This window comes from Callithrix jacchus, chromosome 12, assembly GCF_049354715.1.
Source record: "Callithrix jacchus isolate 240 chromosome 12, calJac240_pri, whole genome shotgun sequence".
NCBI classification, from domain to species: domain Eukaryota; kingdom Metazoa; phylum Chordata; class Mammalia; order Primates; family Cebidae; genus Callithrix; species Callithrix jacchus.
The window spans coordinates 36,453,030-36,741,387 of record NC_133513.1 but is presented as its reverse complement, the minus strand read 5'-3'; the positions used below and the strand labels follow the sequence as shown (position 1 = coordinate 36,741,387).

General features: G+C 43.9%; 2 protein-coding genes, 3 long non-coding RNA genes and 2 pseudogenes across 6 annotated transcripts; 3 read left to right on the top strand and 4 right to left on the bottom strand.

The window, feature by feature from the left end:
• Positions 1-15,534: 15,534 nt before the first annotated feature.
• LOC144578817 (uncharacterized) lies at positions 15,535-29,467 on the top strand. Its single transcript, XR_013525251.1, has 3 exons — positions 15,535-15,609; positions 26,624-27,413; positions 28,999-29,467. It is a non-coding gene; the product is annotated as an uncharacterized LOC144578817 (long non-coding RNA).
• A 21,028-nt stretch (positions 29,468-50,495) lies between these two features.
• Positions 50,496-165,108, bottom strand: LOC108594082 (uncharacterized). Its single transcript, XR_013524361.1, has 10 exons — positions 164,920-165,108; positions 164,395-164,610; positions 146,977-148,098; positions 146,360-146,492; positions 103,399-103,521; positions 71,107-71,923; positions 63,614-69,047; positions 56,880-63,210; positions 54,355-54,573; positions 50,496-52,906 (listed from the first exon to the last, which is right to left on the bottom strand). It is a non-coding gene; the product is annotated as an uncharacterized LOC108594082 (long non-coding RNA).
• On the top strand, positions 115,150-116,439 carry LOC118142829 (uncharacterized protein encoded by LINC02881). The gene is given in 5 exon segments (XM_078344111.1): positions 115,150-115,180; positions 115,405-115,651; positions 115,972-115,998; positions 116,000-116,106; positions 116,109-116,439. Coding segments are annotated over 5 exon segments (453 nt in total). The 3' UTR covers positions 116,150-116,439.
• A 122-nt stretch (positions 165,109-165,230) lies between the features above and the next one.
• LOC128929259 (uncharacterized) lies at positions 165,231-200,607 on the top strand. 2 transcript variants are annotated; one of them, XR_008475424.2, is made up of 3 exons: positions 165,231-165,357; positions 170,229-170,304; positions 172,438-172,802. XR_008475424.2 is itself a non-coding variant. In XM_078343952.1 (3 exons), the coding sequence occupies exons 1-3, from the start codon at positions 165,328-165,330 to the stop codon at positions 192,403-192,405; spliced, it is 549 nt and encodes a 182-aa protein (XP_078200078.1). In that variant the 5' UTR covers positions 165,231-165,327; the 3' UTR covers positions 192,406-200,607. The 2 variants fall into 2 exon arrangements, 1 of the variants encoding a protein (XP_078200078.1); XM_078343952.1 differs by lacking the exon at positions 172,438-172,802 and adding an exon at positions 191,963-200,607.
• A 25,235-nt stretch (positions 200,608-225,842) lies between these two features.
• On the bottom strand, positions 225,843-228,354 carry LOC100407597 (cytochrome b-c1 complex subunit 6, mitochondrial pseudogene; annotated as a pseudogene).
• Positions 228,355-229,873: 1,519 nt separating this feature from the next.
• On the bottom strand, positions 229,874-230,490 carry LOC100407236 (SREBP regulating gene protein pseudogene; annotated as a pseudogene).
• Positions 230,491-261,587: 31,097 nt separating this feature from the next.
• Positions 261,588-263,834, bottom strand: LOC118146246 (uncharacterized). Its single transcript, XR_004731850.3, has 2 exons — positions 263,585-263,834; positions 261,588-263,111 (listed from the first exon to the last, which is right to left on the bottom strand). It is a non-coding gene; the product is annotated as an uncharacterized LOC118146246 (long non-coding RNA).
• Positions 263,835-288,358: the final 24,524 nt, after the last annotated feature.

The following is a 288,358-nucleotide window of genomic DNA, read 5'->3' as shown; positions in this document are numbered from 1 at the left end:
ATTTCAAGCTGGTTGACAGTGCTGTTCAAACCTTCTATATTATTGATTTTCTGTTACATAGCATATCAGTTATTGAGAAAGGGCTAGTGAAATTTCTGATTATACCTATAGATTTGTCTATTTCTCCTTCAAGTTCTCCCAGGTTTTGCTTAATTTATTTTAAGGGTTCTCTTATTACATGCACAAAAATTCAGAATTGTGTGTCATATTGATAAATTCATGCCTTTGTTATTTTGAAATGACCTTCTTCATTTCTGGTAGCATTTGTGGCTCTGAAATCTACTTTGCCTTGTATTTAAAATAGCCACTCCAGGTTTCTTTTGATCAGAGTTAGAATAGTTTTTTTTTAATTCTTATACCTTTATTTAGGCAGCATATACTCAGTCTTACCTTTTTTTTGAGACAGGGTCTCACTCTGTTGCCCTGGCTGGTGTGCAGTGGCACAAGCAATTCTCATGCCTCAGCCACCCAAGTAGCTGGGATTCCAGGTTTCAGCCACTGCACCTGGCTTTACTTCTTTTAAATTTACATTATGAATTTGGCACATCTGATAATATCTTCTTTTAAATTGAGGTGCGTAACCCATTTACATTTAATGTAGTTACTGATTTGAATAGGAACAGGCAACAAAAGGAAAAAATGGACAAATTGAACTTCATGAACATTTAAAATTTTGTGCATCAGAAGACACTATTGGCAGAGTGAAAACAAGTCACAGAATGGGAGAATATATTTGCAAGTCATTTATTTCATAAGAGATTAATACCTAGAATGTATATAGAAATCCTAAAACTCAAAAACAAAAACTAATAACTCAATTCAAAAATGGGCAAAGGACTTGAGAAAATATTTTTCCAAAGAAAATACACACATTGCTAATAAGCACATGAAAAGATACTCAGCATTACTAATTATCAGGGAAACTCAAATCAAAACAGGATACCACCTCACACCATTAGGGCTACTATTTCACATACATTTTTTAGTGAAAAGTAACAAATGTTAGCAAGGGTGTGGAGAAATTGGAAGCCTTGTGCACTGTTGATGGGAATGTAAAATGATGCAGCTACTGTGAAAAATGACATGTCAGTTTCTAAAAAAAATTAACAATAGAATGATTTTATGCTCTAGCAATTTCACTTCTGAGTATATATCCAAAAGAATTGAAAGCAAGGTATCCAAGAGATATTTGCACACCATGTTCATAGAAGCATTATTCACAATAGCTAAAATGAGGAAGCCACCCAGGTGGCCATCAGTGGATGAATGGATAAGGAAATTGCTGTCTATACATGCAATGGAGTATTACTCAGCCTTAAAAAGGAAGGAAATTCTGACAGGTGATGCAACACAAAAGAACCTTAAGGATTTTATGCTCAGCAAAACAAGCTCATGGCCACAGAGAGATAAACAGTGTGTGATTCCTCTTACATGAGGTACCTATAGTAGTCAAGATCAGAGCGACATAAAGTAGGACGGTGGGTGCCAGGAGCTCGGGGCAGCGGGGAGGGAGAAATGGAGAGCTGTTTGAGGTGTACAGCTTCATTTTTGCCGGTGAAAAGAGTTCTGGGGATTGATGGTGGTGATAGCTACAGAAAAATGCAAACATATTTTGTGCCACTGAACTACAAATTTTGTGTGTATTTTACCATAATAAAAAGGATTGGAAAAGAATTTTAAAGCCCTTGCTTCAGATACATTTGTCTGGATCAGGTTGGTGCCCTGGGCTTCACTTTCTGTACTGGAGCTGGAGTGCATTCCAGGCACCCTGCTGGCCACACAGGAGAGTGAGTGTTGCTTCTTGTGCTGCCATTCAAGGCAGCCATGTCTGTCCCTAGGGCCCTATTGATCCCCCAGGAGGAAACAGCAACCAAACTGAGCCCCTCTGAGAAACATACACCTGAGACAGGAAACTGATGACTGGGGCCGCATCAGCTATTCCCAGCGCCTGAGGAAGGAACTGATTGCCCAGATCGTATTCAAGGATGAGTCAGTTTTGCGGAGGAATGTCTAAAATTGCCAGTCATATATTCATTCACTCAACAAATATTTATTGGGTGACCACTCTGTGTGAGGGATGGTTCTAACCATAAGTGTAACAATGCTTATTACTTGTCTGCTCGTATTACTTCACATTTGGGAAAATTCATGTGCTAAAGGGACTGTGTCCGGAACCATTGAGTCCAGTGTCCCCTTTTTCAGAAGTCACTGGGATCAGTTTAGACATTTGAGACAGGAGGCCCAGGCAAAAGGAGACAAGAGCACAAAAGGACATCCACAGACATTCCTAAAAAGAGGGAACTAGAAGCTTTTGTGGAAGATTAGGCTGTGCCGGGAAATTCCCGGACTCTCCTTCATGGCCCATCTGCAGAGTGGCGCTCCTTTGGGAGCTGACCTGGCCTCCCTCTCTCACTCCCTTGCTCTCGCCAGCAGCCCAGGTGCAATGCACACTTGGGGGGGGCTGACTGCTTCCACAACGCCGACCCTGTCTGAGCTACCACACTACTTATGGGACGCTCAGGGGTGTCTCACAGGGACCACAGACTCTGCCTCTTTAACATGGGACTTGTGCCTTTTCCCTTACCTGCAAGCCTGCTCTCCTGGAGGGATGCTGACCTCAGATGGCCAGGCCCTCCACACAACCCCAAGCAGGGAGCTGACCACCTCTCCTTCTCCTCTGCTCTCTCACCCTTCCCTAACCTCAGCCACCAAAGCCTGGTTCCAAACATGTGGAACTCCCTGTCAGCTGTCACTCTCCTGCCACTGCCCAGGACCAAACCACCTTAGAGATAAATTGCAAACACCGAACTTCTGAAACGCAGGTGTCCACTTCCCTTACCCTCCCCACATCCCCCCACTCCCTCCCAACATGAAGTCCACTCTCCACTCCACAGCCACGGCGTGGATCCAATCGGGCCACTTCTCTGCCTTTCAGTAGCTTTTCCTCAGACTACATCTTAGTCTAGAGCCAGCTCCTCCCCAGGATGCAGTCTCTGCACCTCTCTCAGCCTCCTACCCCCAAGTTTCCCAGCAAAGCCTATGCATAGGACTTGATCAGAAGCACATCTTCCAGGCCTCCGTGAATCCCTCTTTCTCAGCCATGGCCCGTGCTCCTGCGTCTAAATCCTACCCACCTCTGATACTCACTTTAACCCTCCCCTGCCAAGCACCCAGCCAGCTGAGGCACCACCCATCTCCCCCTAGGTAACTCTGTGCTTACCCCTCCCAGGTGCACACTTGCCTTGACCTTATCGGATGCACAGTCATGTCGGAGAACGTGAGGATGCTGGACTCTGAATCGCAGCTGTGCCGATGACTCCTCAGCCCCTCCCTTCCTCTGAGCTTCATTCAGAGGGTGCACTGATAATGCCGGACTATGAGACTGGAGGAACAAGGCCTTGCATTTCTTCTGCATCTTCCCTCAGAGGCTAGAGGACGGTGGACACTCACCATCCTCTCACGGCTCCACACTCTCCACAGCGGGCTCCACACTCTTCACGGGAAGAGAGCAGGGGCTCCTCTGATGTCCAGACACCTCTATCAAAGGCACCATGCTTTACACATTGTCAGAATCACTAGAGGATTGCATTTTTCAAAATCATCAGGAAATTATAAAGAGCTGCAGAATGTTTGGAAACTAAGGCCAACCAAGTCACACGGTGACCCGCCGACTCAAGGCTAAAACGTGGACTCTCAGAAGAGATGGGGTGTCTTAGCAGCTGCTTTCTAAGTCAGTGGGAAATGTCATTCAGAGGAGTGCTGGTCTTGCTCATCCTGAGTTCCCACAGAGGAGCAAGTACCTGCAGGAACGTCTCCACGGGTGGGGATCCCTCGGGAAGACTCAGCAGCTAAAAGGAGTCTCCACCCTGAGTTTGTGCCAGGGGTTCCTTACCAAGACTGGCCAGCAGCTGCGTCATCTGTCGGCTCCTTTCCGTGGACACCCACCAGGGGCCTCCTCTGGAGACGCTGATAGGCCTGGGCTGAGAATGAGCAGGACTGGCTACACACTGCGCAGAGCCCAGTACACAATTAAAACGTGGGGCCTGTTGTTCAAAACTTTTAAGAATTTCAACACTGTGACACCAGAATGTTAAGCCAAGCCAAGGGTTGTTCTGAGCACAGACCCATGAAGCCAGCAGTGTGAAACAGAGAGAAGCCAGCAGTGTGAAACAGAGAGGAGCACTGAGAGTGTGGAAACAAACTCAGTCTGATCCCTTTGCTGGGCATGGCTTGCCCTTTGGCAACTCCATCCTTTTCCTTCTGTCTTCCTTTGTCTCCTGCCAAGCCAGTGTGGAGCCTCACGATGCCATAGACCCTGATTTCCAGGACATGGCCGCTCTGGAAAATCATTTCACCTTTCCCACTTAACATGCTCAATCCTCAGTTTCCCACGGACCCAGACTCTTGGGTCCGTGATGTGCACTCTGGATTGTGGCTCCAGTGACACTGATGCCACCTTTATGCCTCGGAACCTCAGCTGGATGCCAAGACACATCCCCCTGGGGCATGACCAAGGAGCATGGAGCCCAGAGCCCCTGGGACACTGCAGAACAATTCTGGAGGGTCTGTCCGCCCCAGCTTTCCACTACACAGGCAGTAGTCTCATTTTACTCCTCATGCCTTTTAAACTATATGTTTAAGGGGATCTAGAGCCATCTGACATGGTTTTCTTTTAGAATCATTTTTCTCTTTGCTGTCCCACTAACAGTTTCCAAATCACCTGCTGGCAATGGGGCTGGAAGTCAGGAAAGAGTAAGCCCCTTCACCCGATCTCTGGGGCTCACAATGGAGCCATGACTGGGACGGTGAGTGTCCACAGTGCTCTAGCCTCTGATGAAAGATGCCAAAGAAATGCAAGACCTCATTCCTCTATTCTCATAGTCTTGTGAGTCCAGTGTTATCAGCGCACAAAGACCTCTGAAGGAAATGGACCGTAACTCTACCAAGGAGCTCAGAGGAGGGCAGGGGCCCAGGAGCTATGGGCACAGCTTCACTTCAGAGTCTGGAGTCCTCATGTTCAAGGAAAGTGTGGCCAACGTGATGACAAGCCATATCCAAAAATAGCATATGAGGATCTATCTGGAGCATGTTCCAGCAAACGCTGGTTAAAGATGCCATTCATTCTGCTTCAGGTCCAAGCGCCTCCGGGACAAGTCTGTGGGGAGCGTAGGCATCACACATTCCGCCCCGGCGTATCTGTGGACCTGTCATCCGGAGCAGACACTGTTGAAGCCATTGCAATAACCTTGTGAAGTGCGTAATGTTATTATTACCACTCTACAGGCAAGAATGTGGAGATTTAGCGAGGCCATGTGACTTTTTGTGGATGATTAGCCATGAGCAGAGCTGAGATAAAAGCACGTGAAGGAGTTCAGGATGTGGCATCCCAAAATATGCCACTTTGATATACTGATTATTTTGAGTTAAAGGCACTTGAAAAACAGCAAATATGAGAAGCTCTCTCCAAACTTCTTATCTGCCTAAAGAGAGATCTTCCAAAAGCAGCTCCCATCACGAGTCCCCTCCGTAGGAGTTTTATCAGCTGGGAAGACTGATTCCCAACACAAGAGTATAGACCGGAAGCTAGTGCCACACCCAGACAGGCTTCATCTCACTTCGCCCATCTGCTCTTCTAAGCACCCCTCATCCTTCCTAAAAATCATTATCTCCCCTGAGCGACCTGCAGCTCCTCTCCCGTTTCCCCTGTGAGATGGCATGTAAGCTCCCAATCTCACCACTCTTTCGGGTCCCCGTGTTTTCCCCGTGATATCTCTGTGCACACCGTAAGTGCTACCGTCTCTTCTGTTAATCTCCATGCTGTCCATTTATTTCATAGACCCAGTTACCAAAACTCAGAGGGTAGACGGGAAGTCTTACCTTCTCCCAAAATTGACGCTGGATATGGATGCCTTCAGCTACAGAAAGAGGAGAGCTTTCTAAGGGGAGTTCATGCATCTGTGAGGAGAGAGAAGTTACCGCAGGACACATGGCACGGTGCACGTGCTCCCTTGAGCTGGCTCGGAGCAGACCCATTACTGCTGCAACCTCACTTAATGCTCACAAGAACTCTGTTAGATAAGTACCATTGTCATGACTTTACGGATGGGGAAACTGAGGGTTGGGCATGTTAAGTAGGAAAGGTGAAGTGATTTTCCAGAGCGGCCATGTCCTGGAAACCAGGATCCGTGGCATCGTGAGGCTCCACACTGGCTTGGCAGGAGACACAGGAAGACAGAAGGAAAAGGATGGAGTTGCCAAAGGGCAAGGCGTGCCCAGCAAAGGGATCAGACTGAATTTGTCTCCACACTTGCAGTGCTCCTATTTCACCCACTGCAGTAGCTCCCCTGGCAACCACACTTGAGTTGGAGAAGGAAATAAGGATCATGTTAAAAAGAAGCTTAAAAAAACAGTCCCGTTTTTGCCTCAACTCCTCACCGGATAGTCCCTACATCTAGGAATGGGGACTGTCTGGCTCTGCTGTTGGGGAGACAGGCTGGGAGGACACAGCCTCACCTGAGCTGCTCCCAGCCCAGTGGGAGAGAAACCCAGCTCAAGAGGAGGGTTGTCTGATGGAGGGGTGACGTGGATCCAAGAGAAGACTAAGGGGCAGGGGCAGAGCAAGTGAAAGACCCAGGAGATGGCCCTGGAGTAAGTCCTGTGGGCTGAGACATGGGGAGTGTCCTGCAAACAGAGCAGCATCCGTCTGACAGGGATGCAGATGCTCCCTGGTGATGGAGTGCTGGGTGGACATTCAGGAGCTTGCAGGGGGCCAAAAAGTGGATGAGAAACATGGAGCAAGAGGTCTGGCCCCCTCTTTAGTGCAGGAGAGCTGTTCCTCTGGGGAGCACCACAGCACACCTCCACAGGGCAGGGACAAGGAGGGTGTCCTAAGGGTCCGCACCTCCTACCTGCCTTCTTCAGTCCTGGCCACGGTCCACTCCAACCTCCTATTTCAGTGACTTATGAGTGACTTCCCCACAGGGTGTCCACAACAGGCTTTTTTAATCTTCCTCCATTTTAGGGCTTTAGGAATTGCATTGTAACACTGCAGACAAGCAGAAAATAATGGATACCTCATCTATCAAAAAATTGGATTATTTTCAGGATTCATCTGGTCCAAAATACCCCTGAGGTCTCTGTGCCCCAGTGGAGGGAAGAGTTCATGCCTCCTAGCAGGTCCTGTGCCCTCTTTGCAGCAGCTGACTCTACCCGCTTCCCAACCCCCTCCACACTCTGGTGGGGGTAAGAAGAGCAGGGAGTGCCGGGCCACCCATGCTGTCTGTTCTCGGCATCAGAGGTCAAGTGCATGCCTTTTATTTTTTGGTTGCCTTTGACTACTCTAAGAGTGGCACAAACAGCAGATATATATAGACACGTTTTTCAAGTACTCAGCACTGAAATTTCTGATGGTCAGGTCCACCAATATCTATTTGAAAAGGTTGGATTTCTGATCCCCTCAGAAAGGCAGCAAAAGAGACAGCGGCAGGAGTTTGATTTGGAATGTGAAGTACTCCCACGTGCTCTGGCCTAAGCCAGGACAGCATTTCCATGAGAGCGTCATTCTGGTCATTGACATGTGGCCCACTGACTACTGAAGTTGGTTCGGTTTGGCCAGAACCCAATACCATTATACAAATTACAAAGAAAACATTTGGAACAACTGCAGTCAATATCCAGTACCCAAGCCCCCTCCAAATTTCTGGTTTAGGTGAAAGAATAGTTTCTCAGGGTATTGGTATGATCAGAAGCCCTCCCTGAGGCAAAAGGCCATCTAGGATGAGGAAGAAGATAAAGAGGGAAACCAGCAAGTGCACGATGTGCCCCAGCTGCAGGGGTGCAAAGCATAGATCTATATCCCATTTTGCATCTGTGAAAACTGTGCTTCCTGGTGCTGAGTCCTCGGAGCAGCAGGAGGACCCACTGTATCAGTGCAAGGCCAGCTTCAGTAATAAAAGCCTCATTATGCACTGAACACTTGTGCCCCCCCAAGCACACCAAAGTCTCGTGTTAAAATCCTAACCCCCAGTGTGATGGTGCTGGGCAGTAGGGCCTTTGGGAGGTGAAGAAATCATGAGAGTGGATCCCTCTCTCTTTCCACCATGTGAGGTCACTGCTAGAAGACAGCCATCTGTCTGTGGTCATTGGTTAACAGCAGCCCGAGCTGGCTGAGACTACCTTTGTCAAAGCTCATCTTCCCTGACAGCCTGCCTTAGTGTGCAGAGACCACCATCTCAGGGACCAAAGATGTGCATTCCCTAAAGCTGCCCATCAGCAAATCCAGCCTGAGGGACAGTTGCCAAAAGAGCTAAAGTGTGATGTCACCAAATCCTGTTATGAATCTACATGCCTCTGCCTGCCAGGGCTCAGACCCCATTCTCTGTGCTAAAGTGTGATGTCACCAAATCCTGTTATGAATCTACATGCCTCTGCCTGCCAGGGCTCAGACCCCATTCTCTGTGCTAAAGTGTGATGTCACCAAATCCTGTTATGAATCTACATGCCTCTGCCTGCCAGGGCTCAGACCCCATTCTCTGTGCTGGGCCTCTCTGATTCCAATTCTTCTCCCTAAGAAAACATTTTATTCAAGTATTCCCTGAGCACCTAACGGAGAGAAAGCCCAATGGGAGAGAGGCGGGACAGACTGACATTTGGAAATGAAGAATCTGACATGGACCAGCCTCAGGTCACTTGCAATTTAATTCTTAAGGCGAGCACACCTGAAAAGCAAACCCCAAGTGCCAAGGACCAGGAAAGCAGCACAGCTTTCCTGGAGGCTGGAGGAGCTTCAGCAGGAGCAGCAGGAGGGACTCGGGGCAGCTGCAGTATTTCTCCCTGAGGACGAAACCAATAGCCTGCACACAAAAATCCCCCCCTGGGTGGAAAAAGGCTTCTGCATTTATTTGGACCAGTGACAATGGCCGTCAGCTGTGTTTCACCTGCTCTGCTCTCTGAGAGCAGAAGAATGTCTCACCACAGGCTGTGAAACCCAGGCCCTGGTCAAGAATCACTTTGCAAGGTCTGTAAGAAGTCTTTGTACTTGCTGTTGATAATCCGTCTTTTCTGGAGAGCTGCAGTGTACCCTCCCTGATCTGACACAGACAGATCATATTCCATTTCACACTTGGGAAGACAGAGCCCAACATGAACGTCGCATTGCGAACTCACAGTGTCCTCAAACTAAAACAAAAGTCATCTGGACACAGTCCCAAAGTTTCCCGAGTCAAGGGTCCGTTTAAAGACCCACGGTCAATGCACTTTCTCAATGCCTGCGTGAGAACAGAGCAGCCAACGGCCAGGATCCTTGCTCATCCCCAGGCTTCCAGGCCCCCAGGAAGCCGTGCCCACCCCTTCTTTCATTCATTAGTCAGCACCATTTATTGAACTTCTACTGAAGACAAGGAGACAAAAGACCCAATCTCTGCCCTCAGTGTCTACTGGGGACAGGAGACAAGTAAAAAGACTAAAGACTATGCAATTTCAATTATGCAAGTTCAAAAGTGCACAAGCCAGATGGATGGCATCAGCAGTCAGTGGATCCCCATGGGGGATTAATGCCTGGGAGGGGAAGGTAGGGGACTTCTTGGGAGCTGGAAATGTTGTGCTGTATCCACATTGAACCTCCTTTAGGTTCAGTCTGGATGAGGCCTCTTCTCCTTACTCACATAGCACTTGGACCTGACTTATCTTCATGATCACAGTCCTCACTCCCCTAACTGTCCTCTGCTGTTTGCTGGCACCAGAAAATAACCTTCTGGCTGATAATCTTTCACACATACTCCCCAGTGAATCTTGAGCATAAGGTGGCAGGTAAGGAATGAGACAGTGTCCTAAGCAAACAGCATCGATGTTCAGAGAAACAAGAGGCAGCCCTGAAACATGGAGCCATGAAGCTTAGTCCCTTAGGATGGGTCGGAAGAGACAGGCCGGGGAGGAACTGGGTGCATTGGTAAAGGACTTGGCTCTCCTCGCGCTGAAAGGCAATAGAGAAACTCTGACATTAAGTTTGTGTGTGTCTTCCACTTCTTGATTTTGTGGTGGTGGTTATTGCATTGGCTAAGCAGTAACGTGATTGGATTTGCATTTTAGCAAGTATCCACTGAAAGATGTTACTGAATGCAAAGGCAGCGAGAGAAGTGAAAGGCTTGTCAGTCATTCAGGGGGTGAAAGAAGAGGACCTGAAATAAGCTATGGGGGTAAGAAAGAAGAGAGGGGGTGTTCTTCAGGACCATCTTTGCCACGCCATTGCCAGGGCCGGTCTGCTGTATGCTTGTGGTCCTACATAATTCGCAATTACTTTCACTTCTAAAGTGTCCCTATTTGATAGTAAATTATGGGGTCATTCTATTCCCAGTGATATTTAAGATCCAGGATTGGCAGGAATGCATAGCAGTTGGTGAAATGAGATGGGGAAGGAGGGTTCAACAAAGAGGGGCAGGAACTGGCAACTGAGTCTCCATCCTGGAAGTCAGGGAGACAGGGGAGAAGGAAGCAGCAGTTTGGTGGGGCTAGGAAAGGCTGGGAGGGAAGTGGTTTTCCAGCCCTCCTGAATTCATGCGCTCAGGCTGCCATGAGGAGTGTTGCAGACTGGGCGGCTTGAACAGCAGAAACGGTTTCCTCACAGTCTGGAGGCCGGAAGTCTGAGGTGGAGGTGTGGCCAGGCTGGTTTCTCTGCAGCCTCTCTCCCGGGCTTACGGATGCCTGTGTTCCCCTGCGTCTTCACGTGGCCTCACCCCAGTGTGCATTCATGTCTTCATCTCCTCTTCTTATGTGGACAATGTAGATTGGATCAGGGCCAACCCTAATAGCTTCATTTTAGCTTAATTATCTAATCTAAGGCCCTGTCTCCAAATACAGCCAAATTCTGAGATGCTGGGGGCTAGGGCTTCAACGTAGGAATTGTGGGGAGCAGGGGACCCAGTTCAGCCCTTAGCCCCCTCCCATGCCATCATAGCCCCTACCGTGCCCAGCCTCCATCTGCACCCTGAGCCCCCGCCTCGAGTCTTTGCAGCCCCTGCCTCCTCACCACAACCAGCTGGATGGGGAGGGTCCACTCACATCAGTGCCCTCACAAAGGGCTGGGGTCACCTCCCAGACAGTCTCCCCGCCTGCCACTTCCTGGCGGCCCCTGGAGGAAGTCTCAGTGCCTGTCAGGCCCTCTCAGGTCATGAGGAAGTTCTCTGATCCCTTCTCCTACTAACACAGCCCCCTTCTGGGCGTGAAGCGCCCATCACCTCCCACAGCCACCACTGAGAACGTCCCTGGCTGAGGCCTGTCCTGAGAGTGCCTCACGGGTTCTTCTGCTCCCTCCCCTCCTCTGCTTGCTAGGTCTTCACTCCTCTGTGTTTGGGGAGGAAGGGAGGAAGAGTGAGGGCCACTGAGGTCTCCCTTGTTGGGTCCTGCTCTCTACAATGCTTCTGTCCGTGGGATCCTGACTACGGGGACCCTCTCTCTTGCCCTGGACCACCTCAGGCTTTGGCAGCCACCGACATAGACACCCTCTGCTGGGGTACCCCTGCTCTTGCCCTTTGCCTCCTGGACAAAGTCCCTTGAAGCCTGGTGTCTCCAGGCTAGGCTCCTGTGGCACACTCATGCCCTTTATCCTGACAACATCTAGAACTCCAGGCCATTGCTGAGGCAGCCAGGTGCAGACCTGCCTTCAGAACCATAGACCACAGAAGACTCAGAGTCAGGACTGCTGATTAATCTACTAGAAGGTCCATCCCTGGCTTGAGGAAGACACGGACATGATGAGGGAGGGGAGATGCAACCCCTTGCCAGTGTTTTCTGAATCTTCGTAATCTCTGTTCGCCTTTTTAACTCACTGCTTCTGTGAGGGGAGTCTGGCATCTCTCTGGGATATGAGAGGGTAATATCCTGTTCCACATTCCAGGCCCTTCCCTGGTGCACACACCTGTGGGACTCAGGCTCAGATCCCTACCTCTCTCTGCAGACCAGCCCCAGCTGCAGAAATGACTACAGTTTGAATGTGTCTGCTTCAGAATGCAGGTGCTGCCAATGTGCTAGTATTAGGAAGTGAGCTCCTTCTGAGGTGATTAGGGGGCTGTAATGCCCATTTTACAGATGCAGAAACCGGGGCTCACATTGGCGCCCACCCACAAAACTGGTTAGTGATAGAGGCAGGGCTTGAACTGAGATATTTGACTCTGTGGAACAGGGGTTGGCAAACTCTGGCCTGAGGTCCCATGTGTTTACTGCTTGATGTGTAAATTAAGTTTTGCTGGGACATGCTTACTCCTTTGTACGTTGCCTGTACCAGCAGCATTGAGTAGTTGCATGCCTGCCGCCTTAGCAAATGTATCTATAGGCTATGTGTCCCCTAAAGGCAGGTGGGATGGATAAAAAGCTTTGTATAAAAATTGAAAGAATAGCATCTGAAGTGGGAGCTCTAAGTGCAAAATTTTTTTGTTACCAAAACATCAAAAAAATGTTTTGTAAATAGATGAAATTTTAATTTTTTTTCAGTTCTGGTTCATAGAACTTAACAAAATGACATACACAAAAAGGATATTAAGAAATACATTCAGTAAGACCATGGCATTTAGTAGATGCAGCAAATACACAGGCAGTTCTGTTGAACTCTGTGGCTTCAGAGCAAGCAGAAATCAATGAACCAATTGATATTAATGAGGAAAACAGAAACGTACAATGTGTAACTTAAAATAATTCTGTATTTAATCATTCAAGTTAACACAACCATACAAACTGGTATTTAAGAAATCTTCCCAATTAGCCTATTTTTCATTTTTCCATGTATTTCCAGGAGAGATCACCACAAATAAGTTAGAGTGCATACATTTAAGTCAAAATGATTGGTTCCTTCAAGAGTAAGACCCCTGAATCATGCAAGGAGCTTCACTCAGAGAGAAGACCTTCATCTCTACCTTCAGAATGTTCTTCACTGCACTGGAACGAGGATGGTGATGATGACGACTGTCAAGGCTCAAGCTCAGACCCTTCCCTACCGGGTGCCATAAATCAGTGCCCAAAGGGACAGAAAGCAGAGGAGCCCATGAGGGTGGCCGTCTCCAGAACAGATGCTCCCCATTCAGCCACACTTCGCCTGGATGTGCATACCAGATGTGAGGCTATTGATACAAATCTGGGTTAAGGAACCCTGCTTCTCCAGGGCTCCCACATGAGGACTAGCAGGGTGCTACCTTCAGATTAGGAAGTGGCTTGGAATGGGGGCTGTTCCCACCAACACATCTGTCACTGTGGATCTGCCCCAATGCCCAGGAAGCTGGGGAGAAGAGGACAGGCTTTGGTGGGTCAAGACTTGATCTGAGGGTCAAGACCAGGACATAGGCTTTGAGGCAAGTTAGTTTAGCTCTGAGCCTCAGTGTTTCTCTCTGAAAGTGGAGTTAGCAGTGTCTTCATCTAAGACTTCCTGTGAGAATTCAGGAAGCTACATAAAAAGTGGCTCAAAGGATATAATTAATTATTGCTCATTATTTTTATTACCTCTAAGCTACTTCATTACATTGATGGTCTTTCTGTAATGAACAGCATTTTATATTAAAATATAAGCTTAGGATGGGCACAGTGGCTCACGCCTGTAATCCCAGCACTTTGGGAGGCAGAGGTGGGCGGATCACGAGGTCAAGAAATTGAGACCATCCTGGCCAACATGGTGAAACCCTGTCTCTACTAAAATATACAAAAATCAGCTGAGCATGGTGACACGCACCTGTAGTCCCAGCTACTCCAGAAGCTGAGGCAGGAAAATTGCTTGAACCCGGGAGGCGAGGGTTGCAGTGAGCCAAGATCATGCCACTGCACTCCAGCCTGGCACCTGGTGACAAAGCGAGACTCTGTCTCAAAAAAAAAAAAAAAATATATATATATATATATATATATAAAAGCTTATTTATTCATGTAGCAGATACTCACTAGGCAACTATTATGGATCAAACTCTAGACTAGTTCTGGGTTATAGAAAAGTGGGTAAGACTAGGTCCTATCTTCAAAGAGCTAGCAAGACAGGAGAGAGATAGATGCATGCAATTGCCTGAAATGACCATCAGAACAACAACAGTAATAACTTGAGACCCCCAGTATGTGCCAGTTCCATTGGTGTGTGGACTGCGGATTGCCAGGTTGTCCCACAGAATACAGCTTAGGGAATCATATTCATTTACTTTTTTTTTTTTTGACGGAGTCTCGCTCTGTTGCCAGGCTGGAGTGCAGTGGTACAATCCTGGCTCAGTGCAACCTCCACCTCCCAGGTTTAAGCAATTCTCATGCCTCAGCTTCCCAAGTAGCTGGGACAGATCCCCACACCCTCTGCCCAAACCAACCCCAGCTGCAAAAATGACTACAGTTTGAATGTGTCTGCTTCAGAATGCAGGTGCTGCCACCACACCTGGCTAATTTTTGTATTTTTAGTAGAAATGGGGTTTCACCATGTTGGCCAGGATGCTCTTGATCTCTTGACCTCATGATCCACCCACCTCAGCCTCCCAAAGTGCTGGGATTACAGGCTGGAGCCACCACGCCCGGCCTATGGAATCATATTTAAACCTCATGATGATTGTCAGGTGTCTTAGCAGCTCAGGCTGCCTTAACAAAATACCACAGACTGGGTGGCCTCAACAAGGGTGATTTGTTTTCTCATGATTCTGGAGGCTGAAAGTCTAAAATCAAGGTTACAGCAGGGTTGGCTCCTGGTGAGACCCCTCTCCTCGGCTTGTAGACAGCTGTCTATGTGCTATGTATTCACATGCCAGAGAGAGCGAGCAAGCTCTCTGGTGTCTCTTCATATAAGGAAACTAACCCATCATGAGGACCCACCCTCAAGTCTTCACCTAAACTTAATCACTCCCCCACAGGCCCCATCTCCAAATACTTTCACACTGGGGTAAGAACTTCACATAGAAATTGGGGGAACACAATTCCATCCACAGAACAGAGGAAACCATTACCATTCTGACTTTCTGCATGAAGACACCGAGATTATGACAGGCCAAATTGCCCAGGGCCTGTCATGACTTGCCCAGAGTCACCAGCAGATATGGGACAGAATTGGAACTCAAATCCAGGATTTGTTTCTATAGAGAAATGGCCAAGAAACCCTTAGAATCCCAAGACAAAGGAATTATTTTAAAGGAGGCAGAAGCACTGTGGCCTTTTGAGGCTGAGCCTCTGATCCTGACCTTGAAAGATGCGAGAGGTTTTCCAGGCCAAGAGGAAGGAGAAGGAAGAACTGGAGCATCAAGTAAGCAGCTTGAAGGAACCATCACTGGGGAAGCAATGAGGGGTGGGAGGGTGAGCACAGACAGAGAGATGAGGTCAAGGCAGGAAAGGCGGGCAAAGGCCAGGGTCAGAACCTGGGCTGCAACCTTGGGCAGCTGGGAGTCAGCCAAGTATGCTAAGTGGGGCTGGGGTGATTAAATTCACACCCAGTAAAGTTATTGTTCCAGCAGAGGGAGAAGCAGGTGGAGGTGGGAGAGAGGAGAGGCCAGCCAGGAAGATGTAACAATAGCCCCATGGTAATAATGCACCTCTGAGTTCTGGAACAGCCAAAAGAGGAGAATGACAGGTAGGGTCAGTGACAACCCAAGGAGGTAGCAGATCCTCAGGAAACACAGGGCAGGCTCATGGTGGTAAAGTGTGCCAGGTGATGTGGACCTTAGGGGAGAAACGCCCAGAGCAGAGAGTGCTGACTCAGGGGCTAGAGGACAGTGCCATGGACTGTTTGCCCCCCCACCAAGCATCTATATGTTGATGGATTTTTGCAGATGGGATTTGCATGTGATGCAAACACCCATGTGATGGTATTTGCAGATGGGATCTATGGGAAGTAATCAGGTTTAGATGAGATCTTGACAGTGGCACCCCATGATGAGATTAGTGCCCTGAGAGATCCCAGAGAGCTCTCATGCTTTTCCTCCCATGTGAGGCCACAGGAGATGCTGCTGTCTATGAACCTAGAAGCAGGCTCTTAGCAGACACAAAACTGCTGGTGCATTGATCTGAGACTTCCCAGCCCCCAGAACTGTGAGAAATACATCCTGTTGTTTATAAGCCACCCAGGCTATGATATTCTTTTATAGTAGCCTGAACGGACTGAGACACCAGGAGAGCACAGAGTTCACAAAGGGCCTGCTATGGTGTGAATGTTTGTATTGCTCCAGAATTCATCTTTGAAACTTAATTCCCAGTGCAGTAGCATTAAGAGATGTGGCCTTTGGGAGGTAATTAAGTCATGAGGGCTCTACCCTCATTAATGAGATTAGCACTATTAAATAAAATTTGTAGGAGGCCATTGCTTTGAACTAAGCTTCTGTACTGGGCCCAACAGACCAAGTCAATATGAAATCATTCATGCTAAATGAAACTAATTAATTTAGAAATATACTCTTGTGAATGGCTGAGCTTCATCAGTTTCGGGCAGCTGAGCTTCAGTTAATCACAGAAGGCTGGCTGATTCAAATGATGTAAACTGTTGGGCCATAATTAATTAACCAATTAAGCTGCAACCAATTAAGTTGTCTCTGTACCTCACTCACTTCCGTATTCCATCTAGGAATGTTGTCTGATCGTGTTGCTGCCTGGAGTCTTCTGAGCCTGTTTCACTTTTGGGGGCTGCCTAATTTGTGAATCTTTCTTGTTTCATTTTGCTTTGTTTTGTTTTTCATTGCTCAAATAAACTCTGTTAAATTTAATTAGTCTGAGTTTTTTTCTTTTAACACCACTTACCCTAACCAAAGGGCTTGAGATTGAAGAGTGCCTTGCCTTTCCGCCTTCCTCCACATGAAGATGCAGCAACAGGGCACCATTTTGGAAGTAGAGAGTAGCCCTAGGCAGACACCAATGCCAGCAACTTTCTCTTGGACTTCCCAGTCTCCAGAACTATAAAAAATAAATTTTTGTTCTTTATAAATTACCCGAAGACATTTTATTATAGCAGTACAACAAAAGACAAGGTCACACCTCCCAAAAATAAAAAGGGCAATTCTTTGATCGCTTGAATCACATAGCTGTGCTCTAGGCCTGCCCCTGATGGGTCTCCCAAGTCCAAGACCCTTGGTTGGCTGACCTGGCTACGCAGGTTCTTCAAACTACTTCTCTTCAACAGATCACCTGGAGCTCAGAGATAAGGGAGGCACAGAAAGTGCAGCTTCCCAGTGTGAAAGGAGGCTAAGGAGGGAGCCAACTCCTCATCCAGTTGTCAGAGACACCGTTGAGTGTTTGGGGCTGGCTTGTTTTAGGGAGGAGACCAGTAGACAGGTGGTATTTGGATTAAAGGGGCAGGATTAGAGAAGATACTGCAATATCACAGTCTGAGATCAAGCCAGCCAAAACCACAGCATCTCAGTGTGTGGCTGCCACGAACATAAAGCTCCCGGTTCCCAGATGGACAACAGGTGAAACCAGTCTACTCTCTTAAGTAGGCTCAATTCATGTCTGTATAGCACTGTTTTCAAACTTTTTTATTATTAATGTAAAGTGTCTTTATGTAGAAAACTGGAAAATACACAAAGCATGAAGAAATTTCACCAAAAGAGATGTGAGTAATCCTGCCACATAGAGGATGGTATCCAAACATGATGGACTGGACCTCAGAACCTGGGTTTGATGTCCAGCCCCACATTGCCCAGGCATGTGGCCGTTCTGAGTTCTCCTGTGTCCAGGCCCCTCTCTGCAGAGTGGGAAAGTGGTGGGGCCCCAACTCTCAGCCACAGAGTGAGAGGACTCACAGAGATGAAACAGCACACCTTTAAAAACCCTACACTGAGGGGCAGAAATGGAACCCAGGTAGAGGTTTGTCACAAAGCCCTGCACAGAGCAGAGGACATCTGGAAAATCTTCTGCTACCAGTTTAAGGAAGACAATAGAGACTGGGGGCTCTGTGACTGTTTCTGTGAACTATGCAGCTTTACCAAAGCCTCCTCCATCTGTGGCCCCCCAGAGAGGTAGACACCAATCCCCTAGAGTTCCCACAGAATGGGGAAGGGAACAGCGCTGATGCAGCCCCCTCAGTCCAGTGATGTGAGCACTGGATGAGAGTGGTCCTCCAGGGCACGAACCTTCACCTCTGCACATCTGCTCAGATGGAAGCTTCCCAGGGAGCCCAGTGTAGGCCTGGAGGACCCCAGAAAGTCAGGTAGGGCCCAGAACACCTCTTCATCTCAGCCACGCCCCTCAGCCTTGGGAGTTTCTAGGCTGGAGGACTGAAACTTTTGTCCACCTGAGTGAGATGCCGCTCAGCTTCCCTCAGGTCATTTTGAGGAGTCTCATTCATTAAAGATGCTTCATGTCATCATTTAGGGGAAAGAATCAATCTTGTTTCTTAAAGAAGACTCAACAGTGTTCACCTGGTACTTCAGAAAGCCATGGTGCTAGCAGTGCTGTAGCAATGGCCTGGGGCGTCTCTGCTCCAAGGTAATCCAGATCCACTGGAGCTTTTTAAGAAAGCAAGTTCTGGCTCTTTGTGGCTCACAGGGCTTAGTTCCTTAAATTTAAAATTACAGAGTCACCACTGAGTCAGATTAGAATGGAGCCCACGCCATGTAGTGAAGGAAACATTTTCATGCTTTTTCTCCATTATCTACTTATTAAAAACGATCTACTAACCTTGCCGGTGACTTTGTCTTAAAGCACGCCACTCCTGTCAAGGAGAGACATGTGTTCTCCTCATTTTATCCCCTGTTGGCAGCCCTGGTAAGAGAGTCACTGATTATTCCTCACTTAGCCAGGGCCACAGAGGGTTTTCTGAAGTGTCCCATCTGCCTAGCTGGGGTTCTCCTACACTGTGCTTATGAAATGAATTTCTAGAATCTAATTTTAGAATCTTCCATTTACTCCTGCAAGCTTCACCTTGTTGATCTCAGCTCAAATTTACCATTTTTTCACATTTATTTCCACTCATGATTTTGTTTTCTATTTCACATGCGCTTTCATATTAGTTACTGGAGTGTTAGGTAAATATGTCTCGCATGTCATTCAACCCATTGATTAAAATGTTGAAGAAGATAGTTCAATGACAGAGTTCTGTGGCCATCCACTAGAGACCACCCCAGTTTGACAAACAGCCAAGCTTTAACTTTCTTAGATATAACTGTGCTCTAATCAGATAGAGCTAAACTAAAAATCTAGTAGGCCAGGAATAATTTGAAAAAGCCTCAGAAGGCTGGGCCTGCAAGCTCCCACCTCCATCCCAGTGTTTCCATTCCCAGCACTGGAGGCCCTGGGTTCCCATCCCCAGCACTGGAGGCCCTGGGTTCCCATCCTTAAATGTCAGACCCACCATTCTAGGCCAGCCCTCATCCTGCTGATCCAGAGCCAGCTCAGAATCAGCCCAGCCCATGGGCTCAGAGCGCCGGAGCCTTGACCAGTCCCCATCAGACACAGCTCTCTAAAGCAGGCATTTTTGTTGCTTTTAATCTTGTTGCTTTTACCTTCCTATAAAGAGGCACATAATGTCTTGCCAGTTACCCCTGGCCGTCTCTTGGGAAAATCATTTTGTGGCGGGGCGGGGTGGGGGGGGTGGGGGGGGTGGGGGGTGGGGGGTGGGGGGTAGGGGGGGTATGAAGTGTGTGAAGACAGAAGTCCTGAATTCCCCTACTAACCAGGGCTCCTCCCATCCTTCTTTTCATAGCTAATTTCGCTAAGTGTTTAAACAATGTAAATCTGGCAGCCCTCCTTCATTAAAGTTGTGAGATTGAGGGCAGCTGCCTCTGAGCTACCGGCCCCCCAGGCCGGCCTCGGAGCCGAAGCGCCATCAGCTTTCCTGAAATAGCAGGGCTCTGCTTCCTTCCCTGCCTCCCCTGGAATAACCCCAGGGGGAAGGATACTCCATTTCCTACGCCCAGATCGCTTTATTTATGACCATCCAGTGAGTCCATATTTGGAGAAAAAAATATTACCACCATGTGGAATGAAATCATGCAGCTGTAAATAACTGATGTCAGTGTTGAAATTAAAAGGAGCTCAAGATAAGATTGTGTATGTATGGAACAAGGTATAAGCTTCTCAGGCGGGGAGTATGTGAACAGGACTTCATCTCTGACAGGCAGGGTGACCTAGGACAGGACAAGCGGGGCTCCGACAACTTCAGGGACCTTATGGCCGAGGAGCTTTTCAACATCATTCCTGGTCAGATTCTGGCGAAACTGGATGAAAATGGACGAGGAGTTCAGCTCCTTAAAAATACAAAGTCACCGCCAAGTCAGATTAGAATGAAGCCATGTCACATATTGAAGGAAACATTTTCATGCTTTTTCTCCATTATCTACTTATTAAAAACAATCTGGTAACCTTGCAGGTGGCTTTGTCTTTAAGCACGCCACTTCTGCTGGGGAGAGACTAGTGGTCTCATTTTATACCCTGCTGACACCCCGAGTAAGAAAGCCAATGATTTTTCCTCAGAGGTACACATAAATACATTCTAGAGAGGTCATGGAAAAACCTAATTTGCACACAGCAGCATGTTCAGTATTTAATATCCCTTGAGTTAGTCTGTACAGTGAAGAACCACCTTATAAACAGTTAATTACCCTGTGGGCCTGAAATGTTCTTAAAATGAAAACTACCTACCTTGGTTTCAAAGCTTATTATTTCCAGAACAGTTCAGACTTCACAATGAAGATGACTCCTTCTAAAACACGACCCTTCCAGGGCAAGTCATTCTCATTCCGCCATGAAGCACGCATGCCTCAAATTCAAATGGAGAGAGTCAGTGAAACTCACTCACTTTCCGGTGGAAATGGAAATTAATCCAGAGACACTAGAGTTTGGTTCCACCATTGGCTGAGGCTCAACAATTGCCAGCTGGATGATGAACCAATGGTTGGGAGCCAGGAGATGGTGTATTAACGACTGACCAAAGCCTGGCTTCTTTTCTTTTCTCTTGAATGCGTGGCAATGGCCTCCCCTGGGCTGCCTGTCTGTGGCACGGTGCAGGAGCACATGTGCATCGCCGGCTCTTCGCCAATATTTTATGATAACAATAGCCATCATTGTGCAAATTCCCCAACAGCACTGGGTGTTTTACAACACAACCAAAAACTGGGCACTAGTGCAAATTTTAATTGCTGGTTGGAAAATGTGTTGATTTTTATAATCAATTTGTAATCAATATTCTAAGTATATTTGGAAAAGTAGATTCTCCATTTGTACAATACAAATATGTGACATGGTTTGAATCCTCTACTCACTTATTGGCTGTTGTCCAGGTGATTTGTCACAACATAAATTTTGGTGCTTTCATCATTTTCTTTCTTATTGCCAGAACTTTTGCTAATCACATTTGATGCTTTTTTATCACCATAGAAGTGTGCAAAATTGTCATACTTTCATGTGCATTTTTTCTTTTAAAATACTGTTTTAGCCTTGAGTTCCACCTTGTCTCCTGTTCATATTCACACTGCTGTCTCTTTTTGTTTGGATTCATCCACCCTAAATTTAAATCGACTAAATCCCCCAATCAAAAGATACAGCCAAAACCTAACGATATGCTACATCCAGACCCATTTCACAGCCAAAGATACACAAAGACTCAAAACAAAGGGATGGAGAAAGATTTACCAACAAAATGGAGAGCAAAAATAAATAAATAAATAAAAAGCAGGAGTAGCAATTCTCACATCTGATAAAATAGATTTCAAAGCAACAATGATATAGTGGTAAAAGGATCAATACAACAATAAGAGCTAACGATCCTAACACTCAGATACATAAGACCCATAAAGAGATTTTGACTCAACGAGACAGAAAATTAATAAGGACATCCAGGACTTGAACTCAGATCTGGAACAAGTAAACTTAATAAATATTTACAGAGCTCTCCACTTTAAATACACAAAATATACATTCTCCACTTTAAATACACAAAATATTGATCGGCCACTATTAATACCCATTTTTAGAATAAAGCAATATTCCCATTCTCTCTCCCTCTTTTTCTTCCTCTTTCTTCCTCTTCTTCACTCCTTTTTTCTTTCTTTAAAAAAAAAAAACTATTATCCCTGAACAACAGAAAAAAATTATGCTGATATAGTAAATTCTTGTACCTGCACAATCAGCTGGTGGCATAATTAGTCTCATCAAAAAAAAAAGGATTCATCCACTATATCATTGCCCATTGCTTTATTTTTAATGTTTTTGGATTAACTGGGCACACACTAACATAGTATTTAAATTTTACTCTTAACCAAATGTGATTCTGTGATTCAAAATAAGAGTTCATGCTGATTATTTTATTAATATGATTTATATGCTAAGTTTTATTTCTGCTATTTTGTTTTATGGTTCTCTTAATGGGCCTTTTGTATTGAGGTTACTTTTTTAACCTGACTTTTCCCTTGTGATTTAGAAATTATATCTACTATTTTCATTCTATTAGTAACGGCATTTAATAAGTATACATTGGAATCTATTTTCTCTAATCTTCATTATCAAAATAGGCCCAGCAGAGTGGCTCACACCTGCAATCCCAGCACTTTAGGAGGCTGAGGCAGGAGGATCACTTGAGTCCAGGAGTTCAAGGCTACAATAAGCTGTGGTTGCACCACTGCTCTTTAGCTTGGGCAACAGAGCAAGACCCTGCTTCTGAAAAAAAAAAAAAGGCAATATAGCTGTATCTATCTTTGTGTTATATGAGTAACATACTTCACTTTTACTTCTTTCTTCTGACCATTCAATTCCCAATTTTTGTGATATAGTAGGTAATTTGGACTAGATCACTATTACTTAATTAACATTTTTAACCATGTGTCCTCTTTTGGAAGTTGTTTCTGGCATTCTCATTGTGTTCTAATGTCATATTGACAATTACATTAATTTTGTTCTATAGTTTATGTTTGTTTTGGGGAAAGACGTTATTTTTTATTAGTATTTTATATCATGAATTCTCCATTTTTGAATTTGATATTTTGATTCCTTACTCAATTGGCTTAAAAAATGACTCATTAAGATGTTTCTTCTTTGCATTTTTTTGTGGGTGTTGTCTGTCCAGACTGTCAGGTGGGGTCTGAACTTCTGAGCTCATGTACACAAGAGAACACAGCTCTTCTGTGCTGGGATCTCAATGTCCACATGGCAGCTACAGGAGCCAAAATGGGAGAATGCAGCTACAGAAGCCAAAATGGGACAATTTAATTTAAATTTCAGATGAACATGAAATAACTCTTCTGGTATAAGAATGCCCCCAAGATTGCCTGAGCATCATGCATTTTATCTGGAAACCTCGTGTGGGTCAGCATCCTTTTCCTGGTCACAGTTCCACAACTGTTGATCACTGTCTTCATGTTACAAAGAAGCAGGAACCAAGTTTTATTGCCTGAACCTCACTGAATTTGTTTTTTATTCTTAAAATTGAAATACATTATCAGGGTAAGTCTAGGCAATAAAAACCCCTCATTAATTTTGTCTACATTTTCTAAAACAAGTCTGTGTTTAGCTCCGGAAAATTTCCACCAAATAGTTATTTAATGAGAGCTCCACTTCCGATGGTTCTTTTTCTGAAATGCCTAATATTTATAAATTAAATCATCTCAGTCCATGACTTTCCCATATTTTCTCTCATAATCTCTTATCCTCTTTCTCTGACTTCTGTGATGTCAAATTTGACTTCTCTCTTATAAAATCTTTTTACTGAAAGGGCCATTTTGCTCTCCCCTTCCCATTTCCATTTCTGAAATGAACGCTTTTTAAATCTCCTCACAGCCTTCTCGACCCTGTTTGTTTTTTCTTTATGGTTCTCTACTCAAATTTCATAGAAGAAATGTTCATTTGAAGTTTATTGGAAACACAAATCAGAAGTGTTCTCAAAATGTTCCCATCTCTTGCAGAAACTATATTTTATAGGAAAATATTTTCCCTGATTCCTCAGAGTGCTTCCTCCTTTTGAACTGTGTTATCTCCTCATTCTTCCGGTGCTTTTCTTCTCTGTGCTCGTCATTAGAGAGGGAGTGCAATGTTTGTCCAGAATCAGTAGTTGAGATCCCGGTCTGAGTTATTCCGACCCAAGGGAAGGGGCAGGGAAGAAGAGATGGGGCTAGACTTACAGAATTCTCTGTGCTGATTCAGCAGGCCGGGGAGCCGGGGAGCCGGGGAGCCAGCCATTCTGAGAAGGCCTGCATGGAGCATCTCTGCCCTGGGTTCTTTGTCAGTTTGGAAGACATCAGGAGTTTCCCAGAAGTGCCCTTGTTCTCTGCTGGGTACCAGCGACGGTCACTCAGGTTCTTGGCCTGTTCATGGTTCACAGCCCATGACAAGTGGCAGATGGGGTTAGTGCCTCCCTGGCTTTGTGAAAGGCAGAATTTCTACCTACAAATCCTACAGCCTCCCTCTTCCCCTCCCGGCCTATTTCCCCGCCGTCGTGCATGCCAAGAAAAGCTGCGCGCATTGGAGAGAGTCGTCTAGACCTTCCTGTGTCCTTCCCAACTACAGCTTTCCTCCTTTACGTGTAAGGAACTAAGCTAAGGGAACTCTGACATTTCTATCATGCAGCTGTCACCCTGCCCTTCCCTCAGCCGATTCACATTTCCCGGGTCATAGAGTAACAGAACATGTCAGCGTGGAGATTTGCTTATGATAATTTCTCAGATTTCACAGTATGAATATTTTGCTAAATTTTCTCATTTGAAAAGAGTCCCTTTCTCCTTTTTCTGGAAGAAATGATATGCAAAAAGCTGTGTAAGCCCCATTTTCATTTGGAAGCTATTCCAAGGAATATATTGTCCATTTAACAATGGGTCCCATTGTCAAATTTATTCTCAATACCAAGGCCAGCCATAGATTATAAAAACTTGCAGGCTGGTCAGCGTTCTGTGGGCTTCTGGTGAGATGTTTTCATGATAACATTTTGTGTAGGAAGCAATCGTGGCTTCTTTCTATGATAGGCAAGGTGCCAGGAAATGCTAGATCAAGTGGCAATCGAGTCCCTAAAGAAAGTCGTTTCTGATTTATGCTGATAGTTCCAACAATTCTGCCGAACTTTTTACACATTGAAATGACTACTGTGTTATGTTTTCCATTAGTGCAGAGAACAGCTGGCCTGCCAGAGACCCAGCGTGGCAGCTGGAATGCAGAAATCCTCATACCGTTAACCCCAAAGCCTGAGAAAAAGATTTCTTATTCCCAAAATGTAAGTGCTTGTTTTCCCCCAGCACGTCTAACACCTTGAGTCTGTGGTGGCGTTTAGAAAGTGGAAGCAGCCTGAACTGGGCTGGAGGCAGGGGCAGGAACAGAGGAGCCAAATTCCCTGGTGCAGTGGAAACCGAGCACTTGCAGGAACTCCCCAAGGGCTGGGGTGGTCTGCATTGCTTTTTAATTCATGGTTTCAAGAGATTTCTCTAGAGCAGTCTTAGCTTCCTGCTGCTAGAGCTGCCCGAAACTCTACTGTGTGTGTGTGTGTGTGTGTGTGTGTGTGTGTGCACGCGCGCGCACATGTATGTTTTCTTCTGTGTTCATATATTTTGCTCCTGGAGCTTTAAGAAGAGCCTAGATTAGTATTGTCCAATAGAGTGTGATGCAATGCACAAGTGTAGTTTCAAATGTTCTAGGAGCTGCACTAAAAAAAAAGAGCAAAAAAAAAAACAGTAAAATCATTTAATATAATTTATTTAACCTAATACATCCAAAATATTATCAGTTCAACATGTAACCTACACACAACTTATTCATGGGATCGGTTGTTTTCTTCTCCTCAGGCCAGGCCGTTGAGCTCGTGTGTGTCTGCCATGCGTTTCACACTCACAGCCCACCTCCTGTGGATTGGACACACGCCTGAGTCTCAGTAGCTCATGTGCTAGCAGCTGGGACCTGGCAGGCTGGGCAGGAAGAAGAACAACCTCCCCCTTTCTAACTCACTCAGTTCTGCTCTGGTGTATTTCCCTCATCCTGAAGCTCACCCTCTCGAAGGCACCCCTCTACTAGCTCCTTGAATGGTGTGTGAACCATCACTCTTAGGCCTGTGCTACCAACCCACCTCACTCTTGGTTCGGCAGAAATTTGTGATTAAAATCTCAGGACCTGGAAAATACATGTGTGGGAGCTCCCAGACATATGAGAATCACATTGGACTCCCAGGAGAAGGCCCTATCTTTTCCTTGGTCTTCCCTGACCCTTCCAGTCTTTGTCTCACCACTGTTTCTCCACACACTCTCCTGTTTTCCTCTCTGCTCTGCCTTTCCAGATTGAACAGGATGGTGGTGTGGATACTGGTGGCATTTCCCGGTCCTCTCCTGGGGAAACAGTTTGCAGAGGGGAGTCAGGGAAGGGGAAGGGGAAGGGCCACACTCACTGCACTGTGGGTCCTGAGGCTGAGTCTGAAGCTGGACCACCGCCTCTGCATGGAACAACTAAACCAGGCTGGGGGTGCTCCCATAACAGTTCCCAGATGCCCACGGCCCAGGCAGGCAGCACACCTGAGTAGAGCTGTCTAGGTATCAGATGGGACTGGTGGGCCTGGAAAACACAGGCCCCACCCAGGACATTTAAATTCACCTTTTAATCCAGTGCAAGCCATGCAAAATGGGTCAGAGCCCAAGAGTCATCAGCTTGTGGTTCCCAAGAGAGGGACATGTCCTGGGGACTCTGGTCACAGCTGGTAGGTATCTGAGGGACAGCGGCCTCACCTCCCGCCCCACCCATTTAGGCATCTGCTGTCTATAAACTGCTGGATGTCAGGAACGTGGTTCATCATCTTCACCTTCATTCACATCAACAACCACATCGCTGACCTTGCAACCAACCTCCCAGCCTTAGCGACCCTTGGTCCTTGCCTCTGATGGCCGTAAATTCCATCCAGAATCAGACCCCCAAGTGGAGTGAAATCCAGCATGTAACTTGGAGAGTGGCAGGTTGTCTTCTCTGAACCAGTGTCAGGTGCTGCTTTCTCCACAGCACTAGGCTGTAGGCATTCGGCAGCCCCAGAATCTGCAGGCTTAGCCCTGCCATCTGGCGAGCAGTCCCTGCTGCTGCTCGTGGGGATCCTGCAGTCCAAGGCGAGCCTGATGCCCTCACAGTCTCTGCACTGTCAGAGTCCGCTGAGCTTGGCCAGGTGTCCCTAGTCAGAATGTAACATGTCCATCTCTGTGTTTTGATTTGCATCCAGCCCACACTCAGGGCCTGGACCCCTACCTGGAGGTCCAGGTGGAAGGACTGATGTCTTGCGCAGTCCTGCCCAGATCCCTTCTGAGGAGGTGAGACTGACCTACATATCAGCAAAGTGCTAAACAGATCAGGTGGAACAAGAATGACATTGCCTCCTAGTCCACCTGCACATACTGGAAACTGCTACCATTGCCCAGATGACCGGAATAGATTTCCCCTTGGAAAGTGACCCTGGCCTGGATCCTGCTGCTTCTGCCACACCTTTTTCCGGCTTCCTCTTCCTCCTGGCCTGCTCCAGAAGTCCCAACGCCATGTCCTGCCAAGTCACACAAGTAATGGCCATGCCAGCTTCTTAAGCCACCCATTTTGTTTCACATCTTTTCCTTCTTGGGAGGCTAAAGTGAAAAGTGTAAGTGCCTTCGAGTCTGAGGAATTCCATCTTGAATTTTGGCTCCAAGATTTAATAACTCTGTAATTCTTGGGCAAATTGCTTACCATCTTTGAACCTCAGTGTTTTTTCATCATTAACATGTAATCAGTCCTACTCGGTAAGGTTATCGAGATGATCAAAACAGATCAGAAAGGAAGAAACTTAGCACATAGCAGACATGGCTACCTGCTGGCTACTGTTCTGAGTGGACCTGCACTTGGCCCACGTTGTAACCACCAGCCTCTTGGCTTTTCCTTGTTCTCAATCGCCATTAGGAGCCTTTGACCCCCTTTGATCTGGTTCACAGCCTAAATCCTACGAGTTGCTATTTTCCAATGGGCTTGTGTAGACAATCCGGCAACAGTCCTGCCCATCCCCTGCTGCCTTGTCACAGCCTCTGCCTGTGGCTGGGACTTATCTGAATCTTTTGCACATCCCTCACTACCTCCTGCCAAGAAGCCACATTCAATGTTCTGGACATCTGGATTGCGGGGGCATGAGGATCAATCATCAGGAGGGCCAGATGGCGATGAGGGAAAAATCCAGTTTCTGAGGGTCTCCAACATGACATAAGCCACTGTAGGAAGCAAAAGATGGTTTCTCCAAACACAAGCTGCAGTAAGAGCTCACTGTAAGGGCAGATGCAGTAAGAGCTCACTGTCAGGATGGTCTTTCCAGCAGCGGTGCATCTTAATGGGCCCATCGTTTATTGAAACCCTATCTGAGCTGTCTGCTCTGGCAGCTTTTGGATATTGTTTCCTTATTCAAGAGCTGAGACCTTTTAGGTAATAGATGAACATCTCAAAATAACTGACACTCAACTAGCTCTTACAACCAACCCCTGTATGACAGTTGCGATGCACAAAAGTTTATTTCTCACACAATATTTGATTTGGGCCAGGCAGCTTCCTTCACCTTGCTCTATGTGACCAAGGTCCATGACCTCCCAGGTCCAAGCAGTAGAGACAAAGGAAACTCACCGGCTCCCACCTGCTCAGTGTGGGGGTTACCCTTCTCACAGACACCCACAGGCCACTGGATGGAACATCTGACCTGACTGCAAGGGAGGTTGGGAGATGCGGGGGCACAGGGAATGTGGATGAGCTGAGAGCTCTGCTCTGGTGTTCACGTGTGAGAGGGTGTGGGTGTTTACAGGCTGCGGGTGCATGTGTTGTGTGTGCTGCGCTTTTCACACTCCTAAAGTGTCGTGGCTGCTCCTCTACCATTTCTCTGTTCCTTTGAAGTCCTTGTGATGGTCCAACCCCCCCACGTCTTGCACAAAGCAGGTGCTCTATAATGTGGTTTGAGTCAACTCACTCAGCCTCCAATGAAAGTTTCTCATAAGAAGAAAAATAGAAATACGTGTCATTTATCAACTCTCCTCAGTTTTAGGCTCAATGCAAATAAGCACATTGTGTGTATTAGTTCATTTCTTTCTTACAGGTGCTCTTTGAAATAGGTACTAATTTTTTATTCTCATTTCACAGGTGAAGATATAGGTTTAGAAAGGGGTTATAACTTTCCATGGTCAAAGGCAAATAAACAGGGCCTTGGGCATCTCAGCCAGCCCATCTGCTCAGAGCCCTCTGCCTTAAAGCCACATCACTCTCTGAGATGAAACACCAGCCAGACAGGATGAAGACAGGCGCAAGCTCCAGGTTTACAAGTGACAGGGTTCCTGTGGATTTCTAGTTCAGTTGAAAACCCATGAAATTTAGAAGAATATGGGGATAGTTTACAGACATGTGAAATTCTGCTTTTATTGTGTACGTTTTACTTACAACGCAATACACAATGTTTCCATTGAGACATCGGCAAACATCCTTAGCCCTGTTTGCCATTGTACCACGGAGCTTTTTCATGCAAATTAACATTGCAGTAAGATACAGAGAAAACTGTTTCTTCTTAAGATATTACAATGTGATTAGGTTTATTTAAATAAACTCCATTTTATACCAGCTTTAGAAATGTCAGTAATTTTAAAAGGCAGTAATAGGCCATCAGATTTGCTCCTTGTATTTCTCCTTGTTATTTTCATTTTATCATTATTCTCTCCAAAAGTCTGCACATTAATTTTGGGGAAAATACGTAGATATACCACACTAGAGTTGCAGACACATAAATACCCATGAGGACTTACCTGTTTTATTCAGGCCAGGCCTAATGTTAGCTGCACAAAACCAGAGGCTCAGCCCTGGAAAGAAGAATGTTTCCACTCTTGCTCCCAGTCCTCCCTCACTCTTCGGGTTCTGGAATGTCCCTGTGTGCTTTCCTAATCTCACATCATCCTAGTATTGTGCTTCGACATTTTTTTCTAATTTCTAAGTTTTCTTTTTAATAAATAACTCTTGTCCTGGGACTGCTGAATTTTTATCCAGGACCGAGAAAAAATAAAAATCCACACACTGACAATAAAAATAGCTTTGAGATTGCATCCCATAAGTCACGCTTGTTCGGTGTTCAGGGATACTGCTGTATTTCTCGTGATTTCCTTCAATCACCCCCAAGAGAAAGGCTTGGATTTCCAGCATACTTTTGCTCCAGAAAGCCAGGCGCACAGGCAAGCAGCTTGGCCCCCTGACTGCCCTCAACTCTGGTGCAGCCCTGCAACACAGCAGGGGAGGCCAGACAGAACTCACTCCTGAAGCCAAACCCCCCAAAGTTTGCTCCTGGTGCCTCTTCCTGTCATTGTCATTAACATATTGTGATGCTCCAGTTATCTTCCCCAGAAATCCATGCACTTGGTCATCTGCGTCCAAGTCAAATTGCTTGTCTGGGGCACACCTTCTACTCAAGGGAAAATGAAACCTCAGGAAAATCTGATCCATCCCAGACCACGCTCCCAGCCCAAAATAGTGTGCTGCTGCTGAGAGGGTCTGGACGACACCTTGCCTCTTCCCCAGAGGTCTGCTCCAAGGGCCTGGACCTGGCTGCCTGCTTCGTGGAGTGAGCAGGTCACTCATGCAGCATGTGGAGCTCAGGAAGTGCTTGGCAATCTTTCCATTCAAGGTGAGTTTGGTTACAGCTTGGGGATGTGTAGTTCCACCTAAGAGAACTACCAATCAAATAATTAGGGCTTGGAAATCCTCCATATCACCCTTCAATTGTGCATCCCAGGTCACTAGCCGAAATGTAGAGGAAGGTTGAGGACAGGCTCACCTGGATGGAAGCATGCTCCTGTTTACCCTGTTCACTTCATTTTCAGGAATGTTCTGGCTCTGAGCTCTGTGGCAACTATAACTTATGCCTTCCTCCTTTTTCAAGCCTCCAACAGCGCCAAAAAAAGAAGCAATGAGGCATCTAGAACAGGATAATAATATCAATCATTTGATATGTGCGTAATGCTTTACAGTTGACAAAGTGCTTCCTGTGTATTTCCTCTTTTGACCCACGTAATAACACTGGGAGGATTATAGGGCGGATATTAGTAGCCCCATTCTTCGGATGGAAATAAATGGATTGGCCCTTGAGAACCCTAATGCTGGAAATCACAATTTGATTGACCTTTCAGAGGCACCCAGTGCAAGGTCCTCTGACTTGGAAGCGTGATGTACTCTTCCAGCACATGTAGCCCAGAAGGTGGAGGTGGATCCCAAAGCTGTTTTGCCCACTGCAAAGTTCATAGGTCTGGTGGTCTGGGTGATGCTGGGATGTCTCCTCTGGGGTGAAAGACACATTGTTGCATCTTGTACCTTCTACCACTAAGAGGGCATCTGACTTTTACCAGACCTCGTGGATTTCCAATGCCACATAAACCACACCTGGAAGTACTGATCTGATCTATTTATCACATGACCTAATCAGCTGCCAGCTCTGAGTGAGGCCCAGAGCCAGAAAAGGCTCACTGCAGGCTCCACTCTGTGCAGTTTGCCCCTAGGCCACACGGCATCCTCGGGAGCACAACTCTGCTCCAGTCTCCGGCAAGCCCAAGTAGCAGAGCTGCCGCATGGGCCTCTAGGGATCTGGGCAGGGCTGCCCTTTTGTGGCAGGGAACTACTCACATTTGAAGAGCAGCTCCAGGCACAACACTGGGCCCTGGTCCGCAGGAGCTCCCGGGCAGGGGCTGCATAAAGTCGGATGCCCCCTCTCCCCATGCCATAAGTTTAGGTGGTTATGGCAGCAATCCTTTGCACACAGGAACTGGGACACTCAAGATCCAGCCCATGCAGACCCAGGGGAAGAGAAAATGACGTGCACAGATGGCGCAGGCTCCTGCACCCCCGCCTGCCGCACTGATACGTCGCCCTCAGGTCACATCGGCAGACTCCAGGGCTTCTCTCCCACCAGCTGCCAGGGGGACAGAACTGTGCCTGGGCCACATAGGGCAGCCCTGTGCATCTGCACCAACCAGCAAAGGTAGACTGCCCAGGCCTGCCACTCAGGGGTCCCTGGAGGACAAAAGTGAAGGAAATTCCTCCCCATGGGCAGAGCTACGACTGCCCTGAAGGTTGACCAATCTCTATGGAGAAGCCATCTGAGATGTGCCCCTGCAGAGACTACTGGAGGAGCCAAGGGGCTGGGCGGGCTGGGCAGGAGCCTGGGAGGAGCCGACTGGAAGACTGCAGGAGGTTAAGTAAGGTGGAAGTAAGCCCAGCCGTCGGCCACTCCCATGACCCCCGGGGAATGTGTGCTTCCTGCTGTAGCAACCTTAGGCTTGGGCTGATCAAAGGTCCTGGGTCAGAGGTGGCAGAGTGGGTGGAGGTGATGGTCACGAGAGAAGTTTCCACTAAGTGAGCACAACAGGGGTCTACTCAGCTTGAAGTCATGATTCTCACCCGGTCACTTTTGGGCAAAACATGCCACTGAATCCGCAGGCAAGAGGGAACTGGTGCAGAGCCTGGATCCCGATGGCTCTGAGGAGCTAGAGTTTCCACTTACTAATGGACTCAAGGAGGAGTCTTATATGGAGTGCAGTGATTTCCTGGGGTACTCCTTGTGGCCTCCACATCCAGTGAGGATGGTGGACAGGCAACTGCAGCCCCTGACAAGGGCAAGACAACCAAGGTGTTGGATATTCTGCTTAAGAAGGTCAGAGGTCCCAAACCCAACCTAGTGCTGGAGAAGTCCGTGACACAGATTATTGCCACACAGCCTGCTGCACTAGTGGAGACAGGAGCTTGTTTCACTGATACTTTTAAGTTAAATGTTTGCAGAGGTTATAGCCAGCCACTGCCTTGAGACTGATGCTCTGGCAGACTGGACTCAACAGATGGCGTGAGTAGGTATGACTGTCCCTGGGTGGACTGAGCAGAGTGTCTCTGGGGCACCCCATCAAATGCCCTCAGCTGCACCTCCCGCTCATTCCAGCCATCCTCTGTGGGAACTGGCAATCCACACAGGTACGACCTGGAGACAGCTACCTTCACCTCCATGCCGTGTGCCTCTGGTCTTCTACCCCAGAACTTCCCTGTGAACCTGCTTAGTGCCCATAGATGCACAACCCAGAGTTTATGGGGATTATACCCTATGCCGGGCTCTTTGACCAATAAGGGATGGGAGCTGGTGGGTAAACAATTTTCTCTTTCTCTTCCATAGAGAAGTCCCTGAGACCCCTGTCACATGGCTCCTTTGCTGTCCCTGGGATCAAACACACAGTTGCCCACAGCAGTGACTGACACAATGACAGACTTTGCACAGCTCTTCTTCTTTCCCTGCTTCACTCCCCCGCCTTGCTCCTGCGCCCTGGACACCATGCTCCAGAACAGCGCTTTCACCCCTGCCTCTGTTTCCAGGCATGCTTTCTGGGGAAACCAGGTGTAGTCATTTAATTTTAGATGTCAACTTGACTGAACTAAGGGATGTCCAGGTAGCTGGTAACATGTTATTTCTGGGGGTGTCTGTGAGGCTGTGTTTGGAGGAGATTAGTATTTGAACTGGTGGGCTGAGTAAGCAGAGCCGCTTCACCAGCATGGGCAGGCACCAGCCAGCCTCTCTGTTGAGGGCCCAAATGGGACAGAAATGAGGAGGAAGGGCATTTGCTTACTGTTTAAGCTGGGACTCCCACCGTCTCCCACCCCCAGACATCAGTGCTCCCATCTCCTGGCCCTCTGGGCTCAGACTGAATTGCACCATCGACTTTTCTGGTTCTTCAGCATGCAGACAACAGATCAAGGGAATTCTCAGCCTCCACAGTCATGTGAGCCAGTTCCCATAATAACTCTTCCTATGTGTGTACATATATCTGCTAGTTTGCTTGTGTTTCTCTGGAGAACCCGACTAGTAGACCAGGCTAAGTCATGTTACCCATTCCTAATTACCAGCAAATGTGACGTTCAAGTCCTACACCTTGAGTTCTCCGTCCCTTGATCAGCTCATTTCCAGTCCCTTCACCTCCATTCCACTTTATCAGCTTGCTTCCAGTGCCTCCCAGAGCACTGTCATCGCCAGTGACTGCCGTATTCATGAGTCCAAATGTCAACATCCCTCTCTTCCTCAACCTTCCCTCAGTCCCTTCCAGTCAGTCACTCCCTCTGCACCAAAAGTTTAGCATCATCGACATTTTCTGGCTTGGGAACCATCTCCTTTCTCGTTATCTAGCAGCCTCCTCTTGTCTTTTGTTTGTTGGGTTTTTTAAGTTTTTTAAGTTAAGATTCCAGAGAACAATATATCTATCATGCTTCCCAATTTCCACAATCCTCTTACTCTCCTATCTCATTTCTTGACAAAATCTCCTCAGAATTAATACAACCGCTGTATTAGTCCATTTTCATGCTGCTGATGAAGACATACTGGAGAACGAGATGAAAAAGAGGTTTAGTTGGACCTACAGTTCCACCCGGTCAGGGAGGCCTCAGAATCATGGCAGGAGGCAAAAGGCACTTCTTCTACAATAGCGGCAAGAGAAAATGAGGAAGAAGCAAAAGCAGAAACCCCTGGCACACCCTTCAGATCTCCTGAGACTTATTCACTATCACAGGAATAGCAGGGGAAAGACCAGCCCCCACAATTCAATTACTTCCCCCTGGGTCCCTCTGACAACATGTGGGAATTCTGGGAGATGTAATTCAAGTTGAGATTTGGGTGGGGACACAGCCAAACCATACTATCTGCCAACTGTTTTGTGCTTACATCCCAGGTGTTAATCACTGTTAGAGAAAAACCACAAAGCTGAACAATTTGGAGCCATTATAATAGCTCACCTCGCTGCAACTATTGAAAGCGTAATCCCCACCAGACATTATTCAAAGTTCATTACATAGATTATCTCATCCTGTGCCCTGCGTCCTGCTGGAAAGCTGCCCAGAAACCCTGCCCTCCAGTCTCTGAAATGCATTCTCAGAAAGCTTTCTCTCCTGCAGCTCAGAGAAAATAGAATTCATTAATTGAGAACTTGGCAGATACCTTCCTTCACATTTCACTATCATTCAATGATGATTCTTTGCTTTAAATCCAAAGACTCTCTTTGGCTCCCTTAACCCCATCCTCCATTAATTTTTCTTCTGCCCCTTTGACACCCTTTCAGTTATCTCCCTTATCCTTCTGCTCATGCTTTCTTCTATTTTTTGAATGTAATAATACTGAGGGGAAAAAACTTAGCTTCTCCTCTACTTTCACAATGCAGAGTGCTTGTGACACCAGGTTGTGTAGGGGATTTTTCCCACATACCAGGCAAGTAACCAGTCCTGCAGCAGTCGACACCAGCTGTGTGTCCTCCAATTCGATTCTAACACCCTCTTCCTAAAGGTAGCATCAGACCCCACAGGGTGAGGGCTCAGTCCCACAAGATAGCTCCTGACTTCTGATGCTGATTACAAGCTCCAGGTTATTTCACCTGTGCTTCTGACAGATTCGCTATAAATTGGAGTTCCCATGATCCCTTTCTCAGTTTAATTTGCTAGGATGGCTAACAGAAATCAGGGACACACTTATGCTCAGCAGTTTATTACAAAAGATATTTTAAAGGATACAGATGAAAAGATGCATAGAACAAGGCATGTGGGAAGGGATGAGATGCTTCCATGCCATCCCCAGGCACGACCCTCCAGGAACCTCCATGTGCTCAGATATCCAGAAGTTCTCCAGACCCAGTCCTTTGGGATTTTTATGGAAGCTTCATTACATAGGCATCACTGGGCCATTGGTGATGGACTTAACTTCAGCCCTTCTCTCCTCCCCAAAGGTCATGTGGGTTGTGGCTGAAAGTCCCAACACTCTAACTATGCTTTGATTTTCTGGTGATTGGCTCCATCCTGAAGACATCAGTCAATCATTTGCACAGGAAAAATATGCCTTTAGACATTCCAAGGGTTTTAGGAGTTGCATGACAGGAGACAGGATGAAGACCCATATATATCTCATAATATCACAGTGGTTCTCAGGATAGTCGCCTCTCTTCTGGATCATTTTTTTTTTCTGTTGATTTATTTCATTGCATGGATTCCATTACCATCTCTTAAGAAAATTATTCTCTGTTAAGTCAATAAAGCTGGAGAACAAAAAAAAAAAGGAAGAAAATGATTCTCCAGTTAGATGTTCAACCTATATGTCTCTCCAAAACTCAGACTTACTCAACATTTTCATTCACATCTAAAAAAACCCATATCATAAAACAGAATGATCTTCCCACAAAAACTACTTCTCTATCTCTATCCGCATCTAACAAGCCCTACAAGTCAGCAACATGACCTCAGCTTTGACTCTCCCTCACCTCCCCCTCTATCTCCATACCTTTCAATCACCTACTTCTTAAATATCCTTGAAAACAAATCGTCTGTTCATGCTCACTACCATTTCTATAGTCTAGATCATTGTCATCTCCCTGCCTGACGACAAGAAGCTTCTAGTTAGTCTCTTTCCTTCATACATGGCTTGTGATGGTTAATATTGGATGTCAACCTGATTGGATTAAAGGATGCAAAATATTGTTCCCTGTGGCAGCAGCGGGGTGGGGTATCCATGAGGGTGTTGCCAAAGGAGATTAACATTAGTAGACTGGGAGAGGCAGACCCACCCTAAATCTGGTTGGGCACAATCTAATAGGCTACCGGTGTGGCTAGAATAAAGCAGGCAGAAGAAGGTAGAAGAAACTGACTTGCTGAGTCTTTCGGCCTCCAACTTTCTCCTGTGACGGATGCTTTCTGCTCTTGAACATCAGACTCCGAGTTCCTCCGCCTTTAGATTCTTGCACTTATATCGGTGATTTGCAAGGAGCTTCTTGGGAACTTCGGCCACAGACTGAAGACTGCACTGTCAGCTTCCCAACTTTTGCGGACTGGCTTCCTTGCTCCTCAGCTTGCAGATGGTCGTTGTGGGACTTCACCTTCTGATCCTGTGAATCAGTTCTAACAAACTCCCCCTCACATATACATCTATCCTATTAGTTCTGTCCCTGTAGAGAACCCTGACTAATGCAATGCCTATATTAAATTTAAGTACTTTTTCTGGCTCATGCCAAGCCTTTTCTCATGTTTATCAGCATATTTAGACATGAGTCATTAGGATTGACTGCTCATTCCTGAACTCACCCAAAACATGCTCTGCCATGAGCCTATTTTCAATAAACGTTTGTTGAATGAATACATGACCATTAAATAAAGAATTACTCCATCAATGAATAAGTCAATCATTTTTGTTTACTTTAAAGTCCTTGAGACTGACTCAATTTCCACATTTTGTTTAGTTCCCATCATAACACCAAGGATTAACTTGAAATGATAATCATTATTGAATTGATCAACTGAGTGCATGCATCTTGGGTCTAGATAATAATCCTAAAGTCTTTAGACGTATTTTTGAGCCCACCAGACCAGAGATTTCTAAGCTCAAATTTTTTGGACTTCAAAAATGCAGACACCCCATATATCTTCATCTTTATTTTATTTCATAACTTGAGTTTTGTGGCCTACAAAAAGGGTGAAAGTAGGCCCTGAGTATCCTGAGACAATGACTTTAGAAGCCTGAATTCTGAGCATGTTGGCTGAGCTGTATCACAGGCAAGATGTGAGGACATGTCCAACAAGCAGCAAGGGCATGGCCACAACAGTCTTGAGGCTCTTGAATCTAGAGGCCTAGATGTTAAGGAGCAAGAATGAAGGGCCATAGCAGAAATGAGGCGACCTCAGAGGAGAGGCTGAGAACATCAAGTGTAGAGGCTAGGGGGCCTTAGGTCTGGGTTTCCTCCATAGGATGACTGTGCTTCAATCTCCACTCAGGTTTTCATACTCCTGAGAGTGAGAATGTGATTGGCTGAGCTTGGCTCAGGCTCCTCTCCCTAGAATCAATCAGCCATGGCCTGGAGTGGAGTGGGTGAGCACCACTCACACCCTGCAGAAGTTGTGAGCTGGACAACACACCACATTCTGTATTCTGCATATCCCAGAAGTCTTAAGTTTTAACTGAAGCTGGCTTAGTCAATTCAAGCGTAATTTCAATGATGCAAATCTCACATCTATTATATGCAAATAATGTATGGGTCTCTTTTCTGTTGATGTATTTAGTCCTCAGTGTTTCTGGGACAGGATCGTGGGCCAGATCAAGTAGTAGCAAATGAGTATTAACACTAGAGGTTCAACCAAGCTCTGAGAACAGTTACGAGAAAACAGGATAAAGGCGAACACTTTGCTCCAAAAGAAGCTGATGAAGGAAGGGGTTGCTGTCTGCTGTCCAGCACGGAAAAGGGCCAAGCTGGGAGCCTGGGAGTCTGACCTGTCTCTCACATGTGCAAGTCTGCAGCAGTAAAGAATCCAGAACATTCACAGTGACACCAGATCAGCCTGTCGCCATTTAGCTCTGACATGTCTGAGTGTGAATTCTCCGTAAAATGTCACAGTGCAGAGGGAACAAGAGTAATAGCGAACCTGATGACCTCCCCAAATCACACACTGCCCATCTCTGGAAGCTGCTGGGAGACATGGGCCTCTCAGTGGAACACAATTTAATGCACCTTAAATTTAATGCTGTGGGATCTACTCCCACACAGCAGCGGAGGAAATGTTTGGGAAAGGACATCTTGGTAGTGAGTGTCCAGCACAGATGTGTTACATCAGTGGCAGCACTGCCAGGGGACTTCCCTCCCAGTCTGCACTCTCAAAGGCAGACATTGTCTGTCTGGGCCCTGGAGTCACCCATCCCAGGAATTCGGTCACAACCACAGACTTCTAATTTGTAATAACTGTCACTGTTTTGTAGCCATGCAACAGGACCCAAGTGCACACAGAACAATTTCTTTTGGATAAAAAGTTGCGGTGTCAGTTGTTTTACCAAAAAGCAATGCTCTGCAGCTACCACCTTTGCTAACCCTGAGAACCTCAGCCCAGGCTCTGTGAGTGGTTGGTAATGCTCCAAGTGCCTTTTTTACTGTTGTTAAATTTGTATTTTTAATTTTATTTGACATTAGATTGGGAAATACCTGTGCACTTTTGTTACATGGGTATATTGCATGATGTTGATTTGGGCTTCTAATGAACCAGCTGCCCAAGTAGTGAGCATAATACCTGATAGGTAGTTTTTCAACCCTTCCCGCTTTGGGAGTTCCCAGTGTTTATTGTTCCCATCTCTGTGTCTATGTGTAGCCAGTGTTTAGCTCCCACTTATAAGTGAGAAATGCATTTGGTTTTGGTTGCCATTTGATTTCCTGCTTCTTCATTGATTCACTTAGGACAACAGTTTCTGGCTGCATCCAGGTTGCTGCAGAAAATGTGATCTCCTTCTATTTTATGGCTATGGTATTCCATGGTGCATGCGCACCACATTTTCTTCAGCCAATCCACCCTTGATGGGCACCATGATTGATTCCATGTCTCAAAGTGGCTTTAATCATCTCACCTAATCTTGCACTTCTCTGTGAGACAGTCAGGTAGGCATTCACTGGTTCGCCCACTCAGTCAGCAAACATTTAGCTCACATCCTTGTGTTGCCTCCCTGGTTCTCACCTGAAGTAGAATCAAGGCTCTTGGTTCCCTCCCTTGCTCAGCATGCTCTATGCCCAAACATGAGGTCTAAAACATTCATTTAACTTATGTCCTAAGGAGACGCTCAGAATGACGGTTAGGCAAACAGAACTGACCCTATTCAAAAACAAATACAGACGTTCTTCAATATACACCGTGGGGGACAACTGGTTCCAGGACCCGCCATGTATACAAAAATCAGCACATACTCAGGTCTCCACTAACAGCCCTGCAGAACCTCCTTCTAGGAAAAGTCAGCCCTCCATATACTTGAGTTTCCTATTCTGTAAATACTGTATTTTAAGGTCTGTCTTTTGTTAAAAAAAAAAAATCCACATATAAGTGGACCCCTATAGTTCAAACCTATTTGTTCACGGGTCAAAAATATATTTAAAATCATGTCATTCAATATTAAGTGAAAGTTGAACTAAAGAAGGAAGAAGAATAGAGAGAAGAAGAGAAGGAAATACAGGATGATTAGGGGAGAAGAAGGAGAAATAGAAGGGAGGGCAAGAGAAAGAAAAGCACCCCAGGTCCCAGAAGATAGTTGAAGCAAACACTGTAGGAGATTGACTCCAGGAAAACAGAGAAGAAAAGGAAATTAATGGCAAGAAAGACAAAGGAATACAAATAAAGGAATAAAAATGACAAGGGTGAAAATAAAAGAGACAAACAGAAAAGAAAATCGGAAATTTAACATAAAAATAATTATATACCTAAAGAAGAGACTAGAAAACATTGTAAGACATAAAATTCAAATAGGATCTTTTCTACAATGAGAAAAATACAATTCAAAGGCTCACTGTATCCTGATAAAAAGAATATAGGATTAAATATACCAAGATTTGTCCAACAAAGAACCACAGATGGTTTGAAAAGGTAAAAGCCAGTATGCTAAAAGGAAGATTATTAGCTGACTATCATACATTCCTCAGCATTTTCTTCTTACTAAAATGCAATGAAACAATCGAGATTTGAGGAAAGTCGGACTAAGAGCTCTGTTACTCCTCAGTTATGTGTCTATGGCAATAGAAATATTCTAAGATAGGTAAGTCGTCCAAATGTGGATGAACCACATCACTTCCTGATAATTATTCTTGAAAACATAATCCAGCTAAAGCATATTGGTCAAAATTCAGTCTTAATTAATTGGGAACATAAGGGTAAAATGGCTGACAGAGATCATTTAATCTATTTAAAAGGTCTTTCAGGAGGCTGAGGCAGGAGAATTGCCTGAACCCAGGAGGCGGAGGTTGCAATGAGCCGAGATCGCGCCATTGCACTCCAGCCTGGGTAACAAGAGTGAAACTCCGCCTCAAAAAAAAGAAAAGGTCTTTCTCTGCCACCCACGCTGGAGTGCAGTGGCTAAATCACACTTCACTGCAGTCTCAACTGCCCCAGCTCAAGTGATCCTCTCATCTCAGCCACCTGGGACCACAGGTGGGTACCACTATGCCCAACTAATTTTTTTGGTAGAGCTATGTTGCCCAGGCTGGTCTCAAATAGCAAGATGATAGTTTTAAACCTATCATATCAATAATCACACTTAAGGCAAGAGATCTAAATCCTCAATTAAAAGGCAAATGATATATTAATAAAATAAGACAAAAAAACAGGCCTAAGTATATGCTGCCTATAAGAAAACACTTTAAATAAAATGATACAAAGAGCTGAACAACTAAAGACTGGAGAAAGATATGTAATCCTAACATCAAAAGAAACTAAGAATAGCTATGTAAATAAATATCAGACAAAGTAGATTTTGAGCGAAGAACAGCAGTGACAGAGAGCGTCATTTTACAATGTCAAAGAGGTCAAACAACCAAGAGATTCTCTGTAACTAACAACACAGCTTCAAGATACATGAAGCAAAAGCTGCTAATAGAACTGAAGATTTGCATATTCCTATCTCAATAACTAGTAGAACAAGTAGAAAATCAGTGAGGATATGGATTTGAACAAAACTGTGAAACAGCTTTAACCTAGTTGGCACTGACAGAACACTACCTGACAAGCACGCACATCCTTTTCAGCTGCACCCGGAACATTTGCCAAGGCGTACTCTTAGCCATAAAGTCTCAGTGGTAAAAGTCCTTGTAAGTGCAAGGACATACAAAGCATGTTCTCTGACCACACGAAACTACTTTAGAAATCAGTAAAAGAAAGGTATCTTTAAAATCCCCAATCATGTAGAAAAATAAGCAACACACTTTTAAATAACTCAGGGATCAAAGAGGAATTAAAACAGAAATTAGAAAGTATTTTGAAGTAATTATAAATGAAAATGCAACATGTTGAAATTCGTGATATGTAGCTAACGTAGAATTTTATAGCACTAAATGCTTGTATTAGAAAAGAAAGGTCTCAAATCAATAATCTCAGCTTCCACTTTAAGAGGCTGGTAAAAATATTTCAAAATACATGTTGTATACAAATATATACAATTTTTGTCAACTTTTTAAAAATATATTTAGAAAAATATTAAATTAGAAAAAATATTAAAGACAATATTTTTAGTGTTGCTACTTTTAAAAGAAACTCCAAATAAGCAGAAGATAAGGAATAATAATAAAGATCAGGGTGAATTTCAATAAAACAGAAAAAAGAAAACAATATAGGAAATTAATAAAGTCCAAAGTGGAATCTTTCAGAAGTCCAGTTAAATTCTACTGATCCATTTCCATTCAGACTGATCAGGAAAAAACACAGAAGACACAAGTTAGTAATATCTGGACTCAGAGTAGTCACCTCACAACATATTACAAGAATCCAAGAAAGTGAAAATGGACCTAACACGTAAACCCCCAAAAGTGAGGCTAGGTAAAGATGTATGTACACCCAGAAGGTGGGAGTGGAAAATAATGCATGTTCCCAGAAAATGATGGCACACGTCTCCATTTATTGGCCCTCAAAGGGGCTCCCAATAGCGTTAAGTTTAAAGAGTAGGTCAAAGAACAGCTGTTTTAGTGAGATGCCAATCAGGAAAAGTATTGGCATGTATTTCAACAGGCATAAAGAAATACCTGCACAAACACTAATCTGAGAGTTAACAATGGCCATCTTAGGCTATTAGGACTCTGGGGATTTTGGCCAATGAGCTTATTTCGTTATACAATAAACAATAAAGCTATTTTTGAAAGTTTTTATCTTCAGATAGAAATTCACGTTATTACGGGTGTGGGAAGTGTATTGCATACACTGTAGTATTACAACTTTTTTGGAATGTAATTTGACAGAACCTACTAAAAGTTAAAGTATGTATCTGCATTGACTAAGAATCTGGTCTTATGTAAATAATGGTCTTAGTATGTGAGGACTGCTGCATAAAGTTTTGCAACTGTGAACTCTAAGGTGTATCATTTTCCGGTTAGTTATCATGGATTTGTATACATTTTATAACAGTTTCTGGCGGTAAAATGTCTTGGGGGGGATGCCTTTTTCTAACTGTCACCATTTGGACTAGCACTGGTGTTCAAATGATGCAGGGATTTTATTACACTGTTATTTGTATAGACCAGAAGAATGAGGAGAAGAAGAGAAAAGAAGGAAAATGATAGAAAAGGGAAGAAAAAGAGGTAGAGGAAGAAGAAGAAGAGAAAGAGGAAGGAAAGAGGCTCAGGAAGACTAAGTTATGAAATACTCATATCATGGAATCTTATGAAATAATTTTAAAAGAATATACTAGATCTTTTTAAACTGCCCTACAGAGATGCCCAGGATATATCTGGGGGGACAGAGGCAAACTGCAAAGCAAATGAAATAATAAGTCCTTACTTTGGCTTTGGTGGGTTTTTTTTTTTAAGGAAAGAAAACATCCTTTACATTTGCTCATATAAGTTTTATGACCACCAAAAAAAAATGTGGAGGGATGCATACCAACAGTTAGCTCTGCTGTGTGAGTATGGCGAGGTGGGCATTGTGTTTTTTCCTTATTTTATAAATGGTATGTATTTAAGGAATACAACATGATGCTTTGATATTACATATTCATAGTGAACTTGTTACTACAATCAAATATCCACCAATCATCTCACATAGTTACATTTCCTTTTGTGTGTATGTATGTGATGAGAGCACCTAAAATCTACTCCAGCAAATTTTCAATATGCATTACACCAGAATTAACTCTAGTCCGCTTGCTGTACATTAGGTCTCTAACCTTATCATTCCACATAACCACAAGTCTGTGCCCTTTGACCTATATCTCCCCACCTCCCCGACCCCTGCGTCTACCTCTGGTAACCACCTTTCTACTCTGTTTCTATGCATTCATGGTTTTCTTTTTTGGACTCCACATCTAAGTGAGATCACGCCATATTTTTCTTTCTCTGTCTGGCTTATTTCATTTAGCATAATATCCTCTAGTTTCATCTATGTTACCATAAATGGCAGGATTTTCTTCTTTGTTAAGGCTGAATATTATTCCACTGTGTATATGTACCACATTTTCTTTAACCAGTTATCTGTTGATAGCCATGGCTTGTTTTCATATCTTGACTATTGTGAGTAATGGTGCAGTGAACGTGGTAATACAGATAAATACAGATATCTTTACAAGGTGGAGATTTTATTTGAGTATACCCAAAAGAGGGATTGCTGGGTCGTATGGAATTTCTGTGTGTGTGTGTGTGTGTGTGTGTGTGTGTGTGTGTGTGTATCTCCATACTGTTTTCCATAATGGTTGCACAAATCTACATTCCAACCAACGGAGTACAAGGATTCCCTTTTCTCTACACCTTTTTCAACATTGGTTATCTCTTGTCATTTTTACAATAGCCATCCTAACAGGTGTAGAATGATATCTCATCTGATTTTGATTTGCACTTTTCCAATGATTGGTGATGTTAAATACCTTTTCATGTACCTGCTGGCCATGTTTATGTCTTCTTTGGAGTAACATCTTTTCAGGCCATTTGCCCTTTTTTAAATTAGTTAATTTGTTTTTTATGCTATTGAGTTGTTTGAGCTCCATGGCGATTTTAACCCTTATCTGATTTGTGGTTCACGAATATTTTCTCCCACTCCGTTGGTTGCCTTTTCAGTTTGTTGATTGGTTCCTTTGCTGTGCAGAAGACCTTTAGTTTGATGTAGCCTTTACCTGTTTGTTTTTGCTTTTGTTGCCTGTGCTTTTTGGAGTCATGTCTAAAAAAAAAAAAAAAAAATCATTGTCAAATGATTTTCTCCTGTGTTTTCTTCTAGGAATTTTATGGTTTCATGCCTTACATTTAGGTCTTTAATCAATTTTGAGTTGATTTTTGTAAATCATGTAAGATAAAGATCCAGTTTCCTTCTTTGGCATGTGAACATCCAGTCTTTCCAACACCATTTATTGAAGAGATAATCTTTCCCCATCATGTCAAAAATTAGTTGACCATGTATGCTTAGGCTTTTTTCTGGACGCTTTGTTCTGTTCCACTGGTATATACAGTATGAATACTTTTATGCCAATACCATACCATGTGAATATTATTGCTTTGTAATATAATTTGCAATCCAGAAGTGTAATGCCTCCAACTTTGTTTTTCTTTCTCAAGATAGTTTTGGTTATTCAAGGTCTTTTGTCATTGCATAAAAATTTAAGTTTTTTTATTTCTATGAAAAATGTTATTAAAATTTGTATAGGATTGCATTGAATCTGTATATTGCTTTGAGTCATATGGACAGGTGGACATGATTTTTTATGTATATTTATTGCATAAAATTGATGCTTTGAATATGTATCACTCTCTGTCATCTAAAAAAAAATTAAAATTTGAAAGCAAGTCACAACCACCTAGGCCAACGATCTTTAAAGTTTTCCTCAGAACACTTTAGAACTCTATTGTCCTTTTGTTTTTCCAATATTTGGTTAAATTTACAGTTATTCCTTTATCCATTCATCCACCTGCCCTCAGCGCACAATCCCACCATCAAGCAAGCATTTAGTGCCTCTGTCCATCCTCTCTACAAGGAGCTGGAGAATCAGAGCCTCCCGAGGAACTGCTGGTGATACCACCACAGGCAGCAAGATAGACTGCAGCAAACAGGCACGCCACCGCCCCATGACAGCCTCGGGTATTGGAGCTGATTAGTGCACAGCAAGGCCCTGCTTTCCCTTGTCTGGTAACTAATATACCATTGGAAAAGTGAGTGTGGATTTCAGGTGACACGGTAAATCTCAGGTGGACTTGTCTTTTTGGAAGGATTATTTCTCAATGACAGCTCAAGGGACCAGCTATGTTGGAATCCACTATGGGTCCACTCAGTTACTCTCAGGCAGCTAACTGTCTCAATCTCTCAGACTGTGTTTTTGAAGGAACCCATAAAGGATCTTGTAACACAGTGTTTCAGAATCACTTTTCTGTAGACTGCGAACCTCAGGTGGAACGATATATTACAAAGCACTGAATGAAAGCTTCCAAAGTGTCCTCCTGCATCCACGTTCTCTGGGGCATACGCAACAAGTCCAGTTAAGGGGAGCCACTGCCCCATGGGTGAGGCATCAAAGCTGCTGTTTGCAGGCTAGCCTGCAAGCGCGGAAGCTTAGGAACCATAGTCACCACGAGGCTCAGGGTGGCTGAGCTTAGAGAACCAGCAGAGGGAGATGAATGCAGGCTAGAGACTGCCCATTTTTCCCTTTCCTGGTGAGAGCTGGAGAACAGAACTGCAGCCGCTATGTTTGTGTTTAGAGAGATGAGTGTACGAAGGCGGTTCAGCGGGGGACACAACATGGGCATTTATGCAGTCGGTACTGCTACCCTCAGCTCACCAGGGAAAGCTTCAACGTGCCACTTAGAGAAGCAGGCACTGTTTTCTTGAGACCCTGAGCACCAGTTCCCAAATTCCAGGAAGTGGATCACAGCCCTGAAGACTCAAGATTTTGCTCTGGAAAGCTAAACCATCCAGAGAAGTCTCTGTGTTTGTGTACAAGCAGAAGAGGGAGAATGGTGTTTTCAAGACTGGGAAGATGCCCCAGGTGTGTGGGCATGAGCTCTGGGAACCTGTTCCTATTGAAACCAAGGTCTGGGGGCAGCTAGGGCTTTGGAGAGTGTGGAGTCAGTCCTTCACAGCTGCATGGAAACTTGAAACTACCCTCTGTTGCTTCTGAGCCAAGCAGCAAACCCTCCTTCTGGCCAAGAACAACGTGGTCTGAGTGGCATTTCTGTGACCCTTGAGCTGCAGAGCCCTAAAGATGGTGGAATCATGAAGCCAAGAGGACATGCAGTAGCTGCGATGCCGATCGCAGGCTGAGGAGCAGCTCCTGCCCATTTCCAGGGCTCTTGGGCCCCGGGATCTGTGCATGATCTAATTGAAGAGGAAGGAACCCTGAGAACAGCGAGCATTGTGTTTCCCCTTAACCCTAGGGAGCAGATGCTCGGAGCCAGGTGTAATTTGATTTGGAAAAATAAAGAAATGTGATGCTTCTTGCACCTGAGTGTGGAGGAGCGACTCATAATTTACACCCTCCACTTATTAATTCATCCATCCGTGTGTGAGCGATTTTAGATCACTTCACTCAGCTGCTGAAAGCTGCACCCTCCTTATCGTTTGACACCCAGCATACTCAAGGCACCTCTTGCAAGAGCTAAAGTTTATATAAATATTACGTCTTACATTCTCATCAAAAATCAGTTTTTCAGTAATAATGTTTTCGATTTCTTGCCGTCCTTTACAGGTGGGGCCAGGAGGGGTGGGGTGAATTCCTAGCCAGAAAATTTTTTAAGTGGCTCTCAAGAGAGTGAGGAGCTGAAAAATAACGAAAGCAAACCTTGAATATGTTTGCAGCAGCCTGAAGCGATTTTATAAAGTAGGGTGAGAGGGCTTGCCAAAGATACAGACATGGAAATTATTTCCCTTTCTAATGGAGAGAGACGAAAATGAGAAAACTGTAATCCTAAGAGGTAATTCACCCAAATGGAAAGGTCTCTTAGCATGCCCACTAGTTATAGGTTTCCATTTCTTTCCTAGTAAATAAAAATACACACACACACACATATATATATATACCTATATACATTAATACAAAATTCAAAGAAACCAAAGAAATACAAAATAAAATAAAATAGTTGGTCTTCCCTCCTCTGCCTTTCAGCACCTCTCTTTGTCTTCCTCAGAGGAGAATGTTACTGTTTCCTTCTCTATCTTTGCAGAAATATTCTATGCAATCTAGTTGCATACATATATAAGTACATTTTAATACAAATGAGACCTCACTGAACACACTGCCCTGGGCCTTGTTAGATGGACCATACTTTATTAAGCCAGATCCCACTTAATGGACATCAGAACATGTTCAATAGTCCAATATTAACAAGTGATGCTGAAATAAATATCGGTGATGTATTTCCAAGTCTCTTTAGAATACTGAATATAGGGTTTACCTAAGACATAGGAAATGTTTCTAAGGGCAGTTTTCTGGGTTGAGTTGGCTCATGGAAGAAAATATGAGAGCCTTGTTCAGGATTCCCTCGGGAGCAGAATGCTGGCCTCGCCGCAGCTCAGACCCACGCCCAGCACTGCCGAGGGCTATTCGTTTCTCCAGGACTGGCCTGGGACGGATGGTACTGGGGATGCTTTCATTAGTTAGGGTGGAAAGATGTTTCATTCATAAGAGGAATCACTTTCCTCTTCGCAAGTGGTCTAGAAAAAACAAAGTAAAATTGAAGAAGTGAAACACATGCATCGAGATGAGGCAAAATCCAGAATTGCTTCAGACCTGAGCAGGGAATCACAGTTCAACACGCAGAGAAAGCCGGGACCACCAAGGCGGCTAGAAACCTGAGCGAGTGTCAGAGACATAGAGTGAACTTTTTAACAGGCTCAGCTATAGAAAATTCTTGGGACACTTCCTTTCCCAATAAAACTTCACATAACAAAGCTGTTTTTGACAGGGTTGAAGTTTTTGTGGAAGGGATACGGAGGCCTTCAGTTTGCAGGTGCAAGAGATCCCCAAGATAAGTCCACTGGGGTTGTCAAGGGTATTTCATTTGTGGCCCAAGTTTGACACAGTTCAAGGACAAGGGTGAAAACTAGAGAAAGCCTTGCCCTGGGAACAAGAGAATCCAACCAAACCCCATTCTCCCTCTTTTTCAGGACAAGGTTATCAAGACACAATGAGGTTATGGAGAGAGGAGAAACAAAGGAAAAGGTACTTTATAATCATTACCTCATTTAATTCCTGCAGAAGGGGAGGGAGAGAGCATTGTTTCCATTATATGAACCACATTCCAGAAAAATTGGAGAACAGTAAGAGAGAAAAAATCAGCCCTAATCCCATAATTGAAACAAAGTTATTGTTACACACTGGCAAGTGTTTTCACCCCCACATCTTAATGTACTTGTTATTATTTTTATATAATTATAGTCAAAGTGTTACCACTGTATCACTCCTTCCTAATTTTTCCTTAACCATTACAGGATATGCAATTTCCATGTTGCTAAATTCTCCAAAATCATCACCTTCCTAAACATGTACCAATCATCAACACATGTCAGTTTTACTTGGATAGTTCCTTATTGTTGAATATTTGCATTGCTCTTGGGGCTTTATTTCTGCATTATTTTAAATAATAGTACAATTTCAGATTGTTTTGTTAAGATAAATTTCCCCAACTGGGTAGGAGAGTAAGGGGCAAGGGAGAGGAAGTGAGTGGACAAGCATCCTAAGATGCCCTCAGGAACTTGGAAATAAGATTTCCTTTGAGAGTTCTGCTGTAACAGCCGACCCATAATCAGTGAGTACAGCAATTTGAGAAGTTACCCTGAAGGGGTAGAGGCGGCCAAAAATGAAATAGTGTTGAAGGCACCAAAGTAGCTGAGGAATGTGACCATCAGAAGAGGGTGGGCTGGCACAAGGAATCCAGAAAAAGTGGCCGTACCAGTTAGAGTGTTTGGGGGATGCTGGGTAGCACTGGTCTGCTACTATTTTCCCAACATCATCAGTAACAACTCCCCCCACCCCCCATCTCACTCTCAAACTGTCTTATTTCAGAAAGCAAATTGCACAGTCCACTCCTCTGGATGGCTTGGCAACGGGCAGGCCTTTCTCTTTCAGAGGGACCAGATAGATGCACCCTATTGCACTAAAGAGTTGGAAAAGGACAAGTTGTGTCTGAGAGAGGGGTGAGGGTGACTGGCCCCAGGAGGCTGGGTACCAAGCCCACCTGGACACACGTTCTCCAGTGGGACAAGGCCTTCAGAGTTATGGCTGGGAAGGGAGCTACAGAGAAAAGCATGACACTGCACCACAGGAGCTGGTGGGGGGCACTCTTGACCATGGTGTCAGAAGAGGGGAGTGCCCCAAAGCCTCCCTTTGCCTGCTGGGGCCCAGTGCTGGCCTGCAGCCATAACACCAGTGAACTGAAGGACCAGAGCCCTCCTCCTGGAGAGAGGGAGGCTCACCAGACACTTCCTGGACTTCACACATGATTCTAAGGGTGAGCTGACCTTGCAGTGTGGATATTTGCCTGTCCACCAACACTGGGGCAGTGTTGTGACCTCGGGGAAAAGAAAGGAATGCAATGCCATCGGCTGGATCTGAGTGTGTGCAGCAATTCAGGCTTGACAGATGGGTGCAGCAGCTTGCAGATCTCTCCCCACTCTGATGCCACACTCACCATAGCGCCCTGTGTGTGTGGGAAGAGGACCCCCAGGCAGATCCTTGATTTGCTGTCAGTTAATTAGTCATTATATTTTAGACGTTGGTTTTATGAATTTGGACAGCTCAAATCAGTGTACAGGGGTTCACTCAACCCTGGGATGGTTAAGAAAATTGAGTTTATGAGCCACAGAATGGAGGACAGACCCATACTCCAAGCACTTGATGACTTTTTTTTCTTTCATCTGCCTGTGGTTGCCCTGTATTTTAACTTTTAAGTTAATCTGAAATTTGCTTTTCATTTAGAACCAAATCACTCTTTGTCCCCAACTGCAAGCAGGTTATTACCATGTGATTTGTGGATAATACTTTAAATTATGAGTTTTTGTGTTGCCTTATGAGCCATACAGCTCATTTGTTCATGAGCCAAAGTCTTTGGATTATTTATTCTGTTTCATTGATTTGTCTATTCTCGAACAATGACCAAATTTATTTTGAGCACTGTATCCCGATAACATTGTTTAACAATGATAAAACCCAATCTTTTTATTCAAAGATCTATGTTAAACACTCACATAATTATTTTCACAGTAACTTCAGAATTGGTTGTTTCTAAAATAGCCACAAGGATATTGAAATGACCTACACTAAATTTGTGCATTAATCTGGGAGCAACTGATATTTCCACAACAGTCATTTTCTTATTCAGGAACATGATATTGTTCAAATGTGTATGTGATTTTTTTGTGTGCATTTTATATGCCAGTAAAGTTTTGGAATTTTCTTGATTGCAATCACACTGATTTTCCTTAAAAATACTCCAAGGTGTTTTATGATATTTGTTGTTATTCTTTATATGTTTTTTCTCATTAAATCTGCTTATTGCTGGAGAGGTATGTAATTTAACAGCCATCTTACGGATGACAAAACTGGGGCTCAGGGAGGTTCATAAATTGTTCAAGATTTATGAAGCAATTAAGGTGGGAAGCAGCAGCATGAAGCAAGTGAGGACAAACCCCAATGCCCACACGAGCGTTTCCTTATTCTGCCCTGTGTCCGGCCTCTTGGCAGCCTGTGGTGTCGGGAGCGGGCCTGATCCCTTCTCTCCTCCATGCTGACATCCCTCCCGCGTCTCTGTGGAGACTGGCTTTCCATCCCACTTAGCAGTTTCATCTCCAGCCCTTTCCAAAGTGCCCTCCTTTTCTGAGAATGCCTGCAACTCCGTCTCCCACAGGAAATGTTCACCTAGCCTTTCATGATTTCCATGCCACCACTAGGGAAGCGGCATCAGCAAGCGGGATGCATGGGCCGTGGGGCGAGGTCTTCGCAGCCATGTGGGGATCAGCTCAGAAAGTGAGAGCAGATCACAGACACCCGAGTCACCTGGCTGCGGCCTGCACAGCTGGACACTCATCTGCTAGGGGCGCCTGGGGCAATGCAGTTGTCCAGCACCAGGAAGTGGAGGCGCCTGGGACTGAGATTGGATCCTCTGCTTCAGGTGACCCATCCAAGTCACACTTGATTTCTACCCACCGGGCCACGGGCTTTTCCTAAAGGAAAGCTGGGAGTGTGTAGAGCCAGGTGTGACCTGCCTCCTGGGCCAGCCACCCTCCCCTGGCTGTGGTCAGTGTTCTGAAGCCAGTACCAATGATGGGCCAATCCCACTCAGCCGTGGCTTTTCACTCTGTCGCTCCATGAGGAAGATGGGCACAGCATGGTTATTCCAGGTCCATGGAACTTCCAGTTTTGGGAGACAACTTCTCTGGGTCTCTTTGTAACCACTCACAATTCTCTGTGCAATATCTTACCACAATTCAGATGAATGAACTGAAACATAGCAAAATGACAAGACTGGCCAGAGCCCACAGGAAAGCCGGCAAGGAGAAAGCTGGCCTCGAAAGCCACAGCTTGCAGTCTGCGAGGGCTGTGGGTCAGCTGCCCTTGGCGGCTGTCTCCTTTGGGATTTAGGTCTGAATTGCCGTTTAGTGCTGGGGACTAGGCGCCCCCTCCACTCAAGCTTGCAGACTGTGTCAACCAGGGGCTGTGGGCATCTGGAACAGAGCAGAGGCTCGGCCCCTGCCCTCCCGAGACGTGCCAGAGATAGGCACCTGTGAGTGTGACTTGAAGGAGGAGCAAGAGGCACCATGGACCTGGCTCAGCTTCCCAGAAGGCCTCCTAGGAAAGGTGTGATTCAGAGAAGCCTGGGGGGGCTTTGGGTAGAGAAGGGCAAGGAGGGCACTGTTCTTTCTTAGGAAGAGTCAGAGAGCCACTGAGCCCACACGGGCTCCAACCCCAGATGCCTGGTGCTCTCACCTCACTCTTCCACCACCTCCCTCCAAAACCCAGTGGAAGCCACGTTCCCCTCACCACCAAAGTCCTGCCACTGACTTCCCAGAAATGAGAATAGGCACGTTCACAACTTCAGAAAAAAAGAACTCTATAAATACAAATGATGGAAGACTCTCAGTCCCGATAAATATGTTTTTCAAAAGACCAAAGAGGGTAAGTAACAAAAGCACTGATGGTGTGAGGTCCAGGCACTATTTTTAGGCTGTCCTTCGTGGCTCAGGACAGACGGAAGATGGAAGAGGTGATGCTGGCCGCCGGTCCTGCTCTGCTTTGGTCCTCACCCCCGGAAAGCACTGAATCCTCGATTGTTTGGTTAAAAACATCCCAGAGTGGATTTTGTTGTTAGCTGCTCTTGATCTTTTAAAATTTCCTGCATGTGCTATTGACTGCAGTCCCGGCCTTGATAGAAGTCCAGACAAAATTGTCAGCCTGTGAGCTGTGGCTTTGTCATCAGCAGGCTCAGCCGTTCTGGCGGCAGGGGCAGGAGGCTGTAGGGCAGGAAGTCGGGCTGCGAGCCAAGCCTGAAGTGACTGGAGAACAGCCTCAGACCCACCCTGGCCTCTCATCTCTCCGTTTCTGCTCCTGCATGGGGCGATGGATGACATTCTTATGTAAGAAACCAGGGGAGAAATCCTGCCGCAAGCCCAAAACAGCCTTACACAGTGAGTTATCAGAAATGCCACTAAATGCTGCAGGTGTGCAGATGCAACTTGAAGGAGGAACTTGTGGCCCTGGGCTTCACTGGGCCCTTCGCCACCCAGCCCTATACCGAAGAGGGGGACCTACCGAAACACTGACGGGTGGACCCACTGCAGCCAGATTTCCCCATGTGTCCTAATTTCCGCATAGCCCAAATTGAATCAGCCTCACTCTTTAAGGGTGCAAGGTTCTCCTGGAAGGAGGGGGTCATCTCAAGACCCTCAGGATCTAAGTGGGTCCTAGCACATGGCTGGCACTCACTGACTGGTGAAGGAGAAAGAAATGGTAAAGGAGAAGGAGGGAATGGAGGAAGAGGAGAAAGGGGGAGGCAGGAAGGGGAAACCCGGAATCAGGCAGAAACAAAGACCTCAGCTTCACCCACCCTACTGCAAATCTCCGAGCCAGGGTGCTCCAGTAGCCCACAGGGCTGGAGCCAAAGGGGCGACAGCAGGAGGTGGCCTGAAGCAAAGGAGTCGAGAAGAGAGGATGGCAGAGTCACCCAGGATGTCCCACACTCCCTCCATCAAGGCCTTAGGTACAGAGGCCTTCTTGCTGCTGAGTCCCTAAAACGGAAGAACCACGGCATGGACAAAGACTTGGAAATTGTTCGCTCACAGCATTTAGCAACCGGAAGCGGGGCCAGGCTCAGTGGCTCACGCCTGTAATCCCAGCACTTTGGGAGACCAAGACGGGTGGATCATGAGGTCAGGAGATTGAGACCATCCTGACCAACATGGTGAAATCCCATCTGCACTAAAAATATATAAATTAGCTAGATATGGGGGCATATGCCTGTAATCTCATCTACTCAGGAGACTGAGGCAGGAGAATTGCTTGAACCCAGGAGGTAGAGATTGTAGTGAGCTGAGATCGCACCACTGCACTCCAGCCTGGTGACAGAACAAGACTCCATCTGAAAAAAAAAAAGGAAGTGTTTGTGACATTCATTTTTTTTTTTTAGCATGTGGACTTCATCAAAAGGAGGGTTTAACTTTTTCTCTTCCTCTTTAGCTCCCCATGACTAAGGTTGAGGGGTACCTTGTGACATAAGGCTCTACCCTTAGTTCTGAAGGGAGTCAGGTAAACTCTAGAGTGGGAAGACTTGTGTTTCTGTCTCCTCAGCTACGTAAACGCGCCTTCAACTGTTACATGCTGTGAGTATAACACACAGTTTTATAACAGCCCATTTCTTGTTTCACAGCCCGGCTTTCATCTCTGTGGGAGGATTGCTGAGGGAGGTGGGCCAGGGACTGGGGAGAATATACACGCATAGTTTGTCAAGGTGTAGTTTAACTGTAACTGCTGAAATAAAAGATGAGAGGAATACCAACTTCTGTGAAAGGCAGACGTAAGCACAGCCCTATCCAAGCTCCAGATGCGTGTCAGCCTTAAATATGTGTGACGTCGGCTCCTGTGACAGGCCACACCGTAGCATTTCTCATGACCAGTCGTGCGATTATCCACAAGACCAGCCGGTGTGAGATGCCTCCTCTGAGCAGGACACGACCGAAGTTGCCTAGTCTTGTAGGAACCAGAGTCTGAAACTTACCCTAGAGTTAGAAGAGAAGCAATCAAAACAGAACACCCATGAACAGCACTATTTTAAAAAAAACTCTTATTTTAGTGGAATCTCCCTGTGGCCATTACAACTAAGGAAAACAAAACAAAACAAAAAAAATGAAGGGACTAATCTTCATTCCCATGGGCAGAAATACAGTCTGAGAGCACATTTTACCTAAGGGTATTCAATGATTTGGCTACTCTAAAAACCTTTCCCAAACCTTAATGATTTTAAAAGGAGAGAGTGCCATTGCCTGTGCTTCACAGAGGGAGAACCCGAATGAGAGGAACAAGAGTTCAGACAATTCACGCGCCATCCATTTGAAAAAGGCAAGTTGAAACTTCAGCATTCCTCAGAACCCAAATTTGACAGTACTGGAACCTCAGGAATTCTGATTTCTAAAGATCTATTTTATTAAAAGGTAAAAAATATAAAGAAAAATGCCCCAATATAGAGAATTGGGATCCCGCTAGTTAAATGCATTCTCTGCATGTATACAAGTCAGCTTAGAAAAAAGGCAAGTCAGAAACTGCGACCTCCCTTGCCAGTGTAGCTCCCATGAGTAGCCTAAATAAAGTGCCTGATAATCCATTTCAAAGAATTATTTAATCTCTTGTAAATCTGGAGGTAAGTATTCTGAAATTCAGTGCAAACTCATCTACATTCTTGTCAAGAACGCGTTTGTCTGCACTGATATCAAATTTCTAAGCCCCCAGCATCTGCATGGTTTTGGAAAATTCTTTCATGCCAGAACCAGAGAAGTCTCAGGCTTCATTTACATCCACGATTCCTGGTCACCCCGACAGAACTTTCAGGTATTGAGTGTGAACGGGGCTGGTCATTTTATCAGTATTTCAGGACTCAGCTATTTCTGATCATAAATCCAAAATATGAAAATTCTCGTGTCAAAGAACTGGATTTGTTTGTGTTGATGCCAGCAATTTTCTAAGCTGAAGGTACCTCCTTGCTGTGCATTGAAATGACACGTAGGTCAGCTTGACTGTTTTAATCACCTACAGGCTCAGCTAATTTTCTGTATGTCACAACAGCTTTCAAACGATATCATAAATTTTGACTAAACTTAATACTCTTATCTCTGAAAACACTATTTTAAAAACAAAACAAAAACTGGGCATTGATTTTTAAAACACCAAGAAACTCTCCTGTTAGGTATTTTTGTAATTTAGTAAGAGCTCCCTGCCACACACATGGCTCTGGTGAGGGCTGCATTCACAGTCTGGGCTGTCAGCTCTGATCTCACAGTGCCCACAGCACTCGGCCAGGAGCGTTTAACTCTTTCTCTTCCTCCTGATTGCATCCGTGGCTAACAGGGAGTGCACTCTGGGGCCCTCCATGGAGACTCTGCGGGGAAATCTGACTCTTCACATGGCAGAGGGGCTTGTGTAGGTCCAGGATGTGGTGAGCTGCCCTATATAACACGGCTTGCAAGTGGAATCCTGTCTGAGAGACACCAAATCCCATACTCTTTCCACTGTATTGCTTTTCTATGGAATGTGAGAAATTGAGATATGCCTTCCATCAAGTATCCACCATTGGCTCCAGTTGGATTTCTGAGTCTAATTTACATTACAAATAAACCCATCTACTTAATCCATATTGTATGTAGAAATAAATCCTTCAGACGTCTCCTTCATCCCCAGTGCCTCCCAGGTCAAAACACAATGAGCCTGGCTGTGCAATTGGCTCTTAGCTGTGGCCTTCATAATTCCAACCTTGCCCTCTACCCCTATAAGCATTCACCACCCAGCACTCAGCATGATTTCATAAGCACGTACATAAATCCACCACTCCCTGCTCAGTGCTATACCTGTGGCTTCCCAGGCCCTCAGAAGAAACCCCAGATTTCTTAGTGTGCCCGTGGTACCCACTACTGAAACACACACATGACTCCAGCCACTCGTGCATGCATCTGATACAAAGGGCCACCTCACTCACCACATTCCGCATTCTTTGCAGTCCCAAATGCTCCAACCTTGTTCGTACCTGGGGACCAGTCTGTCCCTGCCTGGTGTCTCCTGGCTTACTTTCATGTCATCCGGTTCTCACCTGAAATGCTCCCATGGAAACAGGATGGTCTGGAACCTGTGATTCTGCATCACATCCTCTTGCCTTCTCTTCTTCACCACACTGTGCCTCTCTAACATTGACACAATTTCCCTCACTTCCCTGTTTCCCACCATGCATTGTCAATTAGAATATCAGCTCCCTGTGCAAACAGGACTGAATCTGCTCCAGACCTGAACTGTGGTTGGGAAAAACAGATATAAAACTCACCTGCTGATATTCCTAATGCTCCATAGGACTGTCCTCCCAGCACTGGACTAGCCTCCTCCCCTCTGGGTCTCTTCTCAAGGTCAAATGCACCTCATGCGTGAGCTGTCCCTTATGCCACATCTAGACTCTACCCCATGTGAAGGCGTCTTGAACTCTGCAGACTCCAGACCTGAGCTCAGCCCCACAAGTGCCACATAATTGGATGGCATGACTCCAAGGAGAGCCTTGAACACGTGGAAAGGAGCCCAAGCTTAGCAAGAGGAGCCCAGTTCTGCAGGAAGCCTCGGTGCAGTTCAGCTAAGATGGCTGGGGTCCTCTCACTGCCCCTCACCCTTCACTCTACTATTGCTGGAGCCAGGGCTCCTGGATGGTGGGGGTTTTCTCTACACCAGCTGCTCCAGCCAGATCCACACAACTTCCAAGCCTCCATAAGTGGCCTTATTGGCAAAGACAAGACTCCAGGCTCAGAGGAAAGCGCCTACTCTTGAGAGCTGAGAACTAAAAGCAAGGGCTCCTCTCCAGCAATGTGTTCTTCAGAGGGAAGGCCCCAGGGATGCAAGGAGCGCCAAGCTCACCCTTAGCAGAGCAGCTCCTCAGAAGGTTTCTATAAACCTCTGGCAGGCCTCCACCCACCTCTCAGGAGGTGAGCTCATTTCTTGGCTGAGTCAATGCAGTAGAAAGTCAAGATGGTTTGGTATCCATCTGACTAGGAATCGATGTAATTTGTTAATCCAGAAAACTCAGTCTATCACAGGATTCATGACCTGGTAAATTTGCCATGTGTGGCAAATGCCCCTTGCTCTCAGTTTCAGAATTCCACTATCTAGGAATTGGAGAGGTCCTTCGGTCTCAGAATCTACCTTATACAGTAGAACCCATAGGCGAGTCTTCCTGGAAAAGGCAGGATGGCACTGGGAGCCCAGACTCCTGGGTCCTGAGGTGGCTCTGCCTCTCCCACAGGAGGTTCTGTTCTGGTCCTGCACCTCCCTGCATCTGTGACCAGTGTAGTTACACCCTATGACTCCTGAGGTTACTTTCAGCTCTGGGATTTCACACTCAGTTATGACTGGTTCCAGGCCCACCTCCTTAACAAGGTCTTTTTGACAGCCCTGTCTAAACAAGTCCTTGTCTGCTCCTCTGTGGCTGCACCACTTGACTCTCCTGCCCCACCGTGACTCACCCGCTCTGCGTTTGCTCTCTCCACCTCCTGCATGGTTCTGCAGGTACTGAGATGCCAGGAACCCAGCATTCTCATTCAGGGCTGCAGCCCCAGGACTCAGCATGGTGAGCCTGGCACCAAGGAGGTGCTGGACATTTACTGAGTGACCTGATTATAACCTCCACCTCTGAGGATGCGTTCGTGGCAAAGAGAAGTTCACCTCTCACCAGGCTGGGGATGCCGTGCGTGAGCCTAAAACATCCAGATTGAGCTCAAATAAGCCTCACTGCCATTTGGTCTCAGGTCTAACCATTGACTAATCTAATCTTATTAGCAATTACTCAAATAGAAAAAAAGAAGCATAGAATTTCTTTGGAATCCTGTTTTAAAATCCTTCCTTTTTAATTTGGAATACAGCAGCTCAGGAGAGCTGGATGTCAAGAAATGTTGACTTCTCTGGCCAAGAAATGTTCAGAACCAACAATGGTCATGTTTGTTTATACTAAAATGGTAAAAAGAGAATGCTTAAATTAAACCGTTATTAATTTAAACTCATTAAATAAGATAATTGACATGGAATACTGAAAGTAAAGACTTTGTAGTTGTGCTCTTCTTAGCCTACCTGGTGGAGAACATTAATATTTGAGTAATATTTGTCTTTAAAGAGTAGGTGGGTGGTGAACCCTGAAAATAGTCCCCCTTCTATATCAAATAGGACTTTAACAAAACAAGTTGGACTGTGTTAGAATATGTTTACATAAATGGAGTTTGTAATTTTTTCTTAATGATTTGAGATTCTGCAGTAATAACATGGACACATGTGGATTTGAAGAGATACATACTTTATAAAAATCTAACATAAATTAAACTTCATTCTATATTTATTCAACACATATTCTTGTTTCAGGAGAAAATATTCACTGGCTGATACCTTTGTGAGAAACATTTTCAGTAGCAGATTGTTATAATGACATGGTCTTGCTTTATATGAAAGCATGAAAAAGAAATGGTATCTAAAAATAATTGTTAATCCAGAAAACATTCTCAGAAAACATTCTCAGCCCATTGGTGGCCTGAGAAGGGGGTGCTTGGTGAGGCTCAGCAGCTGTCTCAGCCGCAGCTCTCCAGGCAGGGCAGAGTGGAAGGCAGGCAGTTCTCTGCTCTGAGGCTGCAAATGTGGAGGCAGCAGAGCCCAGGGAAGTCAGGTGCCCTTGCCACTGCCCCTGTATTCCAGCCACTGTCCCCGGGTGGTGAACACTGAAACAGCATCCGGGTGGAAGCTGGTATGGCTTGGATTTCTCCAGAGCATCCCTTGTCACCATGTCACATTCTGCCAGGCAGCCTGTACCATCCAAGAACATCTCAGGAATGGGGACTATTTGGAGCAAGTGCACGTTTTTTGTGTGCATTTGGTGTGTTTGGTTTAATTATTTTAAGCTAAGTTAAAGCTGGACTCTACTCTCCCATCCTCCTGAGCTGTCATTTATGGAAATTGCCATGTACCCACAGGACCTTTGTGTGAAAAGATAAGGCCATATGAGCAGAACTTCACCCGTGGGCACCCCGCTGCGGGCTCGGCCAATGTAGGCTCTGTGCCCACCATGCCTGGTGGCACAGCCCTCCCTGTCACTAGGTGACGTTGGGATGTTGTCTTCCTGCTCCCTGTTTAGACTTGCACCTCTCCTCTCAATTCTGAGGCCAGTAAAGGAAGGGAGTCCACTTGAGTGGAAATGCTGAGGGCGTGGCCCCAGGGGCAGGTCAGGGCAGGCCAGTTGCGTGTGCAGAGCTCCGAGTCTCCAGTGGGGCCAGGCAGTTGGCAGCTCCAGGTGGTCCCCGCGGAGATCCCCATCCTCTGTGGTCTTGAAGCACGTTTGCCTCGCATGGCAAGCACTGCTGCCTTTGTTCTCCTACGACTCCTGGGGGGCTGAGCCCTTGGGAATGAACATGCACAATAGCAGGTTGCAAAGGCCTGAGATTGTTTCTGACAACAGCAGCTCTCTGTGTGACCGTGGCTCCCAAATGCATCTTCCCCAGGTCCTTTAGGCACAGACCTGGGGAAGAAGTCACCCCCAAGTCAGAGGGCGACAAAAATAAAATGAGTCAAGCCACCCCACGCACCACCCTCTCCCTAAGGAAGGTGAATGCTCTCAGCCCTTTGACAAGGCTCTGCAGAAGTTAGTCCCTTTACGCAAATCAGCCTCCCACTCTGCTGTGTGTGTGTGTGTTTGTGTGTCTCTGTGTGTGTATAATGGCATTGACCTGAAAGCAAAATCCAATGGGTAAGAAACATCCTATTCCAACCATGACAGACCCTTTTTCCAATACACGTGGATGGAACATGGTCACCATTCTTAAGATTTCTGGTTCTCAATCTAAAAATGTGGGCTTAGCAATCCTGAGTAGTCTTTGCAAGCATCCCCTGTGAGCAAAGACAGAGTCTAAAACCAATATAAAAACAAGTGTCCATGTGGGTTGAGAGTTCTCATTAGCCAGGACAGCACATTCAACAGACTCAGAGAGCTTCAGCAGGACCCAGGCCTGGCCCCCCACTGCACACCAATGAAAGCAGACTATCTGGGGAGAGGTCAGGCATCTTCTTTAAACTCCTCAGCTGATTTTAACAGGCAACCAGGGTGGAAAACTCTGGGTCAGGCCTTACAGAGACATTGTGACTGGGGTCCATGGCTCCTCCCGCTGGCCTATTAACAATTCTGTCCACACAGGGAACCATCCTGTCCTGACACACTCCATGTCGTCCAGCCAGTGGTTCTCAGACTTTGATGTGTGTCCAAGTCACCTGGGAGGATCATAAGGAGCACCAAGCCCCAGGGTCCTCAGAGTGGATGGGACTCCAGGGATTTCTCAGCGCTGCCAGGTGAGTCTGACGCCCATCCGAGTGTGACCACCAAGAGCCTTGTCCTTACAGGGAGTAGAAGGTGGCTGAGCAAATACCACTGCCCCTGTACACATCAGCAATTGATGGAAGTGCTCCTTGCCTGTGTCACATTAATACCAGCCAGGAGCCGGCTGAGCCTCCTGCAGAGGTGAGGCAAAGTCAGCCCCCCACTCCTTCACCTCCTCCTCCTACACACACCAGAGATCCATTCTGGAGCCATGTCTGTGCCAAACCCAGTGTCCTCAGCCACTGCAGGCTGGGGTGGGCTTCTGCGCTCTCCACCTCTCATCCCAGGAGTGCTGTCATGGGCTCTGCCTGACTCAGGGTGAGGTCTGTGCCCTGTGCTTTGACACGCTGGGTCTCCAGACACTCTATCCATGAAACAAACAAAATAGGGTGAATCTGTGTCCTCAAATGGGAAGGCCCCAACACATACTGTTTCCTGACCCCTCAAATTGGTGCTCCCCACCAGGACCACCACCCAGGATCTATGGTCCGTGAGAAGAGGCTCACTATGGGGCCTCCTCCCAGGAGACCAAGCTTCTGTCCACAGCTTGCCCAGGGCTCTGAGCTGGGTAACATCCAAGGAGAGGTGCTAGAATGCCTGGTCAGGGACCGGAGTCTCTGCCTGGCCTACCTAAGGGCACCCTCAGCTGCAGGTCCACTGACGGAATGAACACAAAAGGGAGGGGATGCCACTGAGCGTCCACCCCCACAACCTGTTTTAACGAACAGGCTCAGTTCTTTCATTAGAGCAGTAAGTCATAGAAGTGAAGATTAGGATAATAAAAGCTTCCCCAGTTAAGTCTTTTACCTCACTTCTTTTGTCTCTACTCTCTTTACTCATGTAAACTTTGTGTTGGATGGTCCTCTCATGGGAGGTCAAAGGGAAATTACCCAGTAATGGTGTTTATTCTGGGCCCTGGAACCAAGACCTTTCATCATTCATAAAACCACTATTTTAACCATGTTAATTATCCACAAGCATATTGACTTAGAACCTCTGTTATTAAATCTATGCTGAATAAATGTGAGGAGGAACAGAGAGTCATGGTCAGTTAGCTGCAATCACCCTGTGAGAGCAGCTGATGACCTCCCTAGCCTACTTGAATTCCCTGTACTCTGGTGTGTGAGAGTATATTTCATTCATTTGTCGCTGTGTCAGGATCTGCAGGACAGACCTCCACAGGTGATGATCAGCATCTCAGCTGGTGACCCCAACGTGATACACATCACCAGGAAAGATTATGGGGGACTCGATTAAGAGAAAAGCAGAATCCAGGGATGGGGAAGGTCAGACAGCCAAGGCCAGAGCACAGGTCCTGAGACTCAGGCAGACTCTCTGGGGAGAGGCCTTGAAATCTGCATTTTTATCTCTTCCAGGTGAGTCTTATGCCCAATAAGATTCATAAACATTGTTCTGCATGCTATGTTTTGGGGATGTGAGCTCCATTTCCCAAAGCCCTGGCTTTAGCTTGTTTCTTATTTCCAACTCTATCCTTGTGGGTGCTTCCCCATCACCTGCCTGCTAAACAGTCCTAAATGCATCTAGAGAGGTCCTGAGGTCCAAGCTGGCAGGAAGCACAGGAGAGGTGGGAGGGCTGTGAGTGGGACACAGATCCTAAAGCCACCAATCTCTCGGCATGACTTCCTGCAGTTCTGAAATCCCCCAGCTTTTAGGTCATCCCTTGAAATGCGAGCAGGTCATACAGAACCTTGGGCCCTGTGAAATCTTCCTCCTTAGAAGTAGACTCTTAATTTATAGAGTTGAGAGTCCACCTGAGAGGAAAGGAACTGGATTTATTGCTGGCAAAATATGAAGGATGTAATATGATCGCTCTTCAATTCTCCTTATATATTTTCACAGGCCAGGCAGTAATTGCCTCCAGAGGCGAGGCCCTAATGGGTTAGGGGAGGAATCCTGCCTGCCAGCTAGGAGGTGGGGCTCTGGGGCCAGGTACAGCTGCAGTCAGGATGCAGGACAGATCAGACTCACAGAAAGAAGTCGTGATGGGGTCCACCAGGCTCAGGGCCTGCCAAAAAAGAAGCCACAGAAACAGAGGGAAGGTGGCAAACAGGGCAGAAGAGAGCCAGTAACTCGCTCATTACAAAGACAGGAACCCTACTCTGTTCCCAAAGATCTGAAATCTCTCCAGAGGCTAGCGGTGTCCATGCAAGGCTTCCTCCGGGTGAATCAGGCACAATGAGGTCCCAGGATGAGTCACTCTTGCTCCAGCCTGGCGTCTTCCCTTCAGGGCCTTTCTGCAGACAGAAAACTGTAGCCAAATTAGGATACTCTAGGGATCTGAAGGCACCAAGACCTGCTGGCCTGCGACCAGGAGCGTCCAGATTTTCCACCTGATTTGGGGCGATCCTTAAGTCATCTGACTCTCATTTCCCTCATGGTGAAGGGTGTTTATCAAAGCCCAGTGACTTGTGCTAAAGACCACCAAACTGTGTCTGTGTGATGTCAAACCATGCTGGAAGAAGGGACATTTATTCCCCCAACTAGTGGTTCAGGAGAAGGAGGTGCGACCCCCCACAGCACTTGGAAAACTGTCATCCACCAAATAATCACACAAGCCATGCAAATGAACACTGTGGGAGGTGCCTCAAAGGAGAGAACACACACATTCCCTGCTCCTGGGACCTCCAGCAAAGCTTCTGTGAGGAGCTCACCTTTGAACTAAGGTCTGGAGGACAAGTACATGCCAACAGACCAAAGAGGCAGTGGATGGTCCTGGGGGCAAACAGAGCAACATGCAGACACCTAGAAGAGGGGCTCATGGTGAGATCAGCCTCATGAGAGGTTGTGGCCGGAATTGGGAGGGCTGTGGGCCGGGTAAGGATATAGTCTTTGTTCTGAAAAAAAAAAAGAAAGCATGTAAAGAAGAATGTAGAGCCATTGAAGGATTTAGGCAGGACAGCGGCACAATGAAGCTTTAAAAAAGGCCACACTGGCCAGATGCAGTTCAGAGAGATGCTTGCAAGTAACAGGACCAGCGCCGAGAGGCCTCCTGGCCATTTCCACCATGCAGGAGAGGGCTGCTGCGGCTCCGACTGAGACACTGGCTGTGGATAAAGACAGATGTGTCTGAAATCACTGATAGGCAGAATCAGAGGAGACAGACTGCATCTGGAGTAGATGAGGGTTTGTTGTCTCCACAGTGATACCCTAACAGGAGGAGCATGAGAGCAAGATGTGACTTAGACCTCCAGATTCAGGTTCCATTTTTATTACGGCAAGACCCAGGTGCCATCTACATGGGAGCTTCAGGAAGACAGTTGGCTGTGTGTTTCTGGAGCTGAGAACAAAGCTCTAGAAAGATATTTCAATGTCTGTGTCAGCTTCACACAGGTGCTCACAAATCCAAAGTCCTAAATGAGGCAGCCAGAGGGAGCTCCACGTAAGAAAGAGCAACAGCCAGGGCCTGAGTCACGATTGCCCTCCATGGACAATGAGCCTCATAGCTGTGTCCAGTGCGGGGAGAACCAGGAGAGAGAATGTGGCCTGGAGGCCAAGAGGGTGTGTCAGGAGGAGGGAACAGTGAGCAATGGCAAACGCTGTTGAGACGCTGGAGAAGAGAGACAATGAGAGAATTCCAAGGGCTGTACCGAGAGATCATCCCAAAAAGGCTGGAAAGTCAGTAGGCGACAGAGTGCAGGGACTTTGGGTTACATGTGAAAACAATCAGGGTGAGTTAGGAGATGTTAACGCTTTTGAATATGTGAGAGGTAGGATTGGAGCTGTGTTGGGGACCATCATGGTGGCTTGAAAGGAGAAAAACAAAGCTAGGAATTCCATTCTCCCCATGATGCTACCATCTTGTAAGAAATAAGGCAGTGCAGGACAAGGCTGAAGAAGCCCAGGAATGGATGGGAATGATCAAACCGCAGCCACTGAGCTCGCGGGAATTGAATTAATGACTCCACAGATAGGGAAACAAGAACGGCTTGACTTACAGATTGAATAGACCACTACAGGGTGAAGGCACAGACAACTAAGAGACTGGCAGGAAGGAGAGGCAGGTTCCATGTCCCCATCGGAGCTGGATGGCCAGGGATTCTGTGCTGAGGCTGTTGACAGGGGCAGATGCTCCAGGTCCCAGTAGAATGTCACAATGTGGAGATGCTCACCAGCCACTGTAACCTGCAGATCTATGCTCAGGACACAGGGCGAGGGAGTGTGGGGTGAGCAGGGACTACAGAGTCCACTCAGGGGACACATGCAGAATTCACAGAGGGGCTGTGAAGGACACATGTGGGGAAATGTGCAGAAAGCACACTGAGCCCAGGAGAGAATGGTGGGCAGCAGGAATGACCAGGAGAGACGGAGACAAGAGTGGATGAGCAGAAGGGCAGAGAGACTGCTCCCACCCACCATGGGGTCGGGAGGAGACACAGGGCAAGACTCCTATGGATTTGGAGGGCACAGTTTCCACTCTAGTCTAAGAGTATGAGCCAGATGGACAGGGCTTTAGAGAGAGGAGGAGGGCAGAGGGAAGCAGCACCACACCATCTGAGGATAGAGAGAGGGCCAGGAGCACAAACAGCCCCAGGACTCAGCCCAGGCCCACCAGAGGAATTCTGCAGTTGTCTGTTTTGTGTGTGTGAATGCGTGTGTGTGTGTTTTCCAAGCTTTATTGAAGTATAACTGACAAAGAAAAGTTGAGTATTTAAGGTGTACAAGATGATGTTTTGATATACACATGCATTGTAAGATTATCAGGATCAAGCTAATCACCATATCCATCACCACATTTTTATAAGAATACTTGAAATCTACACTATTAGCAAATTTCAAATACATAATGCAGTAGTATTAACAATAGTCATCATGCCATGCATTAGGTCTTCATAATTTAATAACTAAAAGTTTCCTATCATGTTTTTCAATAAGGAAGATGGGTATAGAGAAGTCAAAATGGCCAATGAACATGGAAAAAAAGAACAAGATTAATGGCAGCAATTACCCAACATGCTAATTAAGACACTAAAACATTGTCCACCTGTCAAAGTAGCAAATGCAACCAGTTTCTGCAGACACATCATTTGGGTTAAAGACAGGACTGCTCATCACAGGATGGCATTGTTCCCTGGCTCTGTCACTACTGCTGTGGTGGCTCTCCCAGCCCCTGCAGTGGGCATGCCGGACGCGACCCCCGCCTCCTCGCTTCCCTGTCGTATGGATTGCTTCCTCTAGAGCTGCAGCTGCACTTGAGCCGGAGTCAGACACCGAGACCTCCGAGCCTCAAAGATGTTGCAGGGTCCCCGGGGCTGCAGGAAGCTGCCTCAGGACCTGCTTTCTGTGCAGGCGGGAGGGCAAGCTCAATGTCCACTCCATGATGTCTTAGAGATTGCTTCTAATGTCACAAGCGGGAAATAGGCCAAAAGAGCATGGTAACTCAGCATGGGTCAAGGGACCTGGCCACTCACACACAGCTGGCAGGTGACAGAGGCAGGATTTCATCCAGGCTGCCAAAACTCAAATACAGATCCTGACTGCAGCACCTCTGCTTCTCCAAGTCCTCCCTGCCTGAAGGCCAGGTGCCCTCCCACCCAAGGTAGGCAGTGGTGGGAGGAAGTCAACAGCAAAACCAGGTGAGGGCCCCACATGAGCACCAGGCCCCCAGCACAGCTGCAGCACAGCCTTGCCCATGTGAGCCCATCAGACATCAACCCAAACCATGCGTTATCTTGTGCACAGAAAGCCCCTGGGCAAGGGCGCACCAGGGCACCTGGTCACAGAATAGGGTGGACAGACGAGGGCACAGTGGCCCTGCTGGGGAGAGTAGGGGGCTGAAGAGCATGCTGGGGCCAAGGTTGCTACCAGCCAGCCTGGGCCAGGGAAACTATTCAACTTTTTTTTTTTTTTCAGCAAAAACAATGACAATTTTCTGTTCATTGTCATTTCCTAAGAACACTTACGGGACAAAGTCTGGGCTGAAGTAAACAGCCTGGGAGCCAAAGTCCTCTGGCTCCAGTGAACACATTAGGCATGATTCATCTAGTGAACATTCTCTTTCTAAAGAGGGAAGGCCAGGTTAAACAAGGGTTTGCACAAAGCTGTCTTCCTGTGGCAAACAAAAGCCTGGGCTGGGCCAGCCATCAGTGCAGGCTCGGGAGAGCTCCCTAAGTCCACGTGTGGCTCCCACGCAACCCTCCCAGATGGGGCTTGGGGGAGATCTGATGATGATGGTGATGATGATGACGACATGGTGTTCTTCCAGAAGTGCCTAAAATGTGCCAGGAGCGTCTTCCCTGGGAAGCAATATTGTCCTGGCAAAGCAATGGGATCAGGAAACCTTTTAGTCTACACCAGGGTAAGGAGGAGAAAGCACCTTTAGGAATGAATGAAGCACCGTGAGCCCCAGAGAGAGCCAACATGCAAGTCATGGCCTGAAGACAACCCTGGAGGGAATGGGGCTCAAGACCACTGAGAGGACACAGAGAGGAGGCAGCAGAGGGACGGGCAGCACCATGATCCAGGCGTCCAGGAGAGCAATGCCAAGTGGCAATGGTCATCTTGTGCTCGGTAGTTACACTAAGGCCCAGATCAGTGCCGAGCAGGTGGTCTACTGAGCAGGTGGGATCTGAAGAAGACATTTCCTGCCTGATCTTGTCAGCCAGGCTCACATCTCGGACCAACTTCCATCCTACCTTAGACTGCAATCCATATCCTTCTCAGGAAACAAGAAACCTCTTAGTGTGCACAAAGCTTTCTTTGCCATTTTTGCATCACCCGTGTCTTGCTCTATGATCTGGGGATTATGTCCATTGTTGGTTACACTGCCACCCCTCAGTTGGAATATGCATCAGCTCCTGATCTCCCCACAGGCACCTCAGCAGTGCCTGGCACACAGCAGGTGTCCATAGTACTTGTCAAACGAAGAAGTGAATGAACAGCAGGAGAGAGTCACCCGGCTGGCTTGGACCTGGACTGGCCCAGCTGGTGGTCTATACCGTGATTTGCTGGATAATCCATGCAGCTTTTCTGCATAGACGAAGATGCAGGCCCTCTGTCCAGACACGGTGCTCCCTCCATCATTGATGGGAACCAGATGGAGTCTTGCCTGTAACATGACTGAGCACCGATTTCAGTAAAGTAAATGAATTACCAAAATGTAGTCATTATCGTCTGTCTTCATCTTAGTGACATACTTGGCAGGCTGCTATAAACCAGGACTTGAAGAGTGAATGTGAATTTACAGACCTCTCAACTCGGCCCACAGGACCCAAATCTGGCAGAATTATCATCTCTATTCAGCTATTACAACTGAATGATGAGTGCTCCTACCCTCAGATTTACCTTTAATATGTGGTAACCAAACTATAGGCCTTCTGATAATTCATCCTAGGACATCAGATTTGGAAAGACCTTTAAGGTCATCTAAACAAATTCCATCTGCTTGAAACCAATGCCACTAAACTACAGCTACCACTCTTCTGCACCTGGGCCAAAGCCCAGCTCACAGAACTCAACCCACTCAAACAGTAGTCCCACTCAAAAGTGGAGTATCCACTCCTAAAGCTGAGTCAGGCCTGAAAGGTCTGAGGGCTTGAGCGACCTAGCTGTGGCAATGACAAGTGACTTTCAGAACTGTTACTCAAACAGAAGCTGTCTGACTCCAACCCAGCACTCCCAACCATCATGCTCACCACCAATTTCTGAATTCTGGAGGAAATTGCCAATAGAAATGTAGACGATTAGTAACTCCGAGGTCCATGACACCTAACTCATCAATCTTAACAGCATTAAAAGCAGGAAGTCTAGGTATCGTTTCTTCCTGATGTGATGAAGGTGCAACAGGAAATGCACAGCATTCATATGAAGTGATTTTGCCAAAAAAAAAAAATACCTGAGTTTAATCAATCCTTGGAGGATATAACCACCTGCAGGAAGCATGGAAGATAAATCTTTGACAAGAGGGCATTTGGCTACATCCAGAACATAATCCACTCTACAGAAAAATGACCCGTGACCAAGTTTTTCAACAAGTAAATGCATTCTATAAAGAGAGGAAGAGGTATTACAGATTAAAAGAGACCTAAGAGACACGTCACCCAACCACAGTGTGTGGACCTTGTCTGCATCCCGAATCCAGCAAAGCACCTGCAAAAGAACAACGATTTTGATCTTTAGCTGAGATCATTTATTATGACTGCAGTATACTATTCCATTCTGTATCTTTTTCCATTTTATTTTTATAGATTTAGGGGTTACAAGTGCAGTTTTGTTACATGGATAGATTTCATAGTGGTGAGGTCTGGGCTTTTGGTGTAATCATCACCTGATTAGTAGACATTGTCCCATTAGGTAATTTCTCATCCCCCCTTGCACTCCCACCCACCCTCCCACTTTCTGAGTCTCCAGTGTCTGTTATTACACATTCTACGTCCATGTGGACACATTATTTAGCTTCCACTTATAAATTAGAACACACAGTATTTGACTTCCTGTTTCTGGGTTGTTTCACTTGAGATAATGGCCTCCAGTTCTGTACATGTTACTGCAAAAGATATGATTTCATTCTTTTTTATGGCTAAGTAGTATTCCAGGGAGTGTGTGTGTGTGTACATATATGTGTGTGTGTGCCTATATATATATACATGCACCATATTACATACATATGCACACATACCATATTTTATGTTGTAAAATATGCACATATTTTATGGTATGTGTGTGTGTGTATATATATATATATATATATATATATACCAATACCAATATGATACATACACACACACACACACACACACACACACACACACATATATATATATATATACACACCATATTTTCTTTAATCATCTGTTGGTGAACAAGAATAAAACTGGGCCCATATCTGTCACCATATACAAAAATCAACTTAAAAATGGATTAAAAATTTAAAAGTAGGCACAGAAACTATAAAAATTCTAAAAGAAAACCAAGGAAAAACTACTCTGGACATTTGTTTGGGCAAAGAAGTTATGACTTAGGACTTAAAAGCAAATGCAACAAAAATAAACAAATGGGATTTTATTAAACTAAAAAGCTTCTGCACAGTCAAAGATACAGGCAACAAGGTGAACAAACAGCCTAAAGATCGGGAGAAAACATTGGCAAAGTCTGCATTCATAAAAGAACGATTTGGATGTGAATTTTTATGTGAATACTTACTAAAGTATGAGTGATTATTGTATTTGATGCGAAAAAAATATAATGGTTATGTTTTTCAAGAATCATTTTCTGCGAAAGATATATACTGAAGTATTCATGAACAAAATATGATATCTAGAATTTGCTTTAAAATACTCCAGGAAGAAAAAACAGAGTAAACAGGTAGATGAAATAAGAATAGCTAAGTGCTGATCATTATTAAAAATAGGAAATGAATAAGTGAGGTTTCATTATATGATTTGTTCTACATATGCTTAATATTTTCCATAACAAAGTTAAATTTAAAAAGAAGTGATGACGCCTAGGAACAGAATCTTAAACCCCAAAGCAACATTGTACTTTATATGGAAATGGTCACACTGTCCCTTTGAAAAGCTTTCTCGTTGCAGGAACTAAAGTTACCAGTTTAGAGGGACTGAAGGGTCTTCAACACAGTGAGAGATTCCCCAGGAATATACCTCAGAAACCAAAAGTACAATGGCTAAGAGATAAAACCACGGAAAATTTAAGAAAAGATGTATGTTGTAAGATAGTAGTGAAATATTTAAATACACATAATGAACTGGGAAAATATAAAGTACCTGTCAAAAAATCTTAACATTATCATTACATTTAAAATCTCATAAATCTCTAAGAAAAAATAGACTATTGCTTCCAAAAGGGCAATAGATATGAGCAGAAGGTTTGTGGGAGGGGAAAGAAAAGGTGTAAAGATAGTGAATATGTATTAGGGAAAAAACAAGAGAACAGGTTCACTTGTAATAAAGTCAGCACATATTTAGAAAGCACATCAAGATGTACACATTATTGACAAGATGAGTGCACTGAAGAACATCACATAGTCTCCCCACGGCGGACAGTTCAGGGAAACCGTTCTTCTGCCACACTGCTGGTTCACACTCTCTATTTATATCTAGCAAAGAGCTCATTAAGGCTCTTTGTTCCAGCAGTTCTTCTTGCAGCTATTTATTCACAAGAAGTAAAAATAAGCAAAGGTTAGTCTTACCTACAACAGAAAGTACAAGGAGTTTCCTCTGGCGCTATGTGAAAATTCATGCACGATTCAAGATGATGAGCCCTTGCCTTGGAGTCAGAGGCTTGAATCCTGGTGCCGGCCTACGTTCAGGACTTGCTTTCTTCTTATCCTGTGGGCTAAAAGTTTGCACTTAAATCTACAGCTGCTGGAAAACTGCAATAGATCTAGAAGATAAAGTGTTTATTTTTGCTTATATATAAGTCACCCACTAAAAACCTGCTTATTCGTTGGTACCATTTTGTGCATAAGACTAAAACAATAAAAATAACGATTTTCTTCAGTCTTGAGTCTTGAATCTCAGAATCTTCCTCTGTATGGTGAACACACTGGGATAGTTCTAGGAAACACATTCATTGGCCAATACTCTTTGAGTTCTAGTCCGAAATTAGAAGCATATCCTTGTATGATCCAAGACATAGAGATAAAGCCAGGCTCCCTAAGATGTAGTCTTGGAATTTTCCAGAGATTAATTTTTCTCAAGCCTTAGATTGCTACAGGATTGACATCATGGGTTAGCCAGCTGAGAACCCATGGACTTGGGGTGAAACTGCCTACAGCTTGCTTCCATTTGCATTTCCCTGAGGTGAGCAAGTCTGTACCAGAAGGAGTTGCCCAAGTCTCCATTCTAGAGAAACCGGGCTGTTTTGAGTGCAGTTACGCAGGAGGAAAAGCAGCTCCATGCTTCCATGGAAACCCAGCCTGAAGATCTCAAGATCCTGGTCCCTGGAGAAGTAGATCCATGGCACTGGACCCCACACTGTGCAGCCCATCTAAAGGTCAATGGCACCTGTGTGAGAGATATTAAGGAGGAGAGATGATATACAAAATCAGTGCATCTATGAGCTAACTCCAGTGGTGAATTTAAGGAAAAGCTTTGGTGTTATCCAGATTAAAATTGAAGTAGAATGCTGCAGCGTTTCCAGAAATATGAGGCACTGGTTGGTCCCCAGCACAGGAAATACTGATGTTGACTTTCAAGATGGAAACAATGACTTCTGCCCACTCTCCACCCTCCTTTCTTACACTTAGAAATCTGGCCTTAAAATGAAAGGCAAACCAAAGAAGAAATGGTAGGTGACAATCAGAGAAAAGAGCACGTCAACAAAATCCCAGCTCCAAGTTCTGAGCCCTGGTACTCAGAATACATATGCAGTTTGATGCAGAGAGAGGTATTAGGATCTAGGAACACATTAGAGAATATTTGAGTAAAGGAAGCACTGGACCAGGAGAGCCAGGCTGCCCTTGGCATCACTGCGGAAGGAGAATCTTGATTACATTTGCTTACTAGGATTACCCTCCTGCAGGTTAATCAGTACCTAATAGGATGCTGAAGGGTTTTTTTAAACGTTCAATTCAGAGGCCCATTTAAAAAAATATATGCTCATTGTTGGTTAAGGCACACAGCTGATTTTGTTAATATATTTGAGGATCTGTGTCTAAAGAGCTCAAAGTTAGCATTAAACTCATAACTACTAAATTAACAGGCACATATATAACATAAACTTTCTCAAATACAGGGCAGTGTCATGTTTAAAACCCTACTTGTTCACTGAACACTATTTTGTGCAAAAATATCTAAGAAAACAGCTGTCAATTAATATTTGAATAAGATACAGTCAACCTATGCCAATTAATGGAGCAATATTGGAACCTATGTCCCAAAACTAACTTGAAGATCATTCTACAAAAGATTCTGGCAGAAAAAAAGAAGAATATATATATGTATATGTATATGTATATGTATATGTATATGTATATGTATATGTATATGTATATGTATATATACACGTATATATATACATACACACACATGCACACACACACACAGATCTTTTCAGGAAACTTCTCAGAAATGTGGTCTTCATCATATGAATGCAGTGTTTGTTTGTGTGCTGCCTGATTTGACTCCCAACTTTCTGCCATTGCACTGGTGTTCTGGGGGTTTTGTTCTCATACTACATAAAAGCTTTTAATTGTTCAATGTGTGCAAAGTAAAATGCAAACAGTACAACTCAATTATTTTCCTTCAAACTGATGGCCATGTTTCTCAGTTTCCATCAGTTGTTTTAACAAAAACTTTTCTATCAAAATCATCTGCAAAGAATTGAAATTACCCTTTCAACATTTGTTTTCCAAAATCCCTGCTCTGTTTTCTCCTTGAAATACAAAATTACTAATATACCATAATGCAAATATAAATGCCTTTCTCCAGAAAGCTCTAGTGGCCAAGTAGAAATGTTTCCCTTCAGATGGAGGAAATGGCATTTTATGATTAAATCAGTTCGAGCAACACAGCTCTGCGTGTTTTATATTGCAGAGCTATGATTTTCTAGCAGATGGCTTCGACATTTTTATACTGAGGCAAGTTTTAGTTTTCCAACCTCAGTTAAAATCTTTAAAATGTTTGCTTTGGAAGGAATTACTGCACAATGGGAAAAGAACCATATGCAATACCTTATCATTTAGGAAAAATATTCCATTTTGAAACTGGATTTCATTACGGCCTTTCTGTGTAAGCTGCAGGTTCGGCTGCTCCACAGTGTTAGAGCCATGCGAGGGTCTGCTTTTCGTTACGCTCCCCGCACAGCCCGGCCCTCTGAACCCCCGCGCCTGCATCTGTGCACATGCATGCTGTGATTCATTACAATAACAGGAATTTGCTGCTGTTATGATTGAGATAAATCAGCTTTGCGGTCTGGGCAGCCATTCTGATAACCATGGCTCCACCTCAAATTTGCTGCCTGGTCTTAAGTCATCTGCAATACAGTCTGGTCGACGAAGCAAACACACAGATACCATATTTTCTTAGGAATTAAAATAAAATACTGTGGGCCAGGAATTTAACTAATACCTTTCCCTCCATTAACTAATTTAATCCTCACAACAGCCTTAGGAGTTAAGTCCTTCTCTTATCTGCCCTGGATATAAGAAGGGATTATATTATTGCTTGCCCGCAGTACCCAGTTGGTGTGCAGCTCAGCTTGATCCCTGGGTCCTGGCTCTGAACAGCTGTTATGACACTCTGTCACCTCATCATCTTGGTTCCAGGGTGAGGACTGGAGTCCCCCACTGTTCATTTCTGTAGTGGGTCCTGCAGGAAGAACCAGACTTGGTCATCCACACTCTCCCCAACCCCAATCACCTGTCTGTACCTTGGGCTGGGTCCATCACTGGCCATGGCATAAACTGGTCTCTTGGCAAAGCTGAGGGGAGGTCAGCCAACCTGGAGTTTTCTCCCTGTCTCTTCCCACTAGCAATGGTAACTGTGACTTTTTTTTCTTTTTTTTTTTGAGACAGGGTCTCGCTTTGCCACCCGGGCTAGAGTGCAGTGGCATGATCACAGCTCACTGCAGCCTCCACCTCCTGAGCTCAAACAATCCTCCTGACTCAGCCTCCTGAGTAGCTGGGACTACAGGAGCATGCCACCACACCAGGTATGGGGTCTCACTGTGTTGCCCAGGCTGCTCTCAAACTCCTAGACTCCAACAATCCTCCCACCTCAATTTCCCAAATGTTGGGATTACAAGCATGAGCCACCATACCTGGCCTCTTCTATCTAGTTTTATATTTGCTTCCACAACAGAGAATTTTAATACTTTCCTTTCTGTAGTACATACTAAGAAACTATTTACTGTTTATCTAAAATTCAAATTTAACTAGGCATCTTGTGTTTTATTTGCTCACTCTGGCCACCCTAACTAGGTGGTCACCAATGCAGAATGCACTGAACTCCTTAAGGTCACAAAGGTGGAGGGCCTGGACCCTGCTGCTCCCCACTTCTCCTAGTGCCCCTTTCCTGGTGTCCCACGTGGAGTCCACCCATCACTCCTGCTCACCTGACCACAGACTGTGCCATCCATTTGCCACCAGCCGGTCTCACCCTGCTGCATGAGCCCTTCCCTGCCCACCCCGTCTTGCACACCCTATATATTCATTTATTTCATATTTATGTATTCCATCCACCCAATTAGACAGCAGGGACCTGGATTGCCTGGGGCACTGGGGCAGCCCCCTCTAGCACTTGGTCAGCTTCCTATCAGCAACTGTGCATGAATGAATCCTCCAGGAAGCCTGAGTATTCCTCGATACACTAGCAAGGCTTCTGACACATGGTGCCTAATGAGGGATGTGCCAGTGGTCTTACCAGCCGTCCTTCAGGTGTGAAGCTCCTCAGCCATGCCAAGGACTCCTGGGACAACACACTGACACTGCACATCACTCTCCCTCCCAGCTCAAGGGCCAATTGGCAGCTTCTCTGTCACTTACCACAGTTGTCTTGCAGTTCCTTGCATGTCTGTGTTATCTCCCTGGCCAGACTGAGTTTACACAGAGCAGATGCCACTTCCTGGTGCCCCTCGCCTTGTGGGCTGAGCATCCCAGAAGCACTGACTCCATGGTTTGGATTGCATTGTACACGTGTTCAAGCATTCACATGCCCCTCGGAGCTCTGCCCAGGCCAGGCTGGCCATCGTCGGGTCATGGCAGATGGAGCCTAACAGACACTGCACAGACACAGTGTAGACGTGGCAGTCAGGATGGAGCACTCATCCTGTGGGGCTTGATGCCATAAGCCAGCTGGGAGGGCAAGAAGCAGGAGCTTAGCTGGTGTTGCCACCAAGGTGAGGCGCGTTTTCACTGATGAAGCCCAGAGTTTGACAACAGGACAGAAGAGTAATCAGAGAAGGGTAATGTCGTTCTTGTGTTTCCCAGGCCTCTCAAAACCATCTGAAGAGGATACTTTTTGTCAGGTGCTCTACTAGTCACTAAAACACTAACCTTGGGGGGCTTGTGGTTTTCTCCCACTCTCCTCTCAGCTATCACTGTCTGGAGGATGAGGATACTATGTCCTTTGTCACCTTGGCTGCCTGGTGCCTAATAAAGAGTTGGCCTTGGTAAGAGTCATTGTTCTGGCTCCATGTTCCTCTAAGAGAATGGACTAGAACAAAAGGGATAGACTTGGAAAAGGAATTGGTCAAAATCACATAAGCAAGAACCTGTCAGCAGGCTAAATTCTCCAGCAGTGGAATGGGCCTCCCTTTGGGAGGATGTATTTCCTTTTTCTGAATGTGGCCAAGCATGGGTTGGGCCACCTCCCAACAAGAACCCTGTGGAGGAGACTCGGGCATGTCCATCATGCCTCTCAGGCCTCTCATGACACAGGAGGCTCTGTGTTCCCTTGGTGGTGATGCTGCTGTTTCAACAGTCTTTTCAGGAACTGTGTATTAGCATTCTCCAGAGAAACAGAATAATAAGATAGAGAGAAAGAGAGAGACATCTCTGTTTTGATACAGATAAAAGAGACTGATTGTGGGAATTGGCTCAAGGAATTGTGGAGGCTGACAGGTCCCACAGTCTGCCATCAGCACCCTAGAGCCCAAGAAAGCCAGTGGTGGATTCAGCCCAAACCTGAAGGCCTGAGAATCAAGAAACCCAACAGTATAGGTTCAAATCTGAGTCCTCAGGCCTGAAAACCAGGAGTGCTGGTGTCTGCAGGCAGGAGAAGAGCGGGGAGAGAGAGAGAGAGAGAGAGAGAGAGAGAGAGAGAGAGAGAGAGAGAGAGAGAGAGAGAGAGAGAGGATTTTCCCTTCTTCTACCTTTCGGTTCTATTTGGACCCTCAGCAGATTGGATGGTGTCCAGTCACACTGGTGATGGCGGACCTTCTTACTCAGTCCATTGATTCAAACCCGCATCTCTTCCAGAAACACCCTCACAGGCACACCCAGAAATAATGTCTGACCAGCTATCTGCATCCTTTATCTAGTCAAGTCGACACATAAAAGCAACTCTCACAGTAAGGATAAGGAGATACTAGGTGGTTCCCATAATGTTTATTAATTACTTAGCAAAACAGTCAGGAGTACGGATCCTTGGTCTTTCTGGATGATCAAAATCTTTATTCACTGATACTGTACCTAGTAAGAAAACATTATCCAATAATCTGTCCCCTCCGCTGGCTCAACTTCTCACCCTGCTCTGCCCTCCGCCTGCATCTGTTATCTCTGCAGAGGGACTCCATTCCCTCACAACCCATATCCATGCAATATAAAAACCCACAGGAGTGGGAGAAGGGGACAGAATGTGATCCTCCTTCTCCCTCGAGGCGACAGAGGCTCGTCACATGCCCATCTGTGGTCACATTCCATTCTGGTGACATGTTTTAAAGGACATGTTCTTTTAGGCACAATAAAATTGAATCTCATCTCCACATGTGGAGCTAAGTAGGAAAATTACCTTAATTAAATGCAGCAGAATTCAAATTTATTGCTCACCACGTGGAGTGCTCTTAGTCTCTGAGGACTGAACCTGATATTCCAGAAAAGCCATTTTCCACTGGCTGCATGCACTTGTCCACCTATGGCCTTCAGATGCACAGACTCGAGAAAAGAAATGCGTTCCATAATTTTCAAAGTGGTAAAGAGATTTACAGTTTAATAAAAACCATAAGGCCAGTGCAACTAGTTGCAAAGTGAACGCAGAGTCAAATCACTGTTTAGCCCACATGTCCTAAGCAAGTGTGTTGACTGTTTGGCCTCCTCCCTGACCTCCCTGGAATCAGAGGGTCTTCTTTGTTCTAAATAAGTTAACTCACGCTTTAGTATCCTGTGGGTTGTTTTCAGTTCCAGGTAGTAAAAACTATTGAGTGTGGGAAAGAGATTAGAGAAATAAAGTAATAGATCAACAGTATGTAAACCTGAAACCCTGAGAAGTAGATTGTCTTCCCTAACAAATAGGTCTAAGATGGAAAAGAGAAAACACGTGGAGAGCCTGAAACAGAGTGAATGGCCCAATTGTACAACAAGCCATTCAGAAGGGCAGGCAGCAAGCTTCCCCATCTAGCAGGCATTGTGTGGGGCCAGAATTCCCTCTGAGTCAGTTATTTTAAATAGTGCTAATAAAATGCTGGCAGTCTCATGGACAGAAAATAGAATGATTGCTCTTTGTAGATAAAGAAGTACTTCAAGGATGCCGTCAACCCTTACTGGACTTGCCTTGACCATGGTTTTTCCTTGGCTTGCTTTCTTTGTTTTAACCTGAGCAAACTTATCAGCTCCCATCATCACCATAACCACTTCTTATGCAAAGAGCCAACTGTTGGCTTCTCTTCAAGGGTCCAGAGCCACATTTCCAGTGCTCAACTGGGTGCCCCCACTTGTCTACTGGACATCTCAAATGGGGCTCTCATAGGCACCTCAAATTCCACATGCTCCCAACTCAACTCAGTTTCTTCTCCCCTAAGCAAGCCCCTCCTCCTCTCTTCCCTGTATCTATCAACTCCATCCACAACCCCAGACAGACAACTCAGCCAGAGGCTGTCATGCTGGGCTCTGCATGACCACAACTCCATGGCTGTTGATGCACCCACTCTGTCAGCACTGACCACTGCCCAGCAGCCTCCCTGAGTTGTGGCTGTCCCCACATGCAGTGCAAGAGGGCCAGAGCCCCTGACCCCAGCTTCTCCTCTTTCCCAGTGTGCATCCCCATGTGCACAGGCAAGCTCCTCTTGCAGGGTCCCTGACTGGACTCATGCAGGCTGGAGCCACTCGGGCCCCACAGTTCTCTCCCAGCCTGAGTCCAGCTCCAGGGAAGACCTCCAGGCAGTTTAGCACTCATGCTCAGACCCCTGGCAACTCACTGATCCCTGCTGTCATCCACTTGTTGGGGTGGTGCCCACCTTGCCACCACTGTCCTGCCCAGAGACACATTCCCTATTTGTCTCCAGTAGCCTGTGTCTATTCTCCACACTTGACCCTTGAACAGCACAGGTTTGAATGCATGGGTCCACTTATACTCAGATTTTCCAACCAAACTCAGATGGAAAACACAATATTCCCAGCAAGCGAAGGCTGCTTGTGCAGAGACTCACCTTTCCTTACACACTGATTCTGCAGGGCTGACAGTGGGGCTTGAGCATGGAGTTTGATATACTCGAGAGTCCTGGAACCAATCCCCACCCACACCAATGGAGAACTGTATGAAGAGGAGACTTATTTAAGGATGTGGCTAACGAGGTTGTGGAGACTGAGAAGTCCCTCAATCTGTCATCTGTAAGCTGGGGAGCAGGGAAGCCAGTGGTAACATGAGGCATGAGGCCTGAGTCCTGAGGCCTGAGAAGGAGGGAAGGCAGTAGCTGATGGCCTAAATCCCTGTTTGGGTAGGGAAGCCTGAGAATCAGGAGCACCAATGTTTAAGGGCAGGAGAGGATGGATGTCTCTGCTCAAGCAGGAGAGGATGGATTCACTCTTCCTCCACCTTTTCATTCTATTCAGGCCCTCAATGGATTAGACAATGCCTTCCCACACTGCTGAGGATGGGTCTTCTTACTCAGTTCACAGTTCAAATGCCAGCCTCTTCCAAACATACCTACACAGACACACCAAATGTAACACACCACTAGTCATCGGGGCATCCCTAGCCACATCACACTGACACATAAAATTAACCATCTTAATACCTAATTGTATGGAGTGTATAATTGTGTAGATAAATATGGATCATGTAAGCACTAACAAAAAGAAGACAGAAGCAGTATTTCTAATGTAGAACTCAAGATGACACATTAAACGAGAAAAGAACATGCCACATTAATAAAAGGCATGGTCTCTTTGCCTGGAAGCCTGTCCCAGCTTTTCCCGGGGCTGACCACCTGTCCTCTGGACTCGACTTCATGTGCCCTTCCCAGGGCAACCTTCCTGACCATCCCAAAAAAAGTCCATCCCCTCCATACCTTGAAAAGGCTGTTCATTTGTTTCCTTCCTAGCACCAACCAGAATTCTTTTAAACCAATATTTAGTTATCTGCTTGGTTATTGTTTGTTTTGTAGCTGTAATGTATGAATCATGAAGCGCAGGAGGCCTCTGGATTTTTTATTTGCCATTATATTTCTGATGCTTAGCACAGTGCCCACAACATCAAAAGCGTTTAATAAGTATTCCTAAAATGAACACTACTGCATAACATCACAAATCTAGGCACCCAAAGGTTCCAGGAATACCTCAATAAAATATATTTTAAATGCAGAAAAATTACATGAATAGGTACCAGTCCGTGGTCTGTTAGGAACCCGGCCACACAGAGGAGGTGAGTGGCAGGTGAGTGAGTGAAGCTTCATTTGTGTTTATAGCCACTCCTCCTGGCTCACATTACCACCTGACCTCCACTCCCTGTCAGATCAGTGGTGGCATTAGAGTCTCCTGGGAGCTCAAACCCTATTGTGATCTGTGCATGCGAGGAATCTATAATAGGTTGCACACTCCTTATGAGAATTTAATCCCTCCTGGTCTGTCGCTGTCTCCCATCACCCCCAGACAGGACCACGGAGTTATAGGAAAACAGGCTCAGAGCTCCCACTGATTTTACATTATGGTGAGTTTTATCATTACTTCATTATATTACAGTGTAATAATAATAGAAATAGAGTGCACAATAAATGTAATGCACTTGAATCATCCGAAACCATCCCCTACCACCATCCATGGAAACCATCCCCTACCACCATCCATGGAAACCATCCCCTACCACCATCCATGGAAACCATCCCCTACCACCATCCATGGAAACCATCCCCTACCACCATCCATGGAAACCATCCCCTACCACCATCCATGGAAACCATCCCCTACCACCATCCATGGAAACCATCCCCTACCATCAACCATGGAAACCATCCCCTACCACCATCCGTGGAAACCATCCCATACCATCAACCATGGAAACCATCCCCTACCATCATCCGTGGAAACCATCCCCTACCATCAACCATGGAAACCATCCCCTACCACCATCCATGGAAACCATCCCCTATCACCAACCATGGAAACCATCCCCTACCACCAACCATGGAAACCATCCCCTACCACCAACCATGGAAACCATCCCCTACCACCAACCATGAAAAAACTGTCTTCCACCAAACCAGTTTCTGCTGCCAAAAAAGGTTGGGGACCACTGGATTTCATTCAAAAAATATTTCCTTAATTCCAATATGAGTCAGGTCTTGTTAGGTAGTTGTGGCTGAGCTGAGGATAAAATGGACAAGTCTGCCTCAACAAACCTGCATCGAGATGACGCCAGGACTCTGCTAATTCGAATACATTGACTGAATATGATATATAAACATATGCACATGGCAGTGTGTGTGTATATATTACTATATTCCAACAGATAATATAGATTCCATTACACATCTTTGGAACACTGTCAGAAATGTATCATGTTTGGGGCTGAAAAGATATTTATGCTTTTTCTATAATTAAAATCCTTCATACTATTTTCTCTAACCACAATATAATAAAACCAACTTTAATAACAAAAGAAGAGCCAACAACTCTAAACACTTTGACACTCAAATAAATCTGGGCCTACACATGGAAAACAAAATTGAAATTGAATTACAATTAGTATGTCCCCTACAGAAACCTGTGGAGTTTGCTCAATGTAAGACATAGAGGAAAACTTAGAGAATTAACTGATTTTTTTAGAAGTCAAAATAATGAAATAAATGAATTAAGCACTTGACACAAGGATATAGCGAAATAATAATAAGATTTAATCCAAAATAGATAGAAAAAATATACAAACTCAAACATTAAAGAAATAAAGGGGGAAATCACAGTGGAGAAGTAAAAATAAACAGTTGGTTATTTTTAAAATAAAAATAAAACAGACAAACCTCTTTAAGTCAGGCCAAGAAAAAAAGAAGAAAATCAAACACAAATAGCATTAGCAATAAGAAAGGGTATATAACCACAGACATAGTGGAGACTAAATAATTATGAGAGAACCACCCTCAACTCTGCACAATAAATGTGATCACATAAATGAACTGGGCAACTTTTTAAGAAAGCCTAAGGTGGCAGAGGAGAGCAAAGGGCAGAAGAGCCCGGGGATTCTCGTGCAGAATCAGGAAGGGAAAGGAGAAACAGGAAATTCAGACTCCGTGCATTTGAGATCAAGAAAGACGAAAAGCCAGTCTGTAGCAAGCACTTTGGAGAGTGAATCTGTGCAGAGAGTCACGCGGGGTGTCAAGAAGTGCACAGAAAATCCAAAGAAGGCTGAGGACATTGTGTGCATCAAGAAAATAAGAACCAGAAGTCACCAGGACAGTGAAGATATTTAACACAAAAGTGTAACTGGGAAAAATATAATAAAGTTAGTTTTGTGATAAGTTCTAAAAAAAAAAAAAAAAAGCCAGCAAAAACCAAATTAAGTCAAAATGAGAGAACTGAATAGACCAGAGGACCTCCATGGGCTCAGATATGCAGGTGGCACCACGAGGTCCCCTAAGCCCAGTTTCTGGACATGCCCTGGGGCTTCTGTTCCTGTGGTCTCTGGCCATCATGTCCAGTCCTCTAATGATGCCTCTAAAGACAGGTTCTGTGTCCCTGCTTCTGGCGAAAGCCCGGCTGGTGCATCTGGTTCTCGGGGTCTGGGTCCCATGCCTTCAGTGGGGACTGGGCTCTGCCAAATGAAGGTGGGAAAGGCTCTGCCTAAACACAGAATGGAGTTCACAGACTCATCACCCAAAAAAAGAAACACATGACCACCACATGAACTTATTGGAAAGTACAGTGGATTTGAATTCACATTTCAGCAACTTCATCTTGTGCCCAGCAAGCTGTAACATAGAGACATCTACCCACTCAGGTTCAGCACCATGGAGGAGCTACTTCAAATTCTAAATCTCACCCCTATTACAGGCAACACTTTTTTACTGAGTGCCAAATGTGAGGAAGGTGTCATATCAATGGTTTATTTACACACATCCACCTAGATGCCTCCTAGGTGGACTTCAAAGTCAGCAAACCAGGAAAGTGGCTGCTGATCACTGACCCTCTATTTAGGATAATAAGAGCACGCATTTTGCATAGATAATAAGGTTTAAATGGGGCTGGGAGAAGAACATGATTAGGATAACTAAACATTAGTCATCTTTATTAGTATCCTCCTCTGCCTCCAACCTGAGCCTCCCATCACCCCTCCCTCATTATAAACTCACTCGAACCACATGCAGCTTTTATCCCTGAGGACCCGCTCCCCCCCCCATATCACCCAGTAAGGGCAAGCCCTGGACCCTCTGCACACCCAGCACTGCCTCAGGCCTCCCTGACCTCTCACAGCACAGCCCTGCTCCCTGAGCACAGAGCTCCAGCCACACTGCCCTCTTTTGGTCCTTGGACACCCCAAACCCGTTGCATTTTCCTGGACCCATTGCCCCACTGCCCCAGGAACCTTTGCATTTTCCTGGAAGTTTCTGCTTCAGATATTTACCCGGCTGGATCCTGTTCCTCCCACAAGTGTGGTTTTATCTCTCCTGTCCTCTGAGAAAACTTCTCCAATCACCCTAACTGGAATGCAGCTCCTCTTCCACCCCACCCTTTACTGCCCCTCCTCATCTTATTTTCTTCATATCACTACCTGCAATGGATCTATCTCTCTCCTGATTAGAATGTTAGCTCAGTAATCTAAGATCTTAGCCCCAGGACCTCAATAAATAAATAAAAAATTAAGGCATGGATGGATGGGTGGATAGATGAACAGGTGGATAGATGAATGGGTGGGTGGGTCGATGGATGGATGGATGGATGGATGGATGGATGGATGGATGGATGGATGGATTCATGAACTAACAGCCATTTCTGTTTTAAAACTTAAAATCTGAATGACTGCCTCTCCAATGTCTGTGTCCTAAAAAAACATGAGTGCTGAAAGATAAGAGAAGGTGTCCTACTGATTCCTGTGTACCTAGTGCCTAAGAGCATGCCACTCAGCTTTCTGTTGACTTAAGTTGATTTATTCTATGTTGCACTGAACTCTTACTGCAAAGATTCTCAAATTTACCCATTCAGTACAGCCTCTGCTTTTCTATTCCCTCCACTCTCCTTGTAGCAAATTAAAGATGGCCTCCTTAGTCATATCTCCCATTGAGAAGTGGGCTCTGATTTCCTTCCCCTTCAGTCTGCGCTGGTCTCGGGGATTTGTGTGGCCAATAGAATGTGGTGGAAGGGAACTACTGGACTTCTGAGGCCAGGTCATAAGGAGCCTTGCAGCTTCTGCATGGGTCTCTTGGCAATCTCATTGTTGGAATCCAGTTACCATAGTTTGAGGCACCCATGCCACATGAAGAGTCCATGTCTAAGTCTATGCCTGAGTTCCAGCTTCAACCTGCAGCCAGGCCAGCTGAGCCTTCAGATGAATACAGCCCCAGCCAACATATGATGGTAACCACCCAGCCAACACAGAACAATGAGAGATAATCGATTGTTATTAAACCACTAAGTTTCTGCATAGTTTTCTAATCAGCAATAACTGAAGGAATGCTCTCTAATCAATACCAAAATAAAGACATGATGAAAAATAGGCCAGTATACACTAAGTGTTTTAGTCTTAACTCTGCTATCAGCTAGTTGTTGGGGCTCAAGAAACTAATTAACCTCACTAGGTCTTTTGGGAGATAATATTTTAATTTAAAAGATGAGACCAGTCATATGTAACCCTAGGTCTTTCATAATGTGTATGCATTTTTATAATTTGTTTTTATAAAACTCTGTGGTATAACTAAATAAAGTAAAAAACATACATAATCATCTAATTCAAATTTAATTCAGATGATCTTGCAGTATGAGTAAGGAAGTAAAAAATATGTGCTACCAACATCACAATTTTGCCTTGGGTTGGTCCCGTTCAAGAGACAAAGAAAAGAGTGGGACACCAGAGTACAGATCTGGAGGTCATCTTCAAGGGTGAAGACTCCAGTCTGCTGTAGAGACACAGTCAAGGAACTGAGTTGCCAGTAATTAAAATGTGCCTATTAGAAATAGGACGGTGACCCAGGGTCAATGACAGGAAGGGTTTGGGGATTGCATTGTTTTGCTTTGTTTTGTTTTTCTTCTGAGTTTAAATGAAGGGTTTGATGATGTTGGCAAGTTGCTTGCTACACAAGGAGAGGGTTGGAACTCAGGGTTTCCAGCTCTGATATCATCATTCCAGGATTTTGAGCTCTTCCCTGTTTCTAAAGCAGAAATCTGATCACGTGGCTCCCCTGCTGAAAAATATATCATGCTTCTATTGTCTGCAGCAAAAGGAACAATTCAAATTGCTCCATCTGGCCCCGCCTACTTCCTCACCACCACCCACCCAGCCTCCACGTCCCCGGCCCCTCGACACACCAAACACCAGTCCCTACAAGGGTGCCTCGTCCTCCCTCATGATGCTCAGCTCCCAAATGGAGAACCACATAAAGTGGTTCTGTCTAACCCCTGGCCCACTTCCTGTTGAACTTCCCTGACTGCAGCTACGTCAACTTTGGATTTTGGGAATGATTTGAGAGCAGCTTGCTTTAAAAGCACTCTACTTCGGGCTGGCAGCTGGACTTTGCGCTCACCATTTGCCATGCAGGTGAGCCTTCAACTTAGCTGGTTTTGGTGTGCCTGCCTCGGACTTGAGGATGCCCCACCCCTCTGCTGACAATCAGAAACTCTTCACTGCCTGACAGCTGCTTCCCAGCGTGCCCTGCTGTCAGGAGAATGGCGGCTGGCAGGCATCTCTTCAGGATGCCCTTCCAGCTGCCCGAGGGCCCCACTCCTCCTCTGCCCTTAGCATCAGAGACACGTCCACTCCCTCCCAAGCCTCTGCAAATGCTCCCTGCTCTAGGAATGAGTTGGAGCACACAGCACTTAACACAAAGGCCAGCCTTCCACAACGAGTAGCTGTTTTTAACATCATTTCCTCATCCACTTTTACAATTACATGAATAATTCTTAAATAAGTAATATATACACATGACACAAAATCAAAGGCACAAGAGGTCAAATCGAAGGTCAAGAGGCACATCACTCAGTTTCTGACTGCACATCTATTTTATCTGGCATGTTAGCATGTGGCATGCATAGCACTCATTCCTGGGGTTTTAAAAAATACTCAAAGAAATTTTATTTTCTCTTTAATTTGCCCAATATATTCAGCACGTCTTTCTTGGCATTGCAAATCATTTGGCATTGCAAATATTCCCAATGTGGACAGTCCCAGTACTAAGTATTATGGGAGCATATCATGTTTTTCTTAACATCAAAAATATTCTGATTTTTAAATGTCAAAACAACACAAATGTAAGGTTTATAAGGAAAGGCCCAGTCCTATCTTTAGCACCAGGTTGCCCAACTACCCAAGACCAGCTATGGGGAGGCAAACAAAGTTTTTTTTAATATTTTGCTATTACTAAACTAAGCTAGCTACCTGTAGTTTTCCATCTCCTCCTTTTGCGACTGCAATGTCAAAATGCCCACTTCTGTTCTGGGAAGTAAGATAATGCAGTTCTGACTTTCTGCATGAGTCTCCTCTGCTTGACTGCAGGCATCTTAACCTCAGGCAACATTAAGGCATCAATAGATGTCTCCTGGACTATGTTGACAGAGCCATTCCCCCACAGGACTTAATCATCAAGGAGACGGATCAACCTGCACATGCCTGTGGAACTCTGGAGAGCCCAGCTTCCCAATCCATCATACCTACGTCTCTTCTTCCCATTTCCAGAGCAGCAACTAAGGCTCCTATCGGCCTCTCACCTGCTTCAGACACACCCCCTGCCCTCACATGTGGGGCAGCTTTCCCAGGCTCTGGGACCACTGCCAATCTGGACAGGAAGTGCCTGGAGGAGAGGCCCAGGGGTTGGAATGCTTTGGCCAGGCTAGCTCCGTGCTTTTCTGCTAGGACTGGGATGATTCCTTCTGACTCATGGAATCTGGCCTCTCTAGCAGCAGAGCCTCCCTTAGGCTTGCCCCACCCCCTCATGATTCTCTGGATTTCTCACATCACACCTGCCTCTGACCACAGGCCACTTAATGACCTCAAGGACTAAATAACCACCATGCCAACTACCACGTGACCTGCATGCCTCTCCCCTGGTTATGATTTAGGTTTTACACCATAGTCCTTTTAGTTATTTTGTTTCTTCACCTGTTTCTTGTCCCTATCACCAAAATAATAATAATAGCTAACAGTTAAGATGAGGGAAACTGAGTCAGGCAAGGTGTAAGTGGCCTGCCCCAGGTCACAGGCCAGGAGGCAGAGCCCCAGCTCCAGGGCCCAAGTGCTGAATTCTGCATAGTCAGAAGCTGCCACACACACCGGCAGGTGGGGAGGGGATGGCCAACCTGGCTTTAGAAGAGAAGGTACAATTTAGAGTCCTATTGGATGGCAGCTGGGAGCACACAGACCCTGCCCAAATCATGGCCACCGTCCCGTGAGGCTGCTCCAAGAGAGGAACACACCCAGAGGACAGGTCAGATGGGGAGAGTAACAGTACTTCAGATGGGGAAAGTAACAGTACTTCAGATGAGAAAAGTAACAGTACTTCAGGTGATGGGGAAAGCAACAGTACTTCAGATGATGGGGAGAGTAACAGTACTTCAGATGATGGGGAAGGTAACAGTACATCAGGGCAGCTGCACTTTTTGTTATCCATCCCCTGTGCAGGACCTGCATTGGTACTGGGTACGAAGGTCCAACCCCAGCTCCAAGGGGCCTCACCAGCTTGGCCCCATCTCTCCCTCTCACCCACCCTCACCGAGCCCCAGGAATGCCAGACTCCAGCCATACAGAGCAGAGGAAGTGACCAGGTGAGACACTTCACAAAAACGCTGCCCACTTGCCCTGAGCACAGACTAGCTCCTCCTCCTCCAGAAGCACTAGGAGGGTATCTGTTACACAAGCGGTTTCTGTGCAGGTGGAAACTGGGCTGAACATGGGCAAAAGCTTATTTCCACATGAGTTTCTTTGGAATAATCTCTTATAAAGGGAAGTGGATGCCTTAAAAGACATCAGATGTCACCTTACCTACAAAACAATGCTTTATCTTGAATACCCACTGAGGATGCGCTACTTTGCAAAGCAATGTACCCATGTTATGTCAGTTCTAATAACCACGTCTTCCTTCTATTAATGCATGTCAGCCTCCATTTGGACAAGATATGGTACATCTTTTCCACATCATGCAGCCAGACATTCTTTTACAGTCCTGGACTGTGATCCAACACAGTCCCCATTTCTGTCAATTTTTTTATCACCCACATTAAGGCCAGGGGCCAACAACTGTCTCCTAAAACACCTCTGGAAAATTTCCCTTCCACTTGACATAAATCCGTGGATAAGTTCACTTGCCCAAATGCACACAAACCTTTCTTCTAGCTTATCATTCAACCTGAGGCAATTAGTGTTGAATGGGTTCTAGATACTGGTTATCACGAAGGTGAATGGAACAGGTAACTGACGCAGTGAACAGAAGCAGGAAGGGTCCCTGCTGACATCTTGAAATGCTAACATTCAAAAAGAATACAACTCTCCCAGACTAGTATTCTCATCGAATAAACTGATTCATTTAAAATAACCCTGTCTTAGGGTCTCATGGAACCCACAAAAGAAACTGGTGATTACAGCTTTATTTTGTTGTGGCTTACAAACTATCATTTCTTAAAAAAAAAAAAATCCATTCTAAAATATTTCCTGAGATGATTGTCATTGATTTGTTGTTTAAAGACACCATATTATTAAGTGTAGTTGTGTTTTATCATGGTTGTTTTTGATTTGGGTTGGGATTGATCTACCCATCTCATTTATATTAACACACTTTCTTCAAACCTCAGGGGTCAATTCTCCAGTGGAAATGAAAAAGGCTGTGCCCTGAAGGTTAGGAAATGTTTCTTATCAAAATAAATGTTGAATTTCAAGAGCCAAGGCAAAGGCAAGGGGATGTGTGCTGGGGGAGGGAGGTAAGGTGGGAAGAGGTTTATAGACAAAAGAAACAACAAATGCAAAGGGCCCACGGATGAAGAGATTGTGTCAAAATGCAAGATCAAGGCTCCCAAATGCAAGAGTCCTTTTGGCAAATTTTTAGGACAAATAAAAGAGAAAAGTTGTTAGACATTAGACCAACATAAAAAAATTCACCATGGACAATTAATTAGAAAACATAATTTAAGAAAGAGTATTGCATTTACTATAGCAAGAGTCTATACATGTGGTGAAAAATCCTATGGAAGCAGCACAAATCATTATGGAATTTTTTTTTTTTTACTTTTTTGAAAGACATATAAGAGTTCAGGAGTTCGAGACCAGCCTGGCCAACATAGCAAAACCCCATCTCTACTAAAAGTACCAAATTAGCCAAGCATGGTGGTGTGCACCTGTAATCCCATCTACTTGGGAGGCTGAGGCAGAAGAATTGCTTGAACCCAGGAAGCAGAGGTTGCAGTAAGCCAAGATTGTGCCATTGCACTCCGGCCTGGGTGACAGAGCAAGACTCTATCTCAAAAAATAATAATAGTAATACATAATCCCTAGGATGCCATGAAAATTAAATGAGGTAGTTTTGTACATCAGTTAGAAAAGTTTCTGAGTCTAGTACATGGAAATGTTTGTTAAATAAAAAAATGAAAGTCAAATGTTAAAGAAAAAATGGAATACTTCTGGGAGAAAATGTGTACAGGTACCTTTAAGACATCAGGGAAGGTGAAAAATTTTTAAACTAGATGTAAAAATCATGAACATAATAAAAAAGATGAATAAATTTGACTATGTTAAAGTTTACAAAGCTCTACATCTAAGGATACCATAACTGCCCTTTGAGTTTATAATCAACCCAAACACCAAGAGAAAATATTTGTAATGAATATAACAGAAAATAGGCAGAGGATATAAAGAGCTGCTACAAATTTTAAAAAATCATTTCAGTTGAAAATGTGAACAAAGAATACGTAAAAGCAGTTCAAAGAGAGAAAACCCAAAGGTCAATAAACATATGAACTGGATTCAGTCCCACAGACAACCAGGGAAATACATGCACATCCGTTAGTCCAGCAGTGCTTGGAGAGAACAGCGAGAATTGCAATGCTAATATACCACCAGTGGAATTATAATTTAGATAACTATTTTGGGGAGATAGGATTCAAGATAGCGCAGTAAGAACAACCCAGGATTGCAGCTCTCAGTGAACGCGCAGAGGGTGAGTCAAAGCCACATTTCCAGACGGATCTTTGTTGCCCACAGAACGGGGAAATTCCCAGGTGTAGGAGAGACACGGGATGCCAGCACAGCTGTTTTGGCTGGTGCAGCCGCTTCAGCCCGCGCCGCAGCACAGCAGCACTCCACAACACGCCACACAAAACGCACTGGTCCGGGTGCCCTGTTAAACCAGCAATCTGAGACTTGGGAGGGCAGATTAGCATATGCATCTGATTAAACGGGACTTGGACAGTGAGCCAGACAAGGAGATTCCTGGGAAGCAGCGTTTGAGCCAGCGCAGTGGGTCACTGCATGGGAAATCACACAGATCCCGGTGCCCTAACAGCAGGCCACTGAAATAGCTGGGAGAGAGTCAACCATTCAACTTTAAAAAAAAAAAAAAGGCGCTCTGAAGCAGGGAACCAGGGGAGCAGGCTCAGTGGGTTTCACCCCTACAGGGACAAACAAAACGGCGATTCGAAACGCTCCAGGTGGAGAGTTTCACTGCAGGCACAGCTGAACCCAGAACGGTGCAGCTAAGTGGGGGAGGGGTGTCCGCCATAACCAAGGCAATTCCCCCGTACTGAGGTACACTCCCATTGCTGACACAGCCTGCCATTGCCGAGGCAACCCGCCATAACAGAGAGACTCCGCCACAGGGTGGATCCTGTGGCAGCAGGGCGGAGACCGCGGCAGCAGGGCAGAGCCCACAGAAACACGGCAGACCCACACAAGCAGGGTGGAGCCTCGGCAGGCAAATAGTGACTAGACTGCCTCCTAGCTGGGCAGCTCAGTGCAACAGAGACTCATAAAGAAAGCCCTAAACCCCCGAGACAGAGCATCGGAGGAAAAAAAAGGGGTTTTATGAGTTCTGCTGCAGCAGACTTAAACACAGCAGCCTAACAGCCCTGAATGAACAACGGAGTTCACAGCTCAGCACTTGAGCTCCTATAAAGTATAGACTGTCGCCTCAAGCAGCTCCCTGACCCCTGTATATCCAAAAAGTCATCACAAAAAGGACTGATCAGACTGACATTTGGCGGGCATCATTCTGGGACAAAGATAGCAGAAGAAGAAACTGGTAGCATCCCTCACTGTTCCGCAGCTGCTACAGGTGTACCACAGACAAGCAGGGCCTGGAGTGGACCTCAGCAGTCGTGCAGCAGAGGGGCTAGACTGGTAGAAGGAAAACCAAGTAACAGAAATACTTCATCATCAACAATCTGGGCATCCACTCAGAGGCCCAACTGAAAAGTCAGCCACTACTCAGACGACAGGTGGATAAATCCACAAAGAAGGGAAGAAACCAGCACAAAAACAAGGAAAACACCCAAAACCAGAACACCTCACCACCTACAAAGGACCAAAACTCCTCACCAGCAAGGGAACAAAGCTGGACAGAGAATGACTGTGACAAAATAATGGAATTAGACTTCAGAAGGTGGGTAATGAGAAACTTCCGTGAGCTAAAAGAACATGTTTTAAATCAATGCAAAGAAACTAAGAACCTTGAGAAAAGATTTCAAAAAAGATTCGAGGAAATGATAACAAGAATGGATAACTTAGAGAGAAATATGAATGAATTAAAGGAGCTGAAAAACACAACACAAGAACTTCGAGAAGCATGCACAAGTTTCAACAGCCGAATTGACCAAGCAGAAGAAAGAATATCAGAAGTCGAAGACCAACTCAATGAAATAAAATGAGAAACCAAGATTAGAGGAAAAAACTCAAAAAGGAATGAACAAAGTCTCCAAGAAATGTGGGACTATGTGAAGAGACCTAACCTACATTTGATATGTACCTGAATGTGACGAAGACAATAAATCCAAGCTGGAAAATACTCTTCAGGATATTATCCAGGAAAATTTCCCCAACCTAGCAAGGCAGGCCAGCACTCAAATCCAGGAAATACAGAGAACACCTCAAAGATATTCCGCAAGAAGAGCAACCCCAAGGCACATAATCGTCAGATTCACCAGGGTTGAAATGAAGGAGAAAATACTAAGGACAGCCAGAGGGAAAGGTCGGGTCACCCACAAAGGGAAGCCCATCAGACTCACAGCAGATCTCTTGGCAGAAACTCTACAAGCCAGAAGAGAGTGGGGGCCAATATTCAACATCCTTAAAGAAAAGAACTTTCAACACAGAATTTCATATCCAGCCAAACAGAGCTTCATAGGTGAAGGAAAAATAAAATCCTTTGCAAACAAACAAGTACTCAGAAATTTTGCAACCACCAGGCCTGCTTTACAAGAGCTCCTGAAAGAGGCATAGAAAGGAACAACCAGTACCAGCCATTCCAAAAACACACTAAATGCTAAAGAGCATCAACAAAATGAAGAATCTACACCAACTAACGGGCAAAACAGCCAGCTAGCATCAAAATGGCAGTATCAAATTCACACATAACAATATTAACGCTAAATATAAATGGACTAAATCCACCAATCAAAAGACACAGACTGGCAAATCGGATAAAAAAACAAAATCCATCAGTGTGCTATATCCAGGAAACCCATCTCACATGCAAGAATACACAAAGGCTTAAAATAAAGTGATGGAGGAAGATTTACCAAGCAAATGGAGAGCAAAAAACAGCAGGAGTTGCAATTCTCATCTCTGATAAAATAGACTTTAAAGCAACAAAGATCAAAAGAGACAAAGAAGGCCATTACATAATGGTAAAAGGATTGATACAACAAGAAGAGCTAACGATCCTAAATATATATGGACCCAATACAGGAGCACCCAGATACATAAGGCAAGTTCTTAATGACTTATAAAGAGACTTAGACTCCCACACAATAATAGTGGGAGACTTTAACACTCCACTGCCAATATTAGACAGATCAACCAGACAGAAAATTAACAAGGATATCCAGGGCTTGAACTCAGACCTGGAACAAGCAAACCTGATAGACATTTGCAGAACTCTACACCCCAAATCCACAGAATATACATTCTTCTCAGCACCACATCACACCTACTCTAAAATTGACCACATAATTGGAAGTAAAGCACTCCTCAGCAAATGCAAAACAACTGGAATCATAACAAACAGTCTCTCAGACCATAGTGCAATCAAGTTAGAACTCCGAACTCAGAAACTAACTCAGAACCGTACAGCTTCATGGAAACTGAACAACTGGCTCTTGAATGTTGACTGGGTAAACAATGAAATGAAGGCAGAAATAAAGAAGTTCTTCAAAACCAACGAGAACGAAGACACAACATGCCAGAATCTCTGGGACACATTTAAAGCAGTCTCTAAAGGAAAACATATACCAATAAGTGCCCATATGAGAAGAGTGGAGTGATCCAAAATTGACACCCTATCGTCAAAATTGAAAGAGCTAGAGGAGCGAGATCAAAAAAACTCAAAACCTAGCAGAAGACAAGAAATAACTAAGATCAGAGCTGAACTGAAAGATATAGAGACATGAAAAACCCTTCAAAAAATCAATAAATCCAAGGGCTGGTGTTTTGAAAAGATCAACAAAATAGACACACCGCTAGCCAGATTGATAAAAAAGAAAAGAGAGAACAACCAAATAGATGCAATAAAAAATGATAAAGGGGAAATCACCACAGATTCCACATAAATTCAAACCATCATCAGAGAATATTACAAACAACTCTATGCACATAAACTAGTAAACCTGGAAGAAATGGATAAATTCCTGGACACCTGTGTCCTCCCAAGCCTAAACCAGGAGAAAGCTGAAACTATAAATAGACCAATAACAAGGTCTGAAGTCGAGGCAGCAATTAAGAGCCTACCACACAAAAAAAAGCCCAGGTCCAGATGGATTCACAGCCGAATTCTACCAGACACACAAAGAGGAACTGTTACCATTCCTTCTGAAACTATTCCAAAGAATCCAAAAAGAGGGGATCCTTACCAAATCATTTTATGAGACCAACATCATCCTTTTACCAAACCCAGCACAGACCCAACAAGAAAAGAAAACTTCAGGCCAATATCCATGATGAACATAGATGCAAAAATCTTCAATAAAATACTGGCAAGCCGATTGCAACAGCAAATCAAAAAACTTATTCATCATGATCAAGTAGAATTCATCCCAGGGATGCAAGGCTGGTTCAACATACGCAAGTCTATAAACGTAATTCACCACATAAACAGAACCAAAAACAAAAACCACATGATTATCTCAATTGACGCAGAGAAGGCATTTGACAAAATTCAACAGCCCTTTATGCTAAAAACCCTCAATAACTCGGTATTGATGGAACATATCTCAAAGTAATAAAAGCTATTTACAACAAACCAACAGCCAATATCATACTGAATGGGCAAAAACTGGAAGCATTCCCTTTGAAATCCGGCACTAGACATGGATGCCCTCTCTCACCACTTCTATTCAATATAGTACTGGAAGTTCTAGCCAGAGCAATCAGGCAAGAAAAGAAATAAGGGTATTCAAATAGGAAAGGTGGAAGCCAAATTGTGTCTATTTGCAGACGACATGACAGTATACCTAGAAGACCCCATCGCCTCAGCCAAAAACTCCTGAAATTGATAAGCAACTTCAGCAAAGTCTCAGGATATAAAATCAATGTGCAAAAATCACAAGCATTCCTATACACCAATAACAGACTTAAAGAAAGCCAAATCAAGAACGAACTGCCATTCATAATTGCTACAAAGAGAATAAAATACCTAGGAATACAACTCACAAGGAACGTAAGGGACCTCTTCAAGGAAAACTACAAACCACTGCTCAATGAAATAAGAAAGGACACAAACAGATGGAGAAATATTCCATGTTCATGGTTAGGAAGAATTAATATCGTGAAAATGGCCATACTGCCCAAAGTAATTTACAGAATCAACGCTATCCCCATCAAGCTACCATTGACTTTCTTCACAGAACTGGAATAAACCACCATAAACTTCATATGGAACCAAAAGAGAGCGCATATAGCCAAGTCAATTCTAAGCAAAAAGAACACAGCGGGGGCATCACACTACCAGATTTCAAACTACACTACAAGGCTACAGTAATCAAAACAGCATGGTACTGGTACCAAAACAGAGATATAGACCAATGAAACAGAACAGAGGCATCAGAGGCAACACAACATATCTACAACCATACAATCTTTGATAAACCTGACAAAAACAAGCAATGGGGAAAGGATTCCCTGTTTAACAAATGGTGTTGGGAAAACTGGCGAGCCATGTGCAGAAAGCAGAAACTGGACCCCTTCCTGACACCTTACACTAAAATTAACTCCAGATGGATTAAAGACTTAAACATAAGACCTGGCACCATAAAAACCCTAGAAGAAAATCTAGGCAAAACCATTCAGGACCTAGGAGTAGGCAAGGACTTCATGGCCAAAACACCAAAAGCATTGGCAACAAAAGCCAAAATAGACAAATGGGACCTAATCAAACTTCACAGCTTCTGCACGGCAAAAGAAACAGTCACTAGAGTGAATTGGCAACCAACAGAATGGGAAAAAATCTTTGCAGTTTACCCATCTCACAAAGGGCTGATATCCAGAATTTACAAAGAACTCAAACAGATTTACAGAAAAAAAACAAACAAGCCCATTCAAAAATGGGCAAAGGATATGAACAGACACTTTACAAAAGAAGACATACATGAGGCAAACAAACATATGAAAAAATGCTCAGCATCACTGGTCATTAGAGAGATGCAAATCAAAACCACATTGAGATACCATCTCACACCAATTAGAATGGTGATCATAAAACATCTGGAGACAACAGATGCTGGAGAGGATGTGGAGAAATAGGAACACTTTTACACTGTTGGTGGGAGTGTAAATTAGTTCAACCATTGTGGAAGACAGTGTGGCGATTCCTCAAGGCCTTAGAAATAGAAATTCCATTTGACCCAGCAATCCCATTACTGGATATATATCCAAAGGACTATAAATCGTTCTACTATAAGGATACATGCACACGAATGTTCATTGCAGCACTGTTTACAATAGCAAAGACCTGGAACCAACCGAAATGCCTATCGATGATAGACTGGACTGGGAAAATGTGGCACATATACACCATGGAATATTATGCAGCAATCAAAAATGATGAGTTCTTGTCATTTGTAGGGACATGGATGAATCTGGAGAGCATAATTCTCAGCAAACTGACACAAGAACAGAAAATGAAATACCTCATATTCTCACTCATAGGCAGGTGATGAAAATGAGAACACATGGACACAGGGAAGGGAGTACTAAATGCTGGGGTCTATTGGGGGGAATAGGGGAGGGACAGCGGGGTGGGGGAGCTGGGGAGGGATAGCCTGGGAAGAAATGCCAAATGTGGGTGAAGGGGAGGAAGACAGCAAAACATACTGCCATGTGTGTACCTATGCAACTGTCTTGCATGTTCTGCACATGTACCTCAAAACCTAAAATGCAATAAAAAAGGAAAAAAAAGATAACTATTTTAGAAAGAAATATAACATTATCCAGAAATTTAACACTTAGCCTACAGTAGGATCCATCTTAATAATCCCCTACCCATCATAAATAAGCAGCTTCTTCCACAGGCTTCCCATTTCTCCGTAAATAGTAATTTCACTTTTCTAATTGCTTGGATCAAAAATCTTGGAGCCCTTCTTAATGGCTGTTTCTCTCATACCACATCTGCTTCCTCTGAAAGCCTATTGCCTTTTCATCAAAATGTATCCAGAGACGTGCTGCATCTCGCCACCTCCACCAGTGTCCTCTACATCAGGCCCCGTCATCTCTCCTGGACCATCATAAGAGTCTCTTACTGTCTGTTATCATCCACACTTGCCATTTTTTGTGTATTTTCAGCATATCTGTTTGAGAGGACCTATTAAACTTATGTCAGAAAGTGTTGCTCCTTGACCCAAAACCCTTCCACGGCTCCCCATTTTACTTGGAACAAAATCCAAGGATGTTAAATGGCCCCAGGATCCCACGTGATCTGCTCCCATGTGCTCTCTTCCCTCATCTCTTACCACCCCCTTCTCCTTGTGCTCCGGCTCTTGGGCCTCTACACTGGTCTTTGGATTGGGAGATGCTTCTATCTCCAACCCTGCACACTTACAGGTTCCTAAGGCTGGAATGTTTTTCCCCAGAAAATCCACAACCCCTTGACTCTTATGCAAGTGGCACCTTCTCAATGAGACTGTCTTTCCTAGACCACCTCTTCTAACTTCTAACTTCCACCACTACCACCACTACCTGCTTCACTGCAAATACATACACTAGCATAATCCTGGTGTTGTGGGTTTGGGTTTGGGTTTGTTGTGTTGGTTGGTTGGGGTTTTTTTGTTTGTTTTTTCCCATGCCTTTCAAATGTAAGCCTTGGGAGGAAGGAGTTCTTGTCCCTTCTGTTCACTGTGACATTCTTCCTAACAGCGCTCACTGCATAGAAGGCTCTCAATAAATAGTACTCAGATAAATAAATGGCTGCATAAATTGTCAAGCTACAATCTTCCGGGAACTGTACTAAGGGCTGGAAAACAGAAGTGGGTGGAAAAGGAAAAGAGGCCTCACCCTCAAGGAACTAACAGTCTTCTGGAGAAAAAAATATTGAGCTAATATGTATAGATGTGGATATATAATTTAAAAGTAAGGATATTAGGAAGGAAAATTCTGTTGTTCCACCCCACAGGGCAAGGTTGTTAGTTTTTGTTTTGCTTTGTTTTGGTCATGCCGTATTAACTGTGAAAGTGTATCCTCCACCTCCACCTCCTGAGAATCCATCACTTCTTGGTATTCTCAATTGCTCCACTATAATTATCATGCAGATTTTGAGAAGTCAGAAATTCCTGTTTCTAGCCTTTGTTCTGATGTGGAGCAGGATCTCCCTGAGTTGTTTCATTAGAGACTACAAGCCTGCAGACCCAGGGCCCCCTCCTCCTGTGGACGCCCTTCAGCCTCACAGACTGGCAGCACTTAAGAACCCACGAGAATGCCATCATCTACCCGCCTGGTGCAGCAGCCTCTGTGAGAAGTGGGCCCCATGGCTTCTTCCTTTCATGGAATTTTTCCGTGAGTTTTTTGTGACTAAAAATGGATTTCAGAAGCCCACCTCGCAAAGATGAGATGCAGATGGCTTTTGAACACAGAGCCCCAAGTCACCAGCTTTTCATCATTATTGTAAGCCCAACCCTAAATCAACATTCAGTTGCTTTTAAGAAGCAGGTGAAAGATCTTGAGGAAAAAAGCTATGGAACACTTGACGATTCCACTGGATGAAGAGAATTATCTTTACTAAACCCAGATCTAAAAAGCAGGGCTCACTCAGGAGGAATTCCACCCACAGGCCAGCACATTCACTCTGGAGTGGTGCGCCCTGAGCTGCTCGTATGGAACTGACCGGTTCTGTCTTTCCAGCTCTTTCTTTGGCAGGCATGGATCTGTTTTCCACTGTCTTCGCCACATGTTCTTTCCTTGGTTTATGTTGCAATTGTTGACTTGCAGAGCATCAAAAAGAAACAAAGCAAACCTCCAAGAACAGCAGAATTTGGTCAGAGCCAAAAGCAACTCAGAATTTGAACTGAACTTACTCAAAGCAGGGCAAGAAGACAGAGGCTTATGAAAATACCTCTTGTTTGATCCAAAGACTGAAGCCAAAGCATCTGTGTCCAGAAGCTCTTTTTTGTGGATGAGCCTCCGATCTCGACTTATAAAAAGCCAGCTGGACAAGGGGAGGCTGGAAGCTGCATCTCCAAGAGCTGAAGCCACAAACCCATCCCGCTTTGGCACTGGAGTCTCCAGCCCCATGGAGCTTGGAGAGTTCTAACAAATTCCACACCCATGGCAGTGGATCTATCCCCACGTTTAGGGTGATGTGCATTCCAGGCACACTGTGTCCATTAACTTAGTGATACATTCTATTATTCTACTGATTGCATCAGTCCTTGTCTCAATTACCCAAAGATGCCGTGACTGTAGGACTCCAGATTTACATTATAGAGACTTCCCCCACCGCAGTCCTGGCCCCCAGCGCCCAGCCTGAGACATGCATGACTTGCGCCACAGAAGCCTTCTGTGTGCCTGGCCCCCACATCTTCCAGGAGTAGCTCCTGTCCTGACTTCTAACAGCACAGATCAATCCAGGAGAGACAGTTGAGAGGACAATCACCTTGTTATTACACATGTAGTCAGTAAGTGAATATGTTGTCCATCCTATCCCCCATGTTTCATTCATTTCTCCACTTAGAGGCAATGGAGCTAAGAGACACAAGTCCCATTGCCAGGGTTTGATTCTAGCCCGGCCATTTCTTATCCCCATGAGGCTTTTGTTTCCTCATCTTTAAAATGAGGGCAAAAACATCAGATTACCCCGAGGAGTAAGTAACATAATGTGTGGGACATATTGCATGAATGGCTCCCCCAGCCCATAGGAAGCAGCCTCAGTCCCTTCCCCTTCCTCCTTCCTTCTTTCCTCCATTCATTCCTGCTGCTCTTCCTTTTTTTCTTTCACTCATTCATTCTTTCTGTTCATCTTCATCAGCAGTGTCTCCTGGAAGCAATTCTGGCCTTGGCAGCAGCTGGCACAGTCACTCTCCAGGAGTACAGGCTCTGGTGGTTCTGAGACTCTCGCCCTCCCTGTTTCTCACACCACATGCAGGGAACCAATCATGGGGCAGCCCCAGAACTCGGTGGAGCAGGCATGGTGGTGGCAAGGTCTTCGGTTCCCACCTGCCTTGTCCTGATCCTTCCCATGAGGTCACCCTGGCTCCAGACTCCTCCCTCTCAATGACCCCCGTGCCTCCTTCCAGAGCAAATGGCACCACCAGCCCCCATGTTCCATGGCATTTCCTCCCCCAGCCTGGCTTTCAATCTGTTCCATGATCCTTTCATGTTACTTACTTTTGGATTTCTAAAACATATCCCTTCTCCTTCGCCATTTCCACACCCTTCATTCATTCCAACATTTTTCCTCTTGAATTACAGTGGTCCCCTCATCACAGATGCTGTGTCCAATCTGGGTTCTCATAAGTGCATTTCCCAGGTCAGATCCAGCCCATCCTACTCCTCCAGCCCCACTGCCCATCCCTTGACCCCCCAAGAAGCCCCCAGCGCACCATCTCCCTCCTGCCTGGCGCCTCAGCTCACACCTCACCAGAGATGATCCACCCTCTTCACCTCCCACTATGGCCCAGATCATGGCCCCCCAGACTCCAAACCCTTATTTAGCCCCAAGTCCTCTTGCCACTGCCAGTGTGCTTGGCAATGGGGGCACAGTCACATGAAGTCTGTGCTCCTGGGAATATCCTGATTTGCACTGAAGAGAGCAGTGACAAGGCAGTGCCTGTTTCCCAGGATCCTCCCTGTCTGAGCCACACATGCTGAGCTGTTACAGTCTCACGTTAGGCAGGGTGGGGGCATGCTGGGGTCACAGAAAAGCACATGGAATGGTCCTCACCACCTGGAGTCCATGGTCTGGCATTGTGAGCGCACCAGCAGGGGTGGTACAAAAGTTTCCAGGTGGCACCCACGGGTATTGCTGTCTCCTTAGTCCAAAGCATCCCTCATCAGGGGGGCTCAGCCACAGCAGCCTCCATTAAGAGATTCTCAAGCTCTGGGTACTTCAGTGGGGGATCACAAAGAAACACCTTCACCCCTGTGCCGCTCAATTGGGCTGGGGCTGGATGGGCTGGGAGCTCACTGCTGGACACTCAAGTGGTCTGTTCCCAGGCATGAGGTCACTGCCTGACCTGTTACAGGTCATTGAGCAGCTCGTTGTCCACTTCTCTGACCAGCCTGTGAAGTGCACAGCTTCCAGAAAGTGTGCTCTGAGCAGGAGACTCTGCAGCCCCTCCCTCACACACCAGAGCCCCCAGAAGGGATTTCATGATTGTCCTAATGTTGCCCCATATAGAACTAAAAAGAAAATGTGTGGCTGGATGCTATGATTCATGCCTGTAATTCCCAGCACTTTGGGAGGCTGAGGCAGGTAGATCACTGGAGGTCAGGAGTTCAAGACCAGCCTGGCCAATGTGGTGAAACCTTGTCTCTACTAAAAATACAAAAATTAGCCAGGCATGGAGGCACACTCCCATAATCCCAGCTACTCGGGAGGCTGAGGCAAGAGAATCACTTGAGTCTGGGAGGCAGGTGGCAGTGAGCTGAGATTGTGCCCCTGCACTCCAGCCTGGGCAACAGAGCAAGACTCTGACTCAAAAGAGAGAGAATGAGAGAGAGAGAGAGAGAGACTGTGTGCCTTCCATATTACTAGGACAAAAAAAAAGCAAAGAAACTATAGACCATTTAGCAAAACGTAAAAAATACAAATACCCACTGGAAGAAATATAAAATGGAGCATAAGAGGATGAAAGTAAGAGCAAGTACATTTGCCATAACAATATATGCAAATAAGACAAATGCAACTGGGGTAAAAATTACTATGTGCTACATAAATGAGGTCTTCCCAGCAAAGTAGTCAGGAAGGTGAACAGAGAGGGACAGTGCCGAGACCCACGTGGACAGAATGGGAAGAAAGCGGGGGCTTCCATGACAATGTCACAAAGCTCATTGTCATAATCCCCTATGTGCCAAATTATACACCATTAAATATTAAGCAGAAATTGCTAAATGGAAGAGGATGCCCCCTTATAGATGTCCTCATCATTATCAAAAATATCTCTTGTCTTGTTCAGGTTTTGTTAGTAATACTTATAAGTACATGAAATTATAACATTTATGTTTACCTGGTTCTGTGATTTGAATCTTCATCCTCTCCAAAATTCATGTCGAAGTTTAACTGCCATTATAACAGTTTTAAGAGGTAAGAGTTTTAAGAGGTGATTAGGCCATAAGGGCTCTGGCTTAATGAATGAATTAATGCTGTCATCATGGGAGTGGGTGTGTTAGAAAGGGATGTGTTTCAAAGAAGGAAACTACAGGCACTGGGATCTGTCTGAGGGTGGAGAGTTGGAGGAGGGAGAGGAGCAGAAAAGATAACTGTTGAGTACTGGGCTTAATACCAGGGTGATGTAATAATCTGTACAACATTAAGAGATTCTCGTGCTCTGGGTGCTTCAGGGGAGGATCAGAGAGAAATACCTTCAGCCCTGAGCAGCTCAATCAGGGTGGGACTGGATGGGCTGGACACTCAAGTGGGGTGTTCCCAGGCTCAGGGTCACTGTCTGACCTGTCGGCAGCCCTGTTACGGGTCATTGAGCAGCTCGTATTCCACCTCTCTGACCGGCCTGTGAAGTGCACAGCCTCCAGAAAGTATGCTCTGAGCAGGAACCACTGCAGACCCCCAACTCACACACCGGAGCCCCCAGAAGGGATTTCATGATTGTCCTAATGTTGCCCCACATAGAACTAAAAAGAGACTGTGACGCGAGTATACCTATATAACAAACCATCACGTTTCCCTAAACCTAAAATAAAAAAGGAAGTGGTGTGTTTTCCCTCTCTTCTCTCTCTTTCTCTCTGCCTCTCTCTAACTCTCCTGCCGTCTCCCTTCTGCCATGGGATAATACAGCAAGAAGGCTGGCCCTTGAAAGAGGCTGGCACCTTAATATTGGACTTCTCAGCCTCCATAACTGTGAGCCTGTGAATTTCTGTTCATTATAAATCACCCAGTCTCAAGTATTTTGTTATAGTAGCACAAATGGACTTAGACAGAAGATTGTTAACAAGAAGTGGCAATTGTGCCGTAACAAACACCTGACAACACAGAGACAGCTTTGAAACTGGGAAATGGGTAGAGGCTGAAAGAGTTTGGAGAAGCTGACTGGAAACAGCCTGCATTGCCATGAAAGGAGCATTAAGAGCAATTCTGGTGAGGTGTCAGAGGAAGAAAGGGACTGTAGAGAAAGTCTGAATCTTCCTAGAGGGTACTGAGTGGTTGTTGATCAGAATTTTGGCAGAAATAAGGACAGTCAAGGCAATTCTGATAAGGTCTCAAGTTGAAATGAGAGAATAGGTACAAGACACTTGAGTAAAGGCCACTTTGTTAAAGTGGCAAAGACCTTGGCTGAATTGTGTACATCCCAAGTGCTTTGTGAAAGGCAGAATATAAGAAGAATGAACTAGAATATCTGGTAAAATAAATATCTAAGCGGCAAAGTATTCAGGCTGCTGTGTGGCTTTTCATAACTGCGTATACTAAATTTTGAGAAGACAGAAATTATTTAAACACAAAATTGTATAATGGAAAGGAAAACACAGCTTAGGGCTCTGAAGGACTCTCAGCCTGGCCGTGTGATCGAGGATGAAAGCGCACTTTCAGGAGGAAACCAATGGTACAGCCAACTCACCTTTTGATAAGGAGGTTCGTGTGGATAGAAGGAAGCCAGAGGCTGTTGTCAGCGACCCCCAAGGCACTTCAGAGATTATTGGTGACACTCTTCCCATCACAGGTTCAGACTGCCAGGTCCTTCCTGGAGGAAGGACATATGTCAAAAGACAGGCTTACAACACCCTCCAGACTTTGGGGCGCACTGCCCAGGGCTGCCTCAAGTCTCTGCTTCCCACTTCCAGTGCTCCTTAGCTGTCCCAGCTGTGGCTCAAACAGACCAGGTACGGCTTGGCCCACTGCAGAAGGTTACATGCCATAAACCCTAGGAGCATCCATGTGGTGCTGATTCTGCAGATGCACAGGATGCAAGAGCTGTGAGGGCATGGGTGCCTCCAAGCAGATTTCAAAGGATGTCACAGGCAGAGACTTACCACAGGAATGATGTCATTGCCGAGAGCCCCCACATGGGCAATGCCTAGGAGAACTGTGGGAACAGGGCTGCTGCAGAGTCCCCACTCGGCCTAATGGAGCTATGGGGGCAAGACCTCCTCCAAGACCCCAGAACTGTAGCGCCACCAGCATGCAACACCAGCCTAGGTGATCTGCAGGTACAAGACTCCAACCCAACAGAGCTGCTTTTGTGGTTGAGTCCTGTAAAGCCATAGGGCTAAAGCTCCCCAAGGCCTTGTGTGCCCAACCACCACCACAATGTGTTCCAAAAAATGGCATATGAAGTCAAAGGTTATTCTGAAGTCTTAGATTTACTATTGTTCACTCCACCGGGTTTTGAACTTCTTTGAGATCAATTACCCCTTTCTTCTTTCCTATTTCTCCCTTTTGGAATTGGAATGTCTATCCTACACCTTCCTGTTCCACCATTGTATTTTGGAAGCACGTAACTCATTTCATTTCATAGGCTCACCGATGGAGAGGAATTTGCCTCAGGATGAATCATGCCTTTTGAGTCTTGCTCATAGCTAGTTTTTATGACACTCTGGACTTTGAACTCTTGAGTTGATACAGGAATGAGCTAAGACTTTGGGGGCTACTGAGGTACAATGAATGTCTTTTGTATATGAGAACAACATAAATTTTTTGGAGACAAGGATCAGAATTCTATGGTTTGAATATCTGTCCCCTCCAAAACTCATGATGAAATTTTAATTGCCATGGTATTAAGATGTTGAACTTCTATGAGGTGATTAGGTCACGAGGGTTCTGCCTTCATGAACAGATTAATGCCCTTATTTACAGGAGTGAATTCCTTATAAAGAGTGAGTTTGTCCCCTTTCTCTCTCTTTTTGCTATTCACTTTCCACCATGGGGTGACACATTGGCCCTCAACAGATGCCAAAGCCTTGGTATTGGACTTAACCTCCAGAACTATGAGCCAATATATTTATGTTCATTATAAATTCCTCAGTCTCAGGTATTCTGTCACAGAAATGTAAAGGGCACTAAGGCACTTGGTCATTGTCTATCTCTCCCCAACTAGACAATGAACCCCACACAATTCCGGAGACCTACAGTAATGACTATATCTTAAGCATTCAATACTTATTTATTGAATGAGTCCATGAGTAAATAACAAAATTAGAAATCAGAAAGGAAAATTTATTCCAAGCACAAAGGAAACTAAAGGAATTGTAAGGGAATATTATGTTCAGCCATCTGATAATAAGAAAACTCAAATAAAATCAAAATTTTTTCCTGGGAAAAGATAAATTAGCAGTACTAACTGAAATATAGGTTTAAAAAAGTATTCATGTTTGGCTGGCCATAGAAAAATAGATCCATCTGTGTGTATGTGTGTGTGTATACATATATACATATATATGGCCAGCCAAACATACATATATAATTGCATATTTTATATTATTAATTAGAAAAATATGATTACAGAGTTAACAGCAAGCAATTCTATAGGGCTTATACTTGAGACAAATTACTTGAGACAAATAAGGTAATTTCATCTTCAGCTTTAGCAAGCTATGCCATATTTTTTTCCAAATGATTATATTATCCCCCAGCAGAGATGTGGGGGATAATGTAATTCTAAAATATACCTAAAGCTGAAGATGAGAATTTCTATTGTGCTACATCCTTACCAACAGCTGATATGTTTATACTTTCCATTTTTGCCAAGTTGAAGAATTTTGAATGTTATATCATTGTGGTTTTAATTTGCATTTTTCTGATACCTAACAAGGTTGAGCATTTTCCATACGTTCAATGACTTTTGATATTTCTTTGAAATAATATAGCTTCAATTTTTCTATTAGAATATTTGTATTCTTGGTTTTTAGGTTTACTTACATGTCCTAAATACTAATCTTTGCTGGTTATATCTGTTGGAAATGTCTTTTCCCTATTGTGGCTTGTCTATTCACTTCCTGCATGATTTTTGATGAACATAAGGTCTTAATTTTAATGTGCCTGAATTTATTAATCTTTCTATTTCTGTAATGTACTTTTTGGGTCTTATTTAAGAAATATATCCCCACCCTGGAAATCATAAAGTCATTCTCTTAAACATGTTCTTCTTAAATTTTTAAATCTTGCTTTTCACATTAATGTCCTTAATCTACTTAAAGTTGTTTTGTGTGTAGTATAATTTGTGAATCCAGTCTCATTAACCAATGTCGAATGGATGATCATTCATTACATATTGTGTTTCCATCTATAAAATAGTCTGTTTTTGTTTCCCTTTTTTTATATAATTGGTGCACTGTTTCTATCTCTCTACCAATACTACATTGTCTTAATTATCAAAGATTCATTAAAAATCTTAATTTCTTAGAAGTCAAGCACCCCCACCTAGCACTATCTCTTGAAGAAAATCATGGCTATTTTTGTTCCTTTCCTCATAATGTAAATGTTACTACTAGCTCATCAATTTCCATGAGAAATTAAGTTAGGAGTTTGATTCAAATGTCAAATCTGTGGATTAATGTGTAGTGGATTAATATCTGTATAAATATTAAGCATCCTTGTCCATGAAAATGGTATATCACTCCATTTATTTAGATTTTCTTTTCCAGTACAATTTTATAATTTTCTTTATAAAGTTATTATGCAATTTATTGTAAAATTTATTTCTATGTAACTTTCTTCACTTGTTTTACAAAAACGTATGTACCAATTACTATGAGCTAGGTACTTCTCTAAGCATTTTGTATACACTAACTTTTCTCACAAATATTAGGTAGGTATAGATATTGTCCTATTGTCCCCTTTTCAGATGAAGACACTGAAGCAAAGAAAGGAGAAATAATTTGACTAATGTCACATAAATAGAATGAGAGGGACTTTGAACCTGAATTCATGTCATTAACCACTATACATTCATTTCAACTTAATTTCACAAAGGAGAAACAAAATCCTTTATGGATGATCAAATGCTGAGGGATTTTGTTATCACCAGGCCTGTCCTGCAAGAGCTCCTGAAGGAAGCTCTAAATCGAGAAAAGAAAAACTCATACCAGCCACTGCAAAATCACATCAAAATACAAAGATCAATGACACTATGAAGAAACTGCATCAACTACTTTGCAAAATAACCAGTAGCATCATGATGACAGGATCAAACTCACACCTAACAACATTAACCTTAAATGTAAATGGGCAAATGCCCCAATTAAAAGACACAGATGGGCAAATTGGATAAAGATTCAAGACCCATCAGTGTGCTGTATTCAGGAGACCCAACTCACATGCAAAGACACACATAGGCTCAAAATAAAAGGATAAAGAAATATTTACCAAGCAAATGGAAAGAAAAAAAAAAGCAGGGCTTGCCATCCCACTGTCTGACAAAACAGACAATAAACCAACAAAGATCAAAAAAGACAAAGAAGGGCATTATATAATGGTAAAGGAATCAATGCAACAAGAAGAGCCAACTATCCTAAATATATATGTACCCAATACAGGAGCACCCAGATTCATAAAACAAGATCTCAGAAACATATAAAGAGCAGACTCCCACACAATAATGGTGGAGACTTTAACATCCCACTGTCAATATTAGATCAACAAGACAGAAAATTAACAAGGATATTCAGGATCTGAACTCAGCTCTGGATCAAGTGGACCTAATAGACATCTACAGAATTCTCCACCTCAAATCAATAGAATATACATTCTTCTCAGTGCTACATGGCACTTATTCTACAATTGGCAATGTAATTGGAAGTAAAACACTCCTCAGCAAATGCAAAAGAACAGAAATCATAACAGTCTCTCAGACCACAGTGCAATCAAATTAGAACTCAGGATTAAGAAACATACTCAAAACTGCACAACTACATGGAAACTAAACAACCTGCTCCTGAATGACTACTGGATAAATAATGAAATGAAGGCAGAAATAAAGATGTTCTTCAAAACCAATGAGAACAAAGACACAATGTACCAGAATCTCTGGGACACATTTAAAGCAGTGTGTAGAGGGAAATTTATAGCACTAAATGCCCATCAGAGAACTGGGGAAAGATATAAAATCAACACCCTAATGTCACCATTAAAAGAACTAAAGGAGCAAGATCAAACAAATTCAAAAGCTCGCAGAAGGCAAAAAATAACTAACATCGAAGCAGAACTGAAGGAGACACACACAAAAAAAAAACCTTCAAAAAAATCAATAAATTCAGGAGCTGGTTTTCCGAAAAGATCAACAAAATAGATAGACTGCTAGCCAGACTAATAAAAAAGAAAAGAGAGAAGATTCAAATAGATGCAATAAAAAATGATAAAGAGGATATCACTACTGATCCCACAGAAATACAAACTACCATCAGAGATTACTACCTCTATGCAAATAAACCAGTAAATCTAGAAGAAATTGATAAATTTCTGGACACTTACACCCTCCCAAGACTAAACCAGGAAGATAAATTCCTGAATTCAACCAATAACAAGGTCTGAAGTTGAGGCAGCAATTAATGGCCTACAAACCAGACAAAGTCCAGGACCAGATGGGTTCACAGCCAAATTCTACCAAAGGTACAAAGAGGAGCTGGTACCATTCCTTCTGAAACTATTCCAAACAATACAAAAAGAGGGAATCCTCCCTAACTCATTTTATGAGGCCAACATCATCCTGAAACCAAAACCTGGCAGAGACGCAACTAAAAAAGAATACTTCAGGTCAATATGCATGATGAACATCGATGCAAAAATCTTCAATAAAATACTGGAAAAACAAATCCAACAGCACATCAAAGCCTTATCCATCACAATCATGTCAGCTTCATCCCAGGGATGCAAGGCTGATTCAACATCCACAAATCTATAAATGTAATCCATCACATAAATAGAACCAAAGACAAAAACCATATGATTATCTCAATAGATGCAGAGAAGGCCTTCGACAAAATTCAACAGCTCTTTATGCTAAAAACTCTAAATAAACTAGGTATCAATGGATCATATCTCAAAATAAAAAGAGCTATTTATGACAAACCCACAGCCAATATCATACTAAATGGGCAAAAGCTGGAAGCATTCCATTTGAAAACTGGCACAAGACAAGGATGCCTCTCTCACCACTCCTATTCAACGTATTATTGGAAGTTCTGGCTAGCACCATCAGGCAAGAGAAAGAAATAAAGGGTATTTGAATAGGAAGAGAGAATGTAAAATTGTCCGTGTTTGTAGATGGCATGGTTGTATATTTAGAAAACCCCATCATCTCAGCCCCAAATCTCCTTAAGCTGATAAGCAACTTCAGCAAACTCTCAGGATACAAAAGTCAATGTGCAAAAATTACAAGCATTCCTATACACCAATAATAGACAAACAGAGAGCCAAATCATGAGGGAACTCCCATTCCCAATTGCTACAAAGAGAATAAAATACCTAGGAATACAGCTAACAAATGATGTAAAGGACCTCTTCAAGGAGAACTACAAACCAGTGCTCAACGAAATAAGAGAGGACACAAACAGATGGAGAACCATTCCATGATCATGGTTAGGAAGAATCAATATTGTGAAAATGGCCATACTGCCCAAAGTAATTTATAGATTCAATGCTATCCCCATCAAACTACTGAGGACTTTCTTCACATAATTGGAAAAAAAAAAAAACCTTAAACTTCATATAGAACCAAAAAAAAAGCTCACATAGCCAAGACAATCCTAAGTGAAAAAAACAAAGCTGGAGGCATCATGCTACCTGACTTCAAACTATATTACAAGGCTACTGTAATCAAAACAGCATGGTACTGGTACCAAGACAGAGATATAGACCAATGGAACAGAGGAGAGGCCTCAGAAAGAAGGCCACACACAACTACAACCATCTGATCTTTGACAAACTTGACAAAAACAAGCAATGCAGAAAAGATTCCCTATTTAATAAATGGTGTTGGGAAAACTGAATAGCCATGTGCAGAAAGTTGAAACTGGATTCCTCCCTTACACCTTATACAAAAATTAATTCTAGATGGATTCAAGATTTAAACATGAGGCCTAACACAATAAAAACTCTAGAATAAAACCTGGCAATATCATTCAGGACATAGGCATGGGCAAGGACTTCATGACTAAAACACCAAAAGCAATGGCAGCAAAAGCCAAAATAGACATATGAAATCTAATTAAACTTAAGAGCTTCTGCACAGCAAAATAAACTATCAATAGAATGAACTGGCCACCAACAGAATGGGAAAAAATTTTTGCACTTTACCCATCAGACAAAGGGCTAATACCCAGAATCTACAGAGAACTTAAACAAATTTACAATTTAAAAAAAAAACAACCCCATCAAAAAGTGGGCAAAGGATATGAAGACACTTCTCAAAAAAAGACATGTATGCAGCCAACAAACATATGAAAAAAAGTTCATCATCACTGGTCATTAGAGAAATGCAAATCAAAACCACATTAAGATACCACCTCATGCCAGTTAGAATGGTGATCACTAAAAAATCAGGAGACAACAGATGCTGGAGAAATAAGAATGCTTTTACACTATTGGTGGGAGTATAAATTAATTCAACCATCGTGGAAGACACCGTGGCAATTCATCAAGGATCTAGAAATACCATTTGACCAGCAATCCCATTACTGGGTATATACCCAAAGGATTATAAATCATTCTATTATAAAGACATATGCACACATATGTTCATTGTGGCACTGTTCACAGTGGCAAAGACTTGGAACCAACCCAAATGCCCATTAATGATAGACTGGACAAAGAAAATGTGGCACATATACACCATGGAATACTATGCAGCCATAAAAAGATGAGTCCATGTCATTTGCAGAGACACGGATGAAACTGGAAACCAGAATTCTCAGCAAACTGACACAAGAACAGAAAACCAAACGCTGCATGTTCTCACTCATAAGTGAGGGTTGAACAATGAGAACACATGGATGCAGGGAGGGGAAATTCACACACCGGGGCCTGGGGGTTGGGGAGCTAAGAGGAGGAATAGCAGGGGGTGGGGGGATCGGGGAGAGATAGCATTAGGAGAAACACCTAATGTAGATGACAGGGCTATGGATGCGGCAAACCACCACCATGGCACGTATATACCTATGTAACAAACCTGCACGATCTGCACATGTACCCGAGAACTTAAAGTATAATAAATAAATTTTCTAAAAAATTAGTAATAATAATTTATAATGCTATTTTCATGTATAAAAAGATGAATCACTTTTGTATATGAATATTATATCCAGCATGTTTGCTATAGCTTATTAATTTAATGATTTCATTGAACATTTTGTGGCATTTAGCATATAGACAATGATATACCTATGAATAATTATATTCCTAATTATTTCACTTTAATCTTATTCCTCCTTTTTATTTTTTTAATTGACAAAATTGTATATTTATTTAAGGTGTAAAACCCATGATGTTTTAATAAATGTATGTATTATGATATGACTAAATCAAGCTAATTAATCTCACATCTTTTTTGATGGCGAGGAAATTTGAAATCGACTCTCTAAGCAATTTTCAAGCATATAATACATTGTTGTTTGCTATAATCACCATGTTGCACAATAGAATTCTCACTTATTCCTCCTGTCTAATTGAAATTCTACATTCCTTAACCAACATCTTCCCTGTTTCCCACTCTCCAGCCCCTGGTAACCACCATTCGGCTCTCTGCTTCTGTGAGTTCAACTCTTAGATTCCACATGTAAGTGAGACCTTGTAATATTTGTCTTTCTATGCCTGGTTTATTTCACCTAGTATAATGTTATCCAATTTTAGCCTTGCTGCAAATAATAGGATTTCTATCTTTTTTAAGGTTGAATATTCTGCTGTGCATATATATCACATTTTTTATTCATGTATTTGTTGATGGACATTTAAGCTATTTCCACATCTTAGCTATGGATAATAATGCTGCAGTGAACATGGGAGTTCAGATCCCTCTTCAACATATGTATTTCATTTCCTTTGGATATATATCCAGAAGTATAATGGCTCGACCATATGGTAGTTCTGTTTTTAACATTTTGAGGAACCTCCATACTGCTTTCCAAAATGACTGTATTAATTTATATTCCCACCAACAGTTTACAAGGGTTTTCTCCACACATCCTCAACAACACTTTTTATCTCATATTTTTTATAAACCATCCAAGCAGACGTGAGGTAAATATCTCACCCTGGCTTTAACTTGCATTCCCTGATGATCAATGATACTGAGCATTTTTTTTTAGTAGACCCATTGGCCATTTGTATGCTATCTTTTCAGAAATGTCTTTTCAGGTCCTTCACTCAATTTTTTTTAATTAGATCACTTGTTTTCTTGCTATTGAATTCTTTCAGTTCCTTTTATATTTTTATATTAACTCCTTATCAGATGTATGGTTCACAGATATTTTCTCCCATTCTGCAGGTCGTTTCCTTACTCTGTTGATTTTGCCTCTGCTGTGCAGAAGCTTTTTAGCTTGATAATCCCAATTGTTTATTTTTGCTTTTGTTGCCTGTGTTTTGGGGGCCATATCAAAAAGCAATGGGAACAAAATGCCAAAGGCAAGAAGCTTTTCCCATTTCCTGTAGATTTCAGAGTGGGATTGTCCAGTATGCTAGCCACTAACTATTCAAATTTGTGACCATTTGAAGTTAAACAGAAGTGTTACTCTTTCAAGTCTCACATTTAGGATTTTTATCCATTTTGAGTTGATTTTGTTATATGAATTGGTTTTCCAGTCTTACTGAGAAACTCTCAAAGATTTTATGTAAGATTAGAATTTTCAACTCTGAGTATTCAAACTGGCATATAAAACTGAGCCTGGTGATTTTCTTAAGGACAGTTTTTTTAAGCTAAGGATTCATGTTTTTCATAAACATAGGATGATTCAGGCTTACTATTTCTTCTTGAATCAGTTTTGGCAATTTATATTTCTACTTCAGAAAGAAAAGATTCCAGATTGATTGTCATGAAGTTGTTCAATATATTCTGTTTTATTATCTTTCAAATCTCAATTCTATTTGTGATTGTACCCTCTTTCACTTTTGGCATTGGTTTGATTGGTTTGTTATGCTGTCTCTCAGTTTTATTGAACTTTTTGAATGTAAGGATTGGTTGTTTTTTTCCCTTTATCCCCTCCTTCCACTCAAAACCAAAAACCAAGATAGGCAAGTGTCTTTCCCAACTCTGTTACTCAAGAATCATGGTCAGTCAACTTTTTCTATAGAGGGCCAGACAGTACATTTTTTTTGTCTCTGTGGTCCATATGGCTGCAACTATTCAACTCTGCCCTTGTTTACAAAAGCAACTACAGATAATATGATAAGGAAAGGCATGGCTGTGTTTCCGTGGAACTCTACAAAATTGGGCTGCATTTGGCTTACGGGCTATAGTTTGCACATCCCAGCTCTAGATTTCAGAGCCTATAAAAAGCCCAGTTCCAGATCCCTCCCTCAAGAGAAGATATTAACTGCCTGTCCTCCACCCTATTCCCAGGACAAAAACTTAATGACACTTGATTATCTTTCCAGTTTCACTTACTGTTTCCAGCTTTGAACCTCTTCATCACTTCCAGACTTTTGGGACATTCTTTATTTTCACATATGATTAGCCACACATTTTTGAAGATTTATTTTAAATATTCTATCCAGCACTGTTAGATGTTCTGCACTGGTTTGGTTTTTCTGGCTATCTAGTCAGTCATATTGCCAAAAATGGAAATACACTGGATTTTGCCATAGTGCACCTTTTTCTCTTCCTTCCTTCTTTTCCTTCTTTGTTTCTTCCTCTTCTTCCTCCTTCTTTATTTCTGCCTTTCCTAAAAAGTATTGGGTGAGGTAGAAGTCTGACTGTTGTGACTAAATGGGAAGCTTCCGTCATCAGGGAAACACTAGGAATAATATCACAGCAGGCATCTGATGACGATTCTGACCTGACTAACAATTCAACACCTCACTTCGAACACATTCTTGAACCACAGTTCCTGATTTGCATTGAAAATTGAATCATAAATGATTATTTCTAGCAAGTCTATTTCTGAGAGTCGGTCCCTGGATGAATTAATTGGTCCCTTCCAGGGAAGCACTGGTTGAACAGGGTTTAACGGAGGACAATGTGAAACAACGTTTTCTATTACCCAGAGAGTGAATACTTATGACTGTGGGAGGAATAACAGAAAAAGCAAATGGTAGCAATGCTGGGGAAAAAAATAGCACCTTTTCCCAGTGGGACTAAGGCTGGGATATTGCTGAGCCTGCAGTATCTGGACAAGCAGCAAGAGCTGGGAGGAGACAGTGGAGCAGTGGAAGATCCGAAGCTAAGAGACCCAAGGTGGGCTGGCAAGCGATCTCACAGCTGGGAAAGTCTTGCAGGCCCCAGACAAGGAGACCCTACTTTCCTTCTCTATTTGATTTGGAAACTTTTGTGAAGGGTGATAGCTGTTTGAAGAGATGGGAGAAACCAACCCTTTAATTAAATTCTAGAGGTTTAAGGTTTATTATGGTTTGTGTTGATAAAAACTCTTTATAACTTATACCTAGAGTACTCAAACTCAGAGAGACAGAAAGTAGAATGGTGGTTACTAAGGGCTGGGGACAGGAATCAGTGTTTAATGGGGAGTCAGTGTTTAATGGGGAGTCAGTGTTTAATGAGGACAGAGTTTCTGTCTGAGATGATGAAAAAGTTCTGGAGATAGGTGCTGGTGAGGTTGTACAATAATGTGAAAGTACAAACTTTACATTATATACCTCTTACCACAATAAAAAAAAATCTTTTAAAATATGAACAAAAAACTCTTTATAATCTCTTTCAAGTGAGGAATTACCAAGTGCTCAACAGGATGCTTAGAATGGGAGACAGGTGTGAGGGGTAATGCCAGACACACGACCAGCTTTGTGCACTTAGATTGCTGTTATTTAATTGAGTGTCTACTTTCTCTGCCAGCTCCTGGACTAAGCAGTTTACATGTACTCTTTCTAATCCCAAGAAAGAGAAAGAAAGAAAAACAGGAGCCTGCAAGGCTAGAGGTGCATCATGTTTGCCAGGCATGTCCAGATTTTTACTTAAATTGGAACTGGCACAAAAGCATAAAATCTGGCAAAAGAAGACTAAGCAGATGCATGTGAAATGACCACAGTCAAACAGCCTCTACTGGCATGGCTGTGGGACATTGTTGGCACTTGTCAATCGTAGGGACTGGCCAGGAGACTGCGGGCTGCTGCACTGTCCTAAGGCCAGTCAGGACAAGGCCAGTCCCCAGTTTGTTTCACTGTGAGGTGGCTGCGCTGTCAGAGCCCAGACGCGGTCACCAGACTCCCAGACATGGATTCAGCTCCACATCGTGTCACCCTGGGTAAAGGATGTACCTCTCTGCGTGCCTGGGTTTGTCACCTGGCAGCATGGATGCTCAAGAACTGACCCTTCAGGACTGCAGCAAATGAACAGAAGCTGGGGGAGCACAAGGGCTGGTGCTGTGCGGAGCTCTGGTGCAGAAGGCGCTCACCAGGGATGCTTAGAGCCGGGGTCTGTGGGCCGCGGGCTGGGGCTGGGTCACAGGCGCTGGGTGGAGAGAGTGAGAAGACACAGTGAGGATGTCCTCCTTAGATGCTCTCCAAAGGCCTTCCTCCCCTTGGTTGGGACGATCCCCTAGAAAGGCAGTCCCGAGACCTCTCCAGGACTCAGCCTCAGGCAACTGGGAGGAGCGCGAGCCCAGGAGGTCTCTGGAGGGACTCGGGGTTGGGGGTACTAGGGGGACCTCGGGAGGGCTACGAGTGGGGATGGGAGGTACGGAGGCGGGGAGGGGGCCTCGGGAGGGCCGCAGGTGGTGAGGAGAAGATGGGAAAAGGGAGAAGTGGGGAGGAGGCCTCGGGAAGGCCGCAGGTGGGAGGGGGAAGAAGGGGGGAGGGGGCCTCGGGTGGGCCGCAGGTGGGAACGGGGGAGAAGGTGGGAAGGGGGAGAAGGGGGTGGGGGCCTCGGGAGAGACTGGAGCCCGCTGAAGGCAGGCGCTGCGCTGAGGCGATGACCCAGGCCCGGGGCGCGTCTCCCGGGGCTCCTTTCTAGGCCCTCGGAAGCTCGGTGTTGGTTCCTTTGTACCCACATCACACTTAACTGTATTTCTTCTTCTCTTCTTTCCTCCTCCCGCAGCTCTAAGCGTCCTACAGCTTGCATGGGAGGCAACAGGGACCTCCTTTTGCACTGTCTGCGGGGACCCCAGTTCCAGCCCCGAGGGGACCAGGGGACGCTGCGCTGTGGGGAAAGCCCGGGTGACAGGAGAAGGCGGGCTCCTGGAGGACGTGCTGGGATGCGCTGCAGTGGCTGCTGAGAAAGGTGCCGAGGACGCAGCCCGCCCCTTCCCCAGAGCTGCGAGGGAGCCCCGCGGGGAGGACGGACAGGGTCTGGAGGGAGGAACAGGGGAGCCTGGGTCTCAGGGCTGTGGGAAGAAGAGACCTCAGGGTGGTGAACGCCCCCAGCCTGCCCTCCCTGCTCACTGCGGAGTCGCGCACCCACCCTGCTCCGGGCCTCCCCTCAGCCCTGGGCCTCCAGGCAGTTTCCTTTCTGTCCAGTAGATTCTGTGCAACTTCATTTATTCAGAATCTGGATCAACAAATCAACACTCAGGGAGGAAAGGGGTGTTTGGAGGGTTGGGCGGGTAGAGAGGTGTCCAAGCAAGCTCCCACCTGAGGGCCCCCTGAAAGGGGGGTTTCCAGCTCGGCCACACCTTCCTTTTTTTTTCTTTTTTCTTTTTTCTTTTTTTGAGAAATATAAACAAAGAACTTGAACTGTTTTGAAATAACTATTGGTAGCTGGACTGTGTTCTCTTGACCACAGCATTGCTCTGGGACTGAACCGCGTGGGTCTCTGCTCTTCCTAAGTGTTACATAAGAATAGCGAACCCATGAGGTCAGCTTCTAAACCAGTGTCTTCCCATAACCTCCTGGACCACGTCCCAAGCAAGGCCGAGACGAGTTCAAGGTCCCACTCTCCCGGGACACACCTCACTGTCTAGTTGGCAGGAGGTGATGAATGTCGCCCAGTAATTGAGGGTTGTCCGTGCTTGTGTAGAAAAGCCAAGCACAGGTCCATATTCTAGAGGACTGCTTGTGGCAGGCAGGCCATCAGAGGCAAACCGAAACACAAGAACAGAAAATGAAATAAGCACATGTTCTCACTCATAGGCGGGTGATGAACAGTGAGAACACATGGACACAGGGAGGGGAGCACTACACACTGGGGTCTGTTGGGGGAAATAGGGGCGGGACAGCGGGTGGGGGGAGAGCTGGGGAGGGATAGCATGGGGAGAAATGCCAGATGTGGGTGAAGGGGAGGAAGACAGCAAATCACACTGCCATGTGTGTACCTATGCAACTATCTTGCATGTCCTGCACATGTACCCCAAAACTTAAAATGCAATAAAAAGGGGAAAAAAAATAAAAGAAAAGGAGTGCTTCAAAGCCAATGGAGCAGAACAGACTGGTGAAAAATAGATTAACAATAGCGTTTGGAGCAAAGCTTAAGCATAGTGCTTGCCTGAGAGGACTTGCTGCCCTTTAAAATTGCCAGTGGGACCAGGTATCAAGGCTCACACCTGTAATTTTAGCACGTTGAGAGGTTGGAGTGGGCAGATCACTTGAGTCCAGGAGTTCTAGACCAGCCTGGGCAACATGGCAAAACTCTGTCACTTCTAAAAATACAATGATGAGCCAGGCATGGTGGTGCTTACTTATAAGCCCAGCTACTTGGAAGCTGAGGCATGAAAATTGCTAGAACTTGGGAGGCAGAGGTTGCAGTGAGCCGAGATCATGCCACAGCACTCCAGTCTGGATGACAGAGTAGGACTCACAAAAATAAAATAAAATAAATAAAATTGCCAGTTAGTGGGACTGTAGACAAGGCAAAGATGTTCCATCTTGGTTCCACAGTTCCCACCAAAAGTAAGGCAATTACGAAAATCCACTTTTGCATACCTAGGGGCAATTGCCCAGATATTCGGAATCATATATCTGGTTAATTTGAGTTTTTGCATAGAAAGCAGGTATACATAGCCAAATTTGATTAGGAAGTACACTTTAAATCTCACATTAACCTTAACTCTTTCATAGTCTGAAGAGACCTTATTCACAGTGATATGAGGACCAGACATTTTAAATAAAATCATGGGAATAATGTTCTTTGTTTAAGTCACAATTGCACTAAGCCAGCAGTCCCCAACCTTTTTGGCACGGAAGACATGGAAGACAATTTTTCCATGGGCAAGGAATATAGATCAGGATAAAACAGTTCCACCTCAGATCATCAAGCATTAGTTAGATTCTCATAAGGAACATGCAACCTAGATTCCTCAAATGTGCAGTTCACAGTTGGGTTCGTGCTCCTATGAGAATCTAATGCCACTACTGATTGACAGGAAGCGGAGCTCAGGTGGCAATGCTCGCTCGCCTGACACTCACCTCGTGCTGTGCATCCCAGTTCCTAACAGGCTGCAGAGCAGTAGGGTTGCAGACCCCTCCTCTAAGTAGTACAAAATTGCTTACCAAATACAGCAAAATATGCCAGTCATTCTCACTGTGTGCTATAACTTCCTTATCATAAAAGATAGAGTTAGTAAACAAAATTATAAAAAGAATATGTAATATAATGTAAAATATCCAAATAATCATGGCTCTTTCCTTATGACTTTCTAAAATGTAATATTTTTCTTGGGAAACATCACAACTTGTAAGTGTGGCAAAAACTCACTAGAAACAGCATTCTGAGTGCTCAGGTGAGAGCATTGTTAAAACCCCCTGAGAGGGTACATTTAATATTCTGCAGTAAGGCCTCTCTACTCCCATCATTTCCCCTACACAGCACTATGAGGTCATGTCAGCATAGTCAGAAGGAAACAAAACTATTAAAAATATCCTCCAAAACTGAAAAGATGCCAACAAATCACACAAGGACTTAATAACCACAGTATTTACAACGGAAAATAATGCTTCTGCCAGAAACTCTGTTTTTACTAGCCAGGGTTTTCTCGTGTTTAATTTTATATACAAGCTCTTTGCCTGGATTTATGATTAAATTATTTTCTTTTTAACTCCCCTTTGTTACCTTGCTTTTATCAATACTGATGATTTGAATTCTACAGCAATGCAAACAAAAGTAAAAACCAACTTCTTTACACAGTGCTGGTTAGGCCCAGCTCTAATCACTGAACCAACTGTAAGAGACAGATACTATTGTGCTGCTCTGTATCCACAAAAGAGCTGAAGCACACAGAGGCAGAGTAACTGCCAGAGGTCTCACAGTTGCTAAGTGGCAGAGCTGGGAGTTGAACTCTGGGAAGGCTGACTCCAGAGCCTATGTTTCTACCACTTTTCTAAGCTGTCCTATTATAGCATTTCTAGATCTCTCAGAACAGCAACCCAGTGATGTTAGCCCAAACTCATCAATTTTGCAAGTTACAGGATCTGTCTGCTCCTTAAACAATCCTTTCTCAAGCACAGATTGGATTCATATCACATCTGTACAAAAGACATAGGGACAGATGGGGAAAAAAACTGTGCCTACTCCTGAAAAATTCAGAGTCTCTGAGTAAGATGAAGTCATAGAGGTTTCATTTGTCCTTTGACAAGATGAGGGGCTGAGCTCAGTTCCTAATAGGCCATGGACCAGTATCAGCCCAAACTGCCACATCTGCTCAGCACATCCTCCTCCTCCTCCCAAGTCATTCACTCGGGAGTGAGGGGGAGTTGGCTCTGCTCCCCCCAGCTCTTTCCTGCCCTTGGGTCCTGCCCTGGACCACCTTCCCACTCATCATGTTCTCTACAGGTCTCCTCTCTTCAATGCAGCCATTACTCCCTGTTCCTCTTTCACTCACAAGAGAAAATTCAGCCTCCTTAGGCCAGCACTGAAGGCCCCAACTTAGCTGCTGCAACCTGGAGTCACTTCCTGCCACTCTCTGGGACACTGTGGTCCCAACATAGGAGTACTCCCTGGCTCCTCCACCTTTGCTGGGGCCATTGTCTCTTCTCATCTTTCGTGGCCTTCTGCCATGCCCTCCATGAAGCCTCCCCAACTCCAACCCTTATAGTGAGAGGTAAAATATCCCTCCTCTCTGTGCTCCTGGACCTCTGAACCTGCCTCTATTAGAGCATTTGACAGAAATTTTAACAGGCTTCTAGAGCACAAGGGATCCTCTCTTCCTTGTGAGGTTAAGTCGCCACATTTTCCAACCTGTGGGATCTATCACGGAGTGCCAGGAACCTGAAGGTCAGTATACCTGCATCCCTCCTGAAACAGAACGTTCTGCAGCCTCCCTGCCCTGCAGGCTAAACCTGGGGTGACTGCAGAGACAAGTTAGAGCCCCACTCTGCTGCCCCGGCCGGCCCTCAGCATCAGCTGCCATCTCTCTCCAGAAAGGCCACTGCAACCCTCTCTGCACCCCCTCTGTGTCTGCGCATGTCTGTGAAGGTCAGTGCAAAGCAAAGGGCAGTAAAATGAGGCACAAATTCACAATAAAATATATACAACTCAGTGAGCAGTATTACACTGAGGCTCTGCACAAAGCCCCAAGGCAGCAGGAAAGAGATCTGAACTTCCCCCACCACACCTCGGCATTTTAGAGAAAATTTCATGCCACTGGTGCCCTCCAACTGAAGGATGAGGTCAAGATGGGACCTGCTAATCCCCAGACTGCCCGCCAGACCTGTGTAGCTGGCATGCCCCACAGGATCCGTACACACTCAATCCATGCAGAGAACTCAAGGAACAGCAAGACGCAGGCCCAGTGGGGTGGAGTCCTGGGAAACCTGTGACAACTGCAACACAGAACTGCAGGATTCACTCGTTCCTTCAACAAACACCACTAAACAGGTGCTGCACACTGGCTGAAGTCTCCGTTAAGGCTAGGATGATGAGCAGACCACTCCCCTGCCCAGGGACAGATGAACGGATGGCCATGGTTCAGGTGCATGACCACTCGGCCCAGCATCGGCGGCTGGAGGAGTGCGGACTGGTGTGGGCTGTGCGTGGACAGAGAGGTTTCCCCAGGGAAATGACTTCTGTGGAGGGAGAGGACAGGGGTCAGGGCGAACATTAGAAATGGCTTCAGCACCAAGGATAAACAAGACCTGGAGGGGAGCTTCCACCCCAGGGCTGGCAGGGAGCCCCGGAGGAATTCCTGGCTGGAGTGATGTGATCACGCATGTGTGTCACTTTTCTTCCCCCCACCCCCTGCTGGAGTCAAAGACCATGGAAACTAGTCAGAATTCTCAAAAATCTAGCAGTTGGCAGTTTGGATTGGGGCAGGGGTACGGGATGGAGGTGGAGATAAGAGCTTTGGAAGAGGTATTAGCAGATTTAGGAGAGGGAGGCTGAGTGGGGCTCCAGGAGACTCTGATTATTCACATACCTCACTGAGCCTTCACCACAGTTTCTCTGACATTTCCTTGACATATTCATCAGCTAGTAATGCAAGCTTCAGGGAGGGCTTAGAGACAAAAAACTATCCAGGCATCTGCACGCATTAAAGTATTATTTTCTTAAATTCATATCTACATGATAAGTTGGCTGCAAGCAGAATTTGTGTATTTTAAAGCCCAGTGCATGCTCTCTGGCAGACAGGAGGCTAAAATTAGCTTGAAGTATTTGTGGGCATTTTTCTCCCAAATTTTAATTAGAAATTAAGTTTAGATTAAGTTATAATTTTTGTTTAATTAATCACTAATTGATTTTTTTTTTGGCCAGCATACTGCTCTACCAATTTTCTAATTAAAATTTTAGTGCCACAGTACTTATAGGATTTTTTAATGCTTTTTATCCATGATTTATTGTGTTTTTCCAAAGATAAGGTTTTTTTCCCTCTGAAATTTTCTTTTCTGATCTTATCAGTGAACTGTCCCCTAGTTATCAGGTTAATTCCTAATTTCCATTAAGCCCCAGAAGTTCTTTCCGGGACACATGCTGTATTTTCTTTTTCTCTTTATTCGTCTTTGATTGATCATGGCTGTCGGCTAGCTTGTCTTGTGTCAATTTACATGGCACTAAGCCCTGGCCATCGATCCTTCTTTTTGTAAAGCCTCATCAAGAAGCTCATTCTGAAGCATCTTCTAGAGTCTGGGAGGAATTTCTCTCATCGTTTTAGGAAGCCTGAGAACATTAAAGGGTCCACTAATCCCTTAGTTATGGAATGTCATCACATTCAATGGAAAAACACACAGGGCTGCTTCTGGAAGCTCTGGATCAGCTGCAGAGCCCCTTCGCCCACCTCGCAGACACACCAGCACCAGAAACCAGCTCCAGAGGAAGCACTCAGAGGCCCACCATTCACAGAGAAGGCCAGACGTTATGTTTTAAAGGAAAGAACACTCACTTCCAGAAAGCTAAAACCTAAGATGTGTGATAATGGAGTCATTAATCTACTCTTTGGTGACCACTCCGACTCACTTTCCCCAGCTGTAAATCATAAACCCTCCGAAATTGTCCATGCATTTGCCAGGAGCCTTTTGCAAAGGTTTTAGCACAGCCTCCTCCACCCCGCACCTGACGCCGACAGCGGGTGCTGTCCCCCACTGCCCGCTCAGTGCTTCCAGCTCTGCCCCTCCAGGTACTGAAAATCACTATGGTAAGGTGGCCAGGTCCAGAGAGAGGTGGCCAAGAAGTTCTGGGCTCACCTTGGCCCCAGCTTGTCCACGGCCGCTCACTACAACCCCCCCGCCCGGCCCCAGGCAGTCCTATCCAGGGTGCAGGGGTGGCCTGAGCACCAGGAGGGCTGGGCTTCAACCCTCTCAGCCTAACTTTCCTAACTTTCAGTATCTTGCTGTGTTGCCCAGGCTGGCCTCGAACTCCTGGGCTCAAACGATCCTCCTGCCTCAGCCTCCCAAAGTTCTGGGATTACAGGCGTGAGTCACCACGCCCACCCTTAAAACTTAAATTAGCGTTAGATTCTGAGGACAATAACCTCTCTGTAACATAAGTCTTCCCTGTGAGGCCTCTCCTGACTCCCTATCCCACCTGACCCCCTACCCCACCTGCCTCCAGGACAGCAGCCCTCCCCAGCAAGCCACCTACCTGACCTCCATACAAAAGGCAGGCTCTTGAAGGGCCAGTCTAGATACCCCTCACCACATCGGCATCATTTTCTCAGGTCAGAGCACTTTGCAGGTGTGTGGGTGTCCCCAGCTGAGGAGGCTCGCTCACAGGAACTCCCCAACCTGAGGAGACTCCTCTGTCAGCCTCAATTTGATTCTTTTCATCTCGAGGAGATGGAAATGTCAGGACTAAGGGGCTGTAAAGACCCTTTAATTCCTACAGCATTGGTGACAAAGAACATCTGGACCTCATCCTCAGTAGTCCCTGCCCCAAGCAGCCAGGGACCCAGAACCACACTCACCTCCTCTAGGGGCAATAGCAGATGGGTGCCGGCCACCAAAGACCAGCTCAACCCAAGAACCAGCAACCATTTCAAGTGGGGCACGGGGGTGGGGGGTTCCACCCCCTTGTGTTGGTTTTACCAGGACTGAGAGGATGGGTCAACAGTGACATCCAAGCACAATTCTCATTTCAACTGGGGCTGGTTCGATACTGACACTCAATCAAAAGCTTCCTTATCTCATTCAGGAAATAGGATTTTTCTTTCTTTTCTTCCAGAAGCATTATAAAGGTATGCCTAAACAATTTCTAGGCAAAGAGGGACTTCTCCCAGGGCACCTACAAACATCACACGTCCCTTTCCTTTCCCCTCTTGCAGTCTGCAAAGTCCATCTTCTACGAGAGGCATGCAGTGCTTGGTTCTTCCTTGCTGAAGAACAAAAAGCACAGTCACAGCCTGTTACCCTTGCTTTCTTCCCACTAAGGAGAAATTGTTATGGAGGCATAGCCAGAGTCCCTAAAGGGTGTCCTACACAAATGCCAGAACATTCAGATCACACACAAGCTCTCTCTCTCTCTCTCTACACACACACACACACACACACCTCACACTAATGTTGGAAGAATTCCGAAATATAAGTCTTAAGATGGACCCTAGGCTGGGTGCAGTGGCTCATGCCTGTAATCCCAGCACTTTGGGAATCTGAAGAAGGAGGATTGCTTCAGGCCAGAACTCAAGACCAATCTGGGCAACATGAAGAAACCCCATCTCTACAAAAATACAAAAAAGAAATTCACCAGGCATGGCAGCATGCTCCTGTAGTCCCAGCTACTCAGGAGGCTAAAGGGGGAGGATCACTTGAGCCCAGGAGGTTGAGGTTGCAGTGAGCTGAGCTTGCACCACTGCACTCCAGCCTGGGTGAGAGTGCAAGACTCTGTCTCACACACAAAAAAAATGATGGACCCTAAAAATGAATACGTTTCCAAAGGCAAAAAAGTAAGAACATTTGAAAAAGGAAGAAACCTGTGATTTTGATGTTTAATGACCTGCCTGACAAGGACTGTTGCCACCTCAGGCAAGAGAGTCAGTGGGTTGAGGCCTGGCTAGCTGGTCACTCACTTAGTGGCCTTGTAAGCCACTTGGCCTCGGCTTCCATTTCTGCATCTGTCTCTCAGGGACCATAGTGGTCCTAGGCCAGCTGCATCACAGGGTGCGTATGATAGAAGGATCTGGAACTCTGAGTTAGGAGTCTCTTGCTGAGATATTATTAGTCGTTTCTATTATTAAAGTGAAAGTCTAGCACTCAGAGATGTTAGAAGGTCACGTTTGTGTGCTGTTATGAGTGGTTCAGACTTTGAACGCCAAGTGGAGGAACAAGTAGTACTTACACTAAAGGAATTCATGAGGGATAAAGGAAGCTTGTATTTATTGAGCAACTACTACATGCTAGGCATGAGATTTTGTGAAACTGGTGCTAAATATTTACATTTTGCTGATGAGGAAGTGAGGTCTCTAGAAGGGAAGAGATTTTCACGTTGACACACACCTGCTGAGTGTAGGAGCTGTACCTTAGAGCCAGGTCTCTCTGCCCCCAAAGGGAGTGACTTAGCAGAAGGGAAGGGGTAGAAAAGGTCCCCATCACTCTCGTGTCCTCAAGATCCCGTGCTAGTGCAGAGGTCCACGGGAGCCTCTTCCATGTTTTTAACCTAGTTGGCCTGTTCCATTAGAGGCTGTTGTCCACTCTCATACCTCTGCCTCCTCTAATTCTGTTCTGGGACCACGTTCCACTTGGAGAATTCGTCCTCCTCCTTTATACCGTTCCCAGTCCCCTTCCCCTCCATTCCCATAAACTTCTGTGCATGTTCCTGTTACTGCACTTGGCCTGCTACGTGAAATGCATCTCTTCCGTGCATTCTTTCAGGAAGAAAAATTACGTCTTCCAAAAAATATGGAACCAACCACTAATTATCCCACATCTGCTTTGTTTCAAAAGTGAGCGTGGACAAGTCCAGGGTGTTATCTCCAGACTACTCTGGAAAGCTCTCAGCACTCTCAGAACTCACAAAGGATATACGAGCAGTTCCTCAGTGAGTAGGCTGCAACCTGTTTCTGTGGGACTCCCGAAACAGCCTCACAGCCAGGACTGTGGGAAGATCTAGGAAGAAGAAATAGACCCCAACCTTGGTCAGATGAAGGGCTGAGGAAATAATTGAAAATCTTACACCAAAAAGCGTAGAAACAAAAGCTATTTTGCGTGCAGAAGAGTAGCAGAGAATCATTTAAAAATGTGCGTCCCTAAGAGGCCGAAGGAAAAGGAGCACAGGCTGAGCAAGTGTCCCTGCGTGACAGAAAAAGTGTAAACTGTGTCTCTGGCTTTCCCTCCCCCACCACATCTGCCCTTTTCTGTTAAGGATCCTCTCACCAAGGTTAATCAGCCTCTCTCTTTAAAACTGAAAGTGACTGCTGGCATGCAGTTCCTCTCACATCTGGATTAGGAACCACCTGCTCCCTAATTTAAAAGTATAACTGGATTGAATTTAAATTTTTACAAAACTTAGGAACTTAGGGGTCCAACTTTGCAAATCGTAATTGATTTCCAAAAGAGATGTTCCATTATATTTGTTTAACAAACGTGGATGTTTCACATATCAGATGCATTCTCACGGTGCCATTCAATCCTCTTTTATTTACTTATTGAAAGTAAGGCAAGCATGTGTTTAAAAAAAATCTAAATATTTGAAAAATGATAGCAACTGTCCCTCACAAACCAGAACACCAGATTCCTTGCAAGAGGTAACCATCATGAATAGTTTTTCTGTGCCTCCAGATGTCTTACATATGCAAGCCCATTTATTCACTTGTGTCCATTGGTTCATATCCTTTTCATATCAAATTAGAGCAGTCAGTGCCTACTCTTCTAAATCCTAGTTTCTTTGCTATAACAATACATTTCAGCACATTCAGACCTATCCATTCTTTTTCAAAACTGCGTTGTATGTTATTTTAGGGAAGAATGATCATGCATTTTCCCAAGTCCCTCTAGATTGGCATTTAGGTGCATTCCATCTTTTGCCTCTACAGGTAATATCACACCTATGCCATTGCACAAAGGTGCTCTCCCAAAGCACCAGAGGCCTTCCTCCTACCTTCCACACTGGCTAATATGGGATAATTTACCCTTTTCCAGGCTCAGTAGTGAATAATCCTATGCCGTTTCTTTATTATTTAGTTTTTTCTTCCTCTATGGACTCCCATGTGTATCGTCAATTTTTCCACTGTGTGTGACATTTTGGTGACAGATTTGTAATGCCTGGCTTTACATTAGTGACATGTTCTTTTTCTGATGTGTTTGGCAAGTATTTTTCCAGTTTGGTGTAGTTTTTTAATTTAACTTCTACTGTATTTTTCCTTGGTGAATTTTAGTTTTGTTTTTGTATACTCACATGTATGAGTCTTTTCCCTTAAGTTTCTGGGTCTTGTTTTGTTTTGCTTAGCAAGGCCTCACCCACTCTCTTCAGAGATAAACAAGAAGACTGAAGGAAAGGGAGAGATGTACTTTTGTCTGGAAGAGGCACTCAGAACGTGTCATGCAGTAATAAATAATTTAATGCAATCACAACAAGACTCCAGACATCTTCCGTGTTAGAAACTTAGTGATTTTTTTAATAAATCTGAAGAATAAATTGTGGGGGAGCGGGTACTGTAGCAAGCTTGGTTCAGTCGGATGTTAAAGGCTAGAATGATTAAAATCCAGTGATTCCAGTGCAGATATAATCAAAGAAATAGAACAAGACAGAATCCAGAAACACAACCAAGAATAAATGGAAGTACTGGATTTTATAAATGTAACATTTCAGTGCCATAAGTAAGCAATGCCACCAAAAAAAAAAAAAAAAAAAAAAACCACAGCTCAATTGGCGAGCAGGGGAAGGAGAAGGAATGTAGTCTCCTACCTAAGTTCTCATACCAAATTTATTGGCGGTTGTACCAAATATTTAAACATAATAAATAAAATCACAAAAGTACCAGAAGAGAGAATGTATTTTTATGATATTGGGATACATAAAGCCTTTCTACACATGCCCAGAATTAATTAATCATAAAGGAAGTGACAAGCAAATTTGACTATGTAAAATATGCACAGTTCTGCAAAACCATATGATCAAAATCAAACAACAGTGTGAAAGCTGGGAGACTACGCTAACAAAACACATGACAAAGAATAAGCATCCACAATGCACAAAGAACTTTGTTCAAGCAGTTAAGTAAGGAGATGAAGATAATGATCAAATTAACATAAAATATTAGAAAGTAATAAGCAAACTTATTACATAAAACAGGACATTCAGAATCAGCAAAGCTATGAAAAGGAAAATGACAACAGCCACACAATGGGAGCACCACCTGGCAATAGGTTGAATTCTACGTCATTGCCAATATTTCATTCTTTTGACCTATAAAATATCAATTTTTCAATCAAAACTGGAAGTGTACACAAGATATATGTATCTTCAATTAGTCCATGTTACATGAAGTGTACATGCAAAACACACATGTATACACGTACACATATGAATGTGTATGTGTGTGCATATACATGTGCATCTGCATATGCTTATACTGTGCATATACAAATGTGCATACGCATAACATATAATGTATGTGGGCATATGCAAACATGCATGTGTGCCTATATCCTAGAGAAATTCCTTCACACATATAGATTCAGCAACATGTACAAAGACATTGATTTGTACCATTGTTTATAACAAGAAAAAAAGCTCCGCAACTTAGCTGTCACTCAGTCGGGAAATGCATGTATAAGCTGTAGTTTATTCATACAATGGAATATCATGCAACAGAACACACAAATTGGATCTATATGTATCTACATGGATTAATATCAAATACACAAGTGCAAATGTAAAAATCAAGAAATCGAGTAGCAAAATATATACAAATACTGTAAAATTATGCAACAATACTGTTAATTAATTATACCAACTTCAGGAAAAGCAGTTCTGCTGAGGAGCAGGCAGGAATTAAGGGGTGAGGGCTTTTGAGCTTGACATTACCGTTCTTAAAAATTTTGAAGCAAATCAGCAAAATATTAACATGCTAAAAGTTAATAGAAGAAAGAAGGGACTCAAGATGGCGCTGTGAGAACAACCCAGGATTGGAGTTCTCGTTGTGTCTGCGGAGAGGTGAGTCTGAGCTGCATTTCCAGACTGATCTTTGTTGCTCACGGAACGGGGAAATTCCCAAGTGAGGAGGAGACGCGGGACGCCAGGCAGATATTACGCCTGGCGAAGCCAGCAGCCGGGGTGGCGGCGGCCGGCCCTACCCAGCGCTCCCCACAGGGCGCACTTGTCCGGGTGCCCCGTTGAACCGGCAACTGGAGACGTGAGAGGGCTGGACTTGAGACTGAGCTAGACTTGAACAGTGGGCCAGCCCAGGGGATTGCAGGAACAGAGCGTTAGGATTGGCCCAGTGGGACGAACAAAACCGCGATTTCAAACAAGCCCCGTGCAGACGGCCCGAGACGCTCTGAGGGGGAGGGGCGGCCACCATTACCGAGGTAACCCGCCCCAACTGAGATACACGCCCATTGCTGACGCAGCCAGCTGTTGCCGAGGTAACCCGTCCCTACTGAGATACACGCCCACTGCTGACGCAGCCAGCCGTTGCCGAGGCAACCCGTCCCTACTGAGATACATGCCCACTGCTGACGCAGCCTGCCATCGCCGAGGCAACCCGCTACAACAGAGAGACTCCGCCGCAGGGCGTGGCGGAGAACAGCAGAACAGCGGAGCCGGGGCGAGCCTCACAACAGCAGGGCGGAGCCTCGGCAGGCAAACAGTGGCTAGTCTGCATCCTAGCTGGGCAGGACCTCAACGGACATCTAAAAATAAAGCCCAAACCTCTCAACACAGCATTTGAGGAAAAAAAAGGGTTTTTTTAATGAGCTCTGTTGCAGCAGAATCAAACATAGCAGCCTAACAGCCCTGAATGAACAACACAGCTCACAGCTCAGCAATTAAACCCCTATAAAGTACAAACTGTCTCCTCAAGCAGCTCCCTGACCCCTCTATATCCAAAAGACTGACATTAGGCAGGCACCATCCTGGGACAAAGATAGCAGAAAAAGAAACTGGTAGCATCCCTCGCTGTGCCACAGCTGCTAGAGGTGCACCCCAGACAAGCAGGGTCTGGAGCGGACCTCAGCACTCGTACAGCGAAGGGGCTAGACTGGTAGAAGGAAAACCAAGCAACAGAAATACTTCATCATCAACATTCAGGGTGTCCACTCAGAGACCCAATCGAAAAGTCAGCAACTATGCAGACGACCAGCGGACAAATCCGCAAAGATGGGAAGAAACCAGCGCAAAAAGGAGGAAAACACCCCCCGAAACCAGAACATCTTGCCTCCTAGAAAGGACCAAAACTCCTCACCAGCAAGGGAACAAAGCTGGACGGAGAATGACTGTGACAAAATGACGGAATTAGACTTCAGAAGATGGATAATGAGAAACTTTGGTGAGCTAAAAGATCATGTATTAAATCAATGCAAAGGAACTAAGAACCTTGAGAAAAGATTTGAAAAAAGATTTGAGGAAATGATAACAAGAATGGATAACTTAGAGAGGAATATGAATGAATTAAAGGAGCTGAGAAACACAATATGAGAACTTCGCGAAGCATGCACAAGTTTCAATAGCCGAATTGACCAAGCAGAAGAAAGAATATCTGAAGTCGAAGACCAACTCAATGAAATAAAACGAGAAACCAAGATCAGAGAAAAAAGCGCAAAAAGGAATGAACAAAGTCTCCAAGAAATGTGGGACTATGTAAAAAGACCTAACCTACGTTTGATAGGTGTACCAGAAGGGGACGAAGAGAATGAATCCAAGCTGGAAAATACTCTTCAGGACATCATCCAGGAAAATTTCCCCCACCTAGCAAGACAGGCCAACACTCAATTGCAGGAAATTCAGAGAACACCACAAAGATATTCCACAAGAAGAGCAACCCCAAGGCACATAATCGTCAGATTCAATAGGGTTGAAATAAAGGAGAGAATACTAAGGGCAGCCAGAGAGAAAGGTCGGGTCACCCACAAAGGGAAGCCCATCAGACTCACAGCAGATCTCTCGGCAGAAACACTACAAGCCAGAAGAGAGTGGGGGCCAATATTCAACATTCTTAAAGAAAAGAACTTTCAACCCAGAATTTCATATCCAGCCAAACTGAGCTTCAGAAGTGAAGGAAAAATAAAATCCTTTGCGAACAAGCAAGTACTCAGAGATTTTGTCACCACCAGGCCTGCTTTACAAGAGCTCCTAAAAGAGGCACTACACATAGAAAGGATCAACCAGTACCAGCCATTCCAAAATCACACTAAATGCTAAAGAGCATCAACATAATGAAGAATCTACAACAACTAACGGGCAAAACAGCCACTTAGCATCAAAATGGCAGTATCAAATTCACACATAACAATATTAACCCTAAATGTAAATGGACTAAATGCACCAATCAAAAGACACAGACTGGCAAATTGGATAAAAAGCCAAAACCCATCAGTGTGCTGTATCCAGGAAACCCATCTCACATGCAAGGATACACAAAGGCTCAAAATAAAGGGATGGAGGAAGATTTACCAAGCAAATGGAAAGCAAAAAAAAGCAGGAGTTGCAATTCTCATCTCCGATAAAATAGACTTTAAAGCAACAAAGATCAAAAGAGACAAAGAAGGCCATTACATAATGGTAAAAGGATCGATACAACAAGAAGAGCTAACGATCCTAAACATATATGGACCCAATGCAGGAGCACCCAGATACATAAGGCAAGTTCTTAAGGACTTACAAAAGGACTTAGACTCTCACATAATAATAGTGGGAGACTTTAACACTCCACTGTCAATACTAGACAGATCTACCAGACAAAAAATCAACAAGGATATCCAGGGCTTGAACTCAGACCTGGAGCAAGCAAACCTGATAGACATTTACAGAACTCTCCACCCCAAATCCACAGAATACACATTCTTCTCAGCACCACATCACACCTACTCTAAAATTGACCACATAATTAGAAGTAAAGCACTGCTCAACAAATGCAAAACAACTGAAATCATAACAAACAGCCTCTCAGACCATAGTGCAATCAAGTTAGAACTCAGAATTCAGAAACCGACCCAGAACCGCACAGCTTCATGGAAACTGAACAACTGGCTCTTGAATGTTGACCGGGTAAACAACGAAATGAAGGCAGAAATAAAGAAGTTCTTTGAAACCAATGAGAACGAAGACACAACGTGCCAGAACCTCTGGGACACATTTAAAGCAGTCTCTAGAGGAAAGTATATAGCAATAAGTGCCCATATGAGGAGAATGGAGAGATCCAAAATTGACACCCTATCGTCAAAATTGAAAGAGCTAGAGGACCAAGACCAAAAAAACTCAAAACCCAGCAGAAGACAAGAAATAACTAAGATCAGAGCTGAGCTGATGGAGATTGAGACACGAAAAACTCTTCAAAAAATCAATAAATCCAAGAGCTGGTTTTTTGAAAAGATCAACAAAATAGACAGACCACTAGCCAGATTGATTAAAAATAAAAGAGAGAACAACCAAATAGATGCAATAAAAAATGGTAAAGGGGAAATCACCACAGATTCCACAGAAATTCAAACCATCATCAGAGAATATTACAAACAACTCTATGCACATAAACTAGTAAACCTGGAAGAAATGGACAAATTCCTGGATTCCTGTGTCCTCCCAAGCCTAAACCAGGAGGAAGCTGAAACTATGAATAGACCAATAACAAGGTCTGAAGTTGAGGCAGCAATTAAGAGCCTACCACACAAAAAAAGCCCAGGTCCAGACGGGTTCACAGCCGAATTCTACCAGACACACAAGGAAGAGCTGGCACCATTTCTTCTAAAACTATTTCAAACAATCCAAAAAGAGGGAATCCTTCCCAAATCATTTTATGAGACCAACATCATTCTGATACCAAAACCCGGCAGAGACCCAACAAGAAAAGAAAACTTCAGGCCAATATCCATGATGAACATAGATGCAAAAATCTTCAATAAAATATTGGCAAGCCGATTGCAACAGCAAATCAAAAAACTTATTCATCATGATCAAGTAGGATTCATCCCGGGGATGCAAGGCTGGTTCAACATACGCAAGTCTATAAATGTAATTCACCACATAAACAGAACCAAAAACAAAAACCACATGATTATCTCAATTGACGCAGAGAAGGCATTTGACAAAATTCAACAGCCCTTTATGCTAAAAACCCTCAATAAACTCGGTATCGATGGAATGTATCTCAAAGTAATAAAAGCTATTTATGACAAACCAACAGCCAGTATCATACTGAATGGGCAAAAACTGGAAGCATTCCCTTTGAAATCTGGCACTAGACAAGGATGCCCTCTTTCACCACTCCTATTCAATATAGTACTGGAAGTTCTAGCCAGAGCAATCAGGCAAGAAAAAGAAATAAAGGGTATTCAAATAGGAAAGGTGGAAGCCAAATTGTCTCTATTTGCAGACGACATGATAGTATACCTAGAAGACCCCATTGCCTCAGCCCAAAAACTCCTGAAACTGATAAGCAACTTCAGCAAAGTCTCAGGATATAAAATCAATGTGCAAAAATCACAAGCATTCCTCTACACCAATAACAGACTTAAAGAAAGCCAAATCAAGAGCGAACTGCCATTCACAATTGCTACAAAAAGAATAAAATACCTTGGAATACAACTCACAAGGAACGTAAGAGACCTCTTCAAGGAGAACTACAAACCACTGCTCAACGAAATCAGAGAGGACACAAACAGATGGAGAAACATTCCATGTTCATGGTTAGGAAGAATTAATATCGTGAAAATGGCTATACTGCCCAAAGTAATTTACAGAATCAACGCTATCCCCATCAAGCTACCATTGACTTTCTTCACAGAACTGGAAAAAACCACCATGAACTTCATATGGAACCAAAAGAGAGCCCGCATAGCCAAGTCAATTCTAAGCGAAAAGAACACAGCGGCGGGCATCACACTACCGGATTTCAAACTATACTACAAGGCTACAGTAATCAAAAGAGCATGGTACTGGTACCAAAACAGAGATATAGACCAATGGAACAAAACAGAGGCACCGGAGGCAACACAACATACATACAACTATACAATCTTTGATAAACCTGACAAAAACAAGCAATGGGGAAAGGATTCCATGTTTAACAAATGGTGTTGGGAAAACTGGCTAGCCATGTGCAGAAAGCAGAAACTGGACCCCTTCCTGACACCTTACACTAAAATTAACTCCAGATGGATTAAAGACTTAAACATAAGACCTGGCACCATAAAAACCCTAGAAGAAAATCTAGGCAAAACTATCCAGGACATAGGAGTAGGCAAGGACTTCATGAACAAAACACCAAAAGCATTGGCAACAAAAGCCAAAATAGACAAATGGGACCTAATGAAACTCCACAGCTTCTGCACGGCAAAAGAAACAGTCACTAGAGTGGATTGGCAACCAACAGAATGGGAAAAAATTTTTGCAGTTTACCCATCTGACAAAGGGCTGATATCCAGAATTTACAAAGAACTCAAACAGATTTACAGGAAAAAAACAAACAAGCCCATTCAAAAGTGGGCAAAGGATATGAACAGATACTTTACGAAAGAAGACATGTATGAGGCCAACAATCATATGAAAAAATGCTCATCGTCACTGATCATCAGAGAGATGCAAATCAAAACCACATTGAGATACCATCTCACGCCGGTTAGAATGGCGATCATTAAAAAATCTGGAGACAACAGATGCTGGAGAGGATGTGGAGAAAAAGGAACACTCTTACACTGTTGGTGGGAGTGTAAATTAGTTCAACCATTGTGGAAGACGGTGTGGCGATTCCTCAAGGCCTTAGAAATAGAAATTCCATTTGACCCCGCAATCCCATTACTGGGTATATATCCAAAAGACTATAAATCGTTCTACTATAAGGACACATGTACACGAATGTTCATTGCAGCACTGTTTACAATAGCAAAGACCTGGAATCAACCCAAATGCCCATTGATAATAGACTGGATTGGAAAAATGTGGCACATATACACCATGGAATATTATGCAGCAATCAGAAATGATGAGTTTGTGTCATTTGTAGGGACATGGATGAATCTGGAGAACATCATCCTCAGCAAACTGACACAAGAACAGAAAATGAAACACCGCATATTCTCACTCATAGGTGGGTGATGAAAAATGAGAACACATGGACACAGAAAGGGGAGTACTAAACACTGGGGTCTATTGGGGGGAAAAGGGGAGGGCCAGTGGGAGGGGGAGGTGGGGAGGGATAGCCTGGGGAGAAAAGCCAAATGTGGGTGAAGGGGAGAAGAAAAGAAAGCACACTGCCATGTGTGTACCTACGCAACTGTCTTGCATGCTCTGCTCATGTACCCCAAAACCTATAATCCAATAAAAAATTAAAAAAAAAAAAAAGTTAATAGAAGAATCACTCTACACATTTAAATGAAAGTATATTTAATATCCTATTTATGTCTTCTTATAAGCATGCCTATAAATTAGTTTACATAAATACATAAAGCATACTGTTTATTTCTCTTTGCAGTCCTTTTTTTTCTCATCATTCCTTTTCTCTTCCTTTTGTTTCATCCTTCCTCCCTACACCCACATTACCCTCCAACCCCACCTCCCACCCTCCAGCCATCCATGCTAACAGCCAATTGTGCTGATTTCCATACTGCCCCTGCTCTCACAATCATATACAAATGCCCATTCATCTTTGTATATGTGTATGTACATATATGCAATATATAATACTATTGTATGGATGGTAGGTAAACATGCGGATATAATTTTTTATTATGTTTTGATTATTCAAATGAGATCATGTTGTATGTTTTCTTCATTTTACTTTTCCCACTCAACAACATTAGATGATGAAAATCCCTCTACTTCTCTCTTTCTCTCTCTCCTCTTTTTATCCACTGCATTATAGTTTATCCTATGGATAAACAGACCTATTTAACAGTTTCCTTACGGAAAAGTGTTCAGTTTTTTAGTTTCTCTGAACAAAGCTGTAATAAGCATTTTTATCCAAAGATCCTTATTTGTGGTGCCTCTTGTTATGAGTCCTAGAGGATATCTACATGTGATGATTAATACTGAGTGTCACCTTGATTGGATTGAAGGATACAAAGTATTGATCCTGGGTGTGTTTGTGAGGGTGTTGCCAAAGGAGATTAACACTGGAGTCAGTGGCTGGGAGAGGCAGACCCGCCCTTCATCTGGGTGAGCACAATCTAATCAGCTGCCAGTGTGGCTAGAATGTAAGCAGACAGAAAAAATGTACAAAAAGAGAGACGAGCCTAGCCTCCCAGCCTGCATCTTTCTCCCATGCTGAATGCTTCCTGCCCTCAAACATCAGACTCCAAGTTCTTCAGTTTTAGAACTCGGACTGGCTCTCCTTGCTCCTCAGCCTGCAGACAATCTGTCTTGGGACCTTGTGACTGTGTGAGTTAATGCTTAATAAACTCCCCCTTTCTTTGGCAACACCCTCACAGACAAAGCCAGGATCAATACTTTGTATTCTTCAATCCAATCAAGTTGACACTCCGTATTAATCATTCCATGTAGGTATCCTCTAGGGCCCATAAAACGAGGCACCATGGATAACGATCTTTGGACAAAAATGCTTATTACAGCATGGTTCAGAAAAACTAAACAAACTGAGCTTTATATCTATTCCATTAGTTCTGTCCCTCTAGAGAACCCTGACTAATACACTACGCTTATCCAAAGCTCTCCATATTACCATGGCAAGAAAGGTCACAAGTATATTACAAAGGAGTAATTTTTTTCTTGTTTGTTAGAAAATTATTTCATTGTTTTTTCAGATGACTAACAAGCCAAATACATAGAATTCTTGGGCCACAGTATTGCTCTCTCACTCCCTTTAGTCTGGAGCAAGAACAGTCTTTCTCCCCTTATAAAAGATTTTCTTCTTCCTGGTGCTGATAGGATTTATATTCATTTTTGAAGTACAGTCACTTCCATGGAACACGTCTTGGTGAATGGCTACTTTCTTTTTCCTAAGACATGATAAGCATTCTCATCTAATAAGTCAAACCTTTTTTCATTACAGGAAAGCTTTCTTAAAACTCTTTTAAAAATCCTTTCTAAGTATAATGTTTTGTTCCAAAGTGCTATTTTCTCCATTCGAAGTGCATCAGTGGTGCACTAGAGCGCATTTCCCTGTCGCTTGTACTTACCATAGTATTCAAATCCCCTTCCTTCCTTTCTTTGCATACTGTATAATTTCTAAAATCTCATTCATATGACAGTTCCATTTTTGACAACATCAATTCTAATAAACTCAGTAGTCCTGATGCTGTAGTTGCTTCCCTCCATGTATTAATTCTCCTTGAGTCTCACTGTTTGATCGCTAAGTTGCAGAGGTTTTGATTGTATTTCCCTAAAAGTATGAGTATTTGTTGCTTAAAAATATCTTAATTAGGTAAGATATTCAGGTACCGTACTTGAGCAAGTGTTCTTCTAAAAGAATTTCCTCTACATCCTGCAAGCTACTTTTGAAAAAATGTTTAGGAGAGGAAACGAAGAGTGCTTTCTTTTTGCTTTGTTTTGCTTTTCTCTTCTGCTGACTTTTCTTTAAGCACTCATTTAAGAGCTGCTATCTGCCCCTAGAGAGTTTAAAGGAATTGTCCTCAGCTTTCTTCGCTGTTTATTTGAAGTGTTTGGAATTCCACTTCATTGTGTCTGTTGCCGTTGTAGCAATACCTCATTGCATTATATTTGGAGTGATTGCTCTAGAAATTACACTACACATCCTTAACTTTTACAGCCTACTTCGAGTTAGTATTGTACCATCTGACTTAAAATATAGAAATCTTATGACCATAGAGGTTTGGAACGACATTTGAATGCTGCTCTTGACTCAGAAACTTGAGTGCCTGAAGTTTATGGTTTGTATTTTTTTTTCCATTTTCCAGCACTCTGATGAAGATAGGAAAAGAACTTCCTTGTCTTGAACATACCTCCTAAATTCCGAAAGGAAACGAACCATTGCCTTTCGTCTCTTATACTTCCTTCCCATTTGTGAGAACACACATGCAAGCATGTTCACACACACACACTCTACCACACACTTGTACAAATGTAGGCTCTCATGCTGCGTATTTACGTTTTTAAAACTCTTGGTCATTTGGAAATCAACAAGATTGTAACCCCTTCACAAATTCATCACCGTATAAGGAGTGGAACACACACTGTGCCTTTGGGCCTACCTCTTGCCCTACCCACGTTCATGTCCTATATACTTTTGCAATACTCTCCCCTGGGGCAGGGCATAATTATCTGATCTTCCAACACAGTGTGAAGATAATGCAAATTAATTACAAAAGCAAAATTGCACATTTGGAAAAGATGCAGGATTTCATGAGTTAACAAGAAATGTCAGGGCCTGTCTGATCACATCACACCTTCCACCCATGACTGACCCAGACCAGTCACCAAAGAGTTAAGAAAGGCTCTTGACAACATTGCTAAAAGCTTCTACTGTTTTTGCAAAAACAACAGGCTTTTTAATTTGCTGGGAAGGGGTGATCTTGTACCACTAGCCTTGAGCTGTGCCCATGATAATCTATAAGAAAATAATTTATGGATCACAGCAGATCAACAGAGATTTTTTTTAATGATCAATTTTATCACAGCTTAGTGGCAAGTTTATAGAAAAAAAAAAGAGTGACACTTGATAATAAGAAGAAATCTTAAAAAAGCAAATGTTAAAGAGCAAACAACTGTCCCCCCACCACACACACACACACACACACACACACACACACACAATCCTTAAATTCAAAGGCAGTCACTTGCCTCTTTCCTCTGGGAAGTTCTAACTTAATCCCTTCAATGATCCCAGGTCTTCAAAAACAAAACCCTGGATTAGCACCCTGAATTTTAAAATTTGGGTGTCTTGAATGTCTTTGAAAGTACAATCTCAAAAAGCAAAGAAAACATCTTCAGGTGGGAGAGGAAAAAAATACCTACAACAGAGAGAAGAAAATACATAGTATCCCAATAAAATGTCTTGGCGCCTGTAGTCTTGGCTGTACATGAACATATGTTGTACACGCACACATGTCTATGGGTACCCCTGACCCCTACTTACATGGGGAAGGTAACCATATGACCTATCCACACATCTGGCTGCTTACACCCCAGCTAACTGGCAAATACTCCAAATATTTTGCTTTTGGTTGATTTGATAGCCACTCTGGAATATTCGGTTGGCAAGAGGTTTTAAAGCAACAGAAAACCCAAGGTTGGATAGATTTGCCATCCCCTCCACTTAGGTAAAATGGCTTCCAGTAAGGGGTTATGCCAGCATTAGCTGCTAGCTAATTTAAGGTCCAATGGAAAATGAAAATAAACAAGTATTAATCTTGAGAACCTTTTTGTGGAATTATGAAAACAGTCTGTTATAAAACGCATCCAGATGTCAGCTAAGAGTGAGTCAATTGGAATAATAGCTTCAAGTGAAACCAGCAAAGGGCAGCAGGTCAGGCTGTGGGGATTCTGCAGAATGCCCGCTCACAGACGCAGGGGGCGCACTGCTGTGCACCCTCCTGGAGCCTCGCCCACTATACAGAATTGTGTTAAATCATCTATAAAAAGGAATTTGTGGATCCCATGGATCAACATCGATTTTTTTAATTAATTTTGTCACAGCTTAAGGACAGGTTTATAGAAGACCAAGACCAAAAAAAAAAAAGTGTCATTTGAAAATGAGAAGAAACTTTAAAAGAGCAACATTCGATTTGACAATTATTAAATTCTATACCAGTGAAAACAGTTTAATTTTATAAAGACCTATAAAACAATCTCCTGTTGATACAGTAGCCCAGTTCTTCAAAAACACATGCCTAAGGATGTTTACTAGAACATTTAATATTAAAACCTCTGAGGTAATCTACGAGTCAATCTATGGAACAGGTTAAATAAATGATGGTACACTTCTACAGTAGAACCAAATGCAAGTGCTTCTTAATTAATTAATTTTTTATTTATAATTGACAAAATGCAAATGTTGAAAAGGGTGACAGACCTGCTTGACAACTGCTGTGAAATCACGTCTAGCATGAATTAAGTATGAAAAAGCAAGTAACAGAGCATTAAACATCATTATTCGGCCATCTTTTCATAAATCAGTCTATCAGCCTATGTTTCTCTGATCGTCTATGCAGGGAAAGTTTTAGAAAGAAGCCAGTGTTTATTGCTGCCATCTCTGAGGAGTGTAGGGGCTGGGGGCAAAGGAGCTTTTCCTTTATGTGTTGTAGTTTTCTATACTGCTTTAATTTTTCACATTAGCATGTATTGCTTTTGTAAAGCTTTTTAATTAATTAATTTAAATGAGAAGGGGAGGGAAAGGCAAAAGAGCGAGCAGACTGTGGGAGTGGAAAGCTAATTAACGGAGTGTTGGTGATCTGGTTCTTAAAAAGAAATGGGACCCCCATGAAAATACTGACAACCTCTGAAAAATGCAGAAAGCCCAGTGGACACCACAAGGAAACAGTTTTATCCACCGTGTTTTCTCCAACGGGTGAGCAGTTGCCTAAAAATACGGCACAGTGTGGTTGCATGTGCTCATTACCCCCTCAGGGTCCCACTAGCATCTCAACTACCTGATGCCAACTTCACTTTGACACTTTTTATTTTTTTAAAAAATCGCTGATCTTCTCTGTCCATGGAAAAATTCTGAAGCATTTCCGTCCCTGCCACCTATCTGGAGGTCTTATTGGCTGACGCTGGAAACCTGTGGCCGTCGAGGACCATGAGTGTTCCAGGTGGTACGTGGGGATAGAAACTCCTAGGCCATCTCAGAGCTGAGCTGGCAAGGAAGCTCAACACGATGAGCAGTCCCTCCCTGGAAGCAGGCGCGCTGACTCCTTGGCAGGATGCCTGGCACATCTGCAGAAGAGGCCAGCATGCTGGGTTAGGCCAAATCCCCCCACTCTGCACAGTCAAGGGTGGGAGTGAGGTCCTTGTGACTTGGGTTGGACTAAGGAAGTTACTTTACAAAGAACACAGAAATACCATGATGCAGAGTTCAGTGCCCAAAGAAAATAGGAATTTCATGAAGCAAGATGAATCTAAGCACACATCACTGTGGGCAGCCAGGAGGAAAAGGGTAATGTAAGACCTGAGTGCAGATAGCAGGGTTAGGAACCCGAAGGGTAGGGTGAGAGCAGGTGGGCTGAGACAAGCACGAGGAGTAAAGAGCTGGAAGTAGGCCATTTTTGTGGCTTGCCTTTAAGTTCCAGCCAGGGTTTGGGTGCACTTAAAGCACCAGGAATGGGAGGTTCGCCCTCCCTGTATAGGCCAGGGTCCTCGCTGCCCTGTGTATTCTGGGCTGTTGCTGAGGGGGATGCTGTGTCCCTGTGCTGCAGGTAGCGGGGGAGCTCACATTTCCTGGGCCATGCCTTCCTGCTTGCTTTGCTACAGCCTAGGTGCACTCCTTTGCTTGGCTGTGGATTTGTTTAGGTACTCGGGGTGCTATGAATGAACACAAACCACTGTGCTCCAACCAATGTTTATGTGCATACCTGCTGGGATGGTTAATTCATGTAACACCTTGACTGAGCCACAGGTTACCCAGACATTTGGTCAAATAGTATTCTGGGTGTGCCTTTGCGGGTGCTTCTTCATGAGTTTACATCCAAGTTGGTAAAGTGAGTAAAGCATATTGCCCTCTCCATCATGGCTGGGCCTCATCCAATCCATTGAGATACTGAATAGAACACAAAGGCTAAATAAGAAACACCTCTTTCCTGACTGCCTTGAGCTGGGACATCTGTCTTTTCCTGACTTCAGACTCAGACTCTGGAACTACACCGTGTGCTCTCCTGCTGGCTCTCCAACTTGCCAACTGCATATCTAAAGACTTCTCAGCCTCTATATGATGTAAACCCATTCCTTATAACAAATCTCTTTATAGAAACCTGTGCACAGCTGCTCACACCTGTAATCTCAGCACTTTGGGCAGCCAAAGAGGGAAGAACACCTGAGGCCAGGAGTTCAAGACCAGCCTTGGCAATATAGCAAAATCTCATCTCTACTGAAAAACAAGTTTAATTAGCTGGGCATTCTGGTGCATGCCTATACTCCCACACACTTGGGACGCTAAGGGAGGAGGATCACTTGAGCTCAGGAGTTCAACGCTGCAGTGAGCTATAATCACACCACTGCACTCCGGCGTGGGCAACAGAGTGAAACCCTATCTCAAAATAAAAAACTCTTTACACACACACACACACACACACACACACACACTTCTGTTCTGTTTACCTGGAGAATCCTGGCTAATACATCTGTTTTTATAGCTATCTCCTTAGGATAAATTCATAAGAGAGTTCCCAAGAAAAACATAACTACCTTCTAGATTTTCACACATACTGCTCAATTTCCACTCAGAAATGCTGTGTTCATTACCTTCACACAGCCCTGCGTCTCCTGCTGCTTCGCTCCACCAGGACATTGTGCCACAAGTTCAATGCTAATTGGCCATCTTGTTTAGGTTTTTTCCCCCACTTTTGTGTGTGTGTGATCTGTGCTTGTTTCACTTGCCCATTTTTATCTAGTTGGTTTCTTAGGTCAGGTTGTCCAGGAAAGAGATTCCAAAACAGAGATGTGCATGCAGGATGTCTGGGGCTCTCAGAGCTATGCCTGGAGGAAGGGAGGGCAGCAGGGCAGAGGCAGCGCACAGGCGAAGGCACAAAGCTGTGCTCTTGCTGAAGGCCCTCAGCCCACAGCAGGAGCCCCCTTGCAGAGGCGGGTCACACTGGAGGTAGGCTACCCCTTGGAGTGGCTTTCAATCCTATGAGAGGCAGCTTTCTTCAGCAGAAGGCAATTCCTGTGAAAGGACTCACTGTGAGCCTTCAGCTGCCACCCTCCTGGCAGCCAGGGAACAGGATTTCAGTCCTGAAGGAGGAATATGGGTATGGATCATAGCACTCACCAACTTAGGGTGTCGGTAGGTTGCATATTGGTTTGCAACGCTCTGTACATGTTGTTAATATTTGTCTTCTGTCTTATTTTCCCAATTCAGCTTTATTTGAAATTTTTATTATTATATTTTCCATTCTGAAGAGTTTTTTTCATTAATTTGAGTCAAATCTATCAAAATTTCCCTTAAGGTTTCTGACTCTAAAATCTTGGTTTTAGAGGTCCCCTGCCCCTAGCCTAAACTTACAAAGTTATTCTCCTGCAAGTCCTTCTAATGTTTTTATGGCTCTTTTATTTTACATGTAATTAATCTGATAAAGATTTATACTTATTGCTGTTGCAATTTTTGTTGTCAGTATTTTGCCAAATAAGTAACGAGCTGGGCTGGTGTATCATACTGAGTAATAAACCCTTGCAATGCTGACTTAAACACCATTTTTATTAATTTTAGGAATCTTCCTGCATATGTACATCTGTTTCTGGACACATGTTTCTGCTCCACCTCTCCCCATTGATCGGTCTCCCATGCGGTTAGCTCAAGGCTATTCTGACCATTGAAACATTGTGATACTCTTTAATAGCTACAGCAATTACCAGACAATTTCTATCTTTTCCAGAATTTTCTTGGCTTTCCTTGCATGTTTCACTTCCAGATAAATTTTAGAATCCCTTGGCTAAATTCTGAAAAGAAATTAAGTTAGGTTATTGACTAGCATTAAACTGAGTTTGCACATCAATGGAAAGAACTGACATCTTTACAACACTGCATGTGTTCATCCTGGAGATTGTACTATAGTTTTATGTTTTAAATGTTATTTTTATTATGTTTTTATCAGGTTTAGGCCATCTCTGTCAAGAAGATTAGGAAATTGTATTCCTTTCTGCAACAGTTTCTGGAAGAGTATCAATAAAATAATTATGTTCCTTAGTTTCAGCCACATACTCATACACATACACGTACGTTGGTTATTATTCCCTAAATAGTCTGTAATTACAGTGCTGATTTGCTCTGTGATACCAGGAGTTGGTTTTTGTTGTTGTTTTTGTTTTTTGTTTTCTAGCATTTTGGGGTTTCCAAGGTGTGCTTGCTTACCCTTTTGCCATTTGTTCTAGTTTTGAGAAACACTTGAACATTGTGTGGGACCCACGTCTGTGGTTCTGTAGCTTTGTGCATTGCCGCAGCCTGCTGTGTGCCCCCTTCTGTGATCTCCTCTGGGAGTATCTGCACTTCTCTGGATTTAACCTTGGCGCCTCGTCTTCGTGTACATCCTCTGCATGCCTCTATAATTCTCCTTTCCCTGTGGGAGGACTTTGATGCTGTGCTTTAACAGCCACATGGCAACGACCTGCCAATCTTCCACTCAGGCAAGTTTCTGCATCACCCAATCTGCTCATTGTGCCTTCTCTGCCATTTTTATTTTTGGCAAAGTTTTTCATTTTAAGTCCAGGGACCACTTGTCCAAAGATCGTTCTCTTTCCTAAACTTACATCTTACATTTTGAGAATCCAACTCCAGAGTTTCAAATGAATTCCCCTTTCTCTTGGAGTCAGCCTGCTTCCTGGAGGAACGTGGGTCGGGTGTGGGGTGATTTTTTTGATTTTTTATTTACTTATAAATTTTTTTGGCCTGCTTATCCTTACAAAGAGAGGTCCATGCAGCATTGAGTGGGGTCTATCAGAGGCTGCTGACTTCCAGTTAGACTTTCTCAAGTAAGATCAAAGAATGGAGAAGTTGAGATTCCTAGGCACTCCATTTTCCAGGTGAGTTTCCAGGAGTGCATGGGGGAGGTGGGGATAAATTTAGAACTGAAGGTAGAGGTGACAGGAGGTCCCAGCTTGGTGCTGAGTGGGTTATGTCCTGTGTTTCCAGGGCAGTGCCTGTCACAGCTCGCTGACCAGGCTGCCCTTGTAGGAGCCCTGCCCCTGTGTGTGGTTCCTATAGACGGCTGTCCCACCAAGGCAACAGTGAGCACTGCAGGAAAAGCCTGAACTCTGTCACAGGGGTTAGCATGTGGCTCCACCCTCCCTAGAACTCATATGTTTTCTCTGTGGTCACAGGGGTTAGCATGTGGCTCCACCCTCCCTAGAACTCACATGTTTTCTCTGTGGTCACAGGGGTTAGCGTGTGGCTCCACCCTCCCTAGAACTCACATGTTTTCTCTGTGGTCACAGGGGTTAGCGTGTGGCTCCACCCTCCCTAGAACTCATATGTTTTCTCTGTGGCATTTCGCTCCCATTTCACAGAATTCCAGTCTTCTTGACTTTTTGACGACACAAGGCAGATGTTTTGTAAAACAGTCTTCTGTTTCCTGTAGAAAAAGGCCTTGGAGATCTGCTCTTTCTCTAAATCCTCCATCCTCCAGATAACATGTTATTTTCTCTGAGCTGCAGAGCTGTTTCACGGGAACTTCTTTTTAATGTTCGCTCATATTTAAAGAAGGAAAAAAGTGTATGCAAGCCTCGCATCTGCCAGCAGACACAGAGGGAGAATTGTCCTGGGCCGCTGCCCACTTCCTCCCCTTGAGGAGGTCAAAAGCATCCTCCCTCTGAGGACTGTCTGAGGGGCTGTCTTAGCATAAGTTCCTCTTCAAAGCGGTCACTACGTAGGTGGAGCTGGGTCACAGATCCTAAAGGCAGTGATGTCCCCTTTGGACCATGAGTTTCTGTGATTAGAGAGTCAGATGCAGTCTGTAGACCTTTCTAAGGTTCATGGGAAACAAAATCTAACCATCACATCATGTGCCACTCCCACTGCTAGTGTCCGAATGTTCCTGTTCTCCAAAAATTAAAATTTACATGCTGGAAGCTAATGTGATGGTGTTAGGAGGTGGGGCCTTTGGGAGGTGACTAGGTCCTGAGTGTGGGAGCCTCGAGAGCTGCCGGCCTCTTGCTCCATGTGAGGGCATAGCCAGAAGGCACCACCTATGCCCCAGGGAATGGGTCCTCACCAAGCATCACATCTGACTTCTCAGCCTCCAGAACTGTGAGAAATAAATGTCTACTGTTTATAAGCCACACTGTCTGTGGTATTTTGTCATAGCTGCCAGAGTGGACTAAGACACCCATCTTTTCTCCTCTTACTTTCTCTTTTTCAAAATAAAATAAAAACAATAAGCATATATTGCTATATGCAATGCAGCAGGCTAGGAACCCTATACATTATTCCATTTAATTATTATGGCCACTCTATAAAGATCAGTGCTATTATTATCAACCCCATTTTATATGATAGAGAAGGAAACAGCTCAGAAGGGTTTAGTCACTTAGCAGAGGCCACACAGCTTGTAACTGACAACCACAGAATTCAATCCTGATTATCACTCATCAACCCATTTTGAAGGGGCTCTGAAATCTGAGACCCAGCACAGCCTTCATGCTGCCTTTTACCTCACTGTGCAATGGGCTGGGGTTGGTGTGTCAGACGGATTAATAAAGGTAGGACCATGGGAGGCAGAGGGAGTAGGCCGGGGAATGGCACAGCTCTCCTCTGCATCTATTGTATAACTGCGACTATGTAACTGTGAGGTTTCCATTCTCTTAGCTGTTCTGCTTTATAGCTCTCCTACCTAAATCACAGCCACCACCAGCAGCAGTAATGACAAAGGCACAAGGGCTCCCACTGCACACAGTGTTCCCACCTCCAGTGTCTCTGTCAGCCTCACAGTCTGCCAGATATGCAGGACAGGGAAAATTGAGTGGAGAACTGAGACCCATTCCTGTCTGACCCCAAATGCTATATGCATTTTCTGTTACTGGCCATTTATAAGGTGAGCCCCACCAGTGGCTAAGAGAAAGGAAGCAGGAAATGTGTCCTGGAAACTACAGGAAGAGGTCAGGTGATGACAGTGAACTTTGCCCATTGACTGTCCATGGTTATGTCTCTAGCAGAGCAGCAGAGTTTTGGGGTGCCCTAGCTCAGCTCTCCCTCCCTGGGGGCCCTACCTGTTGATATAAAGAAGACTTTCCTCACCATGTCAGGAAAGATGTGTGATATCTCAACATTTAAGAAAGATTTCAACAGCCTGTGTGAAAAAGCTAAGCTGCCTCCCAGAGTCCAAGCAGTAAAGAATTACCCTCATTAAGGCTTTATACTCACAAACTCATATATAATAAGATGGAATATCTGTCACTCTCTTGGGGGATGCATTTCTTTGCAGATATCTGGCCACACAGCAAAATCTGGCCACTCCAAAACTGAATCCATTAAGTGTACTTAGCTGCTGAGTCCCCTGTAGAAACAGCAAAGGATTTTCAGGCTGGCAGTAAGTGATTGGCAGACATACTTAAAGCTCATGATAGGGCTAAGAAGGGATTGGAGAGGGGCTCTGTAGGAGAAGGGCATTCTTTAAGCCACCTCAGCTCCCCTGGTTAAGATTTTGGGTATAGGCATTCCTCTCCAGTATTAAAATCTATTAAAACCTATTTTGGCAAATTGCACAATTTACTTCTGGGTTTTCTCTTAGAAATCACAGAGGCCAGACATGGGTGGGCTGCCTGAACTCCTGATTCCTCACAGTCCTGGTGGCAAAGTTCCGGGTGCCCCTCTGCACGAGAAAACCCCTGCAGTCCTCTTCTTACTTGTCTCCAATTTGAGATGAGTTGCTTCCTTTCACTTTTGTTAGATCTGTTCTTTCTCTTACTGGATGAGGAGGAAATTATTGTTTTCCTAGTTCCTTTTGGGGGAAAAGGCATGAAGAAACAAGAAACAGTTACCTGGACCTCATGGAAATTTCACCATCATTTGGGCCGTGTCCCCTTGGGGCCTCATCACCTCCTCTCTCCCCTTCCATTTCTGATGGCAAATGCTTGTGGTTGTTTGCTGGCTTGCTCGTTTACTCCTCGAACTGTCTCCCTCAGACCACCTCCTTCAGGAAGGCCTGCCTCCTGGTCTCCATGTTACTGGCAGAAATGCTCACCATGATGTAGCCTTGGTGCAGGAAATTCATTTCAGAATAAAAGTCTGGAAAAAGCAACCTCAGCTCCTCTGGTTAAGACTTTGGATTTCAGTGCCTCCAACATCAAAACCTAATTTGGCAAACTATACAAAGTGTTGAATCACGAAAAATAAGAGTATCTACTTGTTCTTGAAGAACTAAATACACAGACTGTCCATTTAGCCCCTGAAGAGCAGACAGTAGAACATCCAGGGTATCGGTCAGCATAGACTAAGTTATGCTGTCATAACAAACAACCTCTAAAGTCAGTGGCTTAAGAAAACAAGGATTTCTATCTTGTTCATGATGCATGTTCATTTCAGGCTGTCAGAGGGACTCTGCTCCTCACAGAATCCAGTCTGACGGGGCTGTCAATATCTCAAAGATTTCAGTAACTGTGGCCAGAAGGCAAAGCACTGTAGAGAATCCCACTCTGGCAATGAAAGCTCTGGCCTGGAAGTGAAGCGTTATTTCAACCCATAACTTATTCTCCAGAAACAGCAGCATGGCTGTACCCAACCATGAGGAGACTGACTAGAGCAGTCCTGCCATGCACCCAGAAAGAGGGAAAAGAAGAAAATGTGGCAAACGGCATGAATGACAGCCATGCCCAGCTGCCAATCCCAGGCCAATGAGCCCCTGCAAGGATGCCCAGAGCTGTACCCCAGTAGAAGGGTATGATAACACTCCAGGGGAGCCACTTTGTGGTTTTAACTTTTTTTTTCTGCATTTTCAAGCCAACTGAGGTCAGTGTTCTTCCTGGAGTCAAACCATCTGTACAGGGCAGGTGCGCTTGCTGGCAGGCAATAGACAATAACTTCACAATTCTCCAACTCTTTTCTTTTTCAAGTAAATGGAGAGCCAGACTACATATCTCCAGAATCTCCGCTGTTCTGTAATGCTGTAAATGTAAATTATTGAGAAGAAATAATTTTCACTCCCACTACTACTAAAAATAATCCAATCTTTTCAATCAGCGCTTCACTTTCTTTGAGCCCTAAATGTTAGAATTTCTTGGATCAAGTTCTGGAGTCTCTTTTCACACTCACTGCCCTTCCCCTGGGCAATCTCCTCCCATCCTGCGTGCATGCAACCTCCAGATGACACCTTCAGAGGTCCCAACAGATGTACCCAGGACTTTCACTGGGTCTGCATTTGGATTTCTCATATATCTCAAATTAAAATGTCCCAAATATACAGTCTCTCCCACCCCAACCCAGTTCTCTTTCAAAGTTATCCAGCTCAATAAGCCAGTTCCTATGCTCAAGACCAAGGAGTTATACCTCTTTCCCTCTCATTCAGTCCAATACTTCCATCCAATAATTCTGATCTACTCTTCCTCCAAAACAGCTCAACCCATTCCCTCTTCTCTAACCCAACCCTACTACCTTAAGCCAAGCTGCCATCATCAGTTTTCTGGACTCCCTCAATCATCCCCTCCTGCTCTTTGTGCCTCTGCTCCCATCCCTCCCCAGTCCTTCTAGACACAGAAGTCAGAATGGCATTTTATGGAATGAACTGGATCACACCACTCGTGCAAACTCTCCAGTGTCTTCCTGTACCTTAGGATGGATTCCCAGTTCCCCCAGATCCTGGCCACCTGCCCTGCACATCCTCACCCCATATCCCTTGCCACCTTTCTCCTTGCCCATGATGTAGATCCACTGCCATTTTCCTGCTTGAAACGTAAGCCTTCTCCTGCCTGTGAAGTTTTCCCATTGTTCTGGCTTGGCCCCGTGGCATTGCTTTGCATCTCTGCCTGGTCTTTTCTTCCTTTTCCTTCAAATCACCACCTAATGGCCATTCCTTCTGGAGGCTTTCCCTGGCTGCTTTCCACCATCTCGGCCCCCTTAGATCACTCCTTTCATTCCCCCCACATCATTCATCATGCATTTCTACTATTACTCACATATTTTCCCTCCTACATTGTAAGCCCCATAAGGGCAGGGCCATGCTTATATTGTTCATCACTCTGTCCAGCCCTCTTTCCCCAAAACTAGCACAAATTTTGTCACATAATAAACATCAATAAATACCTGTATGTTAAGTGAATAATTCTACTTACCTAACCCCTGGAATATTATAACTAAGATGACTTCTAAACTCATTCAACTTGTTACCAACAAATGCAAACAAAACAGACCCAGAGCTGCCTATTACAACACTATCTATAATAGAAAAAGACAGAAATAACCTCAGTGTCCATCGCGGGGGGCCCAGTGTCCATCATGGGGGACAACATGAATAATTTTAAGAAACAGATATGGAATGGTTCACCCCTACAGGAATGTATCTTAAGGACAAAAAGAATATAGAGAAATTTTAAATAGTATTCTGTAGCCTTACTTTTTATTAATAAAAAGTGGTGTTGTTGACATTGTTATTTTGAAACTACACACACACACACACACACACACACACGCATACCACACAATGTTATTAGGCATCAAGAACTTTTAGTGTAAAAGTAAAGAAAATTAGCATTAAATCAAAGAAGTTAAAATCCCCATAATCTTAAATGTGACTTAGAAATACAAGTAAAAGGCTGGGTGCAGTAGCTAACGCTTGTAATCCCAGTACTTCAGGAGGCTGAGGTGGGCGGACTGCATGAACTCAGGAGTTCAAGACCAGCCTGGGCAACATGGTGAAACCCCATCTCTACAAAAAAAACACACACACACACACAAAAATTAGCCAGGCATGGTGGCACGTGTCTATAGTCCCCAGCTATTGAAGGGGAGGGGTGCTAAGGCAGGAGGATCACTTGAGCAGGAAGGTGGAAGCAGACGTTCAACGAGCCCAGACAGTGCCACTGCACTCCAGCCTGCGTGATGGAAGTAAAACACTGCCTCAAAAAAAAGAAAGAAAGAAAAAGAAAACAGAAATACAAGTAAAAGCTCATCATGTATTTTAATTTTAAAATAAAAAGAAATATATATTTTCTAGCCCAATAAAAATATATATTTCCTCTATTTCAAAACAAAAAATACCTAGAAACAATGAAAATCAAGTAGCATCCAGACTTCAGTTTATAAATATTTGTCCATGGAATCCACTGGGGGAAAAAGTCTGATTCCAGGTCTCATTGGAAATTATATGAGATGCAAGATAACTAACCAAGACTATCAGGGAAATGTCAAAATGACAGAGAAGCCAGTCCAAAAGAATTCTCACTGGCCAAGGATGGGACTATTTAAACATCAAAAAGAACAATGATTGCAGCCAGTCAAACTATATCAAAGAAGTTAAGATCCATGAGTACATAATGATAGGATTGGTCACACTGGAGATCGCTAGAACACCAAATTATTATTCTGAAAACTGATAAATAAATGGAAAGAATAGAGCATTTATCTGGTCTTTCATGTACAAACTATTTCCAAGGGAAACTAATCAGTTGATGACCAAAAGTTCTTATTCATAGAGTTATTCCAGCTAACAAATGCAGAAATAATTATTGTGTGAGGATATCAGCATTTTGTAACCCTAATAAAATAATGAATCTGTCAATGACCATAATTAGCTGCCAAATCCTTAAGGGATGGCTGATGAGAATTTCTTGCAGGATGGAGGCGGCTGACATCACCTGATCCCACTGATGAATCTACACGTTCCAAAAAAAGAGACCCGGGCCTCCCAGCTCCCCTGTGAGCTGCAGCAGGAAGAACACAGCAATAAGTAGGAAGTAGTTTTGCAAAACTTCCAAAACAGATCAAGCCTCTAGATCTAATTATTAACTCACCCAGAACAAGAGAGAGGAACAGCACCACTGAGTACAGTCAGGCTAATCCACAGTGTGGAAAATTCTGCGGGCAAATGATTCAGTTTCTTCAACATAGAAATAGCAAGGATGAAAAAGGAGGGAGAACTGTTGGTTGAGACAGATAGATGCATGCATACTTACATACCAAATATAAGGTGTACCCTTGTTTATTTCCTTTTTTAATCACCTCAAAAGCGTTAGGAAAATTTAAGCATTGACCAGATATTAGATGATATTTAGGAACTGTTTTTCATATTTCTAGCTTGATAATGATAAAATGTTTATTTTTTTAAACAGTCCCTTTCACTTAAGAGACACATAGTTAGACATTTATGAATGAAACGGTATAAAACTCTGGATCATCTTTTAACTAATTCAGTGGGAGGAAGAGGGGACTAAAGCAGAGATGGGAGGATATAAGTGAAACAAGAAAAAAAATTGTGGATAAATGCTTATATGTGCTCTCCACAGATACTAATAAATTAGTTCTTTTTTTTTTTTTTTTAAGACTGAGTTTCCCTCTGTCACCCAGGCTGGAGTGCAGTGGTGCAATCTCAGCTGACTGCAACCTCCACCTCCCAGGTTCAAGTGATTCTCTTCTCACGCCTCAGCCTCCTGAGTAGCTGGGGTTACAGGTGCCCACCACCACACCTGGCTATTTTTTGTATTTTTAGTAGAGACAGGGTTTCACCATGTTGGCCAGGCTGGTCTTGAACTCCTGAGCTCAAGTAATCTGCCCGCCTCAGCCTCCCAAAGTGCTGAGATTACAAGTGTCAGCCACAGCACCTAGCCAAATTAGTTCTAAATTCTGTCAGAGAATAAAAATCACATGTAGTTTTGTGACAATAATTTTAATTTCTAATTTAAGATTACTTAGAAATATATCATAATATTTTTCTCACCCAAGCACAATGGACTGACAAAACCAACCATCCCTCCCTCCAACTCTAAGGTTCCTGTTGGGGAAACAACAGCAAACTGTAGCAGATCTCTGGGTCACCCTGCCTCCCCCACCCACAGCCTCCAGCCCCAGCCTGGAGAGGTTGTGCAGGCTGCTCCTGTGAGGTCAGAAACCCAGTCACCTGACCACCCAGCTGCTGGAGTGGGCTCCTCTTCTCCAGGCAAATCTTGAGGGCAAAACACGATGTTTTCTGCTCATTTTCTTGACATATTATGCCTGTACCAGTCTCTTAGATTGGAGATTCTAATTTGAATGAGACACCTTTCCCTGCTCCTTCTTATTAAACCAACCACCCTCCCCTTTTAGAATTCTCAGCCATATTCTTTTCCTGAAAGATTCTTGACTTACCAATTTGGTCGAGACGTTCTCTCTGCCTTCTTGGCACGTGGAATAACAAACTTTCCTCTCACCTCTAACAACAGACGTATTGTTATTCGTTGCTTGTCAAACCTAGCCAATCTGAAATCACTGTCACCATAGACAACAGGCTTCTAAAGATTCGGGACAGACAAAAAGGCCAGAGATCCACCATCTGTTCAGCACCAAGGGCCCCGTGGGTGCAAGAGCACAGTGGACAACCCGTGATTGAGAGACTGCTGGCCAGTGGCTCTCCTGTTCATGGTGATCCACCACGTGGCTGCAGGACACAAGATGGTGAAATACAGAGCAGGCCTGAGCTTTACAGCCAGTCAGATGTTGGTTTGGAATCGAATCAGGCTCTTACTATGTATTTTAATTTGGGCAATAACTTTTGCTTCCTGAGCCTCAGCTTTCTCCTTCATGAGCCTGGTGATCTTGCCTCACTGGATTGCTGTCAAAGAGAACATGCGGCCAGGCACAGTGGCTCACACCTGGAATTCCAGCACTTCGGGAGGCCGAGGCAGGTGGATCACCTGAGGTTGGGAGTTTGAGACCAGCCTGGTCAACATGGTGAAACCCTGTCTCTACTAAAAATACAAAAAATTAGCCAGGGATGGGGCAGGCACCTATAATCCCAGCTACTCAGGAGGCTGAGGCAAGAGAACCGCTTGAACCCGGGAGGCGGAGGTTGCAGTGAGCCGAGATCATGCCATTGCACTCCAGCCTGGGTGACGAGAGCGAAACTCCATCTCATTGAAAAAAAAAGCAGCACATGCAAGACCCGAGCACTGACCCCTGATGCGAGGGCCCTGGCCAGGGTCTTCATGAATTCCAGAAGGGCTACTTTGACAGCCAAAGTGGATTTTTCTGGAGCACCATGTGCATGCTAAAACAAGCAGTTTAATTCATCTTCTCATCTTGTTCCAGAAGTCCTCATTTATCTTTTGGGGTTTCCAGCCTCACTCTCCAGCCCTGGAAGCCTTTGACCCCAGCCCCTTCCGAGTTCAGAGCTCTTGCATTCAGTAGATCATGTGACATCCAGCATCCCCAGTCACTTATCTCGATAAGGCGCCGTGGGAGGGAAAGCTTTGGCTAGGACCATTGCGGCTGCTACATCAGTGCAGAACAAGGGAGGACAGTTACAAGGTTCTGCAGTTCCGTACTCATCTGAAAATGATGAACCATTTCCTGCCAGGACCAAGCAACTTGCTAAGTAATGATCTGGTAATGGTATCCACTGTCCTCGCCCAGCACATTCATCTTCCTGTGTGGACACAGGAAAAGCTATAAATTAAGTCTGGTGCTCTTGCTCATCCCATGCATTTCTCATTTGCTGCTGTTTTAAGGCCTGGTGGTTTGGAGTAGGTGCCAGTGGTGAAGGGTGAGTGTCTGACAGGAGTTCCCAGGGATGTCTGTGGCAGAGGGCTGCCCTCAACCTTTGTTGAGGGTCGATCATTGGCCAGGAAAAATGGACAGGGTCTCATTCCGTTCAATCTTCTGAGCAACTCCAGGAGAGAGATGAGCTGGGAAGGATTGCTGCCGTTTGGGGGAAGAAACTGGTGTTCAGAGTGGGTGAATAATGCATTCAAGGTTGCACAACCAGTAAACGTTGCCTCTGAGATTTCAACACAGTCAGTTTCATTCCAAAACCATTATTTGTAACCATTGTGCTACATACTCCTAAACAAAGCCAGTGACTCTAGAATCTAAAACAATGCAACAGGAGATATGTACACACATGGACAATGATGGCCATAATATACACAAAAGTCAGGGTTTCGTGAAAGGGAGGAATGGGATCTGGGAAGAACACAAAGTTTCTCAGCTTGTGTGTTAAGTTTATGGATGTTCATGGTACATTGGATTTTATAATTCAAGTGTGTGTGTGTGTGTGTGCAGCAAACAGTATACAAAGAAAATATCTAATGCCTTTTTCAAGACCTAAACAGATACCCTCACAGCTGAATAATTTTCACCAAGAAAAGGTAAAGAAATTTGTCAGAATTACTGCATCGAATATGATACTCGGTGCTGTTAGAAATTTAAAATAGAGTTTCTGTCTGCCTGATATAAGGGAGTTGAGCATAATGTAGTTGAGAAATCATTTTAGAGGCTTTGCAGAGGTCATCTGACCATTGATCTATTTTAGAAGTTATTTTCCTCTAATCTAGAGGAAGGATGCTCAGAAAATGGCCAGAATTCCAAGCACACTCCCGGGAGCTGCGCTTGGTGGGTTGGGGCCTGACTCTTGGGCAGGAGAGCTGGGAGCTCCGTTCCTGCTGCCACAGCGTCAGCCTCCATGGTGCTGAAGGAGACAATGGGCTGGGGAGGAGCCTATGTCCCTCCCTGCTTGTTAAATCTTTTTGCAAAGCAGAGGACAGGCCCTCTTCAGGATGGACCATTCCCAAAGGTAAATCAGTCAGTGCCATCCGTGAGCACAGGATCTGCTCACTGTGACAAATACAAATGTAGTGTAAGTGCTCGTCTTGGCTCCCCGGTAGAAGGGTGGGTCCTTGAAGACAGGCACCTCCCACCACGTCCAGCCTGGAAACTCCCTCAGAGTGCAGGTGCAAACACATGTAAAGTCATTGCGAAATTGATGCAGTGATGGCTGCCTTTAGCATCTCTGCATCCTCTATCCCAGAGAATTTCAGTGCCCGCTCGCCTGGGCCTGGGCCCCACAGACCACACCCACCCTCAGGATTCCCACCAGGCCCCTCCCTATCCTCTGCCACCACTAGTATCTCTCACATTTTAGCCTTATTTCTTCCTCTGGAAGTGACAAGTGCTATCTCAGAAATCAGGTGGCAATGTGTTCATAGCTAATAAGCCACTAGCAGCAGTAGGTATGTAGGACCCCAAGCACTTCCACTCTGGGCTACCTCAGAGGCAGAGTGTTGCACGGTGGTTTGGGATGGGCCAGAACCAGAGTCTTCTCATTCCTTCCTTCCTCACCCATAGAGCATAAAGCAACCCTATTCCGAAATGCAATTCTCTTTCAAACACCAGCTGCACACAACTGAAAACAGCCCAAGAAAGCCTGTTGTACCAGCGCCCACACCTGCCCCTTCAGAATGTGATGAAGAGCAATGACTCTTGCTCCCAGCTGGCCCTTAGGTTGGATGCAGGACAGGCTCAGCCAGTGTCCTTGCCCACAGAGAAGGCTCCCTCCGGCCTTACAGACACCTGAATTCTCTGGCACTTTCCATCCCACACACTGTTCATGGACCATCCTCTCCTTTTTACTCCCAGGATGATATCTCCAGAACAAAGGAGTCCATGGACAGCTTTGAGGGAATGGGAGGTGGGAGGACAAGTGGTGTGAGAGGGGAGAATCTGCCTGGGAGCACAGCATGGAGTCCTTCCCCTGGGTAGGGAGGTTGGCCGTGATGGTGGCGCAGTGGGGGCCCAAGTGTTCCCTGAAGGTAAATTCCCCGTGGAGCGTACCAACAGTTGCTGACCTGCATGTACGTTGCTCTTTCATTCCTTTGCTAGGGCTTCACTCGGGTACACAACTTCATGCTTGCTGATATTTGTTATGTAATCAGCTAATGACAAAAGAGTACAGAGGCATGATGAATATTACATCTGCCAACTGCTGGGCTGCCTGAATAGATTCTCAAGCAACCATCTGAGGCCACTCGGAAGTTTCAGTAGTGCCAGAAGATCTCGATCTACTATTTTTAAATCAAGTAATTCTTAGTTTTTTAAAAAATAACTCAAACTAGGAAAATAGGAGTCTCAGATAATCATTTTGTAGCAGCATTACTGCCAAACCATTTGCAATGACAACTTCCCAGAAGCTCTTATCTGCCCCCAAATTACTCTTGTCTGCCCAAAAGTAAAGAAAGTTTCAATTCAGCAGGTCAGAGTAATTCACAGAGAAGAAGTAATGCCCTGACCTCTGGCATAGAAAACTAGAAGTTGGTCCTTCTCCATTTCTTCTGTTAACCAAGGTTCTCTTCCTGTTTAGTTTTACAAGAGCCACAGACAACTTCAGGGATCTCAATGCAGTCCTGCTTCTGGATGGGACAGAGAAGCCATCAGCCACACAGAGGAGAACATCACAGCTGTCCCTTCATTCTGTTCAAGCACACATGAGGCTCCTTCTAGGTTCATCCACTGTGTGCCAAATACCTGGCACAGTCAGAGAAGAATAAGAATGATGCCAGCCTTCTCAGAGCTGGCAGACCAGTGAGAGGGCAGGCCAAAGACATGGCAGAGCCAAACACAGACAGAAAGCTCTGCCATCTCAGAGGAAGAGGGTGAGATCTGGAAAGCTCTCAGAGAAGACAGGTCGGGAGCAGGGCTGCTCAGCACCAAAACGGTGGATTTGGGGAGAATGTTTGCATACAAGTAAAATATGCAAAAAATGTTCAAAGACTAACCAAATGTGGTGGAAATATGGAGTGGTAAATATTGAAATGTCCACAACTCTGGATAAAAATGTTTCCCAGCCAGCATCCCTGACTACTGCCCCATCCCCAGGTCTAGGGCATCTAGAGCACCAAAATTACCAGCAAGTCTCATCTTTCCTGGCCTCCTCCTTACTTCCCTTTTGACCCAAAAGCACATACTTGGCCTCATCTAACTATTTAAAAAGCCATTTTCAGGTCCATGTCAGTGGCTCAATTGAGATACTGCAAGACAGCATGCTTTTTCCTGAAGTCAGAACAAGTCATCAAATAAGTTCGGGGTAAGTCCTGAACTGCAGAGGGAAAGTGTGCTCATCCAGGCAGAGTTGCCTAAATGAAAACGCTGGCCAGAAGCTCTCAAGACCCTGCACGGGCATTTCAGAAAGGCAGCAGGATTGCTGTGGGACTCTTACACCTGGAACAGCTCTCCTAAGAGCTCCCCTCCAGTGAGGCAAGCATGATGAAAAGATTGCTATAATTCATTCCTTTTTTTTGAGTAAAGCAAACACATTAAAATAAGTGTTGTATAATTCACGACAAAACAAAATTGCTGGAACAGAGATGCATGTGGACATGGTATTTGAGCAAGAAATTTGCCAAATAATGAATTTAATTTTATGTCCCAATAAAAGCTTTTGTTTTCTTTTCAAAAAGCAAGCTGTTTCCCTAGAGATTTCCAAAAGACTATCTCAACTAAGTTTCCTTAGTTTAGCAACAAGTTAATGTTGTGTTCCTTGGTTTTTTAAGGTTTTTTTGAAGGTGTAGCTGTCAATCACGTATTGCTAAATGAACTGCATGTTTAAAAGTAATTTACACCAAAAACCAGCATGTCTTGATTACTTGGAGGAGGAATGGATACTACTGCTATATCTGTCACTATCAATGTTTGAATAACTAACTTTAATGTCTTAAATTATTAGGTTAGATTGATTAGTTTTACAAGAAGTTCAAAGCATACAACTTATTCCCCAAAGTGGGTCTTACATATGGATATTCTTTTATTTTCCTTCTGTTTTCCTGCAGAAAAATTGTTCTAAGTTCATTATAGAAAGTTATATGCTATTTAATAGTTTTCTATACCTGAAAGGTGATGTTAATGGGATAATTTTTGTAAGTATTTCTAAAATGCCTAGAATTATACTATTATACTGTATTAATACATCATTATGAATGGTATATGGTAATAAAAAGGTTAATTTGCATCATTTAGATTGGGTTTGTCCACAAGTAACAGAGGACCTAACAGTGCTGGCTTCTTTGTCTGCCGCGATGTGGGAGAAGCAGCCCATGGCTGGTCTGGAGGCTCAACACCCTCGTCAAGACCAGGCCCTGTGAGCAGTCCTGCCCTGCCATTCTCAGGGTGAAGCTCCTGTGCTGGGATCACAGGATACCTGCTGTGCTCTCACTGTGTCCAGGGTCCAAGGAGTGGGAAAGAAGACAGACAGCAGGGGAAGGACAGAGGCCAAAGGCAGAAGCCAGCATTGTCAATCACCAAAAAGATCTTTTTGCTGTAAGCCTCACCTAATGACTTCTGATGCCATTCAAACACCCAGAATTGGGTCATACGTCCCTCGTTAGCTATTACAGTGTCTGTAGATTGGATACTTTTCAGTAGGCATTGACATACAAGGGTGCTATTGACCAGGAAGTAGACGAGAATGGACACTGAGTAAGCAATTAGCTGTTTCTGCCACAATGTTATGGTTTTACTGACTTTTATTGCTTGTGGTAGAACCTTACATTGCATGGACTGGTTCTAGATTTCTTCTATTTCATGTACACAGGAAGGATCCTTCCATACTCCCTTGAAGTCAGGCACAACCAGTGCCTGCCTGCAGCTAATGAAGGGTGAGCAGAAGCGATGTGTGCAGCTCCCAGCAGAAGCACCCAGCTGCAGTGCTTGACTGAACCCTGTTTTCCCCGTCACGGCAATCGTGGACGTGAGTGTCAAGACGGAGCAGTCTTAGAGTGATAAATACAAGCGGAGCTCTCCCACAACTCACACTAGACGGAGCACTTGGGGCTTGTTTGTTACCATCAAACCTGGCCTATCCTGACTGGTACAAATTGGTAGTAATTAGTCCAGTGTCTTCAATTAAATGTACGTATATGTTTGTTTAATAAATAAGTGGGAATACATTAAAATGTAGTATATATTTAAAAGTCCATAGTATTTCTTTAAATCTAAAGAGTTGAAAAATAAGTGATCCACCCCTTTTTCACAGTTTGGATCCTGGGACAACAGTGGTTTGGATGCAGAGATAAGTGTAGGAGGAAGCTTTGAGGAGTTAAAGTGGCTCTTTGAAGAGGATGTGGAAGAAGATGAGGACCCTTACTAAGGGAGGTCTCTGTTGATTGGGAGCAGTTATCCACCATGAAGCTGGGCCCTCCTACATCCCAATAAGTCTAATAAACTGATTTTTACTGTTTGTTTTGAAAAAATTTTAGACTTACAAAAATGTCACACCAATAGTCCAAAGGAAGCTCCCTCGACTTCACTCAAAGCACACTCTTCTGCTTTTCCTCCTGCTGATCTGGAAATGTCTCTGTTTTCCTGGCAAGCTCATCTTTATGTATAGTTGGAATGTTAGAGCTCCTCAAGGCAGCCCCCAGGCCCCTGTCTCTGCGCCATCTGCACCCAGGGATTCAGTTACCACACAGCATGGTGGTGACTTACAGATGTATACCTTAAGCCAGACCACTCCTCGCATTTCCACGTTTTTGTCTGCATGTTGTCCTTGGTATATCTAGTAATACCCAATTGTATACTTGACACTGGCTTTTCTCTGGCTCAAATGAACCTCACAGTAAAGTCCCAAACAGAACTGGTTCTTTTCCCCACCTACCCACACCTGGCCTTCCTGTCTCCTGGTGTTTTCTGTTTCACTGAATGTTACTAGTGTGCACCGAGGGGTGTAAGCCATGGATCTCGCAGTCCTGCCAGCACCTCTCCAACTCATCTTTCATATCCTACAACGAATGTCCCTTTTCTGGGGAAGCCCTTCCTAACCTCCCAGATAGACCTAAAACTGCCCATGTCACCTTCACTACACTTATGATACTTATGATTTTATAATTATTTCTACAGTCACTTAAGATTTGTCTCCTCAGTTAGGCCATCAGCTCACTGAGAGAAGGACTGCTCTCTAATTCAGGGTGGGGTCCCTACCTCCTAGTTCACAAGCTCAGCACTCAGTAGGTATCTATTGAATGACTATATGATGGGCACCTTTCAAACATATGACTTTGCTCATGAAAGTTCTGGATTCCCTTCCTCTCCTTGGTGGGTCAGTTAAGAGAGGGAAGATAAGTTCACTTCCCCTTCGCTGTATCACCCTTAAGTATTCACAAGAGATTTCATAAGGTCAGACAAAATCAACTTCTCAAGTTCAAGCCAGAACTTTTTTTCACATTACCAGTATTTCAGATATCGAGCTTCTCATTTGGTAAAAGACAAAGAGAACTCATCCTTCTCCAAGCCAACAGTGGACATAGAGCATGAGCACACTTGGCAAAAGTGCATCCCAGAAGGGGAGCCCAGCACACGCAAAGGCCGTGAGGTCAGAGCTCGCCTGATATTTGCAGGAAGAGCAAGGCCTCCAGAGCCAGGAGTGGAGTGGGTGGGGAGGAGAGGCTTTTACAACACGAGAAGCCCATGGGGCTGTTTGAGAGCACCAGCAGAGGAGGCGCAGGGCTGAATGTATGTTTTAAGAGTCTCACCAAGTGACTGCATAGAGGAGACAAGGCGGGGCAGACTGCAAGGGAAGAATCGGGAGAGAGTGCTACCACCTGTCATCTGCTACTCTCTGGCTCCCCTGAAAAGATCTAGAAGGAGAGAGTTTATGGGGAAATTGGGTGGAGGAAGGAGGTCAGGGAAACAGTGCAGGGAGTAGTTCTCTGGTCAATGCCAAGAGTCATTCCCTCGCCAGGCATGGCAGGGCTTGGTTGTGGCCTGAGTTTTGAGCCATGAGAGAGGAAGGTAGTGGCCCTTGAACTGGGCTGATGGATTTGCTCCATCTTGGGCTGAAAGAGAATAATTGAGGTCAGGTATCAAAACCTTCCTAGGAAACCTCCAAAAAGTAACCACAGCTCAGACATAAGACTGCTTAGTGGCCTAAGAGTCAACCACATGGGCCTGTAAGGGGAGAGGGGACCACAGGCCCCACGCCATTGTCCTTTCCCATCTGTCCCAGGTTCAGATCCTGCCAGATTTTGCACATGATTCTTGGTTCAGCCCCTTAGGTTCTCATGTTGTAGAAATTCCCCCAGGATTCTGAAGACCAGGTGAGTGGCCTCAATAGGAACACAGCCCTGGGGTCCTGGAAGGGCTGAACATGATGCCCATCATGTCCCCTTGCTGGCTGAGTCTGTGAGGTTGTGTGCACCTGAGCAGGTCAGTGTCCTCTCTAAGTGGGGTCAGTTACTCCACCAACCTTGATGAGCTATTGGAAGTGCCCAGTATTACATTACCTGGTATGTAATACACATGCAATAAGAATCTGTTATCCTCCAAGCATTTCTGTTTCTTCATAGGTCTTTTCATGCAAAGGGAGAGGAGGTTATGTCTGGAATTCTTACCAGGTACCCTTTTCCATGGAAACCTAAAATGTATTTTGGAATCATGTAGAGCTAGTCCCTTGTCCTAGTCTTCATTTTAAAATTTCCTAGTTGCTTTTCTATATAGGTTTGTACAGATTTTCTAAAGTATTCTAAAGAATCTGAATGGTCCTGGATTGAGTTTGGTGCTTCTGGCTGGGAAAGAGTGAGGCCCACTGCTGAGAAGTGACTGACATCTATCTGTGGCCCCAAACAAAGGTGGAAGGAAGCCGTGAGCAGGGCCTGGCCCTCTGTGACTCCATCCACCCAGGAGGGCTTGCCCACATCATCCTGACAGGCTGAATATTTGGAAACTGGGAAACTCAGAATTCGGTTTTGGTCTGCTCCACTCTCAGGAAACCCAGATGACATGTGACTGTGTACAAACATGCCCCTTTGGCTACACAGGGCAAGGTGAAGGCCAGTGAGGTTGCTGGGAATAAGCAAATGAGGAGCAGTCTCCACTGTCCTTGGGTGCTCGTCCTGCAGTGGGAAGTCAGCTCCCCAGCAGAGCCTTCCCTGTCTTGCCACCACTGCCTTCCCAATTCCTGACCCTATGCAGGAAGTGCTTATCAGTGAGATTGTTGAAGATCAAACAGTCAACGTGGTTTCTACCACAACTAGCATGATGGATTTAGGGGCCAAGTCGGCTGGCTGTGACCATTTTTGTCCCCTGCATGTAGAAAGCAAAACTCTACTGATTGGTTGCGGGGACAGGGCATTAAACTCTGACAGGTTGCAAATGTCCTGGGGAAAACAACCTCCAATCCCTCTGCTCCTGCCTGGATCCCTGCTCTGGACGCCTGGACTAATTAGCGTCTGGCAGGTGTCTAGAAAGAGCTGCCTGGCCGGCCATGGTGACATCATGGCAGGGCATTGCTCCCCCATTCCGCTGCTGAGAAAGTCTCTGTTTCATTAGGCTGCTAGAAGGATTACTTTTTAATTTTTTTAATCCCCTTTGTAGGTTCTGGCTCCAATTAGTCTTGGAGAACACTTATCACGCTCCTTCCCGCCCCCACTGCCTCAACAACTGTGCTCTAGTTAAAGTTACTGTTCCCAGAGGAGTGAGGCTCACCTTCCCTAGGCGGCAGGCGCAGTCCTGTGCCCCAGCCCCCACGCATCAGCACCAGCAGCAACCCGTGCTACCATGGCTTTGTACTCATATACTAGGGATGGAGATTTCAGTGTGGCTGCTGTGCTCTCAACTTTGTGCTTTTCAGGTGATTCTAAAGGGCTTCTCATCACCTCGCTGGTTCCTGGATTGTAGTTTGTATAGTATCCACAATTTAGATACTGTAAATGGTTAAATTGGTTCAGACATTTGTAGTCTTGGGAATAATCCACTCAATAAATTGTGCAATAAAAACACCTAAAAACCTGTGTTTATGAAACTATGCAAAACAGTGAACCCTACAGTAACCTAGAGACTTTAATTAATAAGAATTCACTGGTATTGGTTCATCCATTTGTACAAATGTTCCACATTCATGCAATATGTTAGTAACGGGGAAACTGAGGTCAGGGGAGAATATGTGGAAACTCTCCATTGTGTCTGCTCCACCTTTTTAAGCCAACAACTGCTCCCAAAAAATATCTGTTAATTTAAAAAATGGTAATATAGGCAGGAGAGAAGTAGATGGCAGCATAGATAAAATAAGATTAGCCCACAGTTGGGGTAATTTTTGAGGATGGGTGATGGATCTATGGGTGAGAGTTCATTATAAATTATGAAACTCATCATTTAATACAGTTTTTTAAAAAACTTAAACTAATTCAATAATGTGTCTTTTCTCATTATAAAATAATTCACATACATTGTAGATATTTGAAAAATATTAAAAAGTACCTATAATAAAGTCACCCAAAAATATCATCAGCATTTTGATGTGGCTATATATACAGATAACCAAACGGGGATCATACTGAGGAAGCAGCTGAGGGCCCTGACCTTCTCTTCAACTTTCTAGTGTACTATGAACATCTTCCCATGTCTTAAAATTAACCCCAAAAACGTGGTTTTCAAATAGCCACATAACATTTCATGGTATGACGATACTATGAAGTCCAGAAATTGAATTCCCACCTGAATGGCCCTTGTCCCATCTGTCTGAGATCGTCAGAGGCGTGAGCCTGCCATGCACACCAGTCCTGCAGCAGGGAAGCCTGACAGCAGGAAGGCCCTTTGGCCTTGGTCCCCAGCTGGGGGTGAATTTCTCACATTCAAGTTGTAAATGCACCTCCATGCTGTGTAACAGGGTAGAAAAGGCACATTTCCCCTTTGGGATGTCCATAATTTTGGGCGGATTTACTGTTTACAGAAAGGAAGGGGCTGGACTTGAGTATCCAGAGCCCTGATGTGAATGCCATTGCTTTCCCTGAACCCAGAACCTGCGTGGGGTCCTGGGGGTACCCAGGAATCAAGATAATTTCTGCACCACTGAGTCACCCTGACCTTCTCTCCTGCCCAAGAAAGTACATCAGAGGGCAAGTGGGTGAGAATGATGTTACAGCAATAAAATTCACTTACAAACTAGCAAACACTTGAACTCAACCTCACTCCCAACTGTGGCTGCAAATCACCCAGAGGATGATCCACTGGCTCCAGGTGGGCCCTGCAAGCCCAAGGATGGGCCTAGTGATGGGTCTTCTCAGATAACCATCCCCCTCATTGGGCAGAGAATCAAGGTTAAAGGTGGATTGCAATGGGATCGAGCAGCCAAGTAGATGGAATGCACCCTGGCCAAACTGTAGATAATACATCTAATGAGACTTCTAGCTCAGATCTGGAAGAAGCAGATTCTCAGTGCACAAGCCAGTTCTTCCTGAAGCTAAGCAGATACAAGTGCCAGCCCACCAATACCTCTGCCAAATGTATTTTCTTCACAAAGATGGAGGGAAAAGTAGGCCTAAAACTTTCAATTTGAGGAATATGTGTTTTCTAAAATCCAGGTTCCCTGCCAATATATCCAGAACTTTATCTTGAACAGTTTAATCAGACAACGTCAAGGAGTAAAATCCATGCTTCAGAGGAAACGGAGCTGTCAAGAATCCCACAGAGCACCTGTGTGTCTGGATCAAGGGGAGTCTTCCAGCTCCACCCACCTGGGAAGGATTCCTCCGTCAGTCAGCCGAATTCCTGAGAATCACAGGGTCCACAGCTTTCAGGTGCATCTGTGGGGAGGTGCTTGCCCTTGTGAATGGGCCCCACGTCAAGAGTCTTGTGGACATCACTGAGGCCATGCAGTTGAGTAGTGGACGGATCAATCTGAGATTCTAGTCCTCAGTCCAGAAGGCTGGCTCCCAAGGATGTGCAGTCAGCTGGGAAAGAGGAAAGGCTTCCATCAAGGGAAACAGCCTTTTGTGGACCACAGGGAGCACAGAGAAGCCAAGGAACATCACTCCCACACTATAGGGAGCCACTCTGTGGACATGCCATGGAGACAGATGCCGATAGAGCATCCCACCTATAGCCGCTCCCCGACAATTTTAGGAAATGGATCTCCTCTTTAACACTGCAGTTGGGGCAGGTCTGTTTGACCCCCAACGTGTTCAGGTCTGCTTGCTCCTCAGGTCTGTGAGAGCAACAACTTGTCTGACTGTGGGACTGAGTGGACTCAAAATCGTTACCCTGTCTGAAAGGAAACCAGTAGAATGCTTCAAAGTGATGGAGACAGAGGCTGAGGGAGAAACAGTGCCAGCGTTGACTACTGAGGCTCCGTGTGAAGCCTCCTCAGGCCTGCCTGGGGTTCACTCATTTGGCTCCGATAAGGCTCGGTGAAAGGAGGCATTCCTGCCCATCAGGGGTCTGTACATGTTAGAGACTCTAGAACATGGAATGTTCCTCTCTCAGCAAGGGATGGCTGAGAATGTGATTCCAGAGGGCACTGTGACCTCACCAGCCACAGGGAGAAGAACCCCAGGTCCTGAGCATGCTCTTTGAGGAGGGGGTTCTGACAGAGTAGGAAGTGGGCCGTGGGGGTCACCGCTGTTCCCACGTCACCACAGTGAAAGCCTGCTAGGAAACACACACCAGAAATGGGATATACTCTAGAAAACACAAAGAAGGTAAGATGGATAGAATAAAGGAATTAAGGTAAACAGGCGTGGGATGAAACCACTTAGAGTCAAGAAAATGGCATTTAGAAAGAACATAAGGACAAAAGACTAAACTTTGAAGGTTATTGATAGCTGAAATATACAAGCAAAATAAGCTAAAGGAATTAGAATAGATAAAAGTAAGAGCTATTAAAGACAATAAACTCAATAGATAATGAAAATGAAAACACTTATTAACCACAATAGCATACCAGTTAAATTATGATAGATTATATGTGATGAAATGTTAATATATCTCTGAACATAGTGTTCCAGAAAAACCAGCAATGAACAATACATACTATGTTATTGACATAGTACATGATAAAAGTAAACATGGTACAATTCCAACCTAAACTATATATACACACACGCATATGTATGTAGACAAATGTCATTATGTATTTACAGAAGTGTGTGGCCATGCAAATGTGCATGCGCAGATAAAATATGAAAGAAAATATAGAAAAGTGCTAACAGTGGTTAAGCCAGATAATTACTAATTTTTAAAAGGATAGGTCTTTTTTTAAACCATTTACAATGATTCTGAATTACTTTTATTGCCTGAAAAAAAGTTTTCAAAACTTTTACAAAAAATAAAAAGACGTCTTAAAATATATCTATGAATAAATAAAGTTTCGTGTTGCTTTAAAGTTATTCCACTAGAGACACTTAATTTTTTACTTGAAGAGATGTTACAGAAGGAAAAATACTTCAAATGATATTCTTTATATAATACGAGGATATAATGTTCATTTATTCGTTAGAAGGTATTTATCCCACATTGGTTCATGCAAGCTGTTACCCAGGCACTGGAGAAGTAACAAACCTGACAGATTTTCGTCCTCCATGATCTCACAGAGAAGTGGGAGCTGAGCACCACATATGCGTGGACACGGAGGGAACAAGGACAGCTGGGCCTACTTGAGGGTGGAGGGTGGAGAATGAGGATTAAAAATTACCCATAGGGTACCCCATGGGGTACCATGCTTATTCCTTATTGTATACAAGGTAATCTGTACACCAAACCCCCATGACACACAATTTACCCATGTAAAAATCCTACACATGTACCCCTGGAGCCAAAAATAAAAGTTGGAAAGAAAAAAATTCTGTCTTCTAAGGATTACACAGTAGTTGGGAGAAATACACAATCAATAAAGAGTATGCCCAATGGTGAGAAGGGCAATGGAGAAAAATAGAGCAAAAGGGATGGTTGGTTCTAGGAATTTGCTATAATTTTAAATAATCAAATGGTGAAGAACAAGTCCCAGAGACGGTGACTTTTGGGCAAAGACCTGGAGGAGGTGATGGTGCCATCCTGTGGACAGCGTGTGAAGGCATCCAGGCAGGTGAGCCAGTGCGCCCCACGAAGTAGGGGGAGGGGAGTAGGAGTGTGACTTTGGCTGTGACTGTGAGCAAGCTGGGAGGTCTGGAGGGCCAGATGCCAGATGCCGAGAAGAATACAGCAAAGGGCACCAGTGGCCAGGTCTGCGCACACGCAAATGCACCTGCTTGCCTCTCCGAGACCCTCTTTCAGCACCATCGAAGTGTGCAGCTCAGGGCTCCAACCCAAACTTCATCTAAGGGGGATGCAAGTCACCGGGGGCTTATCATCATGTATTTCCATAAAATATCATAGTCACTCAAAGTAAATCCAACTTCAAATCACAATTTGAAGGAATGAAATATGCTAAAAGAACTTGAACAAAGATACAGAATGGGAAGACTGAAGCAGCTGTGAGGCTGACTGAGCACACATTGCCAGGAAGCAAGACCTTGTACTCAGAGCCACAAGGTCTGGGATGTTGTGAAGTTCATGCTTTTCAGGCAACATCCAGGACACGGAGTTAAAGGCAGCAGGTCGTCCAACCCAACCATCACCATGGAAGTTTCCTGAAATGGATGTGTGGCAGCCTTACTGCATCCAAGGCAGGACAGACCATTCTTTGACCAGAAGCTTCTGAGAGAGGCAGAGCTGAGTTGCTCCCGGTCTAGTCACAGGTGGCATGGCTGGCTGGGAGGGCCAGGGCAGCTGTGACTCTGGGCTTGGGAATCACCCTGGGGTCATGACCTTAGTCGGTTAGTTTAATGGAGGGTTTTTATCCAAAGATGTAGTGCTGCCTCTGCCCGGTGCATTTCATGGTTACATCTTCCCAGCGGACCTAGTGAAAGGGAGCCCTTCAGCAAACACAGGACCCACTGAACTCCATACTGCCACGACCGGAGGCCTTCTCACTGCCGCTTCACCAGCGAAGGAGAACACGGGGGCCATTTCCCATTCCCAAGAATAACACAGAGCTGGACGGGGGAAGGCTTCCCTCCCAACATCAGCATCCGCCATGCAAGTGGGGATACCTCCTGCCAGCTTGGCTGCTAGATTCAGCAGAGTACAACCAGATGGGCGGTGCCCCCAGTGTAAATTTCCCCTGGCCTGAATGGAACATAGCTCTCTCCAAGAGCCTGGGAAACTGGAGGGACTCAGGACCTAGAGAAATCTGTGGGATCATTTCCATTTTTGGTCTCCATCATCAGGAGATTGCAGGTTTCAGGTTTTAAAATATTCTCGTTAGTCTTTCTCCAGCCATTTTTGATGGAGAGAGCTTGTTAGGTCTAAAAAATGAGAGTTCTTGGAATTACAGATTGAATCATGGATGAAACCTCTTAACAAGGGGCTATCCTCACACATTTTTCCAGGATAAACCTTCAGCTCGGTTATACTGTCCCAGTTTCTAAGAACTATTTTAGGGATGGTCCCTGCTTCTGTGCACAGTTAACTGGCATTACTGTTCTTGTGATCTGGGCCAGTTGAGCGACTGTGTTAACAGTGGAGCCGCTCTCTCTTTTTTGTTTGTTTGTTTGTTTGTTTGTTTGTTTGTTTGTTTGTTTGTTTGTTTGTTTGTTTGAGACAGTCTTGCTCTGCTGCCCAGGCTGGAGTGCAGTGGCGTGATCTCGACTTACTGCAACCTCTACCCGCCGGGTTCAAGCAATTCTCATGCCTTAGCCTCCCGAGTAGATGGCACCACCATGCCCAGCTAATTTTTTGTATTCTTGGTAGAGACGGGGTTTCGCCATGCTGACCAGGCTGGTCTCGAATTCCTGACCTCGTGATCCGCCCACCTCGGCCTCCCAAAGTGCTGGGATTACAGGCATGAGCCACTGCGCCCGGCCCTCTCTCTTTATTGTACAGAAACACACGCTTTATGCCTGTGGGGGAAGAAAGGAGACAATGGCTGAGTGGTGGGGAGAAGCACGGCCTCAGTCCACTGGCCGGGCCCTAAACACCACAACACCACATAGTTCGGAGTTTGTGGTGAAACATGATACTTGACACCGTTCTTGAGGCACCTAAGGCTGGACCCTAGAGATTAGATGCAGCTTTACCAGGCAGTCGTTAGAGCAAGGCAACAAAGCTGTGGTTCATGCTTTCCCCCATGAGACCTGCCAGGCCTGATTTGTCCTTTCCAGGGTGTGGTAGCAGCCGTCACAGTGCCCAGCACTTTGCCATTTACAAAGAACTTCTGCATTGATTATTCCCTTTGAGACTGAGACCAATGTGTGAGATTGTTAAGTGAAGACCACATCAGGATTGCTAAGTGACTTGCCAGAGGTGGTGAGAGGCAAAGTGGCAGGGCCTGAACTTCTGACCCCAAGTAGACTCTCTGGGGAGTCTCCCCTTCCCCAGCACGACCCAGCTGTAGGTGAGCTCACGCTGTAAACATATTCCACCACCACTGTGTATAAACGCCTTCTCTAGGAATCCGAATTGATTGGGCTGAGCCTATGTATCCTCCAAAACAAGGAGTTTCCTTAGCAGACTTCCTCCTACCTGCAGAGGTGAGCTAGTCCCCCCTTCTCTGTGCTGCCTCTGTCTTCTAAGGGCCCAGCCATTGTTTCTTATTATTTTGTACTGTAAGTGATTTATTTGCATGTTGAGCTTTTAGCCTGTGAATTCCTTAGGACAGCAACTACTTCTGGACAGATGGAGAGAGCAGAGTTCTTAAGCATGTGGTCTTTGGAATAAGGCTGCCTAGCCTGGGATCCCAGTCTCACCACTTACTTGCACTTGAAAGAAAACTGCTTCACTCTCTGTGCCTTCCTTCACCCGCCTGTAAAATAGGACTGAGAACCATATTGCCAGCGCTACGATTATTGTGAAGATGAAAGCGGCTAATCATGTAAATCACTGGAACAAACATCCTAAATGTGCGTGAATTGTAAAATTGATCAATTAAATATACTATATTCATGCAACGGAAAAATATTCTCCAGCTATTATAAGGAAAGAAACACCTCTAAACCCATCATCATTTCATTCACTGTGATCATCATCATCATCATCATCATCATCCTGTTTGCATCCTGAGCTTCTACCACAGCTGGCCACACAGCAGGTGCTCCATAAAGGCATGTCAAGTGAATGAACAAATGAATGTACTTATCAAACCGACTTTTCCCTTTGAGACTGAGACCAACGTGTGAGGTCTCAGCCAGGGGAAAACAGAAATGTTACTTACCCTCATCTAGGGCAGTCACAGCTGACTGGACCATATCTAAAATCACTAGGATCACTGCTTCCTCAAAAAAGAATGCACAGAAAATTCAATGAGTTGAATTTAGTGCTCCTAAGTTAATTTACCCAAATGAAAAGTACAGGACTCCAGGCCAAAGAGGCCCACTTATTCATTAATAAATATTATGCAAACTAAGAAACTTTGTTTCTGTCCAGGCAAAGTTGCCTGGCTGGAGCTGCTTGGAGCCCATCAGAAACCCCAAGGACATGGATGTAGGATGTAGGAGCCTGGAAGGGAATCCAATATATCCTTCCTCTTTCTTTTTAGGATGTTTCAGAGCAAACTAAAAGGGTAACCACCACAGAAAACTACCAACACGGATTTTTATACAAGGCTCTGTGGGGTATGTATGTACGTTTGTGCTGTTCTTTATGTCTGGTCCGTTGAGCCATTAAAGGGAAAGGTAACAGTTTCATGGAGCTTGTAAAGAGAAATGGGATGTTTACATTGATAAGCTGTCATTAAAAAAAAATCAAGTCAAGTCTTTCCTGTCCAAAAAAGCAGCTATCAAAAAGGAAGAGATCTTTTATAAAAATCAGAAAATGTCAGAATCTCAGATAACAGTTACAAAGCCCTTTGGTGTGATTAAATTTTTGAAAGATTAAAGATGAATTTATATAAGTACTATAGTAACTAATACATGAGCTCAAACAGAAATGTGTCCGAATTTTTATTGCAGTCTTTTTTGTTATAAGGTGAAAAATCTGAAATAGCAGAAATGCAAATGAATAGGTAAGTTGGCAAATTAAATGTAGCATATTGACACAAGGGGGAAATATCACAGAGAAATTGTAAAACCATATATATACATGTATGTATGTATCAACAAGGATAAATTCCACAAACAATCTAAGTGTTAAAAAAAAGGAAGTCCCAATATGACATAGTGACATTGCAGTGTGATAAAACTTTTACAAATTTCCAGTGACTTCCATATGGATACAAAGTTCCATAAACTTTCAATGATATGACTGACCACAGCAGTAGGGTAGTTTTTAAAAGTTCCAAACTCCTTAAAACTAAACAGAGCAAATATAAAGTGGAAAAAAACGAGTCTGTGGATAACATCTTCAATAGCGCTGGGTAACGGGGAGTCCTTGATGACCTGAGTAAAGGTAGTGAGCAGCAGGACTGTGGGAGGTCAGCAGCTGCAGGTCTAAGTTAGGAAAGGAGGGAAAAGCCAATGTACCCTAAAATTCATAACACTAGAACAAAAGAAAATGCAAATAAGGACGCCAACAAAAACTCACATCCAAGATTTTCAACACCTACTAGGAAGATTGAGAAAATAGGTATCGTGAATCTGCCTCAGAGCCCCTGTCCTTATAAACAGGGTACCTATGAAGACCAAAAAGCCCAAAGGCAATATCTACTAAAACATCAAGATAACAACATGTCTTCATAACCCAAAATTATAAAGCAGGAACAAGTCACTTACAGCTATGTGACCTGCATGAGATGATGACACTTCTCATAACACTGGCAACCAACAAACAAAAAAATTCCAAAAAATACAAGTCAGAGAGCAAGAGAGGTCAATCTGAGAACAGTAGTTGAAACTTTTAAAAAAGAGTACTTATTTTTCAAAAAATACTTTGTTTTTCTGGATAACACCAGACAAAAATAACAAGATATTCAAAATGGAAGAAATATCAGATTGTCATCAGACATTTTAACAGCATTATTTTGTGCCAAATGACAATGGAATTACATATTTAACATGTTCAAAGGAAGAAATGAGGCCAGGGATTTTACATCCAGCCAGATTAATATTTAAAAGCTGAGTGCAATCTCTTATAAAAAAAAAAAAAAGTAAAAACTCAAGACATATTATTCGCATGAGTCATTCATGAGGCGTCTACTGGAACTAAATTGCCATATGGACTGATAATGATGACTGTCAAAGGCTGTTAACATCACAAGAGAAAATCAGACATTATGTGCTTCCCAGCTGAAGTACATACACTACCTATGAAGTATTCTTGTCAAAAAAATTGAAGCGTCCAGATCTAACTACCAATCTACATGAAATACAGAGAATAGAGGAGCATGTCAAATAACACAATGGAGAGAAAAATCAGTAAATTCAGACAGGGGAAATCTCTACACAAAAACAAACCATTTCCTTCAACAAGGAATCATCTGACATTTTCCAATTTTTACAAAATCTCTCTTATTTTTTGACACCCACTCTTTTGGGCAGGAAAGACCTAACTTATTTTTTTTAATTATAGCTTATTAAAGTAAATAGGCTATTTTCCTTTATAAATTCCCTGAGACTGCTACCTTTTCCTTCAATGCCTCAAAATCAAACAGAAGGAAAATAAAACTTTTAAAGTAAACAGATTACAGGTTAAGCTAGAGCACAACTTCATGCAGTCTGGCATACATGTAAGTGGAGTTTCTGAAGGGGAAGAGAACAAGGAGAGAAGATAAGTGTTTAAAGAAATTATGAATGAAATTTTCCAAATTTCAGGAAAACCATAAATTCACAGATCTAAGAAGCTGAATGAACCCCAAGCATAAGAAACATGAAGAAAACTACACTGAGGTACAGCATAAATAAATTTCTTGAAATCAGTGATAAAGAGTGTATTTTTAAGTAGTCAGAGAATGAAAGGTATGTCAAATACAGGTAATCAAAGATAAGGATAACATATTCCTTAATGAAAACTATTCAAACAAGAATGCAATAGAGAATACAATATAGCAAAGAGAATGCATTAGAGCAAATTTTTTTTTAATTTTTTATTGGATTTTAGGTTTTGGGGTACATGAGCAGAGCATGTAAGACAGTTGCGTAGGAACACACATGGCAGTGTGCTTTTCTTTCCTTCTCCCCTTCACCCACATCTGGCATTTCTACCCAGGCTATCCCTCCCCACCTCCCCCTCCCACTGGCCCTCCCCTTTTCCCCCCAATAGACCCCAGCAAATTTTTAAGGTAGTGGTAAGCAGAAAAAAAAACTGGTGAACCAAGAGTTCTACATCTACACATTGGTAGATTTAAATCTATCATCTCATTTGTTTTGTATTTTTCTCATCAATTCTTTCCCCTTATTTGCATACATTTTAAATTTAAATATTTTATATGATTCCATTTTATGTCCATTTTTGCTTATTAGTGATGGTTATGATTTATGAAGCATAATTATGTTTCAAAATTGAGGACAAAATAAGGAATTTCAGTCATATAAATGTTGAAATCATTTAATTCACCAGCAAGTACATAATATACAAAAATGAAAAAGAAAGTATCAGATGAAAATGTGGATCTGTACAAGTGTATGAAGAGCATGGAGACTGGTAAAAACAAAAGTAAAATATGTTTTCTTATTATTTAAATATTGTGAATATTATTTAAATATCTTTATTTAAAGAGTAAATATTAAGTCTTTAAACAAAAGTGACTATAGTGTAAGGTTTATATGACATATGTACATGTTAAATGTATGGCAATGATAGCACAGAGCTAGGAGAGTAGAAATGGAAATATGGTGCTATAGGGCTTTCTAAGTATTCATGAAGTGGTACAGTATTAGTTAAAGACAGACTGCAATAAGTTAAAGACATATACTATAAACTCTAAAGTAACCACTAAAATATTAAAATAACAAAACAAATAACTATCACAAATCATAACTATCACTAACAATCAAAATCTGACATACAATGGAATCATACAAAATATTTGATAAATCTTAAAAAGGCATACAAATAAAATAGAACAACAAACTGATGAAAAAAATACAAAATAAATGAGATGATAGATGTAAGCCTAACAATATCAATGATAACATTAAATGTAAATGGCCTAAATACCCCAATTGGAAGACAGAAATTGTTAGCTAAAATAAAAAAACCAAGACTCAATTTAAGCTACTCTCAAAAAATGCACTTAATAAAGTTGTGGAACTCAAAATTAACATAAAAACTTAGTTGCATTTCTTTATACCAATAACAGTTTACTGAAAAAAGAAATCAAGAAAACAATTTCATTTATGATAGCATCAAAAAGAATAAAATACTTAGGAATAAATTTAACCAAGTTAGTGAAAGACCTGTATACTGAAAAGTATAAAACATTGGGAAAAAATTAAAGACACGAGCAAATGGAAAGATATCTCATGTTTATGGACTGGAATAATGAATATTGTTAAAATACCCATACTACACAAAGTGATATACAGATTCAATGCAGTCTCTACCAAAATTCCAATGGTATTTCTCAAGTAAATTCAAAAAGCAATTATAAAATATATATGGAACCAAAGAGATACCAAATAGCCAAGACAACCTTAAAAAAGAATAACAAAGTTGGAGACATCACACTTCTGGATTTCAAATTATAGTACCAAGCTGTAATAATCAAGAGTGTGATACCGGCAAAAAAAAAAAAAAAAAAAAAGGCACATAGACCAGTGGAACAGAACAGAGAGCTCAGAAATAAAACCAAGCATATATAGTCAAATAATTTTTGACAAACACATCAAGAAGGCACAATGGGGAAAAAGAGAGTCTCTTCATTATTGATGTTGGGAATATTGGATAACAATATACAAAAGAATGAAATCAGACACTTACATCATACACAAAAATTAACTCAAAATAGACTAAAGACTTAAACATAAGACCAGAAACAATAAAACTTCTAGAAGAAAATACAGAGGGGAAACTCCTTGTTCTGTTTGGCAATGATTTTTTTTGAATATCACACAAAAAGTTCTAGCAATGATGCAAAAATAAAAAAATTAAACTGCACCAAACTAAAAGCTTTTGTACAGCAAAAACAAGTTAACGAGATGAAAAGGTAGCCTATGGATTGGGAAAATTCAAGCCATATATCTGATAAGGGGTTAATATCCAAAATATACAGGGAACTCATGCAACTCAATAGCAAACTAAAAAATAAAAACAACCCAATCAATAAATTGGCAATGACCTGAATAGATATTTTTTCAAACAAGACATAAAATGGTCAACAGGTATCTGAAAAAGTGCTTATCATCACTAACCATCAGGGAAATGCAAATCAAAACCATGATGAGATATCACTTTACACCTCTTAAAATGACTATTATTTTTTCAAAAATGAGATAACAAGTAGTGGATATGGAGAAAAGAGATCGCTTGTACACTGTTGGCAGGAAAGTAAATTGGTATGGCCATTATGGAAAATAGTGTAGAAGTTCTTCAAAATATTAAAAATAGGACTACAATGTGCCCCAGCAATCCCTCTGCTGAGTGTATACCCAAAGGAAATGAAATCAGCACCTCATAAAGATACCTGTGTCCCATATTCCTTACAGCATTATTTACACTAGCCAAGATATAAAAACAACCTAAGTGTCCATCAATTGATGAATGAATAAAGAAACTGTGGTATATTTACATAATAAAATACTATTCAACCTTTAAAAAAGATACACTGCCATTTACAACAACATGGATGAACCTAGAAGGCATGTTAAGTGAAGAAAACCAGACACAATAAGAAAAATAGTGCATGACCTCACTTACATGTGAAATCCAAAAAATTTTACTCTTTCTACAGAGTAGAACAGTGGTTTTCAGGGCAGGATGGGGAAAAAATGGGGAGATATAGGTCAAAGGTACACACTTGCAATTATGTAAGATGAGTAAGTCTAAAGAACTAATGTACAGCAAGAAGACTATAGATTATATTATATTATATTATATTATATTATATTATATTATATTATATTATATATTGAAAAATCTCTGGCAAAGTGGATTTTAGGTTCTCTTACCACAAAAAACAGAGATTACTGTGGAAAATGATATATTAATATATTAATTTGTTTAACTGTTATAATCATTTCAGTATGTATATGTATATCAAAACATTACATTGTATATCTTACGTACATGCAATAAATAATAAATTTTCAAAATGCATATAATCAAAAATGCATTTTACATAAAGACACAAACAGATTAAAATTGAAATGAGGGGGAAATAATATACCATGCTAACACTGATAAAAATAAAACTGGAGAGACCATGTCCCTACAAACGACACAAACTCATCATTTCTGATTCCTGCATAATATTCCATGGTGTATATGTGCCACATTTTCCCAATCCAGTCTATCATCGATGGGCATTTGGGTTGATTCCAGGTCTTTGCTATTGTAAACAGTGCTGCAATGAACATTCGTGTGCATGTGTCCTTGTAGTAGAACGATTTAGAGTCCTTTGGATATATACCCAGTAATGGGATTGCTGGGTCAAATGGAATTTCTATTTCTAAGGCCTTGAGGAATCGCCACACTGTCTTCCACAATGGTTGAACTAATTTACACTCCCACCAACAGTGTAAAAGTGTTCCTTTTTCTCCACATCCTCTCCAGCATCTGTTGTCTCCAGATTTTTTAATGATCACCATTCTAACTGGCGTGAGATGGTATCTCAATGTGGTTTTGATTTGCATCTCTCTGATGACCAGTGACGATGAGCATTTTTTCATATGATTGTTGGCCTCATATATGTCTTCTTTCGTAAAGTGTCTGTTCATATCCTTTGCCCACTTTTGAATGGGCTTGTTCGTTTTTTTCCTGTAAATCTGTTTGAGTTCTTTGTAAATTCTGGATATCAGCCCTTTGTCAGATGGTAAACTGCAAAAATTTTTTCCCATTCTGTTGGTTGCCGATTCACTCTAGAGACTGTTTCTTTTGCTGTGCAGAAGCTGTGGAGTTTCATTAGGTCCCATTTGTCTAGTTTGGCCTTTGTTGCCAATGCTTTTGGTGTTTTGTTCATGAAGTCCTTGCCTACTCCTAGGTCCTGGATGGTTTTGCCTAGATTTCCTTCTAGGGTTTTTATGGTGCCAGGTCTTATGTTTAAGTCTTTAATCCATCTGGAGTTAATTTTAGTGTAAGGTGTCAGGAAGCGGTCCAGTTTCTGCTTTCTACACATGGCTAGCCAGTTTTCCCAGCACCATTTGTTGAACAGGGAATCCTTTCCCCATTGTTTGTTTTTGTCAGGTTTATCAAAGATTGTATGGTTGTAGCTATGTTGTGTTGCCTCTGATGCCTCTGTTCTGTTCCATTGATCTATATCTCTGTTTTGGTACCAGTACCATGCTGTTTTGATTACTGTAGCCTTATAGTATAGTTTGAAATCCGGTAGTGTGATGCCCCCCACTGTGTTCTTTTTGCTTAGAATTGACTTGGCTATGCGGGCTCTCTTTTGGTTCCATATGAAGTTCATGGTGGTTTTTTCCAGTTCTCAGCAAACTGACACAAGAACAGAAAATGAAACACTGCATATTCTCACTCATAGGCAGGCGATGAAAAATGAGAACACATGGACACAGAGAGGGGAGTACTAAGCACTGGGGTCTATAGGGGGAAAAGGGGAGGGCCAGTGGGAGGGGGAGGTGGGGAGGGATTGCCTGGGGAGAAATGCCAAATGTGGGTGAAGGGGAGAAAGCAAACAAAACACACTGCCATGTGTGTACCTATGCAACAGTATTGCATGCTCTGCACATGTACCCCAAAACCTAAAATGCAATTAAAAAAAAAAAACTGGAGAGACCATATTAACATCAGATAAGGTAGATTTCAGAGCACAGTGCATTACTAAAAATAAAAAATATTATTTCAAAGTATTAAATGGATCAATTCATTAAGATAATATATATATCCTCAATTTATAGGCATCTAGTAACTTAGTTTAAAAATACACAGATACAGTTACAAAAATAATAACAGAAAAATAATGGAACACATAGACCATGCTAGCACTAATCAAAAGAAAGTTGGACTGACTATAGTAATATCAGACAAAGTAAATTTCAGTGCAAAGAATATTATCAGGGATAATAATGATCTTTTCATATTGATAAAAGGGTCAATTCATCAAGAGGACATAGCAATTCTAAACATTTATGTACCTAATGAAAGAATTTCAAAATATATGAAGCTATTATGATAAATATTTTAGTACTCTTCACTCTATAATTAATAAAACAGAGAGAAAAGCCATGAGAATTTAGAACATGATATGACTGACATTAATAGTTTATCCAAAACAAGAGAATACACATTCTTTTCAGGTGCACATAGAATATTCACCAACAAAGACCATATTCTGGGCCATAAAATAAATATTAATAAAACCAAAAGCATTTAAGCTGTATGAAATTTAAAATGATATAAACAGACATTTCTCAAAAGGAGATACATAAATGTCCAGCAAACATATGAAAAAAATTCTAATCAATGCTAATCATCAGGGAAATGAAAATTAAAACCACAATGAGATCCCGCCTCACCCCAGCCAGAAAGGCCATGATTAAAAAGTCAGAAAACAATAGATGTTGCCATGATGTGGTAAAGGGTAATGCTTATACATTGCTGGTAGGAGTGTTAAATTAGTACAACCTCTATGAAAAACAGCATGGAGATTTCTCAGATAACTAAAAATAGGCCTACCAAAGGAAAAGAAGTAATTATAGGAAAACACACACACACACACGCACACACACACACACTCTCACACACACTCACTCCTGCATGCATGTGGTTTTCTGTTTTGTTTTCTTATTTGATTTTGGTTTAGGTTGAAGGGGTGATGTTAATCTTTACATATTTATTAACAAGGCAAAATTAATCAGTAGGTTACCATAAAGCATTATTTCTTTTTTTATTTCAACTTTCATTTCAGATGTGGGGGCACACTTGCAGGTTTGTTACATGGGCATATCACACCCAGGTAGTGAGCATAGTACCCAGTAGTTAGTTTTTCAACCTATGTCCTCCTCCCTCCTTCTAGTAGTCCACAGCATCTATTTTCCCCGTGTTTGTGTCCATGTGTGCTCAATGTTTAACTCTTACTTATAAGTGAGAACATGCAGTATTTAGTTTTCTGTTCATGCATTAATATGCTTGGGATAATGACTTTCACCTCCAACCGTGTTAATGCAAAGGACATGATTTCATTCTTTTTATGATTTTGACTACAAAGTCATGGTGTACTTCATAGTCACCATGTACACATAACACATTTTCTTTGTCCAATCTACCACTGATGGGTATGGAGGTTGATTCAATGTCTCTCCCATAGTGAATACCATGGTGATGAACATACAAATCTGTATGTCTATTTGGTATAATAATTTATTTTTCTTTGGATATATACCCAGTGATGGGATTGCTGGGTCAAGTGGTAGTTCTGTTTTAAGTTCTTTGAGAAACCTCCAAATTGCTTTCCACAGTGCCTGAACTAATTTATTATATATTCCCAACAACAGAGTATAAGTGTTCCCTTTTCTCCATAGTCTTGCCAGCACCTGTTGTTTTTTGACTTTTTAATAACAGCCATTTTGACTGGTGTAAGATGGTATCTCATTGTGGTTTTGACTTGCATTTCTCTGATGATTAGTGATGATGACCATTTTTCACGTTTGTTGGCCACTTGTTCTCCCTAAGAAGTCTCTGTTTAATGTCCTTTGCCCATTTTTAATGGGGTTGTTTGGCTTTTGCTTGTTTATCTGTGTTCCTTATAGATTCTAGATATTAAACATTTGTCAGATGCATAGTTTGCAAATATTTTTCCCTTTCTATAGGCTGTCTTTTGATTCTCTTGATAGTCTATTTTATGGTACAGAAGCTCTTTAGTTTAATTAGGTTCCACTTATCAATTTTTGTTTTTGTTTCAATTGCTCTTGGGGACTTAGCCAAAAATTTTTTGCCAAGGCCAATGTCAAGAGGAGTATTTCCTAGGTTTTCTTCTAGAATTTTTACAGTTTGAGTTCTTACATTTAAATCTTTAATCTATGTTGTTGTTTTTTTTTTTTCAAATGATGAAAGGTGACGGTCCAGTTTCATTGTTCTGCATATGGCTAGCCAGTTATCCCAGCACCATTTATTGAACAGAGAGTCCTTTCCCATTAGGTTTTGTCAGCCTTGCCAAAGTTATAAGTGTATGGCTTTATTTCTGAGTTTTCTGTTCTGTTCTATTGGTCTATGTATCTCTTTGTACAAGAGCTATGCTGTTTTGGTGACTGTACCCTTATATTGTAGTTTAAAGTCAGGTAGTGTGATGCCTCTGCCTGTGTTCTTTTTGCCTAGGATTGCTTTGGCAATTTGGGCTCTTTTTCAATTCCATATGAATTTTAGAATTCTGTTTGCTAATTCTATGAAGAATGACATTGGGTAGCTTGATAGCCTTGGGCTATATGACCATTTTAACGATATTGATTCTTCCAATTCATGAGCTTGGAATGTTTCTCCATTTATTTGTGTCACCACTCTGATCTCTGTCAGTAGTGTTTTGTAGTCCTCCTTGTAGAGATCTTTCACCTCCTTGTCTAGATATATTCCTGGTATTTCATTTTCTTTCTGGCTATTGTAAATAAGATTGTGTTCTTGATGTCTCTCAGCCTAGACATTATTGGCATATAGAAATGCTACTGATATTTTACATGGATTTTGTATCCTGAAATTTTACTATAATTGTTTATCAGTTCAAGTAGCCTCTTGGCAGAGTCTTTAGGGTTTTCTAGGTATAGAATCATATTCTCAGTGAAGAGAGGTAGCTTGGTATCTCCTCTTCCTATTTGAATGCCTTTTTTCTCTTTCTCTTGTCTACTCACTCTGGCTAGAACTTCCTGTACACATGTTTATTACAGCACAATTCATAATTGCAAAGATATGGAGCCAACCTAAGGCCCACCAACTAATGAGTGGATAAAGAAAATGTAGGATATACCTACCTTGAAATATTTCTCAGCCATAAAAAAAGAATGAAATAATGCAGCTACCTGCATGGAACTTGAGGCCACTATCCTAAGTGAAGTAACCCAGGAACAGAAAACCATATAATATGTGTTCTCACTTGTAAGTGGGCTCTCAGCTATGAGTATGCAAAGGCATGCAGTGTGGTATAATGGAAGGGGAGAAGGTGGGAAGTGAGTGAGGAATGAAAAAATACCTGCTGGGTATGACGTACACTATGCTGAGGATGAGTACACTAAAAACCCAAACTTCACCAGTACATGGTTCATCCATGCCACCAAAAACCACTTGTACCCCAAAGCTATTGAAATTTTAAAAATTAAAAAAGAGAAAAATATATGCTCTGTAACCATAATGGAATGAAATTAAAATAATTAACAGAAATGTCTTTTTAAAATTCTCAAATACTTAGAAATCAAATTATACACTTGTCTTGTTTTGTTTTGTTTTGTTTTGTTTTGTTTTGTTTTGTTTTGTTTTGTTTTGAGACAGAGTCTCATTCTCTTGCCCATGCTGGAGTGCAATGGCCTGATCTCAGCAAATCTCAGCTCACTGCAACCTCCACCTCCCAGGTTCAAGCAATTCTCCTGCCTCAGCCTCCTGAGTAGCTTGGACTACCGGCACATGCTAATTTTTTGTATTTTTAGTAGGGATGGGATTTCACTGTGTTAGCCAGAATGGTGTCAATCTCCTGACCTTATGATCCACCCGCCTTGGCCTCCAAAGGGCTGGGATTACAGGCATAAGCCACTGCACCCAGCCATAATACACTTTCTAAATAACCAATGAGTCAGAAAAAAGAAAGTATTTTATTCTGAATGAAAATGAAAACATAATATATCACATAATATATCATAAACTGTCACTAAAGCAGTTTATGATTTATAGCAATAAATCCCTGTTAGAAAAGAAAAAAGACTTTGAATAAATTATCACAGTTTCATCTTTAGAAATTTGAAAAAGAAGAGCAAATTAAATCCAAAGTAAGCAAAATCAAAGGAATAAAGATGAGAACAAAAAAAAAATCAATGAAGTAGAAAAAAAATGAAGAAATGCAATGAAACCAAAAGTTAGGTTATTTTTAAAAAGAAATAAAATTTATAAATGGCCAGACAGACTGCTAGAGAAAAAAAAGAGAAGATGAAAACTTCCCAATACATGGAATGAAGGAGGTGGCATCATTACAGGTTTTACAGGTGTTGAAGAAATAGTAAGAGATTATGATGAGCAATTTTATGCCAATAAATTTGAAAACATCAATAAAGTCGACAGTTAAGAGATGCAAATCACAACAAAGTCAAGAAATAACTGGGAAAAAGGCCTTTATAACTAGAAGGAAGTTTAAGTCTTAGTTTAAAACCTTCCCACAAATTGAACTCCAGATCCAGATGGCTGGCTAATTCTGTCACTGGTAAATTCTATCAAATATTTAAAGAAGAAATAATAGCAAGTCTACATACATTTTTCCAGATAATTAAATAAGAGAAAATACTTCCCAGTTATTCAATGAGGCCAATATTACTATTATTCCAAAACAAGTTAGGCATTACAATAAAAGTACAATTTAATATCCCTTGTGGGTATAAATGCAAACTTCTTTTTAAAGCATAGAAAATTGAAGCCAGCAATAAACACAAAGAACAATATATTATGACCCAGTGGGGATTACCTCAGGAATCCAAAGCTAATTTAACAGTCAAAAATAAATCAATGCAATTCACTCTATTAATAAATTGTTTACAAATCTCTATGATCACTTAATAGACAGAAAAAACATTTTTGACAAAATTCAACTTCCACTTCCGATGAAAACTCTCAGCAGCTAGGAACAGAAGGGAACTTGCACAACCTGATCAATGGACTCCGTTGAAAAAAATTCTACAGCCAATATTATACTTATTTGAAGGACTAAATGCTTCTTCATTGCTGTTTCTGCCCCTCAAGATTGGGAACAAGCCATGGAGTCGGCTGTTAACGGCTTCTATTCAACATTGTATAGGAGAGTCTAACCAATGCATTAAGGCAAGAAAAGGGGATGTAGGAAAGGCACACAAATTGTAAGGGAAGAATAAAAATTCTCTTTATTCACCAAAAACATGATCATAAATCCAGAAATTCTTAGGGATCTAAAAAAAATTCCTAGAACTCACAAGAGAGTGTATCAGGGTTGCAGAATGCAACATGAATATACCAAAACCAATTATATTTCTATATATTAACAATAAAAAACAGAACTTGAAATTTTATAACAAAACCGTTAACAATAGCGTGAAATTATGAAATTCCTAGGAATACATGAGGAAAAATTATAAGACTTGTGCACTTAAAATCACAAGCTATCACTGAAGGAGACTGAAGAAGATGTAATTACATGAAGGAATATAATGTGTTCATGGGTCAGAAGACTCAATATTATGAAGACGTGAGGTCTTGCCATACTGATTTATAGATACAGCACACTATCCAAATAAACTCCTGGTCAGCTTTACTGGAAAAAAATGACAAGGTGATTGAAAAATTCACATGGAAACATAAAGGACATAAAATAGCCAAAATAACTTTTTTTTTAATTGTACTTTAGGTTCTGGGGTACATGTGCAGATCATGCAGGATTGTTGCATAGGTATACACATGGCAATGTGGTTTGCTGCCTCCATCCCCCCGTCACCTACATCTGGGATTTCTCCCCATGTTATCCCTCCTGGACCTCCCAACTCCTCCCCCGCTGTCCCCCCTTGACCCGCACCAACAGACCCCAGTGTGTGATGCTCCCCTCCCTGTGTCCATGTGTTCTCATTGTTCAACACCTGCCTATGAGTGAGAACATGCAGTGTTTGACTTTCTGTTCTTGTGTCAGTTTGCTGAGAATGATGGTTTCCACATTCATCCATGTCCCTACAAAGGATGCAAATGCATCACTTTTTATGGCTGCATAGTATTCCATGGTGTATATGTGCCACATTTTTCTTGTCCAGTCTATCGTCGATGGGCATTTGGGTTGGTTCCAGGTCTTTGCTATTGTAAACAGTGCCACTATGAACATACATGTTCATGTGTCTTTATAATGGAATGACTTATAATCCTTTGGGTGTATACTTAGTAATGGGATTGCTGGGTCAAATGAAATTTTTATTTCTAGTTCCTTGAGGAATTGCCACACTGTCTTCCACAATGGTTGAACTAGTTTACACTCCCACCAACAGTGCAAAAGTGTTCTATTTCTCCACATCCTCTCCAGCATCTGTTGTCTCCAGACTTTTTAATGGTCGCCATTCTAACTGGCATGAGGTGGTATCTAAATGTAGTTTTGATTTGTGTTTCTCTAATAATCAGTGATGATGAGCAGTTTTTCGTTATGTTTGTTGGCCTCACATATGTCTTCTTTTGAAAAGTGTCTGTTCATATCCTTTGCCCACTTTTGGATGGGTTTATTTGTTTTTTTCTTGTAAATCTGTTTTAATTCTTTGTAGATTCTGGATATTAGCCCTTTGTCAGATGGGTAGATTGCAAAAAAAATTTTCCCATTCTGTTGGTTACTGGTTCACTCTAATGATGTTTCTTTTGCTATACAGAAGCTCTGGAGTTTAATTAGGTCCCATTTGTCTATTTGGGCTTTTGTTGCCAATGCTTTTGGTGTTTTAGTCATCAAGTCCTTGCCTATGCCTATGTCCTGAATGGTTTTGCCTAGGTTTTCTTCTAGGGTTTTTATGGTATTAGGTCTTATGTTTAAGTCTTTAATCCATCTGGAGTTAATTTTAGTGTAAGGTCAGAAAGGGGCTCAGTTTCTGCTTTCTGCACACTGCTAGCCAGTTTTCCTGACACCATTTATTAAACAGGGAATCCTTTCCCCATTGCTTGTTTTTGTGAGGTTTGTCAAAGATCAGATGCTTGTAAATGTGTGGTATTGCCTCCAGGGCCTCTGTTCCATACCATTGGTCTATATCTCTGTTGTGGTACAAGTACCATGCTGTTTTGATTACTGTAGCCGTGTTTGATACTGTAGTATAGTTTGAAATCGGGTAGTGTAATGCCTCTGGCTTTGTTCTTTTTGCTTAGGATTGTCTTGGCTATGTGGGCTCTCTATTGGTTCCATATGAAGTTTAAGGTAGTTTTTTCCAGTTCTGTGAAGATCATTGGCAGCCTGGTGGGGATAGCATTGAGTCTATAAATTACTTTGAGCAGTATGGCCATTTTCACAATATTGATTCTTTCTAACCATGAGCATGGAATGTTTCTCCATCTGTCTGTGTCCTCTCTTATTTCATTGAGCAGTGGTTTGTAGTTCCCTTTGAACAGGTCCTTTACATCCTTTGTTAGTTGTATTCCTAGGTATTTTATTCTCTTTTTAGCAATTGTGAATGGGAGTTTGCTCATGATTTGGCTCTCTGTTAGTCTGTTATTGTTGTATAGAAATGCTTATAATTTCTGCACATTGATTTTTGTATTGTGAGACTTTGCTGAAGTTGTCTATTAGTTTAAGGAGATTTGGGGCTGAGAAGATAGGGTCTTCTAAATATACAATCATGTCATCTGCAAATAAAGACAATTTGACTTCCTTTTTTCCTAATTAAATATACTTTTTTTTCTTGCCTAATTGCTCTGGCTAGAACTTTTAATACTATATTGAATAGGAGTGGTGACAGAGGGCATCCTTGCCTAGTGCCAGATTTCAAAGGGAATGCTTCCAGTTTTTGCCCATTCAGTATTATATTGGATGTAGGTTTGTCATAAATAGCTTTTATTGTTTTGATATATGTTCCTTTGATACCTAGTTTATTGAGAGTTTTTAGCATAAAGGGCGGTTGAATTTTGTCAAAGGCCTTCTCTGCATCTATTGAGATAATTATGTGGTTTTTGTCTTTGGTTCTGTTTATGTGGTGGATTACATTTATAGACTTGTGTATGTTGAACCAATCTTGCATCCCTGGAAGATTATGATCGTGATGGATAAGCTTTTTGGTGTGCTGTTGCAATTGGTTCGCCAGTATTTTATTGAAGGTTTTCAAATCTATGTTCATCATGGATATTGGCCTGAAGTTTTCTTTTTTTGTTGAGTCTCTACTAGGTTTTGGTATCAGGATGATGTTGGTCTCATAAAATAATCTGGGAAGGATTCCCTCTTTTTGGATTGTCTGGAATAGTACCAGCTAATAGAAGGAATGGTACCAGCTCTTCTTTGTATGTCTGGTAGAATTCAGCTGTGAACCCATCTGGACCTGGAATTTTTTAGTTGGTAGGCTCTTAATTGCTGCCTCAACTTCAGCCCTTGTTATTGGTCTATTTAGGGTTTCAGCTTCTTCCTGGTTTAGGCTTAGGAGGGTGCAAATATCCAAGGAATTTATTCATTTCTTCCAGGTTTACTGGTTTATGTGCATAGAGTTGTTTGTAGTAATCTCTGATTGTAGTTTGTATTTCTGTGGAATCAGTGGTGATATCCCCTTTATCATCTTTTATTACATCTATTTGATTCTTCTCCCTTTTTTTTTAACTTGGCTAGTGGTCTATTTTGTTGATCTTTTGGAAAAACCACCTCCTGGATTTATTGATTTTTTGAAGGGTTTCCTGTGTCTCTATCTCCTTCAGTTCTGCTCTAATTTTAGTTATTTCTTGTCTTCTGCTAGGTTTTGAGTTTTTTTTTATGTTGCTCCTCTAGCTCTTTCAATTTTGATGATAGGGTGCCGATTTTAGGTCTTTCCTTGCTTCTCATGTGGGCATTTATTGGTATAAATTTCCCTCCAGACACTGCTTTAAATGTGTCCCAGAGATTCTGGTCCATTGTGTCTTCATTCTCATTGCTTTCAAAGAACATCTTTATTTCTGTCTTCCTTTCAATGTTTATCTAGTCAACATTCAGGAGCCAGTTGTTCAGTTTCCATGAAGCTGTGTAGTTCTGAGTTAGTTTCTTAATTCTCAGTTCTAATTTGTTTGCCCTGTCGTCTGAGAGAATGTTTGTTATGATTTCCATTCTTTTGCATTTGCTGAGGAGTGATTTACTTCCAATTATGTGGTCAGTTTTAGAGTAGATGCAATGTGGTGCTGAGAAGAATGTATATTCTGTGGATTTGGGGTGGAAATTTCTGTAGATTTTATTAGGTCCACTTGATCCAGATCTGAGTTCAAGTCCTGAATATCCTTGTTAATTTTCTGTCTCATTGATCTGTCTAATATTGACAGTGGAGTGTTAAAGTCTCCCACTATTATTGTGTGGGAGTCTAAGTCTTCGTAGATCATTAAGAACTTGCTTTATGTACCTGGGTGCTCCTGTATTGGGTGTGTATATATTTAGGTTCATTAGCTCTTCTTGATGCATTGATCCTTTACCATTATGTAGTGGCCTTCTTTGTCTCTTTTGACCTTTGTTGGTTTAAAGTTCATTTTATCAGAGACTAGGATTGCAACTCCTGCTTTTTTTTTCCTCCCCATTTGCTTGGTAGTTCTTTCTCCATCCCTTTATTTTTAGCCTATGTCTGTCCTTGTATGTGAGATGGGTTTCCTGAATACAGCACACCAATGGGTCTTGACTTTTTATCCAATTTGCCAGTCTGTGTCTTTCGACTGGGGCATTTAACTCATTTACATTTAAGGTTAAAATTGTTATGTGTGAATTTGATCCTGCCATTTTGATGCTAGCTGGATGTTTTGCCTGTTGGTTGACACATTTTTTTCATTGTGTCGATGGTCTTTACCATTTGGTATGCTTTTGGAGTGGCTGGTACTGGTTGTTCCTTTCCTTGTTTAGTGCTTCCTTCTGGAGCTCTTGTAAGGCAGGCATGGTGGTGATGAAATCTCTCAGCAATTACTTGTGGATAAAGGATTTTCTTTCTCCTTCACTTATGAAGCTTTGTTTGGCTGAATATGAAACTCTAGATTGAAAATTCTTTTCTTTAAGGATGTTGAATATTGGCCCCCACTCTCTTCTGGCTTGTAGGGTTTCTGCTGAGAGATATGCTGTGAGTCTGATGGGCTTCCCTTTGTGGGTAACCCGACCTTTCTCTCTAGCTGCCCTTAGCATTTTTTCCTTCATTTCAACCCTGGTGAATCTGATGATTACATGCCTTGGGGTTGCTCTTCTTGAGGAATATCTTTGTGGTGTTCTCTGTATTTCCTGGACTTGATTGGTGGCCTGCCTTGCTAGACTGGGGAAGTTCTCCTGGATAATATCCTAAAGAGTGTTTTTCAGCTTGGATTCTTTCTCTGCATCACATTCAGGTACACCTATCAAACGTAGGTTAGGTCTTGTCACATAATCCCATATTTCTTGGAGGCTTTATTTCTTTTCACTCTTTTTTTCTCTATTCTTGCCTTCATTTTATTTCGTTGAGTTGATCTTCAATCTCTGATATCCTTTCTTCTGCTTTGTTGATTTGGCTATTGAAACTTGTGTATGCTTTGTGAAGTTCTCACACTGTGTTTTTCAGCTCCATCAAGTAGTTTATATTCTTCTCTAAGCTGTTTATTTTAGTTAGCCTCTCATCTAACCTTTTTTTCTAGATTCTTAGTTTCTTTACAATGGGTTATCACATGTTTTTTAGCTCTGAGAAGTTTGTTATTACCCACCTTCTGAAGCCTGTTTCTGTCAATTCATCAGATTCATTCTCCATCCATCTTTGATCCCTAGCTGGTGAGGAACTGTGATCCTTTGGAGGTGTAGAGCATTCTGGTTTTTGGTGTTTTCATCTTTTTGCACTGGTTTCTTCCCATCTTAGGGGCTTTATCTACCTGTAGTCTTTATAGTTGGTGACTTTCAGATGCAGTCTCTGAGCAGATGTCCTGTTTATTGATTTATTATTTCTTTCTATTTCTTAGTTTTTCTTCTAATAGGCCCCTCTGCTGCAGGACTGCTGGAGGTCCACTCCAGACCCTGCTTGCCTGGGGATCACCCATGGGGGCTGTAGAACAGTAAGGGTTGCTGCTGGTTTCTTCTTCTGTTATCTTTTTCCCAGAAGGGTACCTGCCAGATGTCAGCCTGAGCTCTCTTTTATGAGGTGTCTCTTTGGGTATACAGAGGCTGGGGAGTTGCTTGAGGAGATAGTCTGTCCCTTATAGGAGCTCAAGTGCTGAGCTGGGAGTTCCGTTGTTCTTTGCAGAGCTGCTAGGCAGGTATTTTTAAGTTTGCTGCAGCTGAATTAATAACTGCTTCTTTTCCCAGGTGCTCTGTCCTAAGAAGGTCAGCTTTATTTATAAGTTCCTGTCTTGCTGCTACCTTTTTTCATAGATGCCCTACCTCGCATAGAGTAATCTAGTCACAGTCTGCCAGCAGAGGTGTTGCTGAGCTGCCACAGACTCTGTCCAGCTTCTCTGTGAACTGCTTCAGTATTGGTGGTCGCCCTTCCCCGCAATGAGCTGGACTGTCCTGGGTTCAGCTGCACTTGCTGCAAAACTCTCAATCCAGAGTGTTTCAGATTGCTTGTTTTGTGGGGGTGGTACCCACCAAGCCAGATCACCTGGCTCCCTGTCTCTGCCCCCTCCCTTTCAGTTGAATGGGTGGCTCTGTCTCCCAGGTGTTCTAGGCACCAGTTGAAACAGCTGCCCAGATATGTGTGGGTTTCTTCTGTGCACCAAGCCAACTCCAGCTGAAACTGCCATGCTGAAAACTCATGGTGCTTTTCAGCCACGGAATCTCCTGGTCTGTGGGCAGTGAAAATTTGTTTGGAAATGCAGTGGGCACTCACCCTCTGTGTTGTTCTTGCTGGGAACTGCACTTTGTTCCTATTCAGCCGTCTTGGATCCTCTGATCGTAGCCAAAACAACTTTAAAAACAAGTGACCTAATTTGTAATTTGTCATAAAGTTATAATAAATGAAACAATGTGCTATTGATATAAAAATACAAAAATAGATCAGTGTAACAGAATAGAGATACCAGAAATTGACCTACTTACATATGGACAACTGATTTGCAACCAAGACGCACAGACTGTTCAATGAATAAAGATAGCTATTTCTGAAAATGGGATTGAAGCAATTGGGTTGTCATATGCAAAACAATAACAATAAAATAGCTTTGACCCATTCCTTGCACCATGTGCAAAAGGCAACTCAAAATGGAGCACAGACCTAACTCTAAAGCCTGAAACTATGAAACTTCTAGAAGAACATATAAGAGGAAAATCTCTGTGATCTTTGGTTAGACAAAGGGTTCTTACCATGATCCATAAGGGAAGAATTTTATAAATTGGACATTATCAAAATTAAGAACTTCTGCTTTTCAAAAGGCATTGTTAAAAGAATGAAAAAATACAGACTGAGAGAAAATTTGCAAATCAGTTTTTTAAAGGAGTTTAAAACTCTCAACACTTAATAATTAAGAAAACACACAGCTCAGTGAACAAAAGAGCAAAACGTTTGAACACTCGCTTCACAGAAGGAGAGGTGAGGGGATACGATGGTGATATTAGAAAGCAGAAGTTTATTGATTGCTTCTTGATGTTAGCTGGGAGCAAAACGATGTCACTTGCTGACAAGCCAAGTAGAAGAAGCTTGAGTATATTGAAGACCACAAAGATTATCAATAAAATAATACTGGTATCTAAAATTCAAAGCTTAGGAAGAGAGAGGAGGAATGGTGTCTGTAATAATTTCCGTATTGGTCAAAGTAGGAAGCCAACAGAGATTACCTAGAGAAAAAGATAACTAAGTCTTCATGTATATCATTAGTACAGAAGTAGTCACTAGAACACACACACACACACACACACACACACACACACACACAAATCCTCTTTGATACCAAGTCAGTGCCGAATAAAAGTGAGTAAAAAGTGACCTGGTCAAACTGAGAAGATGTTGCTCCTATCAATAAATAGAAATAGGCTTAGTTCATGGTATTAAAAGAAAAGATTTATCAGACTGACTAATGAGCAAAGAGATTAAGAAAAGGTAAAAGTTAAAAGATGAGAAAATTCATACTAGGCAACTCTTGATATCAATGTAGAATTTTAGCCAAAAAGCAATAAGCAAAACAAAAACACTTTTTAATGCTAAAGGCTATAATTTATAATGAAGATATAACTTACTAATATTTGTGTATCTGATAACACAACTTTGCCAATCAGAAATTATGGAATACTAAAGTCGAATTCTCCACCCACATATGAAGACTCTAGAATATTGTTCAGCTGAGCTCAGAGAAAAAATCATAGTGTTAAGTATCTATATCAAAAAATAAATAGGAAAGAAATAAAACTAATGTTTAAAAAACAGAATAAGAATAAAGAGCAGACATTGAGTTAGAAAAATAAAAAAACAGTAAAACTAATAAATGATCAAAAAGCTATTGCTTTGGGAAAAAATCCACAAAGTACAGAAAATGCTATCAAAAAAAAGCACAAATATACAAACAGAATGAGACAAAGGGGGAAACACTGAAATAGAGGACGTTTTAATATTTAAGGTAATACTTTGCTAACTTATTAAATTAATTTGATAACCTAAATGAAATAAATAATATTTAGGAAAATATAAGGTATCAACTTTGAATCTTTTGAGACAGAAAATCTGAAGAGATCAATTACTATAGAAGGTATGGAGAAAATGGCAAGACTTCTCACCAAATAATACACCCGGCCCTGATGGTTTCACAGGGGAAAGGATTACAACTTCCAAATTCTTTTTACCAAACAAACCTAACAATGATATTAATATCTAACTATGCAGCCATAATAAATAATGAGTTTGTGTTCTTCGTAGGGACTTGGATGAATCTAGAAACCATCATTCTCAGCAAACTGACACAAGAACAAAAAACCAAACACCGCACGTTCTCACTCATAGGCAGGTGTTGAACAAGGAGAATGCGTCAACTCAGGGAGAGGAGCATCACACACTGGGAGCAGTTGGGGGGTGGTAGGGGAGAGACAGCAGGGGATGGGGAGGGTGGGGAGAGTGGGGAGGGATAAAATGGGGAGAAATGCTGGATATCATATACACCTAAAGTAAAACTAAAAAAAAAAAAAAAGAAATGAGAATGGAATTTAGTCTAATTTTAGAAACTTCTTATTATAAAAATTCAAACATACATAAATTGAACAGTTTTTTATTTAAAAACTATAAACCAAATTCACTTATAAATACTAATATATGAGTATTAAAGTGTGAGCAAACAGTATATATACAAAACAATGCGTCATGACCAGGTGGGATTCATTCCAGAAAGCAAAGAGATTTTCCAACGCCTAATCACATTAATGTGTGACTCATGATATCCATATCTCCAAGAAGAAAAGTCATGTCGTTCCCACAGGTGCTGTGCCAGTTATCAAGCTGCCATCCCTGAGCTTCGTGCCTGCACTCATCACTTCACTCTGCAATACTATGGCTGGTGCCCTGCAAACAGCATCGCTGCTCTGCCAGCTGCGCCCACTCGGCCCTGCAGTAGACGACCAAAAGGGAGGTGGTAGAGCTCGGGGTGTCAGTCTTCCTGTTTGCTTCCTCTTCAGCCAGTACCATCCCATCCTCACCTCTTCACCTCAAATGTGCTGGTGTGTTCCAGGAGCAGAATTTGAGTCCAGTGTGCTATTTACACTTGCTCCCCCAGCCGGCCACTGCCTCCATCAGGCTTCTGCGTCCGGCTCCAGGAGCCTCTGGAGCCTCTGGCCCCAGCCTGAGCACAGGAGGTTGGGGGGGCCCCCTCAGAGGGCTGAGTTCCATGTGGTCCCTCCTCTCCCCTTTGTTCCCCACCTCTGACCTCTCAGATGTCTTAGCAGTCCCTTCTTGCCATTTAATGCACAGTTCTTTATGTTAAATTATTTTCATTTAAAAATAGGCATGGTTTTTGTCTACACTTAACAAAATCTGACACCCATTTCTGATATTTAAAAATGTTCAGTTAAGAAAGAATTGTCAGATACTTCCCTGACATGATTTCGTAGATAAACCAACTCCACCCTAAAGCCAGCATCTTACTAAATGGGGAGCGGAGTTTCCCCACAAGGGCACTGTGTTTGGGGTTGTAGCCAGGGCAAGAGAAAGAACAAGCTCTTCACTCCAAATTCTGACCTAAAACAGTGGAGGAGATACTGTTACAGGGAAAAGAACCAAGAGCATGATGGGAAATACAGTGCAGAACTTTTGGGTAAGAAAGAAGGAGAAACACACATATAACTGTATCTCCTTATATTTTTGAAAAGAAATGCTCAAAAAGCAAACCAAAAACAATTGTTTTTAATTGGTTACATAAAGGGGGAAGGAGAAACAAGGTAGTGAGGATAGGAATGCAAGGTAGACTTCTCAGAAGACACCTACAGAGTTTTGACTTTGGAAACAAAATGTTTTACATACTAAAAAACAAAGATGAAACTCATTTCTAAATTCATATGAATTCAGTTTCCAAAACAATTCCCAAACCAATCTGAAATACAAAGAAAAGACTTACTTCTAGAGACTTGTAAAAATTGTTAACAGCGAAGAGTCAACGATGTGCCAGTTACCAAGCGAAAATCCAAAACAGAGTTCCCTGAAGAATCCACATCAGAAAATGGCTCCCCAGGCTGCACGAGTCCCTCCACTCAGTTCCAGGTTTAAGTTCTCAAGAGATGCATCTCACTGGCAGGCCATGCAACCCACCTGGGATCCCAGCCACAATGACAACTGGAAAATACGGTTTTTCAGCTTTCTCTGATCTGCACCCAGGACTGCATATCAGCCACAGATTAGAAACGAACTAAGCACTTCAATCCAAAGTATCTGTCAGCTGGTAAGCTCAGGCCTTTTGAACATCTTCCATTTACCTCTTGAAGATTTGGAACACAAGAATTTTCTAGGAAACTCATCCTGAAAATCAATAACAGGATGATACCATGTAACTAACGTGTCTTATGTCTTTAACCAGGGCCAATGTTTAGAGGCTTTGAGGAAAAAGACTGTGTCTCAATTAGCCAGTGTGCCCTAGATAGCACCAGGGCAAGCATGACCACACACACAATCCTACCGTGGCTGTAGTTCCAATCACACAAGGAGGGCTCTCAATTGAAAAGAAAGGCATATACATTTGCCTTCTAAATAATCCCAAGCAATTATCCTGCCTCAGCCTCCCAAGTAGCTGGGATTACAGGTGCCCATCACCACTCCCAGCTAATTTTGCATTTTTAGTAGAGACAGGGTTTCCATGTTGACCAGGCTTGTTTCGAACTCCTAACCTCAAGTGATCCACCAGCCTCAGCCTCCCAAAGTGCTGGAATTACAGACAAGAGCCACTGTGCCCTGCCGGCTGATGAATTTCTTAGTTCAACTTCCTGGTCCAGCAAATTCTCTCATTGCATAATGCGTGCAGTGTTCTGCAATTCCAGTCTTGCTCTACTTGTGGCTATGTACCTCAGACAAGGTTTTTAACCTCCCTGCGCCAAGATCTCCTCTTGTAAAACAAAGGTAGCAAGTGTTCCTCACATTTTTTATGAAGATCAAATGAGTTAATAAAAATCAAGTGCTTTCAAGAGCGTCCGGCACTTATGAAGTGCTTCACAATTGCTATTATTCTTTTCATTATGTTTATTACTATTGGTACTCTCCAATGCCAGCAGAGAGCAAGATAGCAATGATTCTAGACACATTTAGTATTCATAATCACAAACACTGGCAGATTACCTGCAGTCTGAGATAATATTTCTCCTTTGGAAAAAAATCTTTGCTATATAGCAAAGATTCTGTAGCAAATATGATAACATGATGAATCCTTTATTAATGTTTATAGGGGAAAAAGAAAGAAAATCATTTTCTGAACAGTAGAATTTTGAACTAAGAACAGCTAGGTCTGAACATCCTTCATGGCTCAGAAGTGACAGACCACCCTGATGGCATCCTCCTTGAACAGGTCACAGGCTGAGCATCCAAACCATGCAGTCAGCAGTTTAGAGGCAAGGGAGCCTTCAACACAGAAATAAAATTCATGTAAATAAGGAGTGAGGGGCAGAGCCTGTTGCCTAACACTCTAGATCCTGATGCCTCCAAATGCAGGAATTGCACAGATGAGAAGAGAGGGAAGAAAGACACAGAGTGGATCTCGCTATCACTGGGCAGGGAGCAGGCTGGGGAGGACAGAGTGGAAAAAGTCTGGTCGTTTCTGCAAAATGGTATTTATGTTTGTCCACTGTGCTAGCCATAGTCCTTTTCCTGTGGCTATTTCTTACAAGATGGAACTAAAAGACCAGTACATAGAAATAACCTTTAAAGGATTTAAAGATCACAGGCAAAAGTTCAGATGACATACCACGTTCAGACTGATGATAAGGAAACCTTTCCCGATAGAGACCTCAGCCTCTTTAGAACTTCACATCTTAGAATAATGAATGAGGAGCAAAACTCTAAGTAAAGCAAATCATTTTTGCAATTACATAGACTTTGCCAGAACAACTGTGAAGAAACTGAATCAATAATATTCGACTCTAAAAGCTTTTTTTTCTCCACCAACTACCACAGATAATTTTATAGAGGACAAAATTTCCAGCCAAAATAACTAAATATTTTCTTTACCACCTGGCATGCTGCCTCTTCCAGCATGTGTGGTACATTACTAGAAGTTTCTCTGCAGAATAAAGTTGCCCTCTGGGAGCTGGGTGCATGGGTTGGTGGTAGGAGCTACTCTGGACCTAGTTTGGTCACCTGTCAAGGAAAGCAAGCATCAGGAAACAGGCTGAGTGAGGAACCATGGTGAAGCCATGTTTGCAGGAAACAGACAGTCTGTGAGGTAGGAGATTTGAAAGAAGAAAAAGAAACCATATTGTGCGTGGCTTCTATTCTTGCTGGGCTAAGACGAAGTAAAGAAGTAGTGGCCAAAAAGTAAAAAGTAACAAGAAAGAGACAAGAAAAAGAGAGATACCAACAGCCCAGTAGAAAACTGAGCGAAACAACATGAACAGTTCAGAGAAACAAAAGTGCAAATGCTTTCAAATATGGGAATGGATTTCAATCTCACTCTTAAAAGAAAGGCAGTGCTATTCTTCACTTAGCAAGTTGGCAAAATTCAAAAGCTGTGATGGCAAACTGTATGAGTGAGGTACCAGGAGATCAACACTCTCCTGGATATGGCAAGTGGGAGTGCAGGTGTACAAGCTCAGAGGAGGGCAGGCTGGCAACAGCGCTCAGGACGGGAAGTGTTTGATTCAGGGACACCACTTCTACAAAGTGAAAAACTGAGGTTTTTTTTTAATAAGTCTGAAAACAATTTAAATGCTCACAATAGGGGACTGAATAAATTATGATGTCATCATACAGTAGAATATTATAAAAGTTTGTAAAGAAGCAGGTCTATACTGATTTGGAAGGCTCTCCAAGGTCCAGAGTCAAGTTCAAAAGGAAAGGAAGGGCCACAAAAGTACCTTGCTGTGCTACCACTTGCACACAAAAGCTCTGAAAAAATACAGGGGTGCTGTAGGCCAGGAGGACACCTCTGGAAGCTGGTGGCAAGGGCTGCCTGGAGGGAGAGGAAAATAGTAAAGCAAGAGATACACAAACCCATTAAAAACTGTGAAGTGTGTCTGGTGTCTGTGTAGATGTGTACACATAAATAGAAATGTTGACCATTCCCACAGGCTTGAGCTGTGCTCTCCTTGTATTTTAAGATTATGGGTGACTTTTATCTTCTTCCTTGTAGTGTTTCTTGAGTTCGTAAATATTTCACAGTGAAATTAGATGCTTTTTTAAAAAAATGATTTTTCCTTCTAAAATTCTCTGTTATGTCCACAAAACAAAATATGTAGGCCGGGCACAGTGGCTCATGCCTGTAATTGCAGCACTTTGGGAGGCTGAGGTGGGTGGATAACCTGAGGTCAGGAGTTCAAGACCAACCTGGCCAACATGGTGAAACCCCATCTCTATTCAAAATCAAAAAAAAAAAATTAACTAGGCGTGGTGGTGAGCACCTGTAATCCCAGCTACTCAGGAGGCTGAATCACTTGAACCCAGGAGGCAGAGGTTGCAGTGAGCCAGGATCACACCACTGCACTCCAGCCTGGACAACATAGTGATACTCTATCTCAAAAAAAAAAGAAAAACTTTGTCAGTTAATTTAGTCAAACAAGCCTTTTGATTGTGGCATTCTCAAGAGCACAGTGGGATTGGAGCTGGAATTCCCAGCTCTGCCTTCAGAAGAAAGTCAGGCTCACCACAGGCCTGGGGAGCCCGGCACCCAGCAGCCCCACCCTCCCTGTATTCCACCAGGACCCATGGAGGGTCAGAGGCAGGGCGGGAGATCTGGGGACAGAGTTCCACTTATTGTCTCTCTCAGGTGAAGTCCTCCCAAACAGTGCTTTCGGAATTGAAGACTTGGAGCTATTTTGGTTGCATTCTTGGCCCTGAGAGACAGGTTTCCTGTTAATACTGTTTTGACTGAGATTGTTTGGGCCTCTCCAGCAGGAGACCAGATTTAGATCAAACGCACAGGATCCTCCTGCTGCAACCAGAAAGGCCTGGGACACCCAGGGAAGTCCGAGTCCCCACTGTTAGAGGGTGGGAAAGGGGACCGGGGTGCTTTCTCTGCTGCCCCAGGAGGCCCTGCTGGAGTTATGCCCACCCGCCCGGAGCCACAGAAAGTCCAGGAGGCTAGGCCAGCAGCATGGAGGTCAAAGCATCCCAGGCCATCTGCTGAAGGCAGGTCCCCCATCTGAGGCCCAGTGCCCGGATGAAGAGGCTCACACAGTCATACTAGAGCACCAGCCCTCACACAGGGCTGTTTAGGGCCTACCACTGGTCAGCCACCTTTTGGAGTTGATGCCGGGAATATGGAGCCAAGGCCAGACCTCAGAGGCAGGGTCTGTCCTAGCCTCTCAGACCTAACCTGGCAGATGCTTTCACACAGGCAGAAAGAGAGGCTGAGGGAGAGCTTGAACATCCCAGGGCCCAAGGGCACTTCATTCTCAAAGGAAGGGAAGAAAAGGGCAGGCCTGCCTGTCCAATCCGGGGGTACAGAGAGGGACCCCAGCATATGCAGCATGGCGGAGAGGGCTGTCTGGAGATGGCTCTCAGGTGCACCATGCCCAGGCTGGAGGGGCCTCCAAAGCAGGCAGGAGGGTACCATCTGGTAACCCGAGTCCCGGGATAGTTGAGTGACCAGGGTCTAAGCAGAACCTACCCTTTATTCCATATTTGTAATCCATGTTCCCTTTGTGAAGCTGGGGAAGTGGCTGCAGCATCTGAATTATGGCCTTGACCTTTTCACAAGAGCCAGTAATGGCTGCAGTGAAAGCTTCAGCAGAGCCTGCTGACATGTGGTTTTGGGAAAAGCCGGACTTATTTGTTTCCAAAGCTTTTTCCTCCGAATCTTTGGTCATGGACCTGGGAACTGGCATCTGCCATCTCTTTCCTAATGTGACCTTAAATCATAGAAGTGACTGTGGGAAAGTGGCCTGGAAAGAGGCTGTGACTCTGTTGCCAGAGGCTGGAAGCTGGTAAACAACCCCGTGAGGCCTGAGGCACAGTTCCTTTCCCCGAAACTGGAGGAATGCGGCCCAAGGGTCTTCTCCCATTGTAGATGACACTCTGGGGAGACACGTCTCCAAGTGTGGCAAGAGTCCCCCCACTTCATTACAAAGTTAATGAAAGAAAACCACGTGTTCACAAAACAGCCTTTTCCTGACAATCCTGAGTCACTGCACCGTCATTCTGAAAGTCAGAGAAGCATCCATGCTCCACTTAAGCAGAAGGCAGAAGTAATGTGGAAAGGTAGACAGAATTCCGTTTTAGAGAAATGGTCTTGCAACATGTATGTAAGTGAAAATGCATTTTTACCTGACGTAACTCTTCAAGTCAGCAGTCCTCACTCGAAGCCAGGAGCACGATGAACTCACCCAAAAGCTTTGACAGTATGCTGATGCCTGGGCCTCACCCAGACCAATTAAACCAGGATCTGGGGAGAAAGGGGTACTCAGGTATCTGTGTCTATCTCCCAGATTATCTCAATATCCAGTTAGGATTAAGAAGCACTGGTAGATCTGAACTTTCGCTTAGGTTTACCTTGTAATAAATGGCCTTCCTGTCTGTACCTCAGGACTGAAATTAATAGGTCCATTTCAGTGGCCCACCTGGGACTAACCCAAGGCTATCAGAGTCCCAGTTATAAATGCACATCTTTTATGGAACGTTGCAACACAAGTAAAGGAATTGCCTTTCCTCCACCAAACTGCACTCTGTGCCCAGAATATCCAGCCAGTTGGCCAGAAAGAATGAGGCACCTGTGGCCGGCAGAGCAGGCCCGATGCTGGCTGCAGGCTCCACTCCATCAGCCCTGGCCACCTCCCAGCCTTCAGGCTTGGGTCCTGGTGTGTGAGCATGAGAGCACTTCTGGAGGGCTGGAGGGCCTGGAGACACACATTCTGGGTCCAGCCCATGGAATACAACTCACAAGGAACTTAAGGGACCTCTTCAAGGAAAACTACAAACCACTGCTCAATGAAATAAGAGAGGACACAAACAAATGGAGAAACATTCCATGTTCATGGTTAGGAAGAATCAATATTATGAAAATGGCTATACTGCCCAAAGTAATTTACAGAATCAATGCTATCCCCATCAAGCTACCATTGAATTTCTTCACAGAACTGGAAAAAACCACCATGAACTTCATATGGAGCCAAAAGAGAGCCCACATAGCCAAGTCAATTCTAAGCAAAAAGAACACAGCAGGGGGCATCACACTACCAGACTTCAAACTATACTACAAGGCTACAGTAATCAAAACAGCATGGTACTGGTACCAAAACAGAGATATAGACCAATGGAACAGAACAGAGGCATCGGAGGCAACACAACATATCTACAACCATACAATCTTTGATAAACCTGACAAAAATAAGCAATGGGAAAGGATTCCCTGTTTAATAAATGGTGTTGGGAAAACTGGCTAGCCATATGCAGAAAGCAGAAACTGGACCCCTTCCTGACACCTTACACTAAAATTAACTCCAGATGGATTAAAGACTTAAACATAAGACCTGGCACCATAAAAACCCTAGAAGAAAATCTAGGCAAAACCATTCAGGACATAGAAGTAGGCAAGGACTTCATGGCCAAAACACCAAAAGCATTGGCAACAAAAGCCAAAATAGACAAATGGGACCTAATCAAACTCCACAGCTTCTGCATGGTAAAAGAAACAGTGACTAGAGTGAATCGGCAACCAAAAGAATGGGAAAAAATCTTTGCAGTTTACCCATCTGACAAAGGGCTGATATCCAGAATTTACAAAGAACTCAAACAAATTTACAGGAAAAAAACAAACAAGCCCATTCAAAAATGGGCAAAGGATATGAACAGACACTTTACAAAAGAAGACATACATGAGGCCAACAAACACATGAAAAAATGCTCATCATCACTGGTCATTAGAGAGATGCAAATCAAAACCACATTGAGATACCATCTCACGCCAGTTAGAATGGTGATCATTAAAAAATATGGAGACAACAGATGCTGGAGAGGATGTGGAGAAATAGGAACACTTTTACACTGTTGGTGGGAGTGCAAATTAGTTCAACCATTGTGGAAGACAGTGTGGCGATTCCTCAAGGCCTTAGAAATAGAAATTCCATTTGACCCAGCAATCCCATTACTGGGCATATATCCAAAGGATTATAAATCATTCTACTATAAGGACACATGTACACGAATGTTCATTGCAGCACTGTTTACAATAGCAAAGACCTGAAACCAACCCAAATGCCCATCGATGATAGACTGGACTGGGAAAATGTGACACATATACACCATGGAATATTATGCAGCAATCAAAAATGATGAGTTCATGTCCTTTGTAGGGACATGGATGAATCTGGAGAACATAATTCTCAGCAAACTGACACAAGAACAGAAAATGAAATACCACATATTCTCACTCATAGGCAGGTGAGGAAAAATGAGAACACATGGACACAGGGAACGGGGTACTACACACTGGGGTCTATTGGGGTGAATAGGGAAGGGACACTGGTGGGGGAAGCTGGGGAGGGATAGCCTGGGGAGAAATGCCAAATGTGGGTGAAGGGGAGGAAGGCAGCAAAACACACTGCCACGTGTGTACCTATGCAACTATCTTGCACATTCTGCACATGTACCCCAAAACCTAAAATGCAATAAAAATAATAATAATAATAATAAAAGAATTAAACCCATAGTTGGTGGAATATAAAATGGCATAGTAGCTATGGAAAATGGTCCAATAGTTCCTCAAAATATTGTATGTAGAATTTTATGAGACCCAGCAATTCCACTTCTGGGTATCTACCCAAAAAAAATGAAAGCAGGGACTCGAAGAGATATTTGTACATCCGTATTCACAGCAGCCTTCTTCACAATCGCCCAAAGAGAGAAACAACCTAAACATCCATTGACGGGTGAACAGATTTTTTCCAGTGTAGTCTGTCTATACTATGGAAAATTATTCAGCCTGAAAAAGGAAGGAAATTCTGACATATCCTACAACATGGATGAACCTTGAGGACATGAGGCCAAGTGACATAAGCCAGACACAAAAGGACAAATACTGTATTATTCCACTTATTGTGAGGTTCCTAGAGTAGTCAGTTAAGAGAGACAGAAAGTAGATTGGTGGTTGTCAGGGCTGGGGAAAGGGAAGGGCAGTTATTTGTGTAAGTGGCACAGAATTTCAGTTCTATAAGATGAGAAGAGCTCTGGAGATGGATGATAGTAATGTACAACAATAGGAGTGTCCTTACCACCATTAAACTGTGCCCTTAAAATGGCTAAGATGGTGATTTTATGCAATATGTATTTTACCACAAATTTTCTTAATTAAACGTTTTTAAAGAATTAAGCCCACATACAGAGGACAGCCAAGCTTGGAGAACAGCCAAGAGACAGACCTGGAGTCCCGTGATCAGCTGGCTCTGAGGCTGACATCCGCATTTCCACATTGCTTCAGCCAGTTTATTTTAGGCTTTCTGCTACCTACCGCTTAAGTCATCTTCACTGCTACCTTATACATGAAGGAAGACATTACCGTGAGCTTCCAGAATACCAACCCAGTGGAACTTCCAGTCCAGTGCCTGCCTCTCATTCAAGTTAGGCACCTTGGTCCTGTGGGTGATCAAATTCCAACCCTGACTTTCAGCAATTCTTAGCCCCCAGACCCCACTGCACTTCACCTGTCCAATCCCGGGGCCACACCACAGGCTTTGTCATCAGACATAACCTCCAAAATTACACCCTCTGTTTCTTTATCACGCTCTGACATTCTGCACTAGTTCACAATGTGCTAAGCGCCTCAGCCATCCTCTGCAGTTCCTGTCTTCCCCGTCCGTTCCCATTCTTTTTTCTAGAGTGGCTCTCCAGATCCTACAGCCTCCTCTGTCCTCCAACATACCCCTCCGCACAGCACGCTCTCCCTCCGCACAGCTCCCTCTCCGTCCCAAATTTCCAGGTCGTCTCTCCCTAGCAGTTTCTCTCACTCTCACTCGCTTGCATTTCCAGCCTCTTGCCCACACTCTCTACACTTAGTCATGTCTTCCCATATCCCATGTTTAGGGAAACACATTTCTCCACCTGCTGTTCCCTGCCAGCTGCCACCCTGTCACTCTCCTTCCCTTCAGATTCAAGCAGCTCACAACATACGCCTGTGCTCCCATCCCCACCTCCCAACATTTAGAGCCAACCCCAGCCACCCCAGAGGAAACATTCTGTTAAAATGGTTCTCACCCCAAATGGCTAAGTCCATGGACCTTTTCCAGGCAGCCTCCTGCCTGAATTCCCTGTCACATGTGGTGTGGTTCCCTTGGCCGCCCTGCGCCCTTAGCTCTGGGGCACCCTCTAGGCTGTCCTCTCGCCTGTCATTCTCCCTTTCTGACTCTCCCTGGGAAGTCGGGGTGCTCTACAGCACTGCTTGCGGGTCTCCTCGCTTTCCGTCCTCTGTACCCATCCTAGAGACTTCATCCCATCCCACAGGTTAAATTCCAAGAAAGGTCTGACTTTTGCCTGGCTCCAGGAGTAAACCTCTAATCCCTGCCCTGGAAGTGTCCTGCCTGAGAAGAGTATCTCTTTTCCTGGGGCCTTGGGCCCTGCCGCACACTTTATGCTGACAACATGATTTAGTCCGTGTGGAAGAGGAGGGGTTTGGTTTCCGGCCATGTGGTGTGAAGCTGACCTCTGCAGGATCTGGAGACTGAGCAGCTAAGGTCAGTGGCCTGGGTACCCCATGCCTAGGTGACCAACTTCCAGTGAAACCCCTGGAAACCAGGGCTGAGACTGCTTGGTTGCCGGTCCTCTATGTTGTTGTCACTCATCACTATGGGGAGAAGTAGGTGCTTCTGTGTAGACCCACTGGGAGAGGGCAAGTGGAAGCTGACAGCCAGCCTCCCCTGAACTCTGCTCTCATGGCCTTGGCCTTTGCCTTTGCCGGGTTTCAACTCCTCCTTTCACTGTAATAAACCATAACCATGTGCATCACAGCTTTTCTGAGTTCTGTGAGTCCTTCTAGTGAATTGCTGAGGCTGAGGGTGGCCTCTGGGAACCCCAACACAGCACACCATGTCATCAAGTCCTGGCACTAATGACTTATAAATCCAGATTTTCTTCTGCACATGTCTCCCAAGCACCCCATCTACAGACGTAATTACCAGGATATCTCAGTGACACTACAGATTCGAATTGTCCAAATTGGTCTTCTGTATTCTGCTCCCAATTCATTTCTCCTTGTGCTTTGCTGCAAGCCCAGCTGGTCGGGTCTAAGACCTGGTAGGCATCTCACCCTCCAACTCTCCTGTGCCTTCCTTCCCAGGCCTGTGGTGCTGCCCGTGGGCTTCTCTAGGTCTTTCCTGCCTTCTGGGCTCACTACTCCCCTCAATTCAGCACCCCACCCCTTGTCAGCTGGACCACGAGATCAATAATCTCTGGGTAGGTCCCCCTACATCCAGGCCATGCCCCTCCAAGGGGTATGTCCACTAAAGACATCAGAAACCTTTTTATAAAGCAAAACTAGGGTTCTAGTTCAAGAGAGTTAAATTGAAATCTATAAGAAGGTATAATAAGTATAAAAACAGTAAGAACCTTGTAACAGTGAAGAGAAAGGCCATTAGCAAAAAGGACATTTCAACAATTTTTAGAGAGTCAAAAGTGAATGAGAACAAATTAACAGATAAATCAAAGTGGAGAAAAACTCACCTTGTTGTACAATCCTCAGCAAAGCCTTGCACTTTGGAGCTCTCCACAAGAGCTGACTAGGATGTTAATTAAGAGACACTGAGCTCAGGATCACTGCAGATTCAGCCATTCCTCATTCTGGGTTTTAGGGAGTCTACACCCAGATACTGACTTCTTGCCTTCACATACTGAAGTGACATTTGCTCAAGACAATCCCCCAACACAAACTGGGGGCCTCCAGCCAGTGGTCCTCTCAGGAGAGAACCTCACCTGCAGAGACAGCAGTGTGAAGACCTGGACAACAGTGTGAGATCCCACCTGCAGAGACAGCAGTGTGAAGACCTGGATAACAGTGTGAGATCCCACCTGCAGAGACGGCAGTGTGAAGACCTGGATAACAGTGTGAGATCCCACCTGCAGAGACGGCAGTGTGAAGACCTGGATAACAGTGTGAGATCCCACCTGCAGAGACAGCAGTGTGAAGACCTGGATAACAGCGTGAGATCCCACCTGCAGAGACAGCAGTGTGAAGACCTGGATAACAGCGTGAGATCCCACCTGCAGAGACAGCAGTGTGAAGACCTGGATAACAGCATGAGATCCCACCTGCAGAGACGGCAGTGTGAAGACCTGGATAACAGTGTGAGATCCCACCTGCAGAGACAGCAGTGTGAAGACCTGGATAACAGTGTGAGATCCCACCTGCAGAGACAGCAGTGTGAAGATGTGCACAATAGTGTGAGATCCCACCTGCAGAGACAGCAGTGTGAAGACATGCACAATAGTGTGAGATCCCACCTGCAGAGAAGTCAGTGTAAAGACCTGGACAACAGTGAGATATACCACCTGCAGAGACAGCAGTGTGAAGACCTGGATAACAGTGTGAGATCCCACCTGCAGAGACAGCAGTGTGAAGACGTGCACAATAGTGTGAGATCCCACCTGCAGAGAAGTCAGTGTAAAGACCCGGACAACAGTGAGAGATCCCACCTGCAGAGACAGCAGTGTGAAGACCTGGATAACAGTGTGAGATCCCACCTGCAGAGACAGCAGTGTGAAGACATGCACAATAGTGTGAGATCCCACCTGCAGAGAAGTCAGTGTAAAGACCTGGACAACAGTGAGAGATCCCACTTGCAGAGACGGCAGTGTGAAGACCTGGATAACAGTGTGAGATCCCACCTGCAGAGACAGCAGTGTGAAGACGTGGACAACAGTGTGAGATCCCACCTGTAGAGGTGGCAGTGTAAAGACCTGGACAACAGTGTGAGATCCCACCTGCAGAGACAGGAGTGTGAAGACTTGCACCAAGCAATCAGTCCCTAACACGTAATTATGTACTATTTGGTTTGTGATCATGAGAATGTGGTAATTTACAGTATTTTTGGCTTTTAAAAAAAGGCTGCACAACTGTCATAGGTACTTTCCAGGTTCAAATCCTTCAGTGGCTCCCGTTGGCCTGTGAGATAAAAATCCACCTTCTTTTTTGGCATCAAGAAGCTCCTTCTGCAGATGATGTTCTTATCAAACCCCAGAATATTTTACGGTCCACACATACGGGTCAGTTGGCAATGTTATACTTCTTGGACCTGACTCACATTCTCTCTGCTCAGAATGTACTTCCCCACCCTTGCCATTAGGTGAACACTAACATAGCTCAAAAATTTGTCCAAGCAAAGATTACTTACAACCTTCCCTCTCTTACAACCTTCTACATAAGCTTTTACAATGTTCCCATGATATTTTATTACACCTGTAAAAATTTTTTTTGAGTCAAAATCTCACTCTGTTGCCCAGGCTGGAGTGCAATGGTACAATCTCAGCTCTTTGCAACCTCTGCCTCCCAGGTTCCAGGAATTCTCCTGCCTCAGCCACCTGAGTAGCTGGGATTATAGGCACCCGCCACCACACCCCACTAATTTTTATATTTTTAGTGAAGACAGGGTTTCACCATGTTGGCCAGGCTGGTCTTGAACACCTGACCTCATGATCCACCTGCCTTGGCCTCCCAAAGTGCTGAGATTATAGGCATGAGCCACCAAGCTGGCCAACACTTGTAAATTTACCTGCCTGTCTGCACTTTGTGCTCTATGAGAAACCTGTGTGCCCCAGGCTTAGAATATGGGAGATCCTCAGTATTGGATGAGCGAGTGGCATCTAGATGGGTTTGTCATTCCCTGTGGGACTGATATTGGCTCCATCAGGTGTCTTATGTGAGCAACATCCAATCTATCAGTAAAGTGGGAACAACATTGCCAGCTACAATGGAGGATTGTTGTGAAGATAATAATGATGGATAAAATTTGTCAAATACAGACAATGCCAAGCTCTACCCACAGCACTTTATACATGCTTAAATTCATGTTCATAATAACACAGCATGATTGGTACAATTATCTCCATTTTATACTTTATGAAAATAAGGCTCAGAAATCAAGGGAAGTGACCATTCCACATCAGGTGGAGCATATGGTGCACAGCAGGCCCTCAGCAGGCGCTAGCTCCCTTTCTTGTCCCCACCTCTCAACTCTAGGAAATTACAATGAGATAACTGGGGGACACAAGGGAGGCATAACCTGTGTTGAGGAGAATATATAACAGAAGCTAAATTTCTTAGTCCTGGTTTAGAGCTTCTAGGAACCATACATCTCCCAAAACAAAGCAAGAATCCCCTACAAGTTTCCCCTGGATATGTCCACCTAGGCTTGGATTAGAGGATTCATGCTCACTCCACATCTCAGAAACAGCCTTAGTTACAACCTCTGGGAAGAGGTTGGTCAGGTTCTATTACATGCCGGTGAGTCTCTTTGAGTCCAGGGTTGTGAGTCTGATTGTAATAATAATAACAGTTATAGGAGGAATAGCATAGCATCTACAACATTAGGAGGAGGAATAGTAACAGAGGACTTACTAACCACCAGGACACAGCTAAGCACTTGAATTAACGTATTTCATCCATTTGAGATCATTAGTAGCAGCAAGGGCAGCAACAGTAGTAACAGCATTGTCAGTGGTGGCAATATGTAATGTTAACTGAGTACTTACTCTCTGCCAAGCTCTAGACTACACACTTTACAATTATTAGCACATTTCATCCCTATAAAAAATTACTAGTATCTACATATTTCAGGGGGATTCCATTTCTGACCAAGAGGGAGTAACAAGGTCTTGATTTGCTGTCTTGTCTGAACCCATAAAAATAATAAATAAAATATATGAAATAATAGTTTTTAAGACATTGGCCAACAAGCAACTGAGGACAGTGATCCCCAAGAGATGAGCACAAATGAGGTGACCCGTCTGATTGCCCCAGCTTACTGGAGGCCTCTCTAGCCATGGGGCAGGGAGAGGGATAGCAGGAAAATGCAGGATTCTAAGTTGAGGCAGCAAAGCGGAGGATACAAAAGTAACTAGACTTTGCAATAAAGAGTACCATATAGGAAAGAGCTTCACAGAAAGAATGGACAGGGATGTGCAGAGGGTCTCCCCTGAATATTCAGCATATGAATGCAGAGAAACTAACCCAAGTCTGGCAAGAGAATTAGAGCAAACAGAACCTGGTGCTCACACAGTACCAGGACTAGCACATGCTCCTATCAGAATGACAGGACATTGGGACACGGACTAGAGTACACAGAGGGTGATGCCTCAGTCGTAGTAGGGAATAATTCGTCCAAGATTAAACACTGCTCTCTCTCTACCTAACAAATCTTAAAAGCAAGACCCAAAGGGATCAGGCTGTTTCCAAGTAGCTTAACTACATCCCAAACAAAGATTAGAAATTCAAAGATACGCAGGACCTAACAGAGTGAAATTCACAATGTCTGATATTCCATCAAAAATGACCAACAGGCAAAGAAAGAGAAAACACAAGAAGAAGAAAAATCGGCCAATCGACACTGATCCAGAACTGACAAAGATGTTAAAATAAGCAAACAATGACACTACAACAGTTATTATAACTGCATTTTGTATTTGCAAATATTACCTACACAGAATCTGTAAAACAGACAAATTGCACTTCTAAAGATAAAAGCTATAAATGTGTGAGATTATAAAATGAAAAATATATTGGATGGAATTAACAACAGATTAGACATTGCAGATGAAAATATTAGTGACCTTGAAGAAAGAGAAACTATCCAAAATAAGACACCAAGAGAAAGAAAATAATCAAAACATTGAAACGAATAGATGGTGTGGAACAGAAAAAATGTTTGAAGAGCTGATGACTGAAAATTTCCAAATTCGATCAGAGCTATAAACCCATAGATCAAAAAAACTCAACAAACCTCAAGCCCAAAAAAACTCAAAGAAAACTACAAGGCACCTCAGTATTAAGTTGCTCAAAACCAGTGATAAAGAGACAATCTTAAAAGCAACCAGAGTAAAAAGACATATTACACACAGAGACAGAGATGGGAATGACAAATTTCTTGCCTGAAACAATGCACGAATAAAGCAACATTTTTAAAGTACTGAATGAAAAAAAGGCATCAGAAAAGGAGATTAGCAGAAGTAGAGACAAAACCAAAAGAAGACCTAACTAACGTAGGATCCCATTGATTTCAGGGTAGCTAGAAATTTAATATCACACTGATAGTTTGAAAAATGGACTTTAATGACTATCATAAACAAATACCAATTGGATTAAAGATGTAAATGTCAGCCTAGCGTTCCATATCCAGTAAAAATATGCTTCTAAATAAAGACTGTTTTCAGAAATAAAACACTAAGGGAATTCATCACCAGCAAACCCGCACTGTAAGAAACATTAAGGGAAATTCCTCAGCAGAAGGAAATTGAGACCGCATGGAAATCTGGATCTACACAAGGGAATAAAGAGTATCAGGAGTTGTTAACTGCATGAATAACTGTGTAAGATTTTGTTCTTATTTGAAAATTAAAGATGTAATTGTGGCATTTACAGCATATGTAGAAGTAAAATGTATGACAACAGCACAAAAAGCCAGTGGGGGAGGGGAATGGGAATAACTATCATGAGAGTCTAGTACTGTCTATAAAGTGCTATAAAAACACTCAAAGATTGACTACAATAAGGTAAAATTGTATGTTATGCAGGCTAAAGCAACCATTCAAATGATAAAACACAGTCACAGCAAACAGACCCCAGTCTTTAGATCATCTCATGCCTGTTAGCACAGCCACACTCCAAGCAGTGTGAACCAGGTGGAAGGAAGAGAACCTGGAGAGCAATGAACCCCAGGGGTGGGAAGCTGCAGGCCCCTCATTACAGTTCTATGTGCTTCTCAGCCTCTTGTATTCTTGCCTCTTGAAATACCCCATTTGTGGTGTTTTTTTAGATTTTTATTTTTAGATTTTTTTTATTGCATTTTAGGTTTTGGGGTACATGTGAAGAACATGCAAGATAGTTGCATACATACACACGCAGCAGTGTTACTTGCTATCTTCCTCCCCTTCACCCACATCTGGCATTTCTCCCCATGCTATCCATCCCCAGCTCCCCCCACTGCTGTCCCTCCCCTATTCCCCCCAATAGACGCCAGTGTGTAGCGCTCCCCTCCCTGTGTCCGTGTGTTCTCATTGTTCATCACCCACCTATGAGTGAGAATATGTGGTATTTCATTTTCTGTTCTTGTGTCAGTTTGCTGAGAATGATGTTCTCCAGATTCATCCATGTCCATACAAAGGACACAAACTCATCGTTTTTGATGGCTGTGTAATATTCCATGGTGTATATGTGCCACATTTTCCCAGTCCAGTCTATCATCAGTGGGCATTTGGGTTAAAGAATAAGGATGGGGGAGACCGACTCAAGATGGCACAGTGAGAACAACCCAGGATTGAAGCTCTCGGTGAACGCACAGAGGGTGAGTCAGGGCCGCATTTCCAGACGGATCTTTGTTGCCCACAGAACAGGGAAATTCCCAGGTATAGGAGAGACACGGTATGCCAGTGCAGCGGTTTTGGCTGGTGCAGCTGGCGACCAGCACCGCAGCGGCGCTCCACAGTGCTCCGCACAAAGTGCACAGGTCCGGATGCCCTGTTGAACCAGCAATCTGAGACTTGGGAGGGCAGATTGGAATATCCATCTGATTGAACGAGACTTGGACAGTGAGCCAGGCCAGGAGATTCCAGGGAAACGGTGTTTGGGCCAACGCAGTGGGACAAACAAAACGGCGATTCCAAACGCTCCGGGTGGAGAGTTTCACTGAGGGCACCACTGAACCAAGGAAGGTGCAGCTCAGTGGGGGAGGGGCATCCGCCATTACAGAGGCAATCTGCCCCTACTGAGGTACACTCCCATTGCTGACGCAGCCTGCCGTTGCCGAGGCAACCTGCCACAACAGAGAGACTCTGCCACAGGGCGTAGTCTGTGGCAGCAGGGAGGAGACTGCAGCAGCAGGGCAGAGCCTGCAGCAACAGGGTGGACCTCACACCAGCAGGGGGGAGCCTCGGCAGGCAAATAATGACTAGACTGCCTCATAGCTGGGCAGGACAGCACAACGGACACTCATAAAAAAAGTCCTAACCCCCCAAGACAGAGCATCTGAGAAAAAAAGGGTTTTTTAAATGAGTTCTGCTGCAGCAGAATTAAATGTAGCAGCCTAACAGCCCTGAATGAACATCAGAGCTCACAGCTCAGCACATGAGCTCCTATAAAGTACAGACTGTCTCCTCAAGCAGCTCCCTGACCCCTCTATATCCAAAAGACTGACATTTGGCAGGCATCATTCTGGGACAAAGATAGCAGAAAAAGAAACTGGCAGCATCCCTCACTGTTCTGCAGCTGCTATAGGTGCACCCCAGACAAGCAGGGCCTGGAGTGAACCTCAGCAGTCATACAGTGGAGGAGCTAGGCTGGTAGAAGGAAAACCAAGTAACAGAAATACTTCATCATCAACAATCTGGGCATCCACTCAGAGACCCAATCGAAAAGTCAGCAACTACTAAGACGACAGGTGGATAAATCCACAAAGATGAGAAGAAACCAGCGCAAAAAGGAGGAAAACACCCGAAACCAGAACACCTGACCTCCTGCAAAGGACCAAAACTCCTCGCCAGCAAGGGAACAAAGCTGGACAGAGAATGACTGTGATGAAATGACGGAATTAGACTTCAGAAGGTGGATAATGAGAAACTTTTGTGAGCTAAAAGAACATATTTTAAATCAATGCAAAGAAACTAAGAACCTTGAAAAAAGATTCGAGGAAATGATAACAAGAATGGATACAATAGAGAGGAATATGAATGAATTGAAGAAGCTGAATAACACAACACAAGAACTTCATGAAGCATGCACAAGTTTCAACAGCCAAATTGACCAAGCAGAACAAAGACTATCAGAAGTCAAAGATCAACTCAATGAAATAAAACAAGAAACCAAGATTAGAGAAAAAAGTGCAAAAAGGAATGAACAAAGTCTCCAAGAAATGTGGGACTATGTGAAGAGACCTAACCTACGTTTGCTAGGTGTACCAGAATGTGACAAAGAGAATGAATCCAAGCTGGCAAATACTCTTCAGGATATTATCCAGGAAAATTTCCCCAACCTAGCAAGGCAGGCCAACACTCAAATCCAGGAAATACAGAGAACACCACAAAGATACTCCGCAAGAAGAGCAACCCCAAGGCACATAATTATCAGATTCACCGGGGTTGAAATGAAGGAGAAAACACTAAAGGCAGCCAGAGAGAACGGTCAGGTCACCCACAAAGGGAAGCCCATCAGACTCACAGCAGATCTCTCAGCAGAAACTCTACAAGCCAGAAGAGAGTGGGGGCCAATATTCAAAATCCTTAAAGAAAAGAACTTTCAATCCAGAATTTCATATCCAGCCAAACAGAGCTTCATAAGTGAAGGAAAACTAAAATCCTTTGTGAACAGCAAGTACTCAGAGATTTTGTCACCACCAGGCCTGCTTTATAAGAGCTCCTGAAAGAGGCACTACACATAGAAAGAAACACCCAGTACCAACCATTCCAAAATCACACTAAATGCTAAAGAACATCAACATAATGAAGAATCTACATCAACTAATGGGCAAAAAAGCCAGCTAGCATCAAAATGGCAGTATCAAATTCACACATAACAATATTAACCCTAAATGTAAATGGACTAAATGCACCAATCAAAAGACAGAGACTTGCAAATTGGATGAAAAACCAAAATCCATCAGTGTGCTGTATCCCAGAAACCCATCTCACATGAAAGGATACACTAAGGCTCAAAATAAAGGAATGGAGGAAGATTTACCAAGCAAATGGAGAGTAAAAAAAAGCAGGAGTTGCAATTCTCATCTCTGATAAAATAGACTTTAAAGCAACAAAGATCAAAAGAGACAAAGAAGGACATTACATAATGGTAAAAGGATTGATACAACAAGAAGAGCTAACAATCCTAAACATATATGGACCCAACACAGGAGCACCTAGGTACATAAGGCAAGATCTTAATGACTTATAAAGAGACTTAGACTCCCACACAATAATAGTGGGAGACTTTAACACTCCACTGTCAATATTAGACAGATCAACCAGACAGAAAATCAACAAGGATATCCAGGGCTTGAACTCAGACCTGGAACAAGCAAAGCTGATAGACATTTACAGAACTCTCCACCCCAAATCCACAGAATATACATTCTTCTCAGCACCACATCACACCTACTCTAAAATTGACCACATAATTGGAAGTAAAGCACTCCTCAGCAAATGCAAAACAACTGAAATCATAACAAACAGTCTCTCAGACTATAGTGCAATCAAATTAGAACTCAGAATTCAGAAACTAACCCAGAACCACACAGCTTCATGGAAACTGAACAACTGGCTCCTGAATGTTGACTGGATAAACAACGAAATGAAGGCAGAAATAAAGAAGTTCTTCAAAACCAACGAGAACGAAGACACAACATGCCAGAATCTCTGGGACACATTTAAAGCAGTCTCTAGAGGAAAATATATAGCAACAAGTGCCCATATGAGGAGAATGGAGAGATCCAAAATTGACACCCTATCGTCAAAATTGAAAGAGCTAGAGAAGTAAGATCAAAAAAACTCAAAACCTAGCAGAAGACAAGAAATAACTAAGATCAGAGCTGAACTGAAGGAGATAGAGACATGAGAAACCCTTCAAAAAATCAATAAATCCAAGAGCTGGTTTTTTGAAAAGATCAACAAAATAGACAGACCACTAGCCAGATTGATAAAAAAGAAAAGAGAGAACAACCAAATAGATGCAATAAAACATGATAAAGGGGAAATCACCACAGATTCCACAGAAATTCAAACCATCATCAGAGAATATTACAAACAACTCTATGCACATAAACTAGTAAACCTGGAAGAAATGAATAAATTCCTGGACTCCTGCGTCCTCCCAAGCCTAAACCAGGAGGAAGCTGAAACTATGAATAGACCAATAACAAGGGCAGAAGTCGAGGCAGCAATTAAGAGCCTACCACACAAAAAAAGCTCAGGTCCAGAGGGGTTCACAGCCGAATTCTACCAGACACACAAAGAGGAGCTTGTACCATTCCTTCTGAAACTATTCCAAAGAATCCAAAAAGAGGGAATCCTTCCCAAATCATTTTATGAGACCAACATCATCCTGATACCAAAACCCAGTAGAGACTCAACAAGAAAAGAAAACTTCAGGCCAATATCCATGATGAACATAGATGCAAAAATCTTCAATAAAATATTGGCAAGCCAATTGCAACAGCAAATCAAAAAACTTATCCACCCTGATCAAGTAGGATTCATCCCAGGGATGCAACATATGCAAGTCTACAAACGTAATTCACCACATAAGCAGAACCAAAAACAAAAACCACATGATTATCTCAATTGACACAGAGAAGGCATTCAACAAAATTCAACAGCACTTTATGCTAAAAACCCTCAATAAACTCGGTATCAATGGAATGTATCTAAAAGTAATAAAAGCTATTTATGACAAACCAACAGCCAATATCATACTGAATGGGCAAAAACTGGAAGCATTCCCTTTGAAATCCGGCACTAGACATGGATGCCCTCTTTCACCACACCTATTCAATATAGTACTGAAAGTTCTAGCCAGAGCAATCAGGCAAGAAAAAGAAATAAAGGGTATTCAAATAGGAAAGGTGGAAGCCAAATTGTCTCTATTTGCAGATGACATGATAGTATATCTAGAAGATCCCATCGCCTCAGCCCAAAAACTCCTGAAACTGATAAGCAACTTCAGCAAAGTCTCAGGACATAAAATCAATGTGCAAAAATCACAAGCATTCCTCTACACCAATAACAGACTTAAAGAAAGCCAAATCAAGAACGAACTGCCATTCACAATTGCTACAAAAAGAATAAAATACCTTGGAATACAACTCACAAGGAACGTAAGGGACCTCTTCAAGGAAAACTACAAACCACTGCTCAATGAAATAAGAGAGGACACAAATAAATGGAGAAACATTCCATGTTCATGGTTAGGAAGAATTCATATCATGAAAATGGCTATACTGCCCAAAGTAATTTACAGAATCAATGCTATCCCCATCAAGCTACCATTGAATTTCTTCACAGAACTGGAAAAAAACACCATGAACTTCTTATGGAACCAAAAGAGAGCCCAGATAGCCAAGTCAATTCTAAGCAAAAAGAACACAGCGGGAGGCATCACACTACCAGATTTCAAACTATACTACAAGGCTACAGTAATCAAAACAGCATGGTACTGGTACCAAAACAGAGATATAGACCAATGGAACAGAACAGAGGCATTGGAGGCGACACAACATATCCACAACCATACAATCTTTGATAAGCCTGACAAAAACAAGCAATGGGGAAAGGATTCCCTGTTTCATAAATGGTGTTGGGAAAACTGGCTAGCCATGTGCAGAAAGCAGAAACTGGACCCCTTCCAGACACCTTACACTAAAATTAACTCCGGATGAATTAAAGACTTAAACATAAGACCTGGCACCATAAAAACCCTAGAAGAAAATCTATGCAAAACCATCCAGGACATAGGAGTAGGCAAGGACTTCATGACCCAAACACCAAAAACATTGGCAACAAAGGCCAAAATAGACAAATGGGACCTAATCAAACTCCACAGCTTCTGCATGGTAAAAGAAACAGCCACTAGAGTGAATCGGCAACCAACAGAATGGGAAAAAATTTTTGCAGTCTACCCACCTGACAAAGGGCTGATATCCAGATTTTACAAAGAACTCAAACAGATTTACAAGAAAAAAAGCAAACAAGCCCATTCAAAAATGGGCAAAAAATATGAACAGACACTTTACAAAAGAAGACATCTATGAGGCCAACAAACATATGAGAAAAGGCTCATCATCATCACTGGTCATTAGAGAGATGCAAATCAAAACCACATTGAGATACCATCTCACGCCAGTTAGAATGGCGATCATTAAAAAATCTGGAGACAACAGATGCTGGAGAGGATGTGGAGAAATAGGAACACTTTTACACTGTTGGTGGGAGTGTAAATTAGTTCAACCATTGTGGAAGACAGTGTGGTGATTCCTCAAGGCCTTAGAAATAGAAATTCCATTTGACCCAGCAACCCCATTGCTGGGTATATTTCCAAATGACTATAAATCATTCTACGATAAGGACACATGCACACGAATGTTCATTGCAGCACTGTTTACAATAGCAAAGACCTGGAATCAACCCAAATGCCCATCGATGATAGACTGGACTGGGAAAATGTGGCACATATATACCATGGAATATTATGCAGCAATCAGAAATGATGAGTTCATGTCATTTGTAGGGACATGGATGAATCTGGAGAACATCATTCTCAGCAAACTGACACAAGAACAGAAAATGAAATATCGCATATTCTCACTCATAGGCAGGTGATCAACAATGAGAACACATGGACACAGGGAGGGGAGTAGTAAACACTAGGGTCTATTGGGGGGAAAAGGGGAGGGCCAGCGGGGGGATAGCTGGGGAGGGATAGCCTGGGGAGAAATGCCAAATGTGGGTGAAAGGGATAAAGGAAGCAAATCACACTGCCATGTGTGTACCTATGCAACTGTCTTGCACGTTCTGCACATGTACCCCAAAACCTAAAATGAAATAAAAAATTTAAAAAAAAAAAGAATAAGGATGGGAAGAGACTTCTCTAATTCTTCCCTTGCTTTCCAAAACAAGAAAGAATTTCACACCTTCTTAGGAGCTGAGGACATCCACTTAGAATAGTAAGCTGTGGATACTTGGAATAACTGCCTTGCACATCCAGGTAGAGAGGCCTTGAGGGTGGAGTCAACTATTCTCAAAATGCCAGAGTATTAGAATCCCCACACATCCCTGTTGTCTATCAGTGCCCTGGTCTAGGAAGAAATGAGCGGCCAGCTATCTGGCTGAGCAGGCCAGTGTTTTGTTTTGCTGAATGGGTGTGCAAGGCGAAGGGCAATGTCAGGAAAGATGCAGAGAGCCGGCCAAAGAGAAGAGAGATTCTGTAAAAAGGAAAAAAAAATGGGAAAATTGAGTCAGCTGCTATGGGGAGAAGAATTTAGGATAAGAGAGACTGTTGAAGAGATGTCGTGATTAAATGTTGGTTGTAACCACTTCCTCCTCCGTCTCCCCTGAGAACCTCAGTAAATATCTGCATTACCTCTTCTAGTCAGATGTGGGTTTTGGTGAAAAAAGAACAGGTAAGACTATCCTCAAGGGAGGCGCAGGGTGCCCGGTTACATAAAGAAAGGTGGTTGACCTTCACTCATTATTTCATTGGCTTGTTCATCTCATCAGTAAATATTTAATAACCATGTTCTGTGCACCAGGCACTGCTCTAGGTGCTTAGATTTCACCAGTGAGCAGCACAAATGTCCCTGCATTGTTGCCAGAGAACGCAATAAATTTTAAAGAGAATAAATGAGTATATTATAGTATGTTAGAACATGATGAATAGAATGGAAAAAGAAAAACTAGAGAAGACAGAGACTTTAAACAGGGTAGTCGGGGTATGCCCCCTTGGTAAAGGAGGTGAGGGAGTGAGCTGTAGTTTGGATATTTGCCCCTCCAAACCTCATGTTGAAATTTGATTCTGATGCTGGAGACAAGGCCTAGTGGAGGTGTTCGGGTCTTGGGAGACGATCCCTTGTGAATGGCTTGGCACTGGCTTAGAGGTAATGGGTCAGTTCTCACATGAGAGCTGGCTATTAGGAAGAGCTGGGTACTCCCCTCTCTCTCTCACCTTGTGACTTCTACATAACCATCTCCCCTTCACCTCCCACCATCAGTGGGAGCAACCTGAGTCCCCTACAAGAAGCCAACCAGATGCTAGCACCACATTTCCCATACAGCCTGCAGAACCATGAGCCAAATAAGCCTCTTTTTTTAATAAATTACCCAGGCTCAGGTACTTCTCTATGTCAATACCAATGGACAAAGACAGAATGGAGGGCAATCGATGCAGGGGGAAAGGCAATGCAAAAGTCTGGAGGTAGACTTTCCCGAAACCGGAATTTCCTAAGGACATAATGGATGGAGAAGAGAAAACTTATGGTGGCTATGAAAGCCCTGATGCCACATATGTCAAATTTATATCCTTTGATGGTCATGAATTTATTGTAAAACGACAACATGCATTAATATCAGGCATGATAAAAGCCACGTTGAGTGGTCCCAGTCAACATGGCTTGAGAATGAAACCAGTGAGTCAATTTTAGAGAGATCCCTTAACAGTGCTATCACAATTATTCTTGTATTTTACCTACAAGTTTCACATACTAACAACTCCACCGAGATTCCTGAATTCCACTGGAACAGCTGATGGCTATGATTTCCTGAACCATTAAATAAAACAAAATAAACTGTTTTCATTATTTAATACCTATAGTTCAGTTAGTGATTTTTTTCATATATAACACATTGCCTGTATGCAATTGTACCATAAAGTTCATTGCAAAGCCAGGCACAGCGGCTCACACCTGTAATCCCAGCACTTTGGGATGCTGAGGCAGGCAGACCACCTGAGGTCAAGAGTTCAAGACCAGCCTGGCCAACATGGTGAAACTCCATCTCTGCTAATAATATAAAAATTAGCTGGGCGTGGTGGCACATGCCGGTAATCCCAGCAACTTGGGAGGCTGAGGCAGGAGAATCACTTGAACCTGGGAGGTGGAAGTTGCAGTGAGCAAAGGTCACGCCAAAGCATTCCAGCTTGAGTGACAGAGTGAGACTCCATCTCAAAAAAAAAGGAGCATAAAGTTCATTTCAAAGATTATCTTGTTTTTCTGCAAAGCAATCAGAATTGAAATTTGTTTACCACATCAATGAACTAATGATATTTTTACAAGCTGAGAAATAAACTGATATGCCAGTTCATAGGTGCTTTGCCTCATCTGTCATATGTGACTTTTTTAATTAGAGCAATGATATATAGCAAATGCTAAAATTTAGGCATATATAAACACATTCTGCAGATAAATCATGGGGCTAAATATTTTTATTTTTTATGTTTTTTAAAGACTATTCTGATCTTATAGCCACCATAAGCATTACTAGAGTTATACAAATAATTGCACTATAAGCATGTTTATAACTTAGCCAAAATATTGATTTTTATAACTTTTTAAGAATAAGAGTTGAAATTTCATACGTGTTTTTTGACAAACTGCAATATTAATTGTATATTTTTGTTTATTGCTATAATTTAATAATTTTATTTTAAAAGCAGTTTTGGAAGATTATTAAATTTAGCTTTTGAAGCAGTAACTGTTTGAACTGTAGCCAGATGGTCAACAAGGAAACTACATAACTTCAAGTTCTTGTACATTACATGCTTTGAGCAATGAAAGTACTATATTTTCACTGTCTATAAAGCTTCCTTTGCAATTTGCACACACACACACACACACACACAAAGGCAGGAGACAATGGGGATGGGATTTCTTCTGGGAATGATGAAAATATTCTGAAATGAGTGTAGAGGTTGGTGTGTCTTTTGAATATACTGAAAAAAAAAACACTGAAATTACACTTTAAGAGGGTGAAATTTATAGTGTGTAAGTAACATTTCAATTTTTTTAAATGTCCAAGGCAGGAGCATGCCTTGCACGTTGGAGAAACAGCAAGGAGGCCAGTATGGCTGCAGTGGAGTTGAACAAAAAAGATGAGTTCAGGGATGGGACGGGGCATCAGACCACGGAGGCCTTGCTGGTTTTTATCAGATCTGTGGGTTTTACTCTAATTACATGGGGAACCACTGCAGGGTTTTGATGTGTGTAGTGACATTGTATCATCTACATTTCAAGGACCAGGCTGCCTGCTGTGTTGGCAGGAGCTACACAGGTACAAGAGTAAAGACAAGGAGGACCATGGATGCTGCTGCAGTGATCCAGGGAAAGGTGATGCAGTCCTGGGTAAGCTCAGGGAGAGCTGCAGAAGTGGTGAGAAGGACCGTATCCTGGGCGTCTTTGAGGATCTGCCCACAAAATTTGTTTCTGAGTAGATAATGGACAGGAGTGAAAGAAGGGAGTCAAGGTGGGTAGCTCCAAGGCCTTGTGGCCTGACCATGGGAAAGACGAAGATGTTATTAACTGAGGTGGAAAAGACTGTGAGCCTAGGAGGCTGGAGCAAGGGGAAACTCAAAGTACAATTTTGTCAACGTTTGCAAAGTCCCCCTAGTGGAGTTGTGGAAGACAGATATGCAAATGTGGAGTTTAAAAGAGAGTTCTGGGCTAAAGATGTAAATTTGATTCTATCAGAAACTGATGAGATTGTCAAGGCAGTGGATATAAATATTAATAAATAAGAGAACCAAGATCTGAGGCTAGGGGGACTCTAAATGACAAAAAAAAAAAAAGAAAGAAAGAAAAACCTCAGACAAAAGGAGATGATAGTAACGAATACTGAGATACTGAGACGTGGCCATGGAAGGAGGACGAAGCCCATGAGGATGTGACTTCCTGAGAACCACAAAAAGAAAGTATGACAGGGAGAAAGTGCCAGCTGCTTCTCATGGGTCTACTAAGAAGAGAACCAAGAATTTGCTGCTGGTGAACTTGATGAGAGAAGTCACTGGTCTATAGGAACAAAAACATGATTAGTGAAGATTTAATAAAGAATGACAAAAAACATCTTTAGGATCTAGGAATAGAAAAAGTTTTCTTAGAACACAAAGAGCATCAACCATAGAGAAAAACAACTAAGTAATTGAACTTTACCAAAATGAAAGCCGTTTACTCTTCAAAACACACCATCAGGAAAATGAAATTCTGATACAGATAGGAGTTTTTAAAAATGAAAAGAGGTAAGATACTCACTGGGACAACATATTCTCCAGTCATCCGTCTGACAAAGAACTTGAATCCATGGAACTCTTCCAGCTCAACAAGAAGACAAACAACCCAGTTTTAAAATGGACAAAATAGGGCCGGGCGCGGTGGCTCACGCCTGTAATCCCAGCACTTTGGGAGGCCGAGACGGGTGGATCACAAGGTCAAGAGATTGAGACCATCCAGGTCAACATGGTGAAACCCCGTCTCTACTAAAAATACAAAAATTAGCTGGTCATGGTGGCGCGTGCCTGTAATCCCAGCTACTCGGGAGGCTGAGGCAGGAGAATTGCCTGAGCCCAGGAGGCGGAGGTTGCGGTGAGCCGAGATTGCGCCATTGCACTCCAGCCTGGGTAACAAGAGCGAAACTCCGTCTCAAAAAAAAAAAAAAATGGACAAAATATTTGGATGGTATTTCACAAAAGAAGATAGGCACATGGTAAGGAAGCCTATGAAACAGCACTCAGTATTTTCAGTCATTAGGGAAGTACAAATTAAAACCACGTTGAGATACCACAGAGCAGTTGAAATGCCTGAAGTTCGAGACTGACAATACAAGGTGGGCGGGGATATGCAGCCACTGGCACTCTCTTCCATTGCTAGTAGGAATGTAAAATAGCACAACCACTTTGGGAAACGATTTGGCAGTTTCTGGAAAACTTAAACTTAAACCTACCATATGACCCAAAAATTCCACTTCCACATATTTACTCAAGAAAAACAAAAACATATGTCCATACAAACCCTTATTCCAAACTCAGTACCTCACTCCTTCCCAGTCAAAGCCCTCATCTTCATGGAGTAGACCTGCAGATGCTGAAAACCAGACTTTCTCTGGAGCTCTCTTTCTCCTCTGCATGTCTGCATTTTGACTGAAAGAAACGAGAGTCCCCATGTGCAGCCGGGGAGACACTCTGGCTTTCACACTTTGCCTTGCACTGGTGATTTCTCATCCTCAGACTGTCATCGTTTTTCTCCAAGGTATTGATGGCCTTCAGGAATGGTCACCTGATTCCAATGTCCTTATAATGACTATCTCCAGCCCCCAGACTCCCAAGATGACCACCTGAGATGTCACACCTGCCATATGCTTTCTCCCACCAGCACCCAATCTCAGTCTACCACTGTTGAAAATCTCAACAATCTGCCACAATTTGGCACTGGGACTATCAGGGTACACTTAGAATAGTGATGTGGTCTTCATTCCCAGGAAGTCCATCTTCAAAACCCAATTTTAGATTGTGCTTTGTAGAACCGTTTCTGATGCCAATTATCATAGGTTGGGATTACAAAAAAAAAAAAAAAGGAGTCTCTAAAGCTCAGATTCATACGAAGAAAGTTTATTAGAAATTACTCTTGACAGTCATATCTATAAGGAGTGTAAAAAGCAAAAGTGGGCAAAGGAAGAAGTTGAACTGCAAGCTGGTTTCAATGGAAAGCTCAGCTTTGAGAATTTTTGGATCTGGAGTGGCTCTTTGGTGTTCTCCCATCTTGAGGCCAAAGGTTGGGGCCTGTAGACTCCTCCAATCAACCAGTTACTGAATGGGGGCTGCCCACAGGAAGTGGGTACCTTGGGCAAGCCAGAGAGCAACCTCCAGAGAGGAATTTGGCTGAGAACTGTCAGCTTCCGGCACAGAGTGCCTCCCTCTGTCCTGAGGGGGACCTGGGGAACACAACAGCACCCGCCACACTCACCTCCCACTCTCAAACATACCGTGAGCAAAGGAAAGCAAAGTGTTCTCTCCCATTTCACCAGCGAAAGTGGATAAACACTAGTATTTCCTTTTCTCAGCCCAGGGCTCTTTCTGCTGTGGGTAAGAGAGAGGCTGAAGAGTTTATCCTGATCTAGACTCACAGAAAGAAATGAAGACCAGATGGCAGGACGCCCTGATCCTAACCCAGCAGAAATATGGGTTCCATCCTGTCTGCCTGCCTCAACACTGGCCTGAACAGAACAGAAAAGATTCCACAACCTCATTCAGAGGGAATTAGTTACATACAATTTAATGCAATTCAACATATACATAGCTAATATTTATCAAGTGTACATGTCAGAGCTTATTCTAAACACCATGTGTCTCTATGTGTGAATTTACATACATAGACATATATCCACATATATGCACATAAATGAATATATACATATATATGTGTACTCATATACATTCATTTAACCCTTAGAGCAGGAATTTCCTCTATAAATTATAAACCCTGGAAGATAGCGATTTCTCCAGTCTCCTGTACCAATAAGAGACACTGTCAATGAATGACAAGGACTCCAGATCCATAAATTAAATATAAATGTATAAATTTGAGCATAAATGGCATCTAGTAGTTTACTGATTGGCATTAGCAGTTGTTTCCAAATGGGTGATGAGAGAAATCAACTGAGGAATCTATTTCAAAAGTCTGGTCTCCTGGAACATAGCCTTGGGAAGTCAGCCAACTGACAGACAGGATTTCCAGGTAAATATGAACTTCAGATAAACTGTTTATTCTAAATATGTTCCATGTAATATTTGAGACATACTTTTACTTAATAAAATATTTGTTGCTTACCTGAAATTTAGATCTAGTTCCGCATCCTATGTTTTTATTTGTCAAATCTAGCAACTCTAACAGGACTATAGAATCAAATATCTTTTGAGCCCCTGGAATGGGCTTAATCTGAAATTTCACACAAGTCTGACTGGTCATCATTGGAGACTGGGGGACCCTGGTGAGGGGACAGCAGTTCAGTTCCAGACCGTCTGCCGAGCTGCACAGCCTTCCTCAGAATCAGGAGCTCAGCCCCTCACACCCAATGGGACCAGGCTGGAGCTTCTCAGAGAGCCTAAATGCCAACCAAGACTGGCTCATGATGCACTAATGGCTTTGGGAAGCACCATAGTGTGTCAGAGTGAAAAATAAGCAAAACTGAAGTCCAGAGAACTCATCTCATCTGCTGCTTTCTCTACTTACCAGCTGTACAACCTTGGAAAAGTACTTAAGCTCTGTGATCCTCATGCATTTGTTTTTTTCATTAAAGAAATATTTATTGGGTGCCCTTTATGTGCAAGGTCCTCTGCCAGGCCCTGGGGATTTAACAATGAACAAGGCAGCCATGGTTCTGCACTCACAGAGGGCACACATGTGTAACAGACAAGTAATTAAGAATGCAAAGGCTGTGAATGAAACAAACAGGGTGCTGCTTAGAATCTGAGGTGGGCAGGGGCATCTGGGCTGCATGATTCCCCCAGAAGCTTTCTCTGAAAAGGTGACAATTCAGCTGAGACTCGCAGGTTGAAAAGAAGCAGCCATCAGCAAGCCTGGATGTCATAACCATGTCCTTTTATTTTCTATATTCTCATGTTTTGACATCTGGGGTCTTGCTGACCCCAAAAGGGCTGCCCCTCCCAGAGTTAGCCAGTTCCTAAAGATCTCAAACAGCTCAACAGTACACACCTTTCACAGGCAAAGCAGCCAATCCAGAGTCCATACCCAACCCCTCCTTCATGGGGATCTCCTACAGCATTGCTGAATTCACTTTGTTTTAGCAGGGTCTTGCAGATTCCTTGGGATTTTCTATAGAGCTAATCATGTCATCTGCAAATGAAGACAGTTTTATTTCTTCTTTCAAATCCGTATGTCTTTTATATCCTTTTCTTGCATGATTGTACTGGCTAGAGCATCTAGCACAATGCTGAATAAAAGTGGTGAAAGCAGGCATCCTTGCCTTTTCCCTGTCCTAGAAGGAAAGCACCATTAAGTATAATGCTAACTGCAATTTTTTTTAATAAATGCTCTTTATCAAACTGAGGATGTTCTCCTTCTATATCTATTTTTTTCTGACAGTTTTAATCATAAATAAACATTAGATTTTGCCAAATTCTTTTTTCCACATCAACTTTAGGTTGCTATGGTGAATTACACTGATGACTTTTTGAATATTGAATCATCTTTTTTTCTCCAGAAAAAAAGAATCCTACTTGAAATAGTATATATTCCTTTTTATAAATTGTTGAAATCTATTCTCTAATGCTTTGTACTGTGTCTGGTTTTGCTGTGAGACCAGTCTGGTTTTGGTATTACTCGCTTCACAAAGATGAACTGGAAAGTGTTCCCTTACATTTTTTGGAAAAGATTTCTGTATAGAATTGGTGTCAATTCATCCTTAAACATTTGGTAGAAGTATCCAATGAAATTATATGAGCTTAGAAATTTCCATTTTAGGAGACATTTAATTACAAATTCCATTTTCTTTAAGTTACAGCACTAATCAAAATAACTATTTCACATTGGCTGAGTTGCAGAAGTTTGTGTTCTCTGATGAATTAGTTCATTTCATCTAAGTGTCAAATTTGCATGTGTGGTTGTTCACAGTATCCCACATCATATTGATGTCTACTGTGGTCTGCATTGATAAAACAGGTTTCACTCCTGATATTTGTAATTTGTGTAGTTATCCTTTTTTTTCTTTGCCAGTCTTTCTAGAGGTTTATCAGTTTTATTGATGCCTTCAAATAATCGGTTTTTTTGTTTCATTGATTTTTTTCTATTGTTTTTCTGCTGTTGATCTCATTGATGTCTATTCTTTATTTTTTCCTTCCTTCTGCTTACATTTTGAGTTTTCAAACTTCTTGAGGTGCGAGCTTGGATTATTGATTTTCAACTTTCTCCTTTTCTAGTGCATGTGTTGAGAGATACAAACATTGCTCTCAGCACTGCCTTAGATGTGCACACACACGTTTTTATGTGTTGTATTTTCATTTTCCCTTAGTTCAGTATATTTTTTAATTCCTTTAATATTTCCTCTTTGTCTCATGGGATTTTCACAAGCATGCTGTTGAGTTTCCATGTGTTCAGAAATTTTCTGATCATTTTTCTGTACTGATTTCTAGTTTGATTCCATTATATTAGCAAATGTACTCTGTATGATTTTGACTCTTCTCAATGTGTTAAAGTTTGTTTTATGGTTAAGGATATGTTCTATGTTGCTACCTACTTTGTGGGCCTGAAAAGAATGTGCATTTTGCTGTTGTTAGAATATTCCGTAAATGTTAACCATACACTGTTGGTTGAGGGAGTGATTGAGTTCTTTTATACCCTTGCTGATTTTATGTCTAGTTATTCTAGCAATTGTTGAGTGAGGAACACTGAAGTCTCCAACTATAATTGCAGATTTGTCTGTTTCTCCTTTCAGTTCCATCAGTTTTTGCTTCACATATTTTGCAGCTCTTTTAGATGCCTGTCTTCTTGGTGTGTTGACCCTTCACCATTAATAATACTCCTCTCTGCCTGTGGTAATTTTCTTTGCTCTGAAATTTACTTTATCTGTTATTAATGTAACCATCCCTAGTTTCTTTTGATTAACATTTATATAGATACCCTTTTCCATTTTTTTGTTTTCAAACTGCCTATATCATTATATTTGAAGTGAGTTTCCTATAGACAGCATGCAGCTGAGTCCTGCTTTTTAATCCACTCTGTCAATCTATGCTTTTTATTTGCTGCAGTAAGACCCTTTACATTTAATATCGTGTATGGTATGTTAGGGCTTAAAGCTGCCGCTTTACTTCTTGCAGATCACAGAACTTTGTTAAGATGGAATCACTGCAAATTACATAGAAGTTACTAGCCTAAGCCAACATCTATGAGGTTCATATGAATTTACAGTTACACAAATAAGAAACAAGTGGCATATTCAAAACCATAAGGAAATATCCTGATGCCCAGGTGCCGAAGGCTGGGGTGAATAAGTCCACACATTTATTTCAAGTTGTTAAAAAGTTTGTGGGCCAAGCAATTGTCACTTGCATGTAGGAAGTCAAAGCGTGCCTCTCGCAATCCTCTTCTGTGTGTGATTGAAAGGATACATGCTTGTCACAGAGTTCTACCTGCTCCCAGGCCTTTACACATTTCGCCAACTGCTTGCATTGCCCTCTCACTGTTGTTAGGGGATTCACTCATTCCTCCTCTTCCTCTTTCTGCTCCTTAGGATCTCAGGACCTGCTCAGCATCTTTCACTCATCCTCCAGTCCCACATCTGGCTACGGTTCCAGAGTCAACACAAGCAGCAACAGCGGCCCCTAATCTACTTCAGAATCGAAAAGGACTTGAATTTTTTGTTTTGTTTTTTATTTGTCTTTTTTTATTTGTCTTGCTTTAGATTACTTGAACTTTTAGAATTCTATTTTACTTTACACTGCATTTGAATGTATAGCTCTTTGAGTAACTTTTGTGTATGTGGTTGCTGTAGTATTACATCATATATACATAATATCACAGTCTAATGGTGTCATTATTTCATCAATTCAAGTGAAATATAAGCACCTATCTCTTTATAAGTCAATTTACCCCCTCGTTGTCTTGACTTGTTTATGGTAACCCTGCATAGGATAGATCCCTTCCAAAATTTAATTTAGATATCAAGACTACTGATACCATATTCACCCCAAGAGAAAATGAAATGGCTCATGACTCACATAATGAGGTTTTCTGAGGAGAGTACCATGGCTTACAAGCAGTGCCAAAAATGGCTTGAGAGGGCAGAGAAAATCTTGGGGTGTTTATGGTGGTTGAGGGTAGGGCCAGAGTGAGGTTCCTGCATGTTGTTCAAACCTCCCCTGGCTGAAGGAGGGAGAACCCAGGCTTTCTTATCAGTTTGCCCAAATGTGAAGCAGAAACAGAGGATGAGTGATGAGGCTTCAAAGCTGTCAACCATCAAACATCAAAAAAACTGGATCAAGCTCTATTACATCATTATTTCCTCTACATACATGTAAAGTTTGTCTCTCCATCTTTTATGTTAAATAAATATTTTCTAATACACCATTTTAATTCTCTTCTTGTTTCCTTAAGATTGTTTTTGAGTTATTTTTCTTAGTGGTTGCCATGGGGATTACACTTCATTCTAACTTATAACAATCTAGTTCAAGTTAATAACAACTTAATTTTAATGGTATATAAAAACGTTTGCTTCTGGCCAGGTGTGGTGGCTCACACCTATAATCCCAGCACTTTGGGAGGCCGAGGCAGGTGGATCACCTGAGAACCGAAGTTCAAGACCAGCCAAGCCAAAATGGTGAAACCCCATCTCTACCAAAAATAAAAAAATTAGCTGGGTGTGGTAGTGGGCACTTGTAATCCCAGCTACTCTGGAGGCTGAGCAGGAGAATCACTTGAACCCGGGAGGCAGAGGTTGCAGTGAGCCACTGCAGATCACAACACTGCACTCCAGCCTGGCCGACAAGAGTGAAACTCCATCTCAAAAAAAGCTTTTGCTTCTATACAGCTCCATTCTCTTCATTTCTTTTTTGTGCAATTATCATCATAGATATTACACCTTTGTGTGCACCCATTAACATAGTTTTATCATTATTACTTTATGGCAGTGACTTTTAAATCAGCAAGGAAAACAAAGAAAAAACATTATAACATATTTCATATTCACCTATGAAGTGCTTTGTATTTCTTCATGTGGATTTCACCTACTGACTAGTGTCCTTTCATTTTATCCTAAAGCACTCCCTTTTGCATTATGTGTGGGGCAAGTCTACTGAAGACAAACTTCATCACTTAGGTTTATCTGAGAATGTCTTAATTTCGCCTCCACTTGCTGTATATAAAATTTGTTGTTGACACACTTTTTTTCCCACATCAGAGTTTGATTTAGTACTGTTGCAAACACACAAAATCTCAAAAAAATCCAATGCAAACAGAATAGATTTCTTGGGCTCTAATATTTTTTAGTCACCTGACAACCTACCCTCTAAGAAAATGTATTTAAGGTAGGCAAATTATTTTGGGAAGATGAATATAAGAGACAGTAGGAGGAATTTAAAGAAAATTACCACTACATATTGCAGAAACGTACTGGACGGCAAATATGGTCCAAAGAAAAACCTCCACTAAAAAAAATGTCGAATGGTGACCATAGAACTAGCACCCTGTTCCCAGGTCAATAATTTAAACCAAAAAAAAATGTTAAAGACCTTGCTCAATCCTAAGGTTAGTGAAAGAATATCGGAGACTTGTGCGTTAATGTGACACCTGAAGTCAAAGAGCACTACTATTCAAGGGGCATAATGTCTTGATCCTAGGATCAAAAGGCCTTGAGCTAGAGAGTCTGCATTACAGTAGAAAAATGGAAAGTGCTTTATGCACATGGATTCAGAACATACCAGCAGCCTACATGGGCAGCACTGTCTAAGCCATAATTATCTTTCTCATCTCCCACTGAAGGTAGATGTACAATTTCTGGCCAGGAGCGGTGGCTCATGCGTATAATCCCAGCACTTTGGGAGGCCAAGGAGGGTGGATCACGAGGTCAGGAAATGGAGACCATCCTGGCCAACAGGGTGAAATCCCATCTCTACTAAAAATATAAAATTTAGCTGGGCATGGTGGCATATACTTGTAATCCCAGCTACTAGAGAGGCTAAGTCAGGAGAATCACTTGAACCGGGGAGTCAGAGGTTGCAGTGAGCCAAGATCATGCCACGGCACTCCAGTCTGGCAACAGAGCAAGAAGACATTATCTCAAAAAAAAAAAAAAGGAATCTCTTACAGATCTTAGATGGAAAGTTGGGTCTTTCCTCCTCCTTCCTCCTCCTCCTTCTCCTCCTCCCCCTCCTCCTCCCCCTCCTCCTCCTCCTCCTCCTTCTCCTCCTCCTCCTCCTTCTCCTCCTCCTCCTCCTTCTCCTCCTCCTCCTCTTCATCTCTCACAGAGAACCCAAACATTTATACTTGTTACACACCCTGAAGCTGAAAGCAATAAAGAATGAACACATATAGCAAGTTGGTAGGTGCATCTCTGTTTAGGAATTGACTTAACATTGGGTTTCTATTGACAAAACCAGGGAGGAGGTTGCCTAGGACCTTCCTGAAGCTCCGTTTCTATCCTGAGTGAGCAGACCACAGCTAATTTTAAGTGGCGAAGGAAATAACAAATTCCTCCAGAATGAGAAGGGTGATTTCTGGCTAAAACGGCGCTCTTACATGCGGTATATGAGCACATTCAACTACCACTGGAATAGAACCTGAGGGCGGGCACACGGTGCCCACTGCTGGAAATCTGGCTGTTAGATAAGAATTGAGGAGTGTCTGAGTTTTTAGATAATGTTAGTCATCGGAATACGGTTAACAGCTTGTGTTCAGGACCTACTCTTGATATTGTCTCAATAAAAACAAAAATAATTGCCTAAAGAGAACATCTGCATCCTAAACCACAAAACATATTATCTGGGTGAAAGAATGATTTAACCCATGAAACTCGAGAACACAAGAACAACAATAATCGTTTCTTTGAACAGTCACTCGAAGAGCAAGGCATTTTCCTACATAAAACACTACAATTTTTCCACTACTCAAAGGAATCCAATAAACAATTGTACAGTGAAAGGGTCTGGATCAGTATTGGAAGTGACACCGACCCCAGCGAACACAAGTCACGGGTGTTTGTGCAGATCCCAAGGCTGAGTCGCCCAAGAACTCAGCACCTCCACCCGCCTGCGGTTTCAACTTTCCCCAGTGGGAACAGCCGGGTCCAAGCTACTTGACGGACAGTGTTCCATCTGGTAAGCCCAGTGCTGAGCAAAACCAAAGACGACAACAGGAAAGGTGGTCAAAGCCAAGGTCTCTTCTTGCTGCCTATGTCTTCTTCCCACGGCCTGGCCTGTGCCCTGCAGCCGGACCCCACCAGGCGAGTTCTTCGCAGGGCCTCCCCACCCAAGCTAGGGCAAGCCCACTGCCCATCCAGCGGCAAAGAGTTCCGGGGCTGACTCCACGGCAGTACTTTGCTAGGGGTCCCGGTAGGTGTTCTCACACTGCACGCTCTGGAATGAGGCCCTGCATTCGGCCAGGCACCATTCCAAGGGATCTTCAAGAGCGAGGGCCATGAAGAGTCTCTGGAAGGCCACCGCTGCGCGGTTAGAAGCGCTCCGGGAGAAGCTGCCGCAGGGCTGCAGGAATCGGGAGACGAAGTGCAGGAGGCGCTGCAGCCGTGGTCGGGCCAGCAGCCTTCGCCGCAGTGTCGTTTTGTGCTCGGGACGACTGTGTTACCGCAGCCACAAGCCTGCATATCCTTCCTCTCCCAAACGCAGCCTGGTTCCCCAGTGAGGAGGTGCTTCCTTTGACTGGAGTTGCGGCATTGACTGCTCAGGCGACTGCTATTGCCCAGGTTAAACTGCACTTTCCACGGGATGGGCTGATCGCGGTCTTGACCATGGAGGAGATTCCTATCTCTCACTGCCTTCTCTTCCTCTTCCGCAGAAGCCGGGCACACGGTGCCCTCCAGGTTCACCATGCCGCACGGATGCGGGGCGCGGACACCGCAGGTGCAGACCCGGGCACATGGCCCCTCCGCGCCCTGCGTGGACTGCTGACAGGCTTTTTCCTTGAGCATTTGAAATGCCATCCCACTGCCTTCTTTCTGGTCCCCATTTCTGATTTTTAAAAAATTAACCCTTAATCTTATTGAGGATCGCGGGTAGTGATGAATCACTTCTCTCTGGCTTTCAAGATTCTCTTTGTCTTTGTTTTTGCCACTTTGTTTATGAGGTGCAGAGGTGTGGATCTCTGAGTTTCTTGAACTTGGAGTTCATTGAGCTTCTTGCATGTAGAGATGAAAGTTTGTCATCACATTTGTGGGGGGTTAGCCCTTATTTCTTGGTGTATTTTTACTAACCTTTTCCCTCATCTCCTTCCGGGACTTTCATTACACAAATCTGTATGCTTGATGGTGTCCCACAGATCTCTTAGGTTCTGTTCCTTTTTCTTTATTCTTTTTCCTTTCTATGCCTTATACTGTATATTTTCAAGAGGCCTACCTTTAAGATCACTGATTCTTTTAGCAGCCCAAATCTCCCACTGAGCCTCTCCAGTGAACTTTTTTCGATTCAGCTATTATTTTCAGCTCTGGAATTTCTATTGATTCATTTGTATAATTCTATCTCTTGTTGATATTCTCTGTTTGATTAAACATTATTCTCATACTTTCCTTTAGTTCCCTAGATATGGTTTCCTTGGTTCTTTATATTTAAAACATCTTCAGTATTATTTAGTAAGGACAACATACAGACTTCCTCAAGGGTGCTTTCTATTGACTGCTTTGTGCCCCTATATATATGGACCGTATTTTCTTGTTTCTTTGAATGTTGAATGGACATTTCAAATGATGTAATGTGGCTGCTCTGAAATTCGGGTTCTCTCCGCTCCCCAGGATTTCTTTTCGTTGCTATTTATTGTTGTTCTTTCTGCTGCTGTTTGTTTTAGTGAATTAACACTGTATTTTCCTGAATTAACACTGTAGAGTCTGCCTTTTTGTCATAAATGACAACGGAAGTCTCTGCTCAATTATCTCAGTGGGCAGCTCACAATTGTGCACAGATTTTTTTAACTGTCTGAAACCAGTAAGTCTCCCAGTCATTGCCAAGGGACTCTGAGTATGTTTTGGGAAATGCCTTCTACACTCAGCCACGGAGTTGACAGCTCTGTCTTAGGCTATCCTTTTCGCTCTTCAGAACCTCAATATTAGCCAGAAGTAAGAGCTTAGAGCTTCTCAGCTCCCTCCTAAACTTTACATGCACAGCCCTGGGCATTTGCAAGACCCTGTGCATTCAAGTGGCCTTCCAGTTTCCCAGGAATGTGTCAGAGTTCTCCAAAGCCTCCTATGGACATCTCAGCTGCTAGCTTTTCCTTTGGAGTTTTTTTTTTTTTTTTTTTTTTTTTGGTCAGCTTGTCATTTGCCCCAACTATTAACATTCACCTCAGGCAGCAGTGATGCTAAACCATCACCATTGATTATTTTTGACAAACATCACTGAGGAAAAGGTTATTTGCACTGGGCAAGGTCTGAGTCAGACCAAATAAAGACAACTCTTATGAATGGGGAATGACCAGGAAACAATGATAGTTCTCTGGGAATGGGTCTTTGGAGAACCTGCAGCTCCATTCTGTCTCCTCCACTGGCTACTGGGCTGCTGTCTTTTATTTCTGTTGGGGGCTATTGGCTTTCAAGGCTACTGCCAAGCTGTATGGGGAAGACAGAAATTAGGCTCATTAAAATGCCACAAAGCTTGCTGTTCTTACCACAACTCAATGTTTTTCTTGAGTAAATGCTTTTCAGATGGGGATAAGCTTTGCTAGTTTTCAGCATTCTGAAAAAGTTAATTTTCAAGATTCTTTGCAGTGTTCTTATTAATTTTGTGGAGGAGAGGGGTTTGAGATCCTTACTCCACCATCCCCACTGACATCTCTTCACATGTCATTAGACCAATACTAGAGTTATAATTTTTGTTTTAGTTGTCAAACAGACTAGAAAACTTAACCAGAGAAGAAAAAATATTGGGCTTAACTATATTTTTGTTCATTGTGTTCTTGCTTCCTTCCTGATGTTCTCAGATTTCTCTTATCATTTCCTGTTTACAGAACTTCCTATAGCCAGCCTTTTGGGGGAGGACTGCAGCAACAAATTCTTAGTTTTCCTTCATCTTTAATGTTTTGATTTTTGCTTCATTCTTGAAGGATATTTTCACTGAATATAAGATTCTAGGTTGACAATTTCCTTTTTTCAGCACTTGCTGTGCCACTTCTTTCTGGTGTTGCAGGTTTGATCTTAATAAATCTACTGTCATGTGAATTATTTTTCCCTGTGGGTAAGAAGGTGTTTTTCTCTCCTGCTGCTTTCAAGACTTTCTGTCTTTAGTTTTCAGAAGTTTAGCTGAGGTGTGCCTTGGTGTAGATCTCTTTTGGGTTTATCCTATTTGGGATTCAAAACTCAACTTGAGATTTGTAGGTTTCTGGACTTCACCAAATTTTAGAAGTTTTCAACCATTATTTCTTGCAGTACTTTTTCAGAATCTTCTTCCTCCTCTCCAGGTGGTAATTATTCCATTTTTAATATTCTACCAGATTATGTTGTATTAGTCTATAAATATGCTGTCAGATAAGTATAGTTAATTATTTAGAATTTTTATCTGTAGTTGTAAGTTAAAATGATCTTGTTATAAGTTTGGAATTATGGTTGCAGTAGCCTTAAAAAACAAATTGTGAAACTTTTAACTTTTTCTATGATTTAAAACAGCTTAAAACAGAAATGGCATACTATAATTAGCTCCTCTCAAAATCTATTTAAATTTTGGGGGAGAGGAGAAGATGGCACTATTGGAACAACTCACGATTGCAGCTCCCAGTGAAAGCACAGAGGGTGAGTGGACGCCGCATTTCCAGATGGATCTTTATTGCCCACAGACCAGGAGATTCCCAGGTGTAGGAGCCCCAGAGGCTGCCAGTGTGGCTATTTTGGCTGGCACAGCTGTTTTGGCAAGTGAGGCTGTTTCGGCCGGTGCCACAGCGCAGTGGCACTCCATACAAAATACACTGGTCTGGTTGCCCTGTTAAACTGGCAATTTGAGATTTAGAAAGGCATATTAGCACATTCATCTGATTAAATGGGACTTAAACAGTAAGCCAGGCCAGGAGAGTCCCGGGCAGCGACGTTGTTTCAGCCGGCGCAGTGGGTCACTGCACGGGAAATCATACAGATCCCGGTGCCCTTTCAGCAGGCAACTGGAACACCTGGGAGAGAGTCAACCATTCAACTTAAAAAAAAAGGGGGGGGCTCTGAGGCAGGGAGCCAGGTGATCAGGCTCGGTGGGTCCCACCCCCACAAAAACAAACAAAACAGCAATTGAAAATGCTCAGGGTTGAGAGTTTCACAGCAAGCACAGCTGAACCCAGGATGGTGAAGCTCCGTGGGGAAGGGGCATCCACCATTACTGAGGAACTCCACCCCTACGGAGGTACTCTGCCTTTGCTGACGCAGACTGCCATTGCTGAGACAACCCGCCATAACAGAGAGAGTCCACCATTACAGAGGCAGGCCACCATCGCCACAGCACTTCAAACCACACCCATATAAACAGGACTACAGGGAATTATACACGGCAGCAGGGCAGATCCCACAGCAACAGGGTGGAGCCCACAGCAGCAGGGCAGAGCCCAGAGCAGCTCAGCATAGCCTCTGCAGGCAGGCAGTAACTATACTGCCTCCTTGCTGGGCAGGACAGTGCAACAGATATTCATAAAGAAAGCCCTAACTCCCCGGGACAAAGCACCTGAGGAAAAAAAGGGGCTTTATGATTTCTGCTGCACAGACTTAAACGTACCTGCCTAGCAGCCCTGAATGAACAACAGAGCTCACAGCTCAGCACTTGAGCTCCTATAAAGTACAGACTGTCTCCTCAAGCAGCTCCCTGACCCCCATATATCCAAAAAGTCACCTCACAAAGGACTGATCAGAGTGACATTTGGCAGGCATCATTCTGAGACAAAGAGAGCAGAAGAAGAAACTGGTAGCAACCCTCACTGTTACACAGCTGCTACAGGTGTTCCCCAGGCAAGCAGTGCCTGGAGTGGGCCTCAGCAGTCCTACAGCAGAGGGGCTAGACTGTTAGAAGGAAAACTAAAAAACAGAAATACTTCATCATCAACAATCTGGACGTCCACTCAGAGACCCAATCGAAAAGTCAGCAACTACTCAGACGACAGGTGGATAAATCCACAAAGATGGGAAGAAACCAGCACAAAAAGGAGGAAAATACCCAAAACCGGAACACCTCACCTCCTACAAGGGACCACAACCCCTCACCAGCAAGGGAACAAAGCTGGACGGAGAATGACTATGACGAAATGACAGAATCAGACTTCAGAAGGTGGGTAATGAGAAACTTCCAAGAGCTAAAAGAACACGTCCTAACTTAATGCAAAGAAACTAAGAACCTTGGGAAAAGATTTGAAAAAAGATTAGAGAAAATGATCACAAGAATGGACAACTTAGAGACGAATATGAGTGAATTGATGGAGCTGAAAAACACAACCCGAGAACTTCACAAAGCATGCACAAGTCTCAACAGCTGAATAGACCAAGCAGAAGAAAGGATATCAGAGGTCGACTATCAACTCAATGAAATAAAACGACAAGGCAAGATTAGAGAAAAAAGTGCAAAAAGGAATTAACAAAGTCTCCAAGAAATGTGGGACTATGTGAAGAGACTTAATCTATGTTTGATAGGTGTACCTGAATGTGACAAAGAGAATGAATCCAAGCTGGAAAATACTCTTCAGGACATTATCCAGGAAAATTTCCCCAACCTAGCAAGGCAGGCCAATATTCAAGTCCAGGAAATAGAGAACACCACAAAGATATTCCGCAAGAAGAGCAACCCCAAGGCACATAATCCTCAAATTCACCAGGATTGAAATGAAGGAGAAAATGCTAAGGGCAGCCAGAGAGGAAGCTTGGGTCACCCACAAAGGGAAGCCCATTAGACTCACAGCAGATCTCTCAGCACAAACCCTACAAGCCAGAAGAGAGTGGGACCAATATTCAACATCCTTAAAGAAAAGAACTTTCAACCCAGAATTTCATACCCAGCCAACTGAGCTTCATAAATGGAGGAAAAATAAAATCCTTTGTGAACAAGCAGGTACTCAGAGATTTTGTCACCACCAGGCCTGCTTTACAAGAGCTCCTGAAAGAGGCACTACACATAGAAAGAAACAACCAGTATAAGCCATTCCAAAAACATACCAAATGCTAAAAAGTATCAACAAAAGAATCTGCATCAACTAACGGGCAAAACAGCCAGCTAGCATCAAAATGGCAGTATCAAACTCACACATAACAATATTAACCCTTAATGTAAATGGGCTAAATGCACCAATCAAAAGACACAGACTGACAAATTGGATAAAAATCCAAAACCCATCAGTGTGCCGTATCCAGGAAACCCATCTCACATGCAAGGATACACAAAAGCTCAAAATAAAGAGATGGAGGGAGATTTACCAAGCAAATGGAAAGTAAAAAAAAGCAGGAGTTGCAATTCTTGTCTCTGATAAAATAGACTTTAAACCAACAAAGATCAAAAGAGACAAAGAAGGACATTACATAATGGTAAAAGAATCGATACAATGAGAAGAGCTAATGATCCTAAACATATATGGACCCAATACAGGAGCACTCAGATATATAAGGCAAGATCTTAATGACTTACAAAGAGACTTAGACTCCCACACAATAATAGCGGGAGACTTTTACACTCCACTGTCAATATTAGACAGATCAACCAGACAGAAAATTAACAAGGATATCCAGGGCTTGAACTCAGACCTGGAGCAAGCAAACCTGATAGACATTTACAGAACTCTCCACCCCAAATCCACAGAATATACATTCTTCTCAGCACCACATCAAACTTACCCTAAAATTGACCGCATAATTGGAAGTAAAGCACTCCTCAGCAAATGCAAAACAACTGAAATCCTAACTAACAGCCTCTCAGACCATAGTGCAATCAAGTTAGAACTCAGAATTCAGAAACTAACTCAGAACCACACAGCTTCATGGAAACTGAACAACTGGCTCTTGAATGTTGACTGGATAAACAATGAAATGAAGGCAGAAATAAAGAAGTTCTTTGAAACCAACGAGAACGAAGACACAACATACCAGAATCTCTGGGACACATCTAAAGCAGTCACTAGAGGAAAATATATAGCAATAAGTGCCCACATGAGAAGAGTGGAGAGATCCAAAATTGACACCCTATTGTCAAAATTGAAAGAGCTAGAGGAGCAAGATAAAAAAAAACTCAAAACCTAGCAGAAGACAATAAATAACTAAGATCAGAGCAGTACTGAAGGAGATAGAGACATGAAAAACCATCAAAATATCAATAAATCCAAGAGCTGGTTTTTTGAAAAGATCAACAAAATAGACCACTAGCCTGATTGATAAAAAAGAAAAGTGAGAATAACCAAATAGATGCAACAAAAAACAATAAAGGGGAAATCACCACAGATTCCACAGAAATTCAAACCATCATCAGAGAATATTACAAACAACTCTATGCACATAAACTAGTAAACCTGGAAGAAATGGATAAATTCCTGGACACCTGTGTCCTCCCAAGCTTAAACCAGGAGGAAGCCGAAACTGTGAATAGACCAATAACAAGGTCTGAAGTGGAGGCAGCAATTAGGAGACTACCACACAAAAAAATCCCAGGTCCAGACGGGTTCACAGCCGAATTCTACCAGACACACAAAGAGGAGCTGGTACCATTCCTTCTAAAACTATTTCAAACAATCCAAAAAGAGGGAGTCCTTCCCAAATCATTTTATGAAACCAACATCATCCTGATACCAAAACCTGGCAGAGACTCAACAAGAAAAGAAAACTTCAGGCCAATATCCATGATGAACATAGATGCAAAAATCTTCAATAAAATACTGGCAAGCCGATTGCAACAGCACATCAAAAAACTTATCCATCATGATCAAGTAGGATTCATCCTGGGGATGCAAGGCTGGTTCAACATACGCAAGTCCATAAATGTAAATCACCACATAAACAGAACCAAAAACAAAAACCACATGATTATCTCAATTGACACAGAGAAGGCATTTGACAAAATTCAACAGCTCTTTATGCTAAAAACCCTCAATAAACTCGGTATCGATGGAACATATCATAAAATAATAAAAGCTATTTACGACAAACCAACAGCCAATATCATACTGAATGGGCAAAAACTGGAAGCATTCCCTTTGAAATCTGGCACTAGACAAGGATGCCCTGTCTCACCACTCCTATTTAATATAGTACTGGAAGTTCTAGCCAGAGCAATCAGGCAAGAAAAAGAAATAAAGGGTATTCAAATAGGAAAGGAGGAAGCCAAATTGTCTCTATTTGCAGATGACATGATAGTATACCTAGAAGACCCCATCGCCTCAGCCCGAAAACTCCTGAAACTGATACACAACTTCAGCAAAGTCTCAGGATACAAAATCAATGTGCAAAAATCACAAGCATTCCTCTACACAAATAACAGACTGAAAGAGAGCCAAATCAAGAATGAACTGCCATTCACAATTGCTACAAAGAGAATAAAATACCTAGGCATACAACTAACAAGGAACGTAAAGGACCTCTTCAAGGAGAACTACAAACCACTGCTCAACAAAATAAGAGAGGACAGAAACAGATGGAGAAACATTCCATGTTCATGGTTAGAATGAATCAATATCGTGAAAATGGCCATACTGCCCAAAGTAATTTACAAACTCAACACTATCCCCATCAAGCTACCAATGACCTTCTTCACAGAACTGGAAAAAACTACCTTAAACTTCATATGGAACCAAAAGAGAGCCCGCAGAGCCAAGTCAATTCTAAGCAAAAAGAACAAAGCGGGTGGCATCACACTACCAGACTTCAAACTATGCTACAAGGTTACAGTAATCAAAACAGCAAGGTACTGGTACCAAAACAGAGATATAGACCAATGGAACAGAAGAGAGGCCTCGGAGGCAATACAACATATCTACAACCATCCGATCTTTGACAAACCTGACAAAAGCAAGCAATGGGAAAAAGATTCCCTGTTTCATAAATGGTGTTGGGAAAACTGGCTAGCCATTTGCAGAAAGCAGAAACTGGACCCCTTCCTGACACCTTACACCAAAATTAACTCCAGATGGATTAAAGACTTAAACATAAGTCCTAACACCATAAAAACCCTAGAAGAAAATCTAAGCAAAACCATTCAGGACATAGGAGTAGGCAAGGACTTCATGACCCAAACACCAAAAGCACTGGCAACAAAAGCCAAAATAGACAAATGGGACCTAATCAAACTCCACAGCTTCTGCATGGCAAAAGAAACAGTCACTAGAGTGAATCCGCAACCAACAGAATGGGAAAAAATTTTTGCAGTTTACCCATCTCACAAAGGGCTGATATCCAGAATTTACAAAGAACTCAAACAGATTTACAAGAAAAAAACAAATAAGCCCATTCAAAAATGGGCAAAGGATATGAACAGACACTTTACAAAAGAAGACATACATGAAGCCAACAAACATATGAAAAAATGCTCAGCATCACTGGTCATCAGAGAAATGCAAATCAAAACTACATTGAGATACCATGTCACGCCAGTTAGAATGGCGATCATTGAAAAATCTGGAGACAACAGATGCTGGAGAGGATGTGGAGAAAAAGGAACACTTTTACACTGCTGATGGGAGTGTAAATTTGTTCAGCCATTGTGGAAGAGAGTGTGGCGATTCCTCAAGGACCTAGAAATAGAAATTCCATTTGACCCAGCAATCCCACTACTGGGTATATATCCAAAGGACTATAAATCGTTCTACTATAAGGACACATCCACATGAATGTTCATTGCAGCACTGTTTACAATGGCACAGAACTGGAACCAACCCAAATGCCCATCGATGATAGACTGGGCTAGGAAAATGTGGCACTTATACACCATGGAATATTATGCAGCCATCAAAAACAATGAGTTCATGTCCTTTGTAGGGACATGGATGAATCTGGAGAATATCATTCTCAGCAAACTGACACAAGAACAGAAAATGAAACACCACATGTTCTCACTCATAGGCGGGTGATGAACAATGAGAACACATGGACACAGGGAGTGGAACACTACACACTGGGATCTATTGGGGGGAATAGGGGAGGGACAGCGGGGGGGAGTTGGGGAGGGATAGCATGGGGAGAAATGCCAGATGTGGGTGAAGGGGAGGAAGGCAGCAAATCACACTGCCACGTGTGTACCTATGCAACTATCTTGCATGTTCTTCACATGTATCCCAAAACCTAAAATGCAATAAAAAAATCTATTTAAAAAAATTTTTAATTAAAGCTATCAAAGTTCTTTTCTCACCTCTTATGTCACCTTTGATCTGTTTAGTAATCTCCTGCTTCTTAGGTTAATTTTGATGATTATTTTAGTCTGTTCAGACTGCTTTGTCAAAATTTCATTAAGTGGGTAGCTTATAAACAATAGGAATTTGTTTCTCGCAGCTCTGGAGGCTGGAAAGTCCAAGATTAAGGAATCAGCAGATTTGGAGTCTGGTGAGGGCCTGCCTTCTGGTTCACAGGCAGCACCTTTTTGCTGTGCCCTCACATGATGACAGGGGTAAGGAATCTCTCTTGGGCCTCTTCTATAACCCCATTCATGAAAGCTACACTCCCATGACCTAGTCATCCCCTAAAGGCCTCACCTCCAAATACCATCACTTTGGAGTTAGGACTTCAATGTATAAATTTGGGAAGGGACACAAACATTCAGATCATAGCAGTGGTTTGCATTTTTCCTAGAAAATTATCTATTTCTTATATATTTTATATTCATATTTGATGTCATTGTGTTACATATTATACTACTTAAAATTTTTAATATCTCTGTTATATCTGTGGTTAGTTTTGCCTTCTCTCCTTTTCCTTAATTAATCTTGTTAGGTATTTGCAAATTTAATTGGTCTTTTGAAAGAATCAGCTTTTGTATATTTTATTTATCTTTTATCAAAACTGTTTTGGCTTTATTTATCACTGCTACTATTTAATGTCATTAATTCTAAATTTCATCTTTATCAAGTTGAAGGAGAAAAAGCCTGAAAGCCAAAGAATGCAAGGTCACGTTAAAGTGTCCTCAGAGGAGTGAAGGCTGCAGATCATTTCAGTTCTGCCGGATCCATCCCAGTTTCTTCTTTGCATTCTTTGCTTCTTGCTTTGCATTTCGTAGCGAGTGCGAGAACATCCAGGCAGAAGGCTATTTTACTCAAAATCCGGTGCTACAAACAAGAATATTGCACACACTTGTCTCATGGAAAGAGCTTGTGACTTAAGCCCTCTCAACTCAAGCATTGTATAGAATGCTAGAGACACCACAGGTACATTTTGGAGTTTGAAATTAATCAAAAGAGCAATAAAAACATCTCGACCTTTTTGAAGCACTTTGCAAAATATACAAGTGTAAATGTTCTGCTAATGGCCTCCAAACTCCTAAAAGCTAGACAGTGATTTTGTTCTCCCAATTTCCTGAAACCATTGTACCCACTGGATTGGACAACTTCAGCTGGTGGCCATGTGTGCTATAAGAATCATCCATTTTAGACATTTTAGTTTCCTGGAGAATATTTCTCTGGTTTAAGCAAAAAAAATTTCTTCTATCTTTCTGTCATAACAGTTATTTCCATAGTAAACTCTATAGGCCTCTTTGTAAATTTGGAGTCTGAGCAAAGAGGAAAGAGATATTTCCCCTCTTTTCAGAGTAGAAGTGTATGAGCACCTTACAGGCACAAAGAGCTCTCAAGACTCTCACTGTCATGCTACTTGGTTTCCAATTCTTTGCTTTCAATAAAATTGAAGGAAAACCTAGTGAAATTGTCAGCTGATAAATCACTGAAAATAATATTTGATGGTAGATTACTCTTTGATTTTTGGCAAATAGCTAGGAAAGAGTTCAAAGTACTTAGGGACATGTCTACAACAAAACTCCATTCTTATCTACTTATGTAAGAAGATAAAGGTTCTCAGGCTTAGATGTATAGAAACTGAAAATAAGTAATATTCATCTCTGTATGCATGAACCAATCTATAAAAATGTCCCATATATCTCCTTTAACACTAAATAAGTAAATTTACCATAAAATATTTTCTTTCATGTACTTTCTCCAAATTTATAATATATTCATGGCATTTTCACCAATTGGATACTAATAATAATCATAAAAATTTAACTAACAATAAATATTCTTAACAGTTCTAAGAGCCTTGTAGTAATATGAACTACTTTGAAAAATCTATTTTCATTTATATACATATTTTTGCCATATACATATTATTGCTACAGGGAAGTTTGATAAAGAAATCCAGCACTTTGGGAGGCGAAGGCAGGAGCCTAAGGTCAGGAGTTTGAGACCAGCCTGGCCAACATGGGGAAACCCCATCTCTACTAAAAACATACAAAAATTAGCCAGGCGTGGTGGTGCACACCTGTAATCCCAGCTACTCAGGAGGCTGAGGCAGGCAAATCACGTGAACCCAGAAAGCAGAGGTTGGAGTGAGCCAAGATTTTGCCATTACACTCCAGCCTGGACAACAGAGCAAGACTCCATCTCAAAAAACAAATCAATAAAAGACTTTCAGCCATTAAAAATATATTAGGATAAAATTCAAAGAGGGAGGTGGAAAATGGAAATACAATATAAGGAGAAAAAGGAACAGTGTTAAGTTTCCAGCTATTAAAGAGTTAAGTTTACACACACACACACACACACACACACGCATGTACACACACACACATATATGTATTCATACACGTATCTTTTTTAGAGACAGAGTCTCCCTCTGTCACCCAGGTTGGAGTGCAATGGCATGATCTTGGCTCACTGCAGCCTCTGCCTCCCAGATTCAAGTGATTCTCCTGCCTCAGCCTCCCAAGTAGTTGGGACTACAGGCACACACCACCACAGCAGGCTAATTTTTGTATTTTTAGTGGAGATGGGGTTTCACCATGTTGGACAAGCTGGTGTTGAACTCCTGACCTTGTCAAGTGATCCACCTGCCTCGGCCTCCCACCGTGCTGGGATTACAGGCTTGAGCCACCATGCCAGCCTCAAATATATTTTTAAATAGGTGATAATGAGTATCAAATCGCAAGGTACTTAAATTCTATTAAATACATTTTTAAAAGAGTGTTATAATATGTTTACTTTAAATGACTAATACATATACAAATTACGTCCCTTGCAATTATAAAATATAAGATAAAATAATTAAAATTTCATCTTTAAAATGTGCATCATTTTCAAAATTCCTGGGGAATATGCAAAAGTGTTAAGTCTGAAGGCCACAGCTTGGAGGGCACCTCAGGCCTCTGATCTCCACTTCCCCAGCTGCCTCTCTGGATCACACTTTTAGCCCATTTTCCTTGGACTACAGCACAACCCCTCAGGGCGTCTCCTTGGCTGGAAAGACCTGAGCGCTCTGCCTGGGAAACTCCTACAAACAATTCTGGTCACGTGGCCCCTTCTTCAAAATCTCTGTTGATGTCATCCCACCTGTGGCTTATTGCTGACAGGACTATGAGCTGAGTCAACTTAAATCAAGCCATTAACTCAAGCTGTAGCCATTAGTTTAAGATGAAGCCATCAGAGGGTATTGACTTGGATTTTACTCTATCTTGCTCAATAAAGAGCTCCACATTTAGATGGTCGAACACAGGAAGCAAACCAACTGCCCTTGGGCCATATCAAGCCTGCAGATGTGTTTGGCTTGAAATCAACATGCTTTTCAGAACCTGGCAGGAGCACACTGGGCCAGAGCTCCCACACAGCCATTCAACCCGGGTGCAGTCATCACTGTCCTTGCAGAGGAACAGCCCTGCCTGCTTCCCTAAGTGTGTATTACTGTCGGGCACCTGCAGGCAATTGTATGTGAGATCGGAAACAGAGTTTTCTCTGTGCTGTGTATTAACTACATGATGGTATCACTGTGTCGTAGCCAACTTAAAGCATCTAATGTTAAGGGCACAATAAAATAATATTGACGAGCAAATTTAAAACAAAAACACTCACATCCCATTTCTACCAGATCGTTGTCATCTCTGGTTCCTGTTTGACTCCCCATCCCATCCCCTGGCTCAGACTCCCTATGCCATCTCTAAGGCCTGGCTCTGCTTTGTTTGAACAGGGCCACAGGAAGTGTGGACAAAGGCAAAATCTCTGGAGGATTTATGCCATAAGCAGGTCATCCTCAGAAGGACCCAAACTACAGAAGACACAAGAGCAATTTGGAGGATCTTGCAGCTGGACTCCCACACATGAAGGGCCAGAGCAGGGCCCCTCTGCAGAGTGCAGGGCAGATGAGGCCTCTTCAGTACTGAGAGATCTGACTTGCATCTGGCTCCAGGTGTCTAGGGTCTGGAAGCTCGGTCATAGAATATGGGTGCCAGACAGGGCCTATTGGAAGCTGATGACCCAGAGGCCCCCCTTACTATTACAGGTCAACTCTGGATGGGGTTATTTCAAGGATCAGTTGTACCATGCCCAAAATAATGAAACCAACGCACTTCTGATCAAGCTCTCATGTGCTTTGGGAATCTCAGCCAGCAGGCCACTCCTGCTTTCCACCCCGCTTGATTGAAATTACAAAGACAAAGGATGATCTTGCCCATCCATGCTCACAGCAGCATTGACAACAGTAGCCAAAATATGGAAGCAACCAAGAGTCAACACAGATGCTTATCACAGAGAAGCAAAATGTGGCATATCCCCACAATGGAATATGATTCAGCCTCAAAAAGGAAATTCTGACACGTGCTACCACATGGATGAACCTTGAGACCATGACACTTAGTGAAATAAGCCCATCACAGAAGGACAGAGACAGGGCCAGGCACAGTGGCTCATGCCTGTAATCTCATCACTTTTGGAGGCCAAGGCAGTTGCATCTCCTGAGGTCAGGAGTTTGAGATCAGCCTGGCCAACATGCCAAAACCCTGTCTCTACGAAAAATACAAAAGTTAGCCAGGTATGGTGGTGCATGCCTGTAGTCCCAGCTACACAGGAGGCTGAGGCAGGAGAATCACTTGAACTCAGGAGGCAGAGGTTGTAGTGAGCCAAGATAATGCTATTGCACTCCAGCCTGGACAACAGACCAAGATTCTGTCTCAAAAACAACAAAGAAGAAGAAGAAGAAAAAGAAGAAGAACAGAGACGGCATGATTCCACTTACAAGGTCCTGAAAATACTCAACGCCATAGAGACAGAAAGTAGAATAGCACTGTTACTGTTTTGCAAGCCAAAAACGAAAAGGACTCTGTGGATGGATGGTGATCATGTTTGCACAACATTATGAATGTATTTAATACCTCTGAACTCACACATAAAAATGGTTAGGATTGTAAATTTTGTCTGATATATATTTTACCACAATAAAAAAATTGGGAAAAAGACAAAGATTATCAAATTGAGGGAAACAACGTTCAACTTCATTTAGTAGCAAAGAAAATTAAGTCTAGTGTGATTCAGAGGAGAGAAATAGACCCAAAGAGTGGAATTTAGAGGGACTCTGAGATCAGCTCAACAGAGAGTGTTCCGACATTCACTCGTCGAGCAGATCCAAACCGAACACCTCTGTGTGCCAGGCACTGGAGACGCAGTGGGAACGGAACAGAAGACCCTGCGGGGGCTGGGGGAGACAGCCAGACTGCCTCGCCGAGGCCCACTGCCCGTTATGCAGGAAGAACCTGGATGCCTGTCTCAGGAGAGTGCTGTGCAGTGAGTTCCAGATTTACCAGCAGGTGAGCTAGGTCCAATGTGAGGCTGCTGTGAACCCAAGGGGTAGTGGATGACAGTGTTTGTGCTTCTTAGGTACTCACGGCTCCACTCTCAAAAGAGGGAAAACATCTTTCACCCTGCCCTTTGCTCAGCCACCTAAATTTATGTGGAGGACTATAGTGTTTATGACAGAAATGATCATCTGTCAGAAAGTAACAAGCCATACTGTATCAGGTTCCCTGACCCTGCATGGAGAAGGGCACACCAGCTCTGGACACTCCTGCCAGAAGCGTGCGACCTCATCACGAGAAAACTGCAGACCCACCCAGACTGAGACATTCTGCCTAGTAACTGGCAGCATCCTTCCAAGTCTCGAGGGCATGAAAGAAAAGGGAGAAAAGGAGGACTGTTACGGACTGGAGAAAGCTGAGGAGACACAAGGGGTGCGTGCAAGGTGGGATCCTGGAAGAGAAAAGGATCGCAGTGTGAAAAGCACTGGAATCTGATAAAGGCTGCCGTTCATTCAGTGATACTGCACTGTTATCTCTTGGTTTCCATCAACGTGCTGGGGGTCTCTAAGATGTACATACTTTATTGGTGAAAACTCTCTGTACTTTCTTTGCAATTTTCCTGTAAGTCTAAAATTATTTCTAAATAAAAAGCTTTTTAAAAGCTCCCACCCCTGGCCTGGCTTGCACCTGTAATCCCAGCTTTTCAGGAGGCTGAGGCAGGAGGATTGCTTGAGCCCAAGAGTTGGCAGCCAGCATGGACAACCTGGTGATACCCCATCTCTACAAAAAAATACAAAAGTTATTCCTGTGTAGTGGTGCACACCTGTAGTCCCAGCTACTCAGGAGACTGAGAGGTAGGAAGATTGCTCGAGCCCAGGAAGCAGTGGTTACAGGGAGCTGAGATTGTGCCACTGCACTCCAGTCTGAGCACCAGAGCAAGGCCCTGTCTCAACATAAAGAAAAAAATAAAAGAAAAACCAAAATTCCCACCCTAAGCCCGGTCCCAGGGGCCCCAACCACCAGGCCAGATATCTGCACTGAGGTCCACAGTGCTCTTCTGCAGGTCACTAAATGGTCTCCGCACAACCCTTGTCACTTAGAAGGTGTGTGCGTGGCTGGGGGGGTATCAGCTGATGCCCCCTGGGTCTCTCTGCTCCTCTGTCTGCTCCCCACTTCAGCTGAAACCCATCCCATGCCTCCCCCTTCAGTGCTGCCTGCACACATCCCCCCAGCAACCCTCCTCTGCGTGGACATGGGTGGGAACCATATGTCTTGTGACCTAGGCTCCTGAAGATACTAAGGAAATGTGAATCCAAGTAGATTTTAAAAGGGCTGAGGAGAGAGGCATCAATACTGCCAGAGTGACCTTTCCCAAAGGCCAACCTGACCGAGCCCTCTGTTGGTTCCAGTGCCTTTACTCTGCCCACCTCTTGACAGAGCACACAAATGCCTGGTGTGATGTCCATACCCTCATCCAGCCTGGCCCTGAACCTGGTGTCTCTGGACCAGTAATTCTCCTGGCCAGATAACAGGCATTGAGCCACCTGTGGACCCCATCCCCCTGAGACCTCAGGCTCCTTGCTTGCTCCCTTGCCTCGTGGCTGAGACTCCTCCAGTGCTCTTGCCGCCTTTGCCCCCAAGCCCTGCCTCTAATAAACGGGTGAAACCACTGGGATTCCTGCCTGAAGGAAGATGCCGGTTTCCCTAGTTCTTTCCTTCTCTCTCACAGCTGAGAGTGACCGAAGAGAAGTCCTGCTTAATCACTTCCAGGCTGGGGGATAAAGGGCGACTTACTTTGGATCCAATGATGCTGTGTAAATCCACAGAGCAGCCAACAGCATTATCAACAGAAAGGCTGCACATCTTGCCTGCAATGGCTGCACGTAACTTAATTTTACATACAAAACTGTGATTCAAAACTTGAGTCAGGAGCCACTTCAGTCATTCTCAACTCTTAAGAGCTTGTTTCTTTCCACCTCCTATCCCATTAGCCTCCCACTCCAGCTAAGTGTTTTTTTCCCAGAACTCATTAAATCTTTCTTCCACTTTCATTTATCTCCTCAGTTTTCCCCACAGCCCTTCTTGCCGGGTTTAGTACTTTTGTTTTCTTTTCACCAGCCTCTCCATGATGGCAAGCAGTGTTCTTTCCAGAATTCCTAGCTCTTGTCCCCACTTTCAGTTCTCCCCTGTGAAGAAAACTGGCTCTTCCGCCCTGATGGCACCATTTGCTGGCTTTGGATATGTTTAGTCTTTTAATCTTCTGAAGTTTGGAAAAGGGATTGCACATTTCCCTCTGCATGTTTTGTGAGAAGACTACATTTCGTAGCAGCTCAGGCACTGCTGTGTGGCTTTTTTGCAATTGTTTATCTGTCTGTTTGCCTGCTCCTTGGATTGCTTAGTAGGACCCCTGCCAACATGCTTGACAAAGAGCTGTACAGCTGCCCTGCCACCTATCCCTGGTCCATGCTGGGATCACGGGAAGGCAGCTCACAGTCTCATCCCTCTCCCCTTCACATGTACACATCCCTCCAAGTCACTCCCACATTCTGTGAGCCCCATGCAAGATCCAGTTGCATCTGGCTTGACCCTGTTTGATAGCAACCATTTCCTCCCATGGACCAATCAGTCCTTCTGTGTAGATGTGGCACTTTCAAGCTTCCATGATAACTTGAACATGTAGATTTTTATCTTCAAAACTGGTCTTAGGAACCTTCTGCCATATGCTATATCCCCAGAGACAGAGTAATGGGGTCTGTGGTTGCAGCTGCTGCAGTGCTGTGTGTTGAAGAGATGCTGCAATTCCTGCCCTGCAGAGCGTCATGATTCACCTTCGCTCTCCTGTGTGAACAGATACAGATTGAGCACACTGCCGGGAATCAGAAGAAAGACCTGGTGCTAGTCCCAAATCCTTGTACTTACCAGGCCAGTCCCATATTCTAGTACTTACCAGGTTAGTCCCATATCCTAGTACTTAACAAGCTACTCCCATATCCTAGTATTTACCAGGCTAGTCCCATATCCTACTACTTACCCAGCTAGTCCCACATCCTAGTACTTACCCAGCTAGTCCCACATCCTAGTACTTACCAGGCTAGTCCCACATTCTAGTACTTACCTGGCTAGTCCACATCTTAGTACTTACCCAGCTAGTCCCATATCCTAGTACTTACCTGGCTAGTCCCGTATCCTAGTACTTACCTGGCTAATTCACATCCTAGTACTTACCCAAATAGTCCCATATCTTAGTACTTACCTAGCTAGTCCCATGTCCTAGTACTTACCTGGCTAGTCCCATATTTTAATACTTACCCGGCTAGTCCCAAATCCTAGTAGATACCAGGCTGGTCTCGTATCCTAGTTCTTACCTGGCTAGTCCCTTATCCTAGTACTTACCTGGCTAGTCCCATATCCTTGAACTTACTTAGTGCACAGAACATCACTTTCTTAATTTTTTCAAACAGGATGACAATATCTCCCATGCTTAATTCACAAGACTAATGAGAATCATATGAGATCATGTATGTCAGAAAAATATTGCTGAAAATACTCTTCATTCAATTATGTTGTGAACCTGAAAATGCTCTTAAAAAATAATAAAATCTATTTTTTTTTCAAGTGGCCATTGGAGAAGTTAGCCACTTTTCTTTCCCAGTCTCTGAACTGATTCAGTGCAGAAAGCTTGGGAAGTCTGGAATGACCTGTGGTGCGGCCCTCAGTGTGTCCCTCCACCAGGCAGGAAGGGACTCCCCACACCCCACTAGAGCTACAGGCTGCTGCCTTTCTGCCTGATGATGACCTAAAAACTGAGGACATTTGGGGCATAGACTGCACTGAAGAAATGCTGGTTAATGAGAAACACAAATGTAAACACCATAAATTAGAGTGCCCTCTCTACGTGGTTAAGTGGAGTCAGGAGTCCAGGCCAGAGCCAGATGAGGCCTGGCCGGGGGAGGGGAAATTCTCACAGCAGGGACAGTGACCACATAGAGGGAGGGGGGCATCCCAGCACAGGCAGGGCCACCACCCACTGTGGCCATAACTGAGTGAGGTCAGTCTCAGAAAAATGTGGATGTCTATACAATAGGCTCAGCAGACTTTATTCACTGGAGAAATAATTTCTTCATAATCAGGATAATTTTATCCATCACCTCTTAAGGGTAAGATATGAATGGTTTCCTTGTGCCACTAGAGGAAATTCTGCTCAGAAACTAAGTACTTGTTAGGGAAACTGTTTGATTAAGTATTCTGGGTGAATATAATACTGATCTCAAGCAACTATAGCTGAAGTCATCCCAAGTACAATGGTCATTGTACACACAAGAATCAGGGGCATATTTTATTTCTAGGTAAAAACTATTTTTAAGGTACTTCATAAATCACCGGCAAGGTCAACCACACTAAACATTCCAGAACACACAGGGGAAATCTTCGTGGGCGTGCCTAGACCTCTGGGCTGCAGTGATGCATTGTTCTGAGGCTTCCTGCATGGAGCTGTCCCCGTCGTCAGCAAGTCTGCTGGGCCCACAGCAGTGCCTGCGGGAGGCTCACTGTGACCTGGCTGCACAGGTGCAGCAGACACTATGGTCTACACTGCCAGTCTCCCCACAGTGCAGTGATCACCACGTGGCACACCTACTGCAGGCCCGCTGTCTTCATGCAGCAAATAAGACCACAGCAGCCCACAGAGCCGTGGAGAACGTTAAATGGAATAATAAAGGCGGCGTGCTTTGCACCCAGCCTGTCATTCAGCCAGTGTTCAGCATTCACTGATAGGGATGACCACTGTTTATCCCGGGCCACGCTGATCAATGAGAAACACATTTACCCAGGTGCATTTAGTGGTAGGCTCAATCCCGAGCCTACTGCTTAATACACATGAATGCATGCATAAGTAATGAATCACAAATGAGCGACGAGTTCCCTATTTTTATAGATGAGGATAGCAAGAATCAGAAAAACTATATTGTGCAAACCTCCTGTGACAGAGGTGGCCAAAGCAATATAATGAAAATCATTACTAGAACTCACAATTTCCTAACCAGGAAAGCAGGTGAAATGGGAGACCAGTAAGTGGCAGGAGGCCTTCATGCTTTTCTGTCCTCCCACTTTCTAGGTGTGAGAATACAGATGTGGATGGCTGGAGGTCCAGCAGCCACCACAGACTCTAAGCTGACCTTGAGGACAGAAGTTGCATGCTAAGGCTGGCAAAATATAAAGAGAGGTGATGTCAGAGTCCCTCATAACTGTGGGGCCACTCTGTCATCCCTAGGCACACATCACACTTTTCACTAATAGAAGAAGGAGCATGTCCATCTGATTCTAGTCATTGTTATTTTTGGTCTTCGTTACTAGAAGCCGGATACATTTCTAACTGAAAAACAAATATTCTAGGCTGGGCGTGGTGGCTCATGCCTATAATCCCAGCACTTTGGCAGGCTGAGGTGAGAGGATCACTTGAGGCCAGGAGTTTGAGACCAGCTTGGCCAGCATGGTAAAACCCCCATCTCTACTCGAAATACAAAAATTGGCCAGGCATAGTGGCACATGCTTATAACCCCAGTTACTTGGGAGACTGAGGCAGGAGAATCATTTGAATCCAGGAGGTAGAGGTTGTAGTGAGCTGAGATCACACTACTGCACTCCCACCTGGGAGACAGAGTTAGACTCTGTCGCCAAAAAAAAAAAAAAAAAGTCCTTGTTCTCTAATGTATTAATTAGGATGTATAACCTTAGAAAGCCAGGAGCTTTCTTTGTCTTCATCCCTGGCTTCTGAACCTTGCCTGGCTTAGAGACACTTCTCACTCATCAGGAATTAAAGAACCATGTCGTGGTTACTAAGCTACAGTTTTTGTTCATTATGTATCGTCAGCCTTCATGCTACATTCTGGCTCTTTCACCCAAATTGACAAGGTAGACATCTGTGAACTGACCTTTCCATTCCTGAGTTCCTGTGGTTGATTCTTCTCTCAGTTACACCACCACAAGGCTTAGCATAATTGCAGAGCCCTTGTATGTAAGAATGGATCCACTATCTTCACATATAAAGTCAAATTGGGGATAAGAAAATTATTTCTCTGAAAACTGAGACATCGCCCTACAGTCTGCTGCAACTTGCTGCTGGGAACGGGTCTGACACCCTCCTGAAAGCAATTTGTTCCTTTCTGAGTAGCATGTGCTCTCAGATTGAATGTTTCCATACCTCTTTTTAATCTGTCAATTAAATTACCTATTTTTAATCACTGATAAATTAATGGATATAGCTTTGCTTTTTAGGAAATTCACCTCATACATCATTATGTAAGTCCATCTCTAGACCAAACATGCTTTTCTCCCAGCTCAGGAAGATTTCCAAATTTCCGTCTTTGATTATTGCTTCTTTGCAGCTATTCTTCCTTCCTCCTGACAATAGGCCATGTTGTTCAAAGTCTGCTTCTCCTCTTACCAGCCTCCTTGACAATTGTATTTTTTCATTGCCTTTTTCTGTGGCTTCTAGGAGAGCGATTCGAGTTTGCCCGCCCACTAGAGTGTTTCTGGGCTTCAGTTCTTTCCTTTATGGTGACCGCGGAGTGCTGGGCTCTGCCATTGCAAGGGGGCATGTTTGATGCCTTTCCTCATGTGTGGGGTGCTGTTCACTGGGGCTTGTGCCTCAGCCCCTGCCTTTGCATTATCTGAGCTCCTCTAATAATCTCTATCCTTATCGCTCGCTGAGAACTTCAAATATGGATCTTTAAATTCTTTATTTCTTCCTAAAATTTTTTTTCAAACATTGTATTTTCAGCTATAGTCAGTGTATTCAGTTCAGAAGATGTTCATTGGTTCAATTGGTCCACGCTCTGTAAAAACCTTATTACAAAGATACACAGCACACTTTCACCCTCTTGCCACCCCAGGTCCCCTAGCTGAATGCCCCTTGAAGAGCTAGAGCCAGAAAGCACAGTGGGTTCATCCCCCGTCCTGATGTCAGTGCTTTGGAGACAGGCACTCCCTGGGTATGTGTGGTCCACTGGGCTGAGGAAGGCTGGTTCTCTGACCCGCTTAGGGTCAAGGTATGCCCTTGTGAATACGGGGAGGGGCTTAGTTTTGTTCCACCAAATAAGCTACACAGAAGAAAAAGCCGAGCCAGTCCTCCTTCCCCCCGCCAGCAGCATTGTACCTTTGGGGAATCACACTGTCAGGACTCAGTGGGACATGTCCACCTCCTTACCTCCCCAACATTGCAAGCCCAAGCTGGCAAGGCCCAGGCTTGGGACAGACAAATGGTAGTCCCTTCCATAAGGGAGGGTAAGGTACTCTCAGGGCTCTGCCCAGTGACAGCCACTGGGCCACCAGGCCCCTTCTCACCTACATACCTCTGGCCAACTGGGCCACTAACAATGAAAATGTCCTCAATTGTGCCCTGAGACTGTCTCATTGTTGTTAAAGATAATGGAAATCCCTCCCAAGGCTAACAATTGCTGACACTGTTCCTGTGCAGTTTTTTGTTGCTTTTTGGCTATTTTCTGTACTTTGATGTGTATTTTAGGAACAAGTTGGAAGAGAGATTACTCAGGGCTACAATAGTCACAGGTCACCGCTAGGCTCCTTCTCCTTGAATCCCCATAACACAGAGGCCAGAAGCTGGCATAGCAGATTCTCAGTAAAAAATAGACAAATGAATCATGAGTTTTGGCTGAGACATTTGGGACCAGAAACTGATCCAGATGCAGGCTGGGATGGATTTAGGGCAGGGGTTGGGATGCAACAAGTCACAGGGAGGAGGGGCCGTCAAAAGCCTCTGAAAACACAGACTGCACCTGAACTGGAGTTACGCAAGAGGTAACTCCAGCGTGCAAACCAGGCTGCCCAGAAAGAACAGGGCTGGATGGCAGGGCCTCAGCTGTGGGGGGCAGGAGCCCCGCCCCTGTGGAACGAATGCGGAGCCTCGGTGCATCCAGGAGTTCAGGGATAGTGCAGGAAAAGGTGGAGCTGAGTGTCTCCAGCTGCTGCCTGGGCCTCGGGGCACAGGAGAGACCCAGACTCTGCGGCCATGCCTCCAGAGCCTCTGGGCAACATCTCCACCTGTGAGCCTCTGCCCTCTGCATGCTGTCCACAGTGTGCAGGGACCCCAGACCCCCACTCTTAGTCTGACAGCAAGCCTGTTGCTGCGACGGCTGGTTCTATTTCCACACATGAAACTTTGCCCTAAACACCTCTCCCTCCCACCTCTCGACATTCACAGTGGGACAGGGAACTGGAGGGCCTCCCTGCCCCCCGTGTCTCCAAAAGGCAGGGCTTCTTGGGCCCAGGCCCCACTATCAGCAACCCCCCACCGCGCCTGCTGAGCAAGCGCCAGCACCGGGAGCCCGGGCACGCGTGCCAGCATGGCCGAGGACTCCACTGTCCCCCTATCACAGGGTGGGGTGATGGGGGACCAGAGCTGGGCTAGAGTAAGTGTCTGGGTCAACAGGGGAAACAAGTAAGGAGAGAGGAGAAAGAACGAGAAAGCCAGCACATCCGGCTCAGAAGCGCCTACCCCCCGCCCCCCTGCAAGCCCACGCCAGCCTCCCAACCTCACCCTGCCCGACACCCTCCTTCTTCCCTGGAAAGTGAGTCCTTGGCAGAAAAAAACTGCCACTGTTCCATGACTGGAAGGCACTAGCAAATATGCCACGGACTGCGGGCAGCCATCTCTCAGGGCCCTGGCCTTGGCCACGCTCGGTGTGACTGTCACCTTGTCCATCACAGCTGGGGTCTCCCAAACCTGCCCACCTGCCTGCTGCCTCAGTCAGGGCCGAGGGCGTCCACATGGGCTTCCAGAAAAGAATCATTTTCTCCTGGGGCATTGCCACTGCAGCTAGTTGTTCTCCAGCACATTCCACACAGGCCTTAGAGGGAGCTTAAATAGCCTGTCTACAGCAGCAGAGACTGTGGAAGCTCTGAAAGCCCCCAGCTCCACGCCGGGCATCTACACAGGGGAAGCTGAAGCCTCTGCAGAAGGCAGGAATATGGGCAGGTGGCAGTGCAGGTGGCAGCGTGGGGTGCAGTGCAGGGGATGCATCTGTACCCAGCCTCCAGTGTGGCGCCTCTCGTCCCTCCAAACTGCCCCTGCACGGCGGCCACAGGCTCTCTATGAGCTCGACACTAACACCACCTGCCATACACCCTGCTGAAGAAGCCCCGAACAGATGGGAAAAAAGTCATCTTACTTTTTAAAAACTGTGGGCCGGGCTCAGTGGCTCACGCCTGTAATCCCAGCACTTTGGGAGGCCCAGACGGTGATCACCTGAGATCAGGAGTTCAAGATCAGCCTGGTTAACATGATGAAATGCCGTCTCTACTAAAAGATACAAAAATTGGCCAGGCATGGTGGCACATGCCTGTAATCCCAGCTACTCGGGAGGCTGAGGCAGGAGAATTGCTTGAGCCTGGGAGGTGGAGGTTACAGTGAGCTGAGATGGAGCCACTGCACTCCAGCCTGAGCAACAGAGTGAGACTGCATCTGGAAAAAACAAAACAAAACAAAAACCTGTGGAACTGTCCCACCTATCAAAATAATTTTTGTTGTGGAGTTTAAGGGGGGCAGGGAGGGAATAGGGGAGAAGCAAACATTATGAATAGAAAGCAGAAAGAAATGTTTATTAGGAGAGAAAGGATTAGATCATGTTCCTCACATTAACATCACTAACAACGTTTAAGTCAATGTTAGGAAAGTGGCCGAGCCGAGCGTACACTGGGGCGTAATCCCAGGAACACAGGCAGGGATGGGTCTAGGGCAGGGGTTGGGCTGTAACAGGGAGGAGGGTCCATCAAAACCCTTTAAAGGCACAGACACCACCTGAACTGAGGCAAGAGGCAACTCCAGCGTGCAAACCAGGCTGCCCAGGAAGAACAGGGCTGGACGGTGGGGCCTCAGCTGTGGGAGGCAGGCGCCCCGCCCCGGTGGAGCGGATGTGGAGCCACCACCACGCATCCAGGGGTTCAGGGATAGTGCAGGTAAAGGCGAAGCTGAGGGTGAGGGGTGCTCCCAAGCCCTGACCTCCTGGCTGCCCTCCAGTCTCTGCGCCCCAACTGCGCTCTGTACTATGGAGCTCTCCTTTCCCGTAACACAGAGGTCAGCCCGCATCCCTGCTTGCTCCAGGTATTTTAATACAACCTCCAAACATTGGTTTCTCGTCGTCCGGCCCCCCTGCCTCTGGTCCTGCCCATTTTCTCCTCTTCTCCTATGGACCCCTTCAGTCCCAGCCCCTGCCCGGACTCTGCTCTGCTCTGTGCTTCTGTCCACCACCAGGGGCCGCCCTTCTCCTTCCGTCAGCTTCTGGCGAAATCCCACCCAGCCTTCAAGGGCCGCTTCAGTTCCGTCGTCCCCAGGAGCCAGAGTCTCAGCCAGAACTGTCCTCCAAAGGTCCACACTCCCTCTCGTAGGTGTTGATGCCCTCACTGAGCCTCCCTTTGAGACCCGAGCCCCTCGGGGCCAGCGGGCGTCTCCTCCTCTCTGTGTCTCTCAGCACCTCACACCATTCCCAACACTAGGACGCTCAGCAGTTCGGAGGGTGACTGAAAGTGAGGGTGATATGTGGCTCTGCGACTGTGTGGTCTGCCCCCGCAACACACACACTAATTTGCCACAGTTGAAGGAACATGCCTGAGTGTTTTCATGATAATGAGAGAAAAGACACGAATGAGGAGAAGGGAACGGGTTTTGGAGAAGTCGGGAGTATTGAAGTCATACTCACGGTGGCTCCTGGAGTCCAGGAAATCTTGAGGGGGCAGTTTAGTGGAAGACTTGATGACAAGCTCCTTCTCTTAAGAGTAACACAGCGGACCAAAATCGTGTGAAGCAACCCTCCCCACATGGCCATGAGCTTTATAGATGTCCTGAGGCAGGACAATGTGTTGCTCAAAGTCCCTCTCTACTTATTCAAAGACAGCTTCTTAGGAGGCCCACCAAGGGTAAAAGCTGAGTGTCCTGGCGGGCCTGAGGGAGGGAGGAACATTCCTGCCAGGACACTAAGGTGGCTGAGCTGGGCTGGATATAAGGAGAAGGGGCAGGGGAGAGGCCGCAGGCATCCCACCCTCCATAGAAGGTCACAGGGGCTTGCTTTATGTGGACTTTGGGAAACCAGTGTTGAGGGGGCTTCAGCAGGCAGAGAGGCAGACAGCAGCAAGGACTCACCAACCCGGTGCGGGCCTCATCACAGCCTGAAGAGCTCAGGTTTGGGCCAATACATCAACGCTCCCCACTGGTAGTAAGAGTTTCTGCTTTCATTCATGTATGCACAAATGCACACACGCTCACACACAAGCTTAGCTAGCATGAAAACCAAGCAGGTGCTTCCAGTGTTTATCTGGATCAAGTTGACTTGAGTTTAGATGGCAAGCAGTAGTTTAGAGCAGGGTGCTGGCCCCCGGGGCCCACAGAGGGCCTGAGTCTCAGTGGATCCTGATCCTCCCCCAGGACCCCCTTCTCCCTCCCCATGTACATCTATACATAGAGAGGGCTCCATGCCTGTTCGATTGGACCTCGTGAGTCCATCTGGAAGATTATTTAAAAGGGATGGAAGGATGATATACTAAGTAATGTAGAAAATGAAGTCTTGTTTACTTTAAAGATGGAGAAGACAGTTTGCCAATAAAACACAGCACTTCATTTCCCTGTAGAATTCTGTTATTAAAATTAATCTGCAATGAACTCCTGGCACCTCTCTCACAAGCCCTTCCAAAAGCTTTAAAAATAATAAAGCATGCTCAAGAAGAGCAGAGTGCATTCCAGCAAGACAGCTGGACCAAATTGCCTTCTCCTTGGCGGGGGGAGTGGGAAGGAAGGCAGCTGGCAGCTTCATAAATTAAGCACATTAAGGACAAAATTAGTGAAGGAATGTCATCCCTCCATCTCTTCAGAGATACCCACAAAGGCAGTCTAAACATGAACATGAACTCGCTCACAACTTCACTCTTGTACGCACAGGCTCCACAAAGACACACAAACGCAGAGCCACAAACACACATGCAGACTTGGGTACAATCTTGACATGGTACACATGCAAAATACACGTTTGCACACACTGACACAACATATACACACTTCAGCAGGGATAAAGACTGAAATACAAAAAAAAAAAAAGACTGAAAATATGCTACGTGAAAGAAGCCCAACCTCAAAGGCTGTGTATTACATGATTACATGAAATGTTCAAAATAGACAAATATGTAAAGACTAAAAACACGCTGGTGGTTGCCAGGGGCTATAGGGCAGGGAGGTGGGGAAGGGAAAGGGGAGGGACCGTTTCATGCCCAGGGGGTTCCCTTTCAGGTAGATGAAAATATTCTGGAACTAGACAGTGGTAATCGTTATACTGTGAATCCACCAACTACCACATAATGGCACAGTAGAAAATAGTAAGTGTTATGCTATATGCATTTTATTACAATTTTTTGAGAAAGAAAATTTAATCAAAAAATTGTTTAAATGTGGACTGGATCCCAAATCAAGGTCAAGTCCCTCCTATCACATGAGCTATTGGTAATGATGCCATTTTTACAGTTCGTTTCTTCCATGGTGGCGGCATACTGGCATTAAAGTACTTAATTTTATTTTTGTTGTTGTTGTTCTGTATTGGCAGAAGCAGGTATGCTAGCTGGGAACTATTGCTATGAAAGGTGTTGTGTAGACATTAATTCACCAGGGTGTGTGCAGTCTTGGTGCCTCTCCAATAATGATGGTGAAACCCAAGCTGATACAAGTACTTACAAGGAAGAAAATACAGAGTGCCCTGCCATTGCGTAAGTGTCAACGTCAGGTGCTGGGCCCATGCAGGTTTCTAAAAGTGGCCAGGAGGAAAAGGGGGTCAGAGCTTCACAGAGACCCACCTGGGCAGAGCAAATCTTTTACCTAATCCTCTGGCATGAAATGGTGAAAGGCTGATGCCTCCAGCCCTCATGAGCCCCGCAGATAATGAGGTCTTGTGGCCCCTTCTCCCCCTACACCCAGTTCTGAAGAATGCTCAGTGTCAAGCGGCACAAAGACCATGCCAGGATCCCCGTGGATTCTTCCCGGGAAAGCACCCAGAGGAGGTATGTGGTGGCCCAACCCTGCCCCGGCTGAGAAAGAGATGACGTTTTGCAACCCACACTATCCCCTCGTTTTAAAGTCAATAATTTTACAAAACCTTTCATTTAAAACATTGGAGCAGAGTGACTTTGAGAAATGAAATACATTTTGTAGGATGTAGGCATTGTCACACACAATTTGTGCCCTTCTCTGCCCACATCCCTACTCTCTTCTTGCCAAGAAGAGGAGCCTGGGGCACCTGTGGCCACTTCGGGTGAGGCTAAGTCAGAACAGAGAGGAGCTAAGACATGGGCAGGAGGAGGGCAAGAAGAGGCCGTGACTTTGCTGCCGTCCTTGAGAGCAGCTAGTGTGAGTCAAGCGTTGATTAATACAGATAAGGTCAAGCCTAGAATGCCAGTTCTATTAAACTCAAATCTTATTATCACATCTCACGTGGAGAGTACAGCCTCTCAAATAATGGTAGCTATGTGCATTGGGGTGACATCGGGGTTTTTCGGGCACTGGAGAAATTCTTTAGACAGGGAAATGAATGTGCTGAAGGCAGAACAACAGATGAGCGAGCTGGGCCGTCTCCTGAGAGCCCTGAGACAGGATACAATGCGGCTGTCATGCTAACTCACTCACATTCGGCCCCTTCAGAGGTTGGCCTGGCCCAGGCCCCAGCAGCAGGGTTACCCTTGGGCCACAGAGCCTGCAAAGATGGCCAGGGCTGCACATCTGGGGAGGGACATGGGCAGGCGAGGTGGAGCCCACCCAGTCCATCAGTGTATTGGTTTACACAAAAACTCTCTCTGTGTTTTAGATACCTAACACATTCTAACCAACAATTTAACTAACAATACAGCTTTCTGAGACCCTGCATGGAGAAGCCAGCCACATTGGGCCTGAACTTTTGTCCTAAAGAAACTGCAAAACAATAAATAGCTGTTGGTTCCCCATTGCGTGGTAATTTGTTATGAAGCAATAAAATCCCACACATTCACACCAGCACCCTTCCAACTGCCGCCCACTTCTGAGTCCATTCTGCAAACAGTTTCAATAACCGATATCCTTCCATGGCATTCAGTGACTCCTGCATTATATCCCTAGACTACTTCCCAAATGTCCTGCAAGTGCACTCACACACGCACCTTGACTCACACACACACACGCACTCATATCCAAATCACACACATTCACACACTCACACATGCACTCACATACAAATACACATTCACACACTCAAATGTAAATACACACATTCACACACACATGCACTCACAAATACATTCACACATGCACTCACAAATACACACACATTCACACACTCACACATGCGCTCACATACAAATACACATTCACACACACTCAAATGTAAATACACACATTCACACACATGCACTTACATACAAATACATTCACACATGCACTCACAAATACACATTCACACATGCACTCACATACAAATATACACACACACATGCTCTCACAAATACATTCACACACATGCACTCACAAATACACATTAACACACACATATGCATTCACAATTACAATGCACACACATGCACTCACAAATATTCACACACTCACATGCATTCACATACAAATACACAGTTCACACTCACAGGCACTCACAAATACATTGACACACACATGAACTCACAAATATATGCTCTCACATACAATTACACATTCACACACACATGCACTCACGTAAAAACACACACAAATTCACTCACACACATGCACTCACACACATACACACACATTCGTTCACACATGCACTCACATACAAATGCACACATTCACTCACACTTATACATGCACTCACAAATACACATTTACTCACATGCCCTAATACAAATACATTCACTCACACACATACACTCATACAAATACACATTCACACTTGCACACTCACATTCACTCACAGTCATACACATACACACTTGCATACATACACTCACAGTCATACATTCACTCACACATGCACAGTCACACACGTACTCACACACACAGGGACACACTCATACACATGCACTCAGTCTTACATTCACAAACACATTCACATGCACTCACACACACAGGCACACACCTAGGCACTCACCTTCACACACGCAGTCACACTCAGGCACTCGCACACAAGCACTCACGCTCACACACTCACTCACACAGGCACACACACACACACACTCGAAGAGCTCCCGAGGGGAGTCATGCTGTGGGACCGCCAGGACCCTCCGGCTGCGGGAGGAGCCAGTGCAGGAGTCACTCCTTTTAGTAAATAGATCGCTGTCCTGGGGAGGCCAGGGCCGTCCTGCAGAAGAAGCGAGTTCTGGGGAGGATGGAAGATGGGAGGGTTCCGTATAGTGGGTGGAACACAGAGCACTCTATAAGGGTGCGGGAGCAGGAGCGGGAGACTGGTGGGAGCCCAGGAGGTGGCAGTCAGGTTCCACGGAGTCTGAGCTCTTTCTCAGGAGGGTCAGGGCCTGGAGCTGGCAAGCGGTTCCCGCAGTGTGGATGTGCTGGAGAGCTCTGCGGGCCATGTGGAAAGGGGGCTGGGCCAAGGACGCTGGGGCAGACACCATCACCCAGGTCAGGGCTTGGCAGGGATGGCAGCAGGGGACTGCCAAGTAGAGCTGCTGCACAAGGGGCTCCTGTTGGGCAGAGCACAGGTAAGGGCAGCACAGCCCTGCCAAGGGACATAAGAGACTGCCCAGGTATCCCCCAAGAAGTCAGTTGAGAGAGCAAAAGAGCAGGCCCTTATCCCACCAGGATAAGTGCCCCTGGCAAAAACAAAACAAAACAAAATGTAAGGATGCAGTTTTCCCCTGTTGCCTTCATGTTCGCAGCTAATGACCCGTGAGACCCAGAGTGAGGCTGAGGGTGCCACGGAGGCAGCACGCCATGCAACTGTGGGGCCTGCAGGCAGCTCCAAGAAACCGAAACCCACTGGGGCTCAGCTCCTCTGGGAAGCAGCCAAGGGGGTCCCCTGTCCTGGCAGGACTGTGGCTACAACTCCCCCCACAGCCTTGCCCCCCTCCTCCTCACCCACTGTCACATATGCTCACTGCCCTGCCAAGCCCCCGGGACTCCCTTGTCATTTGGAGGTAACCAAGTCCTCATGCTGTGATCCAATCATTTCCCTCAGGGAGTAAGGGACTTCAGGAAGACCATGGACAGGTGCTATTACACAACTTCTTCACTGGAATTCTCTGGCCGTCCTTTCTCATTGTTTAAAATCAATAAGGAGGAGGTACTGTATTAGTCCGTTTTCACACTGCTGATAAAGACATACCCGAGACTGGGCAATTTAGAAAAGAAAGAGGTTTATTGGACTGACAGTTCCAGACAGCAGAGGAAGCCTCAAAATCATGGCGGAAGGCAAGGAGAAGCAAGTCACATCTTCCATGGATGGCAACAGGCAAAGAGGAAGAAATCCGGCAAGGAAATTCCGCTTATAATAGTATCAGATCTCATGAGACTTAATCACTATCACCAGAACAGCATGGGAAAGACCTCCCCTCATGATTCAATTTCTTCCCACCAGGTCCCTCCCACAACATGTGGGAATTCAAGATGAGATTTGGGTGGGAACAGAGCTAAACTCTATCAGGTACCAAGCATAAAACCCAGGGAGCAGCTGAGGGGCCACCAGGGGCAAGAATGAAAGGAGGGTGAAGGGCAAATCCAGGGCCCCAGGAGTGTGGGCCCCAGGCAGAGGCAGCCCCAAATGCAGGGAATAGGCTTTCTCCTCCTCCCAGCCCCTCTGCTTGCCACCAAAAGGCTGACTCTCTGAAAATCAAGCTCACAGTGACCCATGGGTGGGCAGGAAGCTTCCTGCAGGTTGAAAGCACAGAGGAGAGAAGAAGCCTCAGGAACATGAGCCAAGTGGGGCTGGGGGGTCTGGGGTCATGGCATGCAATTCACATGGCCAGGGTCCCACCTCCGTGTCAGAGTGCAGGGCAACCAAGTGGATTCTGGGTCAGGATGCTCCCTCACCACTCACCATTGCACACCCCTTCCACAAAGAGGCCTGTGGCTACCTGGATTCTCACCCAGCAGAAAGAATGTGGACTTCAGTGAGTGAAAGTCTTTTCCTCAGTCTGTCCAGGTAGACATATCACGGGTGGTCGAAGATGCTGATCAAAACAGAGCTTCCACCTCAGCCTTGACCAATGATGGAGGTTCTGATAACATTACTATGTATGGCACCATCACAGGCCAAAATTCATAGCAATGTTTTGTTGAATCTAATTTTTGTTACACTGCATATTTTTTGAAATAAATGTATATTTTCCTAGACACTGAGTTAATTCCATAGACACCTGTGGGTGCCAGCAGGGGTGCTATGAGCAGAAACCATTGGAGAGATGAAGGCTCCTGCTGCTGGGAAACTCGCCAGACAGAACCCACGTGCTATGTGTTGGGTGAGGGGAGTCCAGAAAGGTTTCACCCAGGAAAGGATGTTGAGCAGGGATCGGGAAGGAGAGGACCAGGTGGGATTTGCTGGGAAGATAAGAGAAAGGCAGTGCAGAAAGAGGAAATAACTCCTGCAAAGACCAAGATCTTAAAGAATTAAACTAAGGCAGTGCCAATATAAATAGAGGACAGGGGAAATACGAGACCCATTAAAGGAGAGTGAATTCCGAAAGCTGCCATAATAGGGGCTAAGGAGCTGAGGCATTCAGCATGACCCCTGTGAGGGAGCAAAAGGTGGCGTCACCAGCAAAGACTTCGAAGTGGCTGGAGGAGCAGGCTGCAGGAAGGAAGTGAGTTCCGTCTTGACTGTGTCTGCTGGACATTCCAAAGCTGCTGTCTGCTAGGTGAGTTCATCTGGAGACAAGGAAGCAGGGTCAGCGGTAAAAAGTAATGATAATAATTAATGAATTTAAGATATTTTTTACAATTCCTGGAGTGTGAGTTACTCAGAAAGAGCATCTGCAAAATTAGCAGAGAGCAGAGCCATGTGGAGCACACATTTCCTACAGAGTTTGTAGGGTAAACACACATAGGAGGTGGGTGCAGACAGAGAAGATGTGGTTGCAGAGACTGATGAAGAACAGACGTTGCAAGAAAGAGCAAGGGACACGTGGACCCGCAAGCATTACCACTGCAAGCTGTGAGCAAAGCACTTTCTGGGTACCACGTGCTTCGTCTGTAAGGCCTCTTCAGTCTTTCCAAAGTCTCTGTGCAGTTACTTGCTCTCTTCCCCATTTTATAGATGAGGAAAAGAAGTCTCAGAGCTGGTCAGCAATGAATCCAAAATCACACCACTCTTACCCCGTGGAGCTGCTGTTGGAACTTACCACAAAGCACATGCTCCTTCCACTCTGCTGGGCAGCACCGCCTTTGTCACAGAAGAACAGGAAGGTCACACCTTCAGATTCCAGAAAGAGAACAGGCGAGAGGCGTGAGTGTCACCTGCCTGCAGGTGCTTTGGGAAGTTGGAGCCAGGTTGCACAGACTAACTGAGGGGCTGGATGGGGAGCAACGTAGGCCAGGCCAGCTTCTCTTGCCAGAAAGAAGTTTAACCGTGACTTGAGACGGGCCTCACTCAGGCTCTGCAGTGAGGGCATTTTCACTTTCTCTTTTTTTTTTTTTTTTTTTTTCCTGTTAGTGTTTTAAGCTTGTGCCTGCTCATAATCTGTGGGGGAAAGAGTCAAAGAAGGAAACATGGAGGACTCAGGAAAGTAAGAAGTTAAATAAAGGAAAGAACAAAGTACTCAAGAGGAAAGAGGTGAAGGTGTCAAGATGGAGAAGGAGGAATTATCCGCAGACGAGAGGGCAGCACATTTGCTTCAGAGACCTGAGAACAGCAAGGAAGGGCATTTGTGGGCTTGGGGCCAGGAAGCTGAAGGACTCCTCTCCTAACCTAGGGAAGGACGTGCATGCCAGCAGGGGCTGAGATGGGGCAGTGGGAAGAGTGACTAAAGGAGCATGGTAACAGCAGAACGGCATGCCCAGCTGAGCCCTGTGCGCCCACCAGCGGGAGACCTCACACTGGTCCTTGAACCAATCACGTAACTCCCCTGTCTTCTTGGCCAGCCTCAGCTGCAGGTGAGCAGGAGGAGAGAGCAGACGGCTCTAAGGGTTCACAGTTGAGCACTGGCAGAAAGTCAAGGGGAGAGGGACTGGCAGGGGCTGGAATGACCTTCAGAAGACATTTACGAGAAGAAAGGCATGTTGCAATGTGTGTTGTAATGGGAATTGGCAAGACCTTCATACCACCAAGCATCTAAGGGTGCAGTTTTGAATCATGTCAAGATAGTTCTACTTAGAGCTTTGTTTAAAGGTTTCCTAATCTTCTCCCCGATCCGCCTCTCTTTCAACACATAGTAGATAAATGCTAAATGGACAAACATCCCACTTAGCCTCAGTAGCAGAGGAAACCCAAGCTGTAGGGTCATCTAAGACGCATGGAGGAAAAATGTGAAACGTCCATACGCACAGGCGGTGCTCAGTCCCCGCATGCAGCCTGGGTCCCTGATGCCGTTCCTCTCCAGAATGGCAAGCTCTGCGTCCTCGGAGCTGTCTTCTTCCACATTCTTCTCCTCACAGCAGTCTTTGTTCCCTTATTGGTCTCAGGAATTGAAGAGCTGAAGCCATCCAAAATTCTAGCAGTTTATGAGCCCTCCTCCTCCTTCAGCAGCTGCTCTGTAGCCATTTCTTCTGCATCCTCATAAGACACTATAAGAAAGGGTGCACCCGGTCCCAGAGTGTTGGGTTACTCAGCCCTTCCTAGCTTCCAGATGGATGGCAAGCCCGGGGCTGTCAGCAGGAGCATGGGCCGGGGACAGACAGAAAACAAGGACAAAAAAGAATGTCACCTTTTGGCCATCGTCCCAGAGTCTTGCACCTTATCACCCATCTTATTAACCATTTGGTCCAAAATATTACCTCAAAAAATGTGATGAAAGTAAGTCACTCTTTAAAAATCATGCAACTGTCACTATGGAAAACAGTATGGTGGTTCCTCAAAATATGAAACACAGAATTACCATCTGATCCAGCAACTCAACTCCGTTTCTAGGTATATATACAAAATAACTGAAAGCGGGATCCCAAACAGACATTTATACACCCGTGTTCATGGTAGCATCATTCACAACACCCAAGAGGTGGAAACAACCCAGTGTCCATCGATGCATAAACAGATAAGCAAATTGTGATATAGACATGCAATGGAATATGATTCCGCCTTAAAAAGGAGGGTCATTCTGACACGTGCTGCTACATGGATGAACCTTGAGGTCATTATGCTACCTGAAATAAGCCAGTCACAAAAGGACAGCTGCTGTTTCATTCCACTTATATGAAATGCCTAGAGTAGTCCAATTCCTAGAGACAAAGTAGAATGGCGGTTGCCAGGGCCTGGGGTGGAGGGGGAAATGGGGAATTGTTGAATGGGTACAGTTTCATATTTTCAATATAAAAAGACTCTGTGGATAAATGGCGGTGACGACTGCACAGCAATGTTCAATGAACTTAATGGCACTGAACTGTACACTTAAAAATAGTTAACATGGTACATTCCATGCGATGTGTATTTTACCACAATAAAAAGATTTTTAATCACACAAATGCTTTCTTCCTCCATACTCCAGGATCAGCAGCCACACTTCTGCCCCAAGGAGTGAAGCCGAGTAGAGAGCCCACCTGCTGCCTGGGACCTGATGGAAGATCCAAGCAAACAGGGGCCCCTGCGGAACCGTGGACTCAGAGCTGCCTCCCTTTCCCGCAGTTGCCAGGACCCTGGACTCCGGATGCAGGGTCCCCGCCGGCGTCCAGTGACAGCCGCCACGCGCTGCGCAGCCCGGGCCGACTGCTCCCACTCGGCGCTCCTCTCCTGGACCCCCGCAGCTCTCCTGCGCAGTGGCCAGGCTACCTTCCCAGTCTCGGTCAAAGACACAAATTATCGAAATTCTGCCGCTACCAAGACAGAAGCGAAAGTGAGGGGGGCTGGGAGCCTCCGCCCCTGGAAGGAGCTCGCGGTGCCATTGTTGGATGGGGCCGCAAGGTCGGGCAGGAGAGGCAGCTCCGAGGAGGACGCGGCCCGAGCGGGGCGCAGCAGGCAGGCTGGGTTGGGACCCCAGGCGCTCTCCCCCTCGGGTTCCGCGGCTGCCCCGCAGCGCCCTCTGCCGGCCAAGCCTAGAGCGGGTGTGCGCGCCCCCGGGGCCCAGAAGCTGTCCCTGCTGGGCCTGGGACGCGCAAATGCGAAGCCCAACTCTCCGGAGGCACTGGGCTTCTGGCGGGTGTTTTTTTACCCCTCTTCAAAAGGCGAGGATGTCTTAAATCTGGGCACCGCGTTTCTAGTGTCCCTCTGAATCGACCAGTGAATGAACCCATTTCCAGGAAGCTGAGTTGTGCAAAATGCGGAAGAGTGAACCCAGCGGGAGTCGATAAGGGCGTTCCCGACCAGGGCCCCACGGGCGAGAGCTTGAGGGTGAGGCGCTGGGCCCCCTGTGTAGGCCTGGCTTCTCTCTTCCCTAAAAAGTCCTTGTGCAAACGAGTCACTAACCATGGCGGAAAGGCTTGCGCGGCCGGGCTCTCCGCTGTCTGCACCGAGCTCGAGGCGGGAGGTGAGAGGGTTCCGGACCCCGCTCTTCCCTCTTCCTCCTGCTCACAGCTTTGGGGCCACCCCAGGCCAGGGCCTGGCCCTGTGGATCTCAGCGGCTCACCGTGGTCACCGAGACGCTCGCGGCGCCCGGGTCTGCTCACCTCCAGCTTCCTCCGCTTTCTGAGTCCCCCACCCTGATGCCCTCCGTACCCGGCCTCACTTCAGGCCACTGATCTCACCTCTGTCGGCGGCTTCCTGCCCTGCCGCAGCTGGAAAGCCATGGCCCTTTCCTTAAAGCGCTGCCTTGGAGACGCCCTCAAGGCCCTAGCCCCTGGTTCAGCCCCGCACCCTCGCGTCCCTCCTGCGCTCGCCTGGGCCGCTGGAGGTGTTGGGAGAGGGCGGCTTTGTGCACTGTGATCCCCGCATCCTCGAGGGGACCCACGGCGGCTAAAAGCGAATGCCCCTGCGGCCCCGCGCCTCCCACTCTCCCACACGACTCCTCACACCCACTCCTCTCCTCAGCCTCCCAGCACCTCTTGGGCTCACTGCAGGGTGATAGCCTTGCTTCTGTCACCATAAGAAGGCAGGGGTCAAGGGATCAGGGGATCGGCACAGGCCGCCTCCGACACCCCGCCCCCGTGTGCCATCTGCTGCCCCTGTGCCCCGGGCCTGCCCTAAGACCTTCCCAAGAGCCCTCTGGGCCAGTCCTCCGCCACCCAGGCCATCTACTCAGCCACCAGCCAGTCCCTCACCACCAACTTCCCCCTCCTCTAGGTTATTCCAAAGAAGGCCAAATCCAGTAGGGGTTCTCCACCTTACAAAGGCCTCCTCAGGACCCCACACCCCTATCCCCAGCAACCTCCCCCTTTCCTCGCTCCTGTTTCTCCGTCACACCCTGACACATTCACCTTTACCCCAGCACTCCACCAAAACCACTCTGGCATTGTCAGTGTCACTTATCCTCCTCGCCCTGCAGTGCTCTTTGCGGTACTGGGCAATGCTAATAATTCCCACCTTGCAAGGCTTTCCCACACCATGGTCTCAGCCTGGGCCTCGCTCCCCAGCCCCTCAAGCCTCCCCACAGCTTCTGTCGCCCAGGGGAGCCCAGCTTCAGGGCGATCTCTGCCCCTCTGGAGGCACGCTCCTGCCCCGAGGATTTCACCCACCCTCACTGTTTAAAAGCCACATTTCCACCTGTGAGTTATGAAGGAGCAGTCCTGTCCCAGCCAGCTTCTCACACCAGCTCCACACTCACCTTTCCTGTAGTCCACCAGACAGCTCCTCCCAAATGCTGAACCTTGAACTAAAAACACAAAGGGCAAACTCCTAATTAAAAAAAAAAAATAAAAAGTCCAATCTAGGATCCAAGATGGCTGAATAGGAAGGCTCTGGGCTGCAGTTCCCAGTGAAATGCAGAGGGTGAGTGATCACAGCATTTACAAGTGAATTTTTACTGCCCACAGACCAGGAGATTCCCAGGTGGAAAAGCACCAAGTCTCCAGCATGGCTGTTTCAGCCAGCACAGTGGGCTTCCGCACAAAATCTCACACAAATCCGAGCCCATCTGAACTAGCAACTGGAACTCCTGGGAGACAGAGTCGCCTGTTCAACTCATAAAAAGGGGACTGAAACAGGGAGCCAGGTGATCTGGCTCTGCTGGTCCCACCCCTGCAAAGACCAGCCATCTGAAAGGCTCTGGATTGAGAGTTTCACAGTAAGCACAGCTGGACCCAGGATGGTCCAGCTCTGTGGAGGAAGGGCGTCCACTGTTACCGAGGCAGTCCACCATTACCAAGGCAGTCCACCATTACTCAGGCAGTTCTAACTATACCCCTGTAAATGAAACTGCAAGGAAGTTCACACAGCAGCTGGGCAGAGCCCATGGCAGCTCAGCAATGCCTCTGCTGGCAGACCATGACTAGGCTACCTCCTTGCTGGGCATGGCATCTCTGAAAAAAGGGAGCAGAATTACAGGAACTTATAAATAAAACCCCACCTTCCTGGGAAAGAGCACCTGGGGAAAAAAAAGGTGGTTATGAGTTCCGCTGTGGTAGACTTAAATGTACCTGCCCAGCAGCTCTGAACAGAACAGTGGAGCTCACAGCTCAGCAGTTGAGCTCCTATAAGGGACAGACTGTCTCCCCAAGCAGCTCCCTGACCACTGTATGACCAAAGAGACACCTCATAAAGGAGAGCTCAGGCTGACATCTGGTGGGTATCCTTCTGGGACAAAGATAGCAGAAGAAGAAACTGGCAGCAACCCTTACTGTTCTGCAGCTGCTGCAGGTGATCCCCAAGCAAGCCTGGTCTGGAGTGGACCTCAGCAGTCCTACAATAAAGGGGCCTGACTGTTAGAAGGAAAACTAAGAAACAGAAAGAAGTAACTTCATCAGCAACAAAAAGGACATCTATTCAGAGACCCCATCTGAAAATCACCAACTACAAAGACCACAGGGAGATAAATCCACAAAGATGGGAAGAAACCAGTGCAAAAATGATGAAAATACCCAAAACCAGAATGCTCTACACCTCCAAGGTATCACAACTCCCCTCCAACAAGGGAACAAGGCTGGATGGAGAATGAGTCTGATGAATTGACAGAAACAGGCTTCAGAAGGTGGTTAATAACAAACTTCTCTGAGCTAAAAGATCATGTTCTAACCCAATGCAAAGAAACTAAGAACATTGAAAAAAGGTTTGTTGAAATGCTAATGAGAATAAACATCCTAAAGAGGAATATAAATGAATTGATGGACCTGAAAAACACAGCACAAGAACTTCGCGAAGCATACACAAGTTTCAATAGCCAAATCGACCAAGCAGAAGAAAGGATATCAGAGACTGAAGATCAACTCAATAAAGTAAAATGAGAAGGTAATATTAGAGAATAAAGAGTAAAAAGAGGCCGGGTGCGGTGGCTCAAGCCTGTAATCCCAGCACTTTGGGAGGCCGAGGCGGGTGGATCACGAGGTCGGCAGCATCCTGGTCAACATGATGAAACCCCATCTCTACTAAAAATTACAAAACATTAGCTGGGCACGGTGGCATGTGCCTGTAATCCCAGCTACTCAGGAGGCTGAGGCAGGAGAATTGCCTGAACCCAGGGGGCGGAGGTTGCGGTGAGCCAAGATCACACCATTGCACTCCAGCCTGGGTAACAAGAGCGAAACTCTGTCTCAAAAAAAAGAGTAAAAAGAAATGAACAAATCCTCCAAGAAATATGGGATTATGTGAAAAGATCTAATCTACATTGGATAGGTGTACCTGAATGTAATGGAGAGAATGAATCCAAGCTGGAAAACACTCTTCAGGATATTATCCAGAAGAACTTCCCCAACCTAGCAAGGCAAGCCAACATTCAAGTCCAGAGAATACCACAAAGATATTCCTCAAGAAGAGCAACCCCAAGGCACATAATCATCAGATTCACCATGGTTGAAATGAAGGAAAAAAATGCTCAGGGCAGCCAGAGAGAAAGCTCGGGTTATCAACAAAGGGAAGCCCATCAGACTCACAGCAGATCTCTCAGCACAAACCCTACAAGCCAGAATAGAGTGGGGGCCAATATTCAACATCCTTAAAAAAAAGAACTTTTAACCTAGAATTTCATATCCAGCCAAACTAAGCTTCATTAGTGAAGGAGAAATAAAATCCTTTATGAACAAGCAATTGCTCAGAGATTTCATCACCACCAGGCCTGCTTCACAAGAGCTCCTGAAAGAAGCACTAAACATAGAAAGGAACAACCAGTACCAGCCACTCCAAAAACATACCAAGTGGTAAAGAGCATCGACACAATGAAGCAAATGTGTAAATTAACTGGCAAAACAACCAGCTAGCATCAAAATGGCAGGATCAAATTCACACATAACAATATTAACCTTAAATGTAAGTGGGCTAAATGCCCCAATCAAAAGACACAGACTGGCAAATTGGATAAAAAGTCAAAATCCATCAGTGTGCTGTATCCAGGAAACCCATCTCATATGCAAGGATACACATAGGCTCAAAATAAAGGGATGGAGGAAGAACTACCAAGCAAATGGAGAGCAAAAAAAAATCAGGAGTGGCAATCCTGGTGTCTAATAAAATAGACTTTAAACCAACAAAGATCAAAAGAGACAAAGAAGGGCATTACATAATGGTAAAAGGATCAATGCAACAAGAAGAGCTAATGATTCTAAATATATAAGCACCCAATATAGGAGCACCCAGATACATAAAGCAAGTTCTTAATGACCTACGTAGAGACTTAGACACCCACACAATAATAGTGGGAGATTTTAACACTCCATTGTCAATATTAGACAGATCAATGAGACAGAAAATTAACAAGGATACCCACACCAAGGCATTTACAGAACTCTCCACCCAAATCCACAGAATATACATTCTTCTCAGCATCACATCACACCTACTCTAATATTGACCATATAATTGAAAGTAAATCACTCCTCAGCAAATGCAAAGAACGGAAATCATAACAAACAGTCTCTCAAACCACAGTGCAGTCAAATTAGAACAGAGAATTCAGAAACTAACTCAGAACTGCATAACTTCATGGAAATTGAACAACTGGCTCTTGAATATTGACTGGATAAACAATGAAATAAATAAAGGCAGAAATAAAGATGTTCTTCAAAACCAATGAAAATGAAGACACAATGTACCAGAATCTCTGGGACACATTTAAAGCAGTGTCCAGAGGAAAATTATAGCAATAAATGCCCACATGAGAAGCAAGGAAGGATCTAAAATCGACACCCTATCATCAAAATTGAAAGAGCTAGAGAAGCAAGATCAAAAAACTCAAGGCTAGCAGAAGACAAGAAATAACTAAGATCAGAGCAGAACTGAAGGAGATAGAGACACAAAAAATCCTTCAAAAAATCAATAAATCCAGGAGCTGATTTTTTGAAAAGATCAACAAAATAGACCACTAGCAAGATTAATGAAAAAGAAAAGAGAGAATAATCACATAGATGCAATAAAAAATGATAAAGAGGATATCACCACAGATTCCAAAGAAATACAAACCATCATCAGAGATTATTACAAACAACTCTATGCATATAAACCAGTAAACCTTGAAGAAATGTATAAATTCCTGGACACTTGCACCCTCCCAAGCCTAAACCAGGAAGAAGTTGAAACCCTGAATAGACCAGTAACAAGGGCTGAAGTTAAGGCAGCAATTAATAGCCTACCAACCAAAAAAAGCCCAGGTCCAGATGGGTTCACAGCACAATTATACCAGATATAAAGAGGAGCTGGTACCACTCCTTCTGAAACTATTCCAAACAATACAAAAAGAGGGAATCCTCCCCACATCTTTTTTATGAGACCAACATCATCCTGATACCAAAACTCAGCAGAGATTCAACAAGAAAAGAAAACTTCAGGACAATATCTATGATAAACAGAGATGCAAATATCTTCAATAAAATACTGGCAAACCAACTGCAGCACATCAAAAAGCTTATCCGATCAAGTAGGCTTCATCCTGGGGATGCAAGGCTAGTTCAACATATGCAAGTCTATAAATGTAATTCACCACATAAACAGAACCAAAGCCAAAAACCACATGATTATCTCAATAGATGCAAAGAAGGCCTTCAACGAAATTCAACAGCTCTTTATGCTAAAAATTCTCAATAAACTAGCTATCAACAGAACGTACCTTAAAATAATAAAAGCTATCTGCAACAAACCCACAGCCAATATCATACTGAATGGGCAAAAACTGGAAGCATTCCCTTTGAAATCTGGCACTAGACAAGGATGCCCTCTCACACCACTCCTATTCAATATAGTATTGGAAGTAGTGTTCCTATACACCAATAACAGGCTTAAAGAGAGCCAAATCAAGAATGAACTGACATTCACCATTGCTACAAAGAGAACGAAATACCTAGGAATGCAACTAACAAAGGATGTAAAGGACCGTTTCAAGGAGAACTACAAATCACTGCTCAACTAAATAAGAGAGGACACAAACAGATGGAGAAACATTCCATGCTCATGGTTAGGAAGAATCAATACAATGAAAATAGCCATACTGCCCAAAGTAATTTATAAATTCAATGCTATCCCCATCAAGCTACCAATGACCTTCACAGAACTGGAAAAAAACACCTTGAACTTCTATGGAACCAAAAGAGAGCCTGCATAGCCAAATCAATTCTAAGCAAAAAGAACAAAGCCGGAGGCATCAAGCTACCTGACTTCAAACTATACTATAAGGCTACAGTAATCAAAATGGCATGGTACTTGTACCAAAAAGAGATATAAACCAATGGAACAGAACAGAGGTCTCAGAGGCAATGCCGAACATCTACAACCATCTGATCTTTGACAAACCTGACAAAAACAAGCAATGGGGACTTGCACATGAATGTTCATTGCAGCACTGTTTACAATAGCAAAGACTTGGAACCAACCCAAATGCCCATCAATGATAGACTGGACAGAGAAAATGTGGCACATATACACCATGGAATACTATGCAGCCATAAAAAATGATGAGTTCATGTCCTTTGTAGGGACATGGATGAACCTGGAAGCCATCATTCTCAGCAAACTGACACAAGAACAGAAAATCAAACACCGCATGTTCTCACCCATAGGTGGGTGTTGAACAATGAGAACACATGGACACAGGGAAGGGAGCATCACATACTGAGGTCTGGCGGGGGGTACTAGGGGAGGGACAGTGGTGGGTAGGGAGTTGGGGAGGGATAACATGGGGAGAAATGCCAGATATACTTGATGGCGATGGAGGCAGTAAACCACATTGCCATGTATGTACCTATGAAACAATCCTGCATGTTCTTCATATATACCCCAGAACCTAAAATGCAATAAAATATATATTTTTTTAAAAAAAAAAGTCCACAGGCTGGGTGCAGTGGCTCATGCCTTTAATCCCAGCACTTTGAAGAGGCTAAGATGGGCAGATCACAAGGGTCAAAAGATCGAGACCATCCTGGCCAACATGGTGAAACCCCCTCTCTACTAAAAATACAAAAATCAGGCTGGTGTGGTGGCAGCACCTGTAATTCCAGCTACTCGGGAGGCTGAGGCAGGGGAATCGCTTGAACCTGGGAGGCGGAGGTTGCAGTGAGCCAAGATGGCCACTGCCCTCCAGCCTAGGCAACAGAGTGAGACTCCATCTCAAAAAAAAAAAAAAAAATCCCCTGGGATCTTCTTTGCCTTTCTTTCTGTTGCTTAGATCCAAATTGCATTAGTCATCAACTACCTGTCTTCTCCTCCATCCAAATTCACTGGCAACAAATCCTGCTGGACTTGCCTTCAAGGAAAACCTAGAGAGCAGCCACTTCTCATCACCTCCCTTATGTTCAGCCCAGGACACACCACCACTGTCACTCCTGGAATCCTGGTGCATCCTCCCTCTTCTCCCTGCTTCTGCCCTGACCGGCCCCTCCACCAATCTAGTCACAACACAGTGGCCGGAATGGTCTTGTTAAAGTGTAAGTGAAAGTCCACTTCTTTGCTGAAAATCTCTCAATGCCTTTCCATCCCAGAGTCCTAAGATGTCCTTAATGGGCCTCCTCTGCTGGACGCTTACCCTCATCCACCCACAGTGGACCCCCAAACTCAAGCCCTCCCCACAAGGCTACCACCATCTCAGGATCTCCACAGCACTATCCCCCTGCTTGGAATGCAGCCCCCAGGTGTCCCCCACTTGCTCCCCGATGCCTTCAGCTCTTTGCTGGGAGGTTTCTGCACAGTAGGCTCCTGCAGGCTGTCTTATTTAAGACTGCAGCTCTCTCCCTCCTCCCTGCCCCTTGTTTTCCTCTTCCTCGCTCTGGGTTTCCAGAGCCCTGGCTGCTTTCTCTCATTCAACATGTCCTGACTTGCTTATTGTCTTTCATTCCTCACTGAACTTGTGCTTCAAGCAAGCGGGGATTTTTTTTAAGAGACAGGGCTCCACTCTGTTGCCCAGACTGAAGTGCAGTGGCTTTTCACAGGTGCGATCACAGCCCACAGCAGCCGTAACCTCCCGGGCTCAAGCGATCCTCCCGCCTCAGCCTCACCAGTAGCTGGGATGACAGGCATTTGCCTCCGGCATGCCCGGCTAACTTTCTTCACTGCTAGGTGCCCCTTGCTAAGACCATTGAGGAGGACATAGTGGATCTTTGCCCACTAAATGCCTGAGGGAATCCTATCTCCACCTGCCCTCCCCTTTCCTGCCCTTTTCATCATGCGTTACTCTTGCTCTCTCTGTGAGAATCTCTCCAGGTGGATGGAGTCTTCTGTCTCCGATTTTGGAGTCCATTTTGGAACTCACCACCCCTAGTGGGTTTTGCTTTAATTTGGGTCACTGTGGACCATTTAGAATATTATGCAGCAATCAGAAATGATGAGTTTGTGTCGTTTGTAGGGACATGGATGAATCTGGAGAACATCATCCTCAACAAACTGACACAAGAACAGAAAATGAAACACCGCATATTCTCACTCATAGGCGGGTGATGAAAAATGAGAACACATGGACACAGAAAGGGAAGTACTAAACACTGAGGTCTATTGGGGAGAAAAGGGGAGGGCCAGTGGGAGGGGGAGGTGGGGAGGGATAGCCTGGGGAGAAATGCCAAATGTGGGTGAAGGGGAGAAGCAAAGCAAAGCACACTGCCATGTGCGTACCTACGCAACTGTCTTGCATGCTCTGCTCATGTACCCCAAAACCTAAAATCCAATAAAAAATTAAAAAAAAAAAAAAAAGAAATGGTCTAAGAACACTCCCTTGTTCTCCCACTGCTGCTTTTTCCTAATTGCCAACACCGTGTTTAATCAAAGCTCTGGCCCCTTAACGCCCTCTGAGATGCAGGCTGAAATTGTGTAAATGTGTTTCTGCCTTCTACAGTAACTATTTGGGTGGGGGCCTTTTGTGGTTCTAAGCACTGCTGGCTTGCTGACCTGCCTGGATGTCTTCTGTGGCCTGTCCACATTTGTGAACTTGATTGCCATGGAGCTGGTAGGATTCCATCAATGGGATGTTGGGACCCCTTCCAGAGGCATCCACATGAAATTATTTGAGTTGAAGGAAAGGCCTCCCCACCGAGAGGTGAGTGAACCTTATACCTTACACCTTTCCTTCAGGATGTTCAGGAAAGAGGCTGACCAGAACGAGGCCTTCTCAGAAGGGAAGTAGGTGATCAACCACATGGGGTCCTTGGGGAGCACCCTCCTCGGCTGACAGGTGGCCAAGCTGAGCACCAGGAGAAGCTGCAGCCTGCTATTCTGTGTGTGCTCTAAAGGAGTTCGGGAGAGCTTTTCCTTTATTCTCTCATAACTGCTTCCTGACCCACCCATTCCTCCAGCCTCTGGACTTTAGATGTCTTATTCAGTCAGATATGTAATAATAACAACAAGAGCTGAAATCATCCCCACATTTGCTGTATGCCAATCATTGTTGTCAGGACTCTATAGAAATTAACTCATTTGGTTAGCTCGTATCAGCCCAATCAAGTAGTTACTATTGTTTTCCCAGTTTCAAGAGGAGGGAACTGAACTACAGAGAAGTGAAGAACTGCCCATGGTCAAGCAGCTGCTAAGGGGCATCCCTGAGACAACAGTTCACTCGCCAGTGCGCAGCAGGAAAAACAGAGAGGGCGAGCACATCTGAGACTTGCTGGGCCTTTGGGAGTGTCTGTGAGTGCGTGAAGGTGTGTGCAATCAGGAGTCACCTGGGGAGCTGGCCCAGGGCCCTCACACAAAAGCCCAACCAGCCACAGCCACAATTGCCCTGCTCTTCCTATCAAGACCTTGCATAACAATAAGTTGTTTACATGCCAAGCCTAGAAAGGCAACGGGCTGGCCAGGCGCGGTGGCTCACGCCTGTAATCCCAGCACTTTTGGAGACTGAGGCGGGTGGATCACGAGGTCAAGAGAAGAGATCAAGAGCATCCTGGTCAACATGGTGAAACCCCATCTCTACTAAAAATGCAAAAAAAAGAATAGCTGGGTGCGGTGGTGCGCACCTGTAGTCCCAGCTACTTGCGAGGCTGAGGCAGGAGAATTGCTTGAACCCGGGAGGTGGAGGTTGCAGTGAGCCGAGGTCGCACCACTGCACTCCAGCCTGGCACCTGGTGACAAAGTGAGACTCTGTCTCAAAAAAAAAAAAAAAAAAGAAAGGCAACAGGCTCTTCAAAGCTAATCTCTCATTGACCTAATAACCAGAGGGTCTAGCTTGTGCATATAGTGGGTTGCTTAATAAATATTTCTTGGAATAAAGACATTAGAAACATTTGAAGTCTCCTTTGGATTCTGTATGTGTATGTATTTATGTATGCATGTGTACAATGTATATCTGTACGAACATGTATTATACATGTTTCCATCTATGTGCATCATATGCATACACATGCATGCATATACTATATGTACAACATATACGTGTATGTGTTAATTTGTCAGAAGTAGCCTTTTACAACCAAACTCTACCAAGAGACATGATTTGCCTAGCAAAGGATTACCAAACCAGTAGGAAGCCAGTTTTGTTTCCAGTCTTAAGAAATATAACTGGCATCAATTGGAATTGAGAAGAATAGTCCTCCTCAACAATATCTCATATTAATAGAGGGTAATCTTGAAAAGATCAGGCTGATAGATATACCATACCTGTAGTTAAAATTTAGTTCTGTGAAACCTTGTCTTCTAAGTATACCATTTATGGAGTCAGAACATAAAGAATCTTAAAAATAAACCCTTCAGAAGGTTAAAAAAAAAACACCAACTTAAAAATAAACACTTAGACATTGATTTTGGAAAGACTCTAACTAACAAGGATGATGCAGAAAGTCCACAAAACACAGCATCAACCAAATTCAGGTTCAAGGCTGCACACCAATAGACAAGAACTGGTTGGGCATGAAGCAGCCATCCCACTTTTACAAAGCTGCACAGAGAGCCCTTCGAAAGCCATGGAGGGTACTCCATATTCCAGTCTGTAAAGACTATGACTCATTAGCATAACTTTAATATTCAATATAGATTTCTCATAAAACCCAATGTGTATTAGTCCAGTCTCACACTGCTGATAAACTCATACCCAAGACTGGGCAATTTACAAAAGAAAGAGGTTTATTGGACTTAGAATTTCAAGCGGCCTGGAGGCCTCACAATCATGATGGTGAAAGGCATGTCTCACATGGCAGCAGATAAGAGAAGAGAGTTTAGGCAGACAAACTCCCGTTATTAAAGCCATCAGATCTCATGAGGCTCATTCACTATCATGAAAACAATGCATGAAAGACCCACCCCCATAATTCAATCACCTCCCAGTGGGTTCTTCCCACTGCACGTGGGAATTGTGGGAGTTACGATTCAAGATAAGATTTGGGTGGGGACACAGCCAAACCATATCACAGTATGTTAACAAAACCACACAACTGAGAACCTCTACTATAAGCTAAATATGTAAAACCTTTCTTTAAAAAAATCTCAAACCGAGGATTAGAAGATACATGAGTTTTTTTACACAAGAAATTTCATTTAAAATGGGCTGAGTATGGTGGCTCACACCTGTAATCTCAACATTTTGAAAGCCAATGCAGGAGAATCACTTGAGCCCAGGAATATGAGATCAGCCTGGGCAACATAGTGAGACTAGTTTTTACCAAAAAAAATAATTTAATAAAATAATTTTTTAAAGAAATTGGCCAGAATACAGGGCCAACTGGACTTGAGGGATTGCAGAAAGTGTCCTCCAACTTGGAAGTCAAGAAAGATGAACTTTAAAAAGCAGTCCTGTATCCCATCATTCTTAGCATTAGAACTGTCTGAAATGTGTACAGTATGCATTTCAAATGTTCTTGGTTTTCTACCCAGATATGTGTTGGTTCTGTTCCTGTCTCACCCCTGTCCAGAATGTCTTGCCTGCTACTGAGTCACTTGCTTGGAATCTGGAAGTTCTATCTCAGGGTGCATAGCAGGAAGAATCACACAGGAAGGATACAGGTTCTTGCTGACAGGGATAAATGAGGAGGGATACAGGTTCTTGGGTGATGAACAGGAGATAACCAGGGGAAAATAAGTCAAAGGAATTGTGTCCAGAAAGAGGAAGTAACTTCATGTTAGGTCAAAGGCATAACAGAACAAAACTCAACTGAAGAACTGCAAGTTATTTTAAAAAGCTGGATTCAAACGGTGGGTGGGTGGCAGAGGGAATCATCAGAAATGCGCTGGAAAGTTCGGCAGAACTCTCACTGAACTCTAGAGGGAGCCGCTGAGCTTCACATCGACACCATCACCTCCTCACCACCACCCCCACCCTCACCCCCACCCCCCAGCCCCACCCACTCCTCCATCACCTGGGTTAGAGGGCTGGTGGGGAGCTCTGCTCTAAGTGATGAATCTCTGCAGCACTGAACAGGGTGTGTTGTCTAATAGGAGAAATTTCAACAGTAATCAAAATTACAGGGCTGACAGGCCAGTCCTCTCCTTTTTCTGCAGAAGGCTGGGAAGATGTAGCTGGAGGTAGCTTGGATGGGAGGCTCACAGGGTAAATTCAGTACTTGAAGTTTTAACCTTTTCATATTCCCAGGGATTGTTAATCATCACAGATTTCTTCTCCCATTTTTTGCTTGTGCTATCTCTCTCTCTCTCTCTCTCTCTCTCTCTCTCTCTCTCTCTCTCTCTCTCTCTCTCTCTCTCTCTCTCTCTCTCCCTCTCTCTCTCTCTGAAATTTCAACATTTAAACAAGTTCAAATCTCTCCCATCTTAAAAGCAAAAAGCAAACAAAAAATGCCTCAACAGCAATGTTCCTTCTAGCCACCATCCCACTGTCTCCCACTTAATATCAAGCTTCTCAAGAGAACTGTCTGATTCACTTATGTTGACTCACATCTCACCGACAGTCCAAACAGATTTCTGCCTTCATTAGTTCCGCAAGAGTGAGCTCCCCACAGTCATCAATGCTCTCCATGTAACTGGTTTCAGTGGATGGTTTTCAAACTCCTTCTCACTTTTTTGTACTTCTCCTGGTTTCCCTAATTCCACATTCTCTTAGTTGTTCTCCTCTATCTCTGGGTACTTCTAAAACTTTGCCAGTCTACCCTTTTCTAACTGTCTGTATATGTACAGATGACTAAAAGGCTAGTCCTTAATAAGCTCCTCATCTTCTAACTCCATCTTCTCGTCCCAAGGGGTTCTCATTCATAACAATATTCGTTACCATGATTATCTGGCTAGATGCTCACCGACCTCTGTTCCTCTTGTGGGGCACATGGAATGACTGTAACTCCCAGCTTCTCTTACAGTTATATTGGGGCCACATGACTGGGTGCCAGCTCATGGGACAAGGACGGAAGTGGTATACGCCATAAAACATCCTGCACCCCTTTGTTCTGGAACTCAGATCCTGAAGGCACTGTTTGGAAGATGGCCATTCAGGAGAACATTCTGACCCCCAACAGACTTTGTGAGAGCAAGAAATCAATTTTTATATGTTCACCCACTGAGATTTTCCAGGGTTTGTTTGAAAATTGAGCATTAATTACCCTAATACACATCCACCACCTGTCTATAGCTGACTCCCAAAGGTACCTCTCTACTTAGACCTCATCTTGAGCTCTGAATCTGAATATATGTGTCTCCTCAATATCTCCCATCATAAGTCCCGAGGGCCCCTCTTCCTGAATATGCAAACCTGACCTCATGGCATTCCCAGTTGCTTCTCTTCCTCGGTTCCCCGCTCAGTGAGTGGTACCTTATCCCTCCAACTGCAAAAGCCAGAAACTCAGAAATCATTTTCCCGGTCTTCTTTCCCTCACATTCCCCAACCTGCACCATCAGACATCTAGTCAATCCCTAAACCTAGTGGATTTTTCTCTCCTAAGTTGTACATTTTCACCATTACTTCCCTAGTACCAGCCACCATCAGCTCTTGCCTAAGCTGCTGTGAATCCTCTGTTGCATACCTTTAATGCACACCTCTAACCCTGCCATCTAAATTTAAAAAAACAAAACTAGCCATATCACAGCCCTTCAGCCCTGGCTGAACATTGCTCCCAGAATAAAAAACTGGCATCCTCAATGCAGCTGCAAGACCCCACCTGATTAAGTCCCTATGAGTTTCCCAAACCTGATTTTATGTCCCTCTGCCATCAGGCTCCATGCTCCAACTACTTGGCCCTTCTTCCATTCCTTGAAACCACTGGGCTCCTTCCTTCCTCATATTCCTGGTGCCAGGACCCTGCTCCATGGAGACAGAGAGCTCTTGGGCCCTTGCCTGCAGCCCAGGCTAGAGGCTCCACATGCATCACTGCGCCTAATCCACAGAACAATCCTGTGAGTACTTTATGCACATGCTATGGATGGGAAATTTGAAGTTCTGGGGATTTAGAAAATCTTTCAAGGTTTACATATCTAGTAAGTGATAAAAGCAGAATTCATATGTCAGCCTGCTTGGCTGCAGCATCTGTGCTCTCACTCCCTGCACTGTGAGGGAGATACCTGCGATGGTTGAGAGGACCATGATGAAGGACCAGGAAGGATGGGATTCATTGAGGAAGAGTCAAGGCCCCAAAACACCCATTCCAGAAAAACTACAGGCAAGAGGGCGTGCAGGGGTGGAGGATGAAGCCAAGCCAATAACAAGGCTGGCACTCTGCCCGAAGCATCTCCCATGCTCCTTCCTCTTCCCAGGCCCTCAAAGGACTCCAGTTATTGTCCCCACAACTCACGAGGGAGTCCACAAGTAACATAGTTAACAGTATTTGATAGCTATTAGATAATTTTCTTATCTCTAAGAAAATTATCAAGATAACTTCATGTCCTCATCACTATCACACATTTTATAAAGTGTCTTGCCAAAGCATAGAGAGGAAATTGGTTTTAAAAATAAAGACACTTATTGAGCACCGCTGGTTTTAGGTTGTCAAGAGATGTGATCCTTACTCCTGTGAAGCTTAAATACTCGTTGGGATGCATTCTGGTTATCCACAGTCATGGAACAGACAAATCCAAACATAGTGGGTAAAAGCAGCCCCTGCTTCTTTATGTCTCATTTTTCTGTAGCAGGGGAAATTGGGCAAAGTTTGGCTGGGTGACTTCTCTGTTCCACATGGCACTGCAGAGGCCACTTGGTGGTATTCAGCTGGCAAGAGGGCTCTTCTGGAGAGACCAGGGTGACCTCACTGACACATCTAGTGACTCGGAAACGTGGTGGATGGCTCAGCCAGGCCTATCCATTAGCGCTCTATACAATGGACTACTACCAAGCAGTAAAAAGACAAATGACCGATCCATGGAACAAGCTGGCTGAATCTCAAAGGCATTATGCTGAGCAAAAGAAGCCAGCCTTGGAGGTTGAGGTTACATACTTTATGATTCCATTTATATCACATTCTCAAAAAGACAAAACTATAGTCAAGGAGTGGGTACCAGGCGCTGGGGGGTGAAGGGACAGTGTGACTATAAAGGAACAGCAGAGGGAGCTTTGGGGAGACAGAACAGTTCTGTGCCTTCACTGTGGTGGAACTGTCCGTTCCCAAAAGGTCACACTTACTGCAAGCTAATTTTAAAAGTAAAATAAATTTGAGTCAAGTAACAATTAACTCCTTCTGGACTGAATACACCAGCACAGATGTAATTCTGAATAGAAGCCTGAGTAGTCTGTGCAGGGGACATGATGTGATGAAGAAGTACCTCCGTCCATTTTGTGCTGCTATAACAAAATACCTGACACTGGGTCGTTTGCAAAGAAGAGAAATTTCTCTTCCAGTCTGGGGACTAAGTCCAAATCAAGGCTCCAGCATCTGGTGACTCATTCTTGCTGAGTCATCCCATGGTGGAAGGTGAGAGGGCGGGGAAAGGCAGAGAAGGGAGGGCAAACACCGTTTAATAAGGAATCCAAGCCTGTGATAATGAGCCCACTCCCAAGATAACAGCGTTAATCCATTTAGGAGGGCAGACCTTTCTAAAGGTCCCACCTCTTCTTATCGTTAAAATGGCAACTAAATTTCAGCAGGCATTTTGGAGGGACATTCAAACCATAGCAGGAAGTTAAGAAGAGTCCCTGTCATGAGCCTCACCCCTCATCCGGGGCTCACCCGGCTGACTCCATTCATCCCAGCACAACTCTCGGGGGTGGAGCCATGGTGAGTCCTGTCATGTACTGACAGGCATGAGGAGAAGGCACAGAAAGGCTCCGAACTTCAGAGGAGGCTGGGCCAAGTCAGCGTGCTCTGGTTTCCCCCACCTCCTGGTTACCAGAGCTCCTTGGGCCATGCCAGCGCTCGACAGCAGGCACCGGGACACCAGCCAAAACTCCTCAAAACCGCCTCCCCGAGTCGCACTTGTCAGCAATTAAAACATTTGTCAAAGAGTATTTAATCCTAGTGTTATAAAATACTACGGAAAACTGATTTGGATCGATATCTTTTAAAGTTCTGAAAAATGGCTACTCACAACTGTAATTCAATTATGCTGCTATGGCTTTCAACAAAAACAATAACTAAAAAGATTATATTTTGATGTACCAGGAAAAATCATTTGGAACCACAGAGTCATGAATACTCTTTTTCTTTTTTTTTTTTTAAATACCTTCGACTATAGAAAGGATCCTTAAAGTAAAGCCTCAGAAACCTCAGATGTCAAAGGACAAATAACAACACGCAGAAGAGCAGAGGTCACGGTATTTACACCAAACTGTGAAAGAGACAGCGTTTCCTTGGGAGACCCTCAACTCCTTTTACCACCCTTTCTGTTCACCACACTTGGTGGGGATTATCTCCTTGAATTATGAGTAGTGTGAAAACCAGTGGTTGCCATAAATCCAAACTGTAGACAAATATTTCCATGAGTCGAAATGTATGTGTGAGTAGGATTTAATTTATGTGAAAGGGTGTTTGCCAACGTTAATAACTGGTGGCCTGAGAGGGTGCCAGGAGGGAGCAGGAAGCAAAGTGCAAGGCTGAGAAGTACCCTCGGTGAAGGCCGGCGACTGTGCAGGGATGTGACTGGCAGCTTGGAGGTGGGGACACAGGGCAGGCAGAGGAACACCGCTGTGAGCAGAGAGCATGACACGCAAAGGAAGACAGACTGCAGTGAGCAGAGAACAGGGCGGGCAGGAGGGGTCGTGGCTGGCAGGAAGGAGCGTGGACAGCAGAGGGGTCGTGGCATCAAGAATGGAGAACATGGTGGGCAGGGAACACAGCGGGTGATGAATATGATGGGCAGAGAACAATGCAGTCCCCAGACACCCTCTCCTACCTGGATTCTGACTGATGGTGCAGTCTCTGGACATCTCTCTCTCTGCCTCCACTACACTCAGATAAGAAGACGAGAATCTCACGCCAGCCGCCCAAAATGGAACACTGCACCTTAGGTTTCCCTGATAGCCACCACTGCTTTCTTCTTTGCCTGTAGGGCTGTTGGCCCCACAGGGTTGTGGGGTGTCCCTTATGCTGAGGTGCAGGATCTGAGAAGTAAAGAGACAGGACACTGAAGAACTGATGAAGAGCATCTGGACTCAAGGGGCCATGCCACCTATGAGCAGAGACAGGCGAGGCCCTGAATGCCCAGAAGCATCTATATTTATTAGGTACAAGCAGGGGAAAGGGTCATAAGTTAGGTCATCATCTATAGGCTTAGTGATAGGGCATACATAATCAAGTGAGTCATAAGCGAGGGGACCACCGCATTATGTCACCTGGGCAGAGAGGTGGGCCATGCACAGTGGGGGGCCGTGCCATATGCAGTAGTAGAGGGTCGTATACAGAAAAGGGGTCCACTCCCATTAGGTCACTGAGGCAAGGAGGTGGGCTGTGTCAACAGGTGTCATGCACAATATTTCTTATCTGGGGGCTGGAGACTTCAAAGGGTTTCTAATAGAAAGATACCGTAAGCCAATGCAGTGGGAGCTGACAGATTTGTGCTCTTCTCTTAAGATATTTATGGGAGGATGATTTGAACTGGCACAGAAGTGAGGAAAGATTGACAGGGTGTACAGCCACCATGACTGTTCACACCAGAGGGGTTCTTCTCCCTCGGTTATTTCCAGGATCTCAGGCCTGAGACCTACTTTCCACACGAACAGGATGCAAGGTACTACAACTCCTTTCTCAGGAGGAGAAGCTCTTGCTCCAAGCCTGCCACACAGCATATACCCTTTCAGGTGGGGATACCACCGCCTGGGTCTTTGGTTCTTGTCCTGGTCTGGCTGTTTTCCCATGTACTGCTTCTGTTCTGTGACTGCTCTAGGCATTCCTCCTACTATAAGCTACTATATGGTTATATAGAAGAAATATATAAATCAGCACTAAATGTGTCAGTACAACTCCAACTATATCCATTATATGATTATATAGAAAGATTATACGGAGCTAAGGATGATTATATATATAATCTAGATATAGTAAGCAGGAAGTTATATGAACATATAGAAATATTATATGGGACTAAGTATGATTATATATATAAGCTAGATATAAGTAAGCAGTGAGTTATACTTCAGGCACTAATTGTGCCTGGGGTCTGCACAGTTCTTCCTCAGTGCCCGTGGGGCGTATTACCCACATCTGCCTATAAGGTATCATTGCATCTCTGGATACCTCCAGTTCTGCTCTCTGTCTTCATTTTTTGTTTGTTTTCTTGCTTATTCTAGCAAATAAAGAATAAATGAGGACTAAATAATCTTTTGAAGAAATGAAATTGTGCCTTTGGTTCATGATTCAACTGTCTGATGGGAAGGGTACAAGCTAGACTCAATATGTTTTCTTAATGTTTACTCAACACACACAAAGTAGAATTCTAGAGGGAGGAGGAGGCACACAGAGATGCCAAGTGGATCACGTTATGATGATCGGAAGCACCAGCAGAAAGGAACACACAGCCCTCACCATTGTATAAGGCTCAAATAACATCCTATGCCAACACATGAAGTAACTCCTACAGGAATTACAAGGACAACATGGAATAAACGAGTGTCCTGGGATGTTTTATTGTGCCTATTTTAATATACATTTGTAATAGATTCAGTACATAAAAATGAAAACGCAAGGGGTCTAATAATATATAATGAGTCCTCAGTTCAGACTCTCAGAACAGTACTTGTGGGGTTCATATAATAATCATGATTTGAATTACAAAGAAAAAATGAAATGTTAATTTCAAATCCACCATAAAACTCACCTCCCTGCTTAGAGAGAGTTGAGGACAGGCACCATGGATCATGCTTGTAATCCCAGGACTTTGTGAGGCCAACGTGGGTGGATCACCTAAGGTCAGGGGTTTGAGACCAGCCTGGCCAACATAGTGAAACCCCGTGTCTACTAAAAAAAAAAAAAAAAAAAAAAAATAGCTAAGCGTGGTAGCAGGAGCCTGTAATCCCAGCTACTCACGAGGCTGAAGCAAGAGAATCTTTTGAACCCAGGAGGTGGAGCTTGCAGGGAGCCGAGATAGCGCCATTGCACTCCATCTGGGCAACAAGAGCAAAACTCCGTCTCAAAAAAAAATAGAGTTGAAATGTGCTTCTGAAGACAGTGAAATGCAGGTCCCTGAGACCTGACCAACCGTGCCTGCGTCTGGTTCTAGTCACTAACCTTGGTTGTGATCTTCTGTAAAATAGGGAAATGGTGATCTTGGCTTCAAAGTGTTACTGCAGAGATTACAAAAGATACACATAAAATGCTTAGGAGAGTGGCAACAAATAGGAAACACACAATAAGAGTTGTTATTATTACTACTACCAATAGTAGTAATACCACTACTGCTATTATTATTACTACGACCTGCTCCTGGGGCTGCAAAACAACACTTAAAAAGAAGCTATTTAAAGGAATAAAAGGTTCATTTGGAATATTTGTAACTTCAAGGCCATAAGTGGGGGTGCGTCACAGAAAGGGAGTAGAAGAAATCTCACACTCAGAAAATTACGGGGACTCATTCTCACCTCTGACCTCTCCAGTTTTTGTAAGAGCAGGCCCAACACAGCCTGGTTTAAAATAAGTGAAACACATCACCACGATGTCCAAGAGTGAACACGGCTTCAGAACTGGTTGGCCCAGGGGCTCTCCAAAAGCCTGGAGTTCCACACTTCCTTCTTTCTGCCACAGTATTAGCTCCATGTCCTCATGACTGAAACTCGGTGGTGTGTAAAGATCACACTCCATGCTTCCTCATTCTTGCCTAGCAAGAGGTCTCACTGTTCCAACAAGCACTCTGCACCCCTCCCCAGACAGTGTGGCCAGGGGAAGAGTTTGCCAATCCTGTGAAGCCAACCAGCCTCCAGAACACGGGAGAAACTCAAGAGAAAATGTGGGTAAGAGTAAGTGCTGAATAGTTCATCACTGTCTCCCCGAGGTGGTTTTTAAGAATAAAAACACCAGAAGGTTAATTGTGTCCAATACACACATCTTTTGAGACAAATTCACCGCATTCAAGTGGGTCCAGTTCTGGTCAGTGAGTTAACCTGTCAGAAACCATCTGCTGATCTAATTAAATGTCTGAAGACTACGACTGGCTTCTAATGTAGTCCCTTTCAGCCACGTGTTTCTGTGCTGGGCACCATGAAAAATCCACATTCCACTGGGCTCAAGACCTCGAGATGCAGCCCGGAAGCCATGGACTCACTAAGACGGGATCAGGAGGCCCAGTGCTGACCCGGCCCGGGCCGGGCTCCAACCATCTTACTTCCTCAAATTAGCAGTCCTGATTACATAAATTACACAGCTTACTAAATGCATCCAAAATCCTGACAAAAATTTTTTCCAAGTCTGGTTTATTTCCAAAGGTGAAAAGTCTGAATTATAAAATATTACAATGTCCCAATGAAAGTAAACAAGGGAGAACTAGGTGAAAAATCATGGAAGTTTATAAAAACCCCTTCACAGAATGAAGAATTCCCAAGAACGTTTTGTCTGGTTTAAATTAATAACTTATGCAATGATTAAAACACCATTTGTGTGACTCCCCCAGTTAGTCCACATAATGAGAAAGGTCAAAGGGTGCCCGGTTGTAGGGTTGCAGCCCTGCTCACACTCACTCTCTTAACCTTCCCTGGAGGCTCCTGGCCATCAGCACAGGAGCATGTGCCTGGTGGAATCTCAGGAACTTTTAATTCCACTTCTTGCCTGGAGTGAAAATATCTATGGGCTCTGTCTGCACTTTTATCTTTAAAATTTAAGAAAAAAATTAATAGCACAAGTCATAAATAAACGGAGTCAAAGACAGAGTGAGCTGGTATATCTTAACTGACTTAAGCAGAATCACTGAGAATCAGGGCTTAGAGAAAACATTAATTTAACCCTGTAAGTATTTACCCTCTTGGAAAAACTGAAGGGCCAGAGCCGTGTTTGTTTACCTTTTCAAGCACTGCACTCAGTAGCAGGTGCTTGCAGAAGAGCTGCACAGCTTCTCAAATGTGTTTTCTGACATATCTGCAGATCATAAGTTTACTTTGTTTCCACTCTAGTAACATGATAATCGTGTTCACAGATTTCCTTTTGTTGAACTATCCTTGCATTGCTCACAAACCTTTCTTGGTCAGGATGCACTA

Coding starts and splice junctions, on each gene's coding strand:
- LOC128929259 (XM_078343952.1), top strand. CDS start 165,328: ATGGGATATACTCTAGAAAACACAAAGAAG. Junction 165,358..170,228: donor CTCTAGAAAACACAAAGAAG/GTAAGATGGATA, acceptor CTTTCTTTTTAG/GATGTTTCAGAGCAAACTAA. Junction 170,305..191,962: donor TTTATACAAGGCTCTGTGGG/GTATGTATGTAC, acceptor TCGTTCCCACAG/GTGCTGTGCCAGTTATCAAG.